The sequence below is a fragment of the Labrus mixtus genome, chromosome 12 (genome assembly GCF_963584025.1).
Source record: "Labrus mixtus chromosome 12, fLabMix1.1, whole genome shotgun sequence".
NCBI classification, from domain to species: Eukaryota; Metazoa; Chordata; class Actinopteri; order Labriformes; family Labridae; genus Labrus; species Labrus mixtus.
In genome coordinates this window covers 16,622,999-16,854,370 of record NC_083623.1, presented here as the reverse complement: position 1 = coordinate 16,854,370, position 231,372 = coordinate 16,622,999, and the positions used below count along the sequence as shown (strand labels likewise).

Here is a 231,372-nt window from a genome sequence, read left to right as displayed (position 1 = left end):
GAGATATCTTGCTAATGGCTCGTTGTCTTCTCAAAAGGAGACAACAAAATAAAATGAATCAACAATTAATTTGAAAAGAACTTACAACTAAAAATGCAGACATACATTACACCCTTTATTAAATCAGCCTGGTAAAGTGTAAGGCATAGTGTGCAATAGTTTGTCATATAAAAAACTGCATCATTTCAATACTAATGTGCTAATTGCCTAATTAATAAATAATTCCAGAGCTTCACAAGATTTATTTTTCTCAAGTTGAAATTTGGTGCACTTTTTTTCCCTGGAGAAACAAATGAGAAGCAGGAACTTTCGCACAAATCTCAAAGTAGAAATTAATGAAACATTGTTGAGATCTCTTTTCAAAATGTATTTCCCTCTGGGTATCATCCTTTATTAAAAAAAACTGGTTGATTCTCTTGAGAAACGGTGATCAACATTTTGAAACGTTTGAACCATATTTTAGCCTTTAGAGAAGATATTTGATACCAAAACACTGAAAGGCACACACACACATATTAATTCAAAAGCTTAATAAAGTTTAAATGATGTTTAGCAAAGCCTCTGTATCATTAAACACAATTCTACAATTCTAGACTCTACAAGTGGCTGCAGAGAGCATCACCTCACAAACACGACGGATCTGTGGAAAAATATCTCAGGCAAATGGAAAAGTAAACAGCCGCGGGTGGTGAAAGTATTAGAGGAGATTATACAGGTGGCGGGCGGTGGGGATGCCCCGGCCCCATTAGCATCAATAGCGTCCTGGCTTGAGAGCAGAGGCGGCGTGCTGCTCCTGTAAGCCCTGCTGCAGCCCCTCCCTCACTCTTCTCCAGGTGTTTGCTAAGCTCTCTTACATCCAGTGAGGGCTGACACAGGCTTAGCCTCGCACTTTTAATGATGGAAATGGGGTGTAGCATACAACATAAAAAAGACAAGTTGCTTGCTTATCTCGGATTTCATCATTTGCGCATGATTCAAAATACATATTCAGGGTTGAGGCTTTTTTATGTGTTTAATTTTGGTGGAGATTTTTGGGAGTTTGCAGCCTTTACGCAACTCTGTGCCAGATTTCTTGTAAATCTTTTTGGAAAATGCAGCATTTATTTAAAAAATAATGGCCTGTTACCGTGCAAAAGTCAGTACTTATCATGTCGTCATTGCAGTGCCTCTGTTTTCACTAACCCATCCACATACCTTGACATGCTGCTGTACGGATGAAAGTAAAGTAAGTTTGATTTTCTGATTTCTGTGTGTGTAGATTGATTGCCAATTAGGCGGACACCACTCTCTTGGTCCAGGTTTTGGGACGGGTATTGACGCCTCAGGCCCTCTTGCTGTGCCTTTGTCTGGGATTTTTTGATAGCATGCATTTGTGCTACCATGGGGGCATAGAAATGAACTGTTCTCCTATTTGCACTCCTCTGTTCTCTCAGAGGGAGTTGCTTTTTGAATGCTAAACAGTGTTGCTATATCTTCAAAAGGCGACATTGGATTGATCCCCTTGAGCAACTAAGGACTTTTCCATCTTATCTGGGATCAATTTACCTCCGTACCCCGCCCAGATTCCCACTTCTGAAAGTGAAAATATACACTGTCAGGAACCTAACTCTTGGGGGGTTTACTTATGTCCATGACTATCCTCTTTGGTATTTATTTTTTAACCGCTTATTAAAGAACATTCAAAAATCCATTGTTATAAGCTAGAAGACTTTAAAGTGTACTCAAAGGCATCATTAAAGAACACAAATGCAAAATACAGTATATTATAAGTATCAACATTGAAACTTGAACTAGATGCATTCTAGAAGCAGGTAATGTATAGCATATAACATATTTATGGTTATGTGAGTTATTAATTAGATACTTGCAGGATTTACCTTTTCAAAGTGTTTTTGTATTTAGATGCAGATCATTTACCCTGCCTACCACAGTGAAAGGCCAGACAGACATTAGTTCTCCACTAAAAGGGTTTCCAGCTATTTGCAATCTGCATAAAACAAAAGGCTTCATAGTGATACACTGCCAGAGTTCAATCAGTTTAGAGGAGAGGTTCTGCGGATGACCGGAGACTGTAGGTTTTTTAACTGACGGGACAAATGAAGGAGGGTGGGATATTCAAGTGTCTCTTGAATCTGGATCCTTCTTCTTCTCCAAGAGATCGATAAACTGTGTTTTCAAAATCTCCATCAGTTCTCTGGGCTCAAGTGGCTCTGTCAGAGGCACGTGGGTGAGAAAGTTCTTCTGTAGCCCATGGAATATTTGGAGAGGGGTGTAAAGCGTCACTTAGCTTCTTGTAATTATAAACGTTGGCAATAAATTGTACCTTTATAAGTGAGATTTCAGTTTATGTTTACCAATGACTTAGTGTATCCTTCCACATTGGGTAAATGGAATGATTCAATGAATGAGCTCTTGACCATTTGTAAGAAATTAAGCTCACTAAATGCTCAAGGATTTACAAGGTTGTTTCTGCAATGTTTGCATTGTATAGCCTCCTTTGCACCACAAAGCACAACAACTACAACAACATGTATATAGTTTCTGTCATTCTAAGCTGAAACCCTTGGGTAATAATAGAAGGAAAATTAGCATATGCATGATGCACAGCTTGTATAGAAACCTGGACTTGTAATATGTTCAGGATTGAGTCATGGCCCACCAAATACATCAACATAGTATTTAAGATACATTTCTCATGCAAATAATAAAAACACATAAGATTTGTTTTTGCACTCAACTCTAGAGTCAAAATCGGTTCAACACAGGGTGTTGTATCAGAGGGCCATATAGCAGTACCATGTGGAAATACTCCTCTTGACTACAAAGCTGTTCCCAAGGGCTGCATTGATGTGAGGTGGCATAACCAACCTTATTGTAAATGTAAATGCCGTACCATACCGTACTGTAACGTATTATAATAACATACATATCAATCGAGTTATATTTAACCATGTACCATCTTGCTATGAGCGCAGGCCAACATAGGAGCACTTTCAAACTCATCTCATGTCCTGCTCATCCTTATTTTTAGCCTCAAAGGAATAAAGCAAGCCTTTGAAATTTGAATTTATGTATTTGATAGAGGCAATGTAAAATGGTTCCAGTACAGATCATGAAATGGAAGTTTTGCACAGAGATTTTATAGCTCTTGCTTGTCTTCAGCTCTTGTCCTTTGATTTTAACTCTTGTCCCTACTGTGGTATAATCCAGCTTGACTTTCACAGAGCCACCCATCGTTTTTGTTGTTTGGTTTGCACACAAGGAGGCATTGTGACGGCCTGTGTTGTAGCTCAGGCAGTAACAGATTCCTTTACCAATCTGATGCTCTTCTTCACTGCACTTCTGTATATGTCTCTACTCACCCTCACAGTGACATGTGGAGGATGCTACTCACAGCAACTCAGTAAACCTCATAGGACAGAGTCTTACACATGTTTGAAGCTCAGCTTCTGAGAAGAAAATATATTTTAAGATTAGTTTGACAGCCAGCATAATTACTGGTTTCCTCTTTTTTATTTGTGTGTATCTCAAGCCATTGCTTTGTTGTTCCTCGGTTTCTTGGAAGACGACGATGCCTTGGTGGATAGGCAGAACAAATAAATCATCCTTTCTCTGTGTAAACAAAGGCACAAGATAGGCAGAGTCATGAGGCAGGAAACAAACTAGATGAAAGAAAACTTTACCCTGTTATTATGTAGAAACTCCAGAGAGCAATGCATGGCACACTTCCCAGATTTCCACTGTTTATTTAGTTCAGCAGGTATGAGATGAGACAAGACAAGATAAATGTTCAATGATTTCTGTGGGGAAATCAGGTTATGCATACAGGAAGCAGATGTATTACATCCCATTAAGCATACTCTAAATTTGTCATGTCTTTATTAAAAGCTGAACAAAAAGGGGTTCAGGAAAGTCTTTTGAAAGGCAAAGAGAGAGAAAAGTTTAAAACATGGGATTGATTTTTAGAAACGACTCTTAATTACATCCCAGGGAAGACACAACGAAGACGCTAACTAAAAACACAAACAGCAAAACATGAATTGCTTCAGAACATATGCTCCATCACTTTCATGCAAAACGTTAAATTGTTGCAGTCGCATGTAAATAAACAAAACTTCACAGCCTGAAGCCAGTTAGCCTCATGAATCGATCCAAAGATCAGTAACCTGCACTGGTCGCATGAGGTAGTCGGCGAAGGTGCCCTCCTGAGCAGCCCGCTTAAGTTGGTTGTCAGCAGCGTTCACCTCACTGAAGTAGGTCTCAACAGGTCTACTTCCATTCTGTACCCATTGTTTGTGTTAGCTTGGTTTAAAATGGCTTTGTATGTGGGCATTTCCACCACGTGTGACTGAAAATAGACTCTTGCAGTGTTTGCAAAACGCAGCATATTCATTGCCTGCAACTTTCCGAAGGAAACTGTAACTCTCCTGGAGCTCTTTAGAAAACGCTGACCCCCTTTTCGGTATGACAGCTAGCCTACCTGTTCTTAAGCAACAGCCCAAGATTGATTGACACATGTCCTGATAAATCAGTATTGAACTTTGACTTGTGGTGCATTAGTGATGTTTATCTATTGGTCACAACAGCAACAGCCTTAGGAAACGACATTGATTAACATCAATGACACTCCAGAGAGGTCAGTATATTGGTGTATTGTTTTGGTTGGTTTAAACTGGGACATATTAGTGTTTTATAGATATTTATTGGGACTTGGGACACAGACGTTGAAAACACCCTTAGTTAGTCTTGCTTAGCCCAGAGACCTAAAATAGTAGGCTTTGGTCCAACATTCCAGATGTAATAAGATGCTATTGATCTTAAAGGGTGCTGGAAGTCAACTATTGTGACTTCTTAATACAGCCCGGCTGGCTGTTCTTCTCCGAAAGTGATTAGCCTATTTCACGGTGATGTCATACTTTTCCTTTAAAGTAGTTTTTTCTCCTAACACAGAGTTTTACAGAGCTTTTTACCTCCTGACCTGTCAATACAAGCTTAAAGGATTTCTGGCTCTGAAGTATATTAACATGCACAAACTGGCTTCAAGTATTTATTATTTTCTTCCTTGGAGTCATCTTTATCAGAACGGAGTGATAAGCGGGTTTCTGACGTCTGTGAAGTTGATGTCCTCATCTAGTTTTCCTTTGGCGTCTGCCTCCAGAAGAGCAGCGAGCATCCGTGGAAAGAGTTGATTAAAAAGCTATAAAGCTACAGAGGGAGAGACAGACAGATACAGACAGAGACTGATTACTTAAGACAGAGGAAGAGAGACAGACGGAGATGTATGATTGCACTGGGATCATCTCCTTGTGGCCAGACGTCCTCCAGAGTATTGCTTTTGATAGCTGACTTCATTAAGTGTGAGTTTACTAGCAGAGACACTCTCAGCTGATAATGAGTAATGCAGTCAATATTCTCCTGACAGATAAGACCCCTTTGGATTGGACACATGGCAGCGCAGCGCAGACACAGCAGCTGGCTTCAAATGAAGGACCTGGCCCTGGGGATCAGTTGGTCATCTGTTGCATGGCTCCCACAGTTTGTTTCTAAAGTTAATATATCAGGATAGATTGAAGATCCAGCCGGGAGGGAAAATGACATTTAATTTACACTTAATGAAAACAAAGCTCTCCAAAGTTCTTTTCAGCTGACTGTAACTGTGGCTGCTTTATATAGAAAACGAGTAGCTGATGTGATGTAGGCATATAACAAATCACTCAAATACAATTTATGAAAGAACTTTAGAGTTACATGTGATAATGTTTGAATTATTGCACCTACCTGCAGAAAGAAATGCAAGCTTGCAATAAAAAAATCTAGGCTTCATTTTTTTCCCTCCATGCTATACATCAGTGTTATAGTATTTAAAATTTCAATCTATTTATTATCGGACTCAAATATCAAGCTGTCATGCTAGTGTACACTACAGCAGAAAAGTCAACTGAAAAACGGAGGGCTCGGCTTTCTTTGGTTTCAGAGCAATCCCAAGATCAATCAACGTGTTTATTTGCCTGCCTGCTCTTGTTTTGAGTCCTGCATTAAATCCACTTCAGTGTGTGTGTGTGTTTGTACATGAGCCAACAATATTTGCAGCGGTTGGGCGGCTAGGAAAATTTAATTTCCATTTTCTTTTACTGTCTACAACAGGCTTCATTTCTCATCCAGAACATCAGAGCTAAAAAAAAAAAAAGGCTGCATCCTGAACAATCTGTGAACAGACCTTTTTTTTAGATTTATTGTGTTAATTGTGTTGTTTATTGTGCTAAAAGTCTATGCTAACATTTCACGCCAGTTGATCCGTAAATAATGCGAAAATATTGCAAAAATTGGCAAGAAATCTAATAAATACTTTGAGGATGAATCGTAGTTAACTCTTGGCAGATGAAGAGCGTGAATGGTTTGTTGAATCAGAAACTGTGTGATAAACGTGAGTGAATACACTTTTAGGTTGAGTGACCATGAGTATTGTCCTATTTTTACATCATTACGAGGTGTGCTGCACATGCAGTTAATGGACCTCTGTATGCTGATGCAGCAAAGTCAAGGAAAGCCCCCGCACCTTTCTCAGCTATCTTTTTTCACTTATTCTCCCTCTACAACCATTACAGTTACATAATGAAGTCAAGTTACCTTCATCTCTATATAGACGGGAGCTTCATGTGCTCAGCAGGAGTTCTAACCAATAGGAATCCTTACTTTTATCTTTCAAGATATTGAGTTGTTGGCCCCATAAGGACCTCCAAGCACCTACATATTTTTGCCTTGATTCTGTTTGGAGTGAGTTCTGAGCCCTCAAGCACATTTTTAATACATCAGACAAAACACAGAGTTTTCTTTGTTTTTTTTTACCTGTTCTACATAAAAGTATTTTTCTTCTTCCTTACTGATTTTAAGAAACAATATAGTCCAATTCTCCAGATGCAATCAAAGAGTTGTGCTTTAGAGCAGGCGGATGAACAAATGTACCTAGACGGAGGGATTTGGGACTCCTCTGCATTCCTGTGAAATATTACACAGCTGATTGGAAGTGACACTGCTATAATTCAGCGTGGTGAGAGGGACCAGCCTTTGCTCTGGCACGATCAAACTCTCTCTCTCTGACACACACACACACACACACACACACACACACACACACACACGCGCGCGCGCGCACATATTATTATTATTATTACTATTATTCTTTCTACCTATATTAGAGAAGTTAAGGCAGTCTTTGTTGCACCTATAAAAGTTCATTATGAATCATACTGTGTAGACTTTATATCACTGCATAAAGATATAGATATATGCATCTATGTGTCTATCTAATGCTATGTGTGCAAAGTCTGTTTATTTCCCTTAAAGGCTATTTTTCTTGGATTTAGTTAATTCATCTAAAACTTTTAGACTCAATGAGAATGTCTTCATTAAGAATTGAAGAGGTATAAATTATTTTGGAAAGATAAAATGTAATAAACAACATTTAAAGGTCTGGTTATACAATATGTCAATTTCTTTTCCTCAATGCAGGAAAAACAATTACTGAACGTTGATGTTCTTCTAATCTCCTAGCATTCATAAATCATTCAATCTAATACAAATGGACCAGTTATTGCTTGGTTAAGGATTGTGCTGCAGGGACTGAAAAATAAGTCTTTTTTTTCAGAGTATAAATAATATACGACCTTGTGAGTGTGCAAACCATTGAAGAAAGCCTTCATACAAACAGCCTCTCACACACACACACACACACACACACACACACACACATACCACTTCCAGGAATAAAGCGCTCACAAGGACAGTTGTGCAAAATGCTGAGCTTTTGCGTGAAATGTAATTCCCTTAAGAACGTAAGATCTTCTCAGTGCAGTAAATTTATTTAATTATTTCAAAGTCAAAGTTTTCTGAATGACTAAAACAGCTGCAATTATTTCACCCAATATAGTCAACAATTTGCCTAAACTGATTGTGCATTTTCCTTCACGTGAAATTTTGGTGCACAAAATATGTATAGTAATGTGTGAAACTTTGAATTGTACTACATTCTGGTGAAAGTGGCTGATTGTAAGACGTCACATTTTGCTCTTGGCAACCTGAAACTTATCTGAAATGATCTTTGCTTGAACCAGGAGGAAAAGAGCAGAACCCAAAACTGGGTCATTTGAAGATATATCAGGCACCAAAATTAAATAATAATGTCTATATACTGTCTTTTTAAACCTTTATCTAGGTCATATCTACTAGTACTGTGTGGATGGTAGGAAAAGGAGGCACAGAAAGCTCAGGACAAATAGACCCTAACATGAACTCTCCCAACACACACAAAGGAATTTATGTCATTCAGGATTATTTCATATTAAAAGGGAAACCAGAGAAGTAATATTAACAAGTTTGAAGTTGTGTCGACACTGGCAATCAAAAACTCTGCAGAGCTCCAATTTAAAGTGTTTGCTGGCAGTTACTAATGCAGACAGGCACTTATTACCCAAAGTCTCATTTCCATTCTTTACTTCATAGTTTTCCCTCTGTTCCACGCTCTTCCTTCCTACCGCTGAAACAAAATCAAGCAATTAGCTCTTATCTTCTCTCTCTGCAGACAATAGCTCGAGCTGAAATGAGTTCATGGTTCATGGTCACGCTGCTTTTAATCACAACCCCGGACATTAGCCATTAGCTGAACCAACAGCTGTGCTAACACCCACCTAGCACACAATGGAGACGTTGTCATTATGGGCGGTTCATTTGACAGGGTTGAGGTTACTAATGAGGCTGTCTTTTTAACAAGGGAATTAAAAAAGGCATTAGCTTCGGGTGTTGGGGGAGAGTTTTCACATACCTATTTGAAAAGCAGGGTTTAACAACCTTTGAGCCGGCAGAACATAGTTACGCCAAGATCTTTACAAGGCTAGAATGTCATATGATGGGCATTTTTACAACGCCCTCTCCACAAAATTCAACTTAAAAACTGAATACTGTAGGATTAAGTCTCCGGTCTAAAGGGGAACCTAGACACAAGATAGTAAGTGACCCCCACTATCCCCCCTCCCAAGAAAGCCAACAACACAAGTCACATTCAGAGTTAATGCAGCAGTTTACTGTAATAAGCTGTAGAGGTGAGTATGTGGACAAAATAACAACAACAAGCTATCTAAAAAATCCTCAAAGTTATGTCTCAGGTTTGCCTACAAATACATAAATAAATCCATCTTACTCCGAAACGTCCTCTTTCCTTGTCGTTCTTCAGGTTAGCTTTGGAACCTTACAAACCTACTTCAACTAGCATAACCCTCTCCTGTGTAGCCATTTAGCAACACTCCACAGACATCATGGAAACAGTTGAATCGGACACATACTACACATGCAGACAGTTTGAAAACAAGCTGAAGACACTTGCAGGGTCATATTTGTGCAAAATCTGGTAATATTCTTGTACCTTTTCAGTCGACATGGTTCTTAAGCTTCTCATGATGTCTTTTCTGGCTTAGTATTCTCTGCTTGTAAACAAATGCACATTGGTGATGAGGGGTAGGCGTAAGGTCACTGTGTGTCTTACAATGGTGCCGTTGCCTGAGAGACCTTTGATGGGCGCCAAAGTGCACCAAACTAAATTTCTGTTGGAATGTTGTTCCTTTAAATGAATAGTTTATATTTTCTTCTTTCTAAGAGTAAGATGAAAACACCAACAAGTACTTTTATCTCTGTAATGCTATACTAAACTTGCATGCAAGGTTAGCTTGGTTAGCTTAGCATAGACACTGGAAACAAAGGGAAACAGGTAGCCTGGCTCCATGTAAAGGTTTTTGGTTTTTTTTAAATTACCTACCAACACATCTAAAGTTCATTAACAAGATTTAAACTTTGCCTGTTAATCCATACAGAAAAAAATATGAAAATCTGACAATTTGTGAATCTGACAACAAAAGGAGAGCTGAAATGTAAACACTTGAGTTTTTAGTGGAAATAATCTTTTTGTTTAAACTGGCAAATAAGGGTGTTATATTTACTGTTCTTTGTATTTTCATCAAGAATGTGTATGAATTGAAGCACTTAAATCATTCTCGCCTGGGATCCACTCAGACTGTGTTTTACCCAGAAGCCCCTCTTAGACTTGGCATGGATGGATGGACGAACAGGTGGATATAGATGTTTCCCTTCTACCTTCTTATCTGTAGATCTTTTATTTTATCGACCCCCTCCATCTGGCGGTTCTGCTCTCCAACTCTGACTTTGGGATGTTTTATTGAGGGATCAGGGCTTTAACTGGCTTGCGTTGAATCAAAATTGAACAGGTGGTGGAACTGTACAATACCGGCAAAACAAACATACACAAAGGATTACGTGACTGCAAACGTGGATTACCCATCAAGGCCCTTACTTACCTGACCTTTCACCCTGATTATAATCTCGGGCAGCGATTAGGATCAGAGTTACAATAACTGCTCTTATTAATACACCCACAATCCCTGCTGTTTCCCTCACACCCATTCACCCTTTCATCAGCAAAAAGCATTGGAATTATTGATTCAGCACATACAAAGAGTGAAACAAGAGGTGCTGGAAATAAAAGTGCCAGGTTGTCACTCATTGATTTACTTGACAGTGCAGGTCTCTGATCACCAGGAGCTTATATGTGTGTTGATGAAATAGGAGCCACTAGATGAACAACAACAAAACCTACAGTAAATCACTTAAACTAGAGAGGAGATGGATCATATGTGGCAGCAGTTAGTACAAAATACTTTCTTACTGAATACTGCTCTCCTCTTGCAGGGTTTCCTTTGACAAAACCCTCCTTGCGTGCCTTCAAGGTCTGAGCATGTTTTTCTGGCCAACATTTTGCATAATTAAGCATGCAAATTGCACATTATTCATGGGAAATTCACAAAAATCTACTTGTCTTCTCGACTGACATGAAGTATTCAAAACCCCATCTCACAAGCAGGCACACCTTGACTTAAATTAATTCACATCAACCTGATTCCTAGTCAAATTAAGTCACTTTGTCTCTGTGGGGCCGCCCTGCTTTAAACTCTGCAAAACTTATTTTGTATTGAAATAAAACATAGGAAAAGTATTCATCTGCTCATGCACACAAAACCCTACATGCACTCTGTTCTGTTTTTGCAGCATGATGTGACTTGATGCTGACTCACATTAAGCTGTGTCAGCTGGTAAGGCAATTGATACTATTTGCCATGACAAGACCTGTGTGCAGATCTTTAGAAATGGCAAGAATAAGACCATGATTAATCCAGTGAAGCTAAAACATAAACCTGCTTTTCAGGGAAACAAAAAATAAGTACTATCTCCTAATACATTGTGTTTGCTGCACAACATGGATTCGTGTAGATAAGAATCAATGTGCATCTTATCTATCAGTACATGAATCAATGCTCTAGTAAGACTTAGCTGCGAGAGAAATGGCAGCATAATCAATATATAAGAAGGGATTTTTACTGAGTCAGATTAAACATGCTGTTTAGTTCTCACCTCCTTCAGAAAAGCAGATTTGATCCTGAAGAATCATGGCTTGGTTTGCACACAGTTCTTACCAAACATCATCTTACTACTTGCTCTCCAAGAAATACATTTGATGCTATTTTTTTTTAATTAAGGTTTTGGTTTTCTGCATTTAAGCACAGCAGAGACAGTCAGTGGTGTTCAATCTTTTTCCGCACCTTTTTTAATTTGTTTTTATCATTTACTTATTTCATCAGGTCCATTGATTATAGGGTGCAAAGTTAGAAAACATTCATTATAGGAGTTAAAAACCAGAGAAATCTGCACCTAACGCCCTGAGTCCTGCAGTAAAACATTGATTTTGTGTTCACATCTCTTTGTATGTGTCTGAAGGGAGCCTTTTTGAAGTGCAGCACTTCCACCTAGTGGACAAAGATGTGCATGCCAGCATATACTGGTAGTGTCTCACCATGTCTTATTCGAATTGAAACATGTGTGGAAATATGTTGAACATGTGTCTCTAAGGAGATGATACATTTTAGGAGAGGACATGCAATAATTATGGATGCATAGTCCAAACTTTTTAATTCTAAAATTGCTTTTCTGTACCTCCTCTCTTCTTCATCTTTCTCCACACTTAAGTCAAGTTTCAGAGTTCTTCTGAGTTCACATCACTGGCCCCATCAGAGGGTAGCTGGCAGAAAAAACTGAATACTAAAGAGTCCCACAGGTCTGTTTTGTTTAGTGAGAAAATCTGGCATCCTTGACATGCCTCCTTGCTTTATCTCCCTCCTTTCTGAGGCAACTGCAGCACAGTAATCCTTGAAGACTGCGGCTCCCACCTGCCAACCCTCATTATTTTCATGCTATTTTTGAGGTAAACAATGTAGAGTAGCTCTGTGCCAGTGAGGGTTCTTTCTATCATACGGTAATGAAGATGGAGATGGCAAACAGACCCACAGGTAAAGAAACACACTCTATCAAATGTTTGCTTATATGCGAAGGTCAGTCATCTGCCAGATTCCTAAAAAACTGATCCTATGACTCTTTGAAATTAAGTACAAACTTTTTCATGAGTAAAGGTTTTTAAATTTCCTTTCAAATGTTTATTCATAGTTACGTGGATAACATAAGACTCTTTAATGCTCCATTTTTTAAATAAAAATGTGCTTAATATCAAATTTAAATCCATCTGTTTCCTCCTTCAAAATCCAGATATTTAAGTAATAGGTTCACATTTTTTCAAGACTGTCTTAAAACATGTTAATGAGTTATTGGGAGCCTGCCTGTAAGAATACAGCCGCCTCGTTTATTTAAACATAGACAGGCGTCTCTAGCAAAACAATGCACAGTTGTCCTTCACAAAAGTTTAACAGTGCCATGACTGTTTAAATACATGAAAGCTTTGTATCACGGTAACATAGTGGTTTTAATGCTAATTTTAACTGTGTGATGGCTGGGAGTTTGATTTTTAGAAACATGAAACATAACAAGAAATGACGTGCAAGTCAACTTAACGTCAGTATGTATGGATTATTTACCTATAAGAATTGTTGCTATTACTTCTCACAAACCTTGCAACTCTTAAAAGTAGTCTTTGGAAAATATATTACCTGGGTACATCAATACATTTGACGATGCTAAATCAGGCAAAATTGATAGAGCTAAACTAATTATTATTTTCTTCTCATAGTCACATTAGATATTTAAGCCTAAAAACATCTATTTAATCGAAAATATTGACATTTGATATACAAGAGCAAGCAAGGCTTAAGAATTGCTGAGAATTCCTCTCAAAAACAACACACATTGCCATCACTGTTCACTCCTGATAGAAACCATTCGAAACCGATGCAGCAATTCTAAATCACAGACATTCCCATCCTCTTACAATTCTTGCCCTCCCCCCCAAGACTCTTGGATGTTCTTGGCCTTATCTTCAACACCTCTGTCCCCATGCATACAATTAACTCCTTCCCCCCTCTCTCTGTTCTCTTTTCCACCCACCCTTGACCATTACCTTCATTAGCATTAGCACAATAGCTAAATAAAGAAAAGGCAGTGAGCCAAAAATCCACAAGCACACTCGTTTCTATTCTCTAGCCACAGGCTTAGTTTGACCTGTTTATTTGCTCATTTGGATTAGTTGCAGTTATTTTGTGCCTTTTTATTTTAATTGCTTTATCTTTTATACAGCAATCTGGTTGTTAAAATCAATTACGTTGGCAAGGCATGCCCTGTCTTTGGGGTCATATCAAACTGCAGACCTTGGCTGCTGATGTGTGCCGTTTGTTAACCATCTAATTTATCCCAGAGGAGGATCACATCAACATGCAGCTGATGGGGCAGAGAGTAGAAGTGCTTAAGAAAGGTTTATTGGTATCACTTTGGTAAGTGAAAGGAAGGAAGACTAATTTACTCAGGAAAGAAACGACTTAAAGGCTTAACTTATTGAAATGTTTTTTTGGTATTGTGCTGCATGGAACAACTACTGTTCTGAACAAGATAAACATACATTGCCTTCAATGTCATGCAGATAGCGAAATGCATCAAAACCTCGGCCGTTAAAAGCCCATGATATGAACCTTTATGAATAACAATCAAGCTAGTTGTTGAGGCTGGTCAAATCGGTTAACTGATATAATATCTTTCAGCAAACATTTCCTTACCTGCTGTATAATTATAATTGTCAACAGTAGCTGAAGTTTTAACATCAAATATGAGAAAAATAAAGACACCAAAAACAGCTTGGTCTGTGCAGAGGTCCATTTACTGAAAACAAAAGCAGACAAATATAGCTTATTAAGGCACATTTTCTTTAAAAAAAAAAAAGGTAGTTTTGTGAGTAAGGCACGTAGGATCGTAAAAAAAATAGAATATATTTTTTCATATTTTCAAGTACAGGAACCATGTAAACATTGACTAAAAATTGAAATGACATAAAGTCCTAGCTAAACAAATGGGTGCATGATGGTTAAGGAAATACATTCATCGGTGATGGGAACTATTTTAGTGCAATTTAAATTAGACATATCTCACAGTTTATGTTGTTCACTGCCAGAAGGAGACAGTTCAGAAGATGGTTGTCAAAACTGTCAATACAAGCATCATAAACTTCTGTGCACAAAGTGAACCCCTGAGGCAATACATTCAATCATCATTAGGACAAATACAAAACATCGAGTAGAACCCTGTTAATAGAAAAGGAATAAGAAGTAAATCCATTGAAAAAATACTGGCCGTTTTTTACATCCAAAGAATAATAAAAAAAATAAAAACGAGAAGTCTCAGATCACACAGCAACTAAAAAAAATTAAGCATTACAAAAATCTAAATGTAAAGACCCTGTGTGCAATGCTTAGCGAATATAAAAAGGCACCAGACAAGAGAAAAGGCTAACTTTGAACTGCCTGTTGCCTGGAGGGCAACATGCAGGGTTGAAACAGACCCAGGACTTAGTTTCTTTCACACATGTGCAAATGTCCAGGGAGGGAGGAATGAGCTGTGGTGGAGGGGTAGAGGAAGAAGACAGCATTTAGATGCTAAGCGAGGGTTTTTAAGTCTTTCAGAACATAAAAACATGTGGTCTGCAAGTGTAGGTAGTATGTTTAAAAAAAAAAAAATCAAAGGAAAGAAAAAAACTTGTTCAGATCATCGAGGGGTTTTGGCAAAGGGAGAAGTTCTCGTACAAAGCTTTTAAAAAGCCCTTTTCAAAGGATTACGGCTCTGTGACTCTAGCCGTGAACTAGGGACACCCCGTGATACAAAGCTCTCTTCCACATGTAGTATGTCGAGCGTGGGGTAAAGGGGAAGTAAGACCTGAATTCCTTGAATGTTGGGAAACATTTCTCCTCAAAGCGTTGCTGAAGGAACAGCTTGGCCTTGGCCTTGAAGTTGGCCAGAGCGACTACATCCATAGCGAACATCTGCTCATCTATGATCGCCTTGCTATGAAGGTTGTGCTTTGAATGAAGGGCATCAAAGGAAGGCATGGAAGGACTTTCTAGATACTTGGGACTCTCAACAAATGGGTGCCCAGGTTGAAATGGGTGCCCAGGTTGAAAATCTATTTTGCTCTCCATGAGCTTGTTTTCAGAGACAGGTGAGTCCGCCTGACTTCCTGAAAGTTGGATCTCTGGACTTGGTGTTACCATCTTCTTCTTGCGTTTCTGACCGTTACGCCACAGCCAGTAAAAACAAGGTGACATGGTAGGGAACTTTAGCTTGAATTTTGTCAGGGACCATTTGGAATTCTGGACCTGCAGCTTGGCAGCATCCCGGAGCTGTTTTTTGCTCAAGTATGCCTGTCGAAAGCTTTTGTGTGTACGCCTGCAGATTCGCGTTCTTGGTACTGGATGGTTGATGTTGTGTAAAACTGGCAAAATACTTTTTGGACTTTGGCTCTTGTCAACATCTGAGCTGTCCTCACTGCTGCTCACACTGCCTTTGTACCCTCTGCTGTACAGCAGGGCTTCTCGCCTCCAGTTGTAGTAGGTTGACCTGGAGATCCCTGGGTAATTTCTCTTGAAAACCCTGAAAGGGAGGGAGCCGTTCATGGCAATGCAGTTCTGCAGACAGCGCTTAGCATCCTGCATTTGGGCTACGTTCTGGGCCCGCTCCATATCCGGTTTGCCAATGTTAAGGCCAAACATACTGGCCACACTGTCATGGTGGTCTGGCTCATCCTGCTTCGCTTCAGGGGAAGACCAAGCATCTTGTTCGGTGCTCTCTCCAGGACTGATCTCTCCAGTGGACGATGAGGTGGAGAAGGTTCCTCCGGATTTCATAAGCTCGTGCTTCCAGTTGTAGTAAGAAGATCTTGAGATCTCAGGAAAGAACTCTTTGAACTGGTGCAGAGGAATGAGCTTACCCTCCAAGTAGCATGCTTGAAGGAAGTACTTTGCCTCGTATCTAGCTGCTGACTTCTTGCAATGCTCCTGCGTTTGCCTCTTCCAGCGGTAGAAGGTCCTCTTGGTGATGTTGTACTTGTCTTTCAGATTTGGGTAAGAAAGATGTGGGTCCTTGTTCAATAGCTCTTGGCTCTTCATTGGTGATTCCCTCTCTTCACTTACAGGGCTTCCAAATGTAAGGTCACTCCTCTGGAAAAGGGCGACAAAATGATTGGGCCTGAACAAAGTCTCCGATTGCAGTTCACCAGACCACATGACATGGAGGGTAAGTGGCTCAGAGTCCTTTGGCAAGGTCCTTGGACGTATGACACGGTTGAAGTAGGGTCGTATCTTGAGGTTGAACATAGGGTAGATGGAGTAGATGTTGAACTGTAGGACTGATGACAAGGCATACACATGCCACATGTTGGCATAGGAGCCAGGGAAGCAGGATGCTTTCACATCAGCATCAAAAATGGCCTCCAGAACTGAAACAGGAAGGTTGAGCATATCCTCGGACTCTTCAGCACAGAGACTGAAGCGAACTGCCTGAAGCATCATTTTCGAATCAATCATTCCAGACAGGTAGTACCTCTTCCACAGCACCATTTCCACCACTGTCCGAACCTTTAAATACAAAATGTATGCAATTAATTCAGTAAAAAAAAAAGTTAACACTTAAAAAAGTTTTTTTTGTTTGTTTTAAGTGCTACCATATGCATTCAGACAACAAAAATCAAGATAATTAAACATGTCCGCTCACCTGTAACTCTAGGCTAAGTGCAGTGTTGCCTATTAGCAGCATGCTAACAGCATCAAACAGCAGGTTGCCCTCTCCCTTGCAGTTCAGAGGCAGCAGTCCAATGGGTGCATCAGCTGGGTACAGGCCATGAGCCTTGTCATCCACACCGGCCCAATCAGGGAAGTCCTGACAGGGGTTGAAGGGAAGCTGGAAGGGTGCGAGGATCTGGTCCACCTCAAGAGCCACTGTGGTCAGAGCATCCAGGCCAGAGTTCTCTGTGGCCTCCTGGAGCTCGCTGAGAACAGACAGCACGACCTCCTTCCTCTGAATCATACCTGGGGATCTGAGAGCTAAAGAGGAGAAGGAGGAGATGGTAAACAACAAATAAATGTAATAGAGGAGCAGGGGGGAGCTTCTGATGATCAGCAACAAAAAACAATTGATTCTGAGGTAATTCGAAATTTAAACGAGAAAACTAAATGCTTTCAATTCCCTTGTTACTAAGTAAACTTGTTTGTGTAGATTAGTCATCTATATTGATAAGAAAAACATTGCAGTTTGATTTAAAATAGGCTAGTACTCGTGCTGTTTTGACTACACTCTTTGGATGCATAAGATTTTGTTTATCTTGGTTGGAGGTACCAGAACGCATTCATCACTTCTGTTAAATAGGTTCTGCAACTGACCAGTGACTAAAGATGGAGATAAGCTAGTAGCTAAATATGGAACAATGATGGCCTCCTCCAATTCAGAGATTTACAATTACATCTGAATCAACTAATAGTCATAATACATCCAGTTTTTTTATTTAGTTATTGCCCTTTTTTATAAACTGAATTAAATAAATGTACAGCCAGACATATTAGTTAACAACAAAGACAAAGGTACAAGGTAAATTGCCAAAAATAATCAGAAATCTTCAAATTAATAAAATCACTGCATTTATTGTTAGTAGTCATACAAGTGATACAAGAGACTCAAATCAGCTTTTAAATTCAAAAAGTTTAAGAGGGGGAGCTGAGCCAAGAACTTCCATTTCTGGTTTCTACAATGACGCGAAATTTGATGATGTTAGGCTACTTGAAAGTTATTGTTTGCAAGACAAAACAAACCTCTTTGAGTCACATTCAAAGCCATATCCTACTCCTGTCTGGTCTCCTATTGCTGCTCCTTCGGTTATTTCAACAACTTAGAACTCGTTAAAGTAAAATGAGTCTGAGCTTATTAAGCATTGTACCAGGTAGACTATCCTCCATTACTTTAACAGCAGGCTACATGCAATTTGCAGAGGACTACAAACAGGCTGAAAACATAACTGAAAAAAGTACCACCTTCTCCACAACATTAAACACAACTTGGAACAATTTAGCCTTCTTTCTTACCTGAACGGCCGGAGACTGAAAAAGGTGACCCAAGTCACTATAGTGAGTCGCGGAGGTTTCACAGCTGATTCCGTTTATCTGTCCGAGAGTTTCAGTCCATTGTGCGCGTGCAGCTCCTGTGTCCTGAGCTCCGGTGAGCGCTGGAGATTTGGGGAGTGATAACAGCACCTCCCTGCAGGAAATTGTTAATCGTTCATTCGCCTTTTCTTTTTTGTCTCTGCGACGAGAAACACCTCCTCCCCTCCCCTTCCCTCCTCCCCCTCCTCCTCCTCCTCCCTCACCTCCTCCACTGGCAGAGACTACAGCCAGGGTCAATTTCAATGTGAAGTGTTAACAAAAGCTCATGTCATGGGGCCATAAGAACACAGAGGTAGTCTTTTAGCTTTACAGGTTGTATCAACATGTTTTTGTCTTTCTTTCTCTTTTTCAAAGCCTACGTTAGATGTTGACAGATAACTTCCAAGGTTATTAGAATCACAGAGCAATCAGGGTTATCTTTAGTACCACATTACAGGCTAACTGTCCTTACTCTTAATTGACTTAACAAACATGTATAGATGTCTGTTTTCATATTGTCAGAGTCTACTGTACTTTGCATGTATGACTTTTCACAGATAAAGTCTGGATATTAGTTCTGTCTTTGTTAACCCTGGTGCGTGTTTGAGTCTAATTTCCTTTTGATAGATTTTTAATTAGCCTATTGTTCATTGTAACTTTTTTGACTAACTTTTGTTGTTGACCTTGGTTGCACGAATAGAACATTATGCTGCAATTTACTTCCTCGTTCTTTCAGCAGTGCAAGGGAATTTATTTCCAATATTTGTTTATAATTAAGTTCTTCAAACAATGTAAACAAAGGCTAGTTTTTGTGGATTAGAATGGATATGTGCAGACGGGTGTGGACAGTAGCCTTAGAAGCAGGAGAGGAGGCCTCCAGGTCTGTGTCTGTTTCTTCACTGTATCACTTTTAACACCTCCTCTGCTGCCTTTTGCAGGATTTCAGTAATCAAGGCCTTTTGTTCCACACACGCACAACAATCCTGGTGACCGTCCCCCAACCCCCATCCATTCCTACTGTAGACCCACACACACACACACACCAGGGGACGACAGCATTTGGCCCCCACTGATGTGTCCACTCCAAGCACTTGGCAGACGAGCTGGTGCCTGAGTTCATCGGGGTTCAAGGCTTTGACCTGAAGCTTATCAGCCGTTTGGACAATGTGTGAGTGTGTGGGGGGTTTACAAAAGAATGGGCACAATTTCACCACTTTGGTTTGTATTTCTGACACTGCAAGCTGAGATAAAGCATCTAGACACCCACTTGTTAAAAGGTATGGTAATATAAGTGTGAATAAAAACTTGTCTCTCTTTCTATGGAGCTTCCTTCTCTTGTCGTCCTTAACATAAAATCCTTAGCTGGGGGTATTATTGAAATTCAAGCAGAAGCATTACCTTTAACTTAATCTGTATTTGAAATAATAATTATGAAATATGTTGTGAGGAAAGGTCTTGTGGTTAGGTAATTGCATCTAAACACCATGTAAGAGAAACTACAATGAAACCATATAAATAAGTTCTACTTACCTTTTCATTTTTAAATAAAAGTTTTGGATGAAATATTTTTGTGATCGCACATTTAGAAAACAGTAAAAAACAAATATTAACGCAGGGATTATTCAGTATCATCTTATTATTGGGACCTTGAACGAGTGCATTCCCACTGAAATATAGAGTAGTCTCTGGATAGTGCAAATGAACTGTATACATTTTCTTTAGATCTTCAGCTTTGAGTGTGAGTTCAGGGACATTTTAGGCACTTTCTTATCCTTAACAACATATGAAATCATGCCCATGATTGTTCAAATGTCACATTCAAAAGATTTTCTGTCAACATTCATCCTTTTCATCCTGTTTTCACACAATGAAAATCGTCTTCCTTTTCATGTCATACAAGGGCTTCCTATCCTGTTCCAGCCACTCCACAGTATTCAAATCCCCCGTTCTTGTCAGTGTTTGTGTCTTCACCATCTCTTCCACCCCCTCAGACTCTGGGCTGCAGCCAATCACACACCTTAGGTGTGTAGATTAGATGTGCTGCACTGCACTGTGAACACAGTAGTGGGCTGGCTGCGAGCATTTAAAATGCAAATAGGGCAACACTGGGACCGGCTCCGGCAGTCTCTCACCTGCTGTGGCTTAGAGTGTGTGTGCGTGCATATGTGAGTGTGTGCATGTAAGAGTGTGTGTTCCAGCAGGTAGAAAGTGAATTGCGCCAACTTAGGTCAGATCCAAAGTAAATCTAATTCAGCATGATTGCATTGGACTAATAGCAGGTTTGTGTACAAAATGAAGTGTTATATTTGGCTTTGAGGCTTGGCAAACTGCATGTTTTGAAATCAAAGTCGAAACACCATCACCTGTAAATAAAATGCCATGTTACAATAACACAACAAAAACCTCCGGCTGGTTGGGGTTTAACTCAACAAACCAGCAACATACTGCATGTTCCTCAGCCTGGCATGGACAAGGAAAGACATCTATTACAGGCAGTGCTATCAATAACTTTCAAAATTAAACTTTTTTTGCAGTCTTACCAGCTCAGTTCAGATCGTAATTTCAGTGTGTTCTTCACCTTTGTTGTACAGCCAGATAATGCAGGAGAGTAAAATGACTGAGTTTTTGAAATTCAATGAGCAAAATGGGATTCCAATATGAAAAGTATTTAATGTTACCCACATTTTTTCATTATTGTATTCATTTTTGGACTTCAATGTCTGTATAGAGATAAGACAGTGGATAGAGTTGGAGAGCAGGGAGGGAGAGAGAGAGAGAGAGAGAGAGAGTGGGGACAAAATGAGGGAAAGGAGCCACGTCAGACTCAAACTCAGGCCACTCACTTTGAAGACAACAGCATCTGTACATGGAGCGCACTAGGCCACTGGTGCCCCAATGTTACCCAAGTTAAAAAGAAAAGTTTATCAGAATATATTCTCTCAACAACTTCTGCTTTATTATATTTTATGAAAGCAGTGCATATCTTAAGACATTGTACAGGTTTGAAAAAAAAATCATAAATGAGCATCAATGCTGAATTCAGTAAATACACAATGGACTGAGGTAGACTATAAAAACACTTGATACATTTTTGTTTGAAATGTGAAATGGTAGAAACAAGTCAGAGAGCATAATACCTGTTAGGACCTTAAGTTTCAACAACAGCTACAGGAATGGGGATTTAATAATATAAAACATTGCACACGGTTGGAGCGCACATGGACAACTAAATCATTACAGTGTCATTTTCATTTGGTAAAGCAAACTATTTATATTGGACACAAGCGTACTCAGTGGACTCACACTCATGGACAAAAACTCTCTCAGAACCAACAGGAAGCGTGATTTCAGCATAGACCACATCATCTTCATTTACTACCTAACAAAAAAAAAACACACAAACAAATGCACGTTAAATGGTTAAAAACTAAAGATATTTAGCTCTGTGTTTTTATTTCAAGTAAAATGTACTTACATTGTTTGTGTAACAAGACTCCTCAGGCAGCTGCTGGCCTAGAAAAAGAGACAAACATGTTTTTAGTCCTGTCTCTTTCAGATCTCTCAAGACTTTCATAAAATGATATAATTAAAAAACACATAATTATGTGTATTAAAGGTATTCATTATTGAATTACTCCAAGTTACATAAGAAAGCCTGACACAACATTTGCTAAATCATTTCCTTAATGTGTGGCTGAGTGAAAACAGGACTTGTGAGGTATTAACACATCTTATGTGTCAATCTAGTGTTTGCTTCAGACACAGAAAAGTACATTTGAGTAACATGTTGTGTACATGTGTAAATGTCTGGAAGTGACTGCGTACACGTCCTTGCATTGGTACCTTTGGGGGTACATTTACCGTTGTAGTGATTTCTACAGAGCCTAGCTATACGTTCAGGAAGTTTAGTAGAACTTACTTCTTCTTCTTTTGTGCACAACGTACACTGCTACAAGCACTGACAAAACGGCACATCCAACCAACCCCACAGTGAGGCCGACTGTGTCCTGGCTGCTGCCTGAAAATGCAAATAACAATCAATTAATATTACAATTAGTCTGAAACAGAGAGCAAAGAAGGCCCATTAAGGGGACCCCTATTTGTCTTGTATAGTTCTCTAAAAGGAGCAATCATTTACAACGTTGACATCTTGAAGAATTAAATAAGACTTCAATTCAGAGAGTAAGTCCTTAACATAATTAGGAAAACGTTCAACTGTGGAAATAAATCAACTCAAAAATTGAATCATTTTCCAATCTGGTTTAATATAATCAGAGTGGCCAGCAGGAAATGACCCCTGCTGGACATTGAAAATAATGCAGGCTTCAAATGCTTTGCCTTCACTTTTTACAGTCTATAGCCCAGTACATGCCACAGCTTGAAACGGCAGTCTAAATAGGGCTTGTGTTTTACCTACAGATATTTAGGTGTGAGTCTTCCTTTCAGTGAATGATTGAAAAGAAAGCAAATAAACATGCTTCCAATTTATGAAATTCATCTTTTATGTTTCAAATCAACGTAATACTTGTGGCTAATCAATGCAGCAAATAGTGCATTGACTTACCAGAATAAGAAGTTTGACCGTGAATTTTCTTTGAATGAAAAATAACAAGCTGGACTAGTATCAATATTTCTGCATTGTATCATGTCTATTTATAATAATTGACACAAAGATGTTTTTTAGTCTTCACACATAACCTGTAGAAAACATTTTTAGGGATATATTTTGGGACAATTGGCAACTAGCTGGTCAGTAAGAATCATACTGAACCTGGACTTTGAGGTTCTAGGTCTTTCACGTATACTCTTCCTTTTCCTTTAGGATCTACAAAGAAATGAAACATGTCACAAATGATTTTCTGCATTAAACATACAGGATTCTGCTGTTTAGGATAACTCATATACTGACCTGGGACTCTGACACGAAACGCCACTGAAGTTAGGGATTGATCTCCCACAGTCGCCTGGCACCTGAACGTCTTTTTTACAGGACTGTGAAAAGTGACAGTGAGGGTTGTATCACATTCAGACTCCTGTTCTATCTGGTGCTGTGAGTCTCTTTGTATCTCATCACCGGCTTCATCCACCCACATCAGGCTGACATGTTGTTGTAGCAGCTGTGTGTAGCAGTGTCCCTGCTGTACGTAAGTGAGGAGGATACACTGCAGGGATGCTGCTTTACCAGGTGTGAGGTTTACCTGTGGGCCTGCTGAGAGTGCTGAAAGAAGAAAAAAAAGAAAGAAAGAAAGACAGAAAGACAAAAAGAAAGACAGAAAGAAAGACAGACAGAAATAATGAAAAGAAAGACAAAAAGACAGAAAGAAAGTTGAATATTCTGCCATTAAACTGATTCTAACCACAGCATTTATTTTAGATTTTGTTTCATATATAAGCTCTTATGTGTAGTTCTTTGTTGTCTGTTTGTCACTCTTTTTTGTTTGTCTTTTTATTTACAAGCTGCTCCACAAAATTGCCCTTAGAGGGATTAATAAATTAGTGATTAATGATTGAATTGATTGTTCTCACTCGTGTAAGGAAATAAGACGCTCAGCCTTCGTTTGCAGTGATGACGTCCAACATCCTCTGCTGTGGGATCATTGATCTGCAAAGTGCATTGTGAGTCCTTGTCCTCTAATGTTGGATCTGTCTGGATTTCTCCTTTACTGACTATGGCGATGTAATCAAGTGTTTCCTCTGAGCTGAACTGCCAAACATGAAAGCAAACCACATCTTGTTCACATGGATATATGATCTTGTAACGGCGTCCAGGAAAAGTCAGGCCATGTTCTCCACTAACACCTGCAGAAAGAAGAAGTTTAAGATTTTCTGCTACACGTCGAAGATGAGATATTTTAAATTAAGTTAGCCATATAGAATTGTGTTGACATTTCACTTACTTGTTGTAGATACATTTAACAGCAGCAGCAGCAGTCTAATCCCAGTGTGAACGATTTCAGCCATCCTCTGTTCTAATCCTTTTACTGTGAAGACGCACACTTCAGGTTCACTGTTTTGTCCTTAGTGTTGGTTAACAGAAATGTTCTTCCTGTGTTTGCCAACATCCTCAATGTGCTAAAGTAAAATAGAAAAAAAAAACAACCGTACCAGTGATTTGTCAGTGGTTAGACACCATCAATAGTGAGAAGTTATTCATATTCAAGTATGAAATTTATTTGAGGTTATATTCTTGTTTTCTTTAAATATAGATTACAGGTTCAGCATTTTGGATTCGTTAAAGGATGTCTTATGTGACCTTCAGCAGTGTCGATTAGAGTTCTGTCTTTCATCTGAAGGTGACAGCTTTGGGTTTTTCTAAGACTTGTAAAGAACTTTCTTGATTAGATCCAGATTAGAAAATGAGATCTGAAATAAGAAACACTGAATAACAATTGGAAATGTATATTTGACCAACTATCTAAAACATTTTTTAAAAGATCTCCCCCTGCCTCTCACATATGGCGATTGTGAAGTAATGAAAAATGTTGAAGAGAAATTAACAGAACTTTTATTTCACTGTATGCCTGAGAAAAATATATATTATGTAAAAGGTAAGGGGGGGGGGGGGGGGCTGTGAATATCAGTATTGTTGCTGTTGCTAAATATGCTAATACTATTATTGTTAATTTGTTGTCTAAAATCAATTATTGGTTGGGGTAAAATGACCTAAAATAAAATAATCAATAGGGTTTTTTGGTGATTGCAGATTGTGAGAAAAAAAGACTTTAGTAAACAGCAGGTTCTTTTTGTGGAAATTGCAAGACTCAAGTGATGGTACACTGGGAGTCTCCATCGATGATGCAATCAAATAACATTGGGACTTTTGTTTTTGATGGTCAAATCATTACAACCCAATTGTTGCATTAAAACCCAACAGCAAACCTCAAACAATACTTTTTTTTTTTATAACTGAGAATAACTAGTAAAAACTTTAGAGGACAGAAAGACGAGAACTTTAATTCGGTTGAACTGTCCCTTTAATATGTGGTTGCAGTTACCACTGCCCATCAACAGATGGCACCGAATCTACATTAACTGCTTAATAAGCGTCTTTATTTTCCAGCACACCTTCTGTTGGCAACAATCGATTTCTCAAGTTAGAAGCTACATCGAAAGTAAACTGGTGAAAATATTTGTCACAATAACAATATATAAGATGTTATTTCTCACAACATATTGAAAATAACCCCACCTTAGCCAACCCCAATTGTGAGTCAACCCTGAGTAACTCTGACATCAGAAAGTTAATGTACCATTAAAAACTAGATCCCTACCTCAGGAACTCAAGACAAGCAAGCAAGAAGGGGGTCCTTCCGCCAGAGGATAAGGCAATATGGGGGTCCATGGCAAAGTTTGTCAAGCCCTGTCCTAATCTTTTCTAAAGGAGAACTCTATGAATGTAATTTTTTGTTAATGAAAGAAACTTAAATATGAATTGGTGTAATTAGGGGCTGGATAAAATTGCGGTACAGTTATATATTTTCATCCTGACTCGTGTGATACAGATTCCCTTACCAAATTGACTCACCACATTACCACTTCATGGCTCCTCACTGCTACGCTTATGAAACGAACAGAGGGCAACATGAACGGAATTGTTCAAAAAAAGAATCATGTCAGGAGGATAATGTGGAACAGCAGTGGAAAGAAGTCAGAAAATGAAGCCTAATAAGAGGTCAAACTGACACCATGTTGCAGTGAATAAATCCACGAATCCTGCCCTTTACCTTTTAAGAAGTTTTAGTCAGATATAGTGATGCATCAGTATTAGATTGTCTTACAATACATCAATTTAGTGCAGACTCGCTGCCTTGTGATATTATTATTGTGGGCCTTGTACCAGACAGCTATAGTGTTGGATCAAACACAAGCAAACAGTTTTCTGAATGAGTTTTATTTACCCATTTGTACAGATGCTCAGTGACAAATGTAGACAAATAGGAATATGTTTGACTATGTTACAAAAATATGAAGTCTCAGTCTCATATATAATCTATTCAGTTGAAGAGCTGACACAAACAGCTCACACCAAGTCTTTAAAAACTGCTCAGAGTTTCGGGGTACCACTACTTTAGACTGAAAAATAGACGTTATATATGCCTATATATATATTTACAATACCACTTCAATGCTATATCACATCAATAGTAACATCCTGTACATATTGCATCCTTCACAACAGATGGACTCAATGTTTGTTTGAGACATAATCTACATTATTGAAACATAGATAACAGTCCGTGTTCAGAGGTGGAGTTATTAAACACAAGCAACATCTACAGACAAAAAAAATCTCCCTTTTTAAATGTTCCACTTTCATTAGTCATCATCACATAGCATCAAACCACAACGAGCCTTGTAGGTTTTCAAGTATCTAGGCAGCATTTCAGCAGCAATTTTCACAACAAGGGACATCTACATTTAAATAGCAGGGCCCAAAGAAATGATGTCATCCTTCAATGAGTTTCAGGTGGGATACATTCAAGACAATGTTCTACACTATATCACCAAAGTCAGAGGAGGGATCTTGGTCCGGGGGCATTTCACCCCTCCACTTATTTCCAATGAAGTTTCTCCTAAATGCAACATGATGAAACAATAGTTTACCTGTTAAAGCTTAAGGGTTTAAATTCACATCAGTGCCCATAGTTAGAGATGATGAAGTTCATCAAGCTACAGTATAATTGTGAGGGTCTGTTGTCCACCTACTTTGGTCATAGAGTGTAGACAGTAGTCATTCACACATCGCAACAGTTTGATATCGTAGCTAGTTTTAGAGCTGGGGAAGCTTTTGCACTTGGACTTTACAGCAAAAAATAAAATATTCAGACACAAAATACAGAAACAAAAATATTGGATGTTGACCAAGCCCATGCAGAAAGCAGACAATCCAAACTCATCAGCAACACTTTTAAATAAATAAGCGACTACAAACACTCCATAAAATAAATTATTATGGCCCACATCCAGATTAGGTACAGTATACAAACTATTGGTGCAAATTTAGGGAAACAATCACTTTAAATATTTCCACAGGGACACACCATGCAGGTCAAGAATAAAACAAAGCCTCACAAAAAATGTAGTCTTTTTCAAAAGGCTTTTAAAAGCTTTTCTGGCCTCAGTCCACTCAATCTGTCATCCATATCATGAGTTATATAGTGCCAAAAAAGTCCTGGGGCAAGTTCTGGGTACAAATGTGGGGTTGTATTTCTCCAACCAGAATGAACTTGAAACATACACAGAGTTACATCTGCAAAACCGAGATACTTATAGATATTATATATATTATATTATAGATAGCCCCACATGACATGAAATTGCAGAACCATATAAAACCCATACCATCCCTGGCTTTAGAAGGTATACATAAAAAAAATAAAAATAAAATGATAATCAAAAATAAATAAAACAAAGATTAGCAGTACCAGTACAGTGCCAGGTGTAGTGCCATGTTCCACTTCTGGATTGTGACGTTTATGCAGGAGAAAAGCCAGAATGATGAAACGTAATACGCTCCCAGACTGACGGACAAAGAAAACAGAAAACAGAAAAGCAATTTACAATCCACACACATAGGCTTTACTTTCCCTCTGGAGCCTTCAGACCAGTGCATTTCTGTAAAACATGAGCTATATGGACCATCAGTGCTTAAGTTATCATCAGAAAGCTGCAGTATGATTTTTGGTTTGAATTACAAACACGCACGCACGCACGCACACGATAAGTTCTTCACACTTATCAGATGCTTGGCTCTTCAGAGGATTAGGAGCTTCGGCTTCCTAAAAAGCGTTCACAAGGCAGAAATATTGTTTCCAACATACATTAAAAAAAGAAATCAGTATCAGTAATCAGTATCAAAGTCCTTCTAATAAGAGGCATCACCATCGGTTTCACAAGACTGCACGATCAGAGGCCAACCAAAACATTGTTAAAAATAAATAAAACCTTCTCCTTTCTTTCCTTTATTTAAGATGTAAAAACAAGAGTTTGTATAAACTGGTTTTCTGACTCAGTGTTTGGAATGACTGGTCTGATGAGAAACAGAGTCAGACAGAAATAAAGGTTTTGTATGAGTAATTTGCAAGGGTGAGACGTCAGGGCTGTCACAGGCTGGAGGGTTGGGCCTGCTGCTGGATCTGTGTGTGGTGACCTGAAGGAGCTGCTTCACAGTCTTTAGGTCCCTCCTCCACCCCTTGAGCATACATGAGGATGAGGGTGACCGTGGCGAAGGTAGCCGCGTTCACAGGGAAGGCTCGTAGCAGCGTTGAGGTGAGGCCTCGCGTGAACACCATGTAGCCCTCTCTCCTGACACTCTGTCGCACGCAGTCAGCGATGCTGCTGTACTGGTTCACTCCACCCACCCCGTCTGCCTGCAGGCGTGATTTGATCACATCTACTGGGTAGGTGGAGAGCCAGGAGGCGATGCCAGCCATGCCCCCAGCGAACAGCAGTTTGGGGATCATGTAGCGGTCGTCTGGCTCACAGCCAAGGCTGCGTGTCATAACGTCATAGGCCAGGAAATACACACCAAATCCTGGTGTCTCTCGGATGAGCGTGGTCAGCATTCCTCTGTTTACGCCCCACAGACCCTCCCGGTTGTAGATGCGAGCCAAGCAGTCGAGGGAGTTCTTGTACAGCTTCCTCGAAGACTTCTTCTCTCCGGTTCCCTGCATTTGCATGCGTGTTTTAGCCAGCTCCATTGGGCAGCAGATGATGCACTGGATGGCACCTGCCGCTGCTCCGGCGAGGAACTGGTTCATGGGGGTGTCATGTCCCAACAGCCGCATGGTGTTTCCCTGAACACCAAACACTAAAGCATTGATGAATGTCAGGCCCATCATGGGGGATCCAATGCCTTTGTACAAGCCAAATATCTACAGAGTAGAGGATTAGAGAAGCCATTAGACAAGGTGTGAAACATTTCAACTCATTAAATCAAACCTTTATGCTAACTTTCACTGTGCCAGTAACTGTAGATTAGTATGCAGTTCAGTTACACAGCCTCAAATGCTTCTATTCTAGTCTAGATGTTCACAGACTTTGCCCTTGAACAGGTCTTATCACAGTTTATACTACTGATTTAAAAAGCACATTAACTGGCAGCTGCCACTGCTAAAATATAAATATTATATTTGAATCTTTGATCAATGTCACAATATCAAGTCCTATAAACGTTTCCATTATAACCTTTACTTTATTTGTTTCGTTTAAATCTATGAAACCAACCTCTTCTCTGCGACTGATGGCAGGCCAATGGTGATATGAAAGTTTAAACTGACACAGCCTGCATACATTTAGATTTTCTAGAACACAATGCTGCTGAGTCACACTGCTCATAGAAGTTGTTATCTATTTACTGTGCTTGTTTACATTAACCGGAGCTTCAGTGGCTTTAGCCCCAGCTAGTGGTGGGTGCTGTGTTGCAGTTTGAGCATAACAATTTATTGGCATGGACAAGGGCGTCGTAGTGGGGGGAAAAGTGGGACTGACTACCCAGGGCCCAGTGGGGAGGGGGGCCCTTCATGGGCCTGAAATAAAAATGTATTTCTTATTTCGCTTTTTTCTCTAAGTTATAACCGCAATAAGATCACTAAAATTGTCTGAATAAATAAACAAACATTCAGAATTCCTTTCTGGAAAAAATGTGGAGTCTGTCTCAAAGGCCCCTCTCCCCCCTGCTGCAACTGTCTGAAAGGTGTGTATATTACAAAGTTTAAATTATTTTTAAACTATGAGGAAATATTGCAGTGATTATGTATCTTCCGTTTTCAGGGTGTAAAACAAAGCATAGTTGTTCGAAGTTTTTATGGGTCATTTGTGGAGGTGAGGTCATAGAAATTTTTCGGGTTAGTTTGGGCCATGGTAGGGGCCCAATGTGATATATTTTCATGGGGCCCGGAGTTCCTGGCGGCGCCCCTTGGCATGGAGGACCATGTAAAAATATGAATAATTTGTTTAACCGACTAGTATTTCTGGTGCCGGCTACTAGTGGGAAGAGTTAGTAATGACATTTAACTGTTAGTTAAGTTAGCTTAAAAGATAAGCTTTGAACTACAAATTATTTCATGTATCTGGGTGATATTATAAACATCTTGTGCTGAAAATAATTACCCTTTCCACTTGGGACAAAATTGACAATGTTCCAAGGTACAAAATACAAGATTATTTCGAGGTCAGGGGGCGACAACACTCTAGGAAACTTGAAAATAAACAAACATGTCTGACCCACATCAAAAACTTCAGATCTATCCCCCCCCTAAAATGTCCTTTACTCTTGCCCCACAACTTAAGGTGCCTCTTTCTGTCATGAGACCAGGAGTGACATAACCCTACTATCAGGTGACTCTGACGACCTCACATAGTTCAAACGATTCAAGATGGCTGTGCTGTGCATGCCAAAGATAGGCTCTGTCTAACATAAGATCTGCATGGTGTCATCCAGTCTCACAGTTTCACAGCCAAGAAAGACAGATGTAAACAACTACAAGCCCTCAACAGGAAAACATCCTTACAAATCAGCTCAAAAGACTGGAGAATTTACTGAACACACACACAGAACATAACTATAATCATGTATCACATTACCTCATATGCATTTATAAGCATAGGATTTGATGGGACGTACCGTCTCCTGTCGTATGATGGACTGGAAACAGTGGTAGGTCCCCCGGTACAGAGGCTTATCAATACTCTGGACCTGCAGTCTCACCTGCAAAAGAAGACGCCCGAATGTACAGTGATGACATGGCAACCCAAAAATGTTTAGCTTGAAGATTAGAATACATTTAATGAAAACACAGATTATCTGTTTGTTTGTTTCAACAATGTTTCTGTGTCTTCCCATCTCTTATTTTGTTCCTTCTTTTCTATGTCATGTGTCTGGTTTCCACTGTGAGGAGAGAAAGTCATGTGCCTCTGGTTCCTCTAGTCCTTCTTGATCCACATTCCTACATGTTATATATAATCTTTGTGTTTCGGAAACTTCTATTATGTTTTGTCTATATTGTGATTTTGTAGGTCCCCATGACATAGATGTAGGTTCAGGCTTCATCTGGATCATGTTCACAGAACCGCTGGCACCAGTTGCTCTGCTTTGGGACAAGTTCTTCCATCAAGGGTCTAAGGACAGAAATCACTCTGTATGCTGTACAGATAATATAAGGCTGATTGTGATTTGTGGCTAAATGTATAAATGTTTGTTTTAAATAAATGTACTTAATTAAAGAATTTACTAACAAAGCCTGAACTGTTGTTTATTAATGACACTGTGCCTTACAAAAAGACCTTTACCCACCTTAACTGTGTCAAAAGGATGTCCAACCAAGACTCCAGCAGCACCTGGAGACAAAGGGAACAACAATGAGAATGATGTACTTTCACCATTTCATCTTTCTCTGCGATAGAGGCGTTGTTTTTGTATTGTCAAAATCATATACAGCGTTTAGCAAATAAAAGACTTGGCCTTGTTGTCAATATTATGTCAAAACAACTTATGTGTTGTCAGTCCTGTCATCTTCTCATTCCTAGAAAATCTGGTTTAATTGTTTTTGACAGTGATTTTAATACAAATCAGCATACTAAAATCTTTGGTTGTGTTGGCCTCTGTTATTCGGCGTATTAGTATTTTAACTAAATGCTTAAGTTGTAACACAGAGAGTCCAAAGCTCTGCTGAGTCTTTACCATCACAGTTAATGTAAACTCTGGTTTTCTGAGTATTTTAAGAAATATGGAGCCTCTGAAACGTCTGTTTTTTAAAAAAGTTTTTGGCCAATTGGACCAGTCTTTGAAGGCCAAAACTCTAGGTTCTGCTGGCACTGCTTTTTAATTAAGAGAGTATGCTGCCATCTCTTCTTGGGTAGCGCCACCTTATCGAGCCAGAGCCAGCCCCCACTGGCCATCATCACCCTCTAAAACTTTCTTTAGCACTCCTTTGAATGTTACATAACTGAGCCTTGTGCAGCACATGCCCATGTTCTGATGCCAGTTTGGGCTTCACTCCTAAGTCTATGAAAATAGTTCCTCGACGAAACACAAAAAACAGATCATGAGTTAAAGCTGCAGTTGGTATCTTTGTGGTAAACAGCAGTAACTTTTTTGTGTTCTATTTGGACAGAAGGTCATAATATAGATAGCCAGCTTTTAGTAAGTGAAGAAGTCTGACAGTATCATGAGATCTCTGTGTTTCCCAATGCCTATATTCAGCAGTTTAAAAATCCTTACTGTTACAGTAAGCTTTTACCAATCAGTGCTACTCTCTGACCGCTCTGTCCTGATTGGTTGAGGGACAGGCCCTACTCCCTCGTCCTGAGTGGTTGTGGGACCATGAATGCATGAGAAATCTCAAAACAAAAAAGTTTGTTTAAAACAATGGCGGAAAGATATTACAGAAGACACTTGCCGAGAACAAGTGTCCAAGAAGGAGGAGGACCAAGAAAGAAATAAAACACATGTCAACATGGGCACAGCTTCTGGATCTGAAAAGTTTTAAATAAGAATTTGCCTTTCTGTCGGACAGGTAAGTAATTGTGTTGTTTGACTATATTATCAATACCACCACTCTCTTTCCACCCAAAAGACACACCGTTGAGCATGAGAATGGCCATCTTTCCACTGCATCATAATGTTATAAGCCCTTATACACTATGAACTATAAAGAAAAGAATATTCCTGGACACCTACATTTTTTACATTTTGCTTTTGACATTTGGTTGGAAACAAAAGTTCCAAAAGGAGAAAGACAAACATCAGTTCCTTTCGTTAATTATTACTCCAAAGAAGCGAGCAGAAAATACTCAATTTTGTTGCCCTCTGTAAGGAGTCGAAAACACTTTGCTGGTTGCTGCTATGCATAGGCCATCATCAAACCTGCACGAACTATTGAATTTAGTATTGATCAGTGTTTCCCCTACCATTATACCCCCCCTCGCCCCCCTGAAGGTCAAGTAAAAAGGCTTGGGCTTTTTGTGCCTTTATTGTTTGTGCCTTTATTGTAGGGATAGGATAATGGATAGAGTTGGAAATCAGGGAAAGAAGTAATTTAAGGATACCTTTCCGATAGAAAAGGACATCTGTCATTAAAAGTAACCCATGAACACCAAGATTCCTTCAAGTGTTTGTGTCGTCGTGTCGGCATGTCGGCTTGTCCCCACCCCCCCAACGCTGTAAACCTAGGGGAAACACTGTTGATGAGTTATTGTTGTATATTATACTATAAATATTTTCTGAAGTCATGACTAAAAATACACAAATGTGTCCTATTTTCCTGTATGCTATAATGTCAACAGCAGAACTGGAATAGTTACACAACCATATCATCATGCACAACAGGAAGTGATTCTGCTCCCCCCCCCCCCCCCACTATACGAAGCTCGCACCCTTCTAGCGTTGTTTTGCAGACTGAGTGCTGACAAGGGGTTGCCACGATGAGGATGAAGCCTAATGATCCCCGGCAGTATGGGGTTCTGGCTAGTGTCCCACCTACAACCACCCAGGAACTTGTACAGACACAAGTCAGCAGAGAGTCATTGTGCGCTGTCATATTAGGCTAACCACATTGCATTATGAGGAATATTCATGAACCCTATCCCTCAGCGTTTGTGCACTTTTGCAAGAGACCTTTCTACACCATTTTATTGTATTGGCAAAACATACCTATAATACCACTATAAAGAATAAATTAGATATTGTCTTATGATTAAAGGCAGTCATACTGGAAGGAAAACTACACAAACAGTGTTCAAGGCCCCTATGCACACAGACCCAGAGTTATTTGCACACCTTGAAACAGACAACAAACCACAGACAGCTAATCCCACATAATCACCTGTTGTGTCACCTGACCTATTTGTAAAAAGGGCCTATCAGGTTTAAGCCAGGAAAGAACACACGCAGGCGAGCGATTGACACAATGATGAGCGGTCATTGACCTCAAAGCACTGGCATGATCTGAGTACAGGGAAAACAAACAGTGGAGTATGTTGCATCATATTTGTTATTACAAGTTTATTCTGTGCTCACCCCTCAGTCTGAGGACGGAGGCTTAAACGAAAACTGATCTAGTTTCAAAAGTGCTTTTGCTGACGTCAAGTTTTGAGTTGAGCATAAACTAGGCCGTAAACAGATTCCCAGAATCGCACACACACTGTGAGAGGGTGGGAAACCACATGGTCCGCTGTGTCCTTTAATGTTGAGAAGAGGAAGCAGCGGATTGGCCTGTAAAGGGGTGTGCCCTGATTCATGCCCTCTGCTGTACAGTGTGTGGAAACTTTACACTGCCAAGCTATCTTAGCTAGAGGGCTCAAGCTGTACTTGATAGTGTTAGTATGCCTTGAGTTCTTAGCAGGGTGAACAAGTGACAGCAGGGGAAAATGCAGAAGGTTGTTTCATCCTTTATTAGTAAGCACTTCTCAGACACAAACAGTTCTTGCTGCTATTTTATCATACCAAGTCACTTTAATCACTTGTCACTTTATCTTGTCATTCTCTGCAAATACTGTCTCAATTCCCCCCAGTTAACTTCATCATTCATTTTGTACTGTATATACCCCCTGTTTTTATTTTTTATTTATCTTATCTATTCTGTTTAATGTGTATTTTTGAGCTTTCTTGTCTGTGCTGCTGTAACGCAGTATTATCCTATCCTATCCTTCCCTCAAAAGTAAACATGGTGCCCTGACAATTACAGAATCCAGGTATGTCTCAGTACTTTAAAATTAAACCTAATCAGGAAATATTATTCTGTAGTATTTCCTGCTAAATATAGTTGTTTTTTTGTTTATCCAACACCTTCTGTAGGGAAATTATAGCTGATACAAGTCAGTCCATGTCTCTTATTTTTATCTCTTTTATCTCGTTATTCAGTCTGCAGTTTTCGCAGAATTAGTCACTGAAAACTTTGCAATGACAAAAAGTCCGGGTCTGCCTCCAGGTCAAAGGCAATAAGCGAAATAAAAAGTCTGGTTATATTCTGCCAACATGCGGCTGAATTAAGAAAAAAGCACTCGTAATGGTATGATGGTGTTGCATCACATTGTAACACGGAGCATTTCGTGTCTTTCTCCTTTATGAAGTTTCATCAAAGCTCGACTTTGCTATCATATTTCCAATCAAGGTCCTCTTGTGCAGCTGTTATCACATTACATGGTGAAGCAGCTGTCATTGACCTACCTCCGATGCATCCCGCCACGAAGTCCATCGCCCCTCCTCACCGTCACCTTGTAGGAGAAGGACCTTGTTTCACCTGAAGATAACTCTATTTAAGCCCAGGCTCTATATAAAAAATGTTGCTCTAGACCGCCAACTTCCTCCTTTATCTGCCAGTAACTCTGTCCCACCGGTTTTATCTCAAGGAAAGTTCAAAGTTTCCCTTTGAGCAGCCGGTTGCAGGTTGGCTAACACAGGACAGCTTTTTAGGATTCCCCCTCTAAGATATAATTTGCTGACGCTTCTAACCCGCTCTGACTTTGTATTTCGACTTTCTTATTCTCAAAAAAGAGTCTCCTGCTGACCTACAGAAACTCAATGAACTGTTGTGGCTTTTAGTCAATGCGGACAAGCTCTCTGCTGGATGTGTCAAGGAGGTCTATTTCTGTAGCATAGCAAACTAGCAACGCCGGAAGTAACGAGGAGAGGGCGGGAGTTACCGGCCCCGGGGTAGAGTTTCCACCCAATCAAAGCGCTGACACCCCGCGTCAAACATAATCCTCTTCATTCATTGGCTAAATTCTGAAGACCGCCCAGTGTTGGAATGCGTCACAGATGCCGTGTGATGTTTTGCTTTTGAATGGCCTGTCTCGTGTCATTGAGGGGATGGAGCCTCTGTATTATCAACAGACAGTTGTGGTATGTAACCAAAACTGAAACTTAAGTACACTCATTCAAGTCCAGTACTTAAGTTAAGTAAAACGAGAAGTAGCTTATTATCAAACGCTCAACCCCCCCGTTTTGATAAAGAGAACAACTCGGCTATCTTCGGCTAAAGTCGGCTCCAATGTTGTCACTCGACGCTGTTTGGCTCGTAGCATGACACGCCTCTGCTGCACGTCATGCACCAGTAACACATCCAAGGTTACCACTTTGCTGCACATGTAAGAGGAAGAATGGACTCACATTTGACAAATATCTGTCGGCCAGTGTCAGTCTGATAGGATGCATATCGCTGATTTTGTGTCCGGATCATTTGCAGGTAAGAGCCATCTGTAGTCCCATGTAGTCCGGAGTTAGCGTGATTTCTCTATGCAACTAGCTACCATGTGTGCAGAGTAGATTACAGCACAGCATGTCAGAATAGTAGATTAACCCTAACATTAACGTGTCTTTTGAATTTGATGAAATAGGTGGTAAAGTATTTACTGAGTTTAACTACTACACCTAATATCTTGAATATATGAAGTGAAAAGCCAAGTCAGTAGTCTCAAAGATAATTTAGAGTAGGTGAGATGCATAACACCAGTAATAAAGAGATAATGTTTTATCTCTGTATTAAATAGATCTGTCATCTGCACATTACTGAAAGTGTCATTGTTATGCATTGATCAACTGTGTCCTTTACTCACTATTTCTCTGAAAACAGGGGCATGTGGGGTTGCTGTGGGCTACCCTCTGGACACTGTGAAGGTATTGTTATGTGAACTGTATGTAACTGCATAACACATCAACCCCTTTTTGACATTAAAATTCTACCTTTTTTAGGTCCGGATCCAAACCCAGAAACAGTTCACCGGAGTGTGGCAGTGTGCAGCCACAACTTTCTCAAAAGAAGGGGTCAGTAGAAATTGTGGAGTCAATTTGACACAAGAATTTGGACAGCAACGTCTCTTCTGCCTCCGTGAAATGGCTAAATTTAATGTTGACAGATCTCTTACGACAATGTATCTATGTTGAATCAGTTTTAATATGTTTGTGTGATCTGCTGGTATGGAAACCTCAGTGTTAAGGCCAAAACAGCACTTTCTAAAATTGTGAAGGTCAGTGGCAAAATCATAGGTGCCCAACAGAGCAGCCTCACTGACCTCTACAATAAACATGTTGAACAAAAAGCTAAAGCCATCATGTCAAATCAGTACTCCCCCCCCCTTCACTCTGAGTTTCAGCTACTCCCCTCTGGTTCTCGTTTTCAGATTTACCTCTGTTAAATCCAACAGATACAGGCACTCTTTTGTCCCCAGTGCCATTTCCCTCCGTAATTCAAGTCGGGGGAGGGAGATAGTTGTGTGGGTTATGCTGCTCAGTGATGCTGATGCTGTGTTTCAGTTTGTGTCTGACCTCGGCCGTGTCTCTTTGGTCAGTTTCTGATTGAAGTTACAGTTACTCTCTGTATAGGCTAATCTTATTGTGGTTTTGTATGGCAATTATGTGACTGTGTTGGAATGTGCACTTTTAAATCTTATTACCAGTGATGTATATTTTACAGTGAGCTGTTTATATTTTGTGCTGACTCTGCACTTTATTTTAATGAAAGCTGCCAAGAGCCTCAGTCAATGATCTCAGTTGTTTCTTGACGGCTGCTATATTCAGTGCCTCTTGCATTTTTACCGTGTTGGCTTTTTGGATGTACTTTTGTCTTTTGTCTTTTTACGGTCTTGTTCTGCCTTGCTGCAACACCATCGGGGACAAATAAAGATGGGTTGAGCTTAGATGATTCTGACAAGGTTTGGCTGGTGTGTGGGACAGCAGAAGAGTCTCGTGATGTGACCACTAGTGTCATTGTTGGTTATGTAACAGTGTCAGAGGTGTAACAACATGTGAACTACATATTTTCTTAGCCAAACTTTATTCAGGGTATCCATCCATCATGAGCATTAATGTATGTGAGTTCCAGTGAGCCTTCATCAGGTCAGAGAGGACAATTTATTGCTGTTAGTGACATAATGGTATTCCCTTTCTTTTCTTTTCAACCGATCATTGATTTGTCATTTGCTTTTTCTCACTTGTATTATCAGGTGCATGGCTTCTTCAAAGGCATGTCCCTACCTCTCACCACAATCACTATGACCTCTTCTGTGGTGTTTGGCACATACAGGAACTGCCTGCAATGTCTGAGCCAGTCACGGGGAGCTTGTCCAAACACCAAACTAGATGTCTTCGTGTCTGGTTTGGCAGCGGGTATAGCTCAGGTAAGGGATACGATTTTTGAAGGGCTCTAATATTTTTTTCGATCATGTGCCTTAGTAGTAATCTTCTTCACTTTAAACAGACAAATATAACATTTCCCTTATATCCTTAGATGCTTTTATACTTATGTTAATAGTGAAATGCTCAGGTTTTGAGGTGTTCACGTTTGTGAAATGTATTGTCCATTATCTGCCTTTCGACAGACATCAGTGATGTCTCCAGGTGACATCGTAAAAGTACGTCTGCAGTGTCAGACAGAGTCCAAGCGTAAGGGAGCCAACATGCCAAAACTGAAGTACAACGGTCCAGTTCACTGTCTGCTGAGCATCATCAAAGAAGAGGGCTTTAAGGGTCTTTACAGAGGAGTACTTCCCCTTGTGCTGAGAGACGGGCCCTCGTACGCCACTTACTTTTTGACTTATACAACCATCTGTGAATGGCTGACTGACAGCAGCAAGAAAAGACCAGGTGACTAAAGTCCATTTTCTGTCTGTCCTTGAGGACTGAAACCGAGTTTATTAATTCCCCTCCTTCATGTCTGTATCTTTTCATGTCCTTCAGATTGGGGTGGTGTGATGCTGGCAGGTGGTGTAGCTGGAATGGTTGGTTGGACCATAGGAACACCCATGGACGTGATCAAAGCCCGTCTACAGATGGATGGAACACGGGAGACAAGGCGATATAAGGGGTTTTATCACTGCATCACAGAGACGGTGAGGGTGGAGGGAGCGGGTGTGTTCTTCAGGACCTTAGGCATCAACTGTCTGCGCGCGTTCCCTGTTAACATGGTGGTGTTTTTAACATACGAGGTTCTCACCGGACTTCTAAAAGACGGACCTGGAGGTGTTGACCCGCCTCGTATTGGCTTTGAATAGTATTGACTACCTCCTACATCTGTTAGTTTTATTATTGATCTAAGCTTTTACTTACACAATGGCAAATACTTTTTGCGAGGTAAATCTCTGTTGCATTGCAGTATTTAAATTAATATTGTTATTATAATATTGAGTAATTTAAACAGTCTGTTACATTCATGATATTCAGTGACATAGGGTAATGTCTGCTTGTATGCTCAGGAGTGATGGTCAGTAATGTTGGTTGCATAGATTGGTCCTGCAACACTCTGACCACTAGATGGCCTCCCTGGCCAGCTTGTTACCTTTTTTTTCTCTTCTTTTACATTATGGTTGCAACAGAAGAACAGTGTGAATGACTGGTTTGGTGTGAAATCCTAGATGGTGCAGGAAGAGATCTCAATAGATATGACACTAACAAACCTAAGCAATATATTTAAGACATTGAATTAAGAATAATGAAACTGCAGCAGCATGCACAATTTATGTGATACCCGTCCGTATCCTATGTACACACACACGCACACACACACACACACACACACGCACACACACACACACACACACACACACACACACGCACACATACAGAGAGGGAATGAGCAGTGACAAAAAGGTCAGGTTCTGACTTAATGCTTGTTTACCGCTGTTACAGACAGCTTTCAATTCTCAAATCTGTAAAACAAAAAGTCAGTAATCACAGGGTTAAGCATATCTTAAACTTGTTTGTTTGATTCCGTCTTCCTCTATTACATTTGAAATGCATAGGACATTTTAAGGGAATACATTTGCTGTCAGGGTTTTATTTCAGGGTTTTTTGACAAGGCAGTATATATGTATATGTGATGATATACTATATTTGATGATATTTCTGGTTATTTATTATCGATATGAGTATCATAAAAGTGCAAAATGTGCCTTCCATAATAAAACAAAATTCAACATAATTACTCAACACTTTATGAATCTTTGTTTAATTTTACTGTCAACAGACGCGCATGGCTCAGTTGGTGCTCTCGGTCGTCTCTCAACAGGCGTATAAATGTGTTTGAATGAGATGAGTACAAATGCTAACCATTCCAAGGAAAGTCATTCATGAACAAAGGATAACTTGTCAGTTTTCTGAGCACATCCCCCTCTTCTGAGCGACATCAAACTACATTTATGTTTAAATTAAATATACTCCATATGTAACCTGATGTAGGCCATGATGATGACATTCTAGTTGAGGGTACATGGAATAAATAATTAAACACACATACAGATATAGAATATTCAAATTGATAAATATAATATTAATGAATAATAACAAAGTATCAATATTGTAATAGTAAAGATTTGTTGCTTCAACTGCACAATTTAAAGCGTTAATAAATATAATTTGATGAATATCTGAAAGATTCTGTGTTTTTTTTAGAATTTTAGACACTGATAGTTATTAGTCCACTCGAAGAAAGAAAATGTACAGTAAAAAATACTTCAATATACAAATAAAATAATGAATCCCAGCATGCCTCCTTACACTTTTTAGGTAAACAGATGTTGAAATGAGTTCTGAATGTATGGACCAAATGTTTCTCTGTGTCTTGTGCTGTGTGTACGTTTGTACCACCATCTAGTGTTTGAAAAGAAAACTGTCTTTGATTACATACCTAGATTGCCGTTAATGTTTCCTTGACTGCAGCGCTCGGGCTTTGCTTCTACCTCAACCATGATCATGTCTACTTTTTATTGAAAAATCCCCTAAAAGGTGCTTATTTCAGTTCAAGATACTTAACATTGGACCGTTTTTACTTCACATTACTTTGATGGCAACCTGTTGCTTCTTCAAATCTGGACCAACTGTGTTTTCAGTGTTTTAAATAAAAGCATAAATGAATCCTTCCAAAACATTGTTTCTGATTAAAGCTTAGGTCAGACTGAACTTTCCACAGCTGCAGACTGAGCTTGGAATTATCTGTTTTAGGTTTTATCAGACTTGAGGGGAGCCATGCAGGAACAATTTGTGGCTACTTTTCCCCCCCCATGTAGCCTGAAACCTAACATGTCCCAGCTAATCCGGTTTCTAATCAGATACTAGTGATGAAATTTAGATTATAACCGCCGACTTTTGTGCTTTTACATTTCGCTCTTGAACGTATTATGTAAAATAAAGATTGGCACAGTAACCGCACCTTAAAAGAATGCAGATGTAAAGGTGTTTATGAGCTGAAAATGTCACCATCTGCCCTAACATTTTTAAGCTCCTATGTTGTCCATAAAATTCTAAGTAACAGGAACAAACAAGGCTATTGTTCAATTGAATAATTAACTGAATCAGATTATCCCACAAGCAATATCAGTTGGAATCCAGTAAATATTTGAGCTGATGGAGATAAACACCAACGCTCAGAGCAACATTATTTGTTCAATAACTCTACTTCCCCCTCCTGTTATTTGGGTTGTGGGTGTACACACAACTATGTACTTAATCATATATGTAGCTTGATGTAAATTAAAGGAAACCCAATATTATGTGTATAAGTGCTGGGCCACCAAAAGCTCTGGGTACACCTTCAATGTGGTCTTTCATGGAAGTCTATCTATCCACTCAATACAATGGATGAACCCATTTCTTCACGAGCATAAAAACATCACTATGTGGAAAAACAAAGCCCCCTCATTCGTTTCAATAAGACCACTGAGTTGACACAGCAGGAGTGTGAATGCCGAGGGCTTCTGGGGTAAAGAACGCAGAGTTATCCAAGAAAGATGAACCTGTTTGAACTTTAGCCTCGACTCCATTCCAACTTTAACTGTTTCATCACACAAATGGATGTTATTGAAAGTGTCGCAAATAATGGTTGCTTACTGACTTTGACGTTTCACCTGCACCATAAACCACACTCAGATGCTGACTTATCCCATTTTATCTTTTTGATGTTTGTGCTGTTTTTAATCTGAAAACTCAGTAACACAACAGTCCCAGGTGTCTTATAGGTGTCTAAAAGTACCATAGAGTAAGGCGTCAATCGTTTTCCTATTTCAAATCAATGTAGTGACCTGTTGCGCCCTGACTTATTAAAGAGAACTGAACCGTGATGGTTGATATGCTTGATATGACAGAGTTACTCAGTGGATGAAGTGGAGTCAAGAAACCCTATGAGATCTGTTTTGAGTGAATTGTGAACACAAACAAAACCTCAACCAAACACAAAGAGATTGTCTCTATATTTATTGTCTTTGCAGTATTTCTCCAAATCCACCTTCATAGTTGTTTTAAAAATGTTCCCCAGCTTGGACAGACATAAATTGGTGCTAATATACTTTAAGTGATCTAATATACAGATTATAAAAGATTATGTGTAGTTCTACTGACAAGAGCTAATGGCCTGGCCATACATAAGAGGGCCCAGGCTTTGCTGAATCTGTACGCCTTTATTTTAGTTCCAAACCAGCGCTGAGCTTCATAAACCAGGCTTTTATCACAAAGGGATACTTTCTGAATTCTTGGAATTAGAGTCGGTACTGTGGAACTAGAAAACCCTTGAATGTTGCCTTTGTTAGCTGCTTTTAATTAAAGCCTGCATGTCTTTCCCCCTTATGCAACAGCAGTCCACAATTATGCAAGCATCTACAGATCTAGTTCAATAAAGTTACAGACTGCTTCATGATGAAATGCTTGAATTGAGTGACACCTTTAACAAAGCGCAGTGCTTTAAAACATAATTTGCCCTAGGTGAAAAAACAAAACACAGGGCCTTATAGTTTTCATAACTGATCACTTTCTTATATGGATTGTAAAGTTTGAATTGATCTTACATTTTTTTTAATAAGTTTGCCAACGAGATGGTATCACTACTGCTACACAAAGCATATCAAGCAACAGATGATTATCCACGTGATGTGTTAGCAGTATTATATCAGTGGGCTTATTGGTGGGATGACGTCTACATGACTCACACCAGAAGAGCCTTTTATATCTTTCAACTGTTTCGGAGTTCATATGTTTTCTATTCAGAGATCATGTCAGGAGCTGCCCTATAAAAGACCGTAATTCATAAGAGGCACATGCTGTGGATGGTTGTGAAAAATTATTTTAAAAATTCTGCATGATTGTTTTTTTTAAAGTCTCCTTAACTTTCTGTAGCTGTCCAAAGAAGTGCAGAAACATATGATAACGCGACCAGCAGGGCTTGTGAGGGTGACTAATTAAATGATGGTTGTTCTCATGATCTTCGCAGAGCATCATTTTATTGTCAGATTCAGGCCTCAGTAACTACCACTTGGGCCCCCTTTCACCAATTGCTGTTTGTCTGGGCTATTTTGGGAGCGCTGCGCTCCCCTGTTAGTGACGTGTGCTGCTGGGTAAATTTGCAGCTCCGGCGGCCTGGGCCTGCAACCTCAGATGGCATCAACCGGGAGAGGTGGGAGGGATGTGAAGGAAGGGTACACAGCAGAGCATGCTCAAGGGCTAAGAAGAGAGGGGGAGGACCTGGACAGAAAATGTTATAAATGCACTTATTGAAATGATGTTCAACCTAGCAAAAATGGAAACGACACAGAATAACAAACTAATCTAATTGATGAAATCCGGAAAACAAAGCCCTTTGTATGTGATACGAAGAGCAAATTTGTTTTTGCGTCAGATGAGCGAGATTGATGCATTCATGAGAAAAAAGAAACTCTTACTCTCACTGATGACTAACAAGTGTCGTCAAGAGTGGTGACTGTAATGATTGAGTTGATGGAGTGGGGGCGCTATTACACTTCATACTTAACGCAACCAAACTGTGGCAAAATGGGAATGGAAAGAGAACACTAAATACAATTGTTTTAATGCTCAGAGCAGATTGGCTAATCTGTTACTGATACTTGTTTTGTCAATTGCACGGAAGTGAGCCTCATGACGAGCACAAGTGCTTATGAATGAAAAAAAGAGTGTCCATCATTTGATTAGCAAAAAACAACATAAACCATTACTGTAGCCTTAAGTAATTCCTTTTTTTATATTCTGTTAAAATGTTTTGGGAGCTCTATTGAGATCAGTATGCAGAGCACACTGCACACAGAGCCACTGATTAATACCATCACAGATATAATTTCAGCTTCAGAAATCAAAACTATCTCAGAGGAATGAGTTCCATGCTCATTACAGTTGTGGTTGTGGTTGTTGTGGTAGTTCTTAGCTGTAAAAATAAAATCTGTGATATATGTTTGTATCTTTTATTAAGCTGTCTGTAAGAAAACCAATGCAGTGTAAATAACTACAATGCATCATTCAATACAGAAAGTCAAGTTCTTGTTTAAAGTCAAAATGGTTAAATTGCAGACCCAGTAACCCCTTCTATGCAGTAACTGTCAATAAAAACTGGATTTATGTTCATGAAGCTACAAGGCTGACTATAGTGCCGACAAGTCTGAGCAAGAAGACTTTGAAAGACTTTAAAAATACTTACGTTTGACAACCTTTCACATCTGAAAAATTTGTAGTCATAGACTACAAGATTGAAAAAAAAAGTGGTATCTTGCAGGTTCACTATTTACTAGAATACAATTAAATACAGACTGGGATCATTTCTCATCCTGCTCTTTGTGGAGAGCTGAAACAGAGGAAGCTAGGATTTACATTTAGAGCAAACAAACCACTAGCCAGGCATCTCTCTTCTCCCTTTTACTTCAAACTAATATCAGTGCACCAACATTGAAACCATATATACAGTCGTAACTGCCGCATGAGTCATGAAACTTGCTTTGCATTCAGTTAGGGCTTGGTGACAACAGACAACCTACCCTTCCTGTTCACTTTAAAAAAGAAAAACTGCCTTAAGATATCCTGGAGTTTTATGACCACCTTACACCACTTCAAATGAAATTTGTTTTGAGGCTGTGTAAGTATGTAAATGTACAGAGACCCAATGTAGATCCCTGTTGGATTGTTATTAAACAGAGCCTGAAATTGCTATAAAGTTTATCATATAGTCCTTTGACAGTGTGCATGTGTCTGCATGTGTTATGTTGAGTTTAGATTTCAAGAGTTTGGATAAGAAGTGCACATAGTCCTTTTTATATTGCCAGTTCAAGGCGGGATAGTTATCCCCCTGTAACATCTCACTTTTAATGTAAATGTCACAGAGGCAGATGTCACTATGTCTTTATATCCCACCACTAATATTGGCATCGGAGGTGGTTGGAGAGGCATTACAGGGATGAGGCAACATATAACTTTGAAACAATCAGGGCAGTTTGTATGAGGCACTGTTGTGGACTCTCAATCTGAGCTCTTACTTTATCTCACTGTTGTTTGGTATATTCCCCAGTATCACCACCTTCTAATACTGAGGAATTCTTTCAAAAAGAAACTCTTAACAAAATTGTGATTGAATAAGCTACAAAACGTTACTTTCTCCATGCAGCTCCCTCTGGTAATGCTTCTTTCTAGGCCTAATTATGTAACAAATCTTTCATGTTAGGGTTAAAATGAAGACCATACAAATCAAAGACTTGAGATTATACCATTTGAATTAATTTATACAGGTAATTTGTCAAATAAAAACTACAATGATGTGAAATGATCATTAAAGGATTCAATTTCATCATTGTTACTTATTTTAACAGTCTCTCCTAATTGACCAAGCAAACTCCATCTTCTCCCAGGATTCCCATTGACTTTTCTCAATTCTCCATATTCACACCTGTTCCAACATGTAATCAGTCTTGCTGTTTCTTTACCTTCCTGTCTTGACTGTGTCCACTTCCCCCACAAGCCTAACATTGTATATATACCTGATTTTAGTTTCATTTGTTTGCCAATACCTTGTTTTTGCAGCTTATATAGTCGTGATTTTGTTCTGCCTTTTGGTGTTTTTGCCCCTGAGTTTCGTCGTCCTGAACCTGCCCAACTGTCGCCATTCACTACCAGTTCGTCTCATTGCCAGTATCTGCATTAAAGTTATCTTGGCAAAAGTCTTTGCTCAATACCAGTATGCCAGTTTGTGTCTGTGTTTGGGTTCTTCCCATTCCCAATCATGACAATTAATACGGTCAGTATTCATAATTAAGTATTGGTAGGAGTCTGGCTTTAACTTTTTGCTTATGGTTTCTGTCCAAAACTGCTGGGCTGTTAAGTGTTATGAATGAGATACAAATCCAGAATGAGTCAGTTATGTGGTTCTCAAAAAAGATGATTTTATCTACAGGTCTGGATATCAGCTAAGACATATTTGATTTAAATAGTTTCAGTTTGTCTGAGTCCAGTTTAGGTTGGGGTCAAAGAGCTCAGGGGATCAATTGGTTGACCATACATACTTTACTTTGCTAATTGTATATTTAGGCCTGTAAACAGTAAACATTACAGCCATTTCAATGTTCCCTCCACCACATGTTTCACTAGTAACCTACTTTAATTTCTCAGCCACTGAAGAATAGTTAAGTAACAGTTAAGGAACAGTAACGTCTTATTATAACCTCATTTCAAAGACTGACACTGACCATAGGTTTGTGTTCAGGTACTATTGTCCACTGATGTTTTACCTAATGGCAAAAATACTTGTAAATTACACAACTCTTCAGCTCTGATATTGCATGTAATATATACTCAACAGTCCAAATTTTGCGATTATGTGATTCCATAATCAATACTATTAACACCTCTGGAGAGCCGCTTTATACGAAAACAACACAACGGTTGTGATGCAGAGTTTTCTTTGATCTGGAACAAGATAACAGATGGTGAACAGACTGAACAGCATCCTGTTGAGTTAAAGTGTGACCGGGCATGAGGCAAGAACCTCATGGCTGAGGCTTGTAGCAAGAAGGTCAGCAGAGTAGCTTGGTTATAGGCAGCTTTTTTAGAATGAATACTGTCCAAAACATGAGCAAGGAAATTAGGCTTTAGACTGAAATAAAGATGATCAATGACTTGGAAGCAGAAACATGCTGAATTAAATCTTTGTTAGGAGCAGAGGGATGCATAAAAAAAGCATGTGACAAAGAGGGCAGGTCTCATGTGAATCTAGACTAAAATTATTTGAAGGTTCAAAATCATCACGGTTAAGCTAAAATAATGCAGTATGTTAATTAGGGTAAATCAGGTCAGTGATGCCAGGAAGGACGTGTACAGAGAAAGAACAGCAGTAAAGCCACTCAAAAATTGGCCCAAAGCCCAGTCCACCCGGTGAGACAAGATTTATGTTACTTTCCCCAATTCTCCATATGGCATTGGCTTCTGGAAGAGGACTACACTTTGAATATTGATCAGTAATACAGAACTGAGAAGTGTCTTTATAGTACAGTGCTACAGCATCTTTAACTGCCAGTCTGTGTTTGAAGGAGCAGTAACAGGCAACAGGAAGTGCTCAAGACCGTGAACTGAACTGAACCAAGCAAAGAGACTGCAGAGTGCATGAAGAAAAATGGAGACAATTAGTGCGAAAGAAGAATGCTTTCCGAGAAACTATAAAGAGTAGGCACAGAAAGAACACAGACGCAAGCAAAAGACGCAGTATGACTGTGAGAGAAGAGGGAAAGATAAAGAAGGAAAAACCGAAGAAAAGCAGAAAGTACAGCTATAAGAAATAGGAAAAATGTGGATGGAGGGAGTCGTCATGCAGCACTGGGAGGGAGCCCTTCGGCAGCCTTGACACCGGCATCTCTGATCGCCTACTCACTGTGACAGCTGGGTGCAACGGTGGAGGGTTCAGACCAGTTCAGTCTCACTCAAACATTCAGGAGATTCTTAACTCTGTCAAAACTTCGTCAGGAGAGACTTAGGGGAAGAAAAGTGAAAATATTAAATCCATGTCTTCAGCCAGAGACAACTCCAACTTTATAGGATGAGGAAACCAGAACATCTGTTCTGCCGCTACCTCAGGATGTAGTTTTACATTGTAATCCAAGATGCACAATATTAATCACAGTGTGAAGATTAAAATAAGAATCAATAACAAAGTAATTCTTCTTTTAGCCATGACCAAAGCTGTGTGTCAAGTCCCAGCCCTAACCAACCAATTTTGTTAAACATGCACCACAGTCCACACCAAGCAGTTGTTTGCCAAAACCATATGAACCATAGACGATTGGTAAACGGTCTTGTGAACCATTTTTGAAATGGTCATTTGTAAAGGCTTTTATAAGTCGCTGTCCTTACAGTTGGGCCTCAGATTTCAAAATCACAAGGGACCATTTGAAATGCCAGAGACAGAGTATGAATAGCCTCTCATTTTTTTATTTTGTAATTTTGCAAAATGATGTGACAATTTCTATATCTAAATATATGTCAGTGCTATTTTTATACCACTTGTAAAGCGGGTTTATGTTCAACAATTGCCTATTGTTTGTTTTTTTCAGAACACCTGAACACCTGAGAACCTGTCATTATGTAATATTATCTTTGTGATTTATTCAAACCAGCCAAAGTTGACGATGAATGACACATGCGTTGCTGGTTGCACAAAGCCTGTTCTAAAGTTTTACTTGGGTTGTACCCTCGGGTCTGTACTGTTTCCTGACTCAAACAGTAAGGCTGAAGGTGAGGCTGTTCAAAGAGCACAGAAAATGTACATTTTGTTAACAGGAGCTCAGCCAAGTGCCGTGGGCCATATTTACAAATTCAAAGTTGTGTATCATGCAGTGAGAACTTAACATGAACCTACAGATTAAACACACAATCCCTTATTATGAGTGAGGACTAAACACTCCTTCATCCAAAGTGAATGTTCAAACTGACAAACTGTACCAAGCTTGCTGTTTATAAGCCTCAGCGGTAACAAACAGATCATGAGTTATCTCCAAAAGCACGGTCCTCTGAGGACAAGTCAAGAAAATCTCACATTTATGATCGAGTACCACAGAGCAATATTTGTATTATGACTTCTGTGGCAAGTGAATACTTCCTTATGCATGCAGTAAATCAACCCAGGCATGGGCTGCAAGTAATAATAATTATTGCTGCTATAAAAAGTCCATGCCTTGTAAAATCCAATGTGACATCTTCCTTTATCTGACCACGAGTCCATTGATTCGGTTTGCAAGCAGAGAATACTTAAAAAACCTGTGTATGTTCATATTTGAGGAGCTGAATCCATTTAATGTGCATCATTAATCATTGCTGTTTTACTTTATACCAGCACTAATCGAAGGCCTCATGTCCAATCAAATTACTTAGCTGGAACAAACTTTTTTTATAATCGGAAACTGATAAACTGTGTTGAAAACATTTCCCATCGTCCAAACTATTTCAACCATGATGCTCAATGTTGATCCAGTATACTCTCAAAGCTTTGTCGCAAATAGCAACATTGTAAGCATCAAACAGGATGGATCAAAAACGTCAGTCACAATTAAATTGTTTGCCATGACAGAAGACATTCAAAACATGACAATGGAGCTATTGCTTTAGCATCAGTTTTAAATTCGCAGGGCTCCATGATCATGTTAGCAACAATGACAATACATTTAAACCAATGTATACATTTATGTAAAGTGTTTCAATAGGTTCTCTCTATTTAGGCGATCATTCTGTGAGAAAATCTGGGCTCCAAGATTAAAGTCCCATGTTTATTTTGCTTTTACTTTCATTCCAAGCATCAATTCAAGCATGGGATATCAGGCTTACTTGCAAGTTAGTGAATGTGCATGTTCACATAGCGATTGATTGCCTCATTAGACTGCCATCTCATAACTGAAGTGATTACAAGACAAGATGGATAAAGATCTCTCTGATTCTGTTATGAAGGCATTTGATTGCTGCACAACACACAGTTGCCTTTTGGATGTTTACAAGTTTCAAGAAATAATTAACAGTCAGTCACAGTCAGGTGGAACTCAGTTTGATAATCACCAGCTTAACACATCTAGTCCAAATGTTTGCATTGATTTAAAGTACAAGATTAGAAAATGGCCAATGGGATAGCAGGACTTGAATTAATAGCTCTGGGCTGTTGTGGCAGAAATCCAGTTAAGTTTGTTTGCTTAACGAACAATTCAGCGTTCTGAAATGCAATAAGTGTTCTCATATATGCCCATAAGCTTATAAGCTTATCAACATATTATCAAGGTTCAGCCAGTATAGTGCATGCCGTGCCAAGACATTTTGTCGTCATAAGTGTGAGAACAAGGGGGTAGCATGGTTACTAAGTGGCGAGTATTGTTGTTTCAGAAAACATGTCCCGTGAAAAGGCGTTCCTAGTCCAGTCATGATAAAATTCTGAAAGATGGAAACATCAATGTGGTCTGGAAGAACAGTATAGTTTGCAAAGTTTACCGCACAAAAATAATCCTAAAAGGTTGTAACAAAACGTCCTGTGTTTTTCGTCACCACAGAACCCGCAACCTTTCCTTAATGAGGCTTGCTATAGGTTGCCCCAGAATGTCAAATACTGATTAGCTTTAAATGAAGTAAGCACAGACTATATATAGTAGACATTTGCCAGCCGCTTATAAAAGTAAAGCAAATGCTGAAGTACATTTAACCTGCAGGGGTTGACTCCACTGACAACTGGTCACTTATGGAACCAGGTTAGAAAACCATCCTTCCACTCAGTTGATAGAAACAAACCAACAGATGAAGTGACTGTCTTGATAATGGTTCAAAATAAAGACACTTAACCTGAGTTCATTGTTGTACCTGGAGAGTATAGTCAGACTTTCGTAGGACTTGATATGTGTTTGTTTGACATACAGAATAGACTCAAACTGGGTCATTTCATTCTCACCACAGAAGACTTTTTATAAGCTCTAACTTGCAAAAGTGTGTTTTTCCTCATCTCTTTAGAATAGCAAATATAATACATACATAATAATGACACAACATGATGTGCTGATACAGCGCTTATGAAGTCTTTAATCCTCCTAGATTATAGTTAAATCCAGTTCATGTTTTTCTGTTTACATATACACTTTATCGTATGCTCATTTGAAATAAGTATTGCACACTTTAAACAAGGATAGTAGAAGGGAGAGTACATTGTACACATTGCTCATTGTTAAGTCACAATCAGACAATGACGAGATGTGGTGGAAGCCCTGGAGGTGTGAGGGGATCAGCTGGCAGTTCCAGCTGAGCTCAGGAGGACACTGGGCTGACAAAAACAGTCAACGTTGGTTTCTTTCAACGTTGTTCACTCCCTGACTGTTTGCTGTACTCACATGAACCCCATCAGAGCTCAGGAGGACATTGGGCTTATTGACAAAGAAGCCTTGTATCCTTTTGGAAGAGGCCACAACCTTTTGTTTCCCCCTCGGCAAAACCTCAAATTTCTCTTTGAAGCACAGCTATCTACGTCAAAATACGAGTCTGTACCCAATTAATTAGCAAATAAGAGCTTCTGCACATGTAGCGATTTCATTGAATACTGAATTATATATTGTTGGCACAAGCAGAAATAATTTAGCTTCACGTGAGGACCTACTGTGGTTGTACATTTCCATGCTTTTTTCTTCTTGCTGTTGAGCCAATGTATGATGGCGAAAATTTGCCTTTAAGAATGAGCTTTACAGCAGTTTATATTGTGACATTTTCTCTTATCTGGACTCACATCCTTTAGTATGTAGTTGCCGGGTTCTTTTTAATAAAATAATTTTCAATAATTCACTCAACAAGTATTTAAATTATTTGCTATCCTGAGACAATGACACAAATTGATCTATATTTGAAAATTGCAACGAGATGACCAATAATAATCACCTCATGTTCCATCATTAGAATTCGTTTTTCTTCTCACGACACCATTTAATTGATTGAAAAACAGCCACATTTTGTTTATGCCAAAATACACAATGGAGTTCTCATGAGACTCAAACAATGTCGAATTGGACATATGGAGGAAGTACGTTGGCAAGGTTGAAAGGTGACATTCCTCTGGAGATGGCTTTCATCATCAAATAATGGTGCACTGATTATGCATTTGACCGTTGCTCTCCTTAGTGTTTTGTGGTACTGATGACCTACTCACATAATGTAAAGCAGAAGAAAAGAGGCCATGTGTGAATGAGAAATCTAAGCAACCCCTTCAAAAGCCTGTTGTGCTGTCTTTTGTTGTTTCAAAGTCCTTTTATTTGGGCTCTAAGGTGAAAGTGAAATTATGCTTTAAATTACATTTAGATAATCTGACAATTTACCGAAATCTTCAGATTGATTACACCTGACTCATAATACTACTTGTGTTATGTGTACAACTTATGTGTTAAAATGTACGATTCCAATGATGATGCTGACCAGCAGATGTCCTGCCAAAAAATCCCAAATAATTAATGGGAAAAATACAAAGTTTTAATGGATTGGTATGCTATATTATAGAGACTCTTAAATGCTAAATGAAACAGTTGCTGTAGTTGTTCTGTGACTCTCTGTTCTGTGTATTTGAGTGATACCTCTGTGGGTGTGTGCAGATGGCTAAGGCTGATTTGCAGGGATCGTGATAGCGGCTTGTGGAGGATATGCTGTCCATTGGTTCATCAGGTGGTAGACTTTTTTTGAGCCATTACTTTGCGCTGGTTGGCTAGCAGAAGACTGTGTGCTCTGTAATTCCCAATTGGGCTGTCTTGTTTATTTAGTTCTATCAATATTGTAAATAGCTTGCTGTTTTTACATTGTTTTACATTGTACCAACTCCTAAGGCTTTTTGTTTTGGTGATTCTTTGTTAACTGATCAGCATTGGTCCATAAGGTCACCAGCAGCATTTCTCAAGACACAACGACATTTGACAAAAAAAACACTAACACCAAACTAAAAAAAGAGGACTTAAAACAAAACGGTAACATTTCAAAAAATAAATATTCACAAAACAACATTTTAGAAAATGTATTTCAAGGAAATGCAACAACACACATAAACACAATAACTTTTCAGAAACTGCAGAATGATGTCATGATATTACACAGAAGTTCAACAGAACAATCATTCTACAAAATACAACAACATTGCACAAATTGTGTCACCAAACCCCTCATTGGATAAAAACAGTACAGCAGTTCAGGAAACACGACTTTCCACAAAAACCATACAAGACTTCGATGAAACTCAACATTTAAAAGAAATAAATTACAAATCAATCACAATGTCATCATTTCAGACAACAAATTACTTTTCACAGATTACTCTATTTCACTCTGGTTGGGAAAAACAAGAGACAATTTAGGGTTATGGTATCAGATATGGGAAGAAGGGTTTTATTGGGATGGTGATCATGTACTGTATCATAGTGATGCAAATTAAATTCATTAATGTTATGTATGGTTAATAATGATGCAGTTTGCAATTTCGCAGCATATTTTTTTCCTTTGTATTTTTATGATTTTCTACCTCAATTATTAAGAATCTCCCATAAAATTATTAATTTGCAAAGTAACACACCCTGAGTTGAGAGGAAGCTTATAATAAATAAATAAAAACAAGGAGAAGAGGGGATAAAAACTGTTATTTTCCACTTTGACTTCATGATTGCATTTTATTAATACACAATTAGTCACAGTCTTGATCTTGTTTTGCTCAGTCCTGCCAATATCCATTCTAGCACAGAAGAAGATATTTTCAGAGCTTTCATTTCTTCTATTGGAGAGATGCAAAGTAGCATCTAAAGATGAGTGACACAAAGACTGAACTCTATGTCCCTCCGTCCCTGTTGTCCTTTGATAGAGAACTGACAAACAATAATGGAATATATAATGAAAGTATTTCTACATGGAGTATGGGTAGTGTTTGTTAAAGACTTTGTGGGTGAGCTCTTTAATTCCATGCTGTTTTTGAGTGAGTGGGTGTGTGTGTGTGTGTGTGTGTGTGTGTGTGTGTGTATTATTATTTTTTTATCCTGTTTTTTTATTGCCTGAAACATATCTTGTGTAGGGCCAACCCAACCTCACAAGCAGGGAACAGGACTTAATAGTCCTTATTAGTCCATCACCTTCAACATCAAACGACGTCACCGGGTGGTTAAAATTAGTAAGTTCATTACGTCAGTTGATTAACAAATATGTCTTAAGTTAATTTGTTACATATTAAAGTTTAAGTAAGTCAATGTTTACTTTTGATATAGCAAAGGATCAGTTTGCCCTTTCTCGTTTTTTGTCACATGGCTACCTGTGATGCATGTCTTTTGGACGTCTCTGCTCTTTGTGGTAGTTAAAGGTCACCTATTCTACATTTTTTAAACAAGTTTAAATAAGTCGCAGAGATCCCTAAAACATGTAGACAGGCTACTGACACGTACATATTAGTATTAGAAAAACATGGTAAAGTGTATTTCGGTAATATTTGACCTTTTATGGTAATGATAGACAATCACTCACACTCAAAATTGGACTTTGGTTTAGGCACTTTCCACAATTTGTTGGTGTAAAATGGTGTTATACGGTTGCCAATCTGTGAGACTAGATTACGTTGTTCATATATACAGAAGCAGGAAGGAAAGATTCAACTGATTTCTTGACACACACATACTGTATTTATATCTGATAAAACTAGGGAATCTGATATAAAGACAAAAGACAACTAAGTACAATGTTATGGCAAGTTTTCTGCCTTAAAAAATTAAAACTTTGGAGAGTTGTTTGTTTTCATAGGTGTCTTAATATATATGTTTATTTTTTATGTTTTGCCCAGTTCATATGTCATTTTATTTATCCTTTGTAGCGACACTTAATGACTTTTTCATTGCTACACCTTATTTTTCAAATGAAATGCAAAACCAATACTATAATATTCAGTTGGGTTTTAACTTTGTCATTGGCTGAGCTATTAAACAAGGGGGCCACATTTTGTAAAAAAAAAAAAAAAAAAAAAAAAAGAAAATACAAGAAAAAATCAGACTGATTGATTAAACTAAAGTTGTTATTGAGCCAAGCTATTTAGCGACATCGATGTAAGATAACTTAATTGTTCTAAGAATGAAAGGATAGCAGGTGCCTGGCAGCAGGACAAGACAGGATTACTGCGGAGGTACAGCACTGAGCCAGCTAAAAGAGCCACTCGGAGAAAAGGACAAAATAAGCAGCACAGCAAGGAAGGAAGGAAAGCCTGAACTAGAGGAGCATGTGGAGACCTTGTCTGAGCTAAGCCACAACCAGGCTCAACTGATCTAATAGAAAATTTGATTCTCTTGAGGGTGGTTCAGAAAGAAGCTGACTAAGAAAGGGATAACTGAGGAAGGGAGATCAAATAAGAAAGTGATAGAGAAGTTGCATTGATTAAGACAGGCAAGATAAAGGCTGGCCAACTTGACGAAGGGAAAACTTGAGCTCTCTGGTCTTTCAAGTGGGATGGGGCTTTCCTAACATCATCAACATCCAACAGGATTATTGTGGTCCAAAATAGACTGAACAATCTGCGGCAGCATGACTGAGTGAGCTTTTAGGAAGCTTGATGGTATAGTAAGCACTCGTGATTTTTGACAAAGCAAATAATTAGAAATAGTTTTTGAATGGAAAGAAATTAGGAACAAAATTGACCTACATGTAAATAACTAAATTCCTCTCTGTGGTTGCGATGTTGTGATTGCACAATTTTAATTCTAACGATCCCAGTGCATTTTTCAGGACCGCAATTTTTACCAATCACTGACATTTTCCTGCATGGGACATCAGGCACTTCATCTAAATCACTTTTGTGACTTTAAAAATATGTATCCCCTCAGGTCACACGCACACAAAATCACAAATGGACTGCTAAATGTACAAGACAAAAACATCTAATTCTTAGCATTTAGAATAAACTTTTAAATGCACATAAGTATAAAACAGAAAACACACTTATAATTGAAATCACAGCCACCACAAAAAAATTGTCTATTAGCAAAAAAACCTTCTGTAAAAACATCAGCAAATAAGATTGATACCTCCTTTTGGCTACCTGCCAGCTGTAGGACAAGGCAAGTATTATAATGCCAATTTTCACACATACACTCCTGAAAATGTCTAGAAAATGTTACAAGTCTGCTACTTAGCTAATATCCCTCGCAGTGGGAGATATTCACTCTCCATTGAGTAGGGTCTCAGAAGGCAATGCATAATGTTAAAAGGATGCTGTGGAAGTCACAGTTAAATGTTTATAAGATATCGAAAATGGCGTACAAAGACGTAGTATGATGCTATGATGATGTTTTTGTCTTTATATCAATGCTACGTATCACTGGCCGTATTCACATTGTAAAACAAAGAGTGGATAGAAAAACATACTGCCAAGCAGAAGAGAGTATGATGCAGCTACACTGGGTACGTGAAATTCCCACAAGTACCTTCAAGGATGCATGATCTATATTTCGTTATATCCAACCACTAGCTTGTGGTGAATCATTCTGAATATTACCTTCTACACTTGTTCAACTCTACTTCTTGCATTGATTGAACCAGGAGTCTAGCAGGAAAAGTAAAGATAATGTCGGATTGAAAAATGGCCCTTTCCCTTCACTCATGCAGCCCGGCCAGAAAATTAGGGGAATTACTAAGAGTGCAGTGCATCTGTGAAAGGGGTTTATGACCAATATAGTGGACTGTCAGTGCACAAAGCCAGTTCACACTATAAGTGCAACAAGTGTGACAACGTACAGTAGCATGATCTCTGCTTAAGATTGTCATTGCTTGAGTCAGCAGTCTGTGAGTTGTCACAGCTGACATCATCAACCCCCTGAAGATGACCCTTTGGTATTATAAGATGGATACCGTCTGTCCTTTCTCAACGGTTACACAAAGACATATAACGTTGGGATGTAAAGTGTGGCAATTACAAGTTGCTGAATTTTTTTTCTTTCTTAAGTCGTTACACATTCTGAAGAAAAAAGAATAAAGAACCTTTTAGCAGCTCCTTTCTAAAAGGTGTTGTCTAAGTTGAATGAGGTCATTCGGATCAGCAGACCATATGGTGTGAGCAAATTTTTGAATGGTGGCTGATTCTAAATAGTCACCACAGATGGCCAAGCCCATGGAATAGGTTTGTTTTTGTTTTTTTGTTTCTTTTTATTTGACTTGTAGGTCACATCCACCACTAATGATGTACACAATGTTCTGTTTCCATACGACAAAGCTAAAGTACACAGACGCCTGACCAGTCTGGCCTTCAGTAAGGCGTTAACATACCAAAGAGTAAAGAGGTCACTCAACCAGTCTTTTCACTTATACAAAGGCACGACACAGCAGGCTGGAATCTTCAAATGGATCCTTGTTTTGTATGTCAGCGAACAGGCAGTAAATACTCCAGAACTTTCTCTGCTCCACTTCACACTTTCAACTCTGACATGTGTGAAGACGGTTCCAACTACCGTTTTAGATCCATCAAGCAGCATCCTCTGTTTTCTCAACTAAAGAACAAATGGGGTGACCTTGTTATTCCCCATTGTAAACCATCTTTCTGTCTAGGCACTGCCAAATACAAAAAGAAACACTGATTAACTTTGACTCTATTATTTTATGGGTTTTATTCTCACCTGCATTATACTTGCTTGAAGAACTTTTCTTTGCAGCATTGACTCAACCTCTGTTGCATTGCTCAATTTGTCCACCTTCTTTAATTGGACATACAATGTGGTAAATGCTTTCTTTCAGCAAATTGTCATTATCTTTAATGAAATTAAAAGACATTCAGCCAAAGTCCCCTTATGGAGGATAAACGTTGAAAAAAAAAAAAAAACTCAGCTAAATTATCACAAACACACACAAAAAAAAGAGCAGGAAACACATCAGGGGGCTGAAAGAACATCATTCAGTATTTATTTCATTTAATTTTGAAGCAAAATTACTTTTTTCTTTCTTTCAGTGCAGCATGTCCACAACATGCAGTTTTAAAAAAATGTTTACAGCGTATGAAAGTAAAAAAAAAAAACTCTGGTAATTTGAGTAGAACATTTATCTTTAATTCTGCTTGCACAGCCTTCACATTTTAATTGCACCCCGAGCTGATGAATCAGACAGTGTAAGCCAGGACTATAAAAGGTCAACAAGAGACTAAACTATGTAGCAGCAGTGATGCCAGTGATTCATGACTATGGGAGCTTTGAGGGGGCTAGATTGCTTTCAGCAGGTGCTAACAACAAGCAGAAATAATTCCATCCATGAACAATGATCCAACCAAATGCACAAAAATGATGGGTCAACCAGAATAATTACCTGACGACAAGACATGAAACATAGTGGACATCTTTTTTAAATATATATAGTTTAACATTGTATGGCTACCAATTAAAATAATGTATTACAAGTTAAAACAAATAATATCACAATTCTCATGTTTTAAATGTAATTTGCTTTTGTTGCTTCCACACATAAAATAGTCCCTGCTGATTTACGGTCAAACTAGGAAACAACGGGACCTTCAGTTTGATTAACAAAACTTCTTCCAAATCTGATGAGTCCAACTGAATATTTAGATAAAATAACACAAACTCAGAGAAGAAAAGGACATGATCCCCCATAAACATCAGATGACAGCCTGCAAGAGGGAGCACCTCTAAATGTTTGTGCACATTTTAGTATAAAAGGAGAAAGCATCTGTAAAACTGAAAATATAGAAAGTTAAGGTTTTACACTCTTTAATTTTTTAACTTTAATTAACTTTAAATATTTGTTTTTCTGGATAATACTGCGCTCAGGGATTATTGGCTTTATTGTTTCACCCGGATTCATTTATTATTCTTTTCATTTATAGCTAATCTAACAGCGGAATTAAAAATCTTGCATTATACAGCAAATCCTTTGTAAATCTCTTTTAGGATTAGGAAAACATAAGGCAGAAAAATGCTTCAGTATTGAAAAGAAAATTTAAATGTATAAACAAATTAATCTTAGGGGGCTAACCCGAAACCTATCTATCTAATCTGTGTGTCGAATGCAAGGCCTGCAGGTCATATAGGACAAATGTTTATCTGGCCAACATGGTCACTTTAACTTTTACAACATGCAGATTTTGTCAGCTCAATAGAGTATGATTTCTTCTCCCAGTCAACATGATTTTGAATACACAAGAAATTCACAAAGAAATAAAGTTTCAAGTTTTAAGTTTGTACATCCTCTCCTAACAATCATGACATAAGCAACGTTTACAACAATATTTTTCTCACAGTTCAATGCAGATTGAGGTGGAGTAATGACAAAACTAGTTGAAACAAATTGTAATATATGAGAGTTGTTTTTAGATCCTCGGGCCAACTAGATTTAATTTAAAAATACAGATTTATTTTTTATGATGTTCAAAATCCTATTGAAGAACTACTGTATTAGTAAAATAATGTAGGTGAAGTGTGTGTCTATGTGTTTTGTTTGCGTACGTGAGTGAGAGTGAGGTCGTGACAGACAGCAGCAGCACGTTGGGTTTTTGCCAACCACACCACATACTAATTGCATCAGCAATTAATTCAGAATTGAACACAGTGACGGCAGCCAAGTGTATCTGCTTGGATTCACGTTTGATTGAGAGAAATACGTTTTATATCATTTCTCAATTTATAATGTTTTTTATTTTGACCAAAAGAAAACCACGCTTTATCGTTGAGTATACAGAACCATAGTTGCCAGAAAACATCAACATCCTTCTAAACATGTCAAATAAAAAAACATGACAGTGCCAGAAACCCTATTGGTAGATACTAACAACTTGTGAAGAACCATATGACTTGATACTCCTGGTCAACCAATATATATTAAATCTTGCACCTTTTTATCTTCGAGATTAAAAAAACACTATTATAAATTTGTGGGGAAAATAACCATCAACATCCTTATAACATCACATCTTCATACCCTAAGAAATATGGTAACAGACTTATTAATTACTTTGATCGTTCATCCCCTACTTACTACCATTTCCATTTACCTGTAATATTACATCATTTTATTTGCCAAATACCTTACATTTCAATGATGTCAAAATTGGAGTCATGCAACCGTGTTGTCATAACCCAAAATTATTGTTGATATAATAACTGAAGAATACAACATTTACTGCTCACTCTAGGTGATAACATTCAGTGTATATGATATACAGTATTAAGATAGGTAATATAGAAAATGTCACACAACAGTGCTGGACTAACCTGCTAGGGGGCCCAAGGGCAATATTAAGTTGATGGGGCCCCATTAGCCCCCTCCTCCTACTCACTGTGCAGTGAAATTGTTACCTTGCCCCAGTTTTGCCATGTGGTCATATGATTAAACACAATAAGTTAGGATTATGCACTTAGTAAGCAAAACACTGAATCAATGAAAGTCTCTGCACTGGATTGAACACAGGAACAGGGCTTCTCTTCAATCCCAGGGATTAGGGGGAAAAAAGCCAATACCTTTGACCACTTGGCACTTTGCTTTGGCAGTTTATTTTCCAAAACAGATGTAATAACTGAGCTTTTGCTTCCCTGATTTAGCAACTTTTTGTTAAGTGCAAATTGAAACAATTAGTCACACTGCTCGCAAAATCCAGCAGAGAGCAGTAATCCCTCACCTGCTGACTAACATACACTTCACTTTTTATATTTCACATTAATGAAATCTGTAAGACACTTGGGTTAGAAAGTCTGCAGAGTCATGGCTCAGCTTTGAATTTATTTTTGAAAGTCTTGGATAAATGTTTCTTTTTATAACTGCCAGTTATTTAGAAATGGTCTCAAAACACGGTTTTTCAAATGTTCCTCCATTATACCGGTACGTCAGAGGTTTTCCCTTCACAGTTGTTTGTGTACTTTTCAGGGTCAATTCAGGTGAATTGATTTCCCTCTTTGGTGACACCACTTGACAACCAAATCAATAACAGACACTACCAGCAACAAAGGAATTAACTGTGAGGTCATGTCCCCACTGCTGGCTCGAAGATCCCCTTTCGGATCCAAAATCTCTGGCCTGTGAGTGAGATTTTGGAGGGAGGGTGGGGAAAGAGCAGCGACAGGGCAAGAGGGGATACAACAAATGACGTCAAGCCACTACGAGAGCAAACATGTTTATTAGGGCATGTCCTCATTCTATCAGTAACAGACCATCACATATTGTTGTGGAAGAGGCATTGAAAGCAAAATGCAACCAATTCAATAAAATACCTACATATGATATTCAATTATCATATGTAGGTGTTTTATTGACACATATATAGTAATTATTTCTCACAATAATCCTTAAATTAAATATTTCAGTGTTTTTTTTTTCATAGGGGATAAGCCTATAAGATAAGGAAATAGCCTCTTTCAAAATGCGGAAGTACATTAAATCTGCATTCTTACTAACGGCCAGTAGGGGGCGCCCTCACTGATTGTGAAAGAACCCTGCATTCAGGTTCGAGAAAAACCCACTTAGTTGATTCCCTACCTCAGAAAACATTTTTCATAAGTGTATGGTCTCAATTTCTAGTTTCATGTCTTATTCAATACAGAATAGGGTTCATTTTGTAAATTATGGTCACGCTTACAGTGAAATTGTTGATGAAACAGGTTTTGTTTAACATGCGGCAACCTGTAGTTGTCAAAACTGGATTCCTTTTCAAAAGAATAGTGGTGTAGCATTAGATATCCACCCTTCCGCCCAAATATGGTCATGCCTTGTACCAAAAGAAGAAAATGGTGACAGCCAAAACGGCAAAGTCAAAGCTTCACAACAGCAGTCAAATAGTGCTTTCAAAACTCCTGAAAAGCTCCAGGAGGAGCTGTATGTGTGAATGCAAACATCCACATTTTCGCTTTGACTTCATCCAGAGTTTCTCCTGCCAGACCCCTAGTATTTTTCCCGGAGTAAGCCTGAGTGAGCTGATGTGAGAACGCAGCGGGATATTATCCTGAGAATTCACCTTGAGCCAATGGGAGGGTGATAGTGCCATTCTGTTGAACTATATGTAGCATCAAAGGCAAATTTTCTCATTATAGCATCGTATAGCAGAATCTGTTGCTTCGTCCGCTACTTCACATATGTTTTATGTATGACAGATAGTCTCCCACTGTGAGGAGCATATGTGAACAGCCAGGTCAGGAGAATATCTGGAGCAGTCCTCCTGAAATTATCCAGACATTTCCAGGAGTGCACATGTGAAAACAGCTAATGAGACAATAGGAGACATCACTACGGCTGCACTCCTTTCTTTAATACATTATGCTGTATTTATAATAGATTCACCACAAAATAGGATGATGCAATTAAACATTTGTGGCTGTGAAGTCAGAAGAAAGAAAATACATTGAAGCCAGAATGGAATGACAAAGTAAACAATTAAAATGAACAGGACAAGAAGTGAAAGTAAAAGAGGATATGTAACGAGAGGGGGAGGAGAGGAGAGGTCAGTGGAGGACAGAGAACTAGAAAGGAGGACAGGGAGAGCAGGGGCATGCTCACTTCATCAATGATCACAGGGTCTGCGTGTTGATGCAGCTGAGTAATTTTCCGGTGCATTTGCAGATCACCTGGCAGGAAACCCAACCCCTACCCCGAGGACCATTACATAATGTGAGAGGATGACACATGCACCCAAACTGTGTTGTTAATTCATTTGTGACACAGCTATCTTTTTTCTCTTTTCCTGCAAATCCCACTGAAACTATCCATATGATTCTGTCTCATTGCAGCAGTACGGAGATGTACTGCACAGTGGGGGTTAACAGTTGTAGTAGGGTAGAGGAGGATGGGTTTTTCAACCTGGGCACATGCCCAAGGGATCCATGAAGTTCAGATGAGGTGACATATTTACTCTGAGCAGGTAGGGTTAGCTGAGGTCAAGCAGTTATACTGAATAAGCACACGTCTCATGTCCTCGAACAGGGACAGTCTGCTCTCATAAACATCACAACAAAACGAGGGCAGAGGGTGTTGTGATTTGCCTGATGCATTCCATGACTCATCGTCAGCCTCATTTTCAGAAAATCCTTTTGAGAACCACTGAAAAAGTATGATACCGTGCAGTTTACAACCGGAAGAAGCTGTACTTGCCGCATTTTCAGTCAAATTCAAATAGTTATTACATAACATGCAGTTCAGTAAGAACATAAGGATCCCCTTTTTGCCTCTGGGGGAAAGCTGAATTCCTCATGGCACAGATCCAGGAAAGAGAAAAAACTATGACAGAATAGTTAACTATTGTGTCATGACACAATTCTGACGTAGTCCAATGAGCTAAGACATATACTAAATAAAGATCTACGAATGTAAATGAGGTCAAGGTCAAGGAGAAAGGTACATTTGTTGTGCAGACAGGAGATTCAGCGTTCCAAAGATACATACAACAAAAAACAATACAAACTCAAGAATGCAAATACCGGACAGAAGAGATTAATAACAAACCTCGTCCATTCCATCGGGTCATGGCAAAGTCCTGACACAGACATCCACTCAAAAGTTTATAATATCCTGACATGATTACAACGCATCATCTTGAGGTAGCTTTGCTAAGTAGTGCTTTAGCTGCAGGTACAAAAGTGTACCTGCAGCTAAAGCACTACTTAACAAAGAAGAATAAAGTGACTGCCAGAGTAGAGAAGCTGAGCTCCTAGTTTAAAGGATGAGAACAGTCATGGAGAAAAAAGCTCACTTTGCACTGCAGCTGTAAAGAATAAAGCTCTGACAGGTTGGATTGAGACTCACCTACGAGTTTGCTCACCCATTTGACTTTGATAAACAGCGTTTATGTTTCTAAAAGTCAGTTTACCAAACCATGCAACAAGAGAGAAAGACGTTTCATCAATGTGAAAGGGAGAGAGTTTTATGAGACAAAACAAACGTCTATGCGCCTTCTTACAAACTTCCTCACAATTCTTCTCAAGGGTCGATTTATCGTATCGAGATTTTCATAGCTGTCCACAAAGTCCACAACCTGGTTTAATAATCATAGACTCATGGTCCGGAGCATGGGCTCTAAAATCTACGATCATCTCCTTTGTCTTTGAAATGTCAAACTCCAAGAAAGATTGGTCACACCAGGTGACAAACTCATCAACAACTGGGCCATGGTCGAGCTCATCGTCATGTAACAAACTCACAATGACTGAATCATCAGCAAATTTCACAAGGGTCCTGATCTCCTGTTTACTTATTTGCGAACAAAAGTGATACGGTGTATGGGTGTGATAACACAGCCCTGACTTGAGCCTGTAGAAGAACAAAATTAATCTGATAATATGACATTCACTTTCAACCCTTCAAAGCCTCGGCCGCATAGCTGAGGTATGGGGTTGGATAGTAAATGCAGAGGAAAAAATGAAAGAATATCAATCTGGCGTGTGTTTTGTAATCTTCTAGATTCTTCAGCAGAAGGTAACGTAGACTGTGGCATCCTCAACTTCTCTATGTGCCCTATAGACAAATTGCATAGGATCCAGTGCCTGCTCGGTTTACTTTGAAGCTCTGTCTTCACAAGCTATTCAAAGGATTTCATTACGATTGAAGTAAAGAGCTTTGGGGCTGCTGCTTCCACAGGGTAGGCACACATTGTAAAAACATAGTCATGTGAAAGATATAAGCAAAGATACAACTTAATTGACTTGCACATGATATCAGTAGCTTGCCACTGATATTGTCCGGACCAGGGCTCCTATTCAACACGATTCTATAAATAGACTGCATATTTACAATGCATGCTTGTGACACAGCAGTTTTTTTTTTTTAATAGAGGTCTGGCTATCCTCCTTCCATTATCAAAGACTGCTGCACATAAGATGTTTATTTAAGTACTATTTCCTGAGATCGCCCATTGTGGTTCCAGCCTGATGTAATCATGCCTGAAATGTCTTGATTGTTTTCTTTAGCAGTAAATTCATCTTCTCACCAGAGAGGAGTCTTCATAACATCTCCTGAAAACAGCTGTTTCCAAGCAGTCTGAATGGAAAATCTGCAAAGGGGAAGTACAACTCTTTTTTGAAACACACTCAGATATTGCAGTGATTAAAATCTTCAGATTGAAACTACATCCATCTGTTTATACGACATAAAGCTGGAGCCAGAAGCTGTTTAGGTTAGCATAAAGACTGCAAACAGAGAATCCGCTCGCCTGTCGATCCAAAGTGAGGAAATCCTGTGAAGCACATTATTTGTACATTTATTCATCAATCAATCAATCAATCAATCAAATGAATTTATAAAGCACATTTAGAAATAGCAGCAGCTGACCAAAGTGCTGAACATGGAACAAAAGAGCAATATAGTATAGTTACAGAAAGAGGAAAAAACAACTTTACAGAAAACTCACACATACAAACACTCATGCACACAAAACTAACAATAAAGCCAATAAGAATTGAATAAAAAAGGTTAATAATATTAAATTTGATAGATATACAAGCCACCTAATTAGGACTCAAACGGCAACATGTAAAAGTATGTTTTGAGGCGGGACCACAGAGGGGGGCGGACCTGACTGAGGGAAGAAGGCTGTTCCACAACTGAGGGGCCTTGACTGCAAACGCTAGACCGCCTCTTAGAGTCTGATTAGAATGAGGGACAGCCAGGAGGCCCATGTTTGAAGATCTAAGGGGTCTGGTCGTTGTGTAGGGGCTCTTATTCTGATTAAACAAACAAGATGTAAAGCATGAAACAATGCTACCTGTCTGCAGTGCCTGACAAGATAGAGCTGACACATGACAATGTTAATTTCAACTTTATGAATGTGTTTAAACTATGAGCGAATTCCAGTGATAAGCTTATTGCATGCAACAAAAATAAAATTGCATGATGCAGGTTAAACTCAGCCTGTTAGTGTTCAGACATTTCCTCTCATGTTGGGGTTGCATCAGAAGTGATCAATCAAAACTAACGCTACAGTCTGCCAAAATGCTGCCGACATGTGCCATTTTTAGATACAGTTAAATTTACAGTCATTGTGGACTGATTGACAGGCATGCCGCAGCTGTAACAGAGCACAGGTAGTTGGTGTTCAACTGAGAAAATCCTGGCACCAAGCATAGCTGCGCATGACCCTACTTACAGGTCACTAAACTGGGCACGTGTTGATCCTAAGTAACTAAAAGTAGCACTTTAGTTTATCCAGACACAGTCCCCTGAGTGGACAGTAGGGAAGCTATGTGAACCTCCTGTTGATGCATGAAGAACACAGAAACTAATGCACCTTCATGTCTCGTATTTGCAGGCTGTCTCACCAAAACAAACAAATCATTCTATTTGATGACCTTTGTAGCTAAAAGAGAATAGAGACAATCTGTACTTCTAACAAACACCAGCAATTACTTAAAAAGTGAATGTGTCCTTTCTTATATATATTTTCACAATATGAATGTGTGCCAGACTTTTCATATATATATTTATGTCTGAACATACCATCATAATGTTTTGCAAGTGTTACTTGACCTAAGACTAAGACTAAGACCAGTGTGTGACAAAGTGTGACAAAGTCCACAGGTTTTTGGGTTCAACTTGTCCTTAACTTGGTGTTGACCTATGCTGTTATAAATTGACCCTTGTTACATTTTTGAACCCCTTCTTATGATTTGGAACTTGCGATTATCTCTGCGTTTTGCCCACGATGCATGTTTTGACTGTGTACAATATGTTCTGAAGGCTGATAAGAAACGTTATCACCCTGTGACATGCCTGTAAAGTCACATGAGAGCAGGTTAAGAGAGCTTGGGTTAAAATAGGCCAGTGTTCCGAGAAAAACAATGCACAAGAACTGCTCTGGGTTCAGCATCTTAAAGGGATACTTCACCCGTTGAAACATGAATCTGCATTGACATTGGGTCATGTATGTAGTAGAAATGTGAAATAAAGTTTGAAGTTGGTGCCTTCTTGGCCGAGAAAAGGCAGAAAGTGTCTTTTTGTCTCATGTGGATGAAAGACACCAAATCCCAGAATGCACAGCACCGCAGGCCACTCCCACTAAGGTCCTCTAGTTCAGAATCAGAATCAGAAATACTTTATTAATCCCAGAGGGAAATTCGATTGTTACAGTTTCTCCAAAATATACTGTATAGCAGTAGAAATATAGTAATAAAAACATTTACAGACATATTTACTTCAACACATGAGGCCATTTCCTCGACAGATTCCAAGATTTCTTCCAGAATTGATCTGGGAAATTCCTGGCAGAAAACAGACTCTATGTCTGTGTCCATAGGCAAACAGTGAGAGCACCGACACTACCAGTTCTCCCCAGCTCGAGCCGGCCCGGGCTCCTCGTCCTCACCGCCGCCGACAGGCAGGCCTTATGATTCGGCTGCTGAGCTGGCAGGCAGCAATATAGGTGCGAGACGGTTGCTGCCGACAGGCTGGTCTTGTGTCGCGGTGGCACTGGCGGCTCACGCTAGCGTCTCCAGCGGCCAGCACTAGTGGCGGCAGTTTCGATTCTGGGAGTGAGTTCCCACCCACTGATCTGTGATAGGTCTGTAGCTTTAGTGGTCGAAAATATGAGGAACTAGCGTTGTAGTTTCACACCGCTAACCGCAACAGCTTCCAGTGACGCAATATGACGATATTTGCGTCACTGGAAGCTCCTTTTCAGACTTAGAAATACAGAACTTTCTAGTCTCAGGGGAAAATGAGGTGGATGCACGACCATTCAAAAATACTACCGGTTTACTACTGATACAATGCTTAATGCAAATGGGTGAAGTATCCCTTTAAGGTGGAGACGTGATTTTAATGACCCAGTGGCAGAACGTTTTGAAGACATACTAATAAACCAAGTCAGCAATTATCCACATCTCAATGTGTTATTGTCACTGCACAGACACAAACGTGCCAGCCAGAATAGCTGCGACAGATAAGTTCCATTTTAGAAGTCCACGTAGTACCTGTTGTATCCTGAGTGTAGTTAGGTTTTTGAATAACTGCTTAATAAACTCATGAGTGAAAAAGGTAAAGATCAGAGCCTCAGAAGGAGATTTGAAATTTTCGCTGGAAACCAACATGTTTTAACCTGAAACCACTTCATGGCAGACACCTCAGACACTGTATCAGTTCCTGTAATGTTGGGCCTATGACTCAAATGTTTGTCATTAAACTTGTTTAAACCCTCTCTGTTGAATGTTTTTTTCCAGTTACACTTTGAGACATGGAGTTCCATGATAGCACTGCACACACACACACACGTGATAAACAGATAGTGAAGGGAACTACTTCAGATGACTTTGAGTTACTGGTCGATAAAGTTGCACAATGCCAATCAACAAACACAGAATGTACTCAATGAGGTTGTTGGGACATGCAGGGGGTTTTCAGAGTGGGCAAACAACACGCACAGACACACACCCACACACAAATTTCGAAAGAGAAATGATAAGGGATATCATATGACCACTCACACATGACCACTCACACACAGGGATGAATCAAAACACTTCCAGCAGCTGTTAATATTAGAACAAACCACACACACACACACAGTTGTATTCCTGTTTGTGAAGCCTATCATGACACACTTTGAGGTCTGACAGGTTGGCAGCATTTCAAAGGGAAATCCAGGGCACTGTGGGACGCACTGTCTGTTTTTATCAGGCCCTTGACATAAAGAGTCACCTCAGGTGAAGTAGGCAATTACCTCATTCAGTATAAAGCATTTCTCTTTCTGTACATTGTGTTTCTTTAATTGTGCCTGACATACATATGACCGTATATATGAAATTGAATGAGGACTTACACGCTCAACATACAGTTCTTTAACAGATACAAAGAGCTTGTGCTACCAACAAAGTGTCTGATGTGGGATTGTGCAGCCCTTTAGGGCTTTAAAGGGGACATATTATGAAAAATACACTTTTACAGTGTTTTTGAACATTTATTTGGGTAACCTGAGTGTCTACTGACTCACAAAATGTGAAATAAACCCATCCAGTCCTTTGTTTGTGGTCTGCATAAGTCTTAAAACACTGAGAAAAGTGCTCTGTTTCAAATTTGCTCAACTCAAGTTTCATTCTGGTAAGAAAAAAATCCCCTCCCCTGGTATCTCCACCCATGGACTCCACCCCCAACCTAGAACAAATCTTTTGCGTAGGTCCACAATTGTTATTCTTGATACAGAGGAGTGATGTCTACCAGGAAAACTCAGGGGGGGCTCATTACATTTAAAGAGACACACACACCAAAACGGAGCGTTCTGAGAGAGCTGGTTTATAGGGTCACAAACCTCCTCTGGTGCTTGATTCATGTTATATTTTGACCAAAGCACAGCACAGATTTTTTATTTAGACCACAGGGGACTGTTTGAAAAGGTAGAAAAGGGCTATAATATGTCCTCTTTAAGCTTTTAAGCATCTCTATAGATAGCAAATGGTCAAATTACCATATAATTGGGTACAGGTGTTGATGGTTTCCCAATAATGTATCCTTGATTGAAAATGTGTCTTCTAGTGTCACCATGAGGCTAATCTTTACAAGTTCTGCATGTGAATACAGTATCTGTAGCTGAGGCATCTGGTTTTTGGTGTCAGAATTTTAGTTTTGGTTTGTAGCCAAGTAGTATGATCCACTATGGTTTCAGCAGGCTCTGGAAATCATATGATACCAGAACTCATCTGCTAACACTTGCTTTTAACTATTTTCTGCAAATAGAAATCTGCATATAATTGTATATAATAATCTGGTCCTAGGTGTTGTTTCTCCACTCCAACTTCATTCCTACATCCCAAGTTATTAGTTGGACTGTAAATAATAACCATAACACTGAAAGGAAGTCATGACCAGAATGACTTCTAGCTATACTAAAAGCCACAAAAATATTTGTTGTTGCTCTCAGAGACTGTATCGTCATTGACTGGTTGTGAGATTGCCATTTGGTTGACGTTTGTCTCTCTTTTTTATTGAAATGTCATTACAAGTTTTAAATATCGGCTTTGTGGTTGCTGACTAATCCATCTAATGTTTGCTCTCTGTCGCCCTTTTCACGCGTACGGAAATCTCCTGAAAAACTCCGGAGATTAGGCTACCCAGAGGGGCTTTAGGCTCTGTGCATATTACACGGCTAGGTCGGGAGAATCTCTGGAGCAGTCCTACTGTAATTATCTAGATATTATCCGGAGTGCATATGTGAAAACGGCTTGTCACTCAATCACTTGGTTAAACACTATGTGAGATCACTACGTGAGACGGGTAGAGCATACAACAGGAGGAGGAGTCTTAGGTAATGGTGACTGTTTCTGAGTTAATCTTACTACATCTATAAGAACGTTTCCACAATACAATCATAATAGTGGAAAAAACTACAGTGAGCCAAGGTGGGCCGTAAAAATGAAGCAAGCAGAACAGTGTGCATTGTGAACAGCATCATAATCCCGCCCACTCTCTCACTGTCAATGTTCCAGACTATTACCTGCTTTGCTCACACATCGGCTCACTTTGGAGATTCAATCGAATTCATACAAGAGGGGCTGGTGAGTCGGTTTGGAGTACAGGTTAATGGACTGAATCATTTGCATTAACACATGCAGCCTACAGGGTAACGTCAGGACTTATACGTGTGTGCTAACGGTTATTCGATAAGGTTTCTCATCAGTCTGTTGAACATATTGTTTACAGTATGGAAGAGGTTTATCAGGCAGAAAGCTCAATCCAAAACCCAAGTGTGGTCCCTCTGTAGTTCAAAGACATCTTGCTCAGGGCACTGAATAGCTGAGCGATTCTATTGCCATCTAATGTACGGCGGCTATAGTTCTTGTTGCAGCAGCCTTGGATTTAAATCTGACCTCGGTCCTTACCGGCATGTCATCCCAACATTTCCTGTATTTTTCAGCTGTACTATCTAATAAAGACAAAAAGGCCTTTTCACTTGAATAGGCCAACTTACCACTATCAAAAGTACTCTGAACTCACTGTATGCATGTCTCTCTCTCTCTTATAAAAAATAAATATCTATGTGACCCCAAGGAACTTTAACCAATAGTTTCATTACTTAAACAATTACAATTCACTGGATCCTCCTGTCTGGGCTGAAACAAAAGGATGGGTCTAGTCTTTCTCTATAGCACAACAACATGTTAAGAATATAATGAGGTGAGTAATGCCCTACTTTATTCATATCATTGAGTTGACGATGATACGATTTTCAATTAACTAAAAGTATAAGCTTTGAAAACTCCTGTTGTTTAAGCCCAGTCTAAGCCTGCTACACAGCTTGTTCAGATGATTGTGTATCTTTTGATTGCACAGATGGTCTCTGATAAGTATCGTGAAAACAATGCGAGAATGAATCCAATCCATTAAAAAACAGTCTTATTTCATGACAGTTTCATGAAAGATTACCTTGTCTTTCATCTGTCAAAGGCTGACCTACTGGATTGTCACTGCCAGCCTGAGGATTAGAGAGGCCACCTGTGGCCACCCTTCTGTCTGGCAGACTATAAATCCAATATGTAACTGGGGGAAATAGTCTTATACAATAGAAAATGGAAGGTTACATTATTTAAAAATCTATTTTCCGAGAAGATGCTCTTTCTTCTTCTAAAAGCTGTACTCTGAAATCCTTTCCCTTTCCAAATGATGACTCTTTATGACCTTTGTCTTGTAATATTTATCCAGCTCAGTGTCTTTACATATGATATATGTAATCATTTCCATGGTTACAAATTTGACCATTTAAGGTGCCCGTCAGCTAATCCTGCATGGCAGCATTACGTTCGTATTGAAAGTAGGAGAAGGCAGAACGGCATGATTGTCTCAACTATTTTTGTAATCTTGATCTTCTTGAAATTCTTGAAAGGCTTTTACTACTTACTAGTGTGTTTCCTTTTCTTACCTTAATCCAATTCGTTTAGGTTACCTGAGGAAAGGGTTGAACATGCAAGGGTTAAACAAGCAAACAAATCAGGATCTCGTAAAGGTCGGTTTACATTTCTCCACTGTGTTGTACAAACTTTCCTTGAATACACAGAACAGTTTCCTGCGCCGAGACTTACATTCAGTGACAACCCCGCTCCCAATATCTATTTATACTGGCCTAGTTTTAGATTGTTCACCATCTTTGCAGACACACACTAAGCAAGAAAACTAATATTTTTCCTGACTTTGCTTTTGATAAAGCTGTAGAGATGTTGTTTTTCTTGTATGGATGGTCCATTCTCATTCAACTTTTGCTGTTGTCTTTTTTGGGTCACAGTTACATATGAACAGTTCTTGACGCAGTGTGTGAGGGTCCAGGGCTTATTCTTAATGGTCTTGTTATGATCACTTGTTCCTGGCTGCAATGAACAGTGAAACAGTTTCTGTCAAATGAACTTAAATGAAGAATGTGTGCCATTTTTCACGTAAATACTGCATAAATCAAGTATATCCTATGTAAATATCTGTCTGAGTCATGACTGTCTACAATGAGGGAGAAGCCTGAGTCCGGCCGGTTGTGTTGCTGTCGGGCCGTAGGACGAGAGAAAAGGAGGACTAGAGAAAAGAAGAACAACATAGCCTACTCTCTGCTTATTTGAATGTCACATAAGCGTTTTAAGATCATTCTGTGTCAACTTACATGAAATGAAGCTACGAGCTAACTAAAGTTTGCTAACATTAGCCTGCTAACACAACAATGAGGGCCCCAGGCTATTGCAGCTCGAGCCAGCACTTGCACTAAACTCCTTAATGTGAAAGCGAGTGAAGGATGGTTGGGGGTGTGTCACTGGAGGAAAGCGGAAGCTTCAGTATGGCGGAGGTGTCGCAAACAGCAGTTTGTTTTGCTTTCATGCTGGTGCTCAAGGGCGACATCTACTGGAACAACAAGTCACATATTCTTCCTTTTAAAGACTTTGTATTTGTCAGGATTGTAAAATAAATTCATGGCTCCATAAATGTAAGTATATTTTTGGGTGTTTATTAATTTTTAAATGGGGAAAAATTGTGATTGAACTCAATTGAGGAAAACCTTTTGCCTATTGTGTATTTTTTTTATGTAAAAGTAAATATGCAGGAGTATTTCAACTAACATGATAAATTCTTATCATCAGTACAATTAATTAAAATACAATTTAATCATCAACGCACAAAAATTATACTCATGAAGGTTTGCTTTCACTTTCCCAGTAATAATACTCCCTTCCTTTGTTAAAAATATATGTAAGTTATTTTTTGACCTACCTTCCTTCAAGACTATCAGACACATTTTATAGGAACGTAAACACAATTTTCAACACTTACATCTCACCATAAAAGAACAGCCCTGCCTCTCGTTACACAGTAATTAAGCTTAGCTAGCTACACGATCGCAAAGAAGGGCAGGAGATAATTAGGTGTCTCTTTTTCAGGAGGCCTGATTCTTCTTTAATCTCCTCGTACTTAACACTTTTTGGTGTAAATGTCTGCTCAAAGAGTGCACCTGCGCTCCCATTTATTCCTCTCTTTCATCTTCCTTGTGGTATTCATGTCATGTTATCTCTGAGCTAATGTAACACCTGTGTTTTGTAACGCCATAACCTAATAACAATGAACCAATCTGTGCTCTGACAAGTGTCCCGTGGATCCTGTTTTATCAATGCGCATAAATAACCACATCTCATCAAGCATGATTCCCTTGCTGCATCCTGCTGTGTATGGAGTTTGTGCGTATTAGTGTGTGTGTGTGTGTGTGTGTGTGTGTGTGTGTGTGTGTGTGTGTGTGTGTGTGTGTGTGTGTGTGTGCGTGCAGCGCTCAAACGGCATACAAAAATACGTCACTGCAGCTGGCAGGAGAGATGGAACTTTCCCTCTGATAAGATGTGGGGTTGCATATCTCTTTCTGTCCCAGTGCAGGCTTATACTGTTTTGTGACTCATGTCACTCTTCTGTTCTCCTCCTTTAACCTCCTCCGAACCAAATCCCTGTCATGCTTTTAATTTATTTTGCATTTTACTCATTCTTAGCATTATTCAACACTGCTGTGTTTAGGAGACACCCTGCCCTCATGTGACCCCGGTACTTTCATCCTCCTGCCGCTTCTCCCAAATCTGCGAGCGAGAGCATGCTCTTAGTTAAAAAAAGACTTCCTCCCAGTAACACCACCTCTCTTTAACACATTTCCCACTGCTGTGAGGCGAGGCTTAAACCCCTGTGATGATGTGAGGGAAACAAAGATAGAAAGTGAGAAAGACTTTTTTTTTTTTTAAATCTCAGGTTCGTCCTCATTTCATCCGAGTTGTTCACTTAACTGAAGGGAACATGAATCAAACATTACTTTCCTAGAACACTGATGAGTAATCCTTCTTTAACCCTTTCTCAAGTGGAACAGCTGCTCGCTAGCTTTGAAATGGCACCTTCCCCTCAGCAGCAGCTCTTTGAAATGTGATAATGTGTGTCATCGCATGTGTGAAAACACAGCTCTGTTCAACAGTCAGATGGCCAGACTGCAGCATGTTGTGTTCTGTTGGTGAGGTAGCCTCCTTGTTCTGATTTTAGAAAAAAAAAAAAAAAAAAAAACACTACAGATTTAAGCCGACTTCCTCCTCCACTAATTCTGAAACAAGTTGGTAAATTAGGTGAAGTTTTGACTGAATGCAGTTTCTCGTATTTACAATGTGAAGAAAAAGAACTTAAATGGTTGACCAAGATTGGAGGCAAGAAACAAAAGCAATGTGACTGTAGAATGAGTATAGAATAATAAAGGCTGGAAAGTGTCCATCATTTTGTTTTTAAAGCTGGATGTGCAAAACATGGACAAGAATTCTCTTAGCATTTTTCTAGTGAAGGATAGGCCCACACATAATGTAAATGTCTTTAATAACAGTTTTATGTTAAGATGTTCTGCAGAGCTTCTTGTAAATACATACAGCTGTGTTTAGATTCAATGTTCTTTTTTTTACGGTAAAATGATTTGTTCACCATGACTCCCTTGCAACTTTAACTTACGGTAACACGATGTGTAGATACTTCTGCTGCTGCTTAAACATTGTAATAATTATCCGTTTACATGGCACAACATGATGACATGTGTTAACATCAGGTAAGTGGTTTCAACATCACAGTGGTGCTGTGATCAAAATGCATACCCCTTATACCTGCTATATTCCTGGTTTGAGTGTCAAATTGCACCTTTGTTTCATGCCATCCTTCCTCTCTCTCGGTTTAACAAAGTTCAAGTCTGCATCTCTGCTCTCAAGACAAAGTCAGCAGAAAATGTTACCAAAAAAACTATCATAAAGTTGCAGCTTTATAAGAAATACAACATACTCAACCATAGTGGGAATTACGCCACAGATTTTCCAGAACCTCACACTGAGTAGACAAATAAGGTAAGGCTATGGAAAATGACAGACGTCGGTTATTGGTCCTTAATTGTTTGCCCCTCCACATTTATTTTACCCTTCCTCATCACTCAGTTACAATTATTTTGGATGAAGGATATTAAACTTAGCTGCTGTATTTTTCTCATATAAATCAATAAACAGTGTAATAATAATATTCCCACTTTCAAGCAATGAAATTCTGTTAAGATATGAATGTGTGGTGATAGTGAACTTGAAGTTCAAAAATCATCAATATTGCTCTCATGAACAACTTTTATGATTATTATTGTACTTTTCTTATCATTCTCTGAATCTTCTGTCTCTGTTGGTCGAGACTCGCCGGCCTTTTATCCTCAGATAAATGAATTTTAAAACTCTATTACATAACGTAGAGTGGAGGGGACTATCTCCATGGCAACAGCAGAATAAACACCCTCTAGCTCTATGTTTTGGTAACTGAAGCTGTTCGGCGTTCAGCCCTCCTCATCATATCATAAAGGCACTAACGTCTGAAGATGCAGCAGTTTGTCAGGGATGCCCCATGAGGGTCAGAAACACAGAATGATAATAAGAAATGCATGCACAAGATCAGTGCAGTTCACGATTCTGATGAAAAGAATGGAAATCAAAAATAGAAGATGCTACTGTTTTATATTATTAAGTACCCCAAGAGACCCTCTCTTTGCTTCAGAACAACGAGTGCGTAGGTACAATATGTTCCTTGCAGCTCAATTGAGCAAAGGCTGTTTGAAGAAATTAAATATATATTTTACACTGCAGAAATCAATTCTGACTTCAAAAGAACCACAGGAAGTGTTGACTTCATTGCTTTTGAAACATGCCCCTAAAAATGGAAAACACAAGTGAAAACTAATTTCCTGAAGGCCTGAAATGAATAGAAGAACCAAAGGGCCCTGGGTGATGGATATGGAAGGTCATGCTTTAACAACTGATCAGTGAAAACATCGTTTGCATCACAAATCACTTCAGTCCAGACTTTAGAAGTGGTAAACCATACAGTTGATCAATTCTATTTAGTGACCAGTTTCTTGAACTTTGTACTTTCATTGTTATTGTTCATTTGCAGATGTAAATCAATTCAGTCAGTGATATAACATGTTAGTTGCATGTAAAAAGAACAGCTATGAAAATATGATAATTATTCATTTTAATTTTTAAACTGTGATATGCCTTTTACAATTTTCAAAGCTGGAAAAAACATAAAACTTGGCCAATAAACTGTACATGATTGCAAATCAATACATTTATTTTACACTGTTGCTAAGCTAGCCTTGCTTATCATACTAACAGGGCCTGCTGTGTAATAGTAACAGGTAGGCTAGCTGTCATGACTGAAAAGGAAGTCAACATTTTTCTAAGAACCCCAGGAGAGTTACAGCTTCCTTTGAAAAGTACCAGGCATGCTGAATACGCTGCATTTTGCACACACTGCAGGTGTCCATTTTCAGTCGCCCACAGTGGAAATGCCGACTTACGATGTCATATTAAAACAAAGACAAACGGTGGGTGCAGAATGGAAACAGGGCACCTTTGCCAATCACCTTATGTGACCAGTGCAGGTCACCAATCTGTAGGTTACATGTGGGTTTAGGGTCAAATTAAAGTGTCCCAATTTGGAGGCTTGGAAATATGATCGTCTTAGTGCACCACAAACTGACCGTTAGGATGTCTCTATCTTAATACTGGTATAAACAAATAACAATAGGCAACATCTGCTGTTGAAAATGAAGCCAATGCAGAAGTGGCTCATTTTTTTATAACTCACCTCAGCTCCAGCTATTAGCCCATCAAACAAATGGGTGACGTCACTTAGCCTTCCTCCACTATTATTTACAGCCTATGGTATTATCTAATTAGTTCATTCTTGATAAAGTTGAACAACTGTTTACCAAACCAGAAAGTCAAAGTTCAAGTAACAAATCTCCTGGACTTCATGACAAGAGGTTGGAGCATCAATGAAGTTCACCAAAGTTAAAGACACACTTTTCAGTTTCAGGCAAACTTCACCATTTGTGAGTAAATAGCCTGATTTCATCAATTTTGTGAAATAAAATATATTCGGCCCATATTGAGCTTTTTTTAAATTGCAAGCCATTTTTTCCTTGGAACTGATTTGCAACTTTTGAGTGGAGGGACTTTTTTTCTTGTCAGTGCTGTTTACACGATTACTGACTGCTCCACCAAAGCTTTTAAAGTTACACCTGGTGGCATTGTCCATTTTTATAAACAAGACAACGTTCTCAATACCAAATTCCTCAGCCTGTCCATGGCTCTAAGTCTTGAGTCTTACAGAGTTTCTTTGTCCTTGTAGTTTAAAATTGGCATGGTAATATCACCATCAAAAGTCAGTTTACAGACCCTTCTGTGTTCCCTGATTGGGTCCTAACTTTAAATATTTCGAATCAGAAAAACGTAATTGACTCACTTTTATTTCTGTCCTTTGTAAAAATGCTATAATCTTTTTTTAGTCTGTCGGGCTTAGTGTAGTCTCCCCTGCTTCAGTGGTTTTGAATGTAAGAGATTTGAGACTGTACTTTTTGAGGGGAAAGTCCCAAAGTGGTCTTGCTCTATTTGGCTTTAAACAATACCCAGCTCGTTATATCAACTCTGCCTTAAAGGCCAGCGAATTAAAAACAAGTCTGTGTTTAACAGCTATTACCATGAAGTATAATTCTTATTTTAATGTATAAAACAGCAAAATTACCTTCTGTTTGTAAAGTCATACCAAGCAACATAACAGTCTAACAAGAAGAAAAACAGATTTTGAAATAGATTTATTGACGTAACCCTGCAAGCACAGGAGATAATTCAGAGTCTGAATAGTAGCTCAGCCTCCACTCCATGTGAGTCTGTGAGCCCATGTAAAACCTGTCCAATGTGAGGTGAAAACAGCTCATGAAAAGCAGGAAAGTGGTCTTTAAATAATGAAAAACTTCACTTAGCAGAGACATTTGTATCAGCTTTTTAAGTGCAAAGGTTTCTGGAGGCACCGTCTAAGTACATGTTGCTAATTGACAGTTTAGGGTTTTCACATGGTCCATTACAGGTATTAAATGTTAGACAGAACAGTACTGAAGGGGGAGTTGATAGACAGGCTGGACACAGAAGCAGGTATTTTTCAGACATATTGAATGGTAGAAGTTTAAGATTGCAGGAGGAAGAGGAATTAGAATAAACAGAATACACATTCTTAAAGGTCATATATTATTCATAATACACTTGACCATGTTTTTCTAACACTAAAATGTGTTCCTATTCTGTCTACAAGACCCCCAATTATTAGAAAAGTCCATCCTCTACATCTTTTACCTGCGCCACTTTTCAGAAAATGTGTGCTCAAACAGGCCGTTTGAAGATTTTCCCTTTGTGACATCATAAAGGGCAGTAACCCAGGTGTTTGACACTCACAAGGCTAAGTGTTTGATCTGCCTCCTCACCCTTAACAATAGGGCATGGTGCAAGAAAGCCAAAACCACTAACAAGCCCTTCCAGAAAGAGGCGTGGTCAGACACAGCTCATTTGCATTTAAAGCTACAGACACAGAAACAACCTGTTCTGAGCAGGGCTGAAATAGAGGGGTTTAGAGACATGATCAGATACTAGATTTTTAACAACAACATTCTTCAATTGAATACAATACACATTCACTGCATATAAATATAACATACTTTAAAAAAGATGTAGCATAGACTAAAGTTACTGAGTTGCATGACAGAGAAACTAAGTAATGGAAAACACATAAGGTATAGCAGAGACCAGGATGTACAGTAAAGGTATTTCACTTTGTTAACACTGTTGTATATTTCACAATCTTCTTGGTACTGATGTGAAACTATGATTTAGCTTTTGTTCGTACTTTATTTGTGTTTCTGTGAAAGAAAATCACTTGTAATTCACTGCGATGAAGCACAGACACCCTTTATTGCAGTGGTTCTCAGCTGGTTCACCATCAGGACCCACCACCACCTCCGTCAGGACAAATCAGAACCAAGTTTCTGATATTTCCAACCAAACAGATGTATTTAATGAAGAATTGTGCAGTTTTCACCTCAGATGGTGCAAAACATGTAACAGAAAAAATACATTGAACGCAACAAACATGTTTAAAAATGGTTTTGGACATTTTGACACTATTTTTCAGGCACATACTATATTGGCGACCCACTTTTTTCTTTTTTGAGAAACACTGCTTTATTACATGTACCGTATACTGCACATGATGTATCCAAGTGTCAAGATAAGTGAAGCCATTAGATCTGCGTTTTGTCAAAACTTCATCTATGAATCTTTATGTTATTAACTCTATTTATAGTTTAGTGTTAGCAGTAATGGAAAGAATAAAGACTGACTCAAGATTCTGGTAAGAAGCCCATACAAGGTAATAATTTAAGTGGGAACACACTGTGTACAATCCAAATGTTTGCATATCTTTGGACCACATGTTAATGTCACATAGCAGCCTATATGTACGTCACATATTCTTACATAGTTGGACATATTACAGGAAATACAGATCATTTTTACTTTCCACCATACATGAATGTTACATGTTTATATTCATCACACATTCCCTAAGGAATGCTTGGACGTATGGGAAGTACATGTACTTGCTTTCTTGCCAAGTGTCGCATGAGAACACAGATCTCATAGACATATACGGCATTTATGAGGCAGCAACAGATTTATTACCAACAAAAGTAGAGGAAACCGAGCACGCCAAGTAGAAAGCTGTAAAAATGAGGAAGGAAAGACGTAAAGGGCCTTTATTATAATGGATTAATCATCTGAAAAGTCAACACGTTTCAACCATAGAGGTCTACATCAGGTTTGTCAGCCCTATCAAATGATTTAGCTCTGTGGGCAGAGTGAGCTGTTTACCCTGTTTACAGTCTTTGTGCTAAGCTAACTAGTACTTCTTTGTACTTATCTAGCATTCCATTAGAAAGTGAATAGGTGTTTCCCATTAAAATTATAAACAAGACCAAAGTAGATATGAGCTGTGAACAGTCTGGACACAAAGCATCATTTAATTTTACTTCAAATATGGTTAAAAACTGTGAAAAACCAAAGTAAGGAAAAAATGTTCAAAAACAACTTAAAACCCAGGAAAATACTAGTCAAAGTAGCATTGAACTTCTTGTTTTGGATTTTTATTTTGAAGGAGTCTGTAGAGAAGTGGGCCATGCATTGAACTTGTGTATGCCTCTTATTTATTGAGTTTTGATCATTTTTTATTTGTAGAGACAAGTATGGAGCAAATACACTGTTGCCACACACTACAGCACAAGTGGCTTAAGCTAATGTGTAACACCTTTCCCTGGACAGGCCTTTCTAAAACATCAAATTTAACAACACATGAAACAGGACAAAACAGACTCGACATCAAAACAGATGTGACGATGCTGACGATCATATCGTTACAGTAAAACAGGCAGCACAAGATCATACATGACGGCATGACTGCATCCTCTTGACAAAGTGTATCAGTTTAAGTTTAAAATGACCCCAGTCTAGTTCAGCAGGTAAAGTGTCCAACATGTTTATGTCCTGAACGGAAAAATCTGTTTTCCAAGTGCAGATGAATGAAAGTGCACACTTATTAATATGAACTATATTAATAACTACTTACTGACATGGGGATTTAACTTACTTGTTTTCTGTCCAACATGAAATAAAAAAAATTTAAATGAAAATGTTTATTTTTCTAATTTTTAAATTGTGACCAATAATACTTAATTTAAAACATTGTACCCTTATGATGAACAGACTAAATGGGATACAACTTAATTCCTGTTCTAATTAAGGTAGCAGTCAACGATTCTTTTTCTTTGTCATTTCAGAATAGCCTTTGAATCTTATAGTAGTATCATATCAAATGGCAGACGCACTTTGTCCCTGCTTTATCTGCTTTGTTTTGGTGTTGTTTCTGTCTGAAGAGTGAAAAGAAGCAGTTTAGGCTGATAAACCACACAGAAAACAGGCTGCTATAAAAAGTGTACCTATCTTTTTAGATAAGTAATGCGTCTTGTGCTAGACCAGGCTGTGTGATGCGATGAAGTTAAGGGAAATAAAGACGTGTGGTTTGGTGTGTCAGTGCTGCTCTTGTGGACAAAAGGCCGCTGGTGACTTGAGGTGATGTATCAGTGTGCATTGAAGACTCCATGCAGCCACAGCGGTCTCGACGGATTAGCCGGAGAGGGACTACATTGCCGTTGCTTGGTAACTACAAACCTACTCAAATGCTTGACGAATATAAGGGACAAGGCTGTCATTTAGCCATGAAAAGTAAAAGAGGTTTTTATCACAACCTCACCTAACCTTAAACCACATAAATGTGACATATGTCCTGTGTCACCTGACAGTCCTCAAACTAGTGTTTTACTCATTTGTGTGTGTTTCCTACCTGAGACGTGTGTGTTCACTGACTCTCCAGTGGCCAGTGGACTAATAGCGGTTTCAGCTGGATCCCTGCCACTCTAGTGCTTTGCTGCAGGCTCAGTCCGGGCTGTTTTTCCTATTCTGGGATGTCCTTGTGTGACCCGCATTGCCATGCCAAGATCCAGGCTGTGTCTAATGAAAGTAGGGTTCCAGCAGTTTATTTCGGCAAAAAAAAAATAAAAAATCCACACAGAATCAGGGATCAGGCTGCCAGTGTTTCATAACACTGTACTTGTCAAGCTAGCGGGTGGAGAATGTGAAAAGTAGCAGAAGCTGTGGGATTGTGGTGGCATACTAGGAGGTTTGAAGTAAAACACACACAGATACTTTACATTTTCTCTAGAAATGTGGAAACAGTGATCTGAAAAAAAAAGTAATTATCTGTTACTTTCTTGCTGTAGTATTCTGTGTGCATTGTCGCACTATGTACGATTTTAATTTCATGAGTTTTATTGGGATTTTCAAAGTTTTATGAGACTAAATATGTCAAAAATGTACTGATAAACTATCTGAAAGATGGTTCTTTAGAGGTAAAGCTGATGAGAGCATAAAGTGTTTAAGTTTAAGTGAAGATAAAACAGTGTTTTGTTTATCCTATGCCATTTTTTTTAATGATGCACTTAAAAGTTCAATGGTCACCATGTGTTTATGGGAGGAAGAACTAGGCCCGTAATTTCAGAAACCACTTGCCGAGGGTTTGCACATTGATGTTAATGAGCTTAGGAGGCTTAGTATTTCTGTGATAACCTCTTGGACTACTGGGTCACACGAGGCTGAACCAACGCAGGGTCCTAATGATTCTGGGAAAATCTGATTCATGAAACCACCACTGGCCAGGAGTTGTCAGCAAGCCAGCACACATGCTCTTTTTCTCTCTTTGTAGCCTGGGTGTAAACAACCAAAAGACGCCAGTGGTCTAATCCAGATCACAGCAGTAGTCTAACAGAGCCGTCTGGAAAATCTAAATTCACAGAACCTCCTGATTAAAGAGCGCCAAGTGTTTAGTGATTTCTTCATTACATGCCAACATCAGATGCTCTTTGTACCTGATAAATTATGTTTCTTGCTTTTATAGTAAACACCTTGTTTGGCTGCATTTGAATGGGCTGTAAGTCAAATTACATAAGTATTGTAAGATTTAATCTTGCATTAATACATTTTCTTAGAAATTATTAGTGTATTACCTACAATGTTTTGCAACTTACTCAAATTCCATTTACTCTGTAGCTTTCAGTCTTTTCAAAGGTAAGAGAACTATAGAAGACCTGCACTCAGTTTGACAGCAATTAGATCATAGACTCTGCAACAAGTGTTCAAACTAATCAACCCTTTTTCAAAGAGCTGTCGAAAAGCTCCTTTGCAAAGAGAGCAGGTTATTTACTGGATCCAACCTTGATATGTCTAGGAATTTATTGACAGACTTTGCTTAATGGAGTGATACTAAACAGTGTGTCATCAGTCAGCCAGATTTTGAAGGTGGTCCAGTTGCACAACAGCATCTATTTCAATGGAAATTTTACTTTAAGGAACAATATGCGATTTTTTGAGCCAGTAGATGTCGCCCTTGAGCACCAGCATGAAACCATAACTCGCACTGCATTGTTGTGTTAGCATGCTAATGCTAGCGATCTTTATTATTCTCGTATCTTCACACTGCATGTAAATCTGACAAATTTTTATCGAGGGGGGCTAGAACCGAGCGTTACATGCGGCTAATGCTACACCTAACAGGAGGATGTAGGAGAAGCTGCGTTTTTCCGCGTTTCTTGAATTTTTGCACATATGTGCCTAAACATGCAGGACACACTAAAGGGCATATAAAACCAGAGAAAGCATAATATGGGACCTTTAAACAACTTTTATACACCGGGGGATGAGCCGACCATTCCCGGCGATGTAAACAAAGTGAAGCTACGGCTTGGAAAGCATCACAGACAGCAGGACTCGGGTAATACACCCATTGTAGACAGTTATGACTCAGTTATTTTCAGAGGATATACTTGATTTCTGCTACACTTAAGTGTGACAAATAGCATATTCTTCCTTTAAGTCAAATACGTTTTTCAGAACTTTCACCAGGACCACATCTAGTGTGGCTTTCCAAAGTAGATTGCATGTCAGAAGTGGAGTTCAACCATGAAGTTTTATTCTTGGATGACAATTTGTTTTTTGTTGAATTGTGACGCTGGGAATACGTTTAATGGTAAATTAGCTTGTATAATGCTTTTCTAGTCTTCTGACTAAACAAGGCACAAGACACCTACCAATTCACTCCCATTCACACACTGATGGCAGAGCCTGCTATGTAACATTTCCATTAGTACTAATTTATCCCATTCACACACAATTGGGATTTGGGATTCAAAGTCTTGCCCAAGGACACTTGCACACGTGGCTGCAGGAGCTGGGGGTTGAACCTCCGACCTTCCGGTTGAAAGACAACCGACTCTACCACTGAATCCAACAGCCTCTAAAACTTAAAACTACCTTGGCAGTGACTACCCAAAAGGATATTTACAGAACAGTTGATACAGTAGATGACAGTTCAGCAGCTGGCCGTATGTATGGTCCCCTTTTAGGGAAGCCAGTTACTAAGACACAAGCAAAGCAATGTTCTGCTGGTGTTCGAGCAAGATTAATGTTTTATGTGTGTTAGCTACTAAACAAAATTGCACATGCAATAATGCATGGAAATTGCCCAACATTGTCCTGGTGGGTTGAATGTGTGAACACAGAATGTATTTAACTTCACTTTATAATGGACTTTTTCAAGCCTCTAATAAAAGTTTGTTTAAAGTTGGGCTGAGCTGTAGGGTGAACTTAGCAGGTAATAGTCTGGAACATTCAAAGCGAGCGAGTGGGCAGGGTGATGAAATCATTTACAGTTTCTCTGCTTTAAACTGTTTTCTGCTCACCTCGGGTGCCCAATTTGTTTTCTACTTTTATGATGGAATTGTCCTTAAACATGTTGTAGTTAAATTAACACAGAAACAGTCACCATTATGGGGACTTCTCTTCCTCCATCTGTACATGCTGCACACTAATGGTCAGTAAAGCTAGTGCTGATTAAACAAACTCACCAAACAGCCACTGAAGTTTTCTCCACTCTACCTCAGCAAAAGCTAGTTCCTTAGTGTTTTCTGGTTCATTAAAGTATCCTAGTCTCCACCTTGAACAGCACTTATTCATAGTTTTGTACTTTTTAAATGTGTTATCTCTTCTATTAGCAGCTGTTTTGATCTATCGAATTGCATACCTAACCATTGTGCAGTTAAAAACATAGTCCCAAAGAAAGGGCGACCTTACATCAAGTTGAAGCGCTAAAATATAGCGTTCACTTTGACTTCCATATTTTTTTACATGTTGGTTGTGTTGTAGTCAAGACCACTAACCGAGACCAAGACATACCCGAGACCAAACCAAGACATTTAGGGGTCGAGACCAAGACTGAGGCAGGGCCAGACCACAAATATCGATAAAAAATTAATCATCTTGTGTGCAGCGGGTGTGTCACTTATTTAGGCCATAACACTGGGAAGGTTGCAGTTGTAACGGGGAAAAAGAATTGAAGTTATTTGTTGTTTTAGAAAGGGCTGTTTACCTTCTAATCACAGGGATGGTGTGGAAAAATAGTCTATCAGTGGAGGTCTTAACCTGTCTTGATTTAAAATCCTGAGTCCGCCCACTCAGAGACCGAGACAAAGACTGAGTAAAAATGCTTTCCCTTCCGAGACGAGACCTTCAAAAAGTGGTCTCATGACAGTTCTTGGTCTCTACAACACTACATGTTGGACTCCTTTTTTCTGTATGGCTAAAGTTATTGTTTCTCTTCAGTCTACAGCGGTGCATAGCTTTGCGTCAATGTAAGTTTTCCAACTATAGCTTCTCCAAGTTAATACACCCACTACTCATACTTTTAGACGGAAACATAATGAGGTCTACAGGCACATTGTTTGGATGAAATGACAGCTACAATCAACATGACCCTTTAAGTGTAACTTGTTCCTTTATTCCTCAGCTGTATATCTTTTAATAATGTTCAGATGTAATCACACTGAGACAGTGTCAACAGGACAAACTGACAGTGTTCGAGTTGGAATTAATGATGACACTCTAATACATTATGTAAGTGAGATATAAAGTTAAGCAAAGTACACAATGTTTTTATATCCATCGCTTGGGTGGTATAAACATCTCTTAGCTTCTTATCTGTGAAACATGTGTAGCTAATGTCTTATAAAACATGCTGTCATGAGTAAATGTTCCCAGTTAATGACTTGTTCCTTGTGGATGGCGCCTGGCATCTCTCTCTATTACTTTGTTTACAAAATGGAGAGACTTCACACTTGCAGATGTTTGTGTGAAAGAAGCTTAAATATACGACATGTAGCTGTTGCACATCTGGTATGTTACAGGCCCTGCCTCACTGGGTTGTCCGCTGTTCTTTTTTAAAGTTCTACGAACGCAGTCAGAGGCCTTTTGAGCAACAGCTGCTAAATCCATCCATGTGCTTTCTTGACAGCCTGCTGTTTCCTTTTGAGAGAAATACATGCATATTTACGAGTCACCTCGGTTTATCATCACTACTTTCCCAAATTCTTTTTGTGTGGTTCTTTCTCAGTTAATGCGAGTTATGTACTGAGACGGGGATGACATCACCGTAGAGAAGTCAAACAGGGACAGGACACAATAGCAGACTGATGATCAGGTTTTAAACAAACCCTCAGGGTAAAAGCCACATTTGTTTGGAAGAGAAACCAAAAGATAAACAGACAAATTAATTTCCGAGAATTCCACTGTAATTCTTTTTATCTTTACGGTGTCCAGAACGACTTTGCTGGGTTTTTATTTATTTTACAGATGCAGCTGTTTGTCCAGTTTCTGTTGTATCTTAAATCAAAGTGAAAGTAAAAGAAAATACATGACCAAACAGTGTGTGTTTTTCTTCCATATCTGACTTCTACTGGAATGGTGTCACAATGTTCGCAAATCTCATCTATGATTTTCACTTGAGTTATTTGTAACAGAAAGAAATTATTGCCAAGAGAAAAACAAATGTGTGAATCGTTCTACCAATAAGCTCTTGTTTATGTTCAACAGCAAATTGATTTATGTTGAATTAAACTTTTGCTGTTGTGAAAGAATGAGGGACAATGTAATTGTCACAGGAAAAATATCTCATAATTGAAACAAAGCAGCTTATGGGCAGAACACTTATAGTGTAGATGTAAGATAATTCATTTATTAGATATCTTGCAGAGAGGATCTTAGTGAATTTTCCACCTGGGAATAATAAAGTCTTTCTAAATTTGATAGATTTTTGTTTGTTTCCTGTAAGCATGTGGATTATCATATAAACTGAAAATATGGGGATTCAGCTGGCTTAGCTTTCACCAAAAGAAACAAACAAAGTCTGACTATTTGTACGACCCATGAAAAATGCAATGTATTGCATGCTTTAATTTAATAGTTATGTCCAAATGTAGCTGAAACACCTTTTTGGGGAAAATAAAGTCCATCATAATAGAAATAAAGACAGATACAATTAGTCTAAACAGTAACACTTGCGTTGAATTTTGCTAAATAACAATCGTTTCAGTAATTCAAACCGATTTCGCGTGATAGTGCCTCTTTAGAAGCTTTAATTGGTTTAGTTGTCTAAATTGTTCCTTTAGTAAAGATGAAGTGCTATTTTTTACATCAGAGGATGTGTCAAAGAATTGTAAATACAAAACAAGTGTGAGGAAAATTCACGTTAAAATGTCCTAATGTAGAGTATCTGTCAGTTTATAAACCGGTGTTAGCAGGTTCATTCTGCCTCCACTTCCTAACGAGGTGTTCAGGGGCCTTCAGCAGATCAGTGAATGACTCATCCAGCCTTCACCGTCTGTATGAAACCAGCGCCGTCCAGTGGTCACAGAGGCTGATGCACGCACTTATCGAAGAGCAGAGTATCAGAGTGTACAGGCAGGAGGAAGTCAAGTCAAAGGTTGTTTTTCTTCTTATCTTTTTTCACTTGCAGGACCGACCGTGCGTTCAGCAACAGCCAATTAAAACGAATCCAGGTGTCTCACATTCATGAAAAAAACATCCATCACCTGTCATGTTTCATTCTAACTCGAGGAGTTGGGGAAACAGTCTTTCGGCCACTCTCTATCCCTCTCTCCGTGGATCTTTGAAGAACCAGAGTGGACGGGAGGTAATCCCCACCATGTGAGTGGGCGGCGCGGGTACCGGAGGCGTGTTTTTCCCCCCTTTTTTTTCATTATTCAAATGCCCCTGTACCTATAAAAGGAGCGCCTGCGTGCGTCAGATACTTTTCTCCAATGGGTAAAGGTGACTAACAACTAGTTGTCTGTCTCTGTCGCCGGCCCGGTCGCATCCTATCGGCAGGGGAAGAGATGATGCACAACTCCGGCGGTGTCCAAATGGCGAGGGCACTGAAGCACGCAGCACTGTGCCTGATGCTGCTGCCCCGCTTCCTGCTTGCAGCCGTCATGCTGTGGCTCCTGGATTTCTTGTGTATTAGGAAAAAAGTGCTGCTGAAAATGGGAGAAGGACTTGACAGCTTGGACGACCCACCGGTGTGCGTCTCTGACTCTAACAAGATGTTCACCTTGGAGTCACTCAGGGCGGTGTGGTATGGCCAAAAATTGGACTTTCTCAAATCTGCTCACCTCGGACGCGCTGCGCCCAACACCGAGGTGATGCTGGTCCATGAGCGGAGGCAGGTCCGGATCCTGGACTGCATGAAAGGGAAGAGACCGCTCATCCTCAACTTTGGCAGCTGCTCCTGACCGCCATTCATGACGCGTCTGGCGGCGTTTCAGCGCGTCGTGAACCAGTATGAAGACATTGCGGACTTTTTAGTTGTATATATCGAGGAGGCGCATCCGTCGGACGGCTGGGTAAGCTCGGACGCTCCGTACCAGATCCCCAAGCACCGGTGCTTGGAGGACAGACTGACAGCCGCCCGGCTGATGCTTGCAGAGGTGCCGGGCAGTAACGTGGTGATGGATAATATGGACAACTCGTCCAACGCCGCGTACGGAGCATACTTTGAGAGACTTTACATCGTGAGAGATGAGAGGGTGGTGTACCAGGGGGGCAGGGGGCCAGAGGGATATCGGATTTCTGAGCTTAGAAACTGGCTGGAGCAATACAGGAACGATCTGCTGAATTCACAAACAGCGGTGCTCCATGTGTAGTTTAAAGATGCTGAACTGCCTGCTGCATTCATTCTGATTAAAATGTCCAACACATTGCAAAATATTCCGATGCTGCTACCAGATGTTCACATGTTTGGCAAATGATGTTTTTCCTGCACAAAGACATTCAGGACTGTTTGATAAATAGCCTAAAGTCATGTTGAAGCCTGTAACTAGGCTGTAGGCTGTTATATTGTGCGTGTATTGACCTTAATTGATTACTCATAGCGATTGTCTTATTTTTTTGTATATGCAAAACTGGATTCAATTAGTGATCACTCTATTTTTCTACGATACAAGTGTGTGTGCGTGTGTGATTGTATGTGTGTGTGTTTGTGTGCATTCAGGCTAACGTCTCGCGCCGGTGTTTCTGTGAAGTTCGGTTTTTAAAAGGCAAAGCCAGAAAACCGACACTGATGTTTTTTGACACCGGCAGCGGGTTGAGGTTAGCAGAATGCCTTTATTGATGATCGATTGATGTTGAAAACGATGTAATGAACAAAATGTTCCTAATAAATGTCAAATCACAATTTGGTGATTTTACTGCCCACTGAAGAACAAACACGACTGAAGTCTTTCTAGTAGAGTTTAATCTCGAAAACCAGGAAGATTTGCTGTTTCAACTCTCTGTTTTTAAAGCCAATTGCAAATCCGTAACTTGATGACGTCACACCTGCTTGTCATGCTGTTAGTCAGGGTGTTCCAGGATGTTCATTTCAGTGTTAATCTGTCTTCTTTCACTTTTGTTTCCTTTTAGACTCACCTCCTCTGACCCCTGCTCCTGTAGTCATCCCTATTCTGCCTCATCAGTGATTAGCAATGCTCCATTTGCTTGTAATTTACAGCAGTGTCCAAATGTGTCCTCCTCACTGATTATTAATACCATTCACTTCTCCCCAAGAAACATGGAGAAAAAAATAGACTGCAATGAAAATACTTTGGAATGCATGGTAAATTCATTTTTACTTATTCACCTCTGAAGTCAAGAGGGGTCAGGAGGGGTCAACATTTCACTGTAACAAAAAGAAGTTTAAGTTTGGAAGAAAATGTTAATTTAATTGAATCTCTTTAATGGGTTTAAATTTCCCATTTTTTTGGCAGCTAACATGAGAAATTGAATCAAGTCATTACTACACTGATTGAAGAGAGTGAAACAGATCCCGGACAGTTTATACGTAATTCATATATTGACTGCAAAAGCTGTATGATGTGTGGAGGAAAACATTCAGCCCATATGTGTTCTTCTTTGCATTTGATCAAAGGATTGTTTTATGTTAACCATACAGAGGCATGAAATGTTCTATATGTGAATCAGTCTGAGAAACAAAGACAGTTGAGCTGATTAGGGGCTGTGAGGAAGCGTAATTTAATCCATTTATCTTTATCTCACTCTCATTAAATCTGGAATGGCTCTTGTTTTCACTCCCTCCTCTCATCTCCCCTACAGATGATACGTATAGAGAAGCATGCATTCACATTTACACACACATATATACACACACTCTGTCATGTAATTAGGATTGCACAGCCATTTGATTAATGTAGATCCATATGGCCATGGACGTAGAGAGTGGGGCTTTTGAGGAGGCTTTTATACAGTTTGTATAAACATTTTAAACTTTATTTCTTTGTACCCTAACAATGTGCGAAGGAGCAATAACTCACTGACTCAAAAAAGTGTGGGTTTTATGTGCTCTTTGGAAAGGAGTATCAGCAGACATAGAAAAACAAGACAAACTCCAAGCGATTTCTTTTGGACAATTAAAATGCGTTTATTTTCACGGCATGGTCATGTGGACCTTAACATTTCACTTTGATGCGTTTCGGCATTAACCCTTCATCAGGAAGTCAAACTTAAATTATTTTTTGTGGTGAACACTAGTAGGAAAGTTTATATTTATTGTATACATTGGCCTTAATAACGCCATCTCCTGTTTTTTTTTTTTAGATGTACACCATCTGCAAGCCAAACATCTGGCTACAAATGGAAAATTCCTACTGGTTGAGTACCAATATAAATGGCTATAAGTTCATCTGTTTGACTTCCTGGTGAATGATTGATGCATATGGCATCAAGGTTCTTTTTTTTTAGGTGCACATGACCATGTTGTGAACATAAAGGCATTTTAATTGTTCAACACAGAGTGCCTTTTTTTTCTTTTTTGTATTAATTCAATAAAATGTTCCTAGAAGTTTTTATGGCAGATTTAGCTTTTAATTCTGACATTCATGATAGATAGCAAACAAACTGGGTATTACCTTAACCCTGTCACATAGCATTTTAGAGTTCTTTTTTTGGCTAGTAGCTTTTCCTTAAAGTCCCAGAACAGGATTTGGGGGAAAAAATTTTTAAGTCAAGGTCCCAACATAAGTTACAGAAGTTCGCTAACTTCGCATTTTTTTAATCATGATCCTCCTGCCCACCTTTTTAACCCAACCACTGGTGAAACTGACAATATTGACCCAGTTAGCTAAAGCTAGCTATAAGACGGCAACATAATGTCAGAGAGCACCCTCATGTCTGACTCCTCTCAGTAGAGTCGACATCAACCAGATTTCACACAGCAACAGAGCCTTCGTCGTATGCAACAGTCCAAAAAGCATTAGCTAACCCAACTCAAGCTGATTCTCCCTCAGCCAAAGAAGTTCAATTTTCCAGCCAGGAATTTTGAAAGGACAAAACTTTTGAGGATCAACAAAGATCTTTCTCTCAGGTCAATCACATTTTCTTATCACTCTATTCCCATCACACAAGTGTGTTAAAGCTATTATGCTTGCGCGAACTCATTCACCACCAGCAGCTTGAGAGAGACAAATGGATCTGATATGCTGTGGAATAAAATAGCAAACCTTGCACACTGTATTTAGTTTAACATTGTCATAGGCAGCTGAGTGATGTTACTTGAGTCCTTTCAAGGCCGAGGAAAGAAGCATCAGAGTGAGACAGAGTTGGACAGATAAGGACTGCACTTCATGGCACTGCATTTAAATGAGCTATTATAATATTGTTTGATGTTCCGAGTGTAGCAGTTGTTTTAAAAGATGGTGAAATGTGTCCTGTGTGTTAGTCACTCTGCCATGTGTACCAGCAGGTGAGATTATTTCAGCCACTTTATCAAACTGTTGAAAAGGATATTCTATTAGCAATGTACCTCATAAACAGCGGTCACCTGATCTTAATAAGACCTGTTTAAGACATCAAAACTGATTTGAGACAAACAAAGATTGTGCAGTTAGGTCACCTTTCACCTCTCAGGAAGACTGATAATTTCTGCTGACAATGTCAGGTTTGTCATGCATTGACAGTTATGAACCCCCCCCCCCTCCCTCCCCCCCGACTGTGTGTTATCTGTCACTCTCAGGTCACTGTTATATCTTCAAAAAAGCTCTTTGGTCAAACATCACTGATTGATTGACTGACCTTATGTGTTTGTGCCTGAGGGGCTGTAACTCATTTAAAAGTTAGGTTTAGAACACAGTAAAGTTTACAGGGCTGAGTTTGTGTTGCATGTCAGTTCCCTTGCTCTCAGCTCACGCCTCCACTTATACATTAATGCATCGTGCCACATTAACGCATAGGGGCACGCACAGCCATATGGTACATGCATGCGGAGAGATAATGAGATTTAACTGAGGCATCACGAATGCTGAATACATTAAAGCCATACAGTATAGACTCGGGCTGCGTGCAGGGATGCTCGGAGGTCACCAGGGTCTGAGTTGCTGACACTATGGACTGCTCTCTAACCCGCATTATTGTACTCTGCATCATATCTCACATACAGTATGCTCTCAAGGGACAGCCAGTCACGAACTGCTGGTGGTGCATGTGTACATGTAGAAGAGGACAAACACACTGTCACGATATGAACGCCGAGTACTTCACATTTGTCCTAGCAGTCAGTGACGCAATCTTTACCACCAGATAAAAACGTGTCCTGCTGTGACTTTCCACATCAGTATAAAAACTCTTCTTTTCAGCTTTTGTCACTTTATGCTTTCTGTTGTGTTGCTGCTTGAAGCAATATATTTTGTCATGAGCTTTTGTCAAATTATGAGGCTCCAAAAACATGACATTGTGAACTTTGTTTCTTTGCAACTTACCAGGACTCTGACAAAACTCAAATACTTTTCTGACATTATGAACAGCTATAGTAAAAATAGAACAAGGTAATAATGTAAAATGATAAAGTTACAGTATTGTACAATAAGTTAAATAAGGCTAATAAAGCTCCTGGGAGGAGGTTTCAGTTGTGTTGATTTTGGCGACCTCCTTGGACAAAGCTGTACATGTTGTCTCTATCAACTTTGTCCTGTACATGTGTAAGAAAAGTTGTACAGAAAATCTCATCCTCCTTTCTTTGAACATACACATGTGGCACACATTGACTAATGTTGACATGCAACATGTAAAAAAAGTATTTTTTGCAGTATGCTGTAAGCACCTATTTTGAGGCAGCAAATCTATTAATCTATAAATATCATCTTATCTCTTTTAATTTATCTTTGTGCTGATGGTCTCATAACTATCAGTGATTAGACGCCAGCACAGCTGCTTACATGATTTGTGGGGCGCAAGCCGGAGTGTCTTAAAGTAATATCGATGGACTCTGACGAGCAGCGGATCATTACAGTACATATACGTGGTAACTCTTTAAGACACCCTGCGACGACTGTGCAAAGCAAGTCAGATGGCAGTTAAGGGTGACATGAGTCAAATCTCGCAATATCACTATGAATGCATCAGGGTGTTGAGTGTGAGTTCTCATGTTCTGAGACAACTGCCAAAAGTCCAATATTGTGACAGCACAGCTTCTAGTTCAGTGATATATTTGGGAGATCTATCAGATCACGGCATTGTTTGCATCACATGAAAAACTTCTTCAAGGGAATCATATTTATACGGGGTCGAGTGATGGTTTAAGTGTTCCTTCTCACAATACACAGCTGTTTAAGGTGTGTGTGAATAACAATGGGGCCTTCAGGTGCTTTTCTCATCATTACCAAAAAAAGGAACAAACCATCTATCCTTGAGTGTTAAAGGCCATCTTTGAGACATGTTCAAACCTGATTGTTCTTTACACTCATTAGACAGCTATCAGACCATTTCTCAGGTTTAAAAAACACGACTTCTGATAAGCAAACTGAACTATACTTGAGAATTATTACTGCAACTTTGGATCATTCACAACATTTTTATCTGTAATACCTAGTTCCTTTAGGTGAGGTCAAACATTTCCTTATATCTAATAGTAAATATATTTTCACATCTGTAAATAGCTTCAGATGCAAACTATAACTCAAATACTGAACATGTAGAGTACTGTTTAAGAATTGTTATCTTACTAAAGGGCACATACTGCATTTGTTTTATAGTTATCAAACACAATCGGTGTAAAATACTATTGGAGGTTTAAGGGGGCCAAAGGTGGAACTTGATATGTGACACTCACTATAAGAAGCAAACAGTTTTCCAAATGTAAAGCTGCAAAAATTCAAAGTGCAAAGTCTAGGTTTGATGAGAGAGAAAACATACCACAATCCTGAGATAAAGTTTGTAAGAAGTGAATGAAAGGAAAGGCAACACAGTACCTACATATCTAAAAACTACAAAAACTTGTCATAAGGAGCATGTTGAGTTAATTTTTACATCTATCGACCAGACACACAGGCACCAAGAAAAGTAGCAAGAAACATGCTTTAACCGTATTAAATATGTGATTTGATTTAGATGAAACACATTTTTTCACTGCTTTGGCCTAAAATAAAATACTTTTGATCTATTTAACAGTTAAATAACAAAAAAATGGCAGCTATTTAATATCAGTGTTGTTAGCAGGTTCATTCCATGGTAGGGCAACCTGGGACTCTTAAATATCAATTTGAAAAATGCCAGAGATAAGACATCCTAGCCACAAAGCTGTTTCTTTTTTATGGTCTTTAATTACAGAGTCATCTGTTCTAAAATCGTATTAAAGCCTTTGAAACACTGGTTGTGTTTAAACAAAAGTATTCTTTAGGATAGTTTCAAAGCAAATATAGGGATAGTAGTGAGTCAAATGACTGTGTAATGACAAAAGTAGTAAATTATGGAGATAAACATCAAGATAACCAAATCTAACCGCAACCTTGGCTCTAAAAAAAGCATTTTATAACCCTTCAGCTCATGGGTTTGATTTTCCATCCCACTAATCGTGGTTTTGGTGAGGTCATGCTGCTTTATTTTTCCTTCAAAAATTTTCCTCACTGCCAAAACAAAAAGGTGAGCAATAGCCTACCTAATTTTTAAATACCGTTCCAACACCATACTACCACTGTTCAAATTCAGCAAGTGGTCAGAAACATGACTCCATACACATGCTTATGAACGTTTGAAAGCACATTTCTGTACTAATGGTCTGCATTTAGGTCGGATTTATGATTTATGTATGGGAAGTGTTCCAGTTTCTGTTTAGAAGGCTTGTAGTGTGAGGTTTATTGACCAATCGGATATCAGCAGACTTTGTTTTATGCAAGAAAAACAGTCCACGTAGGAAGAACACAATCAGTAGTATTGACACCCCATCTCCCATAGGCGGTAACCTGACAATGATTTATATTTCTATTTGAACAGATATGTGCAGCTAACAATCAGTCCTAGACCAATGATTTCAACTTTCAGCTAAATGTAGCTTGATGCTGCGTTGCGAAAAACATTCAGTGTTTGGATTTCTTCCATAAAAGAATTAGAAATGATCCATTAGACCTAAATTCAACAAACCAACATTTTAAAAGTTCTTCTCTTAAGGACAGACCTCACAAAGCTTGCATTTTAACCATTTCCAAATATGCAACATAATATTGCTACTTCAAAAAACTTAAGGCCTGAAAAGAAAATAGGTTTCTGTTTTGGGTTCACACCACTGTATGAGAAAGAGTAAGGTCTTCCCCTGCTCTTTTTGTAATGTGTCTTGAGATAATATTGGTTATGAAGTGGCGCGTTACAAATAAAGATTGATTGATTGTGTGACTTACTATTTAATCTGAGACTCACCAGAAACAGATGAACGGGCTCTGCTCATGGGATGTTGTCACGATCGGTTGAAGAAACAAAGGAGGTGGACCCAATTGCAGATAAAAAGAAAACTAAATTTATTAAAGAAAAAGCCAAAGGCAAACAAAACGCACTCAAAATGTTTAACAAAAATCCAAAAGGGGAAAACAAGGAGCCATGAGGAACCACGAGAAACACTGGAAACTCTGACAGAGACAGGCAAACTACACTCTACTTACAACAATGATCTGACAACACGAGGGAAGGAACACAGAGACTAAATAGACACAGGGGTAATCATCAGACAATAGTTGATTTGTTTCTTAGATTGTTTTGAAAGTTCATGTTAAGTATATACTGTATATCTATGACAGCATGTGGGCAAAATATAATACAATAGTAATTTATAGGGATAATACACAAACTTTTTGAAGTATCGTTTTAAGGTTGAGCAGTAGGACTTGTTTGGCTTCTTTATTTTTTGTTTATCATGTTAGTTGCACTATTTACTAAGTGTTTTCCCATGCTGTTGTTGTTAAATCAGTTAATTCCACCACATCTCTTCCCACTGCATGCTGGATTACAAACAGAGCACATGAGGTCCCATCTTGGTCACATTTTGATGCCGCATTAAAAAAACAAAAACAAACAGAGCCCGCCCTTGACTACTCTGAATCTGAGTCTATTGCACTGACTCTGCACATAAAAGAACAGTCCTCAGCCCTGCTTCCACATACACTTCATTACATTAAACCATCACTATGCTATGTCAAGAAAGGTATAGCTTTACAAGACATAATCTCTCTATTTGAAATAATATCTCTGTCATCTAGCCAATCCCATGACTTTCCATTTAGCTGCAAGCGCTTAAAGTCATATGATGTAGAAAACAAGGTTTGGAACCATGGGACAGTGTATCCAGAGAGACGCTCACACTGACAACCCACTCCACAATTTTTAGATGTCCCGAACTCAGTGTTCCTCAGAGAATTTATCAGCAATATCACAGGAGCACGAATCAAGTATTAAACGCAGGATGGAGATCTGGCTGTTTACGAGAAACATGTTAATCTAATTCTTAAAGGTCCCATATTATGCTTTTTCTGGTTTTATATGCTCTTTAGTGTGTTTCCCAAGTGTCCTGTGCATGTTTAGACACATCTATGTGCAAAAATTCAAAGTCCGCGGAAACGCGGCATCTCCTACGTCCTCCTGTTAGCTGTAGCATTAGCCGCATGTAACGCTCTGTTCTAGCCCCCCTCGATAAAAATTTGTCAGTCCGACGTCATTGTCAGTGTGAGATCACTGATCTAAGCCCATTGGCTCGTTGTGGCAAGCCCAGCAGCTCATGTTGCACGCCTGTTAACTTCTGTAGCACGCCCACGATATGCCGTAGCCTGCGGTAGCACAGTAGTGCTAAGGTGCTAATGTTTATGCTCCCCTCGGACGGAGCCAGTGGCTGCATTCCCAATATAAGAGGCGGGCCATTTCCGAGAACCGTGCTGAGCAACTGACCAATAACGACAGAGCGGATCGGCAGACCAATCAGAGCAGACTTGGCCCACGTGGGGTCTAACAGTGTGGGCTCAGCAGAGTGCAGCTGACGGACTCGGAGCGTAGCGGGAGCAAGGAGGAGCAGTACATGAAAACAGACACTTTTTTCGGACTTTATCTATTGTGAACGTACAAAAGTAGGTACATAGATTAAATATACGAACCCCAAAAAGGGCATAATATGGGCTCTTTAAAGTATTATAAGTGTGGGGCGCCAGTGGCCTGGCGGTTAGTGCGCTCTCCCCATGCACAGAGGCTTAAATCCTCGAGAGCTACCGACACGTGTCTCCTTTCCCACATGTCATTCCCCACTCTTTCTCTACCTGTAAGACATGGCAGCATTCTATTGAATCAAACCTGAGCAGATATGTAAGGAACCTAAGTCCCTGAGGAGGGGATCTTATAGAGAAATGGGTAGACAATATAAATTGTGAGAACAATATATACTTACAATAAACAGAAGGAGCTAGACAATAACAGCAGAGGGCCTGAAGTCTGGTTCATAAACCTTTTTCATTAACTATGCACACAGCATAAGCAATATTAATATGATGGAAAGAATGGTATGAGGAGTATAGAGTCATTTCCCGAGAGAGTTGACCAGAGATGACAGTATCTTGTATTGGATTTCTTTTTACAAGTTCACGTAAGTTTAACAAATGTCTGAAAAGCTCACATCGTGTTGAGTTTTTGACTGTTATTTCACTTCTGCAGCATACATTGAGTTAAAAAGTTAGTCAATAATCCAAAAAATTAGAGTGGTGGGGCAATGTCATCCAGAAGTGTAACAGAAGCAGAACAGCTCATGAAAACAGCAGAGCCAGAAGGATGTAAAGCACCATGGATGTGTTAAGCTTGAGCTGCTCGTTTCCAGGGGATGTCTTTTGCTTCCACGCCATCCACGCCATAAGGCTGTATAAAATCACAATATAATTGCCATTATTAATTTAGTGCAGAGGTGTAAAGGATTCCATTGTGTTAGCCGTAATTGAAAGTATCATGATGAACAGCCAGTTGTGCTGAGTTTAAAAAGAGTGCCAGTCAGACTCATTGAAAACAACAGAAAACCAATTAGTAAATATAATAGAATATTATGTTTTTGACAAGCTCTTATTGTTTAAGGAAAAAATATTGAGTTTGTTTTCTTGTTTGTTTTGTCTCATAGTGAATATTTACATCACATCTTCAGGTATGTACTGGTTTCTTAACTACCAGTAAGTATATTTTGTTTCTTCACACGGTTGCATCTTTCTCAGCTGAAAATTTTCCAGCATTTCCACTCAGTTTTTTCATGTTCAAGTTAGGTATGTGTACAAAACAAGTTCTGTGCAAAACTGGAATATTCACTTCTTAAAGTTATAGTGTGTTTTTTTAAGCAAACAAAACCATCAGCCACAATATTGATTATTTCTATATTGTTGTTATAAATGCCTGAAACTGTTAGTGCTGGGTAAGGCCCTGTGTCCACCTAGTGTTTTTTCCAGGCAGAAAAGCGCTGGCTGTGCGCTCGGGAGCCCTTGCATTAGGCCCCGTGTCTACCTAGCGTTTTTTCTGAGTGCCAGTTTTTCCCCAATTGTTTTCAATGAGGAGAGAGCATTTGCAGCAGAAAGCGGCCGCCTGGAGAAAAAGCGCAGCGCACAGCACATTTTTCTACAATTGTTTTACCTTTTTTGTGTGGCCACTCCGAGCGCTCAAGTTGAAAATCTTCCAGCTTTTCAGAAAGGTGTTGTTGACGTCACTGGCGCTCTTTTCCAAATGAATGATACTCCCTGTAGTTTTGCTGCCTACCCACATCCTCTTTGCTCCGTGTCTCATATGGAAATAAACAATCTAAAGTAAAAAACATACAGTAAAAAGTAACGGAGCAATGTCGGTCCTACAGCACCCATTGTTAACAGACTGTTGTCATAGAGACAGGTCAGACGTGCAGCGCTTTTCCTCTCAGCGCACAAACCCTTCCTACAAGCATGCCCAAGCGCATAGCCAGTGCTTTCTGCCCGTAAAAAACACTAGATGGACCGAGGCCTTAAGCATTTGTGTGCTGAAAAGAAAAGCGCTGCACTTCTCTCCTGTCTCTATGACGCCAGTCTGTTGACAACGGCCACTGTATGATTGCATGATGACACAGAAGCTTCAGTGTTTAGCCAGCTCTGTATCGGTCTTGAAACCTTTCTCTGTTATAATCTTTCTCAATTTTTGATTATATTATTATAATAAAAAATTATTATTATATCTAACAACTGGACTCATATCTGGCAAACCGAGGGGCATCCATAACGTCCATGTGGGGGTGCCTTAAAACCGGCTGCCTTCTCTGGCCAAAACAAATACAGACCATTCAGGACCGAAACTTAGAAGGAGGACATACTTACTGCTGCATTTTTGTCAAAGAAGGCCAGCACTTTAACATACAGTAGCATGTTTCCTTAATATCTGATGATATTGTAAGGTCATTTTGTGATTGAAGTCAGTAGGTATCTTACATATTGCTCCTTAAATTAACATCTTAGACTGAGAAACATATTTTGTGCAGAAATTTTCATGGTCAAAAGTGATCTCTGGTAAAGGGACGTAAATATTGGTTGCAAATAAAAAAGCTACTTTCAAATATTTACTCTTAATTTTTTGACTTTTAGAGATCTCACTGATCCACGCTGAAGAGGAATATCCATCAAGGCGGTTGCGTTGGAGCAATGGTTTAAACTAATTAGTGTTAGAAGATCAGGCAGGAAATGGTAGGAGGCCAATGATGCAAGGAAAAAATGTGGGAACGGAAAACAGATGAATCATGCATTTATGTTTTTTCTACTTCGGGACAAAAATGCCAGTCTGGCAGCCAGTCACTCTCCACATCACCTCAGCATTGCATCTGTATCCTGGTTACCATGGAAACGCGGTTGCCATGAGATTAATTTATCTGGGGATCTGGCAGTCGCCGATGTCACTGGGTGCTACACAAAATAACAGAGCCTCGGTCAAATTACAAACAAAAAAGTCTCACACTCTTTTGTTATTCTGATGATATGAACAGTGAGTCCCTCAGTTAAATTATGCATTTGCTTGTTTTCTCTTCTGCTCATTCTGCTGATCTAAAATGTAAAGTTTTCTGTACATCAAATGAACAGCAGGAGATGCCAGTCAAGATCAAAGTGCAACTTGACAAACACTTCCTCCCCTCCAGGCTCCCTCCTCTCTCCTATCTTCCCCGCGTCAGAGCCTCAGTGCTGCGCTGTACACAGCGGCCCCTGCATGACGCATGTCTCTGAAACCTCTGACGTGTGGATCTCCACAGAGGTGGGAATACCACCTACTTGCTCTCCAGGAGTTAATACCCCGGAGCAGCATTTAAAATTGATGATTGAATGATTATATCTATTCTGTCTCCATCACAGAGGGTAATTCAACTCCTTTATAGGGACAGAAATGCATCTTGCACAGCGTGAACAATTTATCACATTAGAATAAAGAGCCTATTGGGTCAAAGTATTTTAAGAATCTGTGGCTAAAGTTAGCAGCATTATCTTCCAGGAAATGAATGTAGCACAATTAATTCCTTACAGGTAAAAAACTACAACTTTGTGAGAATAACATGAGAAATTGGATTTTGGTGTTTTATGCACAGCACATCTAGGTGTGTCTTGATGACCTTTGTCAAAGTGTTGTTGCTAAGCGAGAATTAGCTTCCATGCTAGCCCTTATCCCATGCTAATGTGGGGCAAAAGCACTTCTGGAGTTCAGACTGTAACCTGTGTTTTGTTTTTAAGGTCAAATGGCTGAAGCTGTTAGTTGAGGTAGTGTTATAGGGACTAAAGTTAGGTAGAGAAAAAAGTCACACAAAATCCTCAAAAGTAAATGATTGGCTGTTGAGCCAACACTCGCTCACAGAACAAGATCTACAGTAATGTTGTTCAGGAACCTTTGCTAACAACAAGCTAACAGATGATAATTGCATTCTTCAACTAATTTAATACGTAGCTACCTACATTTGAAGCTAGCTACATTCTCTTCATTTAGCCATGAATTTACCAGCAATCTACGCACATAAACAGTGTGGTCCATTATCCAAGTTTATACAATAAAAAAAAGTATTTGAAATCACCACTCAGAAGTAAGAGTCCTGTAATAGTTAGCCATGTGGCGACATAAGGAAGCTAATGAAACAGTTGAGTAGCCAGTGCTGGATTAATGTGGGACTGATGGTTAAAGATATTTCAGTTGTGTAAGATCAGATGTTTTGTCATAAGAATAACCATTAAATTGAGAGTATGCTTAATTTCCCTGGGGCTTGTTCTAAACTTTACATGTGCATAATTTTGTCTCATGAAATACATTCTTTCCATTACTATTAAACAGTGCGGGTTAACACTGTTAAAATACAATGAACACAGTTGTAAAATAAATTTCAAGCATCACAACTATCAAATGATTCCACATCAATGAGTGTACTGTTGAGTTGCATATGAACAGGCCCTCCGCAATGTAAGAGTTGAATAAATACTAGTCATTTATTTTAGATAAGATTAGCTTTTTCTTCTTAAATAAAAAAAAAAAAACATTTTCCCCTAAAAAGTCAGTTAAGACCACCGCCCACCATTGAACGGCCAGGCAGTGCACAGTTCTTACTAAAACCCTTTTCACACATACGGAAATCTCCTGAAAAACTCCGCAGATTTGGCTACTCGGAGGGGATTTAGGCTACAGTTGCAGGAAAAAGTATGTGAACCCTTTGGAATTTCTTAGTTTTCTGATTAAATTGGTCATAAAATGTGTTCTGATCTTCATCTAAGTCTCAACAATAGACAAACACAGTCTGCTTAAACAAATACCCCACAAACAATTATATGTTTTCATGTTTTTATTGAACACAACATGTAAACATTCACAGTGCAGGGTGGAAAAAGTATGTGAACCCCTAGGCTAATGACCTCTCACAGAGCTAATTGGAATCAGGAGTCAGCCAACCTGCAGTCCAATCAATGAGACGAGATTGGAGGTGTTGGTTAAAGCTGCCCTGCCCTATAAAAAACACACTTCAGTTTTGAGTTTGCTACTCTCAAGAAGCATTGCCTGATGTGAACTGTGCCTCGCACAAAAGAGCTCTCAGAAGACCTACGATTAAGAATTGTTGACTTGCATAAAGCTGGAAAGGGTTACAAAAGAATCTCTAAAAGCCTTGATGTTCATCAGTCCACGGTAAGACAAATTGTCTATAAATGGAGAAAGTTCAGCACTGTTGCTACTCTCCCTAGAAGTGGCCGTCCTGTAAAGATGACTGCAAGAGCACAGCGCAGAATGCTCAATGAGGTGAAGAAGAATCCTAGAGTGTCAGCTAAAGACTTACACAAATCTCTGGCACACGCTAACATCTCTGTTGACGAATCTACGATACGTAAAACACTAAACAAGAATGGAGTTCATGGTGAGGACACCACAGAGAAAGCCACTGCTGTCCAAGAAAAACATTGCTGCACGCTTGATGTTTGCAGAAGAGGACCTGGATGTTCCACAGCACTACTGGCAAAACATCCTGTGGACAGATGAAACAAAAGGTGAGTTCTTGGAAGGAACACACAACACTATGTGTGGAGAAAAAAAGGCACAGCACACCAACATCAAAACCTCATCCCAACTGGTGGAGGTATCTACCAGGGGGCATCATGGTTTGGGGCTGCTTTGCTGCATCAGAGCCTGGACAGATTGCTATCATCGACGGAAAAATGAATTCCCAAGTTTATCAAGACATTTTGCAGGAAAACTTAAGGCCATCTGTCCACCAATTGAAGCTCAACAGAAGATGGGTGATGGAACAGGACAACGACCCAAAGCACAGAAGTAAATCAACAACAGAATGGCTTCAACAGAAGAAAATACGCCTTCTGGAGTGGCCCAGTCAGAGTCCTGACCTCAACCCGATAGAGATGCTGTGGCATGACCTCAAGAGAGCGATTCACACCAGACATCCCAAGAATATTGCTGAACTGAAAAAGTTTTGTAAAGAGGAATGGTCCAAAATTCCTCCTGACCGTTGTCCTGACTACAGGAAACATTTGGTTGAGGTTATTGCTGCCAAAGGAGGGTCAACCAGTTATTAAATCCAAGGGTTCACATACTTTTTCCACCCTGCACTGTGACTGTTTACATGTTGTGTTCAACAAAAACATGAAAACATATAATTGTTTGTGTGGTATTAGTTTAAGCAGACTGTGTTTGTCTATTGTTGAGACTTAGATGAAGATCAGAACACATTTTATGACCAATTTAATCAGAAAACTAGGAAATTCCAAAAGGGTTCACATACTTTTTCCTACAACTGTATGTGTGAACGCAAACAGCCGCATTTTTCACGCGGACTTTACCCGGAGTTTCTCCGGCCAGACCCCTAGTATTTTATCCGCAGAATATCCGAGTGAGCTGATGTCTGAACACGGCCGAATATACTCCGGAGATTTCAATTTCAGCCAATGAAAAGAGAATGACGTTTATATACAGTGACTGCCTAAAGTGTCTGCACGCGAAAAAATAAAAGAAGAGGCGGGGGCAACAAATATGGAGAAACGGCACTAATGGGTGAAAGCATGGATACTACAGCAGCATGCTCAAGGGGCTTTCTCGAACCTGTGTCGAAAAGTTGGAGATAAATTAAACCTCTGAACCGCCAATCAGAGAGATTCCTCTCACAGATGCCGATTTGACATGTTGAATCGACCTAAAAAAGGCCGACAGGGGCCAACGGCAGCCAGACACACCGCAAAAACAAGGGCGAAGACCGCTCACCGACAGTCCAACTAGGACCGACGGCCGACAATGTCCTTGCCTTTTAAGGCCCTGACACACCAAGGAGATCCTACATTTATACCCTGGTAGATTTGGTCGAAACGCACGTAGTTCTTCAAAAAGACCATCGTTCTGGGGATAGTTCCTCTGGTCAAAACGGGGCTAATGTGCACATTATCCTATACTAGTCCTAGTGGTCATTCTTTTTATGCTTACCACCAGGAAAGCACTGTTTCCATTAGAAGATCTTGTAAAAATAACAACCCTTGCTTGGTTGATACTCCAACATGATTTTAATTTGAACTGCATTTCAGCTGGCTCCCTTTTAAATCTTAAATAGATTTTTTTATATCCTCCATCAAGCCCCATTACCGTACATCTTAAAGAGCTCATAGTGCCCCCCTACCCCTGCAGTTCTGTATAGAACATTGAACTCCTGAAGTAGAGCATTGGGTTGTAAGGCCCCTCTACATTTGGATCACCAGTCAGGGTCTCTACTGTCAAGAGAATATTTAAAACTTTCCGTTTCAATAAAGCCTAGGTACTTAGACCAGCACGTATGCTGTTGTGTTGTTGGGAATTTGCACAATGTATTGTATATATCTTTGTTTACCTACCTACCTACCTCTGTCTATATCTATATCTACTGTATATACACTCTTAAAGTTACTTGTGGTCTCTGTCGAACCAAAACAGGGACACCCGTGTTAGTTCAGTGTACAACAGCCCGAGGATGTCCTTGAATTCCTCACAGCTCTCACTCTGCAGGGACCATTGGCCTCGGCTCCACATACTCTGCATCTCCGCTCACAAGATTCCAGCGGTAACCCAAGGCAACATGTTTTCACAAGTGGTTTTCCAAGTCTAAACAACATGTGCAGACAGTGGTAGCAAGGTCCATGACCTATGAAGTATCTTATCTGTTCTTATCTCTTCAAGAAGCAACTAGTGCGTAATCCATATTTTTCATGTGGACACAGCACAGATTATCTGCCTACCATGGACAACAGAATCCCCCCCCTGTTTTAAACCAGGACACTGATCCGCCAAGCAGAAGATTTGCCTTCTATCAATCGGGAAAAGAAAAGATCACTTATGTGACAGCATGACATTTATCTACAGAAATAATTGCTGAATGTCCTCAAACCACAATTTGTTTCTAATAGATTTTGCATCCTTATTCCTATTTATAATGCGTTTATAATCACAGGAATGCTAAATAATCACTACAGAAAGGATGTAGTCTCCAACAAGGAAAATCAGACCCAACTCGAAATTGGGAGTGAATTGAGTGAAACTATACATGTCCAAATCATTGCCATTAATATATCATAGTTTGAGAAAACAATTAACCTGCTAAGCATATCTCGTTTTACCTACACAGCAAGTGCAAAACACCCACAGCACATCAATGCATCCAGGCGCATGCTGACAAAAACCATTCATCCGAGCTGTTTGGATAGAGCCTCTCATCTGAACATACCCTCCTCCATCACTTCTTGCACATTCTGTCCATTGCTCAGCCAAGTGGAAAAAGAGCAAAGTGTGAAAGACCTTTGCATGGCTCTCTCTCTCTCTCTCTCTCTCTCTCTCTCTCTCTGCCTGTCTGTTTTCTCCCCCCTCCACTTCCCTCGGCCTTCTATGTCTTATTTCCAAATACAGGCCAGGGCTCCACGCTTGGTGTTTTTTCTTTACCAATCATGTCTCTCATGTGTGGTCTGACCTTGTGTGCTGAGAACAGCAAGGCTCCAGACGGTCAGGTGAGGCCGCTGTGTCTGCACAGTTCTGGTTCATCTGCCCCACATATAATCAGACAGCTACCTGTGACACTTGTACAGACTATGGCTTATGTGTGTGCCTACATGGCTTCAGACAATGGGGAAGTCCCCAGGTGCCCCAGATACTCAAAGATAATAATACAAAGTTCTGTGTGTGCGTGTGTTCCAGACAGTCACAGTAGGCGAGCACCCCGGTGGTCAGATTGACAGGCAGCAGGAAAAGTGCTCAAGAGGAACACACACAAACACACACACACAAACACATAAAACAGAGCAAACACACAAATACATGTTACACTTTTAAGGGAGAGGGAACTTACAATGTCAATACTTGGCTGATTTAACATATATGTCAACATTCCCTTTTATAGGCCGAAGGATGTCTGAATATTTTCACTAAATTGAACGTTTCAATTAGTTACTGTTCTTAAAGGTTCTTTCATGGTCATAGTGGCTCATGCACACAGAAATCCAGAGGCAATGATCAACTTGCACTCCAGCTTCACATGTTGGCAAATACATGGTCAACACTCCTTTCAGAAAGGAAAAATGCTGGGAAAAAGTTCAATTCTTTGCACATTTTGTCATCTTTAAATGTTTTTGTTTTTTTATTCAAACACCACAAAAAATAATTGTCTGCATTTGGTTCTGTACCTTCTCTCTCTTAGAACCTTGTCAAAAATGTACACGTGTGCAAGCAATATGCTGATGGTTACGTCGAGATGTTTAAGCCACAAAGAGTCTAGAGTCAGACAGTTCATGGTGCTGGTATAGCTCAGTAGGTTGAGCAGGTCCCCCATTTACGGAGGCTACACTTGTGAAAACAGTGCACTGAAATGTTTAAATTAAGAATAAAGAAAACCGTATAAAAATAAATAAGAAACTTAAATAGAATAGCCTTAGTTATATCGGCACATATCAGAGATAAAAGTAGCCGATACGATAATCAGATGATATGCTAATATCGGCCAATTTATCAGCTGTCCAATTTATCGGTCGGGCTCTATAGACCAGCAAGACCAATTTGTTAGAAAAAAGACCTGATTCATGCAGTGTAGGCCTCTACCAAAGGGGGTGTGGCCCAGAACCATCTTCATCTTAATGGTTAAGAAAATGGAAAAACCGCTTACATAACAAAGTTGTGCTTGATGACCCTCAATCCCCCCTCCTAGGACTTTATGGAAATGAAGCCTTTAAACTGTATTTTTTCAGTCTCACAGAGGACTTCAACTGTGCCAAAGCAGAACTCCAGATGACACCAAATGAGCACAATGTCCCAGTGGTGAGCAAGAACGTGCCAACCTTGGCACAATTGGAGGCCAGCCAAAGCAGTGAGTGAGGAAACTGAAGCTCTCAGACATGCAGACATTGTGGGACATGTTCAGAAACAAAGAGGAGGTCTCGGGTAAACAACCAGCTGCCCAGCTTGGAATACAGCCATAGAACCAAAAACAAAGAAAGATGGGGTTGGAGGAAGTGCACTGTCAGAAGGATGCTGCAAGGTGGGCCAAAGTGGTTGTCCTTGGCAAACAGAGACAGCATGACAAGATAGAGAGAGGGTGAGAAAAGGAAGATCAGCTGGAAGGATGTTTTGGCCATGGAAGCAAGGTGAAAAGATTTTTTAACAGAGCGTCATGTGAGGTTCGCCTAACACCCACTCATCTCTATCAGTTGCTGTGTGAGGATCCCAGCTGTGCCATTTGTTCCATGCATGCCTCCATCAAACAAATTCTCACGAGGTAGAATCATCAATCTAAAAAAATGTGATATGATGTCACAGCCGAGTCCAAAAGACCCTTCTTCCTGCCTGGAATAAGAATGAAGGCTTACAAGGATCGGCTTCTAGAGTAAGACCAGTTTAGCTTAGTCTGATGGTTGACATCAGCAAACATCTGATTCTTCCTCCAGATTCTGCTATCAACACTAGGTCCTAATTTTATACCCTGGTCCCCTGCTCTCAAAAATGTTTAATCACTGTGTTCATTGTACCCTGGAAGAAACAGTGGATGAGGCGTCTTAGCAAGAACAGTCATTCTTTGCAAAGCCATATGGTAGTGGCTGGAATACTCAAGTACACCCTGTTGAGGTAGGGTGCAAAGATTTTCTCAAAGACAATGGCATCAGAGGCCAAAGAATGAGCTCAGCCATCAAAGCTGTCATTGACAGCAGAGAAAAGCAGATACTGGCTCTATATGAAGAGATGGGACGTTTCTGGGAAACCAAAATTCTCTGTTGAGCACTCTGTCAGTAATTTGGACTCAACCAACAAGTTGTCAAGTTAAGAGGATGGATTATACTCATTGCAACTACTCTCTCCCTCAGCATTCTGTCATCAATCATACCATCAATCAACAGTGTGTTTGAGAGTGGGGTTCCCAACCCCTGGGGGGTCGCCAGGAGGCACTACGGGGGTCAAGTTACCATGAAAATGGAACAAAAATCAAAAATCAAATGATAGCCTTATTAGTTTTTGTTTCTTTTTCAATTAGTAGTTCACTACTAATTGATACATGTCTTTTAAGAGGCTAGTTATCACTACTTATTGAAATCAGTGTCCCTTTTTTATGACAATCTTTTAATCCAAAAATGTACACACCCCAAAAGACATATTGAATAACAAGAAAATCTCTAAAAAAACAACAATTTTTGTAGTGTTTATAAGACAGTAATGATAAGATCTTTCCATAAATAAGACATTGAATGAAATGAATGAAATGAAGGAATGGAAGATTGTTGACTGTTACTAGAAGGTAAGGAAACTTGTTAAAAAGTTGTATGTCTTTACGAAACCTTGCAAGAGGTGGGTCTCAGACAGAGGCTAATGCTACAAGGGGGTCCTTGGCAAGGTCAAGTTTGGGAAATCCTGAGCTAGTGTGGTTTTAAAGTGTTGCAAACTGTTTTTACTTTTTGATGTGTTTTTAAGTTTTCTTTTTAATGAGGTAAAGAAATTTGATTGAAAGTGCTTTAAACATAAATGTATTATTAGTATTATAATGCACATATGTAAATAAACTCTTTCTAAGGTTGTCTTTATGTTTTCTGTCAAATCAGCGGGACACGCCCACAGATTATCTACCAAGAAACCAAGACAAATACTGTGTTAGCTAATATAAAGAAAATCATGAGGACTAATAGAATGAATGATTTATCGACTCGGCCCTTTTTTAAGCCAAAGACCCAAAAAATGTGCTCCAACTTATAAAATGTGAGCATCTATTGGTTGCAGGATTAAAAGACAATTATAGGCTAGAGATCATGTTTCGTTTTTTCTTTTGTCTTACATTGTACACACAGTTCAAATATCTTAGACAATACAAAGAAAGCAGAACGTTTTCTTCTAAGTATACATTACATGAATACACTGAGTTTGTACTTTGGGAACAATCCTGCTCAACACAATGGTTGTCGTACTAAATCCACCTCACAGTACTTTCTTTGATATTTTAAAAAATGACCTTTATAGATTTTTATCTCCAATTATTTTTTAGATTCTGGTTATATGCTCTGGTAACCACAAGACTCGAGCACAACCTTTTTGAGTGTACTTTCACAAACTGTGTGTACCCTGTAGGGAAGTCACCGTTGTTACATGCGGATTGACCTAAAGGGAAGACAGCTCTATTCTCTCTCTCTCTCTCTTGTGTGCATGTAAGGCAGGATGTCGGGTCGCTCCTGGGTCTGATCCCAAGTCCCTGGCTTTGATATTGAGGACTTTGAAGCCTAGTGTCAAGCATCAAAGAAAGTGGGACTGCATGGGCTGCACCCTAACCGTCTGTCCTGAGGAGGAGGGGGAGCAGCTGATGTGCAAGGTGTGACTAGACACTTTTTTTTTTTTTTTTACAAGAGAACTCAGGGTGCTACGGAGGTTCAGTGTGAGAGAAAGGATGAAGAGGTGGGCAGGAGACCATAGAGCCTATTTGGATCTCAGAACCCCGGGGCGGCGTGATGAGTCAGTTTGTGGCTCCCACTCCTCACAAACATTACCACACACACACACACACACACACACACACACACACACACACACACACACACACACACACACACACACACACACACACACACACACACACACACACACACACACACACACACACACACACACACACACACACACACACACACACACACACACACACACACACACACACACACACACACACACACACACACACACACACACACACACACACACACACACACACACACACACACACACACACAATCCACTAACCAGAAGTAAACACACACAGAACCAGACACACACAAAGAACTGGGTCCACACAGATGTACCCACACTGCACTTCAGACTAAAGTAATGCAGCGCTGAAAGCTTTTCCTAAAATCTGATTGGATGTAGTCACAATGGGGGTCGAAGCTCCAAACTTTTGAGCACTGTTTCCATGGCAATAGGTTCTGACATCTCCTGTCGTGACATGATGTTTATTACAAAGACCCGGGGGGGTTTGCTCAGGAAAATTTTTAACACTGACAGTTAAAGAAGCCCGTCAGAACATCCGGATCAAAAAAAGAAAAAAAAAAAGAATAAACAACACACATATTTAAAATTACAAACGCTGGTGGAGCTCTATGACTTCAGGCAAAAAAAAATGAACTCAAGTGACCTCATCTGAGAGCGGTGGGAGATACAGTCTTTTAACCATGCACAAAAACCACTGACGTATTTTGATTTTGGCGCATCAAGCCCCGAGGAATATTTCCACTTAGATAATTGGGGTACAATGTGTCGATAATGAGGCAAATTGGGGGTTTTTGTGGGAGATAATTTGCATCCTCATTAGGGCAGTCATTTAGACACAAAGGCTATTATGCAGCGATATTTAGTTACCTTACCTTAAACGCATATGTTTCTATCTGACCCTGAAAAATAAGATCTGTGGAATGCACTCAGGGTGAATCTGTCCAATTAAAGAACGCAGTAATACATTTTTCACATTCCCTAGGATGTTGCAATCAGTGATTGCAGCACGTTTTGTCATCATTGTCGTCGCCGCACTAGCTTTGACATTTATGCTTTAGATGCAGTAAAAGATGTGAACGTGTATTTATTTTCAAAATCCTCTGAGGTTTATTCGGGTTCAGCACAGATCCACAGCAGGGGTGATTGACACAAGAGGGTGGGCGGGTGCCAATACTTACTGTTGTCTTCAAATGAATAGAGGAACTTAAGTGACCTCAGACAAGCTAGTGTTAGGGCAACTGTGAATGGCAGATGGCAGCACCTAGCAACATCTCCCAAAGAAAAAACATGCAGTGTCCTTCAAATGATGCTGTTTGAAAATATCACTGCTTATGAATCAAAGCAAAGGATACCAATGCAAGTTAATGCAGGAATGTATGAATGAACTCTCATTGTGTCCTGCTTCAATACTGCTGTATAAAGAAAATCATATGCAGCAGACAGCATAACTTATTTAAACCAGAAGCAATGCTCGACAGCTCTCAGAGACATAGCAACAAGGCTGCTGGGTACAGAAAATGCTGAGGATATATCAGATAGTTTACATTATATATGTCAGTGTTGAATAAGGGGAAGAAGTTTTAAAGGGCAAATATTATGCAAAATGTTTTTCAAACACTAATATGTGTAATTAGTCTGTCTGCAAACCCCCCAATTATGACAAGTCCATTCTCTCCGTCTTTTGCCTGCCACTTTTCAGAAAAGGGCAGTAACCCCCCCCCCCAGGTGTTTGTTTTGCCCTCTGATTCCACTGTCAAACAATATGGCATAGTGCAAGAAAGCCGAGCCACATCCCCTTCCAGCGAGGGGCTCATGGTCAAACCCAGCTCTTGCATTTAAAGCTACAGACGCAGAAACAGCCTGCTCTGAGCAGGGCTGATATAGAGGGGTTTTATAGACATGATCAAATACAGGATCAGAGTGGATTTTTTAGCAAGAAACTTCACAGACATGTTTTGGGGACCTCTGAGACTAATTTAAAGTGGTTGAAAAGGAGGATAATATGTGACCTTTAAAGTTTCACAATAGCTAATGAGATCCAAGTATATTCAATTAATTGAATGAAAGTAAGAATGTGTTTTTGCCAGTCAGCCACACTTGTTTTACTGCCACATGAGCACCTTCAATCTTCATCTAAAGGTTCCAGTGCAATAAGAACAGACTTGATGACTTTGCAAACATGTGTTTTGGGTTTTAACCAGCATCAGTGCAGTGATATGATGCAGTAAGATGAGTAATAAATACGAGTAATTTAACTCTGCAGGGATCAAGCACATTTGTGCTTAAAATAAACTTTCTCTGATGAATCATCTGGATTATAATGATGTTTTGTCCAGCAGGTGGCAGCAGAAGATTGGGGTTTGCATATGAATTGATCAAACTTAACAGCGAATAAAGGTATATATATTCCATGGTTAAAGGATATTGCACAAACATTGGCAATGTTTCATCATTAGAAACTGTAACAATGAATATGGATGATATGGATGAATAACAAGGAGTGCCTGAACCAGGATCTGGCTTGTTTTATGTATGTATTGATAGAAATTATTTATTATATTAATTTATACAAGGTTGAATAGAGCAAATTCTGTAGACTTGATCTGAGACTTGGACAAAGACGTTTCTAAAGAAGTTTAATAAATTTTGAGGGAATTTATTTGACTAAATCTCTATGCCTTCACACTTCACACTCAACACCAATGACATGTTTTTCCAAATGCGACTTATTAAGCACTTCTCAGAGCCTCGACTGTCTGCAATGGCTTGTGATGAGTGTTTGTTGGTAACTATTTATACAAGAGTGACACTTACAATCAAGGGCAGAGGTTTTGTTTCAACAACTTTGGGGTTGTGCTTCAAACACGTTTCCCTGTTGTTTGATAGGAACATAAATATTGGGTATAAATTAAGTATTCACTGCTTTAACCATTTCTTTTAATATTTTTCCTGAAAAATGGGTTTTTCAGCAACTCATCCTTGAGTTGTAATCATACTCATAGCCTTTTAAATTGATTTTTATGTGTAAATGGAATCCAACAATTAAGATGCAAGGGCACTGATATTTACTATGTTTGTAACGTAGATTAACTGCAGTGTGGCATGTTGGAGACAAAGAGAGTGTGTATGCAGATGGACAGCATGGACGCAAAGCAAAAGATAACTCTACAATGAGTCATGTTGTAATGCTGTTAATAAATATGTATTTAACAAAGTGTATGAATTAAACTGTAGACTGGAGTCTGTGACTCAGTGACAGCTGCCCTAACAGAACGACTCGCCCGCAATTTTTAAGTGCCAGTTACACATAGCCTTTTTTGGCCGGAGGGGGAACAACATTATTGGTAAGAAAACTTCAATTTTTAGCCGAAAATGTGTCCCAACCACCTTTCCAAACAAAGAAACACGATAGACTTTTCCAGTGTGTGTCAAATGATCACCTGTCATCCTCAGCCTCCTCTCTTCTGATGTAGAAACTGATGCTAACAGCAGCCTCATGTCCTTCAGAGAAACATTTGTTGTGTTCACCAGGAGTGCTGCAGGGGGGGGGGGGACAAATGACAACTCACTGAGAAGTTTTCTTAGGATGAAAATATAAAACTCACATGTTCTCTTTATTTGCTGTATATAGATAGATGTACACCACTGGATATTTGGATAAAAGCACACATAAAAAGCTCATGTATGTAGAAACTTAACACGTCTGAAGATGGAAAACAAAATAACGGAGAAGAGGCCGGATTACAAATAGATTAATCAAAAAAAAAAACTATCCAAATTCTAGTTGCTTTCTAAATGGAGACTGTCCCATGTATTGAAGTCTGTGCCACATACCAAGTGTGTCTGCAGTAGCTAATAACCTCTGTGATCTGTACACAGAGTATTTGGTACAAAATATGAAATCTACCATTCAATAATAGTTATAACATAACATTAAAGTACTTTATATGTACAATAGATGAAGCCTTTTAGTATGAGCTGATACTAAAATGCTTCTTTTTTTATTTTATTTTTTTTTTTTTTACAAAGAAAACAAAGCTTATGTAAGATGAAGAGAGCTCCAACGAAGCCAATATTAAAGCCATTTCAAGAAGAACAACAGTCACCAACGGGACACTCCTGTGTGACAAGTAACACTCACAGGATGCAGTTATCATTCTCTTTCTTTTCATCGAAAACCAGGGTAAGGAGGGGATGAGGGTTTTTGTGAAATCCTTCGGTGAATGTTGCTCTTCAAGACAAACGTGGCGAAAACGGAACATCATGACAGCAGTAGTATTATTATTTACAATTTGCACATTCAGTTGAAACACTGATGAGAGCTTCTACAGGCAAAGGAAGAATCAAATCACAACAACAACAAAAAAGAAGTCGCAAGCATCCAGAAGCAGATCAAACAGATGTCCACAGAACAAGCCCTACGGGAGGGGGGGGGGGGGGGGGGGGGGGGGAGTAGGATTTCACTGAACCACTTGGCTTCACAGCCAGAGTGCAGGTCATGGCAGAGGTGGTCGAACTATGTCACAAATATAAAGGGGAATGGGGCAAGTCACGATGGGAGGTGATTTCCTCTCCTGTGGAGGCTAGCTCTTATCAACAGGCACCCAAAGGAGGTGACCCCGCCGCACACCACAACAGACAGCATCAAGGATTTCAATTCTTTTACTAGGTGTTTTTTTTTTTTTTTTTTTAAGTTGTGTTTCTATTTTCTTTCAAGTTTTTTCAGGAAGTGCTTCATTGCTGAAGGGGTTTAGGGCGACCACTCTGCTTTCCGTCTTTTGAGCATTACCCAGACGTGTTTCTGGAAACAAATGTTCCTTTTTTTTCTTCTCAATGATCTGGCATTTTAGCTCATGCTGCTACTCGATTCTCAGTTGAGCAATTTTCCCCTTAGACTATAAAAGGCACTGTGAAAAAGCAAGGCTCATGTTTGACCTCTTCAAACCAAACACACCTCATGTAATAAGCAGTCTAATCCCCCAACAAGTGTTTTATAAATAAAAGGGTCTTGCTTGAGAAGAGTAGAAAAAAAAGCGATCAATTCCAGCACAATTTCTGCCCCGTTTGTCTGGCCCGTGTAACAGCGTGGACCCATCCAGGTGACTAATCTACACTTGAAATAACAAACCATGGAACCATTCAAGCTGCCGACACTCACTGCTACCTGTTTGAACTTATTGCCTACACAAGAAACATGTTTTGTTTTTCAGAAAAGGGACTGAACTAATGACAGATGTTGGCATTCAGCTAGACTTTTAAATAGGAATAAAAATCAACCAGCACTGCTTGATGAACACTTTTAATCCAGACGACCGCCCTGTTCTGATTCACAGAATGATCAAGAAATCTTCACAGCTAATGGACAAATTAACTGTGAATAAAGACAATTTCAAACAGAAATGTTTCATGGATAGGAAGGGTGTCTGAGCTAAGAATAGCTTCAAATATAGCATGTAGGGAAAAATATAAACACCTGTCCTGTTCCAATGTCATGAGAAAATAGCTGATTTGTAATATATAGAAAAAAACTGATATTTTCTATATATATTTTTTTTTTTTAAAATACAGGTTAAACCAAAGATGTCCTCAGTGAAGGGAATTATATTATACAAACAAGCACATGACATCTATAAAGAAGAGGCAAGAGGAGAAGACCGCTCCCACACACACACTCACACACACAAATAACAGAACACCTGAGAGAAATGACCAGAAGGAGGCAGCATAGTACCGCCGAAAAAAACACAACAAGTTAAGAGGATAGGAAATAAAGAGAAACGAGGGAGAAAAAGAGAGATGACAAGACTACAGTATCTTGGGTGAAGTTCAGAGCCTGGTGCATGTGGCGGTCTTGACCGTCCAGCACCTTTTGTCCTGATGTAGCCCAGCAGGCTAAGCTGTGTAACTGTAGACATTTTCTGTGTCATGTGGAGCTGGGGCAGTTCAGTTCTGGGTTTGTGCTGGTCTGGACTGAGATACCAGAGATGTGTTGTTGTGCTGGCCTCTGTGGGCCTGTGGTTCTTCTGTGGATGCTGTTGCTGCTGGTTTAGGGTGGATCTCGGGCGGCCTCCTAGTGGCCATCATGCGTTGTCAACATCTCCTCAGCCCTCCTGTGCAACTCCAGTGCTGTGACAGTGCAGATGTCCCTGGGGAGTTCTGATTTCCTCCGCACCAACGGGCGTTCTCTTCGCTGATCTTTTTGAATCTGAACATGTGGAGACAAGTGTACATGATAAACTGAATTTAGTATGATAAGATAAATGCCAACATAAGCAAGCATTATAATACTTGTAAATTTCCTATGATTGAAAAGAGCATGACTTGCAAAGGTGGCCGAATAACTTTTCTCAATGGAACAGTTCAGTTACTTTTGAAATCATACTGACAGAAGAAATGCTTTATGAGACAGAGTGAAGCAAACAGTGAGATGGCCTTGAATGTTAAAGTTCAGGCTTGATACAAATTTAATTAATTTTGTTTAATCACAAGTTTCACTTTGAGATGATCTAACTCATCAGAAATAGAAGGTGTGTATAAGTCGGCCTATTTCAGATTGTGTTCAGTATTAGAAGAAGCTTTATTGGCCAGGTATGCATGCACACATTACTGCTGGTTTTCACACACAGTTCAGCTATTTGCAAGTAAAATGAACAGGCTCGAAGTGAGAAAACCTGCACATAAAAAAACAGCAAGTTTTGACAAGAGATTTAAGTTGTGCAATTAGGCAGGCTTTGAATCTTTTATCCACCAGACCTGTATGTCTTTTAATGTTTTATGCAATCATTTCTATAATGATTAATTTCTTGTAATGCCACTGCTGGCCAAGTTCACAATGTTTTGATCAGGTTTGATAGTTATAGATCGACTTAAAAGACCTCCTTATTAGTGTTAGCCAGAAAAGACATGCAAGTAGAAAATTATAGGTGTGTTACTCAAAACTTACAGTAAACAACAGTGGACAAATGCACATCCACAAATCCTTGCCTTACACATCAAGGCTACTCTGATTCTTCATTCCTGACCTGTGTGGCTTCTTCTTCTACGGTTTTCTTGAGGAGGTTGACATCATCAAGCAGCGGCCCGTCTGTCTCCATATCTATTGGACCGTCTGGACCCATAGAGTCGATGTATATCAGAAACTGTGCAGAGAGAGGACAAGAGGAGGCATTACATCAACAATGGCGGAGGAGACGCTAGTCTGACTCAACCTTCTCGAGGGTGCAATGTCCAGGTCTAGAGCTGCTGCTAAGGCAGGACAGGATTTCTTGACATTGTTGAGCCATATGTGCCATACTCTGACATCTAGAGTTTATAATGGGTACTGCTGTCCAAAAATCAAAAACACTGAAGAGAGTTGTCTCCTCTCCACTCAGGATATCTTACATGTTACACCTTTTAGCACACAGAGCTATCTAATACACACCTCACGGTCATTACTGGGGGAAATAGAGGTTAACTTTTGTAACCTAGCAACAATAGGCGGTGGTGAGAAGAATGAGGTTGTGAGTGCTGCCAGCGTAAAAAGCAGCAGTAACGGACACAGGCCCTACATCTAAAACCAACTTTAAGATTTAGATTGATTTACATTCTGATACATTTTGGGCACTTAAAGCCTCTTTGCTCTTATTCCAGCATTATTCCAGTTTATTCCAACCATTTGAATGTAAAATTCATGAAGATTCTTCAGCTCTACCTCTGTTGGCTATAAAGGTGTATGTTGCAAACTCTTAGAGTGAAATTGTACAGAGGCCATTTTGGAATACATCACCTGCCCATAAAATATGTGTATGCAGAATTTACACATTATGAAGTGACAGCTCTTTGCTCACCTGTGGGTTTGATTTTGCAAGGTTCTCAATCTTCAGCCACGCTTCCTCTCTCTCTTTCCATTTGGCCTTCTCTCTGAGACAACAAACAACCCACAGCGATTCATTAGAAAAGGCATCATGGAGGGGTAAATACAAGAAGATACACTGATGTCACAAATCACGAGTTTATGGTTGAGTTTACTTTCTGTCCTGCTATCCAACTTAGCCATGTTTTCCCACTTGTAATAATGTCTAAATATTTTCTTTGTATCCTGTAATAGACCAGAAAAGCCGCAGCTGCACTGGAGATTCAGATGTGACATCTCGCTGGTGACTTACTTGCTCTTCTCAGCTCTGAATTGTTGGGTGCAGTCATCAAACAGCTTCTGGTTCATCTCCATGAAGAGTTTGAGAGCGTTGTAGATCAAACCATGGATCGTCCTGCAGACAGAGATTACAGGGTCACTGAAATGTACCTATATGGTTTAAAACCTCCCATTATGAGACAGATAGCAGAGCTAGATGATGAGGGAGTGCCTGAGTGCTAACTCACTTGTTCCAGTGGGTCTTGGAGTTGCGGTAGAGGGAGGGGAACATGATGGGCAGGATCTTGGCGGCATTGTCGCTGATCAGGCTCATGATGTACTCGTTGTTCCAGTAGTACAGGGCCCGTTCTGCCACCTAATGTCACAAAACCGTGTTCACAACAAGGTCACATGCATAACAGAAACATACTAAACAATATTATACATGGGAGTGGGATTAAAGTCAGACCTGAAAGTGCGGGCTGGACACACACTTGGCCAGCTGTCTGAAGAGAGGCTCCATGACTTTGACAAACTCTGTGGGTTCGATGACGTCCAGGATCTCCTCCAGCTCATTGAGGAACATCACCTCTTTTGGACTGTGGGTCTTTGGCCAATACTTTAACAAAGCCATCACGGTCTGCAGAAAAAAATTCAGGATACTTAATAAATAAAGAGAAGGAGAATGTGTGGAAAGCTGATCTGCCTAACTAATAATCTGTCGCTGAAGTACAACAGGAGGAGGCATTTGAAAAGATCCATATAAAGCCAAATGCTTTACATCCTATTTTCCCTTTCCAATTGGATCTTTCTTTTCTTAATAACTACGGTATGTGATTCCGTGCTCTTTCCTCAAACTTTAAAATTATACAAACACGATATCTCAAAGACATTATTTTTAAATTATAAAAGCGTACTGGGGGAATCTAATTTGAAATGAGACCAGGAAGAAAATGTCAGAAACTAGGGTTTTGCAGGCAGAGTTGTTCATAGAGTCAGTTAACTAATCTGGAGCAGACAGGATGTTGGTGGATAATTCCATAAACAACTTTAACAACATAACAGCATTAATAGATTCTGTCTTACCGGTTCTGTGAGGGTGCTATCCTTTTCTAAGAACTGAACCACACAGTAGGCCAACTGCAGAGAGAAAAACAACCTGATGTTACCACTTCTAAGAAAACCGCTGTTCTGTACTGAAGTGACTGAAGCCTGACAAAATCGTTACCTGTGGGTGATATACACTGAGAGACTTGACTTTGTGTAGAGGCAGTAGAACTTTGAGAAGGAATATCTTGTGCTCTTCTTTTAGTGGTAATGCAAATCCATTGATTATGCTGCAAGAGGAAACATGGTGGTCATTGTGAGAAAAAGTCATACTACATGGAGCCTGAAATAAACATGATTGTAAACATTTAGGTTGTTTAGTTAAAAGCATAATTGGAAGTAAACCACAAACAAATGTATTCTGTGAACCACAACTATCAGAGAAGCTTGATTCCTGCGCCGTTCTAAAACATCTTACCTGCCTAATATTTCCAGTAATTCTGCTATTCCATTATGATGTTCAGTCTCATAAATGAAGCTGAAAAATAAAGACAAAGTGATGCATCATGGTGGTACATTGAACAAAAATTACTCCATTACTTACAAACACCACACAAGAGTAGCCAACGTAATCACTCACCTATAAAATATGTTATTTATCTGTTTCCTAATGTACGCTCGCAGGCCCAGGAACTTTCCGTAGATGCGATGTAGAGTGGTCTTTAAAAAATCTCTTTCCCTTGGGTCTTCACTGTCAAACAGATCTAAGAGCTGTGAATTTAAAAAAAAAGGTTCCTGAGACGCCGTGGAGCAACTTCAACAAACGACCAAACATAAACATCTATTCAAAGAGAATCAAGCGACACATTGTTTTCAACGTGGCCTCACCTGCATTACAAACTTCTGGTCAATATACTTTTTGGCTATGTTTGGTTGAAAGTCCGGAGACTCTAAGAACCGGAGGAAGAATTCATAGACGAGCTGTGAACAGAGGAGCAGAGGTTAAATGTCATGAGCACAACAGAAGGAGTTCTTTTCGTTCTCGCTGGTTTATAGAATCTGTGTGTGAGCGGTGTACCTGTAGATGAGGCCATGCAGCCTCTAGCGTGGGCTCGTCCTCCTCTGGGTCAAACTCTGCACCCGTGGGGTTTGATGATGGCGGCAACGTCCTGAACATATTCACTAGAAACTGGGAACAAATAAAGAGAGAAAAACGTAGGTCAGCTCAAGAGTACACTGAAAAAGAGTCATCATTTAAGCTACTGAAACACATTTCAATTTAGAGATGCAACAATGAATCCATAAGATGTAAGTTATCTAATGACAGCTAAATATTTCAATAAACAATTCATCAGTTAAAGCAGTTTTCTTGGAGAAAACAAACATTTCCAGGCTGCAATTGTTGACCTCTGCCATCCATTTAAGGTGCAGTTTTTATCAATTCAATTTGTGTTTCCAGATCAACCAGGGTGAGTATGGGGCAGCTGGGGCTCAGGAGGCAGACTAGGTCTGCATCAGCATTGCGCTCAGGGACTTCCAGTCCAAAACTGATAATGTTTAATCGTTATTATCCTTCTACAGCACAGTCAAAAGTGCATCAATGTGACTGAATGGGTTCATGCTGACATGTAGTGAAAAGCACTTTAAGTGGTAGGAAGACTACACAAGTGTAGTACTATGATTAAAATAAATCATGAAATACAATTACACTTCAGTCGACGTTTGGATCACATATTTTTTAACAAATATGCTGACATGTTGCTGCAGAGTTTATACAAGACATCTGAATAAGTCATGACTCTAAGAAGCTGAATGCACATGCTGGAAGCAGAGGATATTGGATCATTTTTTAAAGTGACACAGGAATCTCGGTAAGCAAAACAACTGTGAGTAACAGTAAACACTCTGTACTGACCGGCCTTTCTAACTGCAATAACAAGGTGAAAAACAACTGCTTTCTCCACACTCTCGTAAATATTAACTCTTGTTCTTCAGTTTGTCACTGGACAACCAACGGGTAAACGTTTGCTTGTTAATCAGTTCTGACAGCTCCAACAGTAAACATGATGAACGAGCTCAGAAATATATCAGCCACAGTATTTGAATAGCAAGCTCTGTAACAGAGTTTAAGTTTACCGATATGGACTGCAGCAGGCTGTTACATTACTGAGGATTCATTTATGATTGTTGACACGCTTAAATGAAACGGAGAAAAGTAGCATGATCTCACACGAGACGCAGGAGGATTTCAATCAGCTTGTTGTTGTTTTTTCTACAACGGTAGTTAAGGCAGAGAGCGTGTTGTTAAAGTGCCCGACAAAACACTAAAACAAGGTTGTTCACAATCTGTAACTTTTTTTTAAACAATATTACTCAAACAAACATGAAGAAGTTGTTAGGGAGTTTTAAAAAAAAGAGGAAAACCAGTTTTTTTGCTACATCTTTGACACGCCTCAAAATAACCTGGGATATGCTTTCTGTCTTACTCTACAGATCACACTATCAATACAGGGTAAAACAAACTCTGGCTCTATGGGACGTAGCCCTACTGCCTTTTTATGCTTCTGAGAAAGAAACATTCTTTTCACTTAACTTGAACTAAAACTTATTTCAAGTATGCCACTAATTTCCCACTAATTTGTCGACCTGAGTAAAAATTAAATTTACTCATCTTCCTAATCAATGCTACCTGGGAAATGTTTCATTTTAAAAGTTTGAACTTATTAGTGGCTGACTATTCCCTTCCCTTTTGCTTGTCTGAGTCTTTTCACTGCCAATATCATTCCACAAACTGGAAATCAACTCATCTTCCTTCTTCAGCTAGAAACTCCCACCAGAGAGTAAAAAGTCACTCTCTCACCATCATGTTTATGTTCTTGGCAGAAACCTGTTCTTACTTCCCACCAGACAATAAGACTTGTAGCACAACCATCCAAAACACTGTCCTAAAGCTTGAACGCTAAGGCACCAAACGAGGGCTTATGGGAGAAAATGATAAGTACAGCCTTTACATAAGAATACACTCTTTATGCTCTAAAGGAGTTTGTTGTGTCCATCTTCGTACTTTGATGATGAAAGCATCGGTGGACTTCAAAGCATCTTTGTCTTTAAGGGGGCCGGGGAAAGGAGCTGCAAGGAATAGGAGTATATTTTCATGCTGATTTAGCAGCTCTGTTGCATTTTCTGCTGCACTGATCAAATAAAGGCAGGATGAGGAGAATGGGAGTACATTTGCACCTTGATCATCTGCAGTTTACCATGTGGCATTGAGGCAGGCCTTTGATTCACATCAAAGCTTTTTAATTTGGCTCGGGAAAGCAAACCTGGCAACGCTCAACACATGCTGTACAGGCAGATCACAACAAACGGTGTAAATACAAAAGTGAATCAACATTAAATACATGACCTCTCGGATCACTTAATAAGCAATGCTTCGCCATGATTCCAAAGATAAAAGTGAAGTTAGCTTTGGTTGACACAGATCGTTGGGTTCAAACTGAGGTCAGTGGGGTTTGTTACGTAACTTGGGAGTGAATTGAAACACTCTTCTTAACAAACAGCAGATCCTTACATAGAGGTTAATGGATAATAAAAAAAAGAATAACTATATTCTACTGAGTCAGATGGTTCTCCGGGGTCACAAGCATTAAGTTACACACAATGGAGGCTTATACACTAGAATGCCTAACACAACAGTCAGACGCGACAACTTAGGGCGCGGTCACACTGGCCATCTGTACCGTGCCGTACTCAAGCACGATTGAGACTGCGCTATTCCCACGCTGGCTGGCGCGGCCCGCGGTCAAACTACACAGGACTATCCGTGCTTAAGCACAATTACCTCTTGTACATAACGTCGTAATACAACACATGCATGTTTTATGTTATTATGCAGCGTGCTTAGTTTACAAACAGGCGGACGAGAGAGAGAGAGAGAGAGAGAGAGAGAGAGAGAGAGAGAGAGAGAGAGAGAGAGAGAGAGAGAGAGAGAGAGAGAGAGAGAAAGGGACGCGCAGTCGAGTCCGCGTCTGCACGTCGGAGAACAACACGGAGAACAACACAGAGAACATGACAGCTACTTTGTGGCTAATATTGTGTCATTTTAGTCAGATACAGCCATGAAACTCTGGATTTCTCCATAATGAAGGCTGTCAGCTGGACTTTAGGGTTGAAGCGTGCTTGGGCACAGTACGGATGGCCAGTGTGACCGCGCCCTTAGGAACATCTTAGGGCTTACTTAAGTGACCCTCCATGAAGCTAAGCAACAGAAATTGGTGCTACACTTACCTAATGTTAGATATGTTTGAAGTAGCTTAGCATGATTATGTGATTCATGTTGCTAATGAATTATGGGGACATCACATAGAACTACTCGGCTATCTGAGATGAGATTATGCCATAAAACCCACAATAAGAACAAGTTATATGAAAGAACAGGACTTGTTAAATCATCATAATGATTTTAAATCCTTATTTTTACACTGTTGAGCTTCAATGTGTTACATAAAGAAGATGCTGCACTGAAATACGACATCAATATAATACAAATTGCACAAGTCAAATAAGAAGTCAAGAAAGTCAACATGTGGTTCCTTTTTAGATGACTAAAGCTGGAAGAATTGGATTGAAAAGTGACCAGAAAAGCACATTTGGGAGAATCAAGCTCAACCACTGAGGAATATTAACTTTAAAATTCAAATCGTTCAAATAAAATTGAGAAAGAAATGACAATGATTGACTTTTGAAACTCACTTTTTCAAACTACTTTGAAAATTGTACCACTTACATGTATTGTGACTTGTATTTGCTAACTGCAGAATAAGGCCTGTGGCACAGAAGAGGTCACCATGTGAAGGACAGAAACATGTCCACATGAACAAACTAATTGCCTGATATAAACCGACTCAAGTCATTAGCACGGTTGTATTAAGTTATAATCAATAACCGCCAATACTTCGATTATTAGACTTTTTGTTTTGCATGTCAATGAAAAATCTAAGTGTGTGATGCACTCTTTCTAAATACTGACCACGTGAACCACTTCTGGGTAAATGGGTTCTGTGATGACATTCCTGTTGTGGGTGATGTACTCCACCATCTCGCTCAGTGCTGCCCGTTTCACCTCCTTCCATTTCAGATCACTCAGTGGGTCCGAAACGAAATCGAAGAGGACGCAGCACTGCCGCAACTTCTGGATGAACAGCTTCTCCTGCTCTGCCGGGGGAACATCTACAAGACAAGAAAGGAAGGTTAGAATCAACATGTACATGATCCTTGTTTTTGGGGGAAATTTCAACATATGATAAAAAAACTAAGTATATCCCACAATCATTGCCATGGACAAGCTAGAGCTGCTCCATTACAAAATCCTAATCACGATATGTTTTGTTTGATATTGAGATTACGATTTTCATACATGGTTACTCATTGATTTTACAACATCTGGATCACATGCATTTATCAAACTTAATATAATGGTAGGGGAAACACTGACTCTGAACTCTTTGAACAAATTATAATAAAAACATAAAGCTTAACTATGGTAACTTTGGAAACAGAATTTCCCCTTGCGGGGATCAATAAAAGTAATTCTTCTCATTCTTCTTCTTAATTCTTTGTTCTTAAAGAAGTGGTGATGAACTGTTTATCGCCAAAATGTAACAACAAACACTTCAGCCAGACATGGCAAAAACTTCAAATTAAAAAAAGAGCTCAACATGAAACTCGACATCGATCGACACGCCTGATGCTGTGGCACGGTGGCACCTGACGCTGTCTATTGTTGAGGATTCAAAAGTAGTTAAGAGAACACAATTCAACTCGGCCTCAAGTACTATTGATTTGTTTAAAGATGATTCGTTTGTTGCCATGGTAATTCTTGCAACAGAAGAAAAATCATTGTCATTTATTTTTCTACTGCCTCTCCTGGCTTGCATTCAGTGACTATGAGAACCAAATCGTCAACATTATTCAGGTTGGGTACAGCTGTAATTTGCTACTTCAGAGTTCATGTAGTGACATGAAGGCACTTCATTTAAAGACTTCATGAATCAATAATTCAACCTCACACTGACAGCGTCACCGCTGCATCAATGATGCAGAGTCTCTAAATCTGCCTCTGGGATTACTGAGCCACACCTGCATGTGTATAAGCATTAACCTGCAATTTAAAAATCATTACACGTTTTTGTAGAGACCTCACACTCACTGTCAGAGCCAGCCTTCATTCTGTGCCTGTGTGTTGAGCATTATCACCAAAACAGCAGCTGCTTCCAATTAATCAATGATTAGCTCTAATTATGCACAACACTCATACTCAGCATAATATGAAATTAATTAAAGCTAACGAATAAACATGATTTGAAATAAAATGAGAGGAATATAAATAAGATTGAGACAAGACATCATTTTGTACATTTTAAAATATATCCAGCCTTTAAACAACCCTCTCACTTCTCTGTGGCTGTGCCAGAAGCTGAGAGCTCAGGAGCTAAATACAGAATCAGCCAGGAGTTCTGTTCTGCACTTTGGCACCGTTACAAGTCTGCTCCCAAAGTACCCAAAGGGCTTTCCCAACTTGTACACAGAAAATATGTCAGACACATAAGATGCTGAAGGCCAAGTATTTCTTTATAAACAAGATAAAGAGCTATTCTGAGACTACATGAAACCGTTGCAGGCATTAGGGGGAAAAAATTATTATGTGTGTAATACTGGCTGCATAGTTCTGGGTCAGGCGTTTCTAACTCATGGCCTTTTGAAAAGACAAGATGGCACTACAAATGGCAATTTATATACTTCTTAAAAATCATGTAGCCTGAGTTGTTCAGATTCTCAAGCTATAACCAGCCTATAGTAAAAGCATTAATTTGCTCGCCACAGCCTGTGATTTATGAGTCACTTAACTTTGCATTAACAATCTACAGGTATACAGCACATCACCATGGTAACCACAGGCACAGACAGGACTTTGGACCAGGGGGATGACCACGGCTAATCAGAGATGAATGCAGGGGGCTGTGGTTGTTACACTGCGATCATCTGCTGCTGATTAGCTAATCCAATAGGCTGTGGTCAAGAGACGTGTCAGCCACACAGACCATTTCAACGTGGATTATGCCAACTGGAGAGTTCCCAACACCAACCAGTCAACACAAAGGTGTATCTGGTCAGAAACTATTTTGTGTTATGTTAAAAAATAAAGCAAGATGAACGCCAAATCAAATAGGACTAAATAAAGAAAAGGTTATGAAGTTACAGGATGTAGCATGATGACATTATGGAACACCATGTTGCAATAAACAGATACAATAATGCTGCTCTTTACCCTTTTAGGTGCATTTAGATATAGCAGTGTTTCCCACACATTGACTATACCTGTGCATGCCACCCATGTATTTACAGCCGCCCAGTTACATATGCCACCCATATTTCAATTTTAATTTTAATTTTAATTTTTTGTTAATTTGCATTTGATTGCCAACTAAGACCAATAAACTAATGGGCGATCTGCACTTGCTTTATACCCATCGAATGTAGCGTCTGTTTGTCACAAATCACTATTTAACGCTACTTTTATGCCTTGTGTGTGTACTACAACCAAACGTGTGTATTAACCGTGTGTAAACCGGTAGTGACGACATGGCAAAAATCCATGCTGTGACAGAACCCAATACTGGTGCCAGTGTTGTGCTGAGAAACGCATGCATGCAGTTCTCGGCAGGCAGGATGAGGCAAAATATGGCAGGCACAATTTCTATGCCGCTGTATTTTGCATCCACCATTTAAGTTCCTCTTCAGACACTTTAGAGACAAACACTGTCAGTGCTCACTGCTCATATTTATGCAGGCTAACGAAAATGGGTCTTCTTACTTACTCCACTGAACAATTTGGACACATAAAATGTAATAAGTATAACATCCAGATACTTCCTCATCACAGATCTGCCCCCAGAAATAAGTGTTATATCATTTAAATACTGTTCCATGAGGTGCACGCAATTCTCAGCAGGCATGCACTCCTCGGCATAACACTGGTATCGATACCGGTTAACCGCCTACTAGAAGCTATGTGTGCAAGAAAGATGCTGTGCAAGAAATCCTTGATCTGTATAAATTCATTTGCAGGGATTGTTTTGAATATTGCCTTGACAGTATGTGGGGTCATCGGTAAAAACATTGTAGTTGATAGAAGTAAAAATGTAATTACTGTGCACTCATGGAACAAGTCCACTTCAAGAGATATTGAGAATAGACGTATGCACACTCCCACACAGGCTAGAGCCTGAGCCAAGGACTGACAGCACCAACAAGGACTTTCCCTACACCTCCACGTTTCTGAGTCACAGCAGCTCTGCATGAACTGCAGCTACCTGTGTGCTACCTGAAAATGGCAGTTTCTTTTGCTTTAGCCTACAAACGGCTCCTACAAGATATACTTTATTACATGTCCCTGAAGAAAAAGCAGTCCGAAAATATCTTGGCCTGGGTTTCCTGAGGTGGTGGGTGAGGCATCGTACAGTTTGTCCTTTGACTGTGTGCCTTTAGGGCTTGCTTGTACAGTACTGCAGAACGGAGAGTCAAGACAACTGATACCAGAACATTTTATGTCTATATTCAGACATATTGAAAAACACTGATCTGTATTTAGCTTTACGATAAGTATAATACTTCACTCCATCTTTACAAGTTAATAGCCACACACAGAATCTAAAGGATTGCCTCAAAGGACAAACAGCTAGCAGTGTGCTTCACCCATGAGCTTTGGCTAAGACTTCCCTGGAGAAACCTAATGGGATGTGTTTTGTTTCAACACTGATCTGACTTCCTTTGAAACAACAATGAAATTGCTGCCACATGCAAAAATGACACTTTTAGGGTAAACTTGCTACAACCTTCTGTGACTGATCATTGCTAGTATTTCTTTCCCTTTTATTTACCGAAACAGGGCCTACTAAAAGGGTATAGTATGTTTTTTTGTTTTGACGTTAATGGGCAAAGGCAAGGCGTTACATCTAAAGTGCCACAAAATGTCCATATAGTTTTAAACACATCATTAGCACCTTGCTGCAATGAGCTGTACAAGCTCCAGTTACAAAACAACACTAGGGTTTCTGAACAGACCTAAAATATTAAGGGACATGCTGTGAAACTGCAGACTTCACACACAGGCCTCTCTGCATGGATGGGCATATAACCTTTACTCATCTGAAGGCTCCTGTGTGCACACAGGGAAACAGTCCAGTGCTGGTTATTTTTATTTGATATGTGATTAATAAAGTGGTGCTGGGTTCAAAAAGTTTGTTCATATCCTGTTTTTATGCAGACATATACCATCTGAGAAAGGACAAGTGACTGTGTGCTATCATGCTACAACATGAGACCAAAATCTCACCAGAAATAGCACATAACATTTAAGTACATGTGCACTGCCACATCTGTTTCTATACAAGAAGGTAATACATGAACAAACATTACCCTTTGATTTATAACACTAAAATACTCTTCAGAGGCACACTAACTTTCATCTAGACTCAGTTTGTGTTCCCGTGTTGAGCATGGGAAGTTGCAGGTTGCAGCTTAGAGCTTGTGTGGTTAGAGGCTAACTAACCAGCAGCAACATGCAGAGCATTTCAACTTGCACGAGTGTCAGCTGACCCCACACCCATACACAATACAATACAGATGCACAAACTGACAACAAGCTTTGACCTCACTACCAGTGACATCAGCAGTCTTGATGGGGGGATGGGAGGCTGAAAAGTAGCACTCCTTCTCACTCTGTGGCCCTCCCTTTCTGACTGAAGCTAGGCTATGCGACGTCTTGGCAAAACCCTTCCTTGTTGACATACAAACACAAACCCCCACTTCCTCTTCCAAAAATACTCCTCCCACCAACACAAAGAAGTACAACGCTCTCAATGTCTTGCAGCAACTTTAAAAGAAAGTCCCTTGACATAATTATTTTCTTCTGCAAAATCTGAAGTAGCAGCTTTAGTTGCTAAGTGACAACAACATTCTTGCCCATCTCCCCTTGAAACACAAACACAGCAAAGCAGAGGAGGCAAATTTCCTGCTCTCACCTCTAAAATGCATGAGGGCCACAGGCTGGAAAGGCCCATTACAGCTCGGTGCATCCAGAACCATCCCGCTGGTAGCTCTAGTACATGCCAACATCAGAGAGCGAAGGCAGGAGACAGGGGAGGAGAGGGCAGCCCGGGCTACGGCAAGCAGACAGCCTCCATTTTAGCATGAACACTCGGAGCAGAAAATGAAGCTCCCCTGCTGCTGGAGGGAACCAGCTAGTTAGTGATGTCATAGCTCAGCGCAGCAGCTCGGTTGGCCGGCTGCAATCACATGGGCCGGGCTGTCGCAATAAATAAACATGAGGGAAGGGATTGGCTGGTGGGCAGGGGGAGGGTGGGGATTGTGGAGGGGAGGGACTCCAATGTGATTGGAGCGAGAGCAGCCACATCTGTCAAGGGTTTTAAAGAACAAACTACAGATCTTCCTTGAATTACACTAGTTTTGGAATTTAAAAATGCAGAACTAAGGATAAAAATGCAAACTTATCCAACACGTAGGCAGCATTTAATCACGACTATTAACAACATTTTTTTCATTTATCAGCTTAACAATTAACAACAAACCTCAAAACCACAACCAACAACAAAGTAAAATACTCAAGTCAGATACAACATTTTATCACTTACATGTCACACATAAACCATGAACCTGAAGCATACACAGTACAGGGCATGTTCAGACATGATTTTGCTAAATAGCTGCAGGATTCATTCAACACAAACACTAGACATAAACTATAAACTATGGACAAGTCACAGTTGTCTAAAACTGTTAGTCAGCTAATAGCCTCTTCTTTGTGTGTGCTATCTTTGTGTATGAGCTCTTTCATGACAGATGGCTCTCCAGGACCACAGCCTGAGCCCAGGTGTATATGACAGAGAAACAGGAAGGCAGGAAGTCTCAATGTGAGCAACACAGGATGTAGTGAGCAGCACTGTGTAGCTGTGCAGGAAAAGAGCAAATCTACAGTGAGGCAGACAGTTAAACGCACTAAAGTCCCAGTCACAAATGAATTCAATAAGCCTTCAAATAAAGCAAACAGAGTAACTCGTTCTGATTATGGATTGTTGGCATACATACATAGGAAACAAAGGAACAATGATAACACCAAGCACCTTTTGAATCACTAAGACCATAAAAAAACATGCCAATGCAATGCAGTGGATGTTCTTCCGTTAAACAAGTTCAAATGTGTCATATGCCTGTGTTATTCTGCACTATTACACATTAGATAAGAGGCCTTTCTTTAACAACCACACATACGAAGGTCATTATGCAACAATCATCACCGTCTTAACTCTTTTTGATTAATATGCAAAGACTAAAAAGTTAAACTTTATTACATATAGTGTAATTCACAGAGGTGGGCACAGTTCATCAAAAATGTTACTCATTTAATCCGTTAACTTCGATATCAGTTTAATCGTTAGTTCCATTCATTTTGAACTGCAAAGGCAGTGCGTTTAAAGTCATAGTATGCTATTCTGAGTATGATACAGGAGCTCACTTGTCATACTCATCCACCCAACAATGAATTGCTGCTCTTTAGACAATCCAATGGCGGGCTCACCAGCCAGCCAACAAGCTGCACACAAATACAGGACTTGTACTTTGATACATTTCCTATGAATGAAAGTACATCGTTGTTAAATTCCACATAAGGCCTGACGATTGTCAGCAATGAGCACAATGATCTAGTCAGAAATCCAAATTTAAGAGTTGAGCAGAACTGCAGTATGAAGTCTGGTCGAACCATACATACACAACAGTGGGGCTTTTTATTGGCTAGGTCCAGTCTGAGCAAATAAAGGGCTCTTTATCACTCTGTTCTCTAGTCATGGGGAACTCTCCCATCAGTAGATCTGTTGTTCTGACCAGGACAACACTTAACACACCCACTGGTTACAAATGCTCCCTCAACCTTTCGTTGGCAAATGTGTTCATGAGCCTTGAGCTTTTTGCTGTGTCTGTTCCTGCTCGTGCAGAAAGAGTGAACCTGCTGGACAACATGACTCTCGTCGTGGAAGAGATGGAGAGTGTGCCTGCTAGTTTTCATCACAGCTGTCTTTAAATCCATCATTGACAGCAGCCAGGCAGCCTAAAATACACAGCTGAGTGGTTTATGTCTTGGTCTGCTGATCTTCAATGTCACTGTTCTCCATAATAAGCACTTACTGCTAAAATGGATTTTGGGAACTCCCAATGATAATAAGAAAGCCCAATCAGTACCCTTAAACCATTATCATTATCTGATATCTCTTACAGGAATAGACTGTGATTTAGTTAAGTAATAGAAGTTAGCTGATCTGTATCAGACTTAGAATTCCTATAAAATCCTATATGGGGAAGTCTCACGTTTACCTTCAAGGCTAAGTTTACCAAAGTTTTTTCAATGAGAAAAACAACAACTTTAGACTTTATCATTTAATCGGATTGAGTGCTTAAGTCAGAGGAACAGGTTGGTGGGGACTAGCTCACAGCCTCCAAAGAGTGTTGGGACAGGCTGATTTTCTAAATTAAACTGCTTAATGCACTGTTTCACTTGCTTTTTTTTTTAAATCCAGGACTGTTATTTTAGGAGGAGGTAACCTCTGCAGATCAAACAAAAACCACAGCAGCTCAGCCCTAGACTCTGCCGATGTGTTTCCTGATGTCTCCTGTGTCTGTGTTCCACTTAAGAAAAGGTTTGGAGAAACACTGATTTTGATGTTTAACTGCTTTAATAAGTGTGTTTACTTGAAATAATCACCAGAGGCGTCGCTTTAGAGAAGTGGTAGACCTCTGCAATTATCTTCTGGTAAAGATCTTGTGAATCATTAACATTGAATCCTGACTTTAAGGGGGCAGCCTTACAGCTTTGTATTACTTTCCTATAAATAGTAAACATTTCAGGCCAAGTAGCTCAGACTCTTGGCTGAAAGTATGTTGGGAATAATGTTTGGGAGAAAGCCAATAAAAAAATGTTGTTTATTTTTAATGAAACCCTATGACCACAAGTCTGTATGCCGAGGTCAGCAAGTTCAAATTGAAGGCTGTACCAACCACTCATTGCATTGTTATGTTAAATTTGACTAATCAGACAATATAATAAAGTGTGAAAAACGATCCTGCGTGGGCACAAACCAAGGTTGTTCATTAAAGTAACTCTTATGAGAGTTGTGTTAACAATTGCAAGATATCGACAGCTTCAACAGCCTGATCACACCTTTGGAGCTACAGAGCTACGTCTTTGTTTCTGTGCTTGTGCAAGATGTTTGTGACAAGGGGAATCTTTCTCATCTGGTGTGGCAGTCTCTTCCTCTGACATTTGCGAAGGTGGCAGAGGAAACCCTTCCCTGAAACCTGCCTTGCCCTTTGGTATCCTGCTTAAATATCAGGCAAGCCACTTAAATAAATATCTGTATGTGTTTCAGTGTCACTTTAAACTAGTCCCGCTGTCAGACACTTTCTAACCAGACTGTTCGAAAAACATACAAGAAATGTTCAAAGAGAATGAACCAAAATGCTCCAATGTGAGGCACCATTGCAGGTTTAACTCAGTTTACATTTTGCTTAGACTCTGTCTTATATGCTAAGTAAACACAACAGTACATTTAGTGTCTGAGCAAACAATAAAAGAGAGACAGTCTGTAGAGAGACAGTTTTTTTCATATCTTTCTCCACGGTGTGGAAACAGGTCAAAGCTAAAGAGGACTGCAGGAAATATGTCATAATCCTGTCACATATCATCCTGTTACAAGCCAGAGACTCATCCTCCTACGTGCTAAAGAGCTCTGAACCTTTCAAATTACAGACAACCTGCCATCCAAAAATAATATTTAAAAAGCAAATCATTGTCGTACCCTGATAAAACATTACAAGATTTTTAAAAGTCCAAGTGTCGACGACTAGAAGAATACTTTTATGAACTTAGATGCACTATATAATTCCTTATTCTGCAAATCCCCTTTACAGTATTCATTGTATTATTTTATTATTAAGTTCACATGGCTTAAATATTAAATGTGTATATTTCATTACTGTCCTGACTGTCTTTGGACTTTGAAGTCTTTAGTTGAAGTAATAACAGTGATAGAAATATTTGGTACTCTTACCACCAGATGGTGACAAACCCTATGAAATAGAAGCTTTGTGCATGATAGCTCCTGCTCTAAAGTAGAACACATATAGAGGCAACAACTGTTGTTCTGTGCTTTTTGGCACGAGTGATGTGAAATATGATCACAATAAAATAAACAAAACCCTGTAGAGATGAATCGCCTGTATGAAGCTTCAGTTGGAGAGATCTCAAACAAACATTTATCCAAAACACAAACATCTTTCTCTCTTATAAAACAAGCTCACCATATCATGTGTGCTACTAAATGCAAATGCTTGGCTATTAAAAATCTGCTCGAGGGGGGGGGGGGGGGGGTTTCAATCACACTTCAACCTCGTGGCTCTGCAGGGCAAGCTCTTGGACATGTGTTTCCATCAAGAGGTGGTTAAGGTGCATGGAGTAAAAAACAGGCCAAGCTAGGAGCATGTTTTGACAGGACCAAGTGATTACTTATGTTCCACTGTGGCATAACACATCGCTGAGTGTAATCAAAGCCTTCATTGGGATGTGAAAATGGAGGAACCCCTTATCAGAAATAAAAGTATGCTTATTTGTTTCTTAACACAGTGCAAAGGAAAGAAGCTAAATGAGATAAGGACACAGGTGAGAAATTGCAAAAAATAGCACACTAACACAATAACTGTTGTTGCCTTAAGTCACAGATTGTTACTCCATTTTTCACATAAGCCAAGTTTTCCAAAAGAGAGGACGAAAATAATGCAAGTTCTCCCTGTAGAGGAATGATGCCTCTGCTTAAATGTCTCTTAGTTCAAGTAGGGTATTTAAGTTTGAACAACCACAAAGAAAAGCTGAATGGTAAATGAAATGGACTTGAGCTTGTATGGTAGTCTAGTCTTCTGCACTTTTTACAGTGCCGGTAACACCTACCCATTCACACACTGGTGGCAGAGGCTGCTGTGTAAAGTGTGCATAAGTATTAACTAAACACATTCATACGTCGCCAAAGAAGCAGCAGGAGCAACTTGGGGCACATCAATACTATTTGAAAATAGAAAATCATTTTTAAATCATTTTAAAGCCTTAAGAAGAAGACACAAGTCTTTCATGAGAAAAAATGGCTTTTTCAAGTAGTATCTTATCCCACTCACACACAAAGGAGCCCCTCCCCTCTTTACATGATCATTTCCAAATTACATACAGCGACGCAAAACAACTCAGAAACACTATTAGACCGACCCTACACGCACTACCTCTCTTTCTCCAATAGAGACACCGAAAATGAATCAAGTCACTACAGCCACATAAGATTGTTGTTGCCTTAGTAGTTACACAAAAATTCCAAATCGGAAAAAAATGTCTTTCTTTGTAAGAGGATACATAATTCTGTTAGGCATCTCATTTAAACTGCAGGAAGCACCTGCCAAACGATCAATGCATAACTTGCTGCAATAAATCTTTCCGCTTTTTTTCAAGAGAACACTGAGTTTTATTGTATTTGTCTGATATATTACATGTATTTATATTCTGTATCAATTTGCACTGGTACACTCAAGCCCATAATGCAGTATACCTGAAGGATTGTAAAGCTTGGAAAAGGTAGCAGACAACACTGTTTGGTGTATTCATGCATGCATGCATACACAGTCTCATGCATAGATTATAAACCCAGAGGGATATTGGCAGTGTCACCTCTTTTCATTTCCATCTGGTGCTAAGCTGATGGCAACATTTAATTAAACATCCGTAAACATCTGCAAATATACAAAACATATGTATCTTCTATACACAGGGGAAGAGAGAGGGACTAAAGTGCCAGTGACAGTGTTGCCAGTGACCAGACATTGCTGGTCACTGGCAACATCCTGAAACACAGGGACCATGGTATTAAAGCTTTATCTCTGGATTACCACTAAATATAGACACTTGGATAAAATCCAGCACAAAGTCCATGCCATGTACGTCCTCTGTTTCCTTGTATTGCGTAATGTCATGCTCAGCTTGGTATTAAAATAAGAGTGATGCAGCAGGGATGGTTCATAGATATTTTAGTGAGTAAATAACTGTGTGCATGCAGGTATGCAGGTCTATGAGGCCTGCACTTATCTGTGTCAAGATTACAGAGATCCCCTTACCACACATACCTTTGGGGGGGCAGCTCTAGTTTTAGCACTAGAGTGATTTTGGACTCCTGAATTCAGGTTTCAAAACCTTTTTGGATTCATTATTCCTCATTTTGTAATGGGATGACAGATTGTAGTCACTGCACCAGTAAATACCTTTAAAAGCAGGCAGTTTCTGCAGCTCCCTGTTGTTGCTCAAGCTGAAGCGAGAGGAACTCTGCCTCTTGTCCTTTTTGACAGGTGTCTGGGAACCTGGCTGCTTCCCCTTTAGCAGCTGAGTGGTGGGAGGAACACTGTTGCTAGTCTTCCTGTTAGAGCTCTGCTGAGGCAAGAAAAAAAAACACATTAGTGACACTGAGGTAAAGCAAGCATATGTGGTGCACAGAGTACACAGAGTACAAAGTAAGCTCTTTGGAGGTTTGACAAAAGTGTGTGCCTGTAGTATCCATTAGCAAAGTGTCTTCCACTATATAACGAAGGCCATAAAACACACCATCACACCTAAGTACAGCAACAGTGTATACATTAATAATGTAAACAACATTTTAGGGCTCTTTTATCCACAATTACCCCACTCAGCTGAGTGTCACAAGACTCAAAAAACCAAGAAGACATCTGTAGGGCTGGACGGATATAATCCTGACGTGGGCCCTAATCATGGTTATTCTCTTTTTTTTTAAAAAGAATGAGAAAAAAGGCAAACAAAAGCTAATTGAAACTAAACTAAAACCAGCATTAAACATTAATAACAACTTCACTGATATTCAAAACAAAAAGTCAAGACAAAAGCAAAATCCCAAACTATCATGACCTTGGCACTAATGGATGTGACAGGTTCCTCATAGCTGGTCCCACCTGTCTGTTGGAATCTATTCATCAACACACACCTGATGAACATGTCACACAGCTTACTTCTTCAGATACAGCTGTGGCGCTGTGTGCGTCTGAGTCACTTGGGAGTTATACGTTCATTTAAGACCCAGTAAAAGCTGGCCACAGTCTGCAGCACTGCAAGAGAGGAGCTTAGGAGCCAGTCCTCTAGCAAGCTGTCTAAAGAGAGAAATAAGCTGAGCCGACCTCTTTAATGAACTAGATTACATTATTGTGTAATCAAGTGAAAGGAATTAACTATTCTTCTTGTAAATTCGTTACGCCAGAGTAGGAACATCTGTCAGGGCCGCTATGATTTCCTAGTAAAATGTTTTTAATGTAGCTTACTGCTTTGCTTGTTAGCAAGGCAGCAAGTGAAACCCATGTATATAATACACATTCTCTTTAGCTCCAAACACTAAACAAGTATATGGGACAAAGGGAAGGGCGGGGAGTACAACAGCTTGCAGTCATGCGTTCTCACTTTAACACAAGCTCGGTGCAATGGCACATCTGCTACATGTCTGTTAACACACAGCAGCAGTCATGCTTGCTGCCATTGCTTGCCATCATCCAGCAAGAGATTGACACCTTATTTTTTGCAAAACAGAAACACATTTAGAAAGTCTTCATGTATCCAACTACTTATAAATCATTTGGTTCAAACAAACCATGATCTTGGACGATACATTAAAGATGATTTACTTTCAGCTTTAAGATTAACAACCATGCATTTTTTACACATTTGACAGTGCATTACAGCCACTGAAACAAACGGATGGTTAACAGCCAGGCATTCAAACATAAATATTAAATTTCTACGAAAATAACCACCTGTCATGTCAGCTGTAAAATACATCTGACTTCCCCTGATAAAGAAAGACTCCAGTTCTCTGAAGAATAAGAGTGTTAAATGATTTCATGTTAATATATGGTGATGGCAAAGTTTATGGTAATAAACTTAACTCTAATTTACTGTTTGTTAAATATAACAGAAGCATTTATCTTGGAATAGAGGAAAAGCTTGAGAACAGTTTTTGAAACCATGCTGTACACCTCAGTGATACCTTTACATTGTTAAAAAAAAAAAACGGTACATGACCTTGCAGTGCAATAATCTTATGTAATGACTCATGCCAGCTAGATGCCTTTGCCGCTATTACATGACCAAAACAACGTCTATCGCCTGAGCCACACTGCACTGGCTTATCATTTTGGTGTGTATGTTTGAGCTGCAACATTACAGATTTCCCTCTTGCTTTAGTGACTGGGCAAAAATGTACTGAGAAAATGATATGTGCATAGTAATTTTAATTCCATGAATATTACATTTTTTTTAGAATGATTTTAAATCACAGACCAATTCAACTTGAATAGATAGAGCAGAAGCTCAGCTAGCTGCTGACACACCGTCAATGGGGGCTCTAGACATTGTGAGCTGCAGCAGGTCATTGAGGCAGCTGATCTGCCCTGAGAATAACAGTTTGGGAAGTGGAACGATAACTTATTTGGCCTTTTCAAGTCTGACCATATCCAGGTGTTAGTGAATGGTTATACTCCGAGACCATTTTAGCATTGTTCCAGAAAAGACCAGTCAGTAAAGAGAGTGGAACGGTAGTTACCAGGTTAGTCCCTTGGCACTGCAAAAGCACCATAAAATTTCTCCACAATTGTATGTCTATCAGGCCTCTGAGATTTAAGTGTTTGAAGATTGATAAAATTGTCAATAAAGCAATATATATTGCAGCTTGCAAATTATAGCTATTCAGTGTCAGTTGCTTTGTGTTCTTTTCACCACAAGGTCTCTGAAACCACAGTCTACTTACTATTCTCTTCCTCTTCAGCAGCTCTGCACATTAAACTGTTGTGCACTGGTGCTACTGAGCTCTATAGTCTTGAAGCATGAGACAAAAACTTGTAGCAGGATATATTTAACATCTGTGACATCTCTAAAACCAACCACAAGTAGTGCAGTTTATCATTTAAACAGGTTGTGGCTGGCAAACAACATCAATGTCAAATAAAATACACAAACAACACACTTTAACAATAAGTATTTTTAATAAGTGTAACATTTTCTATACAAATTAGATTTACGGACTCTAGGCAGGCAGGGAATTATATGACGGCCTACAACTATCATGCACTGCACATTAGCCATGCGCCATTGCTTGATGTCACACACACAAAAGCGGATCTGTCTGCACCAGTGTGATGAGGTTAAATCATTCGTAGCACAGACCCATTTTTTAAGGCAATCTTCTTACACATGTTCATATTTTTATTGTATTTTATTTGTTTATTTAACAGGGACACGTGCCATGAACATTGCTTCATATGTGAAATACAAAGTAGATGCCACGCAAACAGGTTTCTAGCTGTAGCTAATTAGCAACCACTGTCCCTGGCTAGGTAATTGTTTAATGTGGACCTGAAAAAAAAAATACATCCCTGGAGATTGATAAAGTAAATATTCTATCTGGATTACAGGACGGTAGTAAAGTACTGCAGAGTGCACTCAGTTCTCTAAAGCTGGCATTTTTAAAATAGGGATATATTTTATAAACCATACTGTTTTACTTTGTGTTGTGAAATTTTAGAAGCAGCACTAGAAACATTTACAAAAGTAAATTTCTATGGGATGAAGGCTTTTCATTTTCACAAGCAGAGTATGACAAGTAAACAGTACAAATGGTGAAGAAACTGGTGAACTCTACAGGAATTTAGCACCAGGTTATCAACAAACAGCCGCTTGAGTCACAAGAAGGACAACTATGAGTCAGGTGCAACCCAATCCTGTCACTAAACAGCCCTCCAACAGAATCAGGAGAGGAAACTAACCAAAGGTCCACAGCAAAATGATTTTGTCTATGATGTTCTGCTTTAAAGAAGGTCAGTCCCAATTTCACTATGATAGCCTTTCACCACACTGGCCTCTAAACCAAGGAAGTACATCATACACCTAAACCTGCAATTCCTTTCCAAAATACACTGAGTCAGGTATACTAACATATTTTACAAAGGTCTAAACCTGCCCATCATCTAGGCGGTAAAACTATTTTAGTCAAGCTTGATAACCTTTTAAATCACTACATTTTGAAATAGCAGCAATCAAAAGACCAGTTTGTAAAACGAATTTCGATGAGTTGACGCTATACAAATAAAAATGGATTGATTGATTGATTGATTGATGATTTGTGCGTATTTTCAAAGAATCATGAGGTCTAAATCAAGCAAGGTTTTTCTCCCTTACTCCATAGGATAATTTCTGCCCACCATATTGGAGCCTGAAGATGTATTACCTCCTTTCTTTGTCTCAAACACTGGACAACAGACAAGTCCACACAGGGATCACTTTGTAACTTAGTGAAATCCTTACAGAATCGGAGATGAACAAATTGCATGTACACTATATCTTAAAAAGTCACCACAGTTCTGTTAACACAATTCTGACTGATTGTGCATTTTTTTTACTCTATTGTTTGGACTATGTTTTACATCATATTTGCAAATGTATTTCAGCTATCACAGCCACTACCTACTCACCTCTGACCATTGTTATGCACATATCTCATCTAGAACCATTGCAATTGACACTGGAGCTTTTAGATACAGTAGTTTGCACTAACAATGCAGTTCACTGTCACACACAAAGATGATGTAATGTCAGTGGCATTTGAACATGTGTAAGATATGGTCCAAAAGTCTCCCATGAAGTTTTTTTTAGAAGTGTCCAGAGTAAGCCTACCTCATGCTCATTCTCCTGTCCTCCACTCTTGCTCACTTTGCCAGATTTAGGGGACTCCTGAAATGAAACAAAAGGTTTAAGTACTTTATTCAAACAGATATAACCAGATGGGAGGGCTGACAACATACGTAAGCAGTCTATCAATGAATGCTGCCATGCAAAAAAAAAAAAAAAAAAAAAATCCAAGCTAAATATAGCAAGCCTGCCCACCCAGTCTCACACTCCTGTTTGAATCCAGTGCTCAGTCTGATGTTAGCTAGCGGACATTACTTCACACGACCCCGGCTTTCAGCTTAAATAACAGTCAAAGTGCGGACATTTACTATTAAAAGCACACACATGTTGTCAGAGAAAAAACATGCATCCAGAGTTTACTGACCTAGCATAATTCTGGACAAGGGCGCTTTATTTTAATAAGGCAGCAAAACGTAGTAAGCGCTACCATGTTGGCAGCAGGATAGCGACTAGCTAATGATGACTGCTGCTACCGTTACCAGTCAATGTGATGGGACATCGCGCTGACTGCTATGTCTTCTTAACAAGCCGGTTTATTCATAAAACCTCAACAAAAAAAATCTACCAAATACAAACTTCATGTCCAGCCGCCATAGCCTAGTGGCAACCCTTCAACTCACCTTTTCCTTCTTTGATTTATTCGGCATTGTAGAACCGTAGCCGCCCTTGCTCCCCTCTCGGATACTCCACAACCAAAACCTTGACAACTCTCAGGGCACTACGCAAAGCTCGTCTTCGCCCTGTGATTGGCTGTTGCATCTCAGCTGACTTCGACGTCGTAGGGCAGTGGAGATGGAGCCCCCTACTGGCGAAAGGTGTCGTCTTCACTGTATGTTACTGTCAAGATCATATAATTTCTTAAAACTTTTATTTTCTCTAATTTACTTGTAGACAAACAGATGTCATTTTGAAAATACTCTTGTTAATAACTGTTAATATATCAAATGTTTATTGTTAATTACATCATTTAAAATGTCAGATCGGATCACCTAATAGGTATACGTAATACACAATTTATTAAAAGCAGAAATTACCAAAAGAATACTATCTGGTCCATCCGTTGCAACATTTAGTTATTGTCACTTCCGTTTTTCATAGCTTCAATTTTCCTCTAGCAGCCAGTTATCATAATACCAGTTTTCAAGAATATTTCTAAAGCTTGGTAGGTCATATGTGACCTATGTATACAGCTTTTTGTGTTGTGTTACTGCCCTCTACTGGGGTTTTTTCAATGTATTTGTTCACTAAATGTCTTTGTATTTTTTTCTGTAGCAAACTGAGAGAAGCAATGTTAATATTACTCATACAATATTATACACTCAATGCAATGTTTTTGTTTTTTTTTCCGACCATGCATGCGCTTAGCTTTAACTTGTAGCTTTATCGTAGTTGTCTTCACAAGCCGTGCATGGCATTCTGAGTAAGTAACCTACAGTTCACTACAACATTTTTACAAGGATGTATTTTTTTATTTAACAAGATGGGTCAAGAATGTATCTGTTGGATACTTGTTAGACAAACAGTGAGGATAAATAAATCATAGCTTGTTAACATGGTAAATCTTTATTTCATTGGCCCCACCCCCTTCAAATAACAGTATCAATTTATATATATTTACAGTCAAGGTAATAACACTCACAGAACACTGGAATGTCAATAAATACAAAAAAAAAAAACAGTAAATAAACTGAAGATAAAAAAAGTGTCAACTTAAAAAAATGAGAGCTCCAAAAGGAATGAATTTGAGCTGAAAACAGTATTGTCAATGCAAGGGGAGGTAAAGTCAACTGGTTTACCACAAAATAAATAAGGGGGATCTTTCCAGTCTCATTTATAAGACTTAACTTTAAATTTTATATAATACTACTTTTGATTGCTTGCAGGCAATAGAAACAAGTTTAGTCCACTTCCTCCATCCTGGATGTGTCGTCGTCGTCCCCTTCAAGAGGGGGCATGTCCTCGGTGGGAGCAGAGGGGGTGTCATCTGGTGTCAGATCATCCTCGTCAATACCTGAAAAAGTAAGGAAAATTTAACGGACATTGCGACAACATCTTATAGAAGACATGACCTACATAGTGATACTTGATGAAAATTTGGAAGGTGGGAAGTTGTGTGTGCATTTAGTCAATTAGAGACTATTGCAATGTTTTAAATATGCATGCATGTGTTCAATGCCTCAGATCTTTGGATACTGTATACCATTAAGATCCTCAATCCTTCTCTCATACTTTTTTATTCATTTGAAAAATGTTGGAAGTAGTCTTCGCTCTGGGTGTTGGAGGATTTTGCATCAGGTATTACATGCTTAGACTAACGGCTTCCTGCCCGATAACCATCGATATGTTGACATAAAAATATGTGAATTTTGTCTGTAATTTGGTTCAAATGTTCTGTTGTCTGTCTTGACCAAACAAAAGCTTTAAACTATGAACACAGAAACTCACCCAGACCCAGCTTGATCATCCTGTAGATGCGGTTGGAGTGGGTCTGTGGGTCGTCCAAGGTAAACCCGGATGAGAGCAGGGCCGTCTCAAAGAGCAGGATGACCAGATCCTTCACAGACTTGTCGTTCTTGTCGGCCTCTGCTTTTTGCCTTAGGGTCTCCACAATGGGGTGATCAGGGTTGATCTCAAGGTGCTTCTTTGCAGCCATGTAACCCATGGTGGAGTTGTCCCTCAGGGCCTGGGCCTTCATGATCCTCTCCATGTTTGCTGTCCAGCCGTAGGTGCTGGTGACGATGCAGCAGGGGGAGGAGACGAGGCGGTTGGAGACTGTGACCTTCAGAAATAAATAAGAATTAATATATTTATCTGCCTTAACATAGAGAAAATACATGTGTATATATATATATATATATATATATATATATATATATATACATATACACATATATATATATATATATAAATCACTTTTTTTTATTAGCTCACCTTCTCCACCTTCTTCTCCAAGATGTCCTTCATGATCTTGCACAGGTTCTCAAACTGAGCCTTCTTCTCCTCCTGCTTCTTCTTCTCGTCTTCATCCTCAGGCAGCTCAAGGCCTTCCTTGGTCACTGAAACCAGGTTCTTTCCCTCAAACTCCTTAAGCTGCTGGACGCAGTACTCATCGATGGGCTCGATCATGTAAATGACCTCAAGGCCGGCTTTGCGTAGACGCTCCACAAAGGCAGAGTTAGCAACCTGGTCTTTGGTCTCACCTGAAATACAGAAACAGCAAAGTTGTGACAACAATTTTTTTGCAATTATTTTTCCTATTTTTATGATGCTTTTTTTTCATTTATGGATAAAGAGCATCCTGCTTACCAGTGATGTAGTAGATGTGTTTCTGGCTGTCCTTCATGCGTGTTACATAGTCCTTCAGGGACACCATCTCATCTCCAGAGGCTGAGGTGTAGTATCGCAGCAGCTCAGACAGCTTCTTCCTGTTCTGAGAGTCTTCATGGATGCCGAGCTGAAAGATGAATACAACACTATGTTTCATACAGAGCCCATCAATTTAATCATTCATATTTAAATCTAGAAAAACATACATTATCCCTTCATTATCTATAACCCAGTTCTATAAAGACTTATATTGGTTTAAAAAAAGTGAAACCAGGAGTTAGAAGATTGTTCCCACATAAATAGAACGAGATCCAGTCAAGCAGCTTAACTCTGAGTCAATATGGGCAAAGGATCAGACAGATGGATAATGCGTCAAAAGGTCTGAGGAACAAACAATAATCATGAGATAAAAGGAAAAAACTCAAGGTACCGTAAAATCCGGAGTATAAGATGCACTTTTAATACCTATTTTTTCATCTTAAAAGTTTGCTGCGTCTTATACACCGGTGCGACCAATATACCAGTATAAAATACTGAAACACGCGCTGTCATTACCGTGGGTGCAGCAGCCACTAACTGCGACCTGATGCGATTAAAAACCCATCCCCATTCATTGTGTATTGAAAGCTGAGTGCACGCTGTGCTGGGAAAGGCGGCGACACAGACCAGGCTGGCTGCGCGACTTTTTCCACATCTTTTCTCCCTAACGAGGTGATAATATACATTTACAGAAACAGTGGTATATTGTTCAGTAAATAAACATTGTGGCGTGTTCTTTTGATTGAAGGAGTCCTATATTAAAGTTAAAGAGTGACCAGCGGAGTCGGGCAGCGCAACTCACAAGCTAGGAGTCTGTGCCTCACAACTTTCCCTGCAGGGTAAGAGCTCAACTATCGTACTGTAGCTGGTAGGAGAGCAAACTCCCGAAAGTGAAAACAGACGGAACTAAAGAGCGACACAGCTGCACAGAAACTGCACATTGTAGACATCTCTGAACAGAATATAAATCGTCACGCAGGAAGACTGTTTAAACATTTTTCTCTCTAAGAGACCTTCAAAACAGGGTGCGTCTTATATACCGGTGCGACTTATATTCCGGATTTTACGTTAATTGCAAAGTGTTACACACTCACCTTGATGTTCTTGGAGAACTGCTCGTAGCACTTCTTGTAGTTTTCCTTGTCCTCAGCGAGCTCAGTGAAGAGATCCAGACACTTCTTGACCAGGTTCTTGCGGATCACCTTCAGGATCTTGCTCTGCTGCAGCATCTCTCTGGAGATGTTCAGGGGCAGATCCTCAGAGTCCACCACACCCTTGATGAAATCTGAATAGAAAGGATAAGTTGAAAACACAATATTACAACAGGGTTCTTCCTGCTTTCAGAAATTGCCCACCCAGCTGGTTAAACATATCGATTCATCAATGCATTGCAATTATTATTTTCCCAATTCAATATGGATTCAGGGAAATCCTGAGACCAATTTTTTTCATTGTAATGACATTGTAATGTTTATTACAATTTTGCTGCAAAATCAGCAACAAAATCAGCTCAAAATCGTGACCCAAAGAATTGATTTGTGAGGTTGTGGACAATACCCGGCTTCTTTCCAAGTACAGCGCCCGGTGAATTTAATTTGTCATGTCAGTGCAGTTACAGCCGCACAGAGCAACACAAGGCTTCATCATTAAATGTGCCCATTTTGTGTCTACACTTCTGTCTGTATGCACATGCTCTCTCTCTCTCTCTCTTTTCTCCTGCACCATCAGAGTAAAGTTGGTTACAGCTTTGTGGCATGTAGTTAAAGATAATGAAAATAAAGAAACATTTTCTGTCAAATTGGTGCACACAAATACCCCAGAACACAAGAATGACAGTGTTTTATGCTCAATATCTCAAGGCAAGAAGACCCCCAAACCCCCAGGCTTCATTTAATTCAACATCTTTGCTTTAACTGTAAAAATTAACACATTGTTGTGTTACTCACTGAGGTACTCTGGGATGAGCTCCTCGCAGTTGTCCATGATGAAGACTCTGCGCACGTACAGCTTGATGTTGTTCTTCTTCTTCTTGTTCTCAAAGAGGTCGAAGGGAGCGCGGCGAGGCACAAAGAGCAGGGCCCGGAATTCCAGCTGACCCTCTACTGAAAAGTGCTGCAAGAAAAAGAAGGTGTCGATCAGTGATTGCACTTAATTTAAATTTCTTTCACTTACATTTCAAGAGACTCAAAGAAATACTGATATACAGGGACGTATAGCGTGTCTTGTGATCTCTTATTAATAAAATTGTATATTTTTAATGAATATAGACTACACATAATTTCTCACCAGGACTGCATAGAAACTATTGCTTTGTTTGTTGTTACAGATACAAATGGATATCTCCCTGTTCTGATAGGATAACAAGTGTACACTCTTGTAAGGACAATTATCCAACTGAAAATATGTATCCCAATCCCAATGTATAGATACATGACCCCTGTTGTGTTATATGTAGATGGCCAGAATATTGCTGATATAAAGCAATTACTAACTGTAATAAAATGTGCCCAATATGGATGGACAATTTTTAAAAAAGTCTCAAGAGATTGTACCTTGACAGCCAGGTGTTCCTCCCAGTCGTTTGTCAGACTCTTGTAAAACTCTCCATACTCCTCATTAGTGATGTCATCGGGGTTACGGGTCCACAGGGGTTTGGTTTTGTTCAGTTCCTCTTGGTCAATGTACTTCTCCTTGATCTTCTTCTTCTTCTTTTTGTCTCCAGACTTGTCGTGGTCGTGGTCATGGTCGTGGTCGTGGTCGTGCTCCTCATCTGACCCGACATCCTCAATCTCTGGCTTGTCCTCGTCCTTCTCTTCCTCATCCTTGTCCTTCTCCTTCTCCTCCTCCTCTGCCTCGTCATCACTCACCTCCTTGTCGCGCTCTTTCTCCACCTGAGTTAAAAAATATTGCTCAGTCACGGATCATGATTTTTTTTTTTGGGATTCCTTTAAAAAGTTAGCTGTTGTGAATTTATTTGTAGGGCGATTAAAAGAAGTGCTTACAAAGAGCGTGATGGGATATCCGATGAACTGCGAATGCTTTTTCACAATCTCTTTGATTCTTCGCTCCTCGATGTATTCTGTCTGGTCATCTTTCAAGTGCAGGATCACCTTAGTGCCACGTCCAATCAGCTCAGCTACAATGGGTAACAATTAGAAGAATTAGGATGATGGTAGATGCAGATAACACTGACACCCCCTCTAGGCATTCCTTTAATGATTTAGATAGCAAGAACCTGAACTACTGCCTTTACATTACTTACAGTTGTCTACTTTAACTGTGAATGAGCCTCCAGCAGAAGATTCCCAGGCGTACTGCTCATCATCATTGTGCTTAGTAATGACTGTCACCCTCTCAGCCACCAGGTAAGCTGAGTAGAAACCAACACCGAACTGACCGATCATAGAGATGTCGGCTCCAGCCTGCAGAGCCTCCATGAAAGCCTTGGTGCCAGACTTTGCGATTGTGCCCAGATTGTTGATCAGGTCGGCCTTGGTCATGCCGATACCTGTGTCGATAAGGGTCAGGGTGCGCTCTTCTTTGTTGGGAATGACTTCGATCTTCAGCTCCTTTCCACTATCGAGCTTTGAAGGGTCAGTGAGACTCTCATAGCGGATTTTGTCGAGGGCCTGGGGGTAAAACAATGCCATTAATTTGTTTTCACCAAAATTTGAAGGGTTGCCTATTCAATTAATCTTAAATTGTTTTGTTTTTTTTACTTTATTCTCATGATATAACTATACATCACAGTCATTGCATTATACAGTATTTAAAATAAAACAGCCTCAATTAAGACTTTAGACAAGATGAGATGAAAGAGCTTTAGACTAATACTCTGGAAAGCGTACATCTGAGGAGTTGGAGATAAGCTCTCTTAGGAAGATCTCTTTGTTGGAATAGAAAGTGTTGATGATCAGCGACATCAGCTGAGCGATCTCAGCCTGGAATGCAAAGGTCTCGGCCTCCTCCTCCATCGGTTGATCGTGTAATTCAGGCATCTAAGAAGAGGTGACAAATGAATTAAGGCTTTTGGGACATGCTCATGTAAAGACTTACATATGAGCGCACACGTACACACACACACAATACATTTTCATCATATTTGCAATAATACTGGCATTTCCTGGACCTTTGTGCACAGTGTTATTTGTCGATCACCCGCAGCACAGGGAGTCACAGCGCTAAAAAATCTACAACACACACAGCCAGTCAATCAAATGTGAGCAATTAAAATAACCCCTACAAAATAAATATTCAAGAAACTCCTACAAAATAAGAGTCATCATAACCACTAAGTAGCAGTCTTGTTTATCAAAAAAAACCTCGGAAATCAAATCTTTTACAATGCTATGATGTTCATCAAGGTCCATGCATTCTCTGTAAATGCTCTTCATAAGGCACTGCAGAATATACTGCATTCACATTTAACACTTATTATGTTTAAATGCAGCCAGGTATCCATCTTTAATGACAGGTGATGCATTACTTGTGCAGACAGGTGGCATGACAGATGGTCTAGCTTTACTCACTGCTCCACCTGCCTATAATCCATCTTATCTGCAACATGTAGTTTCATCATTTAAAACGCAGCTACACACATACAGCAGGGTTAAAATAATTAAGAAAACTGTTTATATAGAGACAGCAAAGACTCAAAAGAGTTCCCTTAATGTTTAAAAACATTAAAATACATTTATTGTATAAGTTCCCAAAGACTAGACTTCAGTGGAAAAAAATAAGCAAACTGTGATGAAACTGTATTACTGCTGACAAATGCTGATAAATCACGACAGTGCAATCACACGCTTCATCCTCTTCTCCTGTTAATAGCATAACTGGTTATTGGTTGATCAGAGAGAAGCCTTAAAGACTCCACCTTGTGGTTACCCAGACGAAATACAAGTTTCTAGAAGGTACCAAGAGGCGAACTGAACTGTCGAGCAGTTTCCATAGGAATCTATTGCTCCTCCTTCAAACCATCTAAGGACAGGAGGTTATGTGAGTGTGAATGGACGCGCTGTACTTCAATACTTCAATGATCGTGCACTGAATAACTAGACGGGGGCAGAGGGTGACTCTATGAGGGAAACCCCCCCCCCCCCCCACACACACACTCTGGAAAATCTAATCGAGGTTAATTAAACTGTGCCAGAGCTTGTTAGCATAATTCCCGTCTGACAGGTGCAACATGACTGCACGGCGTGCTCCGTGTGTCTGCTGTCTCCCAGCCGGAGAAATGCAAAGGTTATGTGGGATAGTGTCCGTGAATATATTCGGAGGAAAAAGTTTTGTCTTTTTTTGCAAATTCGGCAGGGACAACACTTTGACACAGCGGATCCAATCTTTATTTTTGTGAAGATGTCCTCAAAAAAACATTCTTCTTGTAATTCAATAGTTATAATCTGATTACATTGTATATAACTAGGTTGATTTAACATCAGGAAAGCATGAGTGAAATTATCACAATTTGCAGCAAGGGATAACAGAACATTTAAATGATCTTGTTATTTTAAAATATATCAACATTAAGATAATATATAACATTAAGCATGAATTTCAAAGTGTGTTATTTTAAAGTTAGTCAGTTGCAATAAATCTGAAACGTTTTAACTAAATAAAAACAGAACCTCAATTTACCTTGGTCCACCTGCTATGGAAATCTCCAGTGAGAAGTGTGTGTAGAGGTCGCAGACTGTCAGAGAGGTTTGGGCTGCGGAGCTTTAGTACCCTTTCCGACTGTTCGAGAAATCCTGATCTGAGCTTTCCAGAACCGTCTGGAATCTTCCCCGCAACGGTTCTGCGCTTGACCGCTGACAGGCTCAGTGGGATGTCAATCATTATGTGTGCACACGCCTCTCTGCTAATGCTTATACTGAAGGAGGCGGGGCTTAGGGTGGAGAAAATGAGCCGGGTGAATGCGTGCGGAAGTACAGCTAAACTGGAGAACCATGCAGCGCTCGCTGAAAATTCCAGAACATCGCAAAAAAAGTTACATAGACTAAATTAAAAAAAACATTTTTTTACCCACATTGTTCTGTACAAACAAATTGATGAATTCAAACATGTAACAGACACAGTAAGCAAGAATCCAGGTCTTATTTCTAAATACATTTTATTATAAATTTAAATGCATTTCATAAAAAATGATAACAAAAAGAGACACGAGCCATATCCAACGTGACTTTATATTGCTCTTAATGGTTGGAAGTAGTTTTATATAAGCAGATAATGCATTGTGTAGACTAAGCCACACTGTGGTTTAATTCCATTAATTAACTTTATTGACTAATACTGCTAAGAATTTAGACTCGTGTTAGAATAAAACGTTTTTTTTGAAGAAGTGAGGTAATTAACAAAAACAATACAAATAATCAAAAACAAGTGTGTACTAGCTCAGTCAACTTCCTCCATTCTTGATGTGTCATCATCTCCTTCCAAGACTGGCATATCTTCTTCTGCAGGCTGTATGAGGTCCTCAATTACAGAGTCATCATCGTCAATGCCTGTGAATGAGAAAGATTCATCAGCAACAATAGCCAAGCATTATAACCTGAGTAATTCCTCTAATATCCTTATTGTCAGTTGTCAGGGAAACATAACTTACCAAGACCCAGCTTGATCATTCTGTAGATGCGGTTGGCATGTGTCTGTGGGTCCTCCAGTGTGAATCCTGAAGACATCAGCGCTGTCTCGAAAAGGAGGATGACCAAGTCCTTAACAGCCTTGTCGTTTTTGTCAGCTTCTGCCTTCTCCCTCAGGGTCTCAACAATGGGATGCATCGGGTTAATCTCAAGGTGCTTCTTAGCCGTCATGTAGCCCATGGTGGAGTTATCTCTGAGGGCCTGAGACTTCATGATCCTCTCCATATTAGCTGTCCAGCCGTAGGTGCTGGTGACGATGCAGCATGGGGAAGACACCAAGCGGTTGGAAACTACAACCTGTCAAAAATTTTAAAAAGACATATTGTCATGATCAAATAAAGGCACCATGTTTGCATGAAAAGAGAACATTAAACTAGATCAGATGGGTTTCCCGCTGTTACCTTTTCAATCTTCTTGTCGAGGATGTCCTTCATGATCTTGCAAAGGTTTTCAAATTTAGTTTTGAGCTCCTCCTGCTTCTTCTTCTCGTCTTCATCCTCAGGCAGCTCCAGGCCTTCCTTGGTCACTGAAACCAGGTTCTTGCCATCGTACTCCTTCAGCTGCTGGACGCAGTACTCATCGATGGGCTCGATCATGTAAATGACCTCAAGGCCGGCTTTGCGAAGACGCTCAACGAAGGCAGAGTTAGCAACCTGGTCTTTGGTCTCACCTAAGAAGGGTCATGTAGATTTGAATCAATATACTAAAGTTACGACTCAATCGCTTTTCAAAATCTGCCAAGGGATCTGGCATAGAAATCTGGCATATTTACAGATATTAATGTGCGCTGTCCCTATTTTAAATAAATAAATAAATACATAAAATAAAAGAATAGAAATTCAGTTGTATAGCTTACCTGTGATGTAATAGATGTGATTCTGGTTCTCCTTCATGCGTGAAACATATTCCTTCAGGGAAATCATGTCATCTCCAGAGGCTGAGGTGTAGTAGCGCAGCAGCTCAGACAGCTTCTTCCTGTTCTGAGAGTCTTCATGGATGCCGAGCTGAAAGATGAAAGGACAATTTTATCGAACATAAACATTTAACAAGTAAAAAAAAAAAAAATGATATCCACAGTTAAAGACTAGAATTCAGACAGATTCAACCTACTTTGATGTTCTTGGAGAACTGCTCGTAGCACTTCTTGTAGTTGTCCCTGTCCTCAGAGAGCTCAGTGAAGAGATCCAGACACTTCTTGACCAGGTTCTTGCGGATCACCTTCAGGATCTTGCTCTGCTGCAGCATCTCTCTGGAGATGTTCAGGGGCAGATCCTCAGAGTCCACCACACCCTTGATGAAATCTGAATAGATTAAAAAAAAAAGTTAAAAACACGACACTACAAACAAGTATGAAAAGAATCACTTTTTCTTAAAGATGGATGTTGTGTTACTCACTGAGGTACTCTGGGATGAGCTCCTCGCAGTTGTCCATGATGAAAACTCTGCGCACGTACAGCTTGATGTTGTTTCTCTTTTTCTTGTTTTCAAAGAGGTCAAATGCAGCTCTTCTGGGTATAAAGATCAAGGCACGGAACTCCAGCTGACCCTCCACGGAGAAATGCTGTGGGCACAAGAATAAAGTGTGAAACTATAACATCAAAAATCGTTTAAATTAGATGAGAAGAACTGTCAGAAGTGTATCCATAAATCTTACCTTGACGGCCAGATGGTCCTCCCAGTCGTTGGTGAGACTCTTGTAGAATTCTCCATACTCCTCGTTAGTGATGTCATCGGGGTTACGGGTCCAGATAGGCTTGGTCTTGTTCAGCTCCTGGGCATCAATGTACTTCTCCTTGACCTTCTTCTTCCTTTTGTTCTTGCCATCCTTTGAATCTTCATCCTCGTCAGAGCCAACATCCTCAATCTTGGGTTTGTCCTTGTTCTCAGCAGCATCTTTCTCAACCTCATCTTCCTTCTCCCCCTCTTCCAGGTCCACTTCCTTCTCCCTTGTTTTCTCCACCTTGAGTATATGAATGGAGTGGTGGTTAAGAATCTTTATTCAAACTCATTATGTCACTGTTAATTGTGACATGTTAAGCAAATTGTCGCTACAGCATGTTGCTAAAGGAACTTACATAAAGTGTAATAGGGTAGCCAATGAACTGTGAGTGCTTCTTCACAACTTCCTTGATGCGCTTCTCCTCACAGTACTCCGTCTGATCTTCTTTGAGGTGAAGGATCACCCTTGTGCCTCTGCCAATGGACTCTCCTGAAAGTAGCAATGAAATAAGTCATTAGAACAGTGCAGTTCAACTTCCTCAATGGAGTATTATATCTGTGTTGTAAATCAAACTCACCAGTGTCTACTTTAACTGTGAATGAGCCTCCAGCAGAAGACTCCCACACATACTGCTCGTCATCATTGTGCTTAGTAATGACTGTCACCCTCTCAGCCACCAGGTAAGCTGAGTAGAAACCAACACCAAACTGACCGATCATAGAGATGTCAGCTCCAGCCTGCAGAGCCTCCATGAAAGCCTTGGTGCCAGACTTTGCGATTGTGCCCAGATTGTTGATCAGGTCGGCCTTGGTCATGCCGATACCTGTGTCGATAAGGGTCAGGGTGCGAGTTAGCTCGTCTGGCCTGACTTCGATCTTCAGATCTTTGCAGGACTCAAGTCTGCTAGGATCTGTCAGGCTTTCATATCTGATTTTGTCCAAGGCCTGTCAGGAAGGGGTGAGGTTTTGAGAATCGTAATGTTTGCATACACATAAGGACTGTATTTGTTTAAAAACAAAGGAACATTTAGCGATAAAGATCTGTTGTTTCTTACATCTGAGGAGTTGGAGATGAGCTCTCTAAGGAAGATCTCCTTGTTTGAGTAGAAGGTGTTGATAATGAGGGACATAAGCTGAGCGATCTCAGCCTGGAAGGCAAAGGTCTCCACTTCGTCCTCCATAACATGTCCAGCGTTCTCAGGCATCTAATGAAAAGCACATATTTTTTGGTTAAAAATCTCATTCCACACAAATAGCTTAAATCTATCATTTGTTCTAAAATCAAATGTATTTATTTGTTTTCTGTATCTAATAAATCATTTCCTTCTGTTATCTTTGAATTCCCTTCTTCCCCGGCCTCATGGCTTGAGGAGGGAAACTTTTGCTGATGCTAGATGAACATATGTTCCTTCTGTCAATCAGGCCCTTGCCATTTGGTAGCTGGGTGGAGTTCTGATGCTTGCCCCAACCCCCAAAAGCTTCAACATGTGTCATTTAACGCCTTTATGTTAGAGGGGGAAACAGTTAGAATAGCAAAGATGTGAGACCAACTGAATGGCTTTAACCATAAAGTGGTAATCTTTTTTTCTGACTTCGCTCTGAGCAATTGTTCTAAAGACCATATTTCTTCTTTATAGTAACAATTTTCACTTTCTTTTACATTGGTGACTAAAACAGGCCACACAAAAGTGTAGGACTAAGTGGTTTAAATGCATCCAAACTCCTGTAAAAAATCTTTAATACCAAGATGTGAAACTGCTGTATCTGCTCTTTGAGCACATTGGTTTTTCTGCCCATCCGCCATTGCTGTTAGACTCAGGGTCACCCTGCTTGCCATGTGCTCCTTGAATTGACAATTGTAAAAAGGCTTTCCATCATGTTACAAGTAACTGATATCAAACAATTTAAATAGATATATACTTGTGCAATTGTGCAAGTTTAGTGTTGATTTAGGTATTCTAATCTGTAGTGTTCTCATCTGCCAGGGCTCATACTATCCTAGCACCTGATTCTTTGTATTTATCATTACTGTTTCTTCATCCTAATTGCAGCTGTATTAGGTTTGAGGTGTCTTACCTTGAATATAATCTTTTTCTACAGTCACTTCTTGAAGAAAGTCGTCAGATGAATCACTGAGCCAGTCTTCTCCTCTCAAAATGTGCAATCACTGCTGTTCCTGTGAGTCTCTCTTGGTGAGTCCAAGTGAGTATCTTTTGATTCTATGCAGACCCCACGTCACGCTGGTGACTTTTTATACTCAAGGGGTGGTTTCTCGAAGCTCCCATTCAGAAGCTTCCAGAAGATACGTTCACTACAGTATAGGTGGTGGTGGGGGTTGTTAAGAAAAGCCCGGAAGGGGGGGCTGTGAGAGAGACACCAGTGCCCCAAAGTCTATGTGCCCTTGTAGGGCAGCAGAGTCACAAGGAGTGCCTGTCAATCACAGCAAGAGCTTTCCTGATAGCTTGTCTAGCTGTTAGGCCCCAAACCCCCCTGAAAGCGTCACAGCTGTGCAAGCCCTTTGCTATCAGCTGCTGTTCTGGTGCCTCATGGACACTCACACACACACACACACACACACACACACACACACACACACACACACACACACACACACACACACACACACACAGTTTTCTTTTTTTGGCATGCAAGATTGGGGTGATTCTCAAAGGTTTAAGTCAGTGAGTCAGTTGGATGGACTTTCTAGCATCCATTATTTAAGTATATATGTATATATATATATATTATTTTGTATGTCTAGTCTTTTATTGGAATTCAGTTTAAATTACCGGTATATTGCCTTCTTATGTTGTTTATGTTTTTTTTAAATGTCTTGGCTATTGTGTAGCATGTCTCAAATAAGCTGAGCTACATGTTTAAATATTTAGCATCTTACATTCTTTATAAGAAAAACTGTAATTGCTTTATTTAAAAAAACATGTTATAGGCTACATATAAAGTAGAACTTTTATAACAATTTCAACAGTTTGGGCAACAACAAAAAAAGTCAAAGGGCCCCAAACTGAAAATGTCTAAATGAATCAGTCACATCTTTTGGTCTTGTCTAAAGATTTATTTGTTGGGATAAAGAGCAGGCTCCTGTATGATAACAAAAAATATCTTTAATGGAGTTTTGGATTCCCAAGCTCAATACTTTAGACCTGACATAGGCCAATATACATTATAAAAATAGATTGTAAAATGTAGAAACACAATCAGTAATGAACAACATTCAATGTCCTCATTTGTAAAATTGCTGTTCTTGTATTATTTCTGTATCACACAAAACACGTCTATGAAGTTGTCTGAATTTGACAGAATAAACTCTTGACGAATGTCTGCTAGCGTTGCACAGGGAATTGTTATTATACAATAATAAATTTGAGTGATATTTTCAAAGTCAAGTTGTATCCATAAAACGTTTAATATACTTCAAGGTTTTATTTCCAAATGTGGGACTAGAAAATTAATAAAACCATGTGTTAGAAGAGAATGCTGGAATTCTCTGGTCCATTGTGGGCTTTACTTCAGCTGACCAGAGGATGGCACTGTACTACACTTGCTACAGCTCTGTTATGTAATTGAAATGTTTCTAGGTAATAGCAGACACTACGAGAAGTGGGGTGTCACATAACTGAGAAATATGGAGATCTGTTGCAATCACTTTAAGGAGGAACCATATATATATAGATATATGCAAATTGTATTCTAATAGGTTATCTGCTGCTTTTCTTCGGAGCCTTAAACAGTTCCAGCAAAATATAGACACATTACCCAACAAACACATTGCTTGCCTTATAATAAGTAAGGAAGTTATTTATGGTGTTGTTGTAAACTATGACTTAAAAATGACCCTTTCGTCTATTACATTCTGTTAAAAGTTTTCAATAGGCCTATACATTCTCTGTCTTATTACATATTTCTGTAGTAATCAGTGAGCATTAAATTGTCACAGTTGGTCTAGCTTCTGTATTCATTAATCGATATTATGCTATTAGTATCGGGTTATGTAAACCTTGGTTCTATAACAATAATACTCAGTGTTTATCTTCTAGTTGGTTTAGTCTCACATGACTTTATAATTTTGCACGCATGGCTTCTAGACTCCAACGGTCCAACGCATGCGCTGTTGGTAACATCCGGGGCCCGGACAAGGATGCACGCCAATTTCCAAGATGGCGGCGGAGGGAGGAGGGAAGGAGATGAACGAAATTAAAACTCAATTCACCACACGAGAAGGCGTCTATAAACTCCTCACTCACTCCGAATACAGCCGCCCGAACAGGGTGCCTTTCAACTCGCAGGGCTCGAATCCCGTCAAGGTCTCCTTCGTCAACGTGAACGACCAGTCCGGCAACTGCGACAGGATCTGTTTCAATGTGGGCCGGGAACTCTACTTTTATATCTACAAAGGCGTCAGAAAGGTAAACAATATTGAATGCAGAGACGAAGCCCGCGCTGTCCAGGAGCTGCCCATTGGTTTGGCATCTTCAAACATGTTTCAACCCGGCTGTCAACTCTCTCAGCCTCTGTCATTGAAGTGCGCAGATTGTCAAGACAAGGCCATGTAGCAGACCTGGCTAAGTTATGAGCTAATTAGCATTCTCAGCTAACGTCGCCACAGTTTGTTTTTGTAGCTCTTCAATGGGCACTTCTGAGTCCAACCACTGTTTGAATTCTCAATTTGTGAGTAGCTGTTACGTGTGATTTCCGTGTTAATAGGGTTCTCATGTCATGCTTCATGACTGGTCTGTTTATCCCAAGTCTGTACACACTGTAGTCATAACGCTGCATTGGTAGGAAGTTGTCAACAGTGTTCTCCAGCAGAGTTGTTGTCCCAGTGTTTCACATTAAAAGCTACGGGAGTGCTCCAAAGAAATGGATTATTCGTGATGTAAAGGTGTGTGTGTGTGCACTCCACTATCAGGGTCTGGGGTGTGATGCAATGAGACCCACTGTTTGGTTGCACACAGTGATGATGTCACTGCAGCAAGCCATGTTTGGTCTTGTTTAGCAGAGATGGTGACTGTGACTGTGGTGATCATGCTGATGATGTGGTTGTCCCTGAAGAAACGACAGTATAAACAGACTAACAAGAGAAGCCAAGCCTGCCAGTGAGAACTGTGCCTCTACTTCTCCAATTCAGGGGATCTCATCGATTTGCCTCTCAGTATTTGACAGCGTAGTAAACATCATTAGAATCAGAATCAGCATTATTGGCTAGGTGTGCTCACGCCGACAAAGAATTTGACTTGGATAGACTGTGCTCTCTATGAACAAAAGTATAACATTGAATAGTAAACATTGACAAACACAAAACTGTATGTCCATGCTTACATGAGAAAACAGTGTTGTTAGTGATTAGAGCAAAAGATGCTAAAACAAACATAATAAATTATGTAAATAGGTAACAGAGGGGTTAATTTACACAAGGTAGATGTTTTTACACTATTTACATTAGGGCAGTTTGAATAGATTGATGTCAGAGAAGGAGGAGAACAATATTTGCAATATTTGGTTGACTTATCATATTTAAATTCAATGTGGGTGTTTTGTTCCAGGGGTTATTGCACAGTGACAGTTCTGACACTCAGTGACTGTTAAGTATTCATCGGATGAACAGCCCGAAGAGGAAACTGTTCTTGTGTCTGAATGTTTTGGCGTACAGTGAACTGTCCGCTTCCTGGAGAGGAGGACTTTCAACAGTGTGTGTCCGGGTTTTGTGAGGAGTCTTCAGTGATGTTTATCACTGTTGTAAGAATAGTTAGATTTTCTCCCTCAATACTTAATATACTCAAAGGCAGGCTAAATAGTATTTTTGGATCAGTATCGCTAATTTCAGCTGTTAAGAGCAGCATCAATGTTATTCCAATGTTGTTTTTATTACACAGAAATTCAAGTTTATGATGAAAACATATGGTATATTTTGATGAAGGTTTCCAATAACAATATGGCAGAATTTTCCAAAGTGTCACACGTTTCTTCTGTGATGTGAAAACATTAGGTTTCCAAACAGACATAGAAAGTCAGCGTGCAGCCATTCATCCTAAAAAAAATCAGCACACCAAGAGCATCTCTTATGCAAGACTTCTGACACCGCTGTCAGCCAATGAGTCCATTACAGTGAATGGCAGCAGAGCTGGTTGCAACATAATGTAAAGTTGTACAGCCATCCTTTATTTAATATTCGTCACCTGAGCTGAAAAGTTTCAGGGAAGCAAATGGCTTTGGTTGTGCTGCCCTTACTTATCAACACCTGAAGAAAATCTGTGAGATGGAATTGTGCTTTGTTGCTCGATTCTCTTTTGCTTATTGCTTTCAGGTGGATTTTTGATCCCGCACTTGTCAAGGTTTTTCTTTTGATGTGCATTCCTTGCACCTTGTTTTGTCCCTGCACTTACTAAAGCCATCCAATGTTGAACTGTTTTTTTCGCTGTCACCTTGATCAGCTCCAATCCGGGTTAGTTTTGTGGCTTGTGGTCATTTTGAAAGTGATTTTATAGTTAGTAGTCTGTCATTCTTGTGCTTTTGCTTTGTGTCTCATGTTACAGCACATAAACAAACGTATCCACCAAAGAGTCCAAATGTGGTTTTCTTAACTCAGGAAACAGTTTGCATGCATCCATTTGGAGCACAACTAATATGTGTTTCTGAATAATCACACCAACAACTTGTGTCAGGCAGCCATCGACTCTAAATAATAATGGACGAAGCCTGAGTGATGTCACCCATGGGCTCACAGAGGGCTGTGTTTGGTTACTGGATGTAACTCCAGTTCTATGAGTATGTGCTTAACCCTCGAACAGGCTTCACTATTGGTTGAGTAACAAATAATAATATTGAAATGATGCAGCTTTTCATAATACAGTCATCTCTACTCAGAGCACTTAAAAGCACTTTCTAAATAAAAAGGGAGTTTAGGTTTATCCAACTGCTTGTTTAATTACAGTTCATTATTTAGTTTGGATTCATTTATTCTGTTTACATGTAACTTGTGTAAATACACAGTGTATGCTTAGTTTTTCTTTTTGTATTTCATCATTACCACTCATCCAATCACAAGGCTTAGTAGCTGAAACTGACTGACAATATTCCATTAATTGTAAACCTAATCAATGCCAGATTGATTCCTGCTAAGTTAGCATTAGCTCTGGTCATTGGGTCTATCTGGGTGTTTTGTAAACACCTACCAAAGGTGTAAGTCACTGTATTGTTTCCTTTCTCATTAAATAATAATATAGACTTTTAATCAGTGATTAATAGAGTCAATTATCACCAATTGTTTGGCAAGAAATACTGACTATGGTCATTAAACTAAAGGTCTAAGATTAAACATTGAGTTACATAGTATGAGGGAAAAACAGAATATTAACACTATATTTTAATTTTATTAAAACATCACTGATTTGTTTTGTTCAAAATAAGTTGCATTGTGTTGCATAACTCACTTGAGGATAGAGTAAACAGTTAACCTACAGTATAATAATATCAGTAATGGCTGGTCTTTGAAAACATTGAAGGAGGAATGTGCAAGATTTTACACACAAATACAGCTGAAATTAAGTATATCCTCTGTGAATGTCTCTCTGAGTCATGGCAGTCTACAATGAGTGAGAAGTGTGATTCGGGCCAGCTGTACTGTTGTTGTCATGCCGTGTTTACATCATGTTTACATGGACGGGACAGCCTTGCGTATAAAGCTCTTTTAATCAAGGATTATCAAGAATATCATAGCCTACTCACTGCTTATTTCGATGTCACGTAATTGTCTTAGATCACGACCATTCCGTGTTTATTTATGTGCAATATGAAGCTATGAGTTAACCAAAGTGTGCTAACATAAGCATGCTAACACAGCAGTGCAGGACACAGGCAATTGCAGCTCGAGCCAAGGAATATTTTGTCTGCTGCTTGCGCTTAATGATGCTTAATCATGGTGCATTCTAATTGATAACTCCTTGGTGCAACGCGAGTGGAGAGGGGTTGGAGGTGTGTCGCCAAAAAAACAGTTTGTTTTGGTATAACGCTGGTGCTCAAGGGCGACATCTACTGGATCAACAAGTCGCACATTCTTCCTTAAGTAGTTGCCAGGTTAATGTCTGTCAAACTCATAGCTTTGTCTTTTCTTAGCAGAGTCACCAATTATAATAATCACCAATATTTTTAAAATAAACCTCTTTTTTTTTCCATAGGCTGCCGATCTTAGTAAGCCCATAGACAAGAGGATATACAAAGGAACGCAGCCCACATGTCATGACTTCAACCCCCTCACAGCTACAGCAGAGAGCGTCTCCCTGCTCGTGGGCTTCTCAGCAGGTCAGGTGCAGCTCATAGACCCGATCAAGAAGGAAACCAGCAAACTCTTCAATGAAGAGGTGGGTACCAATCAGTTAGTTGGGCCAGCTTAATGATACATAGATAACTTAAACCATATGTACATTTTGTTTCAGTTTTCCACAATTAAATAATGAAATACGTAGCTGACTGATCTTTTTTTCCCCTTTTTTTCTGTCCTACTTCCTCAGAGACTTATCGACAAGTCACGAGTAACGTGTGTGCGATGGGTTCCTGGTTCAGAAAGCTTGTTTTTGGTGGCCCACTCAAGCGGCAGCATGTACTTGTACAATGTGGAAAACACCTGTGGCACCACGGCGCCGCACTACCAGCTCCTGAAGCAGGGTGAAAACTATGCGGTGCATACATGCAAGAGCAAGTCAGCCCGCAACCCGCTCCTGCGCTGGACTGTTGGCGAAGGAGCGCTCAATGAGTTTGCCTTTTCCCCTGACGGGAAGTTTCTGGCTTGTGCGAGCCAGGATGGCTTCCTGCGTGTGTTTGGCTTTGACGCCGCAGAGCTCCACGGGACTATGAAGAGCTACTTTGGTGGCTTACTGTGTGTCTGCTGGAGCCCAGACGGACGATACATTGTGGCGGGAGGGGAGGATGACCTGGTGACGGTGTGGTCGTTTTCAGACTGTAGGGTAATTGCACGAGGGCACGGTCACAAGTCATGGGTGAGTGTGGTGGCATTTGACCACTGCACCACCAGCGTGGAGGATGGTGACCCCCCTGCTGAGTTCAGTGGCAGTGATGAGGAATTCCATGAGCAGATTCACTTTGGTGCAGGCAGAGACAGAGCTAACAGCGCTCACTCTCGTCTTTCTAAGAGGAACTCTACTGACAGTCGACCTGTTAGTGTAACATACAGGTTTGGCTCAGTGGGTCAGGACACCCAGTTGTGTCTGTGGGACCTTACGGAAGACATTCTCTTCCCTCACCTCCCTTTGTCCCGCACAAGGACTCACACTAATGTAATGAACGCCACAAGCCCCCCAACCACTGGACAAACTACTACTACTACGACTACTATATCCACTACTAATCCCAGTGGCACCAATGGTAAAGACATTGTGAGCAATAGCAGTACAAGTGCTAACCCTGCTAACTCCCTCCCTGGCACTCTTCCTCGGTCCAACAGCTTGCCCCAGGCCACCAACCCTCCAGGTGGCAGCACGCCCAACAGCCACACAGGCAGCAGCACCAACAGCAGCGGCAGCACCAAGGGCAACAGCATCATCGACAGTGCTTTCATCGCTACGGGTGTCAGCAAGTTTGCCACTCTGTCGCTACATGACTCACGTAAGGAGCGCCACGAGAAGGACCACAAGCGGAACCACAGCATGGGGCACATCAGCAGCAAGAGCAGCGACAAGCTCAACCAGCTCAGCTCGTCTCGAACGGCGAAAGCAGAAGTGGCAAAGACTCTGGGCACAATGCTGTGCCCACGAATGGAAGACGTGCCGCTGCTGGAGCCACTGGTGTGCAAGAAGATCGCTCACGAGAGACTCACTGTGTTAATCTTCCTTGAGGACTGTCTGGTAACAGCCTGTCAGGAGGGTTTCGTTTGCACATGGGCTAGGCCCGGGAAAGTGGTGAGTGACAGGCCTCTCGAGGATACTGTCATGTGACACCTCTTAACTTCCATTGTCTTGCGTACAGCCATTTTCTCTCTGCATTCAGAAGCTGTAAACACCACTGTGTGCAGCCAAAGGTTTGGTTATTTCACGCCAGATTTGAACCAAACCCTCAGCATTTTGATGGTTAATAGCACATCTTCTCCGACAGTAAACCTCATGGCCTCACTATTCTTCCTCTTTGAATATATTTACGTAACACTGTTGTTTGTTATCAATGTGTGTTATCTGTTTCTCCACAGGGATTGCTATCATCTCAAAACAACCCCGCCAACTCCCCCAGTGGAACAGTAGTATAGCCCCAGTGCAGGTGCTGCTAATGACAGCTCCATGCAACAGAGACGGGGATGACCAAGGCCATGGCCCTGCAGCGCTTCTTCACACACTGTCACACACCACATGACCTCCAGTGTCACCTTCATTCTCGTCACTACGAGCACCCAGACGCTCTCTTTGTCTTACTGCTCATGATTAGATAAGAGATGTTGGCCAAGCCAGGGTTAGAAGTTGAACCCCCTTTTTTTCTGTTGGAAGTAAGAGAGCAAGCTTTAAATCGTCCAGGTTTATAATAGGGGTTGACTGGCTCGGTGTTCCATCTGTGGTCATATCAAGTGGCGTCTAGTCTGAAAATAACAAACTCTAGAACCCAATCCTTTGTGCCTGTAGATCGTATAAGACTAGACATGCAGTAAGCAGTGTGGTGATGCCTCCACCTAACCTTTTTAAAGGTTTTAATTCTGACATGTTTCCCATATTCTGTTTCTTCAAAACGTATACCAGATAAAGGGAAAAAAGATTGTTTTGGAGCAGCAGCACACCCCTGATGCCAAGTCTTTAATTTGTCACTACCAAGGTGATTCCTTGTGCAGCCCCAGTCTTTAACATGAGTTCAACAAAGACTGGGGCTCCCCACCCCCCTTCCCCCTCCCTTCACATGTATTAGAATCAGAGGTATCACACTTTAAAGTGAATTTGCACAGATTTTTTTTTTGTTTTCTTCAATCTTTTCCCATTTTTGGAATTCATGATGGTGGAAACCAAGCGAAATATTTTGGGGACAGGTTGCAGAAGCACTTGTGGGGGGAGGGGGGGGGATCGGCTTGTTATTGCCCTCTGTCTCGACGCTGGATGCTGCAATCATTATAGTTTTTTATATGGAAAAAAAATTGTTTGCACTTAATAGTTTGTTAGAGGAGAATGGCTTTACATTTTTGGAGTGTGTAAGGACTCCTTGACAAGGTTGAAATATAAATAGAATTTAAGAAGAAAAACCTTTGTATCTATTAAACATTTATTTTAATATTGTTTCAAATTAAATGGGCTCTGTATTATATGTAAATATTGTACTTCAATGATTTATGGGTGAAATTATCATTACATTAGTTCAAAGATCCTCATTTCAGAAAATAGTGATATTTCTACTACAGAAAATCTATACATAATATTAAAATGATTCTTGAATATGCAGGTGAAACTGTTTTTTCCTGTTGTACATAAAGAGAATTCAGGTGTATTTTTATTAATGAAACGTTTGGTATAGGAGATGTCTATGAAATCATCTTATCTAACAGGTAGTGCTGAATGCTAGCTAGCCTGTCGCTGCAGATTCATTTTACAACATAGGCAGGCAGGTAGGTGTAGGCGCAGCGGTCTAATTCAGCCATCACTCTGAGCTCAGGTAAACCACAGGAAGACTAACGCTGGCATAGTTCCCCTCACTATAGTCTCATCCATCAACATGTGTGAATTCACTTTGACTAACAAAATAAGACTGACAACCGTGTTCCGAGGACAGGGCTGAGATCTGAGTCCTGTGTTTTTGTGATAATAATTACTGAACTGATGCTGAACTTGTGAACAAACATTTGACACTGTGTTCAATACCAACTGACTCATGTCGGCACTTGATGATGGGAATTAGGTGAGCGTGTTTTTACAAGCACCTGCATATAGGATGACTGAGGATTTTAATAGTGGGAGCCTTTTCCTTCATGTGACGCCTATTAAAACCGCTTTGACAGATTGTGTTTGTGTTACTTTGTTAATGTGTGTACTTACCACATATGTCAGTGTCCACAATAGCCTATTTTAATTATATATCTTGTTACATTTATCTAACTAAAGTTGATGTCCAAATCTACACAGCTACATTTAATGGGGGGAGAAATTGTGCAAATGACAGCTCACTTATTGACAGAAGAGTGCAGGAGATGTCAGACATGCACAGTTGGTAAAATCCCACAAAGTCCTTGATAAAGTTCTACTCCAACATTGTGAGCAAAGTCATTTTCTTCATTATCAAATGTCAACATAACCAACATTGTTTGAGTGATAGAAATGAAATGACTTTCTTGTTACATTGCTTTTGTCACCTGCTCAGATTTAGACATTAGGCTAAACTATCATTTGGAAACCAACTTCAGATGTCACATTAATGCCACTTTATTTTAAATAAATGCTTTTTTTTATTGTTAAAAATATTTTTTAAGGATTAATATCATCCCCCCCGCCCCAAGATTTGGAAAAACAGTGACACAGCTGAAGGGCAGAGTCAGCTCTATGACTGAAACAGGAATACTGTATTATATACAGGAGGTAATTATTTTTGTGGCTTGGCTTGTTCACGTGACAGTTCATGGCAGCGTTTGCGGAAGCGTAGCCTACACATCCACTAACCGAGAACGGAAGACGATGGGGAAATGAAAGTTCAAGGAAATGTGGCTTCAACATAAAATACAGAGAATGGTAGGCTGAGGTTGAGTTCCACGTGAAATTAGAAAGGCGCTGACATTAGGCTTGGTACTAAAATGATAGCTTATAGCCTACCTTTCTCTCTGAGTCTTAAGTTCATAAAAAGTTTGGAATCTGATGTGTGAAGCAACCTTGTATCAGGTAAAAACATTTCATCATACACACATAGCTTCTTTGTGAAAAGGTGGTTTGATAAGTGCCCACATGATTATCTCTCATTTGAATTGACTTTGCTCCTCTACATCGTCTCTGCAGGACCAGGCAGGAGAGGCTTCTTGATGCATTGTAGACTGATTTTGCTCAGTCTCCTCAGATGTTTTGGTCAGCAGCGCAGAAGGAGCAGACGGCACTGAGATCTGCACCCTGAACAACTTCAGTTTCAGCTCTCAGCATTACTGAAGGTCTGGAACGGCTGCTACATGAATAACTTAAGGTCAGAGAGGATGAGGATCCTTACCAAACTTCATACAGGATGTTAACTCTTATTTTTAAGGTCAAGGTAGATTCATTCTGATATCAGGCAAAGATTGTTCTTAAACGTGCAGGGGTGGGAAGGATATACTCATATAAAGTGCTCAACATGTAGCTCCCTCTAGTGGAGGATGTTGTGCTTTATTAGTTGCAGATTTTTTTTTTAACACAATTCTTTGTGTGTTGGAATAAAACTAGGACTATATTGCATATTGAGTATGATAACTGCAAAACATAAACTTAAAATAAAATAATTCAGAGATATTAAACAATTTTGAGTAAACCAGTGTTTTCCTTAAAAAGGAGATATTTTAGGGTAATAGAAATTACCCCTCAATCAAATTAAAGAGAAATACCACTAGTTGACAGAAAAGATAATGAATGTTTCTATATTTATTCAGATTTGTCTTGCAGCCTAATCATGCAAAACATGGTCCACAGCTCTTGCGTTGTCTCCAAACTCGTCTGTCTCCTCTTGAATCGGAGTGTGTGGTCGGGTGTTCTGTTTGCTTCGAGGTCTCAGCTGAAACAAACAAACAATATAAAAGGGTTTATTGGACATACGTCAAATGTACAAATGTTACACATGAATAAATTGATAAAAAAGCAAATGTCACAGTAATATATGTATATGTTTATAATGCAGTTATACAGTTTGCTTGTATTTAGCCTGAATGTTTATGCACACAACAAGGTGATATCTGATTAAAAAAAAATAGTGACGTGTTGCCACAAAATGAAAAATAAGTAAATATAGAGTATTTAATTTTACTCTGTGTTCTAACATACATTCTCTACAAATTTATGAAACATGATACCATTACTAATTATTCTTACCTTACTCTTCCATGTAATCTCTGACGCCACACATCTTTCTTTGTATCTGGGCCTCTCTCTCTTACTGCTGGGGCGTCTTTGATCCTTCAGCTCGTCAGTGCTGCGTCCTGTCTCCTCTGTGCTGCTTCCTGTCTCTTCTTTTGATTTCAGCTCCTGTTACGGAAGAAGAAAAAACAAATCAAAAAGGATCCTACGCACAACAAAAAAATTGTGTTGGACTCAAACTCACCTTTTAAGATCTCACCTGTCTTCTGAGTGAATGAATCAAAGAGACGCTGTGGCATTAAATGAACCAAAAGTTCATGTTGATGAAAACATTAGCTCACATCATATGACATAACCTGACATGATGTGACGTCATCAATCATCACATCGCATCACATCACATCATATCACATAATGTGACATGACACAACACAACACATCCGATTACAACACAAGACAAGACAACACAACACATTACAACAGAACACAACACAGCCACACACTAGACACAAACCATCACAACATAACAAAACGCATCACAACACAAGACAACACAACACAGCATAGCACAACACAAACCAACAGAAAATACACATAACACAGTGCAACACATGACATAAAATAACAACATGTAATATATTTACACATAACACATGAACACAATATAACATATATATATATTGGTTTGTTGCCTTTTTAAATATGTATATATATATACATATATATATGTATATATAGTTAAAATAAAATAAAAAATCATTACATCACATTGTATTTTGTATGTTTTTAAAGCTTCAAGTTTTGCATTTTTGCCGCTGTCATGTTGTATTTTTTAGGAGCCAGAGTTTACCATATTTAGACGGGAGGAGGAGCTGAAGAGGAGCAAGAGGTTACAGTACCAACACATGTTACCAAAAAGTTACCCGACAGTAGGAGCCTATTGTGAATTCAGCTGGTGAAGGAGCTTCTAACCAGAATAAGTCTACAACAAACTTGAGTCTCATACAAGAGCTGGAAGAAATACATTACAAACACTCAACAAGCCAACGATACATGTACAGTAAGTGAAGAAGCTGATATGTGCTTCCAGTGCTAAACAAACAAGCAAAGTAAAAATACATTTGTATTTCAATTATTTCTGCCTGTGTTTGGAGGAGAGGAGGTGCCAGAGAGCCACTAGAGTTATAACAGTATCATTAATAGATGTTGCCGCAGTGATAAAACTCATTGATTTGTTGCCTTTTTAAAGCCTGTTGTTACCTGGAGCCACATACAGAATGATCAGATGTTGCTGCATTATAACCAAATGCCAAAACAAGCAAACATCTTGTGCAGTCTGTGCCCGTGGCTATTGAAATGGACAAAGAGCTAGTTACCAGAATGAGACTCTGTTAATGTAGTACTTTACTGAGGTTCCCTAAGCATGAAACGTATCAGAGCTGGCCGCTTACCCGCCTAAATTTCCAAGGTCAGAGCAGCAGGAGAATGGCAGGTACCAGGAACTTAAAGTAACTCATCACATATCACTGAGTGCAGAGAAAAGCCAACAACAATCCTGACAACCATGCAAGAGCCGTTACAATTCAAACAATGTGTGACAAACACATAACAAGCTAACAAGCTAGGTACAGTTAGCTTATGTTACTAACATACATTTGTTTTTATTTCAGTTGTTTCTGCTGTGGCCCTATCTGGACATAAGGAGGAGCTGGGGAGGAGCAAAGGTTAGCAAACACTAATTTGTGTGTGGCTAATTCATTAGCCGCCAAAAAAGATATATTTTTTAGAATAATGGTATTAGAAAGACATCACAACCATCAACTTGACAATAAGATGTCCCTGCTGTGAGAGAACACATTGGTTTGTTTCCGTTTTCAATCATTTTGTTTCCTGGAGCCAGAGGTGACCATGTTTGAATACGACGGTGGAGCTGAAGAGGAGCGAAACGTTAGCGAACGCCAAGTTACAAACAATGTAACTGTGTATGAAAAACACTGAACAACACAACCAGGTACAGTGAGCGAAGACACTGATACCTGATGATTAAGATTTCTTTTTTAAATCCTGGGTTTTTAATTTTCATATCTGTGACGATATTTGGAGGAGAGGAGGAGCTGGTGAGGAGCAAGAAGCTAGCGAACGCCGAGTTATCAGACCAAAAGTCTGTGCCGATTGTCGATTTCATTATGTGCTTAAAGAACAAGTTTCCAGAATGAGTTTCTACTTGTTATAGTAGGTGATAACACCACATCAAAACACGTCATAACCATAGACTGTAAAATAAACATATTGGTTTGTTGCCTTTTTAGACCTTTTGTTACCTGAAACCTGAGACCATATTTTGAGGAGAGGCTGGAGCTGAGGAGGAGCGCTACATGAGAACCTACATGAGAGAAGTTTTTCCATCTGTGACCATATTTTGAGGAGAGGCTGGAGCTGAGGAGGAGCGCTACATAAGAACCTACATGAGAGAAGTTTTTCCATCTGTGACCATATTTTGAGGAGAGGCTGGAGCTGAGGAGGAGCGCTACATAAGAACCACTTCTTGCTGGAGGTGCTTATTATAATGCTGAAATATAAATTGCAAAATACCAGATTTTTTTTTTTTTTTTGTTTTTCCATCTGTGACCATATTTGGAGAGGAGGAGTGAGCTGGAGAGGAGTGAGATGTTAACAAACACCAAGTTATCTGACCAAACAGTCTGTGCCCTTTGCTAATTCATTAGCTGCCAAAAGAGTTAATTTGAGATTCTACATGTTGTTTTATGTGAAAACAACATCACAACACATCACAACCTTAGTCTGTAAAATATCTTATCTTATCTTAACTAAACTTATCTAAACTTAACTTATCTTACTCTATCTTATCATTATGTACACATCACGGTATAGCTCATCTCTTGTGAGGACGCTTCCGTGGAGGCTCTCCTTCCGCCCGTGGAGCCGCCCCGCCGCCACGCTGCCGCTTCCTGAAGGTCAGGAGGGCCCTCAGATTCTTCTTCCACCTCGGCTCAGGACCTGTGGAGATCAAGAAAGAAGAAGAGGGGAGAGCTTCTGGAGGCTGGCTCGGTTCCGCTGGTCTGGAACAGGGGCTGATCCTCTGCTGCTCCTCAGGCTCCACACCAGGCCACTGCTCCTCCTCAGCCATCATCGGGGGAAGGCAGGGGGAGGGGCAGCGGCTGGTTCTCACTGGGCTCCTCTGTGACCTGGCTGGGGAAGAAGAGGGAGAGGAGAAACAGGAGGGGAAAGAGGGGCACGAGGAGGAGCTCACTTGTAGGTCAAGGAGAAGGGAGGTAAAAGGAAAGCCAGGAGGAGACACAGGAGGAGATACAGGAGGAGATACAGGAGGAGATACAGGAGGAGACCTGGGTGGAGACGATCCTGAAGAGCTGGCTGCTGCAGGGACCCTCCTCAAGATGAGCCTGGGGCTGGACCTGTCTGGGTCAGAGACGAGGACGGAAGTCCAGGTGAAGCACTGGAGACAAAAACAACCCAAAATTTCAACTTCAGATTAAAAGTCCTCACATACTTACACTGAAGTTATAACCAACATTACAATAATTATTAAGCACAAAAAGACTTTCCGTTAAACCTTAAGTCTTCAAGGAGCAGTAATTTTACTTTAAGTAAATAAAATGGGTTTGAAAGAACTTAGAAATTTCTGAGATTAAATATTAATACGAACAAACTGTTGATTTAATAGAAAATATATTATTAATTACCTCATCAGAAGAAGAAGGAGAGCTGGGAGAAGTTACAGACAGGGACCAGGGTGATGAACCTCCTGAAGAGCCAGCTGCAAACGGGATCCTCCTGAGGATCACCCTCGGGCTGGACCAGTCCGGGTCAGAGACGAGGTCGGAAGTCCAGGTGAAGCACTGGAGACAAAAACAACCCAAAATTTCAATTTCAGATTAAAAGTCCTCACATACTTACACTGAAGTTATAACCAACATTACAATAATTATTCATTTAAAATACGGTTTTCCTTAAACCTAAAGTGTTTAAGGAGCAGTAATTTTACTATAAGTTAAAAAAAATTAAAAATTGTGTTTACCTCAGAAGGAGAAGAAGGAGAGCTGGGAGGAGTTACAGGCGGGGACCAGAGTGATGAACCTCCTGAAGATCCGGCTGCAGACGGGATCCTCCTGAGGATCACCCTCGGGCTGGACCAGACCGGGTCCTGGACGAGGGTGTAGGCCATCCTGAGTAGATGCTTCTTCTAAAGACAGAAACAATCCCAAAATGTAAACATCTAATAAATAGTGAAATATTTTTTTGTGGAAGAAAAGTCCTCACATCCTTAAACTGAAGTTATGACCAACATTCAATCCATAATCACACAGCCACATCTATGAGTATTTGCAATAAAAGGACTATGTTGACTTATTCTGAAGGCATTTTGTTGACTATATGTTATTGTTGGTGTATTGTGCTTCACCCATCAACAAATCAAAATGGACATTCATTCACTAGGATGGCTGAAATGACCGAAATCATTATAATATTATTTTACTATATGTCAGAAAATGTTAGGCCACAATTTCACTTTCAAAGATGAACAGCCTGCTTCAACCAGATACATCATATAGTTAAGGGCCTGAGAAGTGAACAGATTCAATAAATAGGTTGTCCTATATGATCTAAAAACATTTCAACAAAGTTTCAGGAAAAAACTTAAATCTTTTTTGGTGTAATGTTCAAGTGTGGTCAGTTACAAGGCTTTGAATAGATTAAATAAAAAAACATGTAAAAAACGAAAATGCTAAAATGTGCCCAACATAACCTGAAAAGTGTAGCTAGCCTATATGTTTAAACGATGGAGAGAGGACTGACAGGATTTTCATGATTACATTTGAAACACACAGATTTAAATGATTTAGTACAATTTTCACAAATATCTGGTCAACTCTTCAAAGTCACATAATTATAGTTCAGTTTTTAAGTATTTAAAGTTATTTTCATGTGTATCTTTGAATCTCAAACGTTTGATGTGTGGACAGTCAAATAGAAAGTTTCATTAAAATCATCAATCTTACATCTTTCATGCTCAAACACTTGTTGAATGGAGGAGAAAAGTAGTCGATGAAGATCTTTTGTGAATAAATCCTCGATTATATGAAACTTTAAAAACCACTTTGAATATGTTCTGCTGTCTCTGAGTTTGTTTTTGTTCGAATAATTTCATTTTCGATTCACCTAGCAACCTGCAGCGACTTTTAATCAGTTACTATGGAGATTTAAAATGCTGTTTACTTTTGATAAAAATGCAAATTAGGCTACAACCTTTAAAAGTTTATTTACAACACTTTGATTTCATATTATTAAGTATCGAAATATCTGGTATAAATTATCTATAGACAAAAATAACTCAAATAAAGATAATGAATTATGAATTAACCTAAAGATGTGAAAATAATAAACGTGGAAAAGAGACAAAGGCATAAAAATGCGGGTTATAGTTAAAGTTGTTTGTATCTGCTTCTTTTAACTCGACATGGTCTGAAGACATGAGGCCTTTAAATAAACGATCTAATTAGTTTAAGTTTCTGTTTATTGTCTGGCATATGTTATGTCAGTAGATTATCCTGTGAATGTAATTTAATAAACGTTTCATCAAATGTCTGATTTAATCTCAAAGCTCTGATCGTGTCGACAGTAAACCAGATTGTTTTATTAAAATGATCAATCTTACATTCTCCATGTTGAAACACTTGAGCTTCTTAATGATGTTCAGTCGATGTTTGGAGAAGAAAGGTTATGAATGAAGATCTTTTTTGAGGAAATCCTCGAAAATATGAAACTTTGAAACCACTGTGAATATTTGCTGCTGTCTCTGAATTAGTTTTTGTTCGAATGATCAATAATCTCTGCCTAATCACCTAGCAACCTGCAGCGACTTTAATTTAGTTACTATGGAGATTTAAAATGCTGTTTACTTTTGATTATGCTCATAACAACCTTTTAAAGTTTATTTACAGCACTTCAATTTCATATTATTGAGTATCGAAATCTCTGGTATTAAATTATCTATAGACAAAATTAACACCAAATACAGATGGGCCAGTATGAATCATGTTTTAAATTTATTTCAAAAATAGTCACTTCGATTGAGCCTAAGTTATTTTGGGGCCTGTTTTAACTCGACATGGTCTGAAGACATATATACCTTTAAATAAACGTTTTGGATTCCTAGTTTATTGGGTTTTTTTTTACATGTTATGTCAGTAGATTATCCTGTGAATGTTATTTAATAAACGTTTCATCAAATGTCTCATTTAATCACAAAGCTCTGATCGTGTCGACAGTAAAACTGGTTGTTTTATTAAAATGATCAATCTTACATTCTCCATGTTGAAACACTTGAGCTTCTTAATGATGTTCAGTCGATGTTTGGAGGACAAAAGTCGATGATGAAGATCTTTTTTTGAAGAAATCCTTGAAAATATGAAACTTTGAAACCACTGTGAATATTTGCTGCTGTCTCTGAGTTTGTTTCGTTTCAATGACTTCGAGTTTTTTTTTTTTCGAATAACCTGGACAGCAACCTGGGTTACTATGGAGATTTTTAATTTACTTGGCAACACCTTTATTACCCAATTAAATAGTGAATACACTTCATATTTTTCATTTTACTGTAGGCTATATTTAAATATACATGAGCCTATCTGTAAAAAAAAAAAAAAAACCTGGAATTTATTTATAGCTAATTCATGCGTTGTTTAGTCTTTAAACAAGCCTGCAGATAGTGACCTCTAAAAATATAAAACACACGGTTTTCTTGATGCTTCTGAAGAACACCAAATCACTGATGAACCCCCGCTTCAAAAAAAGGCCACAAGATGGTGCTGTTATTCAAGTGTCTGAAGTCATCTGTGACTTCATAATATTTCTACTTAAAGGCTGAACAAACCACATATGTTGTTGTAATCACCTCTAGGCCTACTCACTATATTTGTCTGGTAGCCTATTTTGAACATTTTTTGGTCTGATAAAGATGTAAGGACTTCCACTTGCAAATAAAATTGTTTGCTTAAGCTCTTTTAGCTCATTTTATATTAGCCTAATGCTATTGTAAGTAAGTAAGACAACTCACTGAGGCCAATATAAATGATTTTATATCTTGTCTTTTGCATGACAGAATCATTTCCTTTACAACAAAAACCACAATCCCCAAAAATGTATAAAACAATCACACTATTTAGGCTATATTATACTTTTTAATTGTGTCATTGTTTTTACAACCAACTAATATGAAAAAGTAATGATTTTATAGTGTAAACAAAACAAAATCAAACAAAACTCAAAAAACAAACTTTTACTCTGAAGAAGACACAATGCGTCAAATCGTTGGTCATTTGCACCTAATTCAATTTGCCTTAAGAGATTCGTGCACTCCAGTACTTTCCTTGGATCCTGTCTAAGAGAAGGAGTCCACTGTATTATATTTTCAACTCAACTCAGCTTATTGAATTGAACCAGAAAAAGGACCAAACATGGCAAAAGTCAAATGAAGACCTGGATGCCAATGCTCCTGCTAACCTTCAGATATAAAAAAAAAACATCTTTCTTTGTGTTAAACCTTTATGAAAGCAGTAACTACTTTTCGGGCAGCAAGAGAAAGCTGTGAATGGAAGCTGATCAAGCTTATGTTACAATGTTTCAATTCACTTAGCGGACACTTCTATCCAAAGCAACGTACATCAGAGAATAAGTACAACACTAATCCATTCATTAAGTGTCTTACCCAAGAACACACCCCACTGTTGCTCAGCTGGAGATTGAACCCTCAACCTGCCAGCTGAGAGGCAACAACTCTACCAACTGAGCCACAGCACTTGATTCAGAGACATTTCTTTCACCGCAGATACCTTTTAAAGCAGGTTTTATTTAAATTGTATTTTACCCTTATTTAACCAGGCAGGTCATTAAGAACACATTCTTATTTGCAAAGATGGCCTGGCAAAAGACAAAAGCCTTCTTACCAGCCATAAGGAAGGCGAAACACAGTCATCACATGTACAACGTATCCTTACATACACTCGCAACAGTAGCACACACAGCACATAGAACAACCACAGAGATGTGGGCATACACATGCAATACACAGAGAGGCGAACATCTAAAAGACAACATGCACGGGAGAGACAGTAATGAGGCAGCAGATAGGGGTTTGGGAAAAGTTAGTGCACTGAGAAACAGTTGCAATTGTCAGTGAGAATGTCCATGATAGAGTCCTTGAAAGCAGATTTAGGGATGAGAGTGTCCAGTTTGAGAGTTTTTTGTAAGTTGTTCCAGTCAATGGCTGCAGCAGGCCTGAATGATGTTTGACCAATAACTGTATTTGTTTTAGGGATTTTTAGGAGAATGTGGTGGCCAGAACGATGTTGTAGGTAGCAGTTGTAAAATCTAGGTAAGCACAGACTTACCTAATAAATACTGGAACGAAAGTCAAGGTTTTCACAAAGACCAGGCACACATTGTACGAGTGATTCGACGCACAATGAAAGCTCAAAAATGATGTGCTCGTGCTGTACTTTTCGGGTGTCAATAATGAACTCAACACTGTACATGTTAAATTGGGACAGGGCATTGACAACTGTCAATTAAGTATACTTTGAAAACTCCCACCAATGGAAATTGAAGTCAGATGTATTTCACTTTTGTCATGGCTCAAATACGCTCACGGTCACTCTCACACGTACACACACTTAGCATCACCTACAAACACTAACTAACTAGAAAGCTAAATCATAACAATTACTCCCTGATAGCTGGTTGTAGGCAGCTATTTTCTGCCACTGTTTCTCTCGTTGATATCTTTCGTGATAAAAGGGGGAAGACACATCAAACAGACGTTCATGCTGTTGCCATGGCTCTTTCAGATGCTGTCTTCCAGGTTTTAATTGTGTCATTGTTGTTACAACCCAGTGGGGTGACCAAGCTTTTTAAAGGAGTGTGCAGGGGCTGTCCTCCGATTTGGTAATCGATTCACTGCAGCTCCAATCAAGCTTTTCCAGCAGGCAGCAAAGGGGAATGGTATCTGAATACATTCACCAAGACACACTCAGACACACAAACACACACACAGACACTCCAAAATAGAGGTCAGTTGCACACAGGAGAGCTAAAAGTGAACCTACTCCCCAGATAATACAAAGTCGTAATGAAATGGAGCTCAGCGTAAGTCCAGACAGGAAGACTGGTTATATTCTCTCACAAATTCATTCATCCTTTCACTTCAACCTAAACTACTTCCTCCGTCTACCTGCTCTGGTGATAAGCTGATAATGGGCGTTTATTCTTTAAGTAATTAACCAACCAGATTCTGGCACAACCTCTCTCAACCAATCATCCTGCTGCGGCAAAATGCTAAAACAGTTCTTTTTCTCCCACAGTTATTCCGTCATTTCAGGGCAACCGCTGCAACCCACCACTGCCCCAGTCACCTCCATTCCAGCTCAGCAGAGTCCAGATCCAGGCTCATGATAGCCTACATCCTCTTCACCACCACCAGGGTCTAGACTCCATAGGGGGGTATCCTATCCTGCTGTCGGCCTCATTACCCTTCTGAGTACATGAAGTCGTCACGATGGAGTCTAATCCCCCAAAGACTTTGCACATTCAAATCTAAATTGTTGCACATTTATTGTTAAATAAATAATTGTTCATTCTCAATTAAGTCTCTCCTGATTGAAATAGTATTCTTGGATTTAATGATTTAGCTGCTAGCCCTGATAACTCCTTTTTTATTGATACAATTGTATTTGCTACTGTGTACCACGTCCCAAATGAAAATAAATGGTTTGCATTGTTTGGGACTGTCTGTGGCAAACTAGATGTTTTTAGGTTGTTTTGTCCTCTCTAATTTAAGTTTTTTTTTTAACTCTAGGTAGCAATACAATACGTTTATTTAGGCAGCAGTAGCTTAGTCGGTAGGGACTTGGGTTGGGAACTGGAGGATCGCCGATTCAAGCCTGGATGCGGACTATAATAAGGAAGTTGTTCTGGTAGCTGGACACGAGGGCCCTTCTTGACCACTGCCGAGGAACCCCTGAGCAAGGCACTGAACCCCCAACCGCTCCATGCGTAGCAGTGTATAGCAGCCCCACTCTGACGTCTCTCCACTGCATGTCCACAGGTCCTGTTTGTGCATTCAGGCCTATGTGTGTGAGAAGCATGTCTCTCAATAACAGAGTGTAAAACCAGAATTTACCTCAGGGATTAATAAAGTATATATAATTCAAAGAAATACAAATAAAATAAATTTATCCGGGCGGCTTGCTTCAGAATGTAGCACCATGTTGGGTCAGTGAGACGCCCTGAAGAATCAAAACATTAATGCATCAGTTTGTAAGCTACAATGAATATGTTCAGTCACTTTAGGTCTACAAGTGATGAACATGTTTTGCATGTTGATTTATGGCTTACATGTACACAACAGTAAAACATCTAGCACTTTAACCTGCTTTTACATGATGAACTATCCATCTTTGCACGAGCTCTAATTTTGGAGAGAAAAATGAATCATTTTACCTGAAAACTGCATCCATGCAAGCTGCAATGACAAAGCCAACAAAAGAATGACTGTGACATTTGACCCCATTGTTATCATGAACAGGTTTGTGCCATCAGCTAAATCTCATGCGATGAAGGCAATTAAAGGGGTTAGGATTCAGGATGTCACCCTGTTTGGGCAGATCAGACACTTGGCCCATGGTTTGCCACCACTAGATGGCCATGCCATTTTCTAGCATAATGGCAAAGCTGCAGAGAGACACAACGCAGGCCAGGAGGAGGCTGAGGACTGTCAGAGAGGGGAGCTCAAGGTGCCAGTTCCCCCGGTAGTCTAAGCCTATAGCAGCATATCTAAGAGCTGGTCTACACCAGCACCAGCCCTAACTATAAGATTCATCAAAAAGGAAAGTTTTACGTCTATTCTTAAAAATACAGACTGTGTCTGCCTCCCGGACCCCGGCTGGAAAACGATTCCAGAGGAGAGGAGCCCGATAACTGAAGGCTTTACCTCCCATAGTACACTTAGAGACTGTAGGTACCACTAGTAGGCCTGCATTCTGGGACCGTAATGTGCTCGAGGGACAGTACAGCACTAGTAGCTCCTTAAGATAAGATGGTGCCTGGCCATTTAGGCTGTTGAAAATAGGCTGTTCTTGAAATTTGCCTGATGTGAGAGCTAAAGGACATATCTTGATCAAATAGAACTCCTAGATTCCTAACAGTGGTGCTAGATGCCAGGCTGATGTCATTAAGGACAGTCAAATCACTAGAAAAAGTCTCTCTGAGGTTCTTCGGGCCTAGCACAATAACTTCAGTCTTGTCTGAGTTAAGTAGCAAAAAATTTCTGGTCATCCAGGTCCTAACGTCCTTAAGGCACGTTTCTAGCTGACATAACTGACTGGTGCCATCGGGCTTCATTGATACATAAAGCTGAGTATCATCTGCATAACAATGAAACTGTATGGAGTGTTTCCTCATAATATTTCCCAGAGGAAGCATATATAATGTAAAGAGAATTGGTCCAAGCACTGAACCTTGTGGGACTCCATGGCAAACTTTAGTGTGCCTAGAGGACTCATCATTAACATGTACAAACTGAGATCGGTCTGATAAGTAGGATTCAAACCAACTTAAAGCAGTCCCTGTAATTCCAAGTAAATGTTCTAGTCTGTATAGTAGGATCTGATGGTCAATGGTGTCAAAAGCAGCACTAAGATCTAACAAGACAAGCACAGAGAGAAGTCCCCTGTCTGAAGCTAGAAGTAGATTGTTTGTAACTTTAACTAATGCAGTCTCAGTGCTATGGTGGACTCTAAATCTTGACTGAAACTCCTCAAATAAACTGTTGTCATGGAGAAAGTCACACAGCTGATTAGCTACCACCTTCTCCAGGATCTTCGAGATAAAAGGAAGGTTGGATATAGGCCTATAGTTAGCTAGAGTTCCTGACTCTAGAGTAGGTTTTTTAAGTAGAGGTTTGATTACCACTACTTTAAATGCCTGTGGTACATAGCCTGTCAGTAAAGACGAATTGATCATATCTAATATAGAGTTGCTAACTAAGGGAAAGATTTCCTTAAACAGCTTGGTTGGGATTGGGTCCAAAAGACAGGTTGACGGTTTCGACGCAGAAATAATGGAATATAACTCTGAAAGGTCGATTGGAGAAAAACAGTCGAGACTAATATCTGGTCCTGGAACTGTCTCTGCCGTATCAGACGTATCTGCACCAGGTGAGGGCAGGAGGTTACCAATTTTGTCTCTGATGTCTAGAATTTTGTTGTTGAAAAAGCTCAGGAAATCATTACTACTGAGGGCTAAAGGAATACAAGGCTCAATGGAGCTATGACTCTCTGTCAGCCTGGCTACTGTGCTGAAAAGGTATCTTGCCTTTGTTTTCCTCGATTAGAGAGGAGTAGTAGGCAGCTCGAGCGTGACATAGAGCCTTCATATATCTTCTATGGCTATCCTGCCAGAATAAACGAGATTCTGCCGTTTTGGTCAAGCGCCATATTCTTTCAAAATTCCGCGACGATTGTTTTAGAGTACGCGTTTCTGAGTTGAACCATGGAGCCACTCTCCGCCGCTTGACAACCCTCCGTTCCAGGGGAGCAATCGAATCAAGAGTAACTCTCAGCGAATCCACTGCACTATCAACAAACTGATCTAGCTGAGAGGGACTAAACCTATCATAAGAGTTTCCAACTGGGTTGAAACACGGTACTAAATCAAAAGCAGCTGAAATAGCTTCCTTAAATCTAGCCACAGCACTATCAGACAAACTTCTAGAGAGCACACCTCTTCCAAGCAGAGATAATTCTGGCAGGACAAAGTCGAATGTAATAAGGAAATGGTCTGATAGAAGAGGATTTTCTAGGAAAACTGTAAGGTTATGGATAATGCATGTACATATCCCCCATTACTCTTCAAATCTCCAAATATTGAGAAAAATGGCCTTCCAACTCACATGCAAAAGTAAATTAGAACAGATATAGGTAACTGAAATAGTCTTTGTAATATATATTTCTTTAAATGGTGTCTTCAGACCGATTTTAAGAACTGATATATTTTGTTGTTGTTGTTGTTGTTGTAGTAGTAGTATTACAAAAGGATACTAGATATCAGGATTTCTTCTCCAACTGCGTGTTGCAGACATCAAAGTGCAGAACCAACAAGAAAAGGTCAAACAGGTCCGTGTGGTTTTGCAGCTGAAGCTCCACATTTACTTCAATGTCCTTGATCCATCTTGTAGGTATGCTGGGAGAGGGGCACATTCTCAAATTCTTCTTTTTTTTCTCAGAGCATATTAGCGCTGCAGAGTCCACCAAACACTCGGACAAACTCCCCTCACAGAACGGCTTTCTGTTTTTATGGGTTTTTTGGGTTGTTACAAAGCTGTTCATAAACGCTCTGTCCCTGGATATGTGAAGCTTGTTAAAAAGTCATTGTTGCTTTTTGAGATTAACTAGCAAAGCTTCAGATGTCTGTGAGCACTCTGCCTCTGTGGAGTTTTTGTAATTCTTGGCCTGTTTACATAGATATGTTTTCCACAAATTAAGCACACAGCTTTGACTTCAGTAAATAAATACTTATTGTTAAATACTCTACACTTGGTATCAATCTTTCATTTTTAACCATGAGCTGAATTATTTGAGGACAAGCTCACTTACTTTGGCCATAAACTGCTGTTTGCTGGAAACCCCTCCATGTAAACACGCAGATACTAACATGCAACGTAACATTTTTAGATAATATTTGATTTGGCCCTGATTGCCAACTCTATCCACCATCCTGTCCAAGTAAAGGCTTGAAAAATCAACAACATGTGATATACTCTATACTCTGATGTGAAACCTGTATGTTGCATAATGTGTTTAAAAATCCTTAGTCTTCATCTGACCAGTCTTATGGGCTGATTATATGAAATTACAAATAAAACTAACTAATAAAGAATATGTCCTGTTGGTCAACAGTGCTTAATCCCTGCTTCCATGAAAGCAGATCTAATCTAAGTAACCATGTTCTGTTTACTTACTCTCTGAAAGAGGGTTATACAGGTCATACCCCATGCTTTGTGAGTACAGCTGACTCTTATCATCCTAACCATATGCTTTTTTTAACGTGACTTTCATCATCATATGCACTATTTATGCATTCATTTGAAACAACATAAACAAAACTACAAGTCTCAGACACCCAGCGTTCTGTTCACAACAGTCATTTTATAGTAGATTTTTAGTTGTTTCATGTTTAAAATAGAAGCAAATCAAAGGTTGAATGACCATGCACTGCAGTCAGTAGATTTGTTTAAACTGTCTGAACCTTGTTGTGCAAACATTGTATCCTATAGGCTTACACATAACAGCTGACAATTTCATGCAAAAGACGAGATATAAAATCATTTATATTGGCCTCAGTGAGTTGTCTTACTTGTGCTTATATAAGTTATGATAGCATTAGGCTAATATAAAATGAGCTAAAAGACTTTTAGCAAACAATTTTATTTGCAAGTGGCCGTCCTTACATCTTTATCAGACCAAAACATTTTCAAAATAGGCTACCAGACAAATATAGTGAGTAGGCCTAGAGGTAATTACAACAACATATGTGGTTTGTTCAGCCTTTTAAGTAGGCTAGAAATATTATGACAATTTCTTCAGATTAAATCACTTCCCTATCAAAGTGCTTTTCATTGCATTTATTAGAGCACTCATGAATAACACGTTCATGTGTTTCTTGGATAACAAATACAGATGTAACTTTTTTCAAACAGCACATGGACTTGTTAAAGTTGTAATTTGATGTTTGCAGGTTGGTATAACAGGGCTATAGCAAAGATATTGCAAAGACAGTTAGGTTTAAATGTGCCCCTATACCCACACATGCCTATCCCTTTATTTGACAAGACGGTCATGTATGATCTTGTTTTGATTATTACAAAGTATGAATATTTCTTTTTTTCCCCTGTCTATTTATTCCTTGTGTTTCTAGATTTCACCTTGTTAACATTGTTCTATTTCCTAGTATTGTCTTCAGTGTTTCCTGTTTTATTTTCTGGTTGCCCTAGTGTTTCATTTCCTGCCTTTGTGTGTTTCCCTCCACTGTGATTGTGTGCCACACCCTGATTATTTTCACCTGTGTGAGTCACACCTGTTTTTTTTTTTTTTTACATTTTGTTTATTTAGTATTCAGTGAAATTGAATCTATTATTTATTCCTTGTGGGTTGACCTTAAAATAATCAATTGAAACCTACAGTGGAATCATCACTTCCTCAAATGTAGTAAAGGCCTTGCTAACCTTCTCTCATTCTATAACAGAAGATTTTTTTAAACTTTTAATTGGCTTTTTTTTAGCCCATGATAAGCTGACAGGGTAACAAATTTAACAGGCATTCTGGGCCTGACATGATCCCCTGCCCAACAAAAGTGTGGGTTTGTAATTTTAAAAGAACAGTTTTAGTTTTGTGGGTTGATCTGGAACAATACATTTACTTCATAACGATAGCTCACAGGGTGGTTAACAAGCCAAGAGAAACACAGCAGGCCTAAGACCAACATGCTTTGCCCTCTTCAGTTCAATACCTGCCTTCATGCTTTTACAATCTTCGCTATAGACACACGGTCTGTAACACAGAAAAAGTGAAAGCCAAACTATAGTTTTAGTGATGGGGAGGAGACTGGTCAAATGTGCAGCTCCATCAGATTAACAGTGACAGCCCTGTCTGGTACATCTCGACATACTGCTGAAATTCTTATGGTATTGATAACCTTAAAGACACAAAAATGGTCCCACATCATTTACTTATCAGTCGTCTTACGGCCTCTCATGTGCACTGACATCAAAATGAACTGATAGTTTTTAATCAACCGTATATAATAATATATTTTCTTCCTAACTTTTGATGTAATGGTTGATTAGCTCTGAGAACGAATAGGATTTGAATTTGTTTTTTTTGTGGCGTAAAACATACATGTGAATTTAGATTTTTTTGGTGGTTGTTGTTTTCATAATGAGGGCAGATTTAGAGCAAACACTACAGTCTATTAACCCTGAAATTGGGAAAACTCTGGATTTTTCTTTCAGAAAGGAAGGTAACTCAAGTCCTTTCCAGAAATAGAGGTTACTTAAGCACTGAGTCAGTTACTATGGTAACTGAGTCTGTGAACCTAACCTTGTCAGGAGCAGGTTTTCTACAATGAACCCTGAATTTCTCTCCGTCTCCTCCCTCTTACAAAGCCAGAAACACATTTTCATTTCCTGATTCTGTCATTCAGTCCAGGTCTTTTTTTTTAGTATAATCTTTTAGGCAGTGTATAGGGCTGTATAACTTACTTATTTTGTTGACCATGGCATGTTGAGGAGCCTCCAGATGAAAGGGCTGCATTTTCTGAAACACAACTTTTCTCTCATTTGTCTCCAAACCATACGGTTCTCCAAACTTTACCTGCTGACAAGATAAAACAGGGACATGTTTTACACAACACAAGCAACAGAGTAAGCCTGACCCCCGACTATTCCCCTTAAACATTATGCGTTCTTCTACATTACTAAGAAATAGTAAGTGGACTTGAATTTGTGTAATGCCTCAGATGACTGACATCGTTATATCCTGAATTTATAAAAAATGTTTGGATTAGTAACGGTTGTTAAGGCCAAGGAAGTGTTAAATGAAATCAGATATTATTTTACCTACCTTATGCTTTACCTTAAAAATTATGCACACGGTGCTACTATGAACTTGAACTGTTAAGTGAGTAAATAACATGGAAAAAACCTTGACTACAGCCCTGTTTCAATCAATTTGAGCATTTTCAGATGTTTGAAAAAGGAGCTCAACTGTGTGTTGTCCTGAATGTGCATCAATGTTCAAACACAGTTGGTCAAATTTGTGCAACAAGAGTAGTTCAGGTAACAGATGTTTGCTTTGGTTGGACATTTAGTGCTTTGTGAAAGTCTGGCTAGACACTGTGTTTGCAAAAGGTTCAAACAGGTTAAACTTAAGCTAAATTACGTCACCTCTTGGCAATTTGGTGCTTTATATATGAATGAATGAATGAATGAATGAATTTTATTTTATTATTGTGTCATGCATGCATTAGCATGCCCAGCCCACAAGGGCTTACAAGACACCAATACAAACACACAAACAGACCAAAAACCAAAAATAGATGCCAAACAATACTAACAATATGAACCATCCTGACGTTTCCTCCAGGCTTTAGTGACAAAAGAGGCCAACTTATAAACATTGGAAGTAAACAAACATTCCATCCTGAGATCGTCATTACTCCAAAACACTTGCGGGTCACGAGCAAACATTTCATCAAAAAGAGGTACTCTCAGTTCCTCTTAAAAGGGACACTACAAAAGAAAATGAGATTCACTGTCCACTTCTCCTAAATCACAAAGTTCACAAATTCTCTGTTCCTCTTGGATATTTTTAAATCTGCCAACTTCAAGTGCCAAGGGAAGGATTCCTGTCCTTAATTGAGCAACCAAAGATCTTTGATTTCTTGGTAAGTTTGCTTTAACATATAATTCGGTATCATAATTATGCTTTATTTGGACATATGTTCGTAATTTAGGTTTTAACAATATTTCATTTAACCATTTTTCATTGAATACAACAAGTAACTTTTTTCTAATCTTATTTACGCTGCATGATAAATTATTTCTATAGATAAACTGTAAATCCGCTTCTTCAAAGACAGCATGAAGCTCTGCAGCCCATGGAGAGTTCTGAACTTTACTCCAGAGAAAAACTTAAGACTGCAACTGAGGTGAAGAGGTTAAAAGAAATAAATAGTTTATATGTATGAAATCAATTTTGTATTTTGGAAAACTATTTTAACTCAATACTGTAAAAGGCTTAATCGAGAGCTTTTTATTCAGCTTGTCCTCAGCTTTTGTTCACAAATTCCAAATGCCAAAAATGACATGTGTGCAGAAATCACAGTTAACCCTAAGACTTGGTTGAAAACATGGTTGTTGTCTCAGTGACGTCAGCCATTGGTTTGTGGAGCAGAGTTTTTAGCGGTGACTGTATTAGAAATGCTGCCTTAAACTAACAACAACCAAAAAGGTGGCGCTGAAGCGGGGCTTAATCCTCCTGGCAAAGCAAAAACGCAACCATATGTCAGTCAGATCAGACCAGACATCCCCCTAATAATGCCTAATTCATAACCTTAATATAATCAAAACAGATACGTTATAAAAAGGTGTGTTCCTATACAATGTGTACCAATAAAGACATGAGCCATTCACACTGAATTTCTCTTTTGTACAAGTTTGATTCTGCTGTAAAAATTACATCTTAACATGGGTATTCTGATCTTTTGCAGCCAATCTCAAGTGGACACTAGGGTAAATGTAGTTTTTTTGCACCGTGGCATGGGCTACATTTTACAAAAAAATTCCTTTGTCTCCTTTGTCAGGAGGGCACTGATCTAAGGTCATGCTGTACCCAGATCCTGAGGAGTGTTCCTGTTGGAGATACAGACCAAGGCCATACAGAGAAACAGTTTCGAATTGCTAAATGACGCACGAACATCCTAATCTTTTAAGGTCAAACGAAGGCAACAGACAGATAGTATTTTTCCACTACAAGTAGCATTTTCAGACTTTTGGTGTAATTAGATTAGAAATAAATATCTTATATATCCCTGTGCTAATATGTTTTCTTGATGTGCTGTGAGCTAACTCTACAGAAATTCAAAAGTTTGTACCACTAAAGGAGGTGAACGGATAGATAACTGTATAATGTTCATCATTAAAAAAAATGTATCTAATACATTATAACACTTAATTTAGATACATGTTACAAACCTAATACTAAACACTGGGGTATGCATTTTCCTACAAGGAGGAAGGACGAGAAAGAACTGGCCCACTGAACATATTATTATATTCTACCTTGAGAACCAACTCACAGCATGCTTTAATAAGCGGATATAGGTTTCTGTCAAGATATCGTGTTCAGCTACATCATATAACCTTAAACAAATCAATTATAATCAATACTTTCTGGAGAACAGTGCCTCAATATTGCTATTCAACACTTTAATAGCAATGTGATGTACCATACTATTTTCAATCACCTGGCTTATGGTGCAATAAAAAAGTTATGAAGAGCATAATTTTAGGAAAGCATTACTATATATACTTAAAAGCCCTTTCCTCATATTGTTTCTCGATGTGAGCTTTGTCCAACAAATTCAAACCCCAATCCTCTTAAAAAAATCTGCTTTGAAAGAGCATTCAGCTTTGCATGTTACTGGCTTCCAGATGAGAAGCTTAAATGGCTGTGAGGAAATTATGTTAACGGTCTACTTAGGACTTGATTGGTGACTCTTTGACTCTTTGTGTTAGAGTGTGTTTAATAGTGAGCTATTTTTTCCGGGTATTTAAACAGAGTTTAGAGAATTATTTGCTCACAGTATCTTATCTGTCCATTGGACAAAGTGTAACATTGATTAATGCGTGTCCTTGTGTAAGTGTGTTTTTGTTTGTGTTGGTCAAAAAAATATGTAACTGCAGATCTATATAAGGCAGCTCTCAGTCCAGGGAAGTCCTGTCTGCAGTCTCCCAGCTCCTCAGCCATGTTGCGTCTAACGGTTCTCAGCCTCCTGGCCTGCGCTGTTTCTCTCAGCAGCTCTGCGGTTATTCTAGATAATGGCATGCCCATCTCATGGGCACAAACAGCCAGCCAACTGACCGAATTGCCGATACAGAATGAAGTCGTGATGCCAAATCCCTGGAACTTTCTTCACCGCATGAGTCTTTACAGATTGTTGATCGCTGCTACAGACCCATTAATTTTATACATGGGAACAGGTGCTAATGAAAGTCCATTTTGGGGACTGCCGCTGCAGCTTGCTTGGATGCGGACCTCAGGTAAGATAATTTTTTTTGTTTTTAATGGGTTGAAAAGCTTTAATTGAATCAATTGAAATCTTGAAGCTCTGGATTTCTCACACATATTAAATACAATCTAACTTTGTCAACTGAAAAAAACATTGATACCCTGTGTTATCCTGAAATGATCATTTTAAAACATTTTAAACAAGATAGCAAAAAGTCTTGAAACAGATTGAAGGCTTTGTACATTGTCTTGATGCTGCAGGGCGTCTGGCTGACCCCACTGGTACTACAACATGTGGTATGGAGACAGGAGATATGTGTATATCTACTGAGAGTTGGTGGGGCTGTAAGTAGAAAATATAAAATAATAATAAACGAGTAAGGTCTAGGCCTGCTCCAAAAAAAACAAAAACAATCTACTTTAAAATTCGACTTTAAAAAAATGCTTCTTCCTCCTTCAGGTGAGAACTACTTTGTTTCTGCCCTGCCCTTCCTTTCGGCTGCGCACAACAGATTCCTGGGAGAAGGAGTGAAGGTATACATGCAGTTGTACATCTTTAACTTAAAGTAAGACAATTTCAAACAAGACCATACTGAGCTTTTCCAGAATACATGTGAAAGGACAACCTATGCGTGAGGACAAGTATGCTCAACGCTAGACCTGATTCTTCAGACACTGTCCAGAGGTCATGACATCGGCTAAAGGGTCTGCAGCTATGCTAGCCGCTTCCTGAAGCTGTATTCAGGGAAATAAGGACCATATAGGCTAAATCCTTTGAATCTTGTTTTTAGATCACAGTCATTCTGTGTCAATTTACATGCAATGTGAAGCTGGCCGAGGTGTGGCTAAAAAGCAGTTTGTTTTGGTTTCATGCTGGTGTTCAAGAGCGGCATCTGCTTTAACCAGAGCCATGCAGCTAGAGGCCTTTAGGAGGTGTTAATAATAATTAGAATTATAATAATGATTGTAATGTGGACTTTGTATGACATTTTTAGGTCCAGATGCAGGTGCCTGAGGGTGTTACAGACTATTGCACCACACATGCCGACTGTTCAACTCGCTACCCTGATGCCATGACTAAGTGGGATGCCTTTTTCCAGGTAAATTACAATCACAACAAATCCACTAACAGAGGCACTTATATCAATGTCACATTTCTGTAGTTTGTGTTAACTTTCTTAAATGTTCTTTGTGTTTCATTAAGGGTCTCATCACAACGGGTGCTTCTGCTCTAGCTGATAATGAGAAGAAAGACGCTATCCTTCATCTCTACTGGGAGGCCCAATTAGCTTCAACTTATCTATCTGCTGCATGCGAAGCCAAGTAATTATCTATCTATCTACCAATCTATCTATCTATCTATCAAACAGAGTAGTTCTTTATTGTTATTTTCTATTCCTAAAACCACAGCAGTGTCAAATGAGGCAAGGAGCAGCACGCTGTAGAAAGAGTATTTTCTTTTAACATAAATATTTGAGTAAATATCCTTGATGAGTGATACATTTGACTACAAAAAATAAAGCAGGACGGGATTTTTTGCGGAAAACATTAGCGTTAACTACACAGGTACAGCGGAGAGAAGAAAATCTGAGATAGCAAAGAGCTTTGTCCACAGTGGTTGCCAAAATTAACAGAAACCAAAAGACAAAGACCAACATCAAACCGACCATCACTGACCACACCATAGTGTGTATCATTTAAATTGTTTTAGAAATTAGCTTGACAGACAGTTTTTGTACCTGACTGTCAACATGTTTACATAAGCTTTAAAGTTGGGCTTTTTAAAATAGGGCCTTATGGTGATTGACTGACTTTGGAGCGAGCCTCAAGTGGCCACTTAAGAAACTGCAGTTTTGAAAAAAAAAATGTTCTCAGCCCCTGAGGTTGCAGCTTTAAATGAAGTCATCTCCAAACAAAAAGTTCATTGTGGAAATGTAAGGAGAAAGAACTTCCCATTACCAGTAATTTTTTCCCCTGGTCTTCTGGTAATTAAAGGCAGGGTTGGTAATTTTCTAAAAAATAGCATGATTTTGAAAGTAGCATTCCCTCAGTGGTCTGTCTGCACCCACCCACTCCCCTCTGTGCTCCCTCAAAAGTCACGCCCCTCACTTGCATACACAAGCGCGATTGGTCCAGAAGCGGACCTCAGCTCGCTTTGAGTATGGGCTCTTACATGCATGGGATAGAGAAGGAGCAGGGAGACAGTGAGACAGTGAGGCATGATTGGTTCGTAAAAAATGGCACCTCGTGGCAGCCACTGGTCGAAGTTTTTACAGGCTTACAACTGCTACAGATGACGGATTTTCTTTGTTCCTTTTTCAGACTTTAAGCAGACAGGGACCATAGTTCTGCTAATATGTAAATGAGGCATGATTTTGGGCCGAGGCCAACTGTTTCACTCTGTTTTCAATCATGCATTCTTCACCTAGTCAGCTTGCTTTGACTTTATATCACCACTTTATATGATATATTTATATTTGTATTATCATCAGTCTGGTCATCAAAATCTGCAACAAGACAATCAAGCCTATTCCTCAAAACGCTGAACAAGTCGTTTTAACATGACGATGTCTGTCTCAATCTCTGTCTTGTCTTCTCTTCCTGAAGGGCGAGCCACTACTCTGCACCAGAGATGGCATTTGCAAAAAGCTGGCTGAACTCAGGGGAGTTCGTTGCTGCTGCACATTTCCAATCCAATATGGAAAAGGCTTCAAAGTTTATTACCCCTCTACCAGGTCGAATCTTAAAGGTACATACCCACAACCCTGTCTATCCATTAATAAAGTTTTAAAAATGTGTATTTATTTCTCTAAATGTTATTTCCTGTGTCATACCTGTACATCAAGGAGGGTGATGTTGCCCCTAACATTGAAGGTCTGAGTGAGGCGGAGAACAACGTACTGAATACATTCTCCTGGATGGATACCCTCGACAAAGCAGTTGGTAAGATAGTCATACACATAATACATATAATATGATATACATTTGTTATTCTTTATGTGTGGGCCTTACAGGATCATTGTGATTTTTTTTTCATCTGTCAGATGGGTCATTGGTGTCTTATTGGAAAAGAGCTATGTGCTCTTTGAGGACAAGAGAGCAAGGCAGTCGGCTGTTGGAGGAGCTCCTGTCAACCAAAGCCTACTCCTCCATCACTTTCATGGGCGTCCTCACTACAATGGCTACTGGCTGTTGAGCAAGACAAACAAATAAACAGAAACTTTAAGTATAGAATAAACAAAGCTGAATGAGAAATGCAAACAATACTAAGGTTATAAAATCGTAAATGTGATTTATATAATAATATTCTGACAAGGGTCCCTTCTGCTTAATTTGTAATACTTTTTGTAATTTAAAGAACAGATATGAAAATCATAATTCTGTATTTTAAAATTGTCTTCTTCTAATTGCAAGTTTTTTAAAACTGCACTTTTATTTTAATAAAAGATTTTTAAACTTCATCACTGTCATGGGTTCACATGGATAATTAAAATATAACCTGAAGTAAGATAAGATCAAATGTTCTTGGTAAAGTATTTTACTGTAAAATAAATTCTTATGACCTCTAAAGTTTGACTGGTATCCCAGCAGAGCAGAGTATCCAAATTCAGAGATGCATCCTGTATATATCTTAGGAGAAAACTGCTTATATTTCTGTTACATCACATTAAAATAATATTGGCTTCATCCTTCAGTGCTCTTTAAAGACACAACGCCTCTTAACATATCTATTCATGGCATCTGTTTCCTGCCATTATTGAAACAGGAACAGAAACATTTGAAAGAGTCAAAAAGAGGACACACAAACAAACAAGATCTTTGTAACAGTTTTTATTTCAACACAAATCACATTAACTTTACCAAACCAGACTAAAGCCACTTTTTATAGTATTTTAGGTTATGATAATAAATAAGAAAAAAATAAAGAAACTTAAAAAAACACTTATGGGAAAATCATTATAAAAAGTGTTGCCTGTTATTTAGTATATCTACTCTGTCTTTGTTCACAATATCTCCATCTCTGTGAACAATATTCAGGTAACAATTGGCAGCAGCCAGTGGTCAGAACACCCACCATAAGTCAAGTCAAACTCCCAAAATGCATCAAGATAAGTCTGTACGCAGATGATAAAGTATTCTTCCTACTATCCTGTAACTGTAACAAATCCTCCATACTTTCATTACATGGTAACTGCTGGGATGCGGCAGTCCATACACCACCCATACCTTTATGCACGGGTCACATTACATATTTAGTTATTAACATAACTCTCAGGCTGTCAGAGCTGCCCAGTCTTAACATCACGCCACGACTCAAAACAATAAATCGCATTCTCAATTGCTGGATAGACCTTCCACTATCCATTTCAGGCAGAATCACAACATTTCAAATGACAAGTCTTCCAAAAGTCAATTATTTATTTACAGTGTGAGGACTTGAAGCACACATTTTTTACCATTACTCTCTTGTAAATCAGCTTCACTACATTTTTACACCCCAATCAGTCAAAAAAAACTCATCGGGGCAGCTGTGGTTTGGTGGTAGAGTCAGTCGTCTCTCAACCTGAAGCTTGCTACGTTTGATTTCGAGATTCTGCAGCCACAGTCCTTCGAGTCGCAGGGCCAGTGTTGTGTGAAAGGGATTAGTTAACACTGAAAGACACTTTACGTAGCAGTACCTGCCATCAGTGTGTGAATGTGTGAATATGACATGTAGTAAAAAGCAGCTTAAAGTGGTTGGGACGACTAGAAAAGTGCAATTCAAGTCCACATCCATTTACCATATATACATGATTTTCAGCGATAAGGAGGCAGCCTGTCAACAGTTTTTTATTGCAGAAGATGCACTCCCTCCTAACTCTGTGCCTTCAGTGTCGGGAGGTTTTGGTCAAACATTTCAAGGCCTCCAGATGCTCAGGCATGATTAGTCCCTGTTTTTAATGAATACTCACTGTTTTAATCCGTTTAAACTGTCGTCTTTGTATCAGAGCCTTTTTAAAACATTTTATGGAAGAGACAGGAGCCCACTCTGTCCCAATACTAGCTGCTGGAGGAGCCTCTGATCTAAGGGTCCCGGCTGGATGTTCAGGACACATCCTTCATGGGCCTTACACATGCTCTGATCTCCACTGTCAACACCAAATGTTGCACATTCTTCCTTTAACATAATCAGTCCGTTTCAGTTGCTAATGTTAATATTAGACTGATCAGGCTATCATCATAATTAACTGTTACTACTAATACTACACATTATTACTGCCATTGTAGCTATAAATTTGTCTTATTCAATGTTGCTGTTGTTGCTGTTTGTCTCTATCCGTCCCTTTCTTTCTGCATCTCCCTCTATACCACTTTCCAAGCCCAACACAGATGGCTGGTTCTGCTCAACATTTCTGTCTCTTAAAGTAAGATTTTCATTGCCACTGTAACTTTGCTTGGTGTTCATGATGGATTAATGTTGAGTCTTGTTAATAATCTAACAAAGAATAATGTGTTTTAACTGCTCTTACGTAAAGTGTGAGATCATATTTGTTTTGACTTGGCGCTATACAAATAAAGATTGAGTGATAGACTGATTGATTGATTGATTGATTGATTGATTGATTGATTGAGTGATTGACTGACTGATGATACAAACCAACAATTTCCATACAAAACGGTTTGCAGCATATATCAATCAAAAACAGTTTGCCCTTCTGGGTTCACACCTGACCTCTACAATGATGTTGTCGTCTTTTATGAATGAAGTGAGACAGAACAGTGACCCCTAAAAGTGTACTCAAAACATGATGATCGCAAAGAAATAATTATTTGTGGTCTTACCTACAGAGATCCTGTTCACCATGACAGAAGTAAACTTAAAGCATTGCTTTTCATTTAGTGGCTGTGGACCATTCACAACCCATCTGTGCACCATTCTCATAGTAAATTGTTAACCTGGGGGAATGAACCGTATGCTATAGACCATGTTAATGACCTTCAAAGGTTCCAATAAACAGGTCAACATGTGCGTCAACGGTTGGGTTGTGCACCTTGGACAAGTGTTCTCCCGTTCTTCAGGTGTCACTATGTTGTCAATAGTTACTAGAAGTCTTTTTTGTCCAAGCACTTCTGTAAGAATGTAAATTAGTGTAAGTAATTAGTGTTAGGTCCAGATATTTCCAAACCTTTCAAGGACTGAGCTGGTGTAACATTTTCTTGCCCCACTGTGGGAGTTGGTTCTAATTCATCTTTTGCAGCAGATTTTCAGAGCAAAATGTAGCTGAACTACCAGGGTCCAAAAGGCATAGGTTTCTATGACATTTCCAGTTGCAGATTTTCTTCTTCAGCAAGCAAAGCAAATGGTAAATGGACTTGAGCTTGTAGCGCTTTTCTAGTCTTCTGACTACTAAAAGCACATTTTACACTGCACTTACCCATTCACACCACATTCACACACTGACTGCTGTCAAGTGTCCATCAGTAATCCATTTATACCCATTCACACTGCTGCAAAGCACATTTTTTCATTTTTCATGCTATTTTCTACTGAAATGATTCCACCTCTATGAGTGACAACAACCACAGCAAAATGCAGCTTCATCTGCCTACTCTAAACCCGATGTTTCCTCATTCATTTCTTTAGTCAAGTCCCTTGATGTTAGTATAGTGGCAACAATATTTCCATTAAGTCTATTCCTCAGGTGTGATTGCAACCTGGTGAGGTGATACTACAATATCATAAAGTGAGCTCTAAGGTTAGTGTGTTCCATGATGTCGTAAGCCATCATCCTCCCATTGCTCCCTCATTTTGTATGGTAACTTGAAAATATGACATCATATGTGTGGATTTTGAATCCTCAATAAATCTTGGCAAAAAAATACTTTTTTTGTTTTAATTAATAACAGCTATATTTTCTACAATTTTACAATTCATGTAGTAGACGCTTCTGTCCAATGCAACGTACATAAGAGAATAAGTACAGGAAGTGAAGGTTGGATCAGAAGCCTTTCATCGCATACATAGTGGACAGGAGGGGATTTAGACCTGGATGAGAGAGTCCAGGTAAGGAGAAATGTTTTTTGTTGTTGCTGTTTTGTAAGCGAGCAACAGGGTTATAAATTTAATGTGAGCAGTAACTGGGAGCCAGTGGAGGTATATGAAGAGCGTAGTGACATGTGCTATTTTGTGTAGGCCAAAGACCAACGCTGCTACGTTTTGGATCATCTTTTGCCACAAGCATCTGTTTGCCAAAACCCCACAGCACTGTATATCAGTCAGTTGCACAGTAATGTTAAGTAGCAATAATAAAATGCAGCTGGGCTCTATCCAACATAGAGCAAAACACACCGGGCAGTTCAGAAGCAATTAGGAACGACTTGAAAGCAATTCCTTGCCTCTGAATCTGTTAGTGGTCCGCAGTGCTGGACTGGCCCGCTTTAACTCCTGCACCTGAGCTTCACAATGATGTCCTGTCTTTTGTACTTGAACCAAGGCAGAACAGCGACATCCAGTGTACTCAGACTAATATATATTGGTGATTGCAAATAAACCATTGTTTGGCCTTTACAATACATTTGTGTAATAAGTTTAAATTTGAATCCTTTACATTTGAATCCAGTCTGCGTAGAAAGAACATTAAACTTTGCTTGTTATTGGTTCCCATATGAGAATCTTAAATATCAGTTAGAGAGAGGTCATCTGAAGAATTGATTGGTTACTGTTTGATGATGTTTGTCTGTGATTTCTTTCTAGTAATCCTATGGTTTCTGAGAATTCAAAGAGAGTCTACAATTTTATTTACTCACATTGCGTAATCGGTCTGTCAATGAAGGTCCACTGCACAAAGTGTATCATGGACTAGTGTGTGTCTTTGTCCAGGAGTGCTTCTGTTTGTTTTGGTCAAAAATGTAATCTGCAGCGGTTTATAAGCCAACTCTCAGTCCAGGGAAGACGCACTTGACGCCATCCCTGTCTGCAGTCTCCCAGCTCCTCTGCCATGCTGCATCAAACGGTTCTCAGCCTCCTGGCCTGCGCTGTTTCTCTCAGCAGCTCTGCGGTTATTCTAGATAATGGCATGCCCATCTTATGGGCACAAACAGCCAGCCAACTGACCGAACTGCCGATACAGAATGAAGTCGTGATGCCAAATCCCTGGAACTTTCTTCACCGCATGAGTCTTTACAGATTGTTGATCGCTGCTACAGATCCCTTAATGGGACCCATGGGAACAGGTGCTAATGAAAGTCCATTTTGGGGACTGCCGCTTCAGCTTGGGTGGATGCTAACTTCAGGTAAGATTTAAAAAATGATCTTTATGTTCATGCAAAAATATATTATTTGAAGTCTTGTAGATCTATATCACCTAGACCTGCCAAGGGACTGCAGATGTAAACTAGCTTTAAGTTAACTCTTTACAGTACAATTCATCATATTGCAGCATTTATGTTTAATAATGTACATAGTCTATTTTTACTAATGAAATTTAATAAATATATTAAATAAATAAAAATCAGCCTTGAATGACCTCATACCTATTAAATCAGAATCAGAATCAGAATCGGGTTAAATCGCATAAAGAACAGTTTCAGCATTCGCATTACTTTGATGTTTTTCTGACTGTCGGGCTGATGAGAGTCAGCTTCTCAAAATTCAATTCAAAGCAGTTTTAGGACCAAAGGTTGGGAACCAATGCCCCAGTCAACTTAAAGAACATGCTTCTCCCTGTTGATCGGAAATTGATTAATCTAATCATTTCCCACAAACTATGCAAACGTCGGACAAATCACATTTGCAGAACATAGTTTCAGTTTGGCGTCCAGGCTCTGACCTCATCACCCCTTGCAAATTTATTTTATTTGCTGAATTTGAGGAGTAAAGACATAATATCTTAAACCGGAGCCTGCAGGTGGATGCTGCGTTGGTGATGGGATTAGAAAGTTATGGTGCAGCACTAGTACAAGACAGGAAATCAATGACAAAGCAGAGAGACCAGAAATCTTGCATGGTCTCATTCAAACTACATATCCAACTTTAACTGATAGTCTCCCAGTCAACTCAAAAAACATGCTGAAAAAAATTGACACTAGCCACCAAAAAGTCCTGAAACAAACTGATGGTATTTTATATGTCTTGATTCTGCAGGACGTCTTGTTGACCCTACTGGAACCACAGCCTGTGGCATGGAGACAGGAGATACTATGTGTATTTCTACTGAGAGTTGGTGGGGCTGTAAGTAAAATACAAAATAATAAAATGGTCTATGCCTGCTCTAAATAAAAATTGCCCTGAGTTAGATAATGACATGGTACCACTTGTTACTGGTATATTTATTAAAAAAATTCTCATACATTTATTTAAATTTCCAAATTGCTTATTTCTCCTTCAGGTGGGAACTACTTTGTTTCTGTCCTGCCCTTCCTTTCCGCTGCACACAATGGATTCATGGGAGAAGGAGTGCCGGTACACAAGCCATTTTTTCTCTTAAATTGAGATTTAACTCAAACTACCAGAGCTATGGACCGGCCAATAGGGCTGGGCCTGCACGTTCAGGAATTCTGACTAACTGAATTCTCTAACTCACTGTCATTTAGTGTTTTGAGGACATTTCTCCTATCTCTCTGTCTTTCAGCCATCACCTTAGCTTTCTGAATAGCTTTTTTTTTTTAGTCTGATCTTCAAGAACTTTATGAATACGGCCCTGGGATTTTGGCTTGCCAACATCAGCATGCTAAAATGCTCAAAATGACAATGCCAACAAACAAGGGTTAAGTAGGTGCAATCTGTACTGTATTATCTGTGTAGTGTAGCATGTTAGCATGCAGATATATTAATACATAATGGCTATAATCATTTCTCAACATTAAAACTCAGCATTATGGACAAAGTAATTGAAAGATTAGTTACGTCACAGCCAATGGTTGCTCTTTAAATATGGGATATAGGATTGGAGCTTAATTTCTTTTTCAACCTTCATAGAAGACCACTCTGACTTTTAAACATTAAAGGGGTTGTTGGGGAAGACCCATCCCTATAAAAGGCTTGGGGACTGAACAATGGTTTCCAATTTCAGAGTCATGCAGCAAGGACACCTTGAAATATCTAAGGTTTTGATAATATCGTAGTGACTGAAATTATGTCTGAATTTTATGTATTACTAGGTCCAGATGCAGGTGCCTGAGGGTGTAACGGACTTTTGCACCACATATGCTGACTGTTCCGCTTTGTTCCCTGATGCTATGTCTAAGTGGGATGCCTTTTTTCAGGTAAATGACTTACAGTCACACAAACAAAACCACATCAACATTTCCTTCTTTGGGAACTTACAGTATACTGTTAGAGCAGATACGCTCTCTTATTATGACAAATCCTGCACTTTATGAGAAAAGTATGAAACTTCTAGCATAGTTAGTTTATACCACAATGTTTATTTTCCGATGTGGGGGGGAAATCAGACTTGACTGCCAAGGTCTGTGAGATGTCAAATCCAAGATGGCTGCCAGTCCACTGGGTCTATAATGCTGAACAATTTAGGCTTAATTCAGGAACCACACTGTACACATTTATTTGAGGTGCAATGTCCCGTTCTATGTCCAAATGATGACATCTCCAATCTGAAAATAAACCTCATGTCATATGATAACTATGCTAGAAGTGTCATGCTTTTCTCACAAAGTGTATAATTGCTGTGGTTATCCGCTATATTAATGCTAAATTTCTAGAGTCATGTTCTTTGTGTGTGATGAAGGGCCTTAAAGCTGCGACTGATAGTCCTCTTCCTGAAAATGAGAAGAAAGATGCTCTCCTTGGTCTCTACTGGCAGGCCCAAATGGCTTCAACTTATGCATCTGCCACATGCAACACCAAGTAATCTATCTATCTATCTATCTATCTATCCATCTAATGTTTATTACTTTAAGATAGTTAGACATCATTTTTGAATGTGCTCTTTGCTCACTGTTTTAGTAGACTTTATAAGTTAAGAGAATTTGTGGAACGTAGTGGGCTTTGGACATTCTGCCAAATCTGCTTTGGGAGAGGGACCAAATGCTGACAACACAGTCAATAACGCTTAAAGGACCAAACTACCTGGCGTCAGCTCAAAAAGCCAATAACAATCCTAACTTCTCTACTCCTCACCAGGGGCGGATTGTCAAAGTCCAGAACGGCCGTCCCTTTATGTGGCCTGTGTGGCTCATCAGAAGAAGAAAACAATGATCAGCGATATTAATGTCAAAACAACAGAGGGCGCCAATACGATAATTTATTACGTGGGGAAAAGACACCAAACTTGAAACAAACAACAAAAAAACCACAAAGAAGAGGGAAAGAAAATGTCAGGTAGAAAGCGTAAGGCGAAAGGTGGCTGGGAGAAATCGAAATAGAAGAGGGTCAAATCATTAGAGGCGGAGGCATCAAAATGTAAAAAGCTTACTGAGCTATTTAGCAGGCCTATTGAGCCACGCAAGACTGCGGAGGACGGCCAAGAGGAGGAGGTTGAGACAGAGCATCCCCCGGTAGTGCAGGGACAGACGAGCGAAGAAGAGCGAGAGGTGCTGGTAAGTTGCAGAAGCAGTACATAAGTAGGCTATAATAGGCTAACCTATTTATTTGGGTTATGTTGCTATGAATGTCGAGTTTTCACCACGATTCAGGGCAGTCCAACCAGACGTGTGTGGGGCCGACAACGTTAATGCGTGAAATATCACAAACGAACCAATAACGCAATATGGAAAATAATAAAATAACACCGTAATTTCGGGTAGTCCGCGATTATTTCATTAATTTCCAGTGTCACATCTGATATGCAAGAAAAATGGGAAGATGACAAAAAAATACTTTTGCGTTTTGGGGAGGGAACTCTCGCCCTCTCTCTCTATCACACACACAAACACTGTGTTTTGTCCTCTTTTCTCAAAAATGACAGCCTAATTAAAAGTAGCCTAGGCACAGCCATTGTCCTCATACTTGGACAGTTTAATTTATTAAAGGGTAGGTTATGATATTGAAATATTAAATTGGTTATTTAAGGGTAATTCTTAAGCATCTGATGTTATACAATCAACTGGCTATGTATATTACCTAACAGCATATATATATATATTAAATCATTTAATTCAGGCTGAAGATAGTTGCAGCTCAAAAGATGACAGGGAGACTACCTTCTTTGACAGTGTTCTGAAATACTTTGGTTTTACTGTAGTTTTATTGTAGTTTTGTTATAAATAAACACCTCAGAAATGATCATTGATTGTGAAATGTTGTTATCTGTGAATATCTTCAGTCTAGTAGGCTTGTGGTATAGTATCTCTAAACACTGGCAAGTGGTTATTTAAACACGAAATCGCGTATGTTCTATTTTGGAAAAAGTCCAGGGCCTTTTTTTAGCCCCAGTCTGTCCCTGCTCCTCCCCCCACCCATCAACCATTGTATGAAAACTAAAAGCTTATGAGCATGGTATCGTGAGCGCTGTATCAAATTAAATCTGATTATTGCTTAGAAATATATGATAACATTTGATTTTCCTTCACCAAAAATATGAAGAAAATATATCAATAACAATACTACACAGCAAGCCTGTATCTGATGGATTTTTGCATTAACAAAAAGGCAACAACAGCGAAACATAGCCAAAGAGGTTTTATTGTGACACCAAGCAGGTAGCCTAACGGTTAAGGTGGTGACCCCTTGTACGGAGGACATAGTCCTCATGGCCCTTGGCTCGGTGTTGCATGTCACCCCCCACTCTCTCAACATGCCCTGTCTCTCTTCAGTTGTCCTATCCAATAAAGGCAAAAAGGCCCAAAGAATTACTAAAAGCAATGTATTTGGCCATGACATCATGCATGCTTTTGCTTGCCTTATCACAGCCTCCTCCTCCTTCCACCATGTTTGCTAAACATACTAAGTTCTATGTCTGAATACCAGGTGGAAGGCCCATTTCTCTATTTGTCATTGCATCAGAGTGGTGCTTTTCCAAATGTTCATCCACCTCTTGCTGTGAAGTTGTCACATATTTTCTTGGCTGAACATTACTAATAAGATATTTTGCACTTTTAAGTATTGCTAACTGATTTCTTAGTTCTTCTTCTTCTCTCATCTACCACTACCTTTTCCCACTGCTATCTTCATTGACTCCTGTAGTGATTGAGACAATCTGAATTTTTTAGACATTATATTTATGTGTTTATATTATTTTCATTCTTGTCATCAAAATCTGCAACAAAACAACCAAGCCTATTCCTGAAAGATATGAACAAATCCTTCAAACTCTCTGATGTCTGAACACTTTGTGTCCTATCCTCCCCTCCAGGAAGAGCCACTACTCTGCTCCAGAGGTGTCATTTGCAAACAGCTGGCAGAACTCAGCAGAGTATGTTGCTGCTGCACATTTCCAATCCAACTTGGAAAAGGCTTCAAAGTTTTTGATCCCTTTGCCTGGTCGAGTCTTAAAGGTCCGTACCCACAACCACGTCCATACAAATATTTCAAAATGACATTTCTTTAATCTGGATACTTCTGTAAATGTGTTCCCTGTGTCATACCTGTACATCAAGGAGGGTGATGTTGCCCCTAACATCGAAGGTCTGAGTACTGAAGAGAACAACTCCCTGTATACCTTCTCCTGGATGGATAGCATCAACACAACTCTGGGTATGATAGTCACACACAGGCACACCAATATTCTAATATCGACTTGTTTTGCTTTTCTCTGAGCCTAAAAGACCATTGTTACTTTTTTCATCTGCCAGGTGGGACCTTGGTGAATATGTGGAAAAAAGCCATGTGCTCCGTGGTGGCAAGAGAGAAAGGCAGAGAACTGTTGGAGCAGGTCTTGCTGACTACTAATTACAACTCCTTCACTTTCATGGGCGTTCTCACTACATTGGCTACTAGCTGTTAGCAAGACAAACAGCAAATCTAATATCTTGATTATTAAAGAATAAAAACAAAACATAGATGATGACAACATAACAATTTGATCCATTTAATAATATTCTCGCAGTATCTCTTCTGCATAATACCAAATACTTAATGATACTTTACGTACATTTGTTACATTTATTGTTGTTAATTTTTATTGACATGTGTTCTGGTTGTAGTTTTTAAACTGGAGTGTTACTTCAATAAAGGCTCTTAAATCATTCCTCACAACCAGATGGGTTCACTGATTTATCTGTTTGAAAAAACAAAAACACCATTAGTGAAATCACGATGTAGTGGATACCATTAATAAATGTCTACTCCAGTACTATAGCGCCTACCAGAAGTAATTTGATCTATGTGCTCTCACGTAAAGAGCTAACAGAGAGCAGGGCAAAGTCCATGAATATGGATTTGAAAAAATTCTACAATTCACTGAGCAGATGCTTCAATCCAAAGTGACGTACATCAGAGAGAGTAAGTACAACACTAATCCATTCATACACCGCCACCGAAGTGCAATGTGGGGTAAAGTGTCTTGCCCAAGGACACATCCGACATGTTGTTCAGCTGGGTATTGAACCCTTGACCTTCCGGCTGAGAGGCGATGACTCTACCAACTGAGCCACATCAGCCCAAAAGTATGATTAATTGTAAGAACAGTGTTCTTGGGAAAGTATAAAGGAAAGTTAGATTTTGACTTAACGTGGACATCACAATCACATTGGACGAACCAGAACCAGCGTTGTTTGAGTGTTTTGGCACACAAGCTAATTCTCAACACTTGTCAGTAGGATGTCTTTAAGAGAAAAATAAAAAGTAGAATAATGAGAATGAAAATAGAAAAAGAAAGAGGAAAATATAGTGAGATAACAACAGACAACAGAGATGCAACACATTTACAATTACATACATATATAGGCAATAAAGTAAACATGATCAGACATGGACCAGTAAGCTGTTCAAGTGAGACCTTCAAAAGTGTTGACCCCTTGGCAGAGAAATCAGACCGATTAAAAAAAGAGGTCTTGCACATTTTGACAAGACAATCACCACCGATGGAGGCTTAATTATTGATTTTATGACTTAATAGATTTACTGACAGTTACACATAATTGTATTCAAACTGGAAAATAAATGATTTGAGTGAATGAATGACTTAAGTTTACCTCCTTTGAAATGCCATTGCTGGCTAAGATCATTACACCCTATTAGAATCATATCGTATTCATATGTCGTGGTTGGTGCTCTATAAACACACAATGCTTCCTAACACTTATATATGGAATCAGCTTCCCGCCATTATTCAAAGGAAACAGAAACATTTGAAACCTGACACACGACTGATAAGATTTATGTAACAGTTATTTTGAACACAAAACATAACTTTTACTAAACCAAACCATAGTCCATAGTTTGTATTACTGTAAGTGATGGCATCAGATATGAATGACAATTCAAAACAAAAACGCAAAATGATATATTACACTAGGGGAAACCACAAAGTTGTTTGCATAATATTAACCATATGAACTGTATTTATGCTGGTAAAATAAAGTGACGTAGTATGAAGTACTACATGGTCAAATGTCTTGCTACTCTCACTGGCTATAACCGATTTTAGAAACAAGGTGGCAGAGTTGAGCTCTCCTACAACATATTCTGGGTCTTCTTGTGTTTTTTTGTAAACAAGGTGGATATTTGTGAAAGGAAAAAGTTAATCATCCCAGTTGTGTACAGTAAAAGGTGAATAGAGGCTAAATATACAATAAGGAGTGTTATATTTTGATATTATTATATTATGGTTTATCTCTGCTGAAGTGGAGGTTTTGGAGATATATGTAACTCAGAATTCTGCATCACAAATTAAAACAAGTTTAAAGCCATTTCATTTTCTGCTCATTTAAGATTAAGCAATCATATATTGTGTCAGATAAAATGATTGTGAATACAATTTATGGATGACTGAGTGTTGAGTGCAAACAAATAAGAAATATGGCATATTTTGGTTCATTTTTGAAGCCCTTCATTCAATAGTAAAGCAAAGTCTTTCATTTTAACTAGCCATATTGACCATAATGAAATGGTGCATTTGGTTGTGCAAATGAATGGTGCAAAATACATAACATGCCAGGGATTGAAAATTTAAAAAGACTAAGATATAAAGTAACATAAAAAAGTGTACAAAGAATCAGCAGTTCAGACAATTATAACAAATGACAAGAGTCTCTAGGTCTTGGGAGTTTGTTTGTTATTGTTGCGGAGGTAATGTTTTTCTTTTTGCAAAATGTACTTTACTTCTGAATTGAGAAATGTAGACATAATATTGAATGGATTCATAATATGATATTTCAGTTTTTTTTTCTGCAGACTTCAGGGAAAGCAGACATCATGTGACGGGGAAGTGGCTGAGAGTCCGGAAATACACCGCTGCGTCAAGTCGCAAAGAAGGTAAAGTTGAATCTTTTACACTACCGCTCTCATCTTTTATGAAGAATTATCAACACGGAGGCATTAACACGGTGAACATGTTACGATGGATGCCACGTCGTGTTAAGGAGAGCAAAGAAAGGAATGGGGGTTCTCTGAAACACGAGTGGAAAAAAAATCTTGCGACTTTGATTGTGACTAAAATACATTTCTACCCGCTGCATGTTGGAGTCGACAGTGAAATAAAGATTACATTTAAAACGACTTTAACCCAGACATTGTCTCACAAGCAAATAGTGGTTTTCTAGCAGCCTTCTTATTGTCATCGGGAAGCTTCCGTGATTTCCGCATATTTGTTGCTGACTGTTTGTGAAGTAGGGTAAAAGGGACCAGACACACTCGTATGACAGACAGGTGTTGTTCGACTGGTTGTATTAATGTCGGGACTTGTATTAGTTACATTTCAACAGCATTACTTCTGCCAAAAGTTAAGTCGGCGCTTCGTTTGAGAGTTTCTTACCATATGGTCACTCTTGCACATACAAGAAAATGGTTTCAGTCCTGATGAGTCAGAAGTGCTGCAGGAGCTGCCTACAATAATAATCACTCCTGACCTCCTGACCAATCCCTGCTGCGTATCAGGCTACATACAGGAGCCGAAGTAAATGAGAGCCACTGCTCAATTTAAAAAAAAAAAACGCTGCAATAATAAATAATTGATAATAATAAATATTTTTTGGAGATTGCATTTAGCGAGCTAATTTCTCAATGTTTAAGTAGTTTATTCATTAGCTGTTTGGAGGTTTTATATGAACTGTCATCTTCAACATTATCTTTAGCTTATCATTTACAATACACAATGATAAAGCTATAGGCTTGATTTACAACAGTGTATCGAGTGTATTTTAGCCTACATAATTAACTTTTTCAACTGATCATGTTGTTGTTTTGATATTTACATGTTCACAAAAAGTAGGCTAATTATGTTTTTCTTTAGATTTGACTATAGCCACACTGTCAGTCACATTGTGTGTTAATGCAGTTGAGGAGAATTTCTTTCCTCCAACTTGTCTCTTTTCAAAGATTGTTTTATTATTATTATTTTTTTTTTGGGGGGGGGGGGGGGTGTTGCCTTTAAATGATAGGGCAGTGGATAGAGTAGGAAATTGGGAGAGAGGGTGGGGAATGACTGTACATGGGGCGTGACCTCACTGCTATAGGCTACAGCACCGCAATTTTCTTTTATCATTTTTGATTTTTTTTACCTTTCATCACAAATATTTAAACACTGCAAATTTCATTGTCAAATAACAGTTACTGTTTTTCTATATTAGCTGACTTCTTAGATTTTTTTTCCTTTTACCTGTTCATACCCTGAATACCCCCTGGGGTGCCAGTAATCTTCGTTGGGAATCCATATTTGAGTCTTTAGTTTTAAGATTATGATGATGTCAAGGAAGAAATGGTTTTAGGTTTGGCATAGGTTGACACATCTTTATGAAGCCCTTATTTTAACTATATTCACAGCTTTGGCTTAAAAACATGACTGACTTCAGTGTTGTTGTTTCTGCTGCAAGCTTTTTAAATCTTATTTAAAGTCACTCTGATGGTTAGAGGCCATGAATTCCCAACTTTTTGGAGTGAGGTGTTTAGCAAACATGTCAGGAAATTATTTTTGGAGGTTGTCTCTGACCATTTTGTGTTGTAAACAGTATACTTGCCACTCATATGATTCTTCATTGTGGCCAACGTCTTGTGACAAGGTTGAGAAGAGAATGAAAAACCTAACAGACATTTTTGTATTTTGCATGTTAGATGACTATTTTGTCCCACTGTGGTTAAGCCTCTGCAGTGTCAGTGATGGAAAAGAACAACACTGCTGCGTCTTTGAATGTCTTATTTCACTTTTTAAAAAACTCTCAGACATCTCAGCTGACAAGTCAAAAGTCATTTCCACCTCAGGACATCAAACATTTAACTTTTTACCGTAGCTTTAAAATGTTTTCTTTTAGTTTTTGATCCTTAACAAGTTTCCTTTTCCATGGTTAAGTTAATGTCATAACCTTCGATCTACCACAAGGTCCTTACTTTACTTATTTTATTTCAAAATAAAAGCAGGGTTGAATTCAAACAGAAAGTATACCCTCAGCTTAAGACAGTACAAATCATTTGATAGCCTTAGTACAGACATTTGTTGGACCATATTTTCATGTAAAACAATTTCATTGCTTTTTTTGATCATGCGAGTTGTGAACATACTGATGTGACAGCATGAATAAATACTTCAAATGATGGATTGTGTTATTGTGTGTCCTCGCAGCTCTCCATCATGGCGTACCAGGCTGGGATTCTTCAGGAGCCCAGCGCTTTGGTTCATAGCATCAGCTCCAACATCCAGAAGCTCACACTGCTGAGTAATACACACTTTATACTGTACACACAAAATACTTTAGTGACGAATCACAGAGAACACAAGGAGATCATTCAGTAGAGATATCATAATGTCTGTTGTCTTTCTTCCTCGCAGCCTCGGAGCTGCAGAGAACCATTTCTCTGCAGGGAGCCGCGCAGGACAGCAACCAGCTCAGAAACACGCTGTGAGTTATGGGGGCTGAGTTTATTAACAAAATTAAAATAATTGTACAAATAGCAGGTGAAGAAAACGTTTTTTCAAAGGCTCTGAACCATGCATGTCAAAGAAATGTTGAATAATCAGTCAGGGAAAAGACACACTGGATTGATAACCATAATGCATTTTGTTCATCATTTGAAACAAGGCTTCAATGATATCTGAGTCCTCCAAATGTCTTTTTAACAGTTGTTTTCTTAATGTCGTCCAGAGTTTTTGTGCTTTCACATGAAGAATAAAACATTGTGTTTACCAGGCAACAGACACAGCAGCAAGGCAACCAGCTAGCAAAGGAGACTGACAGACTGATGAAGACTTTCAGTGCACTACCTGTTGGCCCCGATCAGGTACTGAATACTGAACTTTTTTAAGTTTTCAAGTTGTGTTCTCTCTTGTGCTTATTTTTTGGTCTTTGATTCGTGGCCTGTCTCTGAACATTTGTGTTTTAGCGGCAGAGGAAGATACAGAAAGAGCGTCTGTTGAATGACTTCTCCAACGCCCTCAGCAGCTTCCAAAAGATCCAGAGGCAGGCGGCAGACAAAGAGAGAGAGTTTGTGGCCAGAGTGAGAGCCAGCTCCCGGGTGTCGGTGAGTAACCTACAGCCTGATAATGAATGTCATGACGTAGACCAGTCATTAGACAGCTGCATAAATTGGCATTCAATATGTTTTTTATCCATCTGACAAAATAAGATGTGATTGATGAATGGGCAAACCTCCCGTTGCGTACATGTTTCTTCTGACTTCATGAAGGAAGACGGTGGTTCACTGTTATTTTATTTTGTCCTGTTAATATATGACATGCATCCTCCACTGATTAATACGGGCCTACTTGTTTTTAGACTAATTCAAACTTTTTCAAGATTCAAATCGGTGGATTGAAACTGAAACTTGGACTACAACTGCGAGGTGGCAATTCTTGTTTTATTTTTGCTTCATGCTGTCTTTGTCAAGACTTAATCTCGGAGCCCTTTGGCTATCACCTGACCTCTAGCCTCTGGCAGAGATGGTGGACCTACTGGTTATCTTGGTGTAGCCAATTCCAGAGCTTATCTAAGGCTGTTCTTACCTCGTTATCAATCAGATGTATCAATCACATCATAGAAACAGGCAAACAGAAGAGTTGTGCCACCCACGAATGCTTCATAGGCTGCACTTTGAACCCAAACAGACCTTGTGTTCTTCAAAGTTGTACATGTTTTTCACTTTATTGATGTTTTTATGTAAACTTTCTTGTATTGTTACTGATAAAAATGTAATGCAGGCTCGAAACTCTGTTCAGTCTTTATTGTTTGTTGGTGTCTCTAATTAAGCAGTGAGTTCATATGAATTTAAAGTCTCACAGGATGTAACTTAACTGTGCCGTAGTCAGAAGCTTTCATTGTGGCTGTTTCACATACAGATTCTCTCAAGAGAGCCTGCCTGCTGGGGCTCCTCTGTCCCCTTATCGCACAGCACAGATAATAATAACTTGTCTATGCTGATGAGCAACAACAGTTTGTTACTGCTGTAATAGGTTACAAAAAATCTTAGCCTTTGGAATTGAAGGGCACAGCTTTGATTTGTTCTTTGCTAGTTTGCCTTTTGTGTTTTAATAATTATATTTAATGTCTTTAATGGTCATGGGCCCTGTAGGTTTTATCCAGCCATTTACCTTTACTGACAGTCAATAATGTCCTCTTTAAAATATTTGCAATAACAAGCACAGTGTTTGTATTTCTACTCAGTGACAACAGATGGAAACTAGCTAGTTAGCTAAATCTGATACAAAGCATCCTCCTCTGAGACTAACGCTATTTTACTTTAACAGGGAGGACAGCCTGACGACAGCTTTGGAAATGCTTCTTTCTCCAGGTAGCTTTCCTTATGTTCTTTATGATTAATCCTGTAATTGTGAGTATTATTATTATTATATTTACATGGTTTCCTCCTGCAGTGACGCTCAGGTTCAGGCTCAGGCTGAGGAGATCACTGAAGAAGACCTGAGGCTGATCCAGGAGAGAGAGTTGTCCATCAGGCAGTTGGAGGTGAAATAAATTCTCATTTTAGATGCAAAGTATCTCAGTATCTCTGTGTTTCATGTTTGCCTCGAGTTCACGTGGGCCATTTCTCCTGTTTTGCGTTGTTCAGTCTGACATCACAGACATCAACGACATCTTCAAGGACCTGGGGATGATGGTGCACGAGCAGGGAGACATGATAGGTCAGTCTTTGTCACCCGTTCATAGATTACTCTACAGTTCACAACTGAGATGTTTTTATTTTATGACAGCTAAATAAAGGTGGTAAACACTGTATTCACCACGTGTGTTCTCGAATTAAGTTGTTCCAATACACATACCAGTAAAGGAGATGCCTCTTATTCTTCCAGACATGTAGCATTGGGTTCCAGCATGTATGCCAGTCAGTGCATGTATCTGATACAATCATTTATTAGACCCCAAAAGGTTAAATTCTTTAACCTTAGCTCACACAACAATATATGTTAAGGCTGCTACAAGTGAATACTGTTAAAGATCAGAAAAGAAGGAGAGTGCTAAAAAGTGTTTGTTTAAGCTAGTGTTGTACTAGCAAAAAAAAAAGAAAGCAAAATCTGTGTTTTTATCACACATTGTAAGCCTGTTTTTTATTTCACAAAGAAAGAAAGTTAAACATGAGTAAAATCACAAAATAATGAATGTACAATAATAATACAAAGACTCTGTGGGATATTCAAGGGAATGAAGGCATCCGTTGGGTTTTCAAGTGGGCACACTCCGTACTCAGTGTGTCACTGATAGGCCCACGACACCTCCAGAGTGTTCAGCATTGAATCCTAGCTCACTCCCTAGATGCCATACTCACTGACTCGGAGGCTGATATTCAAACAAACGAAAGGTTAGCTTGCTTCTAGGCCAGGATTCCAAGAGTGTACCGGGCTATGCCACACGGCAACGATGGCATTCTTAGCACTTTAATACAAGGTTGGTAGTGCAGCCTTCAGATTTAGAATTTATTTTAGAATCACACTCATGTTTAAGGGGTACTCCTTATCAGCCAATATTCAAGTCAAGCTATTGTAATCAGTATATCGGATGTGTCTGAAAGGGTAACAAAAAAAAAAAAAGGTTCAGTTAATTTCTCCTCTCCAGTTGTTCCTCCTGCTAAATCTATATTTTGCTCATTTCTTCGTGTTCTGCAGACAGTATAGAAGCCAACGTGGAGAATGCAGATGTGCATGTCCAGAATGCCACACAGCAGCTGGCCCGCGCTGCAGAATACCAGGTAAAATCTGACTGTATGATGGAAAGAAGTGAGAAATGACATCCACAAAAGAAGGGGTTAAGGACAGAGGAGGAGGAGGAGGAATTCATTTGTTTATTTGTCAAAGGAGTTAGCTGATGAATGTAAGTAGCAAGTGGTCATGAATCACTGGTCCACCTCCCTTGTCTTACAAAGACTCTTAGTCAGCTTGCTTTGGTCGATCATGCAGAGAGAATGAGGCGTAAAGGAGAAAATCAAAGAAAAATTTGAGGTCAAAAAGTGATCTGATTCATGTGGTGGCTATTAGTCACTCCAACCCATCAGCTACCCTTAGTAAAACATTACATTTGTGCATTGTGCTTAATTTGAAAAAAATAAAAAATAACTTGAACTGTCTTTTCCCTCCCACCAGCGGAGCTCCCGGAAGAAGATATGCATCCTCATGATAGTGTTGGCTGTTGTTGCTGTTATAATTGGACTCATCATCTGGGGCGCTCTCAAGAACTGATGCCTGTTTCTTCTTCATCCTCTTGTCGGCCATGTCCTCTCTCCTGTTCAGTCATCAACCTGGACACCAAGGGTAAAGAGTAGTCCTTGCTTTCCTCTTCCCCTCTGTTTTCTCATCCCACTCATGGGGAGAGTCATTGTGACAGTTTGTCCTTCTTGATTTTATTGTAAGACATTTCAGTCCTCATGTTGTGACTGTACACTCCTTCACTGTGAAAAGCAAAACTAGTGCTGGTAACTTTGTTGTTTAATCCGGATTATTTCAGCAATTTAAATGATAAAAAAAAAGAAGAGAATGCAATACATGAATGCTTTAAATGCTGCCTTTTAACATGGATAACTTTGACAGGAAAGTTCAATAATTGTAGTTGTCACCTGACTGTGAAAGGTACTCATGGTGCATTCAGTGGCATTCTTGTTTGCTCCACCACTTTGAATGTTGAATGAGAAACAGTTGAGACAAGCTGTAGTGCAATAAAGCAGTGTGATGTTTGAGGCAGGTAACCATCAGATCTACATCTTTGCTGCAGCTACTTCTATATCTGAGTTCATATGAAAAGCTCTAATGCATTTTTGTTTTTTTGCAACTTAGTAAATGACCATTAACATGTTGATCTTTGAATAAACAAAAGCCAGCTTTGGTCAGTAGACAGTTCATTTTAATTCAGTGATTTGAATCTATGTTGTATATAATCCCTCTATATATCAATATCAATAATCAAAATTAAGAGTTAAATCTGTTCAAATTTGTTGATTTAGAGTAACTGCACTTACACGGCCTGAGTTTTGTTGTCAGGACAACACACTCCTCGATCCACCAATCATTCCATGTAATCAAAAAAATGTGTTGTTACTGTAAATAGTTGGTGTGCTACCTTGGGGGCATACAAATTGTTTGAAGATATGACATGGAAGTTAATAAAATTGTCCACATTGTTGATGATTGCACACAAATAATTTAAGCGTATGTAGTTAACGCAGGTAAAGGTCAATGAATAGTTTATAGTTTGTTGGAATATAAACTTCTACCGTAGGTACTTTTCAAAGCACCTTATATTTCACACAGGTGTTTTAATCATGTTGCTGATTAAACCTCGTTACATGTTGAAGGTAGCCATAGCCAAGAGGAGCGGTCTAATCTGCATAGGTAAGTGAAAACACCTGGGAGGGCTGATTGTGATTGTGCAGGGGCTCCTCTCATAAAGCCGTTTCTGACTGGAAGATTTTATATTTTTAGGATCTTCTTGGCAATTTGCATATTGTTGTTTTTTAGTTCTTGAAACAGTGCCAAGACGGACATTTAGAGCTTCTCCTTGAGAGTTGCTAATGCGTCTTGGAAAGATAGCTTTAACGAATAAACCAAAAACACAGACAATTTCCTAAACTAGAATGCCTCCATTGCAACTCTGTTGTTTCCACATACAAAGTGACACTCAACATACACAACTCTGACCATGGAGTCTCCATCTTGTTGTGTGTGTCTAATACAAAATGCTTGCTGTCTTCCTTGCTTCATTATTTCTGTTGGTGGTGTAAATGCAGATAGAAACTTAGCCCTTGATGTACAAACATACCTCTCAGGGAGCCTCACATTTTTCTGAGAAAGACAACCCACCAAATCCAAAGAAAAGTATAGTTAGTTATGGCAACCACTAATGCTTGTTTGCTACAACTATTTGACGAAAATGTAAAATTATGACTACATGTGTATTTTGATGTTCTGCAATTCAGCTGCCTACTATATGCAGGTGAATACATTATCTGAATGTTCTGAACCTTAATGAGAAAAGTGATTTTTACTGAAGGTAAATGTAATAACATTCTGATGAATAAAATGAAATAAATTATTATTTTGAACTAAATTTGAATTCACCACTTTCTTTTTCTTTTTTCAGACACAAGTCTGAAGTATTGGTTACATCGGTTAGTAACTATATTATTCTGAAGTAAAAATACAGTATGTTAGATCCGTATTAAGATATCCCAAAAACTGCCTCATTTCATTTCTACATATTGTATGGTTGTTTTTTAGAGAAACAGATTATAGACTCAACAAAATCAGAAGGTTCTGAATGAGTGCACGTACATTTATAAAATACAACTGAATGCTGTTGACCTCAACTGTCAAATTCACAGTATATCTGTGGCATTTTGTTTGCAATAACCTGAAGGTAACACTCAATCTCAGTCTTTCATTTAAACAAAATAATATGTGATTGAGTGACCGCTGTGGCTCTGATTTAATTGAATGTACACCTTGAAAAAAACACTTCATGTGGTTTGGGAAAAGCAGTTAGAGGTAATAAAAGTGAAGATGGGAAGAATAGTATTTGGGGATATGAGTAAAGGTCTGCCCTCCCTCAAACCATTGATGCCCTCTTGATTAGAAAAGAAAAGATAATTTTAACTTGAGAAACTTTCTCCAAATGATTAACTTAACTCTCCAATAATTATCTTTTATCTCTAATGATTACTTTTTTCCAAATAATGATGTACTTTTTTACATTACTTTGTATTTTAAAATGATGACGTGGTAACTTAGATTAATGAACAAGTCTTTCGTATAACACCTTAGTGTTGCAACTAATTCCAGTTCAAGACGACCCTCTAATGGAACATGTTTTAGGTGCCATATTAAAGAGTTTGAGAAAAAGGTATGTTGTAAGTATAAGCAGGTGTACAATGGTGTCCCGTCTAAAAAGTGTGGATTTACTCTTAAAATGTTGTCACAAATAAGATAATTTTTGTAACCATTATATAACTTATGTTCCATGACTTTGGAATGACAATTTCTACGTATGAGCATCAACAACTTTTTCATAAACTCACAATGCAAATTGTCTTATCAGCATATTTTTATATTTTCACAAGATTGATTAAAAGTCTGTATTTTATTGTAAATACAAAATATTTTGAAGAAATTCTTATCATTTTATACTTCCTGAAAACACTACCTGTTGAATAACCTGGTTTGAATTTGGTAGAATTAATGTCTGTCTTTGCATCCTTGCAGCAGATCCAAATATATATTTAATTCCGCCAGCAGGGGGCAGTGCTGAACTGTTTACCATAACCCTCCTACTGTCCTTACCATAACACTAATGCTGTTCTCTTCTACTGGCATCGTTAAAGGTGTAATGATAGAACAGGCACACATACTGTTGTTGCCAACTTTTAACAATCCTGTACATATGGAAGGTTTAAACCAGTTTTATAAAATAAAATCTAGAGATTGAATAAATCCAAGCTCTACTAAACTCCATTAGACATTTATCACAGCGAATCAGTAAAGGCTTTGATGTCTCCCAAGTGAGATGGATCTGGTCTGATCATGCTAATAAGATTAGATCAAAGTCATGACTGTCCTTCAGACTGGCTGCTCAGTTTCAAGCCCTCCAGCAGCCATCATGCACAAGTGTCCTTGAGTGAGACACTGAACCCTTGTCTCCTCCAGGGTGTGGATCTGTTAATTATAATTATCATCAGATGAAGTACTAACTGCATTAGAGTAGTGTATTTTTTCTGCTCAATTGTGTTAGCATTAGCCGTGTACTTATCTGAAGCCTATTTATAACCATTCCTTTCCTGCACACTTACCCTACTCTCATTTCCTCGTATTTTCTCCTGTTCCTTTTTCTGCAATACAGCACATCAACAGAGCTGTACCGATGGGAGCAGCTGCTCTCACTTTTAAGGGCTAGCTTAACCCAGGATGCGATAGCTCTGATTAATGAGCATGCCAACAAAATCTCCCATTTCCTTTGGGTGAGTTTTGAAGAACTTTTACTTACATGTAAAAGTGTTACTACTTGAGGATGCATCTTTAAAGTTCTGTTGAGGAAATTGCCTTCAGTGCTGATATACAATGTGAAGGATGCAAAGTAAGTCAATTGAAATAGTAATAGTAAAATATAACATAACAGTATCAAGATATAATCACACTTCATCATCACATATCAGAAAATAGTTTGATTTGAATTTAAAGGTCATTTTTGTCTGGTTATGAAAAGGTCTGAAAGTAATACTGATGCCTCTTTATGAGCTACAAAGAGCCTATGATTTAAGATGGATCATTTCTATAGCTATTTGTAATGCTTGAAACCCCTGCTGGGATGAAGATCTCAAATGAAACTACTGACAGACAATGCAGAAACAGCAGTTTCTTCTTACATTTCTTATGGTAAAGATTCTCGATGAGTGCTATATTTCACTGGGGTGAAAATCAGCAGGATTTTTACTGAGAAGCATTAACTGCAGGACAAAATCAGCAAAGATATTAGAGGTATCACTTTGTCCGCAAAGAAAATCTTTGCTGAAAATGGCAGAAAATCTATCTTAAAAAAAAAAAGTTCAGGACACACAGGAAATTTTACAAGGAGACTGGTCAAAAAAAATTCAGAGTAAAGGTAGGGTGAAAAATTTGGCGACATGGGTTCACACTTCCAGCCCACCGGAAAAATTCAGAAACTTTAAGAGGTGCAGTACATTGACTGTATATTAACATGGATGGAACACAAGCTGCCTTGAAGTGAAGCCAAAAGATTTTGAGCTCCTCCTGACTTAAGACATGGGTCAAATTATCAAATCTAAATGCAAGTTAAATCCAAATTGATTTATCGTGCAATTTTGTGTTAAAGTCATCTATATTTCTGAGTTGTTTTATGAATTATTTGATCCTATAAACCAATATAACATGGCATGATTTACAGCTCTGTTGACGAATGAGGCCCCTGCAGCAGAAACAATGAGAGAAAACATAACAAACACAAATACATGAGTTATTGAACTTTCCTAACTTTGAGTGCCTACTTCAAATCCACATAAGAATCTTGTGTGCTGATGATTCAACCTCCCTGAGGGATTTCTTTTCCATTTTATGGGTCATTTACATGTGTATTGTCATAAGTCGAAGCGTTGTCAGCGCCCATCAGGGTGATAGACTGGCTTCATCCTGTTCAACAAGAGGAGGTTGACGCATGCACTTGTATATACAGTCTATTGTGAAGTGCATAAGTGAAAGGGACTTGCAATTTTAACAGCCATATAGAGCACCGTACAGTACACGCCTGGCCTGCTGATCTGTTTGATTCAACACAAAGTTAAACCATTTGAGTCAGTGTAAATGAAACCTTGCTTGTTGACATCTTCAAATCTTACCTGTAGCTCAACATCCCTGTCAGAAATCCCTGACTTGTAATCCTGAGGTCTGGTCCAGAGCCCCACTGGGCTGCATTCCTCCCAGCATCCCAGGAATGTAAACTTTACTTTGGAGTCCAGCAGGAGGAATGTGGAGAGTGTGTGCAGTTAAAATGTCAATCTGAGGTGTACTCTATTCAGAAAGAAAAAAGACATGAATAAAGATGTGGTGGGGCTGGCTCTGGCAGGAAGACAACTGGCACTAGAACAGAAAAACAGTGGGTAAATGGGGTTTTAGATGTAGAGGCTCCTGTGTATTCTGGTAAATATTGATGTTTTTCTGAAAAGGAAGTAGCTCTCAGGTATGTGACAGGATGTTCAGCACTGAGAGGAAACCGCTGCACTCACCTGCTGTGTCAAGGTTAAAAATTCAGTCTTGCACACTGGAAAAACCTTAGTACACCTGCACAGAACTGTTTATTCCTGCTGCACTAAAAAAACAAATAACCACATCAGGTATGACTATATAGTATGTTTTTTTTAACTTGGAGCTTCTCATATTAAACCTAGAGCGAGTAACTTAATATGATGTTGGCTACTGTTGGGATAATGTGGTAAAGGCCTAAAAAAATAACAACAAGAAACCATGTGATGTGCACGTGTAGGCAACATGCTCATATTTACTGGTCCGGATTTTTATATTAAAGGCTCAAGAAAGTTAAAACTATGGAAGCGACTAGTGATCAGAATTCAAATGATAAAGCATACATAGAGAGCAAAAGTATAATGCAAATTGGATGACTGATTATTCATTTTAAATATAGGTCAAATAATGCACCTATATTCTGAAAGTTAGAACGCGTTTCTGTTAATGCGTTTTCATTTTAAAATTAGCATTTTCGTTTGAATTATGATACAAATTTAGCAGAGCATTTTTTGAAAATGATAAAGCAAATGTCATTTTCTTCTTCATTTTAATTTAGTCAAAGAATGTGCATTTTTGAAGTTGAAAACTAAAATGCAAATTAGATAAATGAATCATCATTTTATTTTTGAGTCAAATAATACACCCATAATCTGAAAATTAAAAAGCATTTCTGTTAATGCATTTTCATTTTCAAATTAGCTTTATCATTTGAATTCTGATCACTAGTATATATACTTCCATATAAAACATCTATTATGCTACCCTTAGTCAACCCCTTTTAAATTTGCATATTCTGTACCATACAGCATAAAACAGACCAAATAAATGTGTCCTTGTCACTGAGTATAAGATCTTTCTCTTTTGCACTCTTAATTAATACATTGTTTGCTACTGTAAGTATGTCATTACAAGTCTAACATTATTGGTTTTGATGGGGCATGGAAGGCTGCACTTGTCAATGTTTGTTATTTACAGCAGTTTCATTAGCAATGTGCGTTTGTTATTCATTAACTTACTGCTGAAGACAGATTCGTATTGCAACTAGAGAACTTAGTGGAACCATAGACTGTATAAAGAATGGACAGTGCAATATCTTGCCTCAAGTGAAGCCAAAAGATTAAAGCTTCCCCTCCTAACTCTCTGCAGTATAAGTCATAAACCCCATCTCCTCTATGATAACAGATATAGGACATACTATAAAGTCAAAATGCACGTCAGATAAGTTTTTCTCAAACCAGTTTTCATCTCACAATTTAGTGTTTAAGTCATCTTATTCTGAGAAGGTTCTTTTTATTGAATTACTTGCTGCTATTACATGATGTAAAAATGCCATAATTTACAGCTCTGTTGACGAATGCGGCTCCTGCAGCGCGTTGTGCTATGGATTTGCAGTTTTTGTTAGCAGAAGCTGTGTGATGTCATACATCAATAAGTCTCTTTCAGTCATCCCTTCTGCAGAGACTCTGGTTGCTTCCTAACAAAATGTCAGCACCTGTCACAGGGTTATTTTGGCTTCATCCTGTTCAGCGGGAAGATGCAAAGGCAAACTGTCCATTTGTATCACATAGCTCTCAACAGCCAGGCAGTTACCCTAAAAGATGATAAAGAATAAAACAGAGCTACAAGAGGAGTTAACACTGAATTGACATTCTCAATTGATAGAAACCAGACTTCAAGTACTGCTGTTGACCTCGTGTTCTATGTATAAATGGGCAACTAGCTGACACATTACAAACTTAATTGGACAATAATTAGTGTTGTTGTTTACAAATAAATTAATGTTGATTCATTTTGTGTTTCCAGTTTTTACATTGTCCCCAAATGGCCATCAAAATATTCACTTTCAAAAACTGGAATTCTTCTATGGAATTATTTCTGCTTCCATATAAATTGCAGATATTTCTTGCAAATCAAAATTAAATTTTCCAGGTAGAGAAACTTTCAGTTGTATGTGTAATATAATCTTAGTTCTTTTACTCTCCGTTCACAGTCTTCCACAGTAACTTGTTGTTCCGATACTTGTTCCTTGTGGTTTAAAGTCTGACCTTTAAACACTTGGTTCTTTTCTAGCTTTGAGGTTACATTGGAGGATGATTTGTGTTAACAATTTCCTTAACTCTACCTTTCTCATCCTGCAGGCATCTCTGGTTACTACAACGGAGGATTAGGGCCATGTTAAATTTTTTTTTTTTTTTTTTTTAAATTTCGAGATTAAACTCGTAAATTTACAAGAATAATCTCGTAAATTAACAAGTTCGAGACCAGCCTGCGCACATGATGAAAGTAGAACTCTTAAAGTCTTTCCTCTGCAGACAACTTCCTCCAAGTCAGTGTGGTTCTTTCTTCGGAAAAGCCACAGTTTCTTGCAGTATATTTTCAGGGTGCTGATATTTTATGACAATGTGAAGATGATGATGTGCCAAAAGCATGTGTAGTTTCATATCTGCATAAGTAAAGCCCTAACACAACTATTTGTGTCTGTTATCGGTCTGCCTTGTTAAAGTGTCTCATGTGCAGAGCCAGTTTGTGTCCTGTTCATCATTTTACAGATAAACAAGTTCTTGCAAATTGAAGTGAAAACTTCTCTTGAACTAACTATTTTTACCAACTACACAAGGAAGTAGCCTATTTCCTTATTAGTGAAACATTTAGGACAAGATGCTGCATGTTTGTCATTTGAGAACAGGATGCTGCTGCTCTTCTGATATAGACTAAATAACAACTTTATTCTTTAAAGACTTTAAGAGTTCTACTTTCATCATTTTCGTGCAGGCTGGTCTCGAACTCGTTAATTTACGAGATTAATCTCGCAAATTTACGACTTTAATCTTGCAAATTTACGACTTTAATCTCGAAATTTTAAAAAATATATGTTTTTAACGTGGCCCTAATCCTCCGTCGTAGGTTACAGCACAAATTGATTTATTCATTTTTCACAAAGGAGAAAGTAAGACAGGCCTTCATCAGCCTCCGCTTCAAATATGTTTTGCTTCATCTTTTGTGAACAAGTTAAATACCATCTTGGTTTGCCCACCTCAAATCATCTCCCATATGTGCAGGGTGCTGTTTGTACAGAGGAATGTAACCAGGAGTAAAAATGCTGGAAGACAAACTTTGGTGACCTTGTATAGGGCAAAAGACGTCATAACCTCCAGCCGCCTCGCTGTTGGTGGGAATGAAGAATGAAGGATGGATGTACGGAGGAAAGGCCGGAGGTAATTGAGGAATGGATGTGTGTCTCCTAGGTGGCCATGCTGCTGCTCTGGAAGGATGTGGGCACTGGTCAGACCACACACACATACACACAAACAGAGTCACACATACACACACTAGTAGCAAGGCCACACCACACTTCAGCTCTAGTTATTGTTGTACTCTTGGTCCTCTCATTGGAAGGACCAGAGGGAGTAGAGTCTGTGTTAGTGTTAGTGCACTGGTATTTGATTCTTGGTTTCCATAATGGTTGGTAATAAATTGTGGGTGCTTGTCATGGTGGGACTGGAGGAATTTGGCTTTGGGTTAGAAGTTTCTGTAGAACCACAGTTACACATTAAGCATCCGAATGAAGCAGGAAACCCATGCCATCAGAAGAAAGCTGGGCTTCCCATCAATCTGCATATTTTAGCTAATAAGGTAACCAAATCTACACAATTTTCTATGTTTGTTGTTCACCCATGGTGATAGCTCAAAGCTAAAATAAGTTCACTTATTTTGCAGAACACTGAAAGTCCATGTGACTGTACACACTTCAAGAGACTTTAAAATGTTTTTATAGGTTGTAATGAATCGAATCAAATTAATTTGGATCCCTCTTTGTTACCTACAAAGGCAATTAAGACCGTCATTGAAGAGACTGATATTACTTTCTTGTTATTTTTAGTTCTTGTGGCAGATGTTGAAGTGTAAGATGAAAGTGTCAAAAAAAAGTTCATTACAGGAGCTTCATAAAAGATCCATAAAGAAGCGGCAGCTGTGTGTTGCGGTTACATTTTTACTGAAGCCACCATCTACTGGATCTTTTTTTAATTATATATTTTATTTTCCTTTCCTTCTTGCTGGAAAGTTAGCCTCATAGCTACGAATAGATAGCTGTTGAAGTCAATATAGTAGTTTTGGTTCATTAAAGAAAATTGCTAATGAAAATGATTCCTGGTCACATCTTTTAATCTTAATGAGACTGTGGTCTTTAAGGAATTTTGATCATTATTTCCAGCTTACATTTTCTGAATTTTCTAAAACGGCTTGAACTAATTCCACCTGTTCCTAATGTTCACGTGATAATTGCTTGTATTTGGTAGGCTTTATCATAATCAACATTTTGAACCTCAAACAACACCTAACACAGATCGGGATGGGTCCGGGGATGGTCAACCTGTGCGGTGACCATCAGAGTTAAAAAATATCTCCACATCTGTCAACACATTTCAATCCTAAAATAGCTAAACTCCTACTGGTGCAGTGGAATATATAACATCACCTTTTATCAACTGCCCACCTCAATGGACAAGGCGGGGATTGCGTCAATAGGATTTCAGGGCCTCTGAACTTAACCTTGAGGTACAGTATGTTTGAGAAGAAGACAATCACAGATTTGAAGACAAGATTTAAAACACTTAAAGGATAGGAAAGACAATAATTCAATTATTTATCTCAGAGTGGCCGACTTATCGGAAAACACTGCAGAAGTAGGAATATACACACATTACTCACAGGTGAACCTATTAGCCTGACCCCTGAGTGAAATATACCCGTTTATCAGCACCATTGAAAAGGTTTTGACGTCAGAGGTGGACAAAGCTAACAGAACAGGAGGTGTGAACAGTGTGTGCCGGAGTTGGTTTGAGTAGGCAGGTGGGGCTGTTGGAGTCAAAGGTTAAAAGGGGTTGATGGCTGGGGCGGCGGTGCAGGTCGGTGAAAGCTGCTCAGCAAACACAGCTTGCTGTCACAAACACAGCAGACGTATGAAACATCACAGGGCTGTGAGGGAGACAGAGGAAGGGTATGTGTGTGAGGAAGGGGAGAGGAGGGCTCGATGGAGAACTCACGAGAGGGAAAGAGTGAAGGAGGGAGGCCCTGGATTTACTCGCAGTGTTGTGATATGTTCGTCATGTTTTCACACCGGGGGATTCTCAGACTGCTTCTTTCCATTTCACTGTCTGGCCCTAACCTCGAACTGTCAGGATGTAGCTGAGCTTAGTACAGATCCCATATGAGACCAGCAGGAAGTTACTGTATGAGATGAAGATAAAAGATTAGAATTACGAGTTTAAAGTGAAGGTACTATTGAGGAGAAAAGATCAGAAGAGGAAACTATTTTTTTGTTTACTAGTTGAAATAAGACAAAAATGTTGAGACAGATATACACAAGATTAAAATACATGTGATGATCTCTTCTGAATACATTAAATGCAGATAAGACAAGGCTGACAAGACAATAATAGATGATGATATCAGATGAGACAAAATGAGAAGAGGTGAGGTAATTTATGATACGTAATTATCCATAACTCATGAGATCAAATTTGGATTAAGTGCCCTAAAATGATCTGGTCTTATGAGATTAGATTCAAATAAGAAACAACAAGGATTCATGGAGGCATGATGGGAAGATGATTTAAGAAGACACATGCAGTGTTGGAAAAAGTACTTGAAAACCATACTTGAGTAAAAGTAAAGGTACCACACTTGAAAGTTACTCAGCTCAAAGTTAATTTCACCTTACAGAAAATTATTAAGTCAAAGTCTTAAAGTAGCCAATTATAAATGAACTTAAGTATCAAAATGTACTTCTCAGGGGTTAGCCGGTAGCCTAGTGTTTAAATTAGTGTGTAGTGTAATAAACCTTTAAAAAATGTACTGAACCAAAGTACAAGTATAAGTAGAAAGACATAAAAACGATAGCTAAACTATCTTCCCTCCATCGGTTTCCTCTTCCTCCCTCCTTCTCTCTCTCCTGTTACTCCCTCCCTCTTTATAAAAACAAGCTATTGACGTAAAAAACATTGACAAAATATGTTAATAATAATATCAACAATATTGCTTATTTTAATTACTTGTTGCAATTACTCAATTCACTTTTGGCAATGTGTTTTTTCAGATTCGATTTATATTTTCAGGCAGACACAGGAGACACTTCCTTGATTATATAAGAAGAGCTTTGTTCATGAGATGAAAAGCGACTAGACATGACGAGATCAGGGCTTTTGCAGAATTGACAACTGGATTAATTGATGCAATTCTTTCAACACTTTGATGATTTCTCTCTGGACTTTCTCTTTGGATTCAAGTACACACTCCTGGTAAGACATCAGCTTACTCTATCCTCGTGTTTCTGTTCTGTGACCGGTCCAATCTGACCTTCAAAGCACAAATCTGCCACCACATCAAACATTTACTTTTTAGATCTCAGTATGGACTTTTGCTTTTTCACCTTAATCTATCCTGGGAATATTTGCCAAGCACACATACCGTCTTTCTTTGACACTCTGCTTCACAAGTACAAAGTTACACACATTCATACCTGGCAGCTGCCCAGTGCAACCACAGTCTGCTAGTGTTGGTCCACTGGGCAGCTCCACCAGAGCAATTTGGATGTTAAATTTTTTTTGCTCAAGGACATTTCTATGGTATTAGCTGAGTTATAGGAGAGCGGGTCACATTCACTTCCCTGCCCTCCATTTTTCTTGGCAAATCAGGGATCCAAAATCTCAATCTTCTCATCAGTCCACTTGTCTAAACACAAGGAATGTGCATATTGGAACAAGGACCTTTGTGTAATGGAGGACATTTACAAGAAACAATGAATCTTCTGTGGGAGGATTTTGGAATTCTTTAGCAGTTAAAAAAAAAAAACTTACCTATCTCTCTTAGGCCATGTTATTGGATCTTTGACCCAGGTTACCCTGTGATCATCTTTAATATCTCAGCTTACTTATCTAAGCTTACTTAAGATGCCTGTGATCAAGTTAAAAAAATGTTCTTCCAGATTTTGTTTTCCCTTATAAAGATAAAGAAACCAGAGTCCACAAAAATGCTAGTCTCTTTGAAACACAATTCTAGCTTAATGCTAATGTCAGAATGCTAAGATTCAATGAAGAGCACTTTAAAAACAAAGATTCTTAAGGAGATGTTCGCTCGTCCAACTATCTTGTGAAGTAGGTGTGTAGGACAACAAACTGCCACATTGAAAAGAAAAAATCCCGCAAACTACTCTTGCTAAGCATCAGCAATAATTTGAGCACACTTGACAAAGGTTCAGAAGGACGCTGTTGTGATTTCAGCGTCTGTATCTTTTATAATTAACTCCCAGGTGGAATAACAGCATAATACTCCTTTATCTAGCTGTGTAAAAAAGAGGTATAGACAATGCTAACATGTTTATTTTACTTTACCATCGTCAAACACTTAGTAAGGTATCTTAGCAGGCTAGCAGGCTAGCAGACCATGACGCCCAAACAAATAGCTTGATAGTCGGAGGAAATGTAAATGTAAAAGTCACAACAAAATCTGTTTTTATTCATGTTGTGAAACATTATGGGAAAACCTTAAGTTATTACAAAACCACAAATGTGTACATCATGATGTAGGTAGCAGTAAAGTCATGAACATCTTTTTAGATTTTTATTCCGTTAGCAATTAATGTTTGTAAAAATATCAACATATAAGCAAAGCAATAAGCTTAGCTAAAATCAGATGAATCATGGAACAGCTCATCAACTCTTTGTGTTGCATGTGTCCAGAACTGACTTATAAAATCAAACGTTCCAGACGGCATGAATATTCATCCTAAATGTTTCAACTGTGGCCCACTGTTTAAACGGCTCTGTGCTACCTCTAAGAGCCCTCTCTTCATGCGGCAACATGTTGCTCTACTCAGACCAGTCTGAACTGCCCCTAGCTAGGACAGGGCCGCTGCGGCATCAAACGATATTTTTAATCAAGTGGTCAAAAGCTATTGCACAAACATTCTAAAGTAGCTTAGGTCAACAGTGTCCCAGAGCCTGTTCTGTTAGCTGGAATGCTCCTGAACGCTGCGAACAGACCTCTCTTTGTGCTGCAGTCCAGCAGCCTCACGCCACACCACACCGCTCTGGAATCCTGTTTGTTTTCTTTCAAATTTCTCAACCTAGTTCACTCCGATGTGGAAGCGCTGTGTGCTGCGCGTGTGTGCATTCGCTGTTTTAAGGTGTTCACTAAAGTGTGCATCTGTGTTTGTACCCATGCAGCAGCAACAGTATGGCTCATTGAGCATGTGGTCATTTTAAGCCTGTGCCAAAGTTCACAAGCTTTAAGAGGAACATAGTGGAGGGTTAAAATTAATAATTATTAACCTTTGAAGCCCTTGGTAGGGAAGCGAGCCCAGTGAAGGTAGCTAATGTGACGAGTTACAGATCGATGCATATTTGACAAAAGACATGGATTTTAATTGACACAAGTTCAATAACTGCAGGATCTTCTATAACAGAGTTTGCTCCAGTATTTCATTTTGTATTTGACTAGCATTAGCATTAAAGAAATGATTTCTGAATCCTTAGCAGATTTCTTCTAACCCACTTTAAGGGACAAGACAAAATACTTGGACTTGGACTGTTTTGTAATTCTGGACTCCCCCCATTCATTGCTGGTCAATCCACTTATCTTGCCAGTAATCTGCAATTATCCACAATACAGAGGGTTTGTTAAAATCCTAATTGCTGAATGGACAAACACCTCAGTCCTTCCATTCGGTACTTTCAGACCTCCTCCCCCTCTCTCCCCTCATTTCTGCTGTTGGCTGACCAAATCAGAGGAATTCATTATCCTGGAAACACTTTTCAGACCAGAGAGAGCCAAGCAGGGCAAGGCTATTCTTCTTTCCTGTCCTTCCTAACAATGGAACTTTGGCATACAATATACCTATTATATGCTGCTATTGATGGCTGCTGTTATTTTGCCATATGAACTTTAACCAGTTTTGAAAACCTTAGTTTTACCCTGAAAACAATTGTTCTTTCCATGAGGCCATGTTGTTTTGATTCCTTCTCTAAGGAAAGCGTCTATCGCAGTCGATTGGTAAGGAGACTATTTTAACTTTGATCAGGCATCTTTGCAAAGAAAGATAAGGGCTCTTTTGCTCCTTTTCTTATAAAACTATTAATTATAACTTCTCTTCTTATTTGTGTGTGAAAGATGAATTCTTCTTTGGAGTTTTGGTATTGAAAAGGGACTAAAGGATATGAAAATAATGCCGATATTTAACAATCATTCACCAACAGTCGTTCTAACTTTAAATAAGAAACACAGTGTCCCATGCATTCTTCCAAAATCAATACCCACTTTTGCTGGCGGAGATACCCCTGGGAATGGCTACCAGTCTGGTTCATTGCTGGCAAATACAATTATTATAGAAGTGCATGGATAGGAAACCTTTTACACCTATGGGCCAGCTGACCTGCATATCTTTGGACTGTTGGAGGAAACATGTGCAGACATGAGGACAACTCCACAAACAAAAGCTATAGATATATTGTAGATAACAGATGAGCCCCACTTAGGCAGCCCAATGGGGCAAAAAAAGTGGGACACTGTGTTGTGGCTTGTTGATTTTGCTGATAGTTAATGTTTGTTTACAGTGGCGAGTCAGTTTAGGCCCTAGGCAAAAATCTATTGTGGGGACCCCAACCAGCGTTCATCACCATTATGTCTTCCATTATCCCGATGATTACTCCTCTTCCACTTTTTTCCAACTCTTAGAAGGGCAATAAGAGTGAGTGCTGTCAGATGACGATCCCTAAGGGGGGTTTCCTACAGTCATTGCAAAATTGGCACATTTTGTGCCACGGCTTTGGTTTATGTTTGTGGTCTCTCAGGGGCCCCCTACTGGCCCCAATCAGTTGCCTGCCTTGCTTGTTGACAAGCAGTGCCTCTGTTTATTTAGGGACCTCATTGTTTGAATGGCTGTTATATATCCAATGGAAGATAGACCAATAATATGGGCAGGGAGAGTGTGGCAACCTGGCAGCTGTTAACAACAATTATAGTTTGCACCAGTTCAAGTAATTCAAGGGGGCATTTCATCAGTAGACATAATATTGACTCCAATTGTCATGCAGATACACACAACCTTTGTCACATTAAACCTTTTGAATGAATAGCTGTATTTGGATATCTAGTCAATATTTTGACTTTTTTTAATATAAGATATTTGCATTGTCTTTATGTATAAAGCACTGTACACTGAAGACAGTAAAAAAAAAAGTTCATAATGTACTCTTGTGTAAAGGATGGTTTGTTCTCAAATTATATATATCTTTCTATCTTTAACCTGTCATGAGAGCATTTCTCACTCTGATGTGCCTGCCTTTGGTTCAAACCCTTTAAAGCTCCATTTCCAGTAACCTGAGGAAATGCCTTTTCTGGGCTGTCCCACGAAATGCAGCACATAGACGGCCCCTTCTAATGCACTCCAGGGTAGGCAGCTCTAAAAAAGCCCCTCCAAAATACTCTGTAGGGCGGTGTGTCCTCAATGTCCTGCACCTGCATAAACACACCAAGTCAGAGGAGCTGCCTGCCAGGCACGCTAAATGTAGGCAGGAGAATAACATACCTGGGAACAGTTACCGTGAGAAGCTTGAGGTGCAGTAGAATACAGACAACCACAAAAGGTTGCAGTCAAAAGGCACGCTAAGAGAAGTGCAACCTTCATTTTAAACATGCTTGGTGAAACAGTGAAAAGTAGGGTTAAGGTTGGATTAGTTCATTCAAAACATACCTGAAAATAAGGTAAAATAATACAGAACACTACTCAACATTTAAGAGCAGTGCATGATCTGAAGCCATCAAAAGGGAAATCAGATGTGTGGAGGAGACTAGAAAAAGAAAAAATGTCAAAACTGGAATCAGATTGAGTGTGTAAAAAAGGACCTCTGGGATAATTTTGTAAAATGAGCATAAAATTGGTAAAAGGAAAAATGTGTGAGGGCCTCTGAGACAGGCAGCGTATTGACATGCGGTGACAGAACACCTACATGTCAGACATGCCCTGTAAAAGCTCTGCTCAGTGGGACAAGGCTTCATATTCACACAGCATCACACAACACCTTGTAGTTACATAACTATCGCACCCTTCAATCATTGTGCTGTAAGTGAGACCTCTGAAGGGGCCCTGCATGGCCTTACATTCTGCACTGCTTTATGGCATGAGAGGCTCAGGTTTAAGATAGGTGGCCTCCATATCTGATCCTGAAGGAGTCTAAACTGTAAAAATGTCCTTAAGAATTGATTTAGTCTACCTTTAAAATCTTGTTAGCTACATTTTTAGATTTTTTTAGAAGGTTGTAATAAATGTCTAGTGATGTAATCCAGTTTTATTAGCTGAGGTTTATCTGTTTCGCCAAAAGATGTGGTGATCCCAAAAACAAGCAAAAGAAATGAACTAACAGATCATTGTTATTAATTGTCTTTAAGTTGTCGCATCTTAGAAAAGCATCTAAGCATTAAGATCTATCGAGCTACCACTTATCTGACAGATACCAGTGTGGTTGTCCTTTTTTGCAACTTCTTTTTCTTCCACCTCTTCCTCCTTCACTGCTGATTTGAATCTTTCATACAAATAATCCTAACAACAGACACTACAGTATTAAATTAGCAGATTAGAACTTGATTAAGACCAATGTCATTACATCAACCCAAGGTGCACTGAAGGTAAACTCACTTTAAGTTGAACTTATTTGATACTTAAACATGTATTTTGCACATTTATTAAGAGTTGACAACATTTTTATTTAGGTAATTTTTCAAAACCTTAAAGGCAGAATATGCGATTTTTTGATCCAGCAGATGTCGCCCTTGAGCACCAGCATGAAACCAAAACAACTTGCGCTGCATTGTTGTGTTAGCATGCTAATGCTAGCGATCTTTATTATGCTCGTATCTTCACATTGTATGTAAATTTACCCGAAATGGCCGTGATCTAGAAACGCTTACGTGACATTCAATTAAGCAGTGAGTACAGTATGTTATTCTTCTTTTCTCTAGTCCCTCAATTAAACAACTTTTATACGTGAGGGGATGAGCCGGCCAGCAGTCCGGGCGATGTAAACAAAGTGAAGCTACGGCTAGGAAAACTCGGAAAGCATCACAGACAGTGGGACTCGGGTGTTACACCCATTGTAGACAGTCATTACTCACAGAGTTATTTTCAGAGGATATACTTGATTTCTATTACATTTAAGTGTGAAAAATCACATATTCAGCCTTTAATGAATAATTCAACTCTTTAGAAGGGCACACTGATTTGCTTTTAGCCTTGCATAAAGGCAGGGAAAACAGCTAGCCAAACTCTGTCTGTCTAATAAAAGTAATGTTTTACATCTTAAATCAAAATCTTTAACATGTTAACAACAACGATTTTTTTTCACGGTAACTTTGTTGCATCTTGTCTTGCTAGGTTTAGCGAACATCCCCTGGCTAGTGTTAAATGGTACGTGTAAAAACCTGAGTGTAGTTCCCACCATCTCATCACACTCTCTCAAATAGTTATACCCCAAGCTTTTGTAAGTTGTGTAATCTTCTCGTTGTACAATGTAGTAATTCCAAAACGGAGAGCATGCTTAACCTCACCAATAAGTCACCACTACACTATTCTTAAACTTTTGAGTTTATGCCCTGATTTGCTCGTGACCAGAGCAGAAAACGTATTTCCTGAGGTCTGAGCTGAGGTAGGAGGAACATGTGAAATTTGGGTTGTCAGCCGTCGGTTTGACAGCTAGCTGAGCGATGACTCCTTCCTGCGTCATCACTTCCTCCTCACTTTGCTGAGGAATCTACCGTCCGCTGTTCCAGCTGGGGAATATTTCATGTTGTTGTGAAGAGGATGATGGGAGCATAATATTTTCCGCTGTCAGTTTGCAGTGGGCAGATATGCTGCAGGGTAAAAAACACTGTCAACAGAGGACACAGTCAGACTTTTTACCTATTTTCCGTGACATTGACGTAGCAGACTGTCTTCTTTAAGTTTGTGCACTAACCCGGAACCTGAAACCATTCGTCATCATTTTTTACATCTACCTTGTACCACAACTTCATTTCCTTACCCCTCCTTTCTAAATAAATACGTACAATGCATCATGCTGTCTCTCTTGTTTATCCTTAACTCGAGAAAAAGTAGCAGCCATTCTTCTGCAGGTCTGCAGAAAATGTGATACTCTGCGATGTACTTTAGCAAAGAGAAGAGAAAACAGTGAGTAACATCAGATCAGCTGTGACCTTCCAGTTAACAGACATAGGCGAGCACAGAGGGGTCAGATTTCCACAAGACAGGCAGACAAACAGACAGACGGACACAGGGCCACGGTGTAGGCTGAAGTCTGACCTTGCACTGTGCCGACAGAGGCCGCTTGGTTCCAGACACACAGGCAGACTGGGAGGGGTGCTGTTAGCCACTGCACATAAACTTCATATCTGGAAACAATTAGACCAAATAGGAACCCTAGTTGGTCTGTTCCTTCACTGAATTTGGCAGTGGACTGGTGTTGTTTTTTAACAGGAGTGCATTTGGAAGATTTTGCTCTCTTACTCAGAACTTCTAAACCAAAACAACCAGACACAAAAAACCCAGTTTATACCATAAACACCTTTTGCAACAGCAGATAACAATGTTTTTCAGATTTAGTGAAAAACAGGATAAGGTATAGCGTGGTTGTTATCTGCCCCATATACAAAGGCTCCTCTATTACAAAGGCATAAAAGCCACCCAACCTCCCCCTCCCCCCCCACCCACCCAGAAAAATAAAACGTTGTGAACACGTTTGTGTTTAATATAATAAGCAAGAGGGAAAGCCCTCAAAGAGTAATATTTTCACAGCCGTTTAGACAGGAACAGATTCATTCAACTTTGCTCATGCTGATTAGTCATCTAAAAATGGTGTTACATTTTGCAATGTTCAGCACCAATAACTTCTTTTCAGGACAGATCAATTGTTGACTTTGAATGTTCTTACTTAGACAGGCGTTGGTCTTTGCTGTCAATGCCAAAGGGTTTGACCAGGTTTAGATGGGTGAAGCCAAAACTCCAGCAGTGATGAAAGAGACTCATCGCACACACCTTTAAGAGGAAGGTTTGTGGCTTGAACTTTGTTCTTTTAGAGCGAAGGGTTCTTTTAGGGTTGATGGGAAGCCAAAACTGTGGGCTGGTTATATGTATAACCCACAAAGAAAATACATTATTGGCTTTAATAGTATTTGGGATTACATAAAGACATTTGACAATGGACAGAGACACTTTTAATGCTTTCTTTATTAACTAAACATTGATATTGTGATCTGCTCAGAATACAGACTGACTTCAATCAGTTAAATTTATTACATTTTATTTATATAGTGGCAAATCACACAAAGTTATTTCACAGCACTTGCTAACAGCCGCAAGGAAAACCCTACCGTTGATAGTCAGAGACCTCGAGCACCATGAGACTAATGTGTGGACGGCATTTAACCCATCAGGAATTAATTACGGGAACTATCCGACAAAGATGCATAAAAACCTCAAAATGACTTAACAGTTCTAGTCATTTCTGTAGCCTTTTACCTCTTAATGAATTAAGGTCTTTCAGAAGGTGTAAGTATATAAGTATACAAGATAAACAAGCAGCTTGTAAATTATTGCTACGTTTAATTGAGGCACTGTAAATTGAGATTTGTGTTACTGGCAGGCAGCTGCTAAATAATTCGGAAACTAGTCAACAAGTTCTGTAAAGCTGTTTCTGACAGTAAACACACAAACTGTAAAAGCAACCACATGCTCAATGTGTATTAATGTGTATAAGGGCACAGTTCTCCTACTGACAGCCGGTAAAAAATCCATCCAATAAAAACCAACAGTAAACACACATTTTCAAGATCATTTTGACATGTCAGGCAACCTCAGGATGAGAGGAAAAAAAACACATGATTTTAAATGAAAGCCTTTAAAAGGTCTAACGGTAGAAAAACAGTCTGAGTTCATTTGATGTTGAGGAATTTTAAGGTGAAGACTTGACCTGGTTCGAGCACATCGTGGCTCGAAACACCTGTCTGAGAAGCAGAAACCCACAAACGCAAAATTAGTGTTTTTTCTCAGCTTGAGGTAACATTTACTTTGGCAGAGAATGAAACAAAACAGCAAAGTGTGATTAAAGCTGATGTTTTTATTCAAGGCTTTTACAGGAAGCTAATTAGCTAAGGTATGCAGTCGTGTGCCAAGCTAATAGGTGGAAGCTGACATTCCAGCAGGAAAGTATTGCTCGCAAAAAGTTTCAGAATATGTATTTTCATTCACAGCCTACTCTGTGAGTCCCAAGAAGTTAAATTCAAACAGTTCGCAACTTTTTATTTTTTTTCAAATATTGAAAAGAGTTGTGGCCCGGCCCAGTGAACTTGTAGGTTAGTACTTTTGAGGGGACTGAACAACCTTCTGAGGTTGTTCACCCGGATATAACCGAATTATAAAAGTCAATTTAAATTCAAAGACTTTTTCTTGAACTTTAGAGACTCACTGTTTACACTTCTAAGATGTTTATTGGACTGAATACAACAAAAAACAAAGAATGTCAGCTATCAAGCACCGCTGGAAATTAAGAGGACAAATAGTATGATGCCATTCATAATTTTGTGCATTCATACCAATAAAAAGCAGGTTTATGGCACAAAAAAAGTAATGATGAAAAAATGCAGTTTCCCTCAATGTGCTCTCTCCTGATGGTAGCGGGCAAGAGTTTCTTTTTCCACAATGTTAAAAAAAAGAAAATGTGATTAAAAAAATCACCTAGCTGTCAACCTTTTAAGGTTAATCGTTGCCATGTGACTAGCTTCCGGCTAAACACTTTTTGTTTTATTCCAATGCAGGTCTGCATCAATGTCAATGTAATTTTCTATTCTTTGGTCTTGTCTCTTTCCACTACAAAATACATTATCAATATCTCCATGAAGCATTTAACTGGAGCAAGTTGACAAGTGACAACTTAGCTTAGCATAAAGACTGGACAGGAAAAACAGCTAGCCTGGCCCTCTTAAATTCAGCATTAAGACATTTTATATAGTCATTTTGTTTTTAAGATGGAGCTTCATGTTTTAACTACTTAACAAACACACAACATTTGATTCATCCACTTCCAGGAAGTTATCCATGTGGAAGTTACTATAGCTGGCTTAAGCTAGCTTTAGTATTGTTGTAGGCTTGCTTTATTCCTCTAAAGTCTTTATGCTAAGCTGTGCTAATCACTTCCTGGCTTAGTCATAAGTGTAGCAGACAAGCATATTTAACAAAATCGTCTTTAAAAGAACAGACTTTCAACAAGTTTGAGATCTGAATCATGCTCAATGTGATTCTAACACCAGTAGTTGTACTGTGTGTGGTAGGACCTACACTATATTTAGAAACCAGCACCTGTAGAGATCATCTTCAGGGTCAAAGACACTATGACCTCAAGGGTTCACCCTCTGATTTAGCAACATGCATCCCTAAAGTTGAGAAAGAAAAGTTAAGTAGCATTATGATAATGGAGAGCTCTTCGATTAATTTAAGTCAGGTCACCTCAAAACTTTTCCTGGTTTTATCTCTCTTTGTTTGTTCAATATGACTTCTAAAGTGTGCCTGGCATGATGTCTAAGTTTAGAAACTCTCTCGACCTCCAGCCGTCAGGTCACTGAAACAGAACAGAGGCTGCCCTGGACTCACATGGAGTTGTTTAAGTTAAGACCACCTGACTTCCATCTCCATGTGTGGCAGTACATCTACAGCTGAGATGGTTTTCTGCTGTTTGTTGAAAGAGTGACAGCTCAAATTCTCATCAGTGTCTCCAGTCTAAACACTTTCCAGGACACAGGTTTTAAAAAGGCACTTTTCACTCCCTCTCAACCACCCATTAGCCCCCCCTCTCTCTGTTAAACTGATGTTCCCATGCTTTCAATCCAGCTCTGGCCTCCACCTGTGAGCCTCAGCCAGATAAAAGTGCTTCGTCCAACATACATGAAAGGAATATCTTCTCAATTGTTAACACAATCTGGCATTTGCATTCCCCTAGATGACCCTAACTGAAAGATTTATGATAAAATTTGACCAAAAAATTTAATCCACCCTCCAACTATGCC

At 39.3% G+C, this 231,372-nt stretch overlaps 13 protein-coding genes and 1 long non-coding RNA gene across 17 annotated transcripts; 7 read left to right on the top strand and 7 right to left on the bottom strand.

The window, feature by feature from the left end:
- Positions 1–14,190: 14,190 nt before the first annotated feature.
- Positions 14,191–18,701, bottom strand: vrtn (vertebrae development associated). The gene is made up of 3 exons (XM_061052370.1): positions 18,456–18,701; positions 17,095–17,423; positions 14,191–16,958 (listed from the first exon to the last, which is right to left on the bottom strand). Exons 2-3 carry the CDS (start codon positions 17,404–17,406, stop codon positions 15,177–15,179), a joined length of 2,094 nt encoding a protein of 697 aa, XP_060908353.1. The 5' UTR covers positions 17,407–17,423; positions 18,456–18,701; the 3' UTR covers positions 14,191–15,176.
- A 2,745-nt stretch (positions 18,702–21,446) lies between these two features.
- On the bottom strand, positions 21,447–24,561 carry LOC132985150 (uncharacterized). The gene is made up of 6 exons (XM_061052369.1): positions 24,410–24,561; positions 24,039–24,311; positions 23,422–23,730; positions 23,284–23,337; positions 22,432–22,530; positions 21,447–22,025 (listed from the first exon to the last, which is right to left on the bottom strand). The coding sequence occupies exons 1-6, from the start codon at positions 24,471–24,473 to the stop codon at positions 21,964–21,966; spliced, it is 861 nt and encodes a 286-aa protein (XP_060908352.1). The 5' UTR covers positions 24,474–24,561; the 3' UTR covers positions 21,447–21,963.
- Positions 24,562–26,386: 1,825 nt separating this feature from the next.
- Positions 26,387–36,119, bottom strand: slc25a29 (solute carrier family 25 member 29). Its single transcript, XM_061052367.1, has 4 exons — positions 35,680–36,119; positions 31,807–31,850; positions 31,138–31,221; positions 26,387–29,386 (listed from the first exon to the last, which is right to left on the bottom strand). The coding sequence occupies exons 1-4, from the start codon at positions 35,705–35,707 to the stop codon at positions 28,616–28,618; spliced, it is 927 nt and encodes a 308-aa protein (XP_060908350.1). The 5' UTR covers positions 35,708–36,119; the 3' UTR covers positions 26,387–28,615.
- A 144-nt stretch (positions 36,120–36,263) lies between these two features.
- On the top strand, positions 36,264–40,424 carry slc25a47a (solute carrier family 25 member 47a). The gene is made up of 6 exons (XM_061052368.1): positions 36,264–36,697; positions 37,085–37,128; positions 37,204–37,275; positions 38,454–38,627; positions 38,829–39,093; positions 39,187–40,424. Exons 1-6 carry the CDS (start codon positions 36,661–36,663, stop codon positions 39,498–39,500), a joined length of 906 nt encoding a protein of 301 aa, XP_060908351.1. The 5' UTR covers positions 36,264–36,660; the 3' UTR covers positions 39,501–40,424.
- A 47,597-nt stretch (positions 40,425–88,021) lies between these two features.
- On the top strand, positions 88,022–89,721 carry LOC132985146 (thyroxine 5-deiodinase-like). Its single transcript, XM_061052366.1, has one exon. It carries the CDS (start codon positions 88,385–88,387, stop codon positions 89,189–89,191), a length of 807 nt encoding a protein of 268 aa, XP_060908349.1. The 5' UTR covers positions 88,022–88,384; the 3' UTR covers positions 89,192–89,721.
- Positions 89,722–113,888: 24,167 nt separating this feature from the next.
- LOC132985145 (serine/threonine-protein phosphatase 2A 56 kDa regulatory subunit gamma isoform-like) lies at positions 113,889–141,096 on the bottom strand. Of its 4 annotated transcripts, none has more exons than XM_061052362.1 (16): positions 140,992–141,096; positions 140,357–140,413; positions 135,895–136,060; positions 124,502–124,701; positions 120,551–120,661; positions 120,361–120,453; positions 120,113–120,243; positions 119,951–120,010; positions 119,654–119,762; positions 119,512–119,565; positions 118,895–119,065; positions 118,674–118,801; positions 118,460–118,561; positions 118,142–118,214; positions 117,335–117,451; positions 113,889–116,517 (listed from the first exon to the last, which is right to left on the bottom strand). In XM_061052362.1, exons 1-16 carry the CDS (start codon positions 141,016–141,018, stop codon positions 116,383–116,385), a joined length of 1,734 nt encoding a protein of 577 aa, XP_060908345.1. In that variant the 5' UTR covers positions 141,019–141,096; the 3' UTR covers positions 113,889–116,382. The 4 variants fall into 4 exon arrangements, with proteins under 4 accessions (XP_060908345.1, XP_060908346.1, XP_060908347.1 ...); XM_061052363.1 differs by having other exon boundaries at positions 135,895–136,057; XM_061052364.1 differs by lacking the exons at positions 135,895–136,060; positions 140,357–140,413; positions 140,992–141,096 and adding an exon at positions 129,555–129,782.
- Positions 141,097–141,701: 605 nt separating this feature from the next.
- LOC132985143 (heat shock protein HSP 90-alpha) lies at positions 141,702–149,688 on the bottom strand. The gene is made up of 11 exons (XM_061052359.1): positions 149,375–149,688; positions 147,586–147,735; positions 147,000–147,366; positions 146,740–146,873; positions 146,290–146,628; positions 145,684–145,849; positions 144,832–145,022; positions 143,678–143,825; positions 143,303–143,571; positions 142,817–143,150; positions 141,702–142,382 (listed from the first exon to the last, which is right to left on the bottom strand). The coding sequence occupies exons 1-11, from the start codon at positions 149,573–149,575 to the stop codon at positions 142,270–142,272; spliced, it is 2,412 nt and encodes an 803-aa protein (XP_060908342.1). The 5' UTR covers positions 149,576–149,688; the 3' UTR covers positions 141,702–142,269.
- A 144-nt stretch (positions 149,689–149,832) lies between these two features.
- Positions 149,833–154,285, bottom strand: hsp90aa1.1 (heat shock protein 90, alpha (cytosolic), class A member 1, tandem duplicate 1). The gene is made up of 11 exons (XM_061052361.1): positions 154,174–154,285; positions 153,153–153,302; positions 152,676–153,042; positions 152,454–152,587; positions 152,033–152,338; positions 151,774–151,939; positions 151,489–151,679; positions 151,235–151,382; positions 150,780–151,048; positions 150,342–150,675; positions 149,833–150,240 (listed from the first exon to the last, which is right to left on the bottom strand). Exons 2-11 carry the CDS (start codon positions 153,300–153,302, stop codon positions 150,131–150,133), a joined length of 2,175 nt encoding a protein of 724 aa, XP_060908344.1. The 5' UTR covers positions 154,174–154,285; the 3' UTR covers positions 149,833–150,130.
- A 1,947-nt stretch (positions 154,286–156,232) lies between these two features.
- Positions 156,233–164,091, top strand: LOC132985142 (WD repeat-containing protein 20-like). The gene is made up of 4 exons (XM_061052358.1): positions 156,233–156,521; positions 160,290–160,472; positions 160,623–162,026; positions 162,311–164,091. The coding sequence occupies exons 1-4, from the start codon at positions 156,273–156,275 to the stop codon at positions 162,365–162,367; spliced, it is 1,893 nt and encodes a 630-aa protein (XP_060908341.1). The 5' UTR covers positions 156,233–156,272; the 3' UTR covers positions 162,368–164,091.
- A 1,588-nt stretch (positions 164,092–165,679) lies between these two features.
- Positions 165,680–166,448, bottom strand: LOC132985141 (uncharacterized). Its single transcript, XR_009675024.1, has 3 exons — positions 166,357–166,448; positions 166,128–166,280; positions 165,680–165,813 (listed from the first exon to the last, which is right to left on the bottom strand). It is a non-coding gene; the product is annotated as an uncharacterized LOC132985141 (long non-coding RNA).
- Positions 166,449–167,597: 1,149 nt separating this feature from the next.
- LOC132985395 (uncharacterized) lies at positions 167,598–170,512 on the top strand. The gene is made up of 5 exons (XM_061052744.1): positions 167,598–167,604; positions 167,783–167,836; positions 169,020–169,579; positions 169,843–169,982; positions 170,175–170,512. Exons 1-4 carry the CDS (start codon positions 167,598–167,600, stop codon positions 169,927–169,929), a joined length of 708 nt encoding a protein of 235 aa, XP_060908727.1. The 3' UTR covers positions 169,930–169,982; positions 170,175–170,512.
- Positions 170,513–185,703: 15,191 nt separating this feature from the next.
- Positions 185,704–189,453, top strand: LOC132985140 (protein LEG1 homolog). Its single transcript, XM_061052357.1, has 9 exons — positions 185,704–186,024; positions 186,254–186,337; positions 186,453–186,526; positions 186,988–187,092; positions 187,197–187,315; positions 188,600–188,741; positions 188,839–188,935; positions 189,037–189,263; positions 189,356–189,453. The coding sequence occupies exons 1-8, from the start codon at positions 185,730–185,732 to the stop codon at positions 189,186–189,188; spliced, it is 1,068 nt and encodes a 355-aa protein (XP_060908340.1). The 5' UTR covers positions 185,704–185,729; the 3' UTR covers positions 189,189–189,263; positions 189,356–189,453.
- Positions 189,454–193,897: 4,444 nt separating this feature from the next.
- Positions 193,898–199,943, top strand: LOC132985139 (protein LEG1 homolog). The gene is made up of 8 exons (XM_061052356.1): positions 193,898–194,266; positions 195,117–195,203; positions 195,361–195,434; positions 196,133–196,237; positions 196,720–196,838; positions 199,285–199,426; positions 199,529–199,625; positions 199,724–199,943. The coding sequence occupies exons 1-8, from the start codon at positions 193,972–193,974 to the stop codon at positions 199,873–199,875; spliced, it is 1,071 nt and encodes a 356-aa protein (XP_060908339.1). The 5' UTR covers positions 193,898–193,971; the 3' UTR covers positions 199,876–199,943.
- Positions 199,944–202,261: 2,318 nt separating this feature from the next.
- Positions 202,262–210,565, top strand: stx7l (syntaxin 7-like). The gene is made up of 10 exons (XM_061052355.1): positions 202,262–202,346; positions 204,646–204,739; positions 204,853–204,922; positions 205,211–205,301; positions 205,404–205,541; positions 206,764–206,807; positions 206,890–206,980; positions 207,084–207,156; positions 208,135–208,217; positions 208,609–210,565. Exons 2-10 carry the CDS (start codon positions 204,655–204,657, stop codon positions 208,702–208,704), a joined length of 771 nt encoding a protein of 256 aa, XP_060908338.1. The 5' UTR covers positions 202,262–202,346; positions 204,646–204,654; the 3' UTR covers positions 208,705–210,565.
- Positions 210,566–231,372: the final 20,807 nt, after the last annotated feature.

What these genes read in the sequence shown, in the direction of transcription:
- LOC132985140 (XM_061052357.1), top strand. Translation starts at nt 185,730, where the DNA reads ATGTTGCGTCTAACGGTTCTCAGCCTCCTGGCCTGCGCTGTTTCTCTC. An exon ending in TACCAGGTCGAATCTTAAAG is followed by an intron (nt 188,742 to 188,838) that starts GTACATACCCAC and finishes CTGTACATCAAG; the next exon opens with GAGGGTGATGTTGCCCCTAA. An exon ending in TACCCTCGACAAAGCAGTTG is followed by an intron (nt 188,936 to 189,036) that starts GTAAGATAGTCA and finishes TTCATCTGTCAG; the next exon opens with ATGGGTCATTGGTGTCTTAT.
- LOC132985143 (XM_061052359.1), bottom strand. Translation starts at nt 149,575, where the DNA reads ATGATTGACATCCCACTGAGCCTGTCAGCGGTCAAGCGCAGAACCGTT. An exon ending in TTATCTCCAACTCCTCAGAT is followed by an intron (nt 147,367 to 147,585) that starts GTACGCTTTCCA and finishes TTTTACCCCCAG; the next exon opens with GCCCTCGACAAAATCCGCTA. An exon ending in ACACATCTACTACATCACTG is followed by an intron (nt 143,572 to 143,677) that starts GTAAGCAGGATG and finishes TCTGTATTTCAG; the next exon opens with GTGAGACCAAAGACCAGGTT.
- stx7l (XM_061052355.1), top strand. Translation starts at nt 204,655, where the DNA reads ATGGCGTACCAGGCTGGGATTCTTCAGGAGCCCAGCGCTTTGGTTCAT. An exon ending in AACCAGCTCAGAAACACGCT is followed by an intron (nt 204,923 to 205,210) that starts GTGAGTTATGGG and finishes TGTGTTTACCAG; the next exon opens with GCAACAGACACAGCAGCAAG. An exon ending in GAGCCAGCTCCCGGGTGTCG is followed by an intron (nt 205,542 to 206,763) that starts GTGAGTAACCTA and finishes TTACTTTAACAG; the next exon opens with GGAGGACAGCCTGACGACAG.
- slc25a47a (XM_061052368.1), top strand. Translation starts at nt 36,661, where the DNA reads ATGCATATCGCTGATTTTGTGTCCGGATCATTTGCAG. An exon ending in CAACTTTCTCAAAAGAAGGG is followed by an intron (nt 37,276 to 38,453) that starts GTCAGTAGAAAT and finishes TTGTATTATCAG; the next exon opens with GTGCATGGCTTCTTCAAAGG. An exon ending in TGGCAGCGGGTATAGCTCAG is followed by an intron (nt 38,628 to 38,828) that starts GTAAGGGATACG and finishes GCCTTTCGACAG; the next exon opens with ACATCAGTGATGTCTCCAGG.
- LOC132985139 (XM_061052356.1), top strand. Translation starts at nt 193,972, where the DNA reads ATGCTGCATCAAACGGTTCTCAGCCTCCTGGCCTGCGCTGTTTCTCTC. An exon ending in TACTGAGAGTTGGTGGGGCT is followed by an intron (nt 195,204 to 195,360) that starts GTAAGTAAAATA and finishes TTTCTCCTTCAG; the next exon opens with GTGGGAACTACTTTGTTTCT. An exon ending in TAGCATCAACACAACTCTGG is followed by an intron (nt 199,626 to 199,723) that starts GTATGATAGTCA and finishes TTCATCTGCCAG; the next exon opens with GTGGGACCTTGGTGAATATG.
- LOC132985395 (XM_061052744.1), top strand. An exon ending in GGAGCTGGGGAGGAGCAAAG is followed by an intron (nt 167,837 to 169,019) that starts GTTAGCAAACAC and finishes ATCTCTTGTGAG; the next exon opens with GACGCTTCCGTGGAGGCTCT. An exon ending in AGACGAGGACGGAAGTCCAG is followed by an intron (nt 169,580 to 169,842) that starts GTGAAGCACTGG and finishes TTACCTCATCAG; the next exon opens with AAGAAGAAGGAGAGCTGGGA.
- LOC132985150 (XM_061052369.1), bottom strand. Translation starts at nt 24,473, where the DNA reads ATGGCTGAAATCGTTCACACTGGGATTAGACTGCTGCTGCTGCTGTTA. An exon ending in CCTAGAACCTCAAAGTCCAG is followed by an intron (nt 22,531 to 23,283) that starts GTTCAGTATGAT and finishes TTGCATTTTCAG; the next exon opens with GCAGCAGCCAGGACACAGTC. An exon ending in TGTGCACAAAAGAAGAAGAA is followed by an intron (nt 22,026 to 22,431) that starts GTAAGTTCTACT and finishes CTCTTTTTCTAG; the next exon opens with GCCAGCAGCTGCCTGAGGAG.
- hsp90aa1.1 (XM_061052361.1), bottom strand. Translation starts at nt 153,302, where the DNA reads ATGCCTGAGAACGCTGGACATGTTATGGAGGACGAAGTGGAGACCTTT. An exon ending in AGTTCTCCAAGAACATCAAA is followed by an intron (nt 151,383 to 151,488) that starts GTAGGTTGAATC and finishes TTCATCTTTCAG; the next exon opens with CTCGGCATCCATGAAGACTC. An exon ending in AATGATCAAGCTGGGTCTTG is followed by an intron (nt 150,241 to 150,341) that starts GTAAGTTATGTT and finishes TCTCATTCACAG; the next exon opens with GCATTGACGATGATGACTCT.
- LOC132985142 (XM_061052358.1), top strand. Translation starts at nt 156,273, where the DNA reads ATGGCGGCGGAGGGAGGAGGGAAGGAGATGAACGAAATTAAAACTCAA. An exon ending in GCAAACTCTTCAATGAAGAG is followed by an intron (nt 160,473 to 160,622) that starts GTGGGTACCAAT and finishes CTACTTCCTCAG; the next exon opens with AGACTTATCGACAAGTCACG. An exon ending in GGGCTAGGCCCGGGAAAGTG is followed by an intron (nt 162,027 to 162,310) that starts GTGAGTGACAGG and finishes GTTTCTCCACAG; the next exon opens with GGATTGCTATCATCTCAAAA.
- LOC132985145 (XM_061052362.1), bottom strand. Translation starts at nt 141,018, where the DNA reads ATGCCGAATAAATCAAAGAAGGAAAAG. An exon ending in ACCAGAAGTTTGTAATGCAG is followed by an intron (nt 120,244 to 120,360) that starts GTGAGGCCACGT and finishes TTAAATTCACAG; the next exon opens with CTCTTAGATCTGTTTGACAG. An exon ending in TCCAAGACCCACTGGAACAA is followed by an intron (nt 118,562 to 118,673) that starts GTGAGTTAGCAC and finishes CTCTGTCTGCAG; the next exon opens with GACGATCCATGGTTTGATCT.
- slc25a29 (XM_061052367.1), bottom strand. Translation starts at nt 35,707, where the DNA reads ATGGACTTCGTGGCGGGATGCATCGGAG. An exon ending in CGTGGCGGGATGCATCGGAG is followed by an intron (nt 31,851 to 35,679) that starts GTAGGTCAATGA and finishes CTTTGTCTCCAG; the next exon opens with GTGCTGCTGGAGTCTTGGTT. An exon ending in CCATCATACGACAGGAGACG is followed by an intron (nt 29,387 to 31,137) that starts GTACGTCCCATC and finishes TCTACTCTGTAG; the next exon opens with ATATTTGGCTTGTACAAAGG.
- vrtn (XM_061052370.1), bottom strand. Translation starts at nt 17,406, where the DNA reads ATGATTCAGAGGAAGGAGGTCGTGCTGTCTGTTCTCAGCGAGCTCCAG. An exon ending in CACTTAGCCTAGAGTTACAG is followed by an intron (nt 16,959 to 17,094) that starts GTGAGCGGACAT and finishes TTGTATTTAAAG; the next exon opens with GTTCGGACAGTGGTGGAAAT.